At 40.3% G+C, this 288358-nt stretch overlaps 1 protein-coding gene and 2 long non-coding RNA genes across 4 annotated transcripts; 1 reads left to right on the top strand and 2 right to left on the bottom strand.

The window, feature by feature from the left end:
- Nucleotides 1-47904: 47904 nt before the first annotated feature.
- LOC101418024 (contactin-associated protein-like 3) lies at nt 47905-264013 on the bottom strand. 2 transcript variants are annotated; one of them, XM_058301400.2, is made up of 24 exons: nt 263819-264013; nt 229595-229705; nt 215269-215462; nt 176093-176240; nt 166692-166895; nt 166083-166267; nt 164392-164523; nt 157886-158147; nt 146884-147033; nt 139942-140113; nt 128366-128472; nt 126329-126448; nt 112072-112269; nt 108424-108580; nt 103593-103720; nt 98097-98267; nt 97156-97374; nt 93430-93669; nt 92678-92908; nt 91272-91405; nt 90296-90383; nt 53720-53950; nt 53414-53485; nt 47905-50578 (listed from the first exon to the last, which is right to left on the bottom strand). In XM_058301400.2, exons 1-24 carry the CDS (start codon nt 263901-263903, stop codon nt 50385-50387), a joined length of 3933 nt encoding a protein of 1310 aa, XP_058157383.1. In that variant the 5' UTR covers nt 263904-264013; the 3' UTR covers nt 47905-50384. The 2 variants fall into 2 exon arrangements, with proteins under 2 accessions (XP_058157383.1, XP_071072664.1); XM_071216563.1 differs by having other exon boundaries at nt 164392-164518; nt 263819-263893.
- Nucleotides 201618-203151, top strand: LOC131279388 (uncharacterized). Its single transcript, XR_009186714.2, has 2 exons — nt 201618-201877; nt 202719-203151. It is a non-coding gene; the product is annotated as an uncharacterized lncRNA (long non-coding RNA).
- Nucleotides 264014-274781: 10768 nt separating the features above from the next.
- On the bottom strand, nt 274782-287534 carry LOC131279592 (uncharacterized). Its single transcript, XR_009186990.1, has 2 exons — nt 287382-287534; nt 274782-275024 (listed from the first exon to the last, which is right to left on the bottom strand). It is a non-coding gene; the product is annotated as an uncharacterized lncRNA (long non-coding RNA).
- Nucleotides 287535-288358: the final 824 nt, after the last annotated feature.

The raw sequence follows: 288358 nt of genomic DNA, 5'->3' as shown, positions 1-288358 counted from the left end.
TTGGGAATCTCACCAGCGACGAACCTCAGTTATACATTCATTACTTTAAAAAGTAAATTCCCTTCTGAATCTCTCTTCTGTCATGGAAGTAGGTTATGGTGGAAAGGGAAGGTGCACATATCTGTTCATTCAGTCATTTTCCAGCAGATGACTTGGTGGTAGCCTCAGAGAGTGGGAATGTGCCAAAAGCCAGATTATCCTGAGATTTTTAAGATAACATTGCGTTGAAAGGTATCAAATGGTACTTTCCTAAACATAAATCCAAGTTTATAAATTCCAAAGCCTAAGTATTTAAAACCATCCCATCACCCTTATGCAGGGCCACTGTACTGGTTCACCCTGAAGTCACTTGACTCCTATGTATCTTTCCTTTCTTTTTCCATCAGCCTTCTGCTGACCTGTGAGGATTACAGCAGTGAGCTCCCATCCCTCTGGCTAATGGGGAGAGCCAGCAGGAGAGCAGAGGGAAGAGGAGAGAGGGTCCAGCTCATGATGGTGGATTTATCTCAGGACAGAAGTTCACTGTTCCTCTCAAAACAGCTTGTTCTGCTAGCTCCTCCACCTTCCAGATACTAGAAATCTCTCTCTGACCTAAGCATGGTGACAGCCCTGTGGCTGCCAGCCCTTGCTCCTTGCCCTCTGTGGCTTCCCTGCAGCCTGCCCACACATTGTATTTAGGTCCTTTGTAGATAAACCCTCTTTGAAGAATCCTCCTTGTCATATGCCATCTGTTTCCTCTTGTTACCTTACTGATACACGAGGCTAGTCTGAAATTTTAAAAATAGTGCTTGCCTGCACAATGAGGAAGGCAGGTCATTGGGATCAGCTTGGGTATGTGTTTAATTTATTCATTAAATAATCACAGCGTTTCTGCTCAACATGATATTATGCAATATTCTGTATGTCCTTATGTTTATTTAACCATAGTACACATATAAATCCAAGAGAAATGCATGTAATACTATGTGCTAAGCCTATCCTTCCCTAAATTTCTTAATATTCAATCAATGGCTTCTACTTATCTGCTGAATCACAGGCTGACTTTGTGTCACTTTGTGATTTGTTCTCCTCATTGTCATGAAATTGCCATACTCAAGATGTGGGATTCCAAACTACCTAACAGACATAAGAAGGGTCCAAACTCTTCAGGTCATTCTTTCCACTATATGATATACTACAGATTATTCAGATCTCTGCTGACCACTTTAAGTAGCAAACCTCACTTTCCACCCAATTGTACCATGTCCTCTCCCTACCGTAATCTACTTAGTTTTTTTTTCCCAATGCATTTATAGAAACCTTATCCATTTATATGTTTAAGTTGTGACATTTCCCCTACTGAAATGTAAGTTTTATAAGGTGAAGGATTTTCTTTTGTTTTCAGCACTTAGGACAGTTCCTGGTGGTTCTCACTAAAAATACAAGAAATATTTGTTTTTGTTTTTAAGATTTATTTATTTTTATTTGTTTCTCTCCCCTTCCCCCCTCCCACCCCACTTGTCTGTTCTCTGTGTCTATTTGCTGCGTCTTCTTTATCTGCTTCTGTTGTCATCAGCGGCACAGGAATCTGTGTTTCTTTTTGTTGCATCATCTTGTTGGGTCAGCTCTCCATGTGTGCGGCCCCATTCCTGGGCAGCTACACTTTCTTTTGTGCTGAGCGGCTCTCCTTACGGGGCACACTCCTTGCGCATGGGGCTCCTCTTCACGGGGACACCCCTGAGTGGCCCCGCACTCCTTGTGTGCATCAGCACTGCGCATTGGCCAGCTCCACATGGGTCAAGGAGGCCCGGGGTTTGAACCGTGGGCCTCCCATTGGTAGACAGATGCCCTAACCACTGGGCCAAGTCCAACGCCCAAGAAGTATTTGTTGAATGAAAAAATAATGGATGGGAAGCGGATGTGGTCAGTGAGGAACCTGCCAACCACATGGGAGGTCCCAGGCGTGTTTGTTGATGCCTCCTGGAGAATTACCAAATACAGCAGCAAGAACAGGTAAGATAAAAGAATATGTCCATTGGATGTGTTGCGCTGGTGATCCATCTCTCCTATTAGTAGACAGAACTCTTTAAAATCATGTCAATTGTTTCAATTATAATAGCCCAAAGTTACCCTTGCCTAAATCAGCTGACCTGAGAAAATAAAAGATGTCAGTGAGAAACTATTATCTCCCTACTAGCACAACCAACACATTTACATATGTTCTGACCTTTGTCTCCCCTTTTTCTACTTTTATCACACAAAGAAATATCTATCAGAACAGAGGCCAGTATTCCCCCCCCCCGCCCCAAGCCCCAAAACACAGGATCTCCACTTCTCCTGCCTCCTCAGGGACCATGTCCTATCCCCTCCTTCAGTGACAAAGCTTTGAACACCTATTACATGTCATGCAAACTCTGGGATGGGGGGTAAGCCCTGAGTCAGATGCTTATGGGCAAGAAAAAAAGATAATTGCAGTCTCCAGTTGTGGTGATTCTGCAGACAATAGTGGTGTTAACCAATTTAGGAAAGCTCTTAGAAAGAACCAGGGCAGGAGGAAGGGGAAATCAGGTGATGTCATAGACTTGGGAGTCATCAGGATGTAGCTGGTACTGAGAGGCAGTGGACTAGGGTAACTCCCCCACTGGGAGAAGATACCTCTAGGAAATCTAGAAGCAGATGTGGAAGGCCTCTGACTTTTAGTGGGGAGGACTCAGTTAAGGAACCTTAGAAGTGGCAGCCATAAAGGAGGCAGAAAACCAGATTTTGGTGAGCAAGGTATTCTGGACATGTTGAGTCCAAATGGTTTCGTAGCATTGCTTAGATTGTCCTTTCTCTGTTGGTCTAACCCAGATTTTAGATGCCTCGTAAGCATATTATTCAAGTATCTCAGGAGCATTCCTCAAATCTCATTAATCCAGATTCCAGATTGCATCCAACTGGCATACCATAAATAATTTACAAAAATGGTTAATGCTTTGGAGTTTAATTAGAAATTATAGTCCTTTACTAATTACTCTCCAAGAGTACAGAAAGTATTTAAGATGATGGGATGCAAGCCTTTCATAAAAAAGATATGCAATATAAGTTGTAATTAACATGAGCAATCAAATGCATTCTTTAGCTTATGAACTGTTCCAGTAGTTAATATGGGCAGTCATGCTTTTTAGAAATGCACATTATCTTTAATTCTAAATCTGTGTTTATTGTTTAGCCATGAATTTGCTTTCCCAAATAATGCATATTTTCTAGTACTAAATAAATAGTGAATAACACTAAAAAGAAACTATAAATATTCTGCTTAATAGTCCGTAATTTCGAGTTTTTTTTAAGCCTGACAAATATGGGTATTCTTCAAATTTTGTTATATCTAAATATATCAGAAACAAAAAGTGTGCTTTATTCCATCAAAGAAGATCTAATAAAAAAGTCATCAATATTTCATAAATTTTAGGCAGTTTTATATTTAATTTTGTATTTTACAAAGATAGGCTTTAGATTTTCGTCTGGAATGGAAACAATATCCAGGAAATCAAAATTCATATTTATGCATTTGGAGGTAAACTTCTCTGTAACACAAAGTAATTCAGAGATCCAGTATTTAGCCTCTAAATTCAGGTAATGTAATCTACCAAAACAAATAATGTCATTAGTTTCACTATAATATTATTCCTTTATATTTTTATTGTTATATTATATTTATTATATGTACTTTCTAGTATATTTATTATTCCATTATTAGGCTTCCATTATAAATCTCATTGTATTATTGTATTTTAATAATATGTTGTTATTCCATTCTATTTATTCTATTTATTTATTTCACTATAAATTCCATATTACTACTACTACTACTACTACTACTACTACTACTACTACTATAAAAAAACAAATAATGATTTCGGAGAATAACCAAGTCTGCATCAGATGCAGATTTCATGGCAGATATTAAAGAATAATTTTCAAAGAAAGGGAAAATCATAAGTCTCATAAAGATATAAAATAAATGTATGTTAAAGGTTTTATTTAACTCACTAATTAAATGAAGGATGAGGCCAATGTTCTAATCAGTTCAAACGTTCAAAAGAAAAGTCAAAGCACAGACACACTTGTAAATTAAGAATATTCAAATGAATGTGCCTCCCCACCATGGGGACTGCTTGTCCTTCAATGGGACATAGCTCATTTGCATGAATAAAGAGAAAATTATTTCACATTGACATCAGTTATCTACAATTGACAGAGTTGTTAAGTAGTTCCTGTAGAATCAGAATCCAGCTGCTCAGAAAGGTTCACTCTGTACTTTTCCACTGAAGTATGCATTTTCCCCTGCACAGTTTACACCAGAGATCGGCTAGCAAGTGAACCATCAGGATGCCATATTGAATCAGTTTCCGGTCCTGCCTGTCTCCCTGCCTCCCTGGGTGGCACTAGGGAACTTCTCTCATTGTTCAGCAGGTGGCTTGTTCACTAATGTGATAGTAAGGAGGTGTTGTCTGCTTGCCTATCATTTTTTAAAGATGACAGGCTTATGCCTGCAGGGTCTGAAAATTTCCATGGAGGCTCTCTAAAATCTGCCTAGAGCTCCTGGGGTCCCTTTGGACTACAGCTGTGTGAGCAATTCCAGATGGCACATCAGAAGACCGTCTGCTTGTAGGACTTGTCACCTCTGTGGAAGAAAATTCTCATCCTTTTAGACATCAAATCCCTTGAAGGAAAGCACCATGCAGTTCCTCCTGGGATAATATTCCCATGCTGGATCAAGAAGAACCAGATTTGATTTCAATATATGAAAGCTGGTAGCAGCAGGGTACCATGATGGAAGCACAGGACAACTAAGAATGCTGCAAGTAGCATTTTATGAAATGCTCATACTGATGAAGAACAGCATGAGATGCCCTTACAATGACATATCCCTTCATTCACCCAAAGGATTGTCACTCCTTTGCAGGTTATACATTCAGAAGAGATACTATAGGATTTTAAAAATCAGAAAAATTAACACATATATTCCCAGAATTGGGGAAAGGGCCATCAGTGTTAAAATTGTCTTTTACTCACCCTTTCCAGTTCTGAGCTTCTAATTACTCTGCACACATTAAAAATAAGAAATGAGGGAAGTGGATGTTGCTCAAGTGATAAGGCTCCACCTACCATATGGGAAGACCCAGTTTCGATCCCTGGGACCTCCTGGTGAAAAAGAAGAGAAAGCATGCCTGCACAGTGAGCCAGTGCCCACATGATGAGCTGAGGGCCCCGGGTGAGGTGAGCCAGTGCCTACACGGTGAGCTGAGGGCCCCGGGTGAGAGCCCTTGTGGTGAGCCAAGTGACCATGTGGATGCCTGCATGGTGAGGCAATGCCCGTGCAAGTGAGTCATGCAGCAAAGATGATGGTGCAACAAAAGAGATGATGGGGAGAGTCAAAGTGAAGTCAGCATAGACCAGGAACTGAGGTGGTGCAATTGACAGGGAACCTCTCTCCACATCAGAGCTCCCTAGGATCGAATCCCAGTGAATCTTAGAGGAGAAAGATGAGAAGAGAAGACAAAAAAATAGAGAAATAGATACTGAAGATCACACAGCAAATGAACACAGACAGCAAAAACAGCAGGGCAGGGGCAGGGGAAAGGAAAAAATAAAAACAACAAGAAATGGGAACATGTCTTTGTCTGGGTGACTGCAATGTAGGTTAGAAGAAAACAAAATTACGTATTGACCTAACAGATGGAAATATTTCAGAAAGCCTTCCAAGAGAAAAGCTTATGTTATAAACAATTAGCGACTGTGACCCATAAAATTTAAAACATAAACCTATTAATCAAGTGATGTTAAAACCTCTATGTAAATAAGCCAAAGTCAATGCTGAAGTCTAGAGATGTAGTTTCCATTCGTGTCATGGTGGTCAGGGGCACAGCAACATAGACAAAATTTGGCTTGCAGGAGAAAATGATTATTATGAACCATATTTTACAGATCAAACTGAAAATTTAAATTCCCTAGCACTGACTGTGAGACATTAAGTTGGGGATGGGGGTGGGAAAAAGAGCAACTGTCACCTCTTCATGAGAAAAAAAGAAAAACCTGGCATCACTTGGGAAAGAAAGGGAAGAAACATTTTTATGGTGGATGGGCAGCCTTAAACTACCAAGTACCTGCCCTCTTCTATCTTCCCTCCTCTGGCTAAGATGACCAATGGTCTATCACAAAGGATATAAGGAGACCTGGAGAGCGGCAGCTTCTCAGCCAATGTGTGGGGACTGCACACTTCTATGCCAGTGGGGCAGGGGCTTCCAGAAGCATCTTCAGCATAAAAGTTCTAGAAGCAGTGCATAATGGGTAGCAGTAAGGAAAATCTGACAGGTATGTTGAAGGTATGTTTCCAAAGATGGAAAAACAACTGGAGGTTCTCAGACTTCTTGATCGGGTTTCTGGACCTTGCTCCACATTTTGGTCCATCCTACCATGCCCCATTACCATCCTTTGGAGGGATAGTCATTTCCTTTCAGTGATGTTACTGTCAATTCAAGTTCTCAGCATGGTGGAAACAGATCCCTCCAGATCATGCCCAAGAAAACCTACACTGGACACCCTAGGAGACCTGTCCTTCAAAGGATTTTCCAGTTCTGGAAGTCTTTCCAGCCTCTGTCCTGTGCCGGTATGTTCACAAATGCACAGAATTATTATTATTTTGTAAAGTCAAACATGCCTTGATGTCTTGAATGTAAAGCTATGCCTGACTGCACCTTCTCTGTATACTTTGCATAGTCCAAAGGGATCTTCTTAGTGTACCTATTACAGTACATTGTAATAGCTTATTTATATTCCACATTTTGCTCTTCATAAATTGAGCTTATACTGAATACAAATTATTGAAGTAGGTGCCTGTATTGGTCAGGGTACACTAGGGAAACAGAGCCAACAGGAGATATCTGTCAGTAGTATGTGAATTTATAAGAGTCAATCACTGGATGGAACGTGAGATAATCTGGGCTATGATGTGGGCCATTGACTATGGGGTGCAGTGATGCTCAGAGATGAACTTACCAGGTGCAATGGATGTGTCATGATGATGGGAGAGAGTGTTGCTGTGGGGGGATTGGGGGGCAGGGGCGGTGGGGTTGAATGGGACCTCATATTTTTTTTAATGTAATTAAAAAATAATAATAAATAAATAATTTTAAAAAAAAGAAAAAAGAAGGAAAAAAAAGAAAAAAGTGATATTACTTATCTTAGTGAGAACACAAGGAGAAAGAAGCTCTGCAAATAGAGCATAGAGATGTTCATGCTACTTGAAAATACGAGCATTTTCCAAAATAGGTGAAAGGTTAAACTAGACATATTTCATTCCTAAATGAAATTGTATGCAATTAACAAAAATCATTTTGTCAAAATTTAACCGAAATAACCAAATGTTTGGGATTGACTTAAATGTAAAATCATGATATAACACATATGGTGTGACTTCAATTAATAAAAACATTGGGAAGAAAAAAAAAAAAAGAGTCAATCACATGACCATGGGGATGCAAAAGTCCAGGTTCCGCAGTCAGACTGCAAACCAGGGTCTCCATTGAAGGTTCAATGCAGGTCCTTGATGAATATCCAGGAGATGTTGGCTGTCCAAAGGCAAGATGGGAAATTTTCCCTGAATGCTGAATTCACTTCCACTTTTAAGGCATTCAACTGATTGGATAAACCATCACTCATCGCTGATGGCAATCTCCCTAACTATGTATGCAGTAAAGTCACTGGTGACTAAAGTCCATAAATGTCCTTGTATTGCAATTAGTCCAGTGCTTGCTTGCCCAAACAACTGGGAACAATTACCTGGCTGAGTTGATACATTAGGCTAACCATTACAGTGCTCTAAGGTAGAAAATAATGATTCATAGTGTACAGGTCTTTTTACATCTCTTGAACAATATCTTTGAAGAGTACCGTGAATCACTGATAGAAGAAACCTAGAGTAACTCAGTGTATACTTTGTGCTAAGTCAGATGCCAACTAAAATAACAGGTGTCAAAGGTGTAGGAAAATTAAACCTAACAAAGGAAATGCATTTTTCCTGTTAATTAGGAAACTGCCACTCTTTTCGTTGCTAATGGTAGAGTACTTCTATCAAGTTCGCAAAATGTCAGAAACTGGAGAACAAAAGCTTTCATGTGGGAACATCAGGAAAGGATTGCTAATTGAGTCCAACAGCAAAACTACATTGACATTGACTTTCTGGGGAGTGAAGTCAGGAGCTCAGTGAACAGCTTTCTCACCAAAAACAAAAAACAAAAAAACAGCCAAACAATTTTACTGTTATTTTCTCAACTCTAGAAATTAACCAAAGTCACAGACCAAATTGAAAATCATCTATCCAAGAGAAACTACTAAACCTCGTTAAGACAAATGTGGTTTAGGATATTTTAATTTGGAGCTATTCCCATCCCTCTCCTTGCCCACTTCAGTGCCATGATAGCTGGGAAAACTCAACAGTCCCACCTCCAATGGAGAAGATTGATCAATTTTGGAACTTCATTAAAAGCACCATCCCCAGAGCACAGTGAAAATTTTGCCTGAACATCCACATCCCTGGAAAATCTCTATTTCAAGGCTACAAGAATTCAGTTCAGCCAGAAGAGGAGACCAAAGGCAAGAAATCTTATACCCAGAGCACTACTAAAACAATAGCAGTCTTTTAGGAATATTGCAGGTGCCAACACCTGGGATTTCAGTTGGGTAAAAAAGAACCTGGTCAGGAATTTAAAGGGAAATCCTGGAAAGATTATAGGGGACCATGAAAAGGTCCACATATTCCTGGAGATCTAGCAGCATGATGCAGGTATAGGCTGTGAATATACCCAGGAAAGACCTGGGAATGGAGAAGCCACAAGTCATTTACCTGACTAAACTCTAGGCACTGTGCAAGCACCAAGTGAAAGCTAAGGTGCTTCTAGCCTGCTTGAACTTTGAAAGCATGCTTTCTCACACAGATACATTTGACAAAAGGTAGAAGATAAATAAGCAATACATTTAAGGAAATCTTCTCATTGAGCATTGGCTGGCTACTAAATTCACTGGTCAGTGATAGGCCTTAGGAAACCAGCCTTAAAAACAAAATGTAAGTTAATGAAAGAAAACAAGCTAGCAGAGAACTCAGTGGCCACACAATGGAGCTAATACAGAATCTACAGATATAGTCCAGGAAAGTAGTTAAGTATAGGAAGAAGAAAAATAACAACAGAAACCCAGCAAGAAAAATAAACTTAAGAGAGGGAAGAAAATCTGATACCAAAGTTGTAATATATTATCTAACAAGTCAACAAAAAAATAAAAGACAGGCTAAGAAACAGGAAACAAGCAGCAGAAAATGTTCCGGAAGGAACCTAGATTTAGGACTTTGTTAATAAAGATTTTAAATCAGCTATTATGAATATACTCAAAGAACTAAACCTAGCCATGTCTAAATAATTAATGGGAAGTACGGTAATGATGTCTTACCAAATAGGGGAATCTATGATAGAAATTATAAATGAAAACCAAATATAAATGCTGGAGTTAGAAAAAACAATAACTTCAATGAAAACTTCTTTAGAAAAATTCAACAATAGAAGTGAACTGGCAGAAGAAAGAATTACTGAATTTAAAGATAGGTCTAATGAGATGATCTAGTCAGAGAAACAAAGAAAAAAGGAAAGAAAAGTTAACAGAGCCTGGGGGACCTGTTGGACACCAACAAGCATGTGAACATATGCTTAACAGGAGACCTAGAAGGAGAAGAGAGAAAAAATAGAAAATCATTTTGATGAAAAAAGGCTAAAAATCAACAAATTTGATGTGAAGTATACACATCCAATAAGCTTAAGAAACTCTGTTTAGAGTAAATTCAAATACATCCACATGTAAACATATCATAAGTAAATCCATGAAAGACAAAGAGAACATTTTAAAAGAAACAGGAGAAAAAGACTTATCATGTACAACTGATTGACAAATGATTTTTCATCCGAAACCATGAGGCAAGAAGGCCCTAACATGACATCCTGAAAGTGCTGAAAGAAAATGGCTGTAAATATAGAATTCTATATCTAGCAAAACTTTACTTCAAAAATGAAGGGGAGGTGGGAAGATGGTTTCATATCAAGCAGGCAGGGTCCAAGCATCTTACAAAAACAACAGAAACAGAGTCAAAAGCTGTCCAAGGGACCTGCTTTTAGGGTCAGCAGACCAGGGCAGTGCTACACAACTCCCCAGAGGGTGAGGGATAGAGAGGCAAAGAAGCCAAAACAACAAAAGTGACTTATCAAACCAGTGTAGTGGCTGCAAAGGGCTACTATCCCCCACCCTAAGATATCAAGCTGGGGTAAAATCCTGACTCACTGCAGCTGACTGAGAGAGGAACAGACATCTTCCTCCCTGTCAGGTGTTCCAAGTGAAAAGGAATGGGAAGTGTGTGTTGAGGAGGTGCTTTTCTTCAGTGAATTTGGCCAGCAGAACCTGATTTAAATCTCAGCTCCTGCCAGCCCAATACACAGGAAAGCAGAGATTGAATGACGTCCACAGAAAGGTGCACTGATGAGCATCATCTGCTGGCTGGGCTGAAAATTGCATGGATAAAAACTGCTTTGGTGCTCTCCGTACCTGAACTCCTGGGAGAAAATCAGCATCACATAAGTGAGTCCCTTGCTGATTTTGATACCTTAACCTGAACATTTTTAAAGACGTAAAATAAGTTGAAAGAACTATCAAAAAAGAGCAGTGGGGGAAAAAATAGGCAAGAGAGAGAAATTGGCCATCAGAGTAAACTCATCAACATATTCAGATGCCTAAACACCAGGAAAAAATTGAAAGCTGCACTAGGAACAGGAAGAGATGGCCCAGCCAAAGGAACTAATCAAATATTCTAGGATATACATAATTTTAGATGATTACTCAATGGTAATCACAAAGTTGTAAATCAATTCAAAGAATTGAAAGAAAATATGACTAAAGAGATAAAGGATATTAGGAAGACAGTGAGCATAAAGTGCAATTTGAAAACCTACAAAAAATGTAACAGATCTTATGGGAATAAAAGACATCATGGGTAAGAATTTAAAATACATTACAGGCACATAAGAGGGCATGGGAGCAAATTTGAATTGCTCAAAGGCAGAATTAGTGGCCTTGATGACAGAACATCTGAACTGGAAAAGACAGGAGAATGGAAAAGATGGAACTGAGTCTCAGGGAATTGAATGAAAACATGAAACACACAAATATATGCACTATCAGTGTCTCAGAAGGAGAAGAGAATAGAAAAGAGGCAGAAAGGATATTTGAGGAAATGATGACTGAAAACTTTCCAATTCTTATGAAAAACATAAATATCAATATCCAAGAAGGACAATGCACCCCAAATAGAATAAATCCAAATAGACCTACCCCAAGATATCTACTATTTAGAATGAGAAATATCAGAGATAAAGAAAGGACCCTGAAAGCAACAAGAGAAAAGAAATGCATCACATACATGGGACCTTTGATAAGAATAAGTGCTGACCTCTCATTAGAAACCATGAAGGCAAGAAGAAAATGTTATGACATATTTCATGTACTGAAAGAGCAAAATTGCCAGTTAAGAAATCTTTATCTGGCAAAACAGTTCTTCAAAAATGAGAGTGAGTTTAGAGTCTTCACAGAAAAACAAAAACTGATAAAATATTTTACCACAGGATTGAATTACAAGAGATACTAAAGGTAGTGCTGTAGCTAGAAAAGAAAAAAACAAGGGTAAGAGACTTAGAGAAGAGTGGAAATACAGAAATTATTAGAAAGGGTAAATTAAAGGGTAAAAAGACAAACAATAGTATAATCTGACAACAGAAAGCCAAGAGGGAAAAGTGGATGAAGCAAGTAATATCTTTACAGTAACAACAAGGCATGTTAATGGCTTGAACTTCCCATTCAAAAGACAAGATTGATAGAATAGATAAAAAATATGAGCCACCTATATATAGTTGTCTTTAACAGACTCACCTCAGATGTTAGGGCACAGCCAGGTTAAAAGTGAAACACTGGAAAGACATTCCATGCAAATAGTAACCAAAAAAGAGCTAGAGAAACAATATTAATTTCAGACAAAACAGATTTTAAACACAAAACTGACATAAGGGACAAAGAAGGTCTGAAATATTAATAAAAGGAGAAATTTATCAAGAAGGAATAATTATACCTAATATATATGCACCTAACCTGAGTGCCCCAATATACCTGAGGCCCACACTGGCAAAGCTGAAGGGAGAAATAGATGTCTTTACAATAATAGTTGGAGACTTCAGTACACCACTCTCAGTATTGGATAGAACATCTGGACAGAGGGCAAATAAACAAGCAGACAGTTTGAATACTGTGATAAATATACCAGACCTAAAAAACAATTATAGAGCATTACACCCACAAAAGCAGATATACATTATTTTCAAGTATTCATGAATCCTTCTCCAAGGTAGAATATAAGTTGGGTCACAAGACAAGTATCAATAAATTAAAAAGATCAATATTATACAATCCAATTTCTCTGACCATAACAGAATGAAGCTGGAAATCAATAATGACAGAAAAAAGGAAAATTTGTAAATATATGGAGATTAAACAACACACTCTTAATCAGTGGGTCAAAGAAGAAATTGCCACAAAGATTTCAGCAAATATCTTGAGATGAATGAAAATGAGAACACAATATGTCAAAACTTATGAGACACTGCAAAGACAGTGCTGAGAGGGAATTTAAAGTCCTCATTGCTTACATCAAAAAAGACAAAAGACTAAAGTTGAAGCTCTAACTGCAAAACTGGAGGAACTAAAAAAAAGAACAAACAAATCCCAAACCAAGCCTAAGGAAAAAAATAATAAAGATCAGAGCAGAAATACATGAAATCAAGAACAACAACAACAACAACAACAAAACAATAAAGAGAATCAACAAAACCAAAGTTGGTTCTTTGAGAAGATCAACAAAATCAACAAACTAACAAAATTAACTAGACTGAAAAGGAAAAAGAGAGAACACCCAAATAAATTAAAATCAGAAATGAAAGGGGGAGATTACCTTTGACCCAGCTGAAATAATAGAGATCAGAAGAGGATACTATGAACAACTCTATGCCAAAAAACTAGACAATGTAGATGAGATGGACAAATTCCTAGAAAGACACAAACCACCTCCACTGACCATGGAAGAAAAAGAAGACATCAATAAACCGTTCACAAGTGAAGAGATTGAAGCAGTCATCAAAAACCTCGCAAAGATGAAAAGCCCAGGACCAGATGGTTTCACAGGTGAATTCTACCAATCATTCAAAAATGATCTAATACCAGTATTGCTCAAGCTCTTCCAAAAGAACTTGATCAGGACAGAACATTACCAAATTCATTCTATGAAGCCAACACCACCCGAATTAAAAAAAAAAAAAAAAACAGATAAAGATACTACAAAGAAAGAAAATTACAGACCAATATCTCTAATGACTATAGAGGCAAAAATCCTCAACAAAATGCTTGCAACAGAATCCAAAGCACATTAAAAGAATTATACACCATGATCAATTCAGTTTTATCCCAGGTATACAAGTGTGGTTCAACACACACACACACAAAAACTACTGGTGTAATAAACCAAACTAATAAATTGAAGAAGAAAAATCACACATCCTTTTGATTGATGTAGAAAAGACATTTGACAAAATACAGCACCTTTTCTTCATAAAAAACATTCCAAAATATAGGAATAGAAGGAAGGTTTCTCAATATGGTAAAGAGCGTATATGAAAAACTAGAGCTAGCATTGTATCCAATAGTGAAAGAGTGAAAGCTTTACTGCAGAGATCAGGAACAAGAGAATGATGGCAACTCTTACCATTGTTATTCAATATTGTGCTAGAAGTTCTAGCTAGCACAATTAGGCTAGATAAAGAAATAAAAGGCACCCAATTAGGGAAGGAAGAAGTAAAACTTGTGCTATTCACTGATACATGAGATCCTATATCTAGAAAATCCTGAAAAATTCACAACACACCAACTAAAGTTAATAGATAAGTTCAGCAACATGGTAGGATACAAGCTAATATGCAAAAATCACTAGCATTTCTGTACACTACTGATGTGCAATCTGAGGAGGAAATCAGAAAAATATTCTATTTATAATAGTGGATTTTAAAAATCAAATATTTAGGAATAAACTTATGCAAGGACGTAAAAGACCAGAAAATTACAAAACATTGCTAAAAGAAACCAATGATGACAAATAAATGGAAGGATTGTCCATGTTCATGGATTGGAAGACTAAATATCATTAAGATGTCAATTCTACCCAAACTGATTTACAGATTCAACAGTCTCAATATAAATCCCAATCGTCTATTTTGCAGAAATGGAAAAGCCAATAATCAAATTTATTTTGAAGTGCAAGGGGTCCCATGAGGCCAAAAAGGTACTAAAATGAATAACAAAGCTGGAGGGCTCTCACTTCCTGACTTTGTAGCATATTACTTGGCTACAGTGATAAAAACACAATACTGGCCTAAAGACAGACAGATTGACCAATGGAATCAAATAGAGAACTCAGAAATAGACATTCACATCTACAGTCAAGTTATTTTTGACCTGGGTTTTAAGCCTACCCAGCTGGGCCAGAAGAGTCTATCCAACAAATAGTGCTGGGAGAACAGGCTATCCATACCAAAAGAAAGAAATAGAACCCTTATCTCACACCCTACACAAAAATTAACTCAAAATGGATCAAAGACCTAATGGGAGAGTGTGGGCTATGGTGTGGCCCACAGGCCATGGGGTGCAGCAATGCCCAGAGATGTGCTCACCAGATGCAGTGGATGTGTCATGATGATGGGGGAGAGTGTTAACTGTGGTGGGAGTGGTGGGGGTGAATGGGGACCTCATATTTTTGAATGTAATATTTTTTTTAAAATGAATAAATTGAGTAGAATTTGGAAAAAAAAAAAGACCTAAATATGTAAAGTTTAGGAGGAAATTTAGGAAAAAATCTTCAAGATCTTGTGTTACCCAGTAATTTCTTAAACTTTACACCTAAAGCATGAGCAACAAAAGAAAAAAATAGATAAATGGGACCTCCTCAAAATTAAACACTTTTACATGACAAAGGACATTGTCAAAAGTGTGAAAATGTCATCAACTCATGTGAGAAAATATTTGGCAATCACATCTGATAAGGGTTTAATATCCATATTATATAAGGAGTTAATACAACTCAGCAATAAAGAGACAAAGTATATGATTTTAAAATGGGCAAAAGACTTGAAAAGACAACTGTCTAAAGAAGAAATACAAATGATGAAGAAACACATGAAAAAATGTTCAACATCACTGACGATTAAGGAAATGCAAATCAAAATCACAATGAGATATCATTTCACACTTATTATACTGGCCACTATTAGAGAGTCAGAAAATTGTAAATATTGGAGAGGATGTGGAGAGATAGTAATGCTTATTCACTGTTGTTAGGAATGCAGAATGGTGCAGCCACTATGGAAGACTGTTAGGCAGTTCCTAAGGAAGTTGAATATAGACTTGCCATGTGACCCAGCAATATCATTACTAGGTATACACCCAGATGAGAGCAGTGATACAAATAGACACCTGCAAACAGAATTTCATATTGACATTATTCACAATTGCCAAAAGTTGAAATGACCCAGATATCCATCAACTGTTTAATAGATTTAAAAAGTTGTGTGTATGTATACACGCCATGGAATATTATCTAGTGGTAAAAAGAAATGAAATCATGAAGCATATGACAACATGAATTAACTTGGCATTATGTTGAATGAAAGAAGCCAGACATAAAAGGACAAATATTGTATGATAGCACTATTATGAACTAAATATATTATGTAAGCTCATGAAATTAATGAACAGAATATGGGACTCCAGAAAATGGAATGTGGGTAGAGAATGGAAAGCTAAAGGTTAATCTGTGTAGAATTGGTTAAGAGGTTGTAAATCTTTTGAAATGAATGGAAATTGTCAGCACACATCTTGGTGTTTGTGACTAGCAGGGCTATTATATTGTTATGACAGTGGTTGAAAGGGAAAATGTAAGTACATTTATATTACTAGAAGGAAAGATTAAAAAAATAACATGAGATTGTATATCATAGTGAAACCTCAGGTAAAATATGAATATTAGAGAGTCTACATATATAAGACTTTTTTTTTGACTGTTAAAAGATTTATTCAAAAAAAACAACAGATATTGAAACAGAGCTTTCAAACACGGTTCCATTTTGGTTTAGATTATGGTTTATATTTTAGACTGTACAATTTTTAAAATTTTTAGTTGTCTTATGTTTTACATTATGGTTTATGTTTTTTTAATTGAAGTATATCATTCATGCATGAACACACATAAACAATAAGTGTGTAGTAAAGAGTGCAAACTTACAAAATAAACATACATAACATCACACACCCCTCCACCCACTCTTTGCATTGGTGTGAAACATTTATTACAAACTATGCAAGAACATTGTCAAACTATTGCTACCAGCTATATTCCTTATCTTACATTTGGTGTATTTTTCCCCCAACCCATACTATTTTTTTAATGTACTTTTGTTGCAGATATTGTGAACTTGCAAAACAATCATATGGATGTGTAGACTTCCCATACAACTCCACACCCTGGTGGAATATTTGTTACAGATTATGAGATAATATCATCAGACTATTACCACCAATCATGGTCCATCGCATACATTTGGCACACTTTTTCCATACACCTCTATTATCAACACAGTATAGCTAGGCATTAATGCAAGAATACTATAGTATTGCTGTTAACCACAGTCTATAGGTCACATCAGTTGTAATTTTCCCATGTTTCTCCAAATTCCCATCACCCTGCAATAGTGATGTACATCTGCTGTAGCTCACAGAAGGACTCTCTTGCGTTTGTACCCTTAACCACAATTCTCAGCCACCTCTGGGTTCACTATGTTGTTCAGTCCCTAGATTATTCTTTAGCTTACTTTCTATTGACATTTACTTACCCAGACTACCTTTTTCAGCCACAATCCCATTTACAAACCAGTTGTTACTCACTATAATGTGTTACTATCAGCTCTATCCATCTCCACACCTTTACAGTCAAGTTAATTAAAACTTCTATGTACATATAATCATCCATAGTTCTTCTCATCCCTCCTCTTATCTCCTTATAACCTATACTCTAGTTTTTAATTCCATGTGTTTATTATTTGTATTTAGTTCATATTAATGAGACCATGCAATATTTGTCCTTTTGTGTCTGGCTTACTTCACTTAGTATAATGTCTTCAAGACTCATCCATGTTACCACATATGTCCCAATTTCATTTCCTCATATTGCAGCATAGCAGTCCATCCATGTATATACCACATTTTGTTTATCCATTCATTGGTGGATGGACACTTGGGTTGTTTCCATCTTTTGGGAATTGTGAACAAGGCCGCTGTGAACATTGGTGTGCAGATGGCTGTTCATGTCACAGTTTTTAGTTCTTCTGGATATATTCCCAGTAGAGAAATTGCTGGATCATATGGCAGTTCTATATTTAGCTTCCTGAGGAATCTCCAAATTGTCTTCCACAGAGACTACACCGTTTTACACTCCCACCAACAGTGAAGGAGTGTTCCTATTTCTCCACATCTTCTCCAGCACTTATTGTTGTCTGTTTTTTAATAATGGCCATTTTATGTGGTGTTAGATGATATCTCATTGTTGTTTAAATTTTCATTTCCCTAATAGCTAGTGATATGGAACTTTTTTTTCATGTGCTTTTTGGCCATTTGTATTTCCTCTTTGGAGAAATGTTTATTTAAATCTTTTGCCCATTTTTTTTATTGGATTGCTTGTTCTTTTATGTTGACTTGTATGATCTCTTTATATAGAGTGGAAATCAAACCCTTATCAGATAAGTGGTTTCCAAATATTTTCTCCATCAAGGGGGGCTGTTTTTACCTTCTTGATGAAGTCCTTTGAATCACAGAAATGTTTATGTTTAAGGAGGTCTCATTTATTCATGTTTTCTTTTGTTGTTCATGCTTTTGGTGTAAGGTTTAAGAATCCACCACCTACCACCAGGTTTTTTTTTTTTTTAATTATTTATTATTATTATTTTTTAATTACATTTAAAAAAAATGAGGTCCCATTCAACCCCACCGCCCCCACCCCCCACTCCCCCCACAACAGCAACACCCTCTCCCATCATCACAACACATCCATTGCACCTGGCAAGTTCATCTCTGAGCATCACTGCACCCCATAGTCAATGGTCCACATCATAGCCCAGACTCTCTCACGTTCCATCCAGTGGGCCCTGGGGGGATCTACAGTGTCCCGTAATTGTCCGTGAAGCACTATCCAGAACAACTCCATGTCCCGAAAACACCTCCACATCTCATCTCTTCCTCCCATTCCCCAAACCCAGCAGCCCCCATGGCTACCGTTCCCACACCCATTCCACATTTTCTCTGTGGACATTGGATTGGTTGTGTCCATTGCACACCTATGTCAAGTGAGGGCTTAGATTCCACATGGGTACTGGATGCACTCCTTCCGCTTCTAGTTGTAGACACTCTGGGCTCCATGTTGTGGTGGTTGACCTTCTTCAACTCCATGTTAGCTGAGTGGAGTAAGTCCAATAAATCAAAATGTAGGAGCTGAAGTCTGTTGAGGCTCTGGGCCTGGGTGTCATATTATCAGTCCAGAGATTCAAATCCCCTACATATATCTTAAACCCAGCACCAACTACAATTCCAATAAAGTAGCATGCAAGTCTTGTGAAAAGAGATCCCCTCTGAGTCCAATTCCATCACGCAGAAACACCGGCTCCAAAGAAGGGCCATCTGTCATGGCAGTGAACCCCTTCTGCCATGACCATAGAACCCGTGGGTCTCTTTATCCCTCAAAAGAACCAATACCTGGGGTTGTATCTACCTTATCTGTCTCTTAGACTCTGTTCAGTTGTACATAGGGGTATTCCTTCCAACAACCTCCAGACTCTTTTTTAGAGACTCACAGCCTTATAATCTCATTTCTCCTTTCCATTTCCCCCTTACATTAGGTCAAACCACTTCCCGAAGTCATGTTATTATATGTAGACAGGTATATTCTGCTGTTCCACATTGAATCTTTAATTCAAGGTCATTTTCTAGTTGCTTCTTCAGCTGGTATGTGGTAGTGATCCCTCGGTGCCAGGGAGGCTCATCCCCGGGTGTCGTGTCCCACGCTGGGGGGAATGCATCCCATCTACATGCTGAGTTTGGCTGTGAGAGTGGCCACATTTGAGTAACATGAAGGCTGTCAGGAGGAAACCCCCAGGCACAATGCTACTCTAGGCCTTGTTCTTATTGCAGGTGTATAGGCTTGAAAGTGTAGCCATTAGTAACAAGAGCCCACTGTTGGGCCCTCCTTCCTTCCTGGTTCCTGCCGTTGCACCTGGAGGATTGCCACTGCTCTCCCATGGCCCACAACAGTGACCCCCCGGCCAGGAGCCCAGTACCCCCCCAGCTGTTGTTTTTAATTGTTTCCACTATGAGTATATATAGACATTACCATATACCCTGGGCATATGCCCTGTACAACTCCCTGTCAACCATATATATCCTGTCAATAACATCCCATATCAGTATTCCTCCGCTGCCATTGTTGAACCACTCTGTGATCCAAAACTTCCCGTAAAGTGAATCCCAACATAATGTCAGCTTCAGAAGAGTCTTAGATCACCGAAATTCATATATACAATATACAGTATTTCCCCAGATCCACCATAAAACCTTTTCCCTTTCACAGCAATAATCTTTTAACTTATTCATATCATATTTCCTGAAACTGATGTACAGATTCCGAAACTATAGTTTTCAAACAAGGTGACACCTGTGCCCACTATGTGGTCCATACTTTAGGTTGTACAGTTTTCCAAGTTTTTTAGTTATCCTATGTTTTGTCTTATGGCTCTCATTATCAGTCCGTCGTCCCCCATATGTTTTTGGTGTAATATTAGCTGTTTTATATTCATCCTCGTGTACTCTCACATAACTCCTCTTTTGCCCCCTTATTTACCTTTGTTCCATCCATTGCACATCCATTTTCCCCTCCCCTTACGGCCCACAACGCCTGCCAATCTAATGCCCTGGGAGCCGTCCTTTCTCATGAGAGATACAGTTCCCTCCATTCGACGGCACCAGTCCTCCCCAGGATATGGGTCCACCCCACCCAATGGTAGAACCCACCTTGGCAAAATGAGCCTTCAGCTATTCCCTCCAGAGTCCGTCCCGCATCAGACCATACCCCCTGAGCGTCCTAACCAGGTAACCCTCCTACTTATACTTTGATATGTTTTACTCAACATTTAGTTCTCAACGAACTTCTGACACTCTCCCATGTTCGTATGTTGCCCCTCCCTCCCACCTATTTCTTGGACCATATTACCCCTCTTCCCATCCCCAGCCCCCCTCAAACCCAGAAAACCCCACCCGAAGGTAACCCCTTGCCCCCATTTTGTCCCTTCTTTGTGCTCATACTTACCGCCAGCTCATCACAGATTCCACCCCTGCAGACATTAACTCACATCCTTCCTCCACCCCCCGATTTCCTGTAAGCCACTTTTCCAGACTCTAGCTCTCTGAGGCAGTTAACTTATTTTAAATCATTGAGGTCATATAGTATTTGTCCTTCAATGCCTGGGTTGCTTCACTCAACATAAGATTCTCAAGGTTCATCCATGTTATCACGTGCGATTGTAGTGTATTACCACCAGGTTTTGAAGATGTTTCCCTACATTTTCTGCTAGGAGCTTTATTGTACTTCCTTTTATATTTAGGTCTTTGATCCATTCTGCATTCATTTTTGTATAATGTGTGAGGTAGGGGGTCTTCTTTCTTTCTTTTGGCTATGGATATCCAGTTCTCCAAACATCATTCATTGAATAAACTGTTCTGCTCAAACTGGGAGGGCTTGACACGTTTGTCAAAAATCATTTGGCCATAGATGTGAGGGTCTGTTTCTGAACCATCAATTTGCTTCCATTGGTCTATGTGTCTATCTTTATGCCAATAGCATGCTGTTTTTTCCATTGTAGCTAAGTAATATGATTTAAAGTCTGGAAGTAAGAGTCCTCCAACTTCACTTTACCTTTCTAAGATGTTTCTAGATATTCAGGGCCTCTTCCCCTTCCAGATAAATTTGATAATTGCATTTTCCATTTGCTTAAAAAATGCTGGTGGAATTTTTATTGGGATTGCATTGGATCTGTATATCAGTTTGGGTAGAATTGACATCTTAATGTATATCAGTTTTGGGTAGAATTGACATCTTAATGTATATCAGTTTTGGGTAGAATTGACATCTTTAGTCTTCCAATCCACCACTCTGGAATGTTCTTCCAGTATTTAGGGCTTTTTAAAATTTCTTTTAGCAATGCATTATAGTTTTCTGAATACAAGTGCTTTGCCTCCTTGGTTAAGTTTATTCCTAAATATTTGATTCTTTTAGTTGCTATTGTAAATGGAATTTTTTCCTGACTTCCTCCTCAGATTGTGCATTATTAGTGTTTAGAAGCACCACTGATTTTTGCATATTAATCTTGTATCCTGATACTCTACTGAAATCATTTATTAGCTCTCACAGCTTTGTTGTAGATTTTTCAGGATTTTCTAGGTATAAATCATATCATCTGAGAATAGTGAAATTTTTAATTCTTCTTTTCCAATTTGGATGCCTTTTATTTCTTTTTCTTGCCTAATTGCTCTAGCTAGAAACTCTAGCACTATATTGAACAACAGTGGTGACAGTGGGCATTCTTGTCTTGTCCCTGATCTCAATGGGAAAGCTTTTAGTTTTTCACCATTTGATACAATGTTAGTGTGGGTTTTTCACATATGGCCTTTATCATGTTGAGAAAATGTCCTTCAATTCCTATTTTTTGTAGTATTTTTATTAAGAAAGGATGCTGTATTTTCTCAAGTGCCTTTTCTGCATCAATTGATGTTTCTTCTTTGATTTATTAAGGTCATGTATAGTGCTGATTGATTTTCTTGTGTTGAATCAGCTTTGCATGCCTGGTGTAAAACCCACTTGATCATGATGGATAATTCTTTTAATGTGTTCTTGGGTTCAATTAGCAAGTATTTTATTGAGAATTTTTGCATCTGTATTCATTAGAGAAATGGGTCTGCAATTTTCTTTTTTGTAATATCTTTATCTGGCTTTGGTATTACAGTGATATTGGCTTCATAGAATGTGTTTGGTAGTTTTCCTTCTTGTTGAATTTTTGGAAGAGCTTGAGGAAGATTGGTATTAAATCTTCTTTGACTGCATGGTAGAACTCACCTGTGAAACCATCTGGTCCTGGGATTTTCATTTTGAGGAACTGTTTGATGACTTTTCAATTTCTTTCCTTGTGATTGACTTGTTGAGGTCTTCTATTTCTTCTAGTGTCCGTGTAGGTTGTTTATATATTCCTAGGAATTTTTCCATTTCATCTACATTGTCTAGTTTTTTAGTATAAGTTGTTCATAGTATCCTTTTATGATGCACCTTATTTCTGTGGGGCCAGCAGTAAGGTTCCCATTTTCATTTTTTATTTCATTTGTTTGCATCTTCTCTCTTTTTTTCTTAGTCAGTTTAGCTAAGGGTTTGTTGATCTTGTTAATCTTCTCGAAGAACCAACTTTTGGTTTTAATTTTCTCTATTATTTTTTCAGTTCTCAATTTCATTTATTTCTGCTCTGATCTTTGTTATTTCATTGCTTCTACTTGTTTTAGGATTAGTTTGCTGTTCTTTCTCTAGTGCCTCCAGCTATATAGTTAGGTCATTGATTTTAGCTCTTTCATCTTTTTTAATGTAAGCATTGAAGGCTATAAATTTTCTTCTCAACACTACCTTTGTAACATACCATAGTTCTGATATGTTGTATTCTCATTGCCATTTGTCTTGAGGTATTTATTGATTTCCCTTGAAATTTCTTCTTTGACCCACTTATTATTTAAGAGTGTGTTGTTTAATCTCCATATATATGTGAAGTTTCCCTTTATTTGTTGCTTGTTGATTTCCAGCTCTACTCCATTATAATCAGAGAAAGTGCTTTGTATAATCTCAATTTTGTTGAATTTATTGAGATCTGCTTTGTGTCCCAACATATGGTCTCTACTGGAGAAAGATCCATGAGAACTTGAAAAGAATGTATATCCTGCTGTTTTGGGGTGCAATGTTCTGTATATGTCTATTAGGTTTAGTTCATTTATCATATTATTCAAGCTCTCTGTTGCTTTATTGATCTTCTGCCCATATGTTCTATCCAATGCTGAGAGTGGTGTATTGAAGTCTCCAACTATTTTTGTAGAGATGTCTATTTCTCCCTTCAGTTTTGCCAGTGTTTGCCTCATGCATCTTGGGGCATCCTTGTTAGGTGCATATATATTTATGATTATTATTTCTTCCTGGTGAATCATCCCTTTTATTAATATGTAATGTCCTTCCTCATCTCTAATAACAGTTTTTCTTTTAAAGACTGTGTTATCTGATATTGTATAGCTACCCCAGCTTTTTTTTTTTTTTTTATCACTGCATGCATGGCATATCTTTTTCCAACATTTTACTTTCAAGTTATTGGTATCCTTGGGTCTAAGATGAGTCTCTTGCAGGCAATGTATAGATGGCTTATATTTCCTTATACATTCTGCCAGTCTGTGTCTTTTGATTGGGGAGTTTAATCCATTAATATTCAATGTTATTACTGTAAAGGCAGTTCTTATTTCATCTATTTGATCTTTGCATTTCATCTGTCATTTTGTATCTGACACTTTTAGTTACTTTTACTGATACAGTTGTCATTTCTAGACTCTCTTTCAGGACTCTCTCTCCTGTCTTTTCTTTTCAGGATGTAACATTCCCTTTAGTATTTCTTGCAAAGCTGGTCTTTTTATTAAAAACTCTCTCAATCTCTGTTTATCTGTAAATATTCTAACCTTACCCTCATTTTTAAAAGATACTCTTGCTGGTTATAAAATCCTTGGCTGGCAGTTTTTCACCTGCAGTATCTTAAATATATCATACCACTGCCTTCTTGCCTTCATGATTTCTGATGAGAAATCAGCACTTAATCTTATTGGGTATCCCTTATATATTATGCATTGCTTTTCTCTTGCTGCTCTCAGAATTCTCTCTTTGTCTCTGGCATTTGACATTCTGATTACTATGTGTCTCAGAGTAGGTCTATTTGGATTTACTCAGATGGGAATATGTTGGGCTTCTTGGCATGGATATCCATATCCTTCAATAAGGTTGGGAAATTTTCCACCATTATTTCTTCAAATATTCTTTCTGCTCCTTTTTCCTTCTCTTCTCCTTCTGAGACACCCATGACACATATATTTTCATGTCTCTTGCTGTCATTTAATCCCCATAGACTCTGTTCAATTTTTTCCCTTCTTTTCTTCATGTTTTTGTTCACTTTTGGAGGCCATGTCTTTGAGATTGCTGATCCTTTCTTCTGCTTCCTCAAATCTGCTGTTATATGCCTCCAGTGTATTTTTTATTTCATTTCTTGCACCTTTCATTCTCATAATGTCTGCTATTTTTCTATGTAGGCTTTCAAATTCTTCTTTGTGCTCATCCAATGTCTTCTTAATATCCTTAATCTCGTTAGCCATCTCATTGAATTTATTAAGGAGAGTTATTTGAGTATCTAAGATTAATTGTCTCAACTCCTTTATGTCATCTCCAGGCTTATCTTGTTCCTTTAATCGGGCCATCTTTTCCTGTTTCATGGTATGGATTGTAATTTTTTGTTGGTGTTTCTGCATCTGGCTCACTAGATGTATTTATTCTGGGTGCAGTTTCTCCCTTTAGTTTAGGGATTTCTTATCTTTTCTCCCTTGTTGGTTCTGTAGCAGAAGCCAAGGATATAGTTGATGCTGTAAGCTATTGAGGCTGAAGCTGCCCATGTTGCCCAAAGAAGTGATGAAGTTTCTCCTACCTTTCTCCTCTGTTAGGGGTAGGGACAGAGCTGTAGCTGTGTATAATAATCCAAGTTGGGCACAAGACGGTCTGTAGTCACCCAGAGACACTGGTGAAGCTTCACACCCCTTCCTACCCTACCTCAGGTAGGGATGGGGCGATAGTTTTGGTCAGCAATCTATGCTGCATGGGTCCAAAATTACTACAGTTGCTCAGGTAAACTGATGTATCACCAGACCCTTCCCTACTGGGAGTGGGAATGGACCCTCTGGAATGCCCAACAATCTAATCTCTGTGGGCCAAATATGCCTTCAGTTGCCCTGAGAGGCTTAGGGAGTACTGTCCCTTCTGCCCTTTAGGGAATGGGAACAGAACCACAAAATGCTCAACAGTTCAGTCCTGTAGGCTAAAATTACCCACCATTGCTCAGAGAAGCTGAGGAAGCATCAGCTCCCTCCTATCCTTTGGGTGGTAGGGGTGGTTCTATGGGTGCTCAACAGTTCAGTCCTTTTGGGCCAAGAATACCTGCTGTTGCCTGGAATGGTTGAAAAAACACCAGCCTCCTTTTATCCTCTTTAGGCATGGGGTTGGATCCACAGGCACCTGACAGTTCAGTCCCTGTTGGTAGAAAGTACCTACCATTGTCCAGAGAGGCTGTGGAGACACCAGACCCCTCCTATCCTATTGGGGGTGGGGGTGGGCTCATAGACAGTCCATGCAGGCTGAAGGTCTGTTGTTGCCCAAAAAGGCTGTAGAAAGATTAGCCCCCTTCTTTCCTATTGGGGGGTGATGGTGCATCTACAAGTACCCACCAGACCAAGCTGTGTGGGTCAAAAACATCGGCAGTTACCCAAAGAGGCTGGGAAACCACAGTCCCTCTCTTGTCCTATTGGGGTTGGAGGTGGAGCCACAGGTGCCCAACAGTCAGACTTGTGCAGCCCAAAACTGTTGCCCTGAGAGGTTGAGGCAACACCAGCCTCCTCCTATCCTATGGGGGGACAGGTGGAGATGGACTCAAAGGCACTTAACAAATCCATGTGGGCTGAAAAGTCCTGCCATTGCCCAGAGAGGCCAAGAATACCCAGCTCCTCTCCTATTCTCTTGGGTGCAGGGATGCAGCCCCAGGTGCCCCATTATTCAGCCTCTGCCAGTGGAGAGCACTTGCAGTTGACTGGAGAGTCTGGTGCAGGTCCAGCCAGCTACCTCTGTGCTAGAGGTGGGGCTGGAGCCAGGGTAGGGCTGCAGTCCATTCTTGGTGTAAAGAAGCCGGTCCCTGACTTCACTGGATTTCAGTCAGCCAGGCTCTCCCTCATGTCGGGGGTGGAGTCAACATGGCTGCTACCGGACTTTCCCACTTGAACACGCTCAGACCCTAGCTGGCTCTAGGATTATACTTTAGCCAACCAGGCCCACTAATCAGTCACTGAGGTCAGTGGACATCTGTCTCTTCCTCCACCATTTATGGAAAATGGAGCTTTTAACTCCAGCCACAGAACAGCTCCTGAGGTGGCTTTCACCCCTAGAGTAGGATGGGCACCAGCCTCTGTGGCATGGCTTGCAGCTTCCTAGAGAGGTGGTGCAGGTCGCCCCAGCTTCCTCCCTGTTGGAAGTGGGACTGGGGTTTAGGCTAGACCTGCAATCCAACCTGCGTGGAAAGAAGCTGGTCCTTACATGCACTGATTTTCAGTCAGCACCACTTCCCCTCATGCCCGAGGCAGAGTCAGAATGGCAACCACTGTCTTCCCTCTGACCTGGACAGACTCAAAATTTAGTTGTTCCTAGGATTCTACTTCAGCTTGCCAGATCCACTAGTCAGTAGCTGAAGTCAGTGCCACACCATGTTTTCCTCCCATTTTTATTGGGGGAGATGGAACTTCAACCATGGAATAGTTCCCGAGGCAGCTTGCATGCCACGGGCACCAATCTCTGCAGCGTGGAGGGCTCCACTCATGAATCCTCTGTGCAGATAGGCAGTCTCCATCTTCCACACTGTCAAGGATGTTGAGGGATACTCCTCTGGTCTCCGGGTCCTCCAAAAGGTGCTTTAGGTAGATCTGGGTGGCCAACAACTGCCCTGTTTCAGGAGCTGACTCCAGGAGCTTCCTACCCTGCTGTCATCTTGGCTCCACCCCCCCAAATAAGACTTTTTAAAAAACATAAATTCAAATAAACCTGAGAGGATACAGAATTGGAGATATGTGTGGCAGGGGAAGCACTGAGAGATTGAGAGGTGATAAGTTTTGTTTGTTTGGCTTTGTTTATTATTATTATTGGAATAATTTTCAGGTTAAAATTGAAGTGATGAATGCACAACTATGTGATTAAACCAAATACCACTGATTTTACACTTTGGATGGATTTATGTTTTATTAATATTTATCAATAAAAGTGATTTAAAAATGAAGGAAAGTTAAAGCATTCCCAGATAGGAACTGATGTCATCAACATGAAAACATAAGACATCCCCTGAAAATACTTTCTCAGAGTTTCAATGAATGAAAGGACAAATCCCACTTGCTTAGAACTCTGGAGGTTGGTAGAGACTTGAGAAGGACACCAAAAATGCTGACTTGAAGAAAAAGAAAAATATCGGGTAGGGAACTTTCATCATAGACCACCAATTTTCTTTCCTTCCCCTTACTTAATCCTGCACAACTTGGGAGTTGCTCAGAAGCAGTGGCCCAAATCCCTCCCACTGCTCACCAGTGACAATGACTATAAAGACACTCACAGAAGCCAGATAAAACCCCAAGAATATCCAGGCACAGGGAAGCAAGGCCACAGACACTAGAATGCAACATAAGGCCCTGGGGAGTGCCATGTACAAAAAGGACCCTGGGATGGGGAAGAGAGAGAGAGAGAGAGACCACAGTTGTGGTGTACTCAATCTGGTTATTGTTGGCTGGGCCACCTAAACCCAAAACAGTGTTTTCTGGAGTGACTGGCCTTTCTAGATTCACCATATCTATCTCCTAGGGGAAGAATACTTCAATGAGGAAGAAACTGGAGGGAGAAAAGTCTCACAGAGAAAAAAGTGGGGTTGAAACTAAACTTCTATATAGCAGGAAGTTCCCAGAACTGAGAAGTGTAAGGAAAACGTGTCATGAAATTAAGGAGAGAATTTAAGGAAATTACAGGAGCTGGGGAGAAAATTCTGCATGAAATAAACAGAGCAGACCAATATTCCCAGAGAAAGAGCGAAGGAAAGAAGCTTTCTCCTGTAGGTGCAATAATTACATAAAATGGACAATATTAAAAATTGCACCATATATCCAGGGCAAGAATCAGATGCAGAAAATCTGAGAAAATTTGATCAGTTAAATTTGGGCTATGCTAAAGGTCTAGAATAAGTTGGACTAAGTATTGAAGAAGAGGCTTAATATTAAGTCAATCAATAATGAAATCCTAGGCAAAATGAAGCAACTGATCTTCAGCATTAACTCACAAATATAATCAGATGCTTAGATATCAATAAAATTTGGAAGCCACATGAAGAAATAGCAATATATGAATCAGTCAAGGGCACAAATTAAAACTTCAGAGGAGAAACAGAATTTGAAACAACTAATAAAATAAGTTTAAAAAAATCTCCTAAGTCAATTCAATGATATGAAGGAAAACATGGAAAGAGAGATAAAGGATATTAGGAAGACAATGTGTGAGCATAAAGAAGATTTTGAAAGTATCAAAAGAAACATAACAGGCAGCAGACTTGGCCCAGTGGTTAGGGTGTCTATTTACCACATGGGAGGTCCGTGGTTCAAACCCTGGGCCTCCTTGACCCATGTGCAGCTGGCCCACATGCAGTGCTGATTCACGCAAGGAGTGCCGTGCCACACAGGGGTGTCCCTGTGTAGGGGAGTCCCATGTGCAAGGAGTGCACCCTGTAAGGAGAGCCGCCCAGTGCAAAAGAAAGTGCAGCCTGACCAGGAATGGTGCCACACACACACAGAGCTGACACAACAAGATGATGCAACAAAAAGAGAAACAGATTCCCATGCTGCTGACAACAACAGAAGTGGACAAAGAAGATGCAGCAAATAGACACAGAAAACAGACAACTGGGGGGGGGAGGGGAGAGAAATAAATAATAAATAAATCTTAAAAGGAAAAAAAGAAACATAACAGAAAGTATGAAAGCCACAATAATAGAGATTAAAAATATGCTAGAGGCATGCACTGGCAGGTTTGAACAGGCAGAAGAAAGAATCAGCAAAATAGAAGATAGGACAATCAAGGTATACAGTCAGAAGAACAGACAGAAAACAGAATAGAAAAAAAATTGAAGTGTCTCAGGGATTTAGTGACAGCATGAAGCACACAAACATATCATTGGTGTCCCAGAAGGAGAAGAGAAGGGAAAAGTGCTAGAAAGAATATTTGAGGAAATAATTGCTGGAAATAACCCAATTCTTATGAAAGACATAAATGTATACATCCAAGAAGTGCTGGTACTCAAAGTAGAATAAATCAAAATAGACATACTCTAAAACACATATTAATCAGAATGTAAAATATCAAAGATGAAGAAAGAATTCTGAGAGCAGCAAGAGAAAAATATTTATCACATGCAAGTGATCCTAACCTGGAGGCAAGAAGGCAGTTGTTTGATATATTTAAGGTAGTGAGAGAGAAAAACTGCCAGCCCAAAATTCTTTAACAGTCCTTCAAAAATAAGAGTTTAAAGTATTCACAGAGGGAGATTTTCAACAAAAGTACTGCCCTACAAGAATTACTAAAAAGAATGCTGCAGGTTGAAAGGAAAAGACAGGTTTGGAGTAGTGTGAAGAAAGGAAGATTATCAGTAATGGTATCTAAAAGAGTAAATGCAAAACACAATAGTCTTGCATTCTACATATGAGAGTCAGAATACAGCTGAACAAGAAAAATGCATATTTACTGATAATGTACTTACAAAATATAAAGTGGTAAAGTGGGAGAAAAACAACATAAAGAGGGGAATCAGAGAGATGTGGGAGGAGAGAATGTGCATGCTATTGAAGTTAAGTTGCTATCTTTTCAAATTGGTAGGTTGTATTAATAGATGTAGGTTGTATAATATGAACTGCAGGATAACCATAAAGAAAGTATTTAAAAATTATACAGAAACAGAAATGAGAAAAGGATCAGTCAAATTCATTGCAAAAGATCAGCTATACAGAAATGGGTTTCAATAAAGGAAAAGAGAGGCAAAAATATGTGAAATATAAAAACTAAAGGGAAAAAATGGCTGAAGTACTGCCACATTATTCAAAATTACTAAAATATGGAACCAGCTTAAGTGTCCATCAACTGATGAATGGATAAAAAGAAATGTGGTAGATACATACAATGGAATACTATTCAGCTGTATGAAGAAATGAAATTGGGATGCATATGACAACATGGGTAAGCCTAGAGGATATTACTGGTGAATAAAACAAGCCAGACACAAAAGGATAAATGTTGCATGGATTCACTAATATGAACAAACCATGATGAGTAAACTCACTGAGATAAACTCTAGATTATAGGTTACTAAGAAATAGAATGTGGGTTTAGAATGGGAGCTGATGCTTAATGCATATAGAATTTTTAATAAGGTTTATTCTAAAAGTGTGAAAATTAATAGGGATGAGAGTAACACATAGTGAATATAACACAACTGATTTATAAATGTGATTGTAGCTGAAAGGGGTAGTCTGTGGACATAAATGTGATTTGAAAGGAAACTGGAGGATAATCTAGGGAATGTATAACATAATGATTGTAGTGGTAGATGAAGATTGTGGTTAATATAAATATAAGTGCTTTTCTTTTATAAAGTGCTAAGAATATGTTGAACCATGGGAAAATTGCCAATAATGTAATTTATGGATTATAGTTACCTGTAATATTGTAATATTTTGCAGCAGTGGCAAGAAGACATTATTTCAATCCTAAGGGGTAACTATTGGAAGGTATAAGGGGGTATAGGATTTTTCCTTTTGGAGTAATGAAAACGTTCTAAAATTGACTGAGGTGATGACAGCCCAACTCTGTGATGAAAATGAGAGCACTGAGTGTACGCTTTGAATGGATTATGCATACCATGGGATTGTATAATATAGGGAATCCAGGGGATGATGGACTACCGTTAACAGAAAAAATATTAGAAAGTTTATAGCAAATATATAACATTAATATAGGGTATTAATAATTACATGGTTTGTGAGGAAAATATACCAAATATAAAACATGAGCTCTAGTTAGTAGTACTATTTTGATGATGCAGTTTCATAGTTTGTAACAAATGTTTCACAACAATGCAAGGTGTTGGTTGTGGGGCACCTATGGGAGACTTGTTTAATGATGTACACGTTTGTTTTGTAAGTTTACAACTTTTACCATACACTTAGTTTGTTTGTTCGTGTATGAGTGATATATTTCAATAAAACTTTATAAAAATATGCTCTTCAGTGATTCACGTGCCAAGTTCTGTGTGAAGTGCTGGAAACGCATCATTACATGCACTATTTCTGCCAAGATTAAGTTCATATGAGGAGAAACATTCACAAATAATGAAAGTAACAAGTGGTGCATATTATACTCATATTATTACTAAAGTGATGGGGAAGGGAAATTTCATTTTTTCTAGTGTGAAAGATTTGCAATTTACAAGAGGGTTGTAAATTGTGTTCCTTTTGAAGATATAGTCTTGAGGGAACAGAATAACTTTCCAAAAGTGGCCAAAGCAATAGTAGTTTAATTTTTTTAAATAACAAGGTGTTATAAAAAGGGACTGGGGACAGCTCATTCTCTGAGAAATGGGCTCCAATAGCAAGAAGATGGAGAGGGGTATGACTGGAACACAGAAGATGGGATGCAAAAAAAGGGAGAAAATTTTGAGGTGGATCCCAGTGGATAAATGGGAAACTTCTAGGAAGAGAAGACATTGATACAGAAGCAAGAAAGTGTACAACATATTCACAGAGCTGCAAGGAAGCAATGTGAGGTGGGGGAAGATGAACCTGCAAAGGTGGATTGTGTATTTATTTTACGGGGTTTTTTATTCCACATAGTTTCGAATTTATTATTTTGGCAATATAAACCCATTAAAGGCTTCCAAATAAGTCAAATAGGTGTTCAAGAAAACTACCACTGGCTATCGCCAGTAAATGTTACTTATTTGCTAAGTAATGACTCTGTTTCTTGCATGTACCTAACCTTAAGCCCAGTACCAGGGGCAGTGAATGCAGGGAGCCCCTGAAAGCTCACCACATGGGCAAATACACAGGTGCATGGTCAGGGACAGGACTACCACAGGACAGGAACATCTGTGTTCTTTGCGATCCGTGGAGAGCAGCGCAGGAAGAAAAGTAGAAAGGAAGAGCAAGAGAAAAATTACCAATGAAGAAATAACGAAATACAAAGGCTGACTCCTAACTACAGTGAAACCTACAACAAAAGGACCATTAAGCTGGGAGGCTTAAAATAAATCACCCACCAAAAATTCATAAAGATGACATGCTAGTGATGATCCCAGTATTGCTTTCCAAAGTAGTATGTTGAAGAGAATAAGTTGACGGAAGTTCAACACTTCTTTCAACTCACCTCAGCATTTACTTCTTTCTGTAAAATGCATGAATAGGAGATTTAACACTAATAGGTAAAACGACAAGAATGCGATGATCGTTTTGCCCCCAATATAGCACTCCTTCATTCCTCTGTCTGCATCTCCTCTCTGCTAAACAGGAAGCGTGCATAAAGCCACGTCTTTATGCTTTTCTGTGTGCTTAATTTAGAAACATGTTGCTACCAATGTCATTACTTACGTTTTATGTCAAAAACAATAAAACTACTTTTAAAGAGGAAACTAAGAGTAGAAGACGGCAAGAAAGTGAGATGAATGGTCCTGCGGAAAGCTCTGGGATTCCAGGCATTTGGAAAAATGAGGCCAGCAAGGAAGTGCATAAATGGAAGAAGCATTCTATCTTCCCAAAGTGAGGACTTAAAAAATGCTTAAGGCAAAGGGGTTGGGAAAACGCACATTTTTTTTTCAGAGAAGAAAAATAAGGCCAAATCTGTATTACTGTGTTTGGAATGAACACGAAGATGGTCCTTCTGAAAGTTCGATTTTATGGCTTGTACATAGTAGCATTTGGACACCGCTAGGTAAAGAAATTCAAAGTGTTACGAGTTATCTATGCACTTATTGACATGGTTTAAGTTTCTGAATAGTTGCTGGTTTACAAATTAAGGTGAAAAAAAAAAAAATCCCCCAGTGAAGAATTAGCAAGTAAATCCAAGATTTTACATTTTTAAAAAACTGTGTGGTTATTCATCGCATTTTACTTAAAAAATGAACTTGTCAGAAATATCTGCCTTTCCATAATTCTTTAAGGATGAAAGTCCTCCTACTATGTTTTCCCTTACAGGTTATTTGTAAATAACCTTACAGGTTATTTGTAAATACCGTAGTAGGACTGTGAGAAATTCTGAAAAGACGAAGCAAATTTTAAAAAAGAAAGAAAAAAATTTTTATTTTTAAATTTTAGATCTGAAATTTTTACCTCAGGTTTCTAGGAGACAAAATAAATAGGGAGCAAGATATGGAAGTTGCTTACTAGTTTCAATATCTGAAATCTGTTTGCATACATAGATATGCTTCTTATTTTCTATTTTACTTTTGAGAGAAGCAAGAATATCTGTCAGTGGGGATGTCAATAAAAGCCACCAAAGTGTGTTCAGTATAATTTTAATTGATTTTAGTTAGCTTTCCATGAAAATAAATATTTTTGAATCTGATAGCTAATAATATAAAATGACATTCTACAAGAAATTCCATTCCCAACTCCTCAGTCAAGCCCAGATTCAGATAAAATAGAAACAGAAATAATGAGATACTGAATATTTTATACCTTAAGTTTAAATATGTCTTTTAAATTGCAGCTAAAGTTTAATTGGAAATTTTAAATATGAAAGTTATCAATATTATATAATATATAATAGAAAAACTGATATCATAAGAATCATTTTAAATTTATGTCTTTTATTACTTTTGAAAACTCAGTTCTGCTCATTCATTAGGATGGTGCACAAAGTATTGTTAGAAATAAAGTTTTGCAACTATAAATGCTCTAGATTTGTTCTGTTTTAATATTTTTATTAAGAATAAATGTCAATATTTAATCCCAATAGCTCCTTTTCCTGCTGCCAAGTTTTCTTTATTATACTTTTTGTAAACTAGTATGACAAATTTTGCCAGAAAAGGGAATTTTCATGAAGTACACTTGCATTTCTTCTTCTATCCTATATAATATGCCATGTGTAATATTATATGTATGTAACTTGGATGGAGTCTTTTTGAAAAAGTAGGAATTTCACCAATAGTCTAAAAATTCCTTCTGCTGTCTATTCTTATAGTATTGCATTACATGTTTTAAATTTAAACCTTTATTTTGAGATCATAGTAGATTCATATATAGGTCTAAGAAATTATACAGAGATTCTTTCCAATAGTTTCCCCCAGTGGTAAATAATAAGTTGCAGGCTACAAAACCATAATCAGGATATTGACTTTGATAATAGATCCTGAAGACTTGCCACACCACAAGGAACCCTCTCACTGCCATTTTTTTAAAGGAGATACCGAGGGTTGAACCTAGGACCTCATATATGTGAAGCAGGCACTTATCTATGCCTGCTCCCCTCACATTGACTTTTTTTTATTACTATCTTTCTTTTTTTTTTAATACATAGATCACACACAATGTTACATTAAGAAGTATAAGAGATTCCCCTATACCCCACTGCCTACACCTCCCACTCCTCCCACATCAACAACTTCTTTCATTAATGTGGTGCATACATTGCATTTGATGAATATATTTTGGAGGACTGCTGCACCACATGGATTATAGTTTACATTGTAGTTTACACTCTCTTCAAGTCCATTCAGTGGGTTATGGCAGGATATATAATGTCCTGCATCAGTCCCTGTAATACCTTCAGGACACCTCCATATCCCAAAAATGTCCCCATATCACACCTCTTTTTCCCTCTCCTTTCTTTCACCAACTCCTGTGGCCACTGTCTCCACATTGATCATATAATTTCTTCCATTGCTAGAGTCACAATAATTCTATAGTAGAATACCAGTAAGTCCACCCTAATCCTTTTTTTATTCTTCATCCTGAGGACCCTGGGATGGTGATGCCCACTCCACCTCTAAACGGAGAGGTGCCTCAGATCCCACCTGGCTGATGGATGGGTTTCTCTGTTTGCAGTTGTATACTCTCTTGGTTCCCTGGTGTGATGGTTAGCCATCTTCACCTCCCTGTTAGCTGACCTGGGTAAGTCCAACGACCTAAAGAGTAGGTGTTGCAACTCTGCTGAGCCTCAAGGTCCAGCTGGCATATGGACAGTACAGAGATTCAAGTCTCCTGGACATACACCAACCCCAGCACCAACCACAGTTTAGAAAAAGTGACTCAGGAGCACAAATTTCAAAGTAGGGACCACTGGCAAGGCACTGAACTTCAGAGTCATCTGCCATGAGCATAGGACCTGGGTGTCTCCATAGCCTTCAGGAGCACCACAACCTGGGGTTGTATCTACTTTGGCTTTCTCTGAGGTCCTGCTGAGACATGCATAAGTGCAACCCCTCTGATGACCTCCCAACTCATTTTGAAGTCTCTTAGCCATGTAAACTTATTTGCCTTCATCATTTCCCCTTTTTATTCAAGGTCTATTTCTAGTTGCATCACCAGCCAGGGCTTAGTAGGAATCCCTCAGTGCCAGGGAGGCTCATCCCAGGGAGTCATGTCCCACACTGGGGGGAAAGTAATGCATTTACATACTGAGTTTGGCTTAGAGAGTGGTCACATTTAAGCAATATGCAGCCTCTCAGGAGGTAATTCTTAGGACCCTGCAGCTCTAGGCCGAGTTGAAATTTCAAGCACACAGGCTCATAAGCATAGTCATCAGTATCAAGGGCCCATAATTGGGCCATCCTTCATCACTACTCTTTGCCCTTGCACTTGGGGGGGGGGGGTGTCTTTCATAAATACACTTCCCTCCCACCTAATCACCGTCTGAATCCCTGGCAGCAACTCTCCATTTCTATACTTTGTCATTTCCAGAATGTTATAAAATGGAATTGTATGGTATTTGCTTTTTTCATTCAGCATAATTCTCTGGCAGCTTATTCAGGTTATTGTGTGTGTAAATCAATCATTCTTTTTTTTCTGACTGATTAGTACTCCCTGGTAAGGATTCACTGAAGTTAGTTTAAAAATCTACCTGCAGGAGGACATCTGGATTGTTTCCCATTTGTGGTTGTTACAAGTAAAGCTTCTTTGAACACCCATGCACAGGTTTTTGCATGAACATCAGTTTTTATTTCTTTGGGAAAATGCCCAAGATTGCAACCACTGGGTCATATAGTGGCTGCACGCTTAGTTTTTTTAAAAAGCAGCAAAACTCTCATCCAGAGTGGCCTTGCAATTTTACATTCACAACTACAACAAAAGACTGATGCAGTTTCTTTGTATCCTTGCAAGGATTTGATGTTGTCACTATTTTTCATTTTAGCTATTCTGGAAAGTGCATAGCGTTTTAATTGTGGTTTCAGTTTGTATTCCTCTGGCAGCTAATGATGTTGAACATCTTTCTATATGCTTATTCCCCATCCATACATCCTCTTTGTGGAAATACCTCTCCTTGCCATTTGCCCATTTTCTAATGGACTGTTGGTTTATTTATAGTTGAGTTTTTAGAGCCCTTTATACATTCTAGATATGAGATTTTTGTTAGATATGTGGTTTGCAAATATTTTCTCCCACTTTGCAGTTTGTCTTTTCATCCTCTTCAGAGAAAAATATATTAATTTTCTAGAGGTCTAATTATTTGATTTTTTTAATGGATCATGTGTTAGGTGTCAAGTCTAAGAACTTACTGCCTAGCCTTAGATTTCTCAGATTTTTCTTTCATCTTCTAAAAGATTTGTATTATTGTGTTTTACATTTTTTCCTGATATGTATCTGTATTGCATTTTTAATGGTTGCTCCAGCTATCACATTATACATGCAAAAGTTACCACAGTCTACTGCGTTCATCATTTTGCCAGTTGAAATGAAGTATAGAAACTTTGTCTCCATTTACATTTCTCTACCTTTTTCACTTATAATGGGCTCAAATATTTCCTATTTATAAATATACAACAACATTATACAGATTTATAAATTTCATTTCCCCAAACATAATTAAGCTAACTCAGGAGGAGTTATTGTATTTACCCATTTATCCAATATTCTGTTACTTTGTTCTTTCTCCTTTCTGGATGTTCCAAAGATTCTTTCATTATTTTCATTCCATTTAGAGAATTTCAATGAGCAATTTTTTTAAAGGGTAGGTCTAAAAGTGACAAACTCTTCTGGTTTCCCTTCATCTGAGAATGTCTTTGCTTCTTCATTGCTGGTTATAGGGTTCTGGGTTAGCAGTTCTTTTCTTTCAATATTTGTAATACATTGTGTTACTTCCTTCTGGCTTTTATGGTTTCTCATGAGAACTCCCCTTTAGTGTAGAATGTTTCCCTCTCTATATAAGGCCTTATTTGTCTCTCACTGCTTTCAACATGTTTTCTTGGTCTTTCATTTTCAAAAGATTGAAATGTCTTGGTTTGGATTTCATTTTTGGGTTTCACAAGCACCTTGTATCTGTAGGTTTAGGTCTTTTGCCAAACTTTGGGATTTTTTTTCAAGGCATTATTTGAGTATCTTTTTCAGCTCCACCCTCTTTCTCTTCTCATTCTAGTATTCTGATGACATGAATGTTAGCTCTTTTTTTATATAGAGTCCCACAAAGGTCTGAGGGGTTTTTGTTTTTTGTTTTTTCTTTTGGTCTTTTTCTCCTGTGTTGCTCATATTAGGAAATTTCTAATGTTTTATCTTTCATCTTTCAGTTCACTAAGTCTTTCCTCTGTCCCCTCCATTCTGCAATGCAGGCTTTAAAAAAATTATTTTTTTATTTTTCTTTTTTTTTTGGTTATTTATTGTATTTTCTAGGCTAAGTTCTCCATTTGGTTCTTTTTTATATTTTCTATTTCTTTACTGACACTTTCTATTTTCTCATTTGTTTCAAGTGTACTAATAATTGCTTTTTAAAAAATAATTTTGTAGTGAAGTATTTTTATGTTGCTGTCAAATAATTCCAGCATTTCTGCCATCCTCATGTTGGCATCTATTGATTGGCATTTTCTCATGTAGCTTAGATCCCTCTGGTTCTTGGACTGATAAATGATTTACTATTAAAACCTGGGCATGTTGCTATTATGTTATGAGACTTTTATTAAAATTCCTATTTTAGCTGGCTTAATCTGACTCCTCTCTGGCAGGGGAAGTGGGGGAGTGTATCTTGTTATTGCCAGGTGGGGTAAAGTCCAAGTTTCCCACCTCACCTCCTCTGACCCTGACAAGAGACTCCACACTGCCAGAAGGAGTGAGGTGGGAGCGTGGACTCCCTGCTAGCCTCCACCGTGACATCCCTGGCTGAAGTAGGGGGCAGGACCCAGTTATTGCTCCCTGTGTGGCCTCCAATGACCACTGGGAGGGAGCTCAAGTGGCTCATTACCTCCGACAGGCTGGCAGTGAGAGTCCTGCCTACCCACTAGGCTTCCTCAGGCACAGCTCCGTAGTGAGGACAAAGGTTGGGTGGGGGTCCAGTCTCCCCAGGAGATCCCACTGACACTGCAGAAATGGTAGCTCATTGCCACCTAGTGGGCATGGAAATCCCAGCTCCCTGGTCAACCTCCTCTGACTGTCCCACTCTTGTGGGAGCACAGATTAGGGTGCCTCAACCCCTAGAAAAGTCTAGTAAGGGGAGAAGTCCCAGTGCCCCACCTGGTCTTTGCAGTCAGAAGTGGGGTTGAGGCCACAGTTTTTTCTGTGGTGTCTGGCTGGAATAGAGAGATGATTATCTAAAAGCTTTCTGTCTTGCTAGACTTTCCCTTTCCTGGTCCACTGGATAGAGAAAGTCAGCTTTCACTAGTGCATATTTTGTCTGGGCCCATTGGCATTTCCAAACTGCTGGCTCTTCTGCTCCAAATCTAGGATGTATGTGGCAAAAAGGTAAGCTGGGGAACTCACCCCCATGTCGTCCCTCAGATTGTGAGGTCCCGAGACAGTCTGTCTTCTGCTCCCCAACTTTCAGAGTCTTTTCATACCTGTTTTACATGCAATTTTGAGGAATTTTAGTTGTACTAGTGGGAAGAATATGGAAAAGTATGTCTACACCATCTTCCCAGAGCAGAAAGTCTACATTGTAAGCATCTGATGTATAATACCCATATTAGTATTTTGGACAGTTTCTGGTGGGCGGGCAGATATGCACACAAGCCAATGTCTAGATCTGTTACAGGTATGAAGCCTGAACTTATCAGTCTTCATTTCATTACTCATCTGTCCATACTTCCCTGCCCAAAAATCAAATTCCGAAATTCTAGTTAGGGTGCTGTTCTTGTTGCGGTAATCGTTGAACTAGTCGTGTGAAAGGCATGCCTGGTGTTTCTGAAGTCATCCTCGGTTTCCTGCCTCCTTTCCTGGTCCCCTGGCACCTTTCTGGAAAGCATGACATGCAGCCCCTCTCTGAGTAGAATCAGGCCAACCTGGAGCTTGAAAGACCTAACTGAATTCACATATAAAGAAATTGAAGCAGCAGCCAGCATCAGACTTCAGTTCCTCTGATTTCCCTTCCAGCAATTACTCCAACATTGAAAGGTGTTTCTAGATGAGCCATAAAGCATGCAATGTTGAAACTCCTGCCATAGGAGAATAAAAAATGGACAGTGAGGTATAGGTACACATGTGATATATGTGCCTGGATAATGATTAGCTGGTGGGGTACCTCAGCTAAGAGCAAGGATTTGGGAGGTTGACAGGGATGTGTTTGCACCCCAGATCTTCCATGTAAGAACTCTAGGACCTGCATGGATTACCTAGCATTTCTGACCTCAATTTCTTCATATATAGGGCCTTGGTCACATTTGGTTAATATTCATCATGGCATTCCATGGTGCCTTCCACAAAATACATAGTAAATGAGATAATTTTCCTCAAATTCAGATTTCCAACAAATTATGTTCTCAGGCAGATTAAATGGCCCACTGGCCCTCACCACATGCCAGCTGCTCTAAAAATATGTGCATAAGCAGGTAATCCTGCAAAGACCACGTGTGGGAAACTCTTAGAATCCCCTTTAACAAGAGAGGCAGGGAGAGGGCAAGAGGCCTGCCCAACTCCACCCAATCTGCCAGACCCTGATGTCTCCAGTTGAAACCTCTACATGCTTCTCTCGAGGCTAACACCCCCTAAAGCAGCACACAGGGCACACATTGAAGGATGACGATGCGTTTGCCTCAGAAGGCTTAATTGCTAAAGTTGACCTCATTCTCATTTCACAGAAGGCAAATCCATTTGGCTCCTTTAAAAAAATTCCAAACCTGTGTGATAAAATAGACAAGAAATTATACAGAGACACCTGTCACCCTTCAGTCTACTTTTATCTGGTCCTGGTTCTGCATACAGGCTTAAAAACAGTTTCTGGAGTGATGAAAGAGAACTCCAGTCACAAATCTGCTTGCTTTCCAATTTCCCAACAAGCACCTATACAGCGCTTTGGCTTGCACCAAGGACATACTTTTAGTATCCAAATGAACTCTAAAAAAACCTCTCTTTTCAAATGAAAATACAGATATCACGCCAGCAAAAGAAAAAAAAATGCACTTGATTTGCTTGGCAGCTGGCCACTGAATCTAAATGGCCAACTGCCAAGCATCTTGTCATTTTTTAAATCGCACAGGAAGAGAAACAATTTTCTTTCTAAACATACATGCCATTTCTTATTAAAAATTTGTCTCAGGAATAAATTAATTATTGTTGTAAAACACAATTTCATCTCGCTCAGCAATCATCTGGAAACCTCAAGAGAAGCAAACACAGAACTGCCAGGAGCTGGTGTTCCGCTTTAACAAGGCCATGGCTCTTTGACTGCTAGTTCATGCTTCACAGCAAAATGGTCTAAGTGGAGTCAATGTCCCATTCTCAGCTTAACACTTGCTTTTTCACTTAACACACTTAACTGAAAAAAAAAGAATTTTTCCTTGTGTTTTTGGAAAATGCATCAGAGGAACAAAATCTACATTGGAAAATAATTCACTGCAATGAGTCAACTCAGTGCAGTTGTGGTGAACGGTTCTTAGTCTTTAGGAGTGTAGTTAAATACACTATACATACATATGCACTGTATCACCTAGTTCAATTCCATCTTAACTCTTTTAATTTCACAAGCCAAAGAATTCTTACAACAGTAATGTTCTAAAATAAATACTATTAATACAGTGCTTCAAGAATATTTGTTGTGTGCAGGGGATCTCTTGTGTGTGGAGGTAAATGAGGCACCGTGAAAGAGGAGAACACCTAGGAATGCCATGGCTGGGGAGCTCGAGGAGTGGTTTTATCACAGAGCCAAACACAGAGCAGTGGGGAGAGAGGCCAGATTAGATGACGCCACCTGGGGAGTACACTAGATCAACAAATGGAAACTCAAAGTGTGTGCTTAGCATCGAAGGAGTCAGGTGGGTCATAAAACATTAACATTATCTGTGTCCAGTCTGGTTGGAATATTTCTTTTTTTCAGGAGGCCCTGGGGATTGAACCTGGGACCTTGTACAGGTAATGAAGCAGGTACTCAACCACAGAGTAACACCTGCTCCACTGTCCAGGCAGTTTTATTATCAAGCATATACATCATGGAAAGAGTTGGGGAGTATTTTCTTATTTTCTGTACCCTGAAGTATTTTACTGCAATGGATTTTTCCCGCTGAATAAGTGTAGAACTTGAGTCCCCCAGGACCCTGGATTTTCTTTGCGAGATAATTTTTTACTACAGATCCCGTGGACATCATTCTGCCTTGCTTACTTGCTCTAAGAAGGTGCCAACACAGCCCAACTCATTCGGTAACCATCCCCTACTGTGATGGAGAGAAAGACAAGACACAAAACTTAGCCTTGGCATGAATGCCCCAGGGAGTCTCTGCTCCTTGAGACTTTTAGCCCCTAGAAAGAAAGCATCCTTACATTACCAGCGTTTTCAGTGGACAGTTTCCTGCACCCAAATGCAGAAAACTTAACCCGATACTCCCCTGCCAGGTCCTTTTGACAAGCCACCCAGGTTTCTAAAAGACTCTCTCTTTTTTTAATCATGCCTTTACTCTCTTCCCTAATGTTAAAAGAAATAAAAACAAATCAGAGTTGCTATGGCTATGAGATTTAAAATGGAGTCGGCGGTCATTCTGGAGGTTACTCCTAGCAGGTCTCAGCAGATGTCACCGACTGCCAAAGCAGGCAGAGCCTCAAGCCACAATGGACCTCAGAACCCAGAGGACTGGGAAAGTGGATGTGACTCAACCAGTTGGGCACATGCCTACCACATGGGAGGTCCTGGGTTCAGGTCTAATGCCTCCTAAGGAAGACAAGCAGATACCTGCACCCACCACAATGAGAGCTAGATGCCTGCACACCACAGCCCGCTGCAACGAGCAGGTGCCTAAAGCAAACAGATGCCACGAGCCAGCAGACACCGCAGCCTGTGGTGAGAGGATGTGGCTCAGGCCATTGGACACTCGCCTCCCATGTGGAAGGTCCTGAGTTCAGAACCTCATGTCTCCAGGAGAAGGCCAGCAAACAATGAGCAGACAGACAAAGAAACCATCTGAGGGAGGAGGGATAAATTAAAAAAATAAAGAAGCTTAGGACATCTGGGTCAAAAGACAACCCACAAAATAAAGAACTGAGTTAACTATCTAACTGAAGGACAATTAGAGCACCCCAAATACCCACCAAGCACAACCAACTTATGCAATCATCTTCTCTTCTTCTAAAGACGCTTGCCTGGAAATGTCAAGACTGGGACGCAATTTGGATGGCTACCTGAATCTGGGCTCCCAGAATTGCAACTGACCCCAGATAAATGCCTTTATTGTCTAGCAGCTTAGTTAACTATTTCTTGGTTGACACTGAGAATCCGAGAATTAGGAAAAATGAACTACTAAGTTGAAATGTATGCAATTGTCATGTTATTAATATTAAAGCAGTAGGCGAAAATTAAGATTCACCATTTATAGACTTACGTTATTGGTTCTTTAAAAACATCTCACAGGACAACAGTGTATTTTGTGCACTCAATTCATATTCAGATTTCTAAGCATATTTGCTTTTTGTGCGCTTCATTACTTTGTGCATGTCAGATCTTGAAGCCCATAGGCTCATTTCTTGGTTCTTGTTATACATCCATTAGACCAGTCCTGTCTAATGTGGTAGTAACTAGCAGTGAGCAGTAATTTAAACTTAAATAATTAAAATTAAACGAAATGAAAAGTTCAGTTCCTCAGTGATCCTGGCCAAATGTCTGTTGCTTGAGAGCCACATGTGGCTAGCAGCTGCTTTTTCCATTTCTTTTGGACAGCGCTGCTTTAGAATCTCATTAACGAGGGTGTGAATGGAGCATGCTCTCTGTTTATCCAAAATGGTCCTTATTTTGCAAAGACATTTTGAAAACTATTTTCCTGAGCATAGAACTCTTGGCTGGCCTGCTGCCCTTGGTCCGAATCGGGTATTGCTGGTGCATCCCCGGTCAGGCAGCTTGAGAGCTGTTTCCTCTACTTAAGTCTGACCCCACAGGATCCCTGGATGCAGCCCCCAAATCTGATGGGGGCCAGCCCTGCATGCCGCTGCTCCTGGGTCTGTCAGCTTCTTGTGCAGGGTCCACATCCCTTGATGTGGAGGACCACATCCCTTATTCCCACAGTGTCCTCATCTCCGTGGGGATAATTTCCCAGATACTCGCAGCACGGGGGAGAAATGGCAATTAAACAGTTACTTTAGTTGAACTTCCCGTGTGACTCAGCCTCTTGTATTGAAAACATAGCCAAAGAATCTTGCTGATCTCCATTTCAGCTTGCTTTATATATTCAAGGGAAACGGACTTGGCCCAGTGGTTAGGGCGTCCGTCTACCACATGGGAGGTCTGCGGTTCAAACCCCGGGACTCCTCGACCCGTGTGGAGCTGGCCCACATGCAGTGCTGATGTGCACAAGGAGTGCCCTGCCACACAGGGGTGTGCCCCACGTAGGGGAGCCCCACACGCAAGGAGTGCGCCCATGAGGAAAGCCGCCCAGCGTGAAAAGAAAGAGCAGCCTGCCCAGGAATGGCGCCGCCCACACTTCCCGTGCCGCTGACGACAACAGAAGCGGACAAAGAAACAAGACGCAGCAAATAGACACCAAGAACAGACAACCAGGGGAGGGGGGGAAATTAAATAAATAAATAAATCTTTAAAAAAAAAAAAATCCCTATGGTATCCCCACTGAACTGACTCAACAAAGTAGAAATGATGAGTCTGAAGGACTTGGCCGTTTCCCGTGTGCCATGAACTTCTGTGTTAAGCCCTTTGCATGGACTGGTTGAAATAACTTACAAATTTTTTTCAGTGTCTAAAAATTACAAACCCACTGTACCCCCACCAAGCAACACTTTTTATTGGAAAGCTGTATGAACATATTACCATAGCCTTGTCCTGAACATGACTTTGAATTCACTGCCTTGAAATACTCTCTCCAGTCCTGTCTCTAAAGCGCTGGGCACTGACGCAATCCTGCTTTCCAACGGGACTCGTGAGACACACTCTCTTATGTGCCCCAGTTTTCACATTGGGGTTTCTAATGTTTTCTTAGGTAGAAGGGGAAATCCCGGGATGGGTTCTCGAAAATAGTAATTTCTGTCCCCAAAATAGGGAGGTTTAGGTTGGTTCTGAGAATCACATCATAGAACTCAGCAGATTGCACGCCAAAGCTTGGCAAAATGATGAATTAGCCTAATGTCCGGACAGGGCAGCTCGCGTCACCTGAACACAAAGCCACCGGATGACCACCTGCCGGGTGGCAGCGCGGTGACCAGGGTTTCAAAGGGAAGGGCGCGTTCCGAGAAAAACCATGAGGCTCAGGGGCCTAGGAGCCCTGAGGGAGGAGGGCAGCGAGCCCGAGGGACCCGGCCTCTGCGCCCCACGGCGCGGGGAGCAGCGCCAGCCCGCCCGCAGGCCCGCCCTGGGCGGCGTGAGAGCCGCAGCGCGGCTGGTCTGGGTGGACATTCTCCTCATTCTGGGCGTGACAAGGAGGTAGAACCCTGGAAGGGTGTCTTCCTTTCCTGGGGTTGCTGGGACAAAGCACCACATCCTGGGTGGCTTAAAATAACAGAAATCCACTGTCTCCCAGTTCTGGGGGCAAGAGGTCCAATTCAAGGGGTTGGCAGGGCCGTGGGGAGCAGCCTTTCTTGCCCCTTCCAGGTCCTGGTGCTCACCCGGCCCTCCCAGGGTGCCCTGGCTGGTGGACTCATCACCGCAGTAGTTGGCCGGGGTGTTCGGCGTCCCCCGCGTTGGCCTGTCTCTGCCCCAACTTCCCTCTTCTTATGAGGACACCAGTCTTATTTGACTAGGGCCACCGAAGCCAGCTTGTCCTCAGCTTAACTTACATCTTCAGAGACGCTTTTCACAAGGTCACATTTATGGGACCAGGGGCCAGGACTAGAACATGCCTTTTCAGAGTACGATGCATAACAAAAGCATGATTTAAGTATTGCAGTAAATTAGAAACATTCGACGCAATAAAAATTATCCTGAGCCCACATTATCAAGAATTTTGCAATAAATCAAGTATAAATGCCACTGAGATTTTTGCAGTCGTCTTCATAAGGTGGGATTTTTTGTTGTTTTTTAAGCTTAAACATTTAAGAAAAGCTAATACATTAAGCATACAGCTAATAAAAATGTTTAAGATAATCTGATTAAGGTTCCAGTCTGCCTGAGTACATTTTATTTATAACGTAAAATTTAGTTTATATGTTGTGAAACAAGTATTTAAATGTTTAGAAAAATTAAGTTCCATCGATATGTAGTATGTGCTTAACATATACATATACGTATTAGCAAAAGCACAAGTAGAAGAGTGCATCTCTATGCACACGAATGATCCTCAGAATCACTGAAAGGATAAATCTGACAACAGCAGGTAAAATGTCAAGGGAGTGTGTTTATGCACCTGAGTAGGATAATTAACTGTATTTAAATATCTATATAAATCATATCTTGAAAGATTGAAACAAAACACTGATGTAGCCATGGATTATCTCTACTTGCTGCACGATATGGGAGCAAGTCAATGGGGGGAATGTCAAGACTTGCCTTGTGCTGCAGTTTGTCAGTAATTAATTATCTGCAACAATTACCACAGCTGTGAAGGCCTCTGGGCCTGTTTTCTGACCTGTGGAAACAGGGATCATTGTATCTATCTTACCTCGTTGGTGTGTTTTAAAAATTAAAGTGAGATATTATATTAGTGCTGTTTCAGAGCTTCTAGCTTAAGAAAGTTTTAAATTACTGGTAAATTATAAAATTTAATTTTTCAAATCAAAAGGCAAATAAAGACCTGAGATCAGAGCATTTCTATTTACAAAGTGAATAAACTCTGAATCCAGCATCTCATTCTATTAACCCAAAAAATGATGAAATGAAATATATTATTTTGGGATATAATCAAAGTAGGGCAAATTTATCATTTTACTAATAATTTTTTAAAAGAGATTACATAGGAAGCGGCACTTCAGGATATTTTCCAAGCCATTTAATTAGCACACAAATCCTGCAATGAGTCCCAGTAATATAGGAACTCCAGTGCTTAACTAAGCTTCCTAAAACACCATCCACATTTGTGCAATGATTCAGAGAATAAAAGTTGCTTTTACAAAAACTTGATTCTTCGTTTGAATGCAAATTTACTAAACCAGTGTTTATGAATCAAAAATTGGTAATAATCATATGTAGGGTTAGGTAGCTGTAATACTATTATTCAGCTGGAGAGGAAATTATTTTCAATCTGCACAGTTTCTATTAAGGTCCCAGAAATTGTAAATGTGTCTATGGGCTCTGGCATAGCCACTGATAAGCATTCACACAAAAGCCATTTCCCCAGACACATTTTATGCAAACTATTGAATTTTGATCACTTTCTTTCTCAGTCTTTCCTCCATATTATCCCTCACTCTGAGCCAGATTTTGGGAAAGGAAAAGAGACAATCAGGAACTACTGGACATGGAAGATAAAAGCAAGATTAAGCATCCAACTAAGCACATTTTAATTTAAAATGTGTCTATTTCATTCTCCTCATTTGAAGAATATTTTGATAATCCATTTATGTTGTCAGGCCTTCTTTATACTAAATGAAAAGTGTATCGATCATCATATTTCTTTGAAGTCAAAGAACATAAATTTAATATTTTAAAAATTTCACTGAAACCAATTATCTATCAAATGTTTTTTTGAAAGAATGTGAAAAAAGTTACAGAAGTACTGGTGATTCTAGACAAACAATGTAAGTATCCCAATGTTTTACTACACTGTTAAATAATACCGGGAAGATTGAAAGTGGGCTTTGCTTCATGGTGGACCCAATACTGTATGTAAGTTACTTATATATATATATATATATATATATATATATATATATTTTTTAATGTAATTTGGGGAATAATTATCTTTTACCTTTTATTTTACAGGATTCTACTTGCAACTGGTACCTCTGTAGTTAAATAGTGCTTAGTAAACCAGCTGTCTAGAGAAAACATGTTTAACTAATTTTGAGTACCCGGCAACCATTCAACAAATAACTTGTTAAATTACTGTTGCCTGGCAATGGTTTAAACAGCTTACATTCATACGTACTTTGTAGTAAACAGTAAATATTTACCTATATTCTTTCATTTTGTTTGATAATTTAAATACTGTTATACAGAAGTTAACATCACAATATTCCCCATGTATACAGAAGGGGTAAAATAATACACACACCACTACAGAAAGTATGCATCTGCACATTTTATATTTTTGGGGAAAATCAATATACTTCCATAATTCAAATCTCATCCAACTTCTCTTAAAATATTTCCTAATTTAATTCAAAAATGCTATTTTATTCACAAATAAGCAGGTAGCATTTACAAATCAATAAGGGAAACTGGGTTATGCCTCAGTGAAATGGGTGCAATTTGTTGACTCTCTACGGCAGAGAGCAGAGTGCAGTGGAGTTCATTTTCTATAAATCTGTAAAATTCAAGCTATTAAAGTGAGGAATTCTTCTGGGACATAAGATGCTCACTTGTAAAATGTGCATGTTTTCACAATGTTAACCTTCAATTATGCATTATATTGAATCCTTCCACAACCTACGCAAGACCGTGGAGGATGAGTACGCCTAGCATACTGAGATCTTTAAAATCTTTCTCATTCATTCAAAGAAACATCAAGATAGAGCCAAGACTGGGGTGGCCCTTGCCTGCTAGGACATGCCCTGATGTAACTAACTCTCGTTGAGCGTGGGTGGAACCGGCGACTTGCTTCTACCCCAGAGAACCTGGCAAAAGGCATGCCTGCCCCTCCATGACTACACTACATCACAGGAGGCGCCCTCTTGCTCGCAGGCTCACTCTAGTGTCTCTCCTTGGCTGGCTCTGGAAGAAGCAAGCTGCTGGGAATCCCAGAGCAGGAAGGCACTGAGCGCTGCCAAACACCACCCGAGCCCGGAGAAAAGCGCCTCTCAGTGGAGCATCCAGATGAGCACCCAGTGGTGGCCATGCCCCTGTGCAGCCAGGCCCAGCCCCGACAGCGGTGAGATAATAAATAAACATTGTATTAAGTTTGCGGCAATGTGTTATGCCTTGTAGAAAAGTAATACAAATACCATAAGAAAAGACAAATTTTTAGAGAAAAGACAATATAAAGGATATCTTTTTGCATTCCTTAAAAAGCATACAGAAAAGTAGGTGTACACTCAAAGACAATAGCAGGGCTGTTGTCCTGACTTGGCCAGAGTAAGTACTCTAAGAAATACTTGCCAGACAGGACAGATGGGGTGTGGACAGTGAAACACCTTTTTACGCGAATGGGCTTATTGAACTGTAATTATCTAATTGCATGTAATTAGATGCTGCTTGTAATTATCTAATGACCACTGCCTCAGTAGCAGTTACTAGAAAAGTTCACATAGTTAATATGAGTTCCTTCTCAACTAGTATGACATGAACCAGCTGGTAGCACATGTTGATTCTGGGTGCTGTATGACAAATTGACCCATAATCCTGGAAATATGCCAAGAACAACAGATTTAGTTTGGATCACATAATCTGCATCTGTCCTTAGCATGTGCATCTTTCTCCTGACGTTCCAAATAGTATCTAGATGAGATGGTGATTTGGATAAAGTTTTGCCTAGGTGAGTCCAAAATCTTGGAAGGGAAATGAAGAACTTTGGTTCAAGATGTGACTTATTTCCTAATAAATGAGAAGACAGTCACAGGAAATCAAAGGACTTTTGTGGTAACTTTCAGAGAAAGAATACAGATTTTTAAAGAAAACTGACCTAATCTCCATTTTGAAGGGGAATAAATTGAGGATGATGATTCATTAAGGTGTGCATGAGGATACATTTGCAGTGTTAAGTATAATGTACATATGTGGACACAAGTCTAGTTAGAAAATACACATTTCTGTGAGATCAATGGGATGTGATCAGTATTAGAATTTACAAAGATCACTATTACAAATTCCAAAGAAAAATAAGCAAGTTATCACCCACTGAAATCCTTTATACACTCTGTTATTTAGGCATTTTCTGTTCTATAATTGAAATCAATACTACAATTTCAGAGCTGACTTTCAATACTAATTTCATCACTAAAATGTATCCAAAGTGATTTAGAAAGCCAAACAAAGGAATCAAGTTTAAAAAGTGTCGTCGTGGTGTTTTAAGGTCCCTAATACCTTCTTGGCCACTTGGCTCTGGGTCACAGGAAAACGGAAATGCAGCTGAGGGCCATCTGAGAAGCATCTCCTGTTTTCCAAGGTCAGGAGGGAGCTGATCAAGGGGCGGCAGCACAGGTTTCCACAAAACACAGAACAGCAAAGTCCAACTCTGACATTTACCTCTAAATAAAACGTCTCTGTTGCCTTTTTTAAGAGAATAAGACCGCTGCTCAAAGCTCTGTTCCCATTTAGAATTTACTGTCCTTATGCAAATTACACTTCAGTCTTAGAAGACCAGGGGAGAACTTTCAGAAACTGCCGGCCAGTGACCACCAACCACACCGAGCACACAGGTTCATAAGTAACCAGGACAGAGCAGGCACCCGAGCACCCTCGGGCAGCATCTGCACAGCGGGCCCGGCAGGGGGAGGCACTGCACCCCCTCTGCAGACACTGAGAGGACAGGAGCCGGTGTTCATCCACGAAGCCCCCGGTGTGGCCAGGAAGCCCCATCGAACAAGTCAAGCCCAGCTGCCCGTCAGAAGAAATACTCTTTCTGACTTTCGCTGATGGTATTTTGCAGGTTGAGCTCGCTTTTCAGAGCAGTCTCTGCATGGTCTCCCTTCCGAGAGAGACCGGACGCATTTTTCAGGTGCAGCCACCTCTGCTGATACATGCGTATGGCTATGGCAGTGATGCAGAGGAAGATAAATATCACAACTGCAATCACACCTAGGGAGGGAGGGGAAAGGAAAAGCACAGGGTCAGAAGACAACTCATTCACTTTGGCCTCACTGATATTATTATTAGCCAGAACAAGAGAAAAAACTAACTCCAATATTCATTAATGTGTTAGGTATTTTATATCTCACTTGGGAACAAACAATAGAGTGGTTTTAGTTATTTTTATGATTAGTAATACGACACTGCTTTTCAGAGAGATGTCATGTCCAATCGCAGAGTCAAGGACTAGTAACTTTCAGTGATGGAGAGCAAGTCAATAGATGATAAAAACACTCTTCCCATTACCCTGACACTCCCAGGACAGGCAGACATCTGGGACGTGATCTACCACTTTTAACCTGGCTGGGGCTTGTCCATTTGTTTTGTCAGGTTTGGTGGCATCCTAGAATAACTTGTCTTCCCTTATCTGAAAAGATTGAAATGATTTGCATAATGCCGCTGGTACTTTCCCTAACCTTCCTATCAGCAACCCCAGTGCAAAGGTGGCTTTTACAAATGCTTGAGTTGGTCTGTCTCCTGCTGTCTGAGATGCATCTGTCCAACTACAATCCTTTGTAGGAAACCAGTGATCTCCAGGTTACCAGGTTGGAATATATTTTTAGGCTAATTCTCCTTTCATATACTATTCACCTTGTTTGCAAAAGCAAACAATAAGGAAAAATGCAAAACAGAAAAATTCACCTCTTGGAATCATCCTTTAAAGAGATAAAATGCTTTCCCCATGGGTGCAGTTTGTCATCGGTTAGACAAAAGATCTAGAATCCGATGCTGAGTAATACGCTGAAGGTTAGCATATTCACTAGCTGTCTTAACCATGTTAACAACCAGCTCACTGCAAAGACCAAAGACAGATACAACTGCCTCGTTAGAGCCCAGGAAACGACTTCTGCCATGTGCCTGAACTGGAGCCCGTCAGTACTCTTGTTCTCTCACCCACTCATGAGGAGCCAAATAGGATTTCTTGAGTGAAAACACTGGTGCATGTACTATGTAAAACTTGCCAATCGATATCTAGCCAAATGCAATAAATTTCCATATTTTTCTGTATCATCAAACTATTATCTTGGTTCTCCATGATTAATGGGCACAAACTTTGATATTTTGCAAATATTTTAGACTTGGACTCCTATTTTGAAAATATTGACCAAATTTAAGTTGATTTATTTTAACTTAGTTTTTGGATTGCAATGAAGTCTCCTCAATAAAAATAAATTAGGAATGATTCAGAATTTGGTTTAATTTCATTATGATACATGAGTATTCTTTTTAGATGTACATTATTAGTACCATGTAATTTTTAATTTTTCATCAGGTTGTAACATAGGGGTCATATTAAGTGTATCTTTCTAACTCATTATAAAAATCAAAAGAGTAGCATTAGGAATAGAAATGTTAACATCATTACAAAGATTTGGTCAGCACTCTAAAATGTCTGAATTCTTTCTTAAACCTTTGGAGAGAATTGGTGCCTGGATGAACGTGGGGGAAATCAGTTGATTCAATCTGATCAGATCCACAACCAACAGGAACACTGGACATCAGTCCTGCCCTTCAGTTCTGTGAGGAACTGCCTTAGCGTTGGGTGGTAACAGAAAAGAATAATAGTTTATTCCATATGTGCTTAAGAAGAGTTTGCTACTGACTCACATTTCAATAGTCTAATTAAATGAAGCAAAACCTTCTTTAGAATGATAAGGGTTGTGGATAAAGATACAAATACGAGAATGTTCCTCTATTACGAGTTGCTAAAATTACGGTAGTACATGGCAAAAATGCAACTACTGTAACTTATAGACTATAGTTAACAGTAATATTGTAACATTTTTGTAGCAAAGGCAAAGAAGGTACTATATCAATGCTAAAGATGAAAGAGAATAAGACATTTAGTTTTATGAGAAATTATTACGGTAAAACTTTTTTCACTTCATTTTTGTCAACAAGGAGACCTTGGTCATGTCAATTAACCAATCTATGCTCATTTATCTTTCTGAATACTGGAGAAGCAATTTAGTTTGATTTTAGGATTAAATAAGATAAATGCTCCTGGACAGAATTTCTTGGAGAAATGATTCCATGATTTGTTGAGTTGCCCTTTATTTTATTTTTTGAAGTTGAAACAAAGCTTACTAATTAAAAAGAAAAGAATTATAAGGAAGAAGAATGACTATTGATCATGTGAACTAGACCCTGATAAATTCTATCTCAGAATATATTGTTTGTACTGCCAGGAAGATATATTTAAGATGCATTTACTTCTTCAGCTCAAAATAATCATGAGCCATTCAGTCCATTAGCTCAATATATTTAAAATTAAGATTTACAATAAGGCATGTATTTAGGGAAACATGTAAATCATGCAAATTGTCATTTTTAAAACAATTATAAAGCTATGCTTCTGGTAATCTTATCTTAGGCTTAATTGCTTTTTACATAACTACTTAAAGAGTCAGTGATCTGTTAGTGGGAGCATGAAAATGTTATTTTATTTTTAAAATATATGAAATATGTCCTGAGGAATACTAATGGCTATTTTCAAATATAGACCTTCTCATTATTACATAGTTTTCAGCTATTCTTTTAAAAAACTGTGTTTCTGTAGGAATATCAGTTCCTTCACTAAGTTTCTTCAGAAGGGTCACTTCAATTCGGTGAAGTTCCATCAGAATATCAGCAAATATCAGTATCTATATAGGCAAAGATTTAGCTATCTACACCGCAAGCCATCGCCTTCACTAATCAGTACTGGTTCTCACAGACATGTGTTCGATTATGCTAACTGATAATAATGACAAGGATCGGGTCGTTCGTGCATGGCCCTGTTACCTCCGATGACAGCAGAGTCACTTCCATCTGCATTAACTAAAGGCTCTCCCTCTTCTGTTGGTTCAGAACGACCTACAGTAGAGAAAGGAAGAATGACAGGCAAGTAGGAAAAAGGACTTCTAAGAAATTCATAAAACATTTGAAAGAACAGCAGACAACCACAATCATAGAAATGAACATGAAACTAAGAATACGGGAAAAAAAAAGTTTGGGAGACAAAGAAACAGAGAGAGACAGACCAAAAAGTTGAACAACAAAACCCAGAAGACTCGGACGGTCTCGAGCAGAGCCGCGAGGGGCACGCACCTGAGCCGCCTGCGAGGCGCCGCGTCAGCTCCGGGGCGGGCGAGCCGGGCCCTGCACCTGCCGCGCAGCGGGCAACGGAGGCCACGTGGCCGTGGACGGCGACCCGGGCGGGGCGGCCGCGCAGCAGCACCGCCTTCAGGGGCGCGGCCCCGCCGAAGCGCACAGCCGAGAGGCAGCCCGTGAAGCCGCGCGCGCCCGCGCGCCGCGTGTCCGTGTCAGCGCCGGGCAGATCTACGGGCAGAGGAAGCGGGCACGGTGGGTGTGGGTCAGAAGCACGCACCTGCCCACTACAGCGAAACGCCCGTGAAGCCCCTGGGACCTCATCCTTAGAAAGAGCAGACGGAGCCCTGCCCAGCTGGCCTGGGGAGGGACAGGCGGCGTGTGGTTGAGCCACCCCACAGGCAGATGTAACTGCAATGAGCCACCGAACCTCTCTAGAGGGCCCACGGGGTACGGGTGAATGAAATCCTCTGCCGTTTCACTGCTTTCAAAAGATCAGTGGACTTCCTTGTTTGAAGGGATTGGGTCAATACCCAGAAAGAGAAAAGCAGCAGACTGTCTTCTGGATATGAGGACAACAGATGCTCTGCGAGTCCTTCTGCCATTATCCCGTTTCCACTGGTCTTACTCAGAGGCTGGGGTCACCACACCCTCACAGCAGGGGAAGTGGTGAGAGCTTCCTACCAGACTTCCTCTCCTCCCCTTCCCTGGTGGTTTCTCTGCCCGCTTTCCATTAACCGTGTCCTCTCTCTGCCAGTCCCCCTCCCACGCTCAGCCCAAGCTCACCAAATTCATTAAAACAATTGTTGGAGAGCAGAGGCTGACTCACAGAACAGAACCCAACCTATTAATTTCCGTGATGATGATATCCTGCCCTGCACTTGCTTCCAAGGCATGCGTTCTGAACAAGGGACTTAGTGTAGACTTAGAATGTTCACATATGTCAGGCAAAGAAGCCTCCATCTACCCACCAAGGAAACCATGTCGATATGAGGACAGGAGTTTGATCTGCTGCCAGTTCCCTCCACAGTCCTCAAGGGCATGTGGACTCTCCTTTAGCTAAGTACCATCCCACAGCTTCCAAGAATTTACCAAACTGCTTTCATCTGTGACTTTCATGTTATTACTTAATCCTCACAGCAGATTTATGAATGTTATATCTATTTTATAATTAGAAGCCTGAAGTTCTGAAGTTAGTAACCCAGGACTTCAGTAAACTAATGCCATTCAATTGGCAAGTGGATATTTAATCACTTTTTTTGCACGGAATATTCTTTTTTTGTTGTTGATATCTTTTGTACATGTCCATAATTGCTCATATTGGCTGATAAATGGGGATCATTCTACTAGTCTTTCTACTTTAATGATTGCATGCACATTTCCATAGTGTATTTGATGTATTATGGAACTGTTTTTTCATTGACTGTACATTCAACTCAGACCCTTAACTATGGATTCAATCTTTATTTTGTAGCTAAACAGAGGGCAGCCTTTATTTCCTTTGAGTTCAAGTTTTTAAGAGGCACTTCTCTTTTGTCTCTATTTCCTGACAGCATATTATAAATGACAAGAAATAATTTTGATTAAATATGTTTTGTGGTAGACCCCATGGAAAAAGGGCTATTGGCATAAATATAAAGGTGAGGATTTAGAGCAGCTCAGAGACTTGCCTGTTGCTGAAAAGCTAAGAGCCAATGCATTTGAACTCTGGAGCCAGTGCCCGTCAACACACTGCCTTCCAGCCCCATCCCCACATCAGTTACAGAACGCCACACTCCCTGGATTATCCGTCTGGCATAATGGATGGAAAGTCCCTAGTGGGCAGTCTTTTATTCATGCCTCCCCACAGCCCTCAGTCTAGTGTCTCTTACATAGGTTGCACACAATATATATTATTATTAAAGAATAAATGTATCCCAATCACCATACAACTTACCTTCTGTGAACAGAATTTTGCCATTGAAACTATTTTTATAATCTGACACTCCCAAGAAGTGGTTTGACAAGGGTAAAGGACCCTCCTTGTCATAAAAGTTTATTTGCATTGGCTCAAGCTAAAAATACACTTCCATATTTGACTGCCATCTTATGCTACTGTCAATGACTTGCAAAGTAACCAAAGACTTCCTGCTTCTCACTATAGTTAAGCAACATACCTACTTATGAGGCTGGATTCTTATCTAATTCTTACCTAATCTAATCTAATTCTTATCTAATCTTACCTAAATCTTATCTAATTCTTATCTGATTACCTTTATTCCTATTAATCTTCATCTCACTATTTTAGCTTATCATTCTTGAAAACCAAATATCTGCATCATTATTCCTTCTGGCTTAGAAAAGAGCTGTACCTTTTGAGAAAATAGTGATTTTCAATACTTTCTGCAAATGCATGGTAAGCTTCACTGGCTTACAAAATTCTGTTCAGTGATTTGAAGTTGCAGAAGTAAATGTTTGCTAGGTCAAAGACCTCTAAATCAGTTAAAATAAAGGACACGATGTGTATATTGTTATAATTGTAACAAACATTTTTTGAACTTTATACATATCTTGTCCATATTGACTGTAAGAGACATCAAAAACATCAAAACTCAATTGCATGATAAGTTTCTGATAGATTCATGGTTCCATAAGTATTGAAGTCAAATGAGCCTGAGACAATTTAACTAAAAGATTATTTTAAATTAAGAGGTTTTTTAAAAAGATAATTCCTTATTATTTTGGAGCCAGTCAATACAAATTTTTAAAAGGAACATATCCTTGTTTGAGTAGCCTTTCTTAAATATACTTGAGAGAATATAAAAAATAGAATGGGAAAATGCTAAAATAGCAATAGAGAAAGAACATTTTTCCAAGACTAAAATACTGAAAAAAATTACAGGTCACTTAAAAACCTTAGCTGTTGAGCCAGAAAGAGCAATTAGGCAAGACTTGCTTTACTGGTTAAAGTCAGACATGAGCTCTCCCAGACTAGGGTAATACAATGCATCAGTGACAGAATTTATCTTAATAAATGAGTAATTTTGAAGAATTACTTTCTCATCTATTTTTTATAAGAGAAGATGTGAATTTACAGAAAAATCATGCAGAAAATACATATACCCTCCCCAATATTTAACACCTTGCATTAGTGTGGTAACTTTGTTACAACTGATGAAAAAATGGATGATTATTATCATAATTGTACTATGAACTATATAGCCCATAGTTTGCATTAGGGTTCACCATTTGTCTAGTTCAGTCGAATGCTTTTTTTTTAGGTTTAGTAACATATATACACACTAAAATTTTCTCTTTTAACCATATTCAAAAATACAAGCCAGTTGTGTCAATTACATTTACAATATTGTGCTTACAAACACCACCATCCATTGGCAACATCTCTCCATCACCCCAAACAGAAATTCTGCACCAAATTAAGAATTAAATCCTCATTCTCTTCCCCAACTCTTACTCCTGGTAACCTGTACACTAGTTTCTGATTCTATGAATTTGTTATTCCAATTATTTCACAACACTGAGAGCATTCGGTACTTGTTCTTTTGTGTGTGGCTTAGTTCACTCAACATGATGTCTTCAAGGTTCATCCATGTTATCACATATATCAAAACTCCACAGGTATCAAAACCCCATTCCTTTTTATAGACAAATAAGGCATTCAATTTTTCTGTTGATGGACACTTGGGTTGCTTTCATCTCTTGGCAATTGTGAATAATGCCACCATGAATATCTGTTCGAGTTCCTACTTTCAATTCTTTTAAGTATATACCAGAAGTGGGATTGCTAGGTCATTTGGTAATTCTATACTTACTTTCTAAAGAACTGCCAAACTGTTTTCCACAGCAGCTGCACCATTTTGCACTACTACCAACAATGAATGAGTAGGGTTCCTATTTTCTAAATCCTCTCTCACAACTGTTATTTTCCAATTTTTTTTAATAGTAGCCATTCTAGGGGGTATAAAACGGCATTTCATTGTGGTTTTGATTTGCATTTCCTTAATGGTGAATAATGCTCAGCACATTTTCATACATTTTTCGGCCATGCAGATGTCTTCTTTGGAGAAACATCTATCCAAGTCTTTGCCAATTTTTGTTTATCTTTTGTTATTGAGTTGTTAGAATTTACTTACATTTTCTGGATATTAAACATTCATTGGATATGTAGTTTCCACATTATTTTCTTCAGTCATGTAGACTTTTTTAACTGCATATATAATTGTTTTATGTAAAATAAGTTTTTTTAAAAGATTTCTTTATTCCCTCCCTCCCCCTGTTGTCTGCTCTCTCTGTCCATTGCTGTGCATTCTTCCGTGTCTGCTTGTCTTCTCTTTAGGCAGCACCAGGAACCAATCTGGTAACTTCTGGAATGGGAGAGAGGTGCTCAATCTCTTGTGCTGCCTCAACTCCCCGATCTGCTGTGTCTCTTATAGTCTCTCCTCTGTCTCTCTCTTTTTTTAATGTACTGAATTATATCACTCATACATAAACATACATAGACAATAAGTGTATAGTAATAGTTGTGAACTTACAAAACAAACATATATCACATCGTACAGGATTCTCATACCTCACCGTACCACCAATGCCTTGCATTGTTGTTAAATATTTTTAACTAATTAAAGAGCATTGTCAAAATACTACCACTAACCAAAGTATTTTCCCCCGACCCACCCTATTATATTTATATCATTTATATATGAACATATATAAGCAATAAGTGTATACTGAAAGTTGTGAACTTCCAAAGCAAACATACATAACATCACACAGGCATCCCATACATCAACCTCCACCAACACCTTACATTGTCCTGAGAAGTTTGCTACAAATTATGAAAGAATATTATCAAAATCTTACCACTAATTATAGTCCTTACTTATATTTGGTGCATTTTTCCCCAACGCACCCTATTATATATATATATTTTATGACAGAAGTTGTAAACTTATAAAACAAAATGCACTTATAAAACAAAATGCAGAATTCCCAAACAACACCCCTCTATCAACACACTACACTGGGTGGAACATTTGTTACAAATAATATAACATCATCTGATTGTTACCACACCCATACTGTACATTTGGCACATATTTTCCATACTGCCCCATTATCAACACAGTACATCTTTGGAATAGATGCAACAATATTATATTATTACTGCTAACATAATCCATAGGTCACTCCATTTGGATCTTTCCCATGCTTTTCCACATTCCCACCACCCTGCAATAATGATGTAAATCTGCTCTAGCTAACAAAGGATGTTCTTGCATCTGTGTCATCAACCACAATTTTCATCCACCTCGTGGTTTACTATGCTATTCAGTTCCTAGCTTATTCTCTAGCACTCTGTCAATTGGCATTTACATCCCTTGACTACCATTTCGACCCACTTTCCCATTTATAAACTAGCTGTTACTAGCTGTTACCATCCACTCTATACATTTCCACACTTTTACATTAAAGCTAATTAAAACTTCTACATACATTAAATGTCAGTAGTCTATCTCAGTCCTCCTTTTATCCCCTTTAAGATTCCAGCATCTACTACCAGGTCTTGATGCTATTTTCCTACAGTTTCTTCCAGAAGCTCTATGGTTATTGCTTTTATTTTTAGGTTTTTGATTCATTTTGAATTAATTTTTGGGTAAGGTATGAGATAGGGGTCCTCTTTCCTTCTTTTGGCTGTGGATATCCAGTTCTTTTAGCACCATGTGTTGAATGGACTGTTCTGCCCCAGCTGCATAGGTCTGACAGACTAGTCAAAAATCACTTGACCATACATGTGAGAGTCTGCTTCTGAACTATCAGTTTGGTTCCACTGGTCTATGTGTCTGTCTTTATGCCAGTACCATGCTATTTTTACCACTATAGCCAAGTAATATTATTTAAAATCTAGAAATGAGAGTTTGCTTTTCCTTTTTAAGATGTTTCTGGCTATTCAGGAACTCTTACCCTTCCAAATAAATTTGATAATCATGTTTTCAATTTTAAAAAATATATTGGTGGAATATTATCAGGATTGCATTGAATCTGTATATTAATTTGCGTAGAGTTGACATCTCAATGATATTTAGTCTTCCAATCCCTGAGCATGGAACATTCTTCCAGTTATTTAGGCCTTTTTTTATTTAACATTGAGTTGCAGTTTTCTGAACATAAGTGCTTTACATCATTGCTTTATTCCTGACTACTTGAGTTTTATCTGTCATATTTTATTTTCACCACTCTTTTCACACTTTTAGTTACTTTCATGGATATAATCTTCATTTCTAGACTCTCTTCCAAGCCTCTCTCTTCTGTCTTTTCTTTTCAGGCTCTAGCACACCCTTTAGAATTTCCTAAAAAATCTGCTCTCCTGTTTAGAAATTCTCTCAGTTTCTGTTTATCTGTGAATATTCTAAACTCACCCTCATTTTTGAAAGATAGTCTTGCTGGATATAAGATTCTTAGCTGGAGGTTTTTCTCTTGTAGAATCCGAAATATATCATGCCACTGTCTTCTTGCCCAATGGTTTCTGGTGAGAAATTGGCACTTAATCTTATTGGGTATCCCTTATATGTTATGCATTGCTTTTCTCTTGCTGTTCTCTGAATTCTTCTTTGCCTTCGGCATTTGGCATTCTGATTAGTATGTCAAGGAGTTGGTCTATTCAGATTTTTTTCAGATGGGAATATGTTATGCTTCTTGGACATGGATATCTATGTCCTTCAATAGGGTGGGGAAATTTTCTACCATTATTTCTACAAATATACCTCTGCCCCCTTTCCCCTCTCTTCTCCTTCTGGGACACCCATGACATATATGTTTGCACATCTTTTGTTGTCATTTAGTTCTCTGAGACCTTGTTCAATTTTTTCCATTCTTTCCTTCATCTGTTCTTTTGCATGTTCACTTTCAGAAGCCATTTCTTTGAGCTCACCAATTCTTTCTTCTGACTCCTCAAATCTGGTATTATAGGATTCCAATCTTTTTTCTTATGTTTCATTTATTATGCCTTTCATTCCCATAAGATCTGCTATTTTTTATGTATGTCTTCAAATTCTTCTTGTGCTCATCGAATGTCTTAATGTCCTTAATCTCTTTAGCCATCTCATTTAATTAATGAGATTTTTTTGAATATCTATGATTAGTTGTCTCAACTCCTTTTGTCATATGGAGGCTTATCTTGTTCCTTTAACTGGGCCATAGCTTCCTGTTTCTTGGTATGGATTTTTTGTTTTTTGTTTTGGTATCTTGGCATCTGGCTTATTGGAGTATTTATTCTGGGTGCAGTTTTTCTCTTTAGTTTAGGTCTTCCTGCCCTTTCTCCCTTGCTAGTTGTGCAGCAGGAACCAAGGATGTAGCTGGTCCTATAACCTGTGGAGACTCAAGCTGCCCTCATTACCACAGGGACTGATGAAGCTTCTCCCAACTTTCTCCTTTGCCAGGGGTAGGGACAGAGTCACAGCTGTGTGGAAAACCCAAGACATGCACGGCTAGTCTGTAGTTGCCTAGAGACACTGATGAAACTTCATGCCCCTTTTTCCTTTGCCTGGGGTGGGGATGGAGCTGCAAGTATAGGCAGCAGTCTATGCAGTGCGGGTCCAAGATGACCGCAGTTCCCTTGACAGACTTCTGATTACTCAGTCTGTGCCAGCCAAAGGCACCTGCAGTTCCTTGATAGGCTGGTGCAGGGCCTGCCAGGCTCCTCCCTGTCAGATATGGGGCTGAAGCCTAGGCTAGGGCTGTAGGCCAATCTTGGTGAAAGAAGCCAGTCCTACTGTCACTGTGATTTTTGGCCAGCCTGGCTTCCCCTCAGGCTGGGAGTGGAGTCAAAATGGCAGCCACCAGCCTCTTTCTGACATGGACAGGTTCAAACTTTAGCTGTTCTTAGGATTGCACTTTAGCCAGCCAAATTTGCTAATCAGTAGCTGAAATTTGTGACCAACCATCTCCTCTTCCCTGGTTTTGGGAAATGGGGAGCCACAGAACAACTCCTGGGGCAGCTCATGCCACCAGAGTAGGATGATCACTGGTCTCCGTGGCTTGGCTGGTAATTTCCCAGAGAAGCTGGCACAGGTCCCCACAGCTTCCTCCCTGCTGGAGGTGTCACTGGGGCCTAGGCTAGAGCTGCAATCTGACCTGGATGGAAAGAAGCTGGTCCCCACCAGCACTGGGATTTTCACTCTGCCCCGCTTACCCTGTGTTAGGCGTGGAGTAAAGATGGCAGTTCCCAGCCTCTTTCTGACATGGACAGGCTCAAACTTCAGCTGTTCTCAGGATTATACTTTAGTCCCTGAATTTACTCATCAGTAGCTGAAGTTGTGCCCAACTATCTCTTCCTCCCCCATGTTTGGGAAGTGGAGCTTTAAATTCCAGCTGCAGAACAGCTCCTGAGGCGACTTGTGCCTCCAGTGGAGGATAGGCACCAGCCTCCAGGGCGTGGAGCCTCTACTTACAAATCTTCTCTGCAGATGGGCAGTCTCCTCCTTCCATTCCCTCAAGGATGTGGCAGGATGCTCTTCTGGTCTCCTGGAGCCCCTAAACAGGTGCTTCAGCAGCTCCAGAGAGCTCTGGGTATTTACTAATTGTGCTGTAACAGGAGCTAACTCTAGCAGCTCCTTACTCTGCTGCCATCTTGCTGGTTGTCCCTCTATGTAGGTTTTATGTTTATTTTCATGATAAGTACTTTTACACACAAAAGATTTACTTTCAATGAAATCCTATTTATCTGTTTTTCTCTAGTTGCTCATGCTTTGGGTGTAAAGTCTAAGAAACCACTGCCAAACACAAGAACCTGAAGATGCTTCCTTAAATTTTCTTCTAGGAATTTCATAGTTTTGGTTCTTATATTTAGGACTTTAATGCATTTTGAGTTAATTTTTTAATGGTGTGAAGTAGGGGGTTCAATTCATTGTTTTGTATAGGGATATCGAGTTTTATCAGAAGCATTTGTTGAAGAGACTATTCTTTCCCAATGAGTGCATTTGGCACATTTATCAAAAGCCACTTGGTCATAGATGTGAGGGTTTATTTCTGAACTCTCAGTTTGAATCCACTAGTCTATATGCCTGTCCTTCTGCCAGTGTCATGCTGTTTTGATTACTATAGTGTCATAATAAGTTTTTAAATCAGGAAGTGTGAGTCCTCCAACTTTGTTGTTCTTTTTCATGATGGTTGTGGCCACTTGGGGCCCCTATCTGACCATATAAATTTGATGACTGGTTTTTCATTTTTGGAAAGAACACTTTTGGACACTTGATAGGGATTACATTGAATCTATAAATTGCATTGAGTAGAACTGGTATCTTAACAATATTTTGTCTTCTAATCCATGGACTCAGAATGTCCTTTCATGCATTTAGGTCTTCTATGATTCCTTTTAATAATAGTCTGTTGTTTTCCATGTGTAAGTCTTTATGTCCTTAAACTTCTTCCTAGATATTTGATAACTTTCATTACTATTGTAAATGGAAGTTTTTCTTGATTTCTTCTTTAGATTGTTCATTATTAGTCTATATATGTACCACTGAAATTTTTGTGATAATCTTGTACCTATCACTTAGCTGAACTTGTTTGTTTGTGAAACTTTGTTGTGGATTTTTTCAGGACTTTCTGTATATATGAAAGAGTCATGTCATCTGCAAATAGGGAATATTTTACTTCTTCCTTTGCAATTTGGATGTCTTTTCTGTTTCTAATTTCTCTGGCTACTTCTAGTAAAATGTTGAATAACAGTGGTGACAGTGGCCATGATTGTCTTGTTCCTGATCTTAGAAGAAAAGCTTTCAGTCTTTCACAATTGATGTTAGGTGTGGGTTTGTGTGGGTTTTTAAAATATGCCCTTTATCACATTGAGGAATTTTCCTTTACTCCTGTTTTCTAAGTGTTTTTTATCAAGAAGCAGTGCTAGGTTTTGTCAAATGCTTTTTTAAATCAATTGAGATGATTATGTATTTTTACCCTTCAATTTTTTAACATGATAAATTAAATTGAATTTCTTATGCTGATCCAACCTTTCCATTTTATCATGGTGCTTAATTCTTTTGATGTGCTGCTGGAGTCAGTTGCTAGTGTTCTGATAAGTAGTTTTGTACCCATATTCAAAAGGGATATTGGTTGGCAACTTTTTCTTGTGATATCCTTACCAGGCTTTGGTATAACAATAATGTTGGCCTCATCAAATAAATTAGGTGGTATTCCCTCCTCTACAGTGTTTTGGAAGAGTCTGAACAGGATTAGTGTTCATTCTTCTTGGAATGTTTGGTAAGATACCACTGTGATGCTATCTGATGCTGTGTTTTTCTTTCTTGGTAGTTTTTGATTACCAATTCAATAACTTTACTTGTTATTGGCCTGATGAGATCTTCTATTTCTTCTAGAGCCAGTGTAGGTAGTTTTATGTTTCTAGGAATTTATCTGTTTCATTAAGGTTATCTAATTTGTTGTCATATAGTAATTCATATAATCTTTTCATAGTTCTTTTTATTATTGTAGGGTTGGTAGTTATGTCCCCTCGTTCATTTCTGATTTTCATTACATGAATTCTCTTTTCTGTCATTCTAGCTAAGTATTTGTCAATTTTATTGCAAAGAACCAACTTTTGGTTTCATTGAGTCCCTCTATTTTTATTCTCTATTTAATTTATCACAGACCTAATCTACGTCATTTCCTTCCTTCTGCTCACTTAGAGTTTAGCTTGGTCTTCTTGTTCAGGATCCTCCAGTTGTCAGTCCAGGCCTCTAATTTGAGATAATTCTTCTTTTTTAATTTAAATATTTAGAACCATAAATTTCCCTCTTACAATTGCCTTTGCTACATACCATAAGTTTTGCTAAGCTGTGCTTTTGTTTTTGGTCACTGCAAGGTATTTCCTAATTTCCTTTCTGATTTGTTCTTTGATCCATTGGTTATTTACAAATGCTTTGTTTAATTTCCACATATTTTAAATTTTATAATTCTCCCTTTTTTATTAACTTGTAGCTTCTTTCTATTGTAATAAGAGAAGACAGATTATATGATTGCAATATATTTGAATTTATTGAGACTTGTTTTGTGACCTAATATAGGGTCTATCCCGAAGGATGATCCATGTGCACTAGAGAAGAATGAATTTCATGCTGCTGTTGGATGAAGTATTCCATATATGTCTGTTGGTTTTAATTATTTTGTAGTATCATTCAAGACTTGTGTTTTCTTATTGATTTATGGTCTACAATGTACTACCCATTATTGAAAATGGTGTACTGAAATCTCCTACTCTTAAAGTAGAACCATCTCTTTCTTCAAAATGTAAATATTTGCTTTTTTATATTTTGAGGCTCTACTATTAGGTGCATATATTGTTATAATTGTTATGTCCTCTTGTTGAACTGACCCTTTATTAGCATATAGTGATGTTCTTTGTAAGAGTTTATGACTCTGAATCTTACTATTTTTTCTGACATTAGCATAGCTACTCCACCTCTGTGTTGGTTACTATTTGCATAACTTTTTTTTTTTTAATTCTTTCACTTACAACCTTGTGTTGCACACTGCACATTTTAATATTTTAAAGTGCAACTTTGGGATTTGATCCATAAGCCAAAACAAGCTCAGGACAAGAAGCAGGTTCAGAAAAAAAGGGAAGATTCTGCACTTTACATTCACCTCAGGTTGATCTTCTTGATGTGATGGTTAAACTCTGAGTGAGAACACCAGCCAACACAGGGCAAATTTGCAGACTGTGAAAGGTAATTTTACAATGGATTTTGCCAAGACAAAAATATTCTCAAGGATATCGCTATCATAAATTCACTGTTACAAATAAGAAGTTGGATGCTGATGCCAAAATCATTGTGGTTTCTTTGAAGTAACTTTTCCTTCTGTCTGGACATTTGTAAGATATTTCCCTGTGGTGTTAAACTCAGGGATTTTCCAAATTGTGTCTTTTCTCATAAAAATTGATGAGTACTTTCAATTTGCAACTCTGGTTTTCCTTTGGTTCATAAAAAGATATACTTTTAAAATAATTATTGTCTGTTTCAATTTCTTTTTCAGGATCTCCAATTATTCATGGTAGGTTTCCTGGATTCCAACCTCCAATTATCTTTTCTTGTCTCTAACTTCTATCTCCTAAGCTTTTTGTTCTTGAATTTGAGACATTCCATCTACATGATATTCTAGGCCACTATTCAAGGTTAATCATTTGTGATGCCATTCATATAACACCAATGATTTTTTTTTTGTCATTGTCATTTTTATACTAGGGTTCACTGTGTAGTACAGTCTTTTGGATTAAGAAAAAATTGTAGAAACATATATACAACCAAAAACTTCTTTCTCTGTTCTTGTAGGCAGCAATGGGCCTATAGGCACACTATCAGGCCACAAACAAAGCAGTGGGGAAAAGTCTTACCTCTCCCAACCACAAAAGCAGAGGGGATGTGGACCAATGATGTGGAAATAAAAAGATGAAGGAACCACAAGGGAATATAAGTGCATTCGTAGTAATTTTTATACTAGGAGTTTTACCAACTCCTTGCTTGAGAAAACAGGTTTATTAAGAGAAAGTAAGGGGAAATTTCACACTAGGCCAGAGAGAATAGAAAAAAGTAGTTCGAATGTGGCCATGGAGTCAAATAAAGGTTTAGAAAAGGATGGTTAAGAAGCTGAGGATAAGTTCACCTCAACTCTAATTTTGAGTTGAGCCTCTAAATAATTTAAATAAAAAGATTAAATTGTTCCTGCTCTTTATTTAAAGAAACTCTGATAAGAAATCTTTAAAGCAAAAATTTTCAAATAATTCAGGAGATAAACATTCTCAAATGTCTCAGGTTTTAGATAATGTTACCTTAAAAACACATCACCTAAATTGTATACAACCACTAGTGAGAGTTAAGCTCTCTCTCATGAGAAGCAAACCCTTTAATGAAAGGTCTGAAATGAAAGGGAAACACAAAAGAATTAAAAATTTTGAAGAGCTCTCAGCTACCAAGCAGAAGTAGTACTTCAAAAAGGTATTGATCGTAAACCATAGAACAATTGGAAGCATTTCCAAAAATTCCCTGAGGCTCTCACCAGCAACTGAACACCAGGAAACAAAAATGAGTAGTTCCTGGAATTGCAGAAAGCAATGAAGAGCTACAGTATGTGTAAGTATGTGGGTAGATAGAAATGAATATCGACTGTTCAAAACAACAAAAATAATAATTGGCAAGACTAACATATGGAAAACTAAATACAGCCATAATACAAAGGTTGATACAGGAGGATATGAGGAAATAAAATGGTTTAAGATTTTTTTAAATATGATTTTTAAGTGGTAAAGTTATTAATTTAAAGTAGTCTGTAATAAATCAAAGATGTATATTTTAATTTTGAGGATAATGAATAAAAATAAAATAAGCAGGTGCAACTAAAAAATTAATGTTGAAGATTAAGAACCAAAAACTGGAAACTGGAAGGAATTCAAATGACCATCATGAGAATAAACAAATCATGGGATATTCATACAATAAATGACCTCATAGTAATGAAAAAGAATGAAATATTACATGCAACAGCATGAGTGAATCTGGAAAACATTTGGATGAGCTCAATAAGTTGAGCACCAGACATTTTCAGTGTAAAAAATAAAAATGAATTACTGCCCTCCCCCCAACACACACATATTGCAGCATAGCTGAATAATATTTCTTTGTAAAGATATACCATTATCCATTCATCTTGATGGACATTTGAATTTTTTCCACTTTTTGGCTATTATGAATAATGCTTTATGAACATGTGCCTGTACTTTTTTGCATGGATATATGGTTTCAGTTCATTTGGGAATACACCTAGCAGTGGAATGAGTAGGTCATATGATAATTGTGTTTAACTTTTAGAGGACTACCAAAATGTTTTCCAAAGTGGCTGCACAATTTTACATTCCTCCCAGTATTGCATAAAGGTTCTGATTTCCCCATATTCTCAGCAACACTTGTTATTGCCTGTCTTTTGATTAGAGTTAACCTTGTTTTTGAGTTCGGTATCTCATTGTAGTTTTTATTTGCATTACTCTAATGACTAATGATGCTGAGTATCTTCTCATGTGCTAATTGGCCATCTGTATATCCTTTATGGATGTCTATTCAGATCATTTGCTCATTTTTAATTGTTATTTGTCTTTATACATTGGTGAATTGGAAGAGTTGTTTATATACTCTAGATAGATGTCCCATATCAGATATATGATTTGTAAATATCTTCTACAAATCTGTAGGTGTCTTTTTGCTTTCTTGAGTATGTTCTTTGAACCACAAGTTTTTTGTTTTTTAATTTTGATGAAGCCAATTTATCTATTAGTTCTGTTCTTTTTTGTCATAACTAAGAAAAATCACCTACTTTTCCTCTCAAAGTTTTATAGTTTTTATTTCCTATACTTGGATCTTTGGCCCATTCTGAGTTAATATTTGTATATGGTCCAAGGTAGGGGTTCAATTTCATTCTTTTGCTTAGGGATATCATCCACTGTCCCAGCACCATTTATTAAAAAGACTATTCATCCTCAAGTGAGTTGTTTTGCCACCCTAGGGGGGGAGCCTAGAGGGCAGCAGAGTAAGGACCTCCTCTAGTCAGCTTGTGATACAGGGCAGTTGAGGGTCACCCCAAGCTACCTAAAGCACCTGTTTGGAGGACCCAGGAGAGCAGCGAGTTATCCTGCTACATCCTTGAGTGTGTGGAAGGAGGAGACTGCCCATCTGTAGAGAGAATTCGGGAGTAGAGCACTCCATGCCATGGCGGTCAGTGCCCATGGTGCACAAGCTGCCTTGGGAGCTATTCCGTGGCTGGAGTTAGAAGCTCCATTTCTAAAAAGAGGGGAGGAAGACACAGTGTGGCACTGACTTCAGCTACTGATTAGTAGATTCTGGGGGCTCAAGTATAATCCTAGAACAACTAAACTTTGAGGCTGTCCAGGTTAGAGGGAAGCCGGTGGCCATTTTGACTCCACACCTGGCACAAGGGTCAATGGGGCTGACTGAAAATCACAGGACTGGTAGGGACCGGCTTCTTTCCATCCAGGTTGGATTTCAGGTCTAGCCTAAACCCCAGTCCCACCTCCAGCAGGGAGGAAGCTAGCGGGACCCGCACCACCTCTCTGGGAAGCTGCAAGCCACAACACAGAGGCCATGCCCATTCTAATCTAGCAGCAAAAGCCGCCTAAGGAGCTATTCCATGGCTGGAGTTAGAAGCACTGACCTCAGCTACTGATTAAGGGACTTGGCTGATTAAGTATAATCCTAGAGACAGCTAGGGTCTGAGCCTGTTTAAGCAGAAAGAGTCTGGCAGCCATCATTTGGACTCCACCCCCGGCATGAGGAGAAGCCTGATTGACTGAAATCCAGTGAAGTTAGGGACGGGCTTCTTTCCACCAAGATCAGACTGCAGCCCTAGCCTGGCTCCAGCCCCACCTCCAGCAGAGAGGAAGCTGGTGGGACCTGCACCAGGATCTCCAGGCAACTCCAAGTGCTCTCTGCTGGCACAGGCTGAATAGTCAGACACCTGGGAGTGCAACCCCGCACCCCAAGAGAATAGGAGAGGACCTGGGTATCCTTGGCCTCTCTCGACAATGGCAGGAGTTTTCAGGCCACATAAACTGGTTTGTTGAGTGTCTTTGAGCCCATCTCCACCTCTGTCCCCCTACAGGATAGGAAGGGGCTGGTGTACCCTTAGCCTCTCAGGGAAACTTCAGGCACTTTTGGCCTGCACAAGCCTGACTTTTGGGCACCTGTGGCTCCACTTCCATCCTCAATAGGACAAGAGATGGACTGTGTTTGTGCAGCCTCTCTGGGTAACTGCAGGTAATTGTGGCCCACACAGCCTGGACTCTTGGGTACTTGTAGACCCACCCATACCCCCCAATAGGGAAGAAGGGGGTTAGTGTTTCCACAGCCTTTCTGAGCAACGGTAACCACCAGCCTGCATGGATTGGACTATTGGATGACTATGAATCCATCCCACCCCCACCCCCAACAAGACAGGAGTGGTCTGGTGTATCCACAGCCTCTCTGGACAATGGTGGGTACTTTTGGCCTACAGAGACTGAACTGTTGGGTGCCTATGGAGCCAAGCCCACACCTTAATAGGATAGGAGGGGGCTGATGTTTCCTCTGTCTCTCAGGGAATGACAGGTATTCTTGGCCTAAAGGGACTGAACTGTTGAGCACTGGTGGTTCCATTCCCATCCCCTAAAGGGCAGAACGGAAAGTACTCCCTCAGCCTCTCAGGGCAACTGCAGGCATATTTGGCCCAAGGGATTAGACTGTTGGGTACTCCAAAGGGTCCCTTCCCACAACCGGTAGGGAGAGAGTCTGGTGCTATGTCAGTTTACCTGAGCAACTGCGGTCGTTTTGGACCCACACAGCATAGATTGCTGCCCACAATTATAGCTCTATCCCTGCCTAAGGTAGGGGAAGAAGGTGTGTGATTAAAGTCTCCAATCAAAAGACACAGACTGGCAGAATAGATAAGAAAATATAAGCCATTTATATGTTGTCTGCAAGAGACTCACCTTAGACCCAAGAATACCAATAGAATGAATGTGAAAGGTTGGAAAAAGATATTCCATGCATGCAGTAATGGGAAAACAACAACAACAAAACAAACCTGGGGTAGCTATACTTACATCAGATAATATAAACTTTAAAAGAAAAATTATTATTAGACACAAGGAAGGACATTACATATTAATAAAAGGGATGATTCACCAGGAAGAAATAACAATCATAAATATATATGCACCTAACCAGGATGCCCCAAGACACATGAGGCAAACAATGGCAAAATGAAAGGAGAAATAGACAACTCTACAATAATAGTTGGAGATTTCAATACACCACTCTCAGCATTGGATAGAACATCTGGACAGAAGATCAATAAAGAAACAGAGAGCTTGAATAATATGATAAATGGATTAAACTTAATAGGCATATACAGAGCATTGTACCACAAAACAACAAGATATACATTATTTTCAAGTGTGCATGGATCTTTCTCCAGGATAGATCATATGTTGGGTCACAAAGCAGATCTCAATAAATTCAACAAAATGGAAATTATACAAAACTTTCTCTGACCATAGTGGAATAATGTTGGAAATCAACAAGCGGCAAAAAAGGGAAACTTCATATATATATGGAGATTAAACAACACACTCTTAAATAATCAGTGGGTCAAAGAAGAAATTTCAGAACTCAATAACTATCTTAAGACAAATGACAATGAGAATACAACATATCAGAACTTATGGGATGCTGTGAAAGCAGTTTTGAGAGGAAAATGTGCAGCCCTCAGTATTTACACTAAAAAAGAAGAAAGAGCTAAAATCAATGACTTAAATACACAGCTGGAGGAACTAGAAAAAGAACATCAAACTAATCCCAAAGCAAGTAGAAGAAATGAAATAACAAAGATTAGAGCAGAAATAAATGAAATTGAGGGGAAAAAAAGATAGAATTAACAAAATCAAAAGTTGGTTCTTTGAGATGATTAACAATATCAACAAACCCTTAGGTAGACTGACTAGCAAAAGAGAGAGAGAAGATGCAAATAAGTGAAAAAATGAAAAGGGAATCAATACTACTGACCCTACAAAAATAAAAAAGATCATAAGAGGATACTATGAATAACTTTATGCCAAAAAACTAGACAATACAGATGAAATGATAAAATTCCTAGGAATGTACAAAAAATCTACACTGACCCTACAAGATAAAGAAGACGTCAACAAACCAATCACAAGTAAAGAGATTGAAATAGTCATCAAAGAGCTCCCCAAAATGAAAAGCCCAGGACGAGACAGTTTCACTGGTGAGTTCCACTAATCTTACTCAAGCTCTTCTAAATAACTGAACAAGAAGGAATGCTATCAAATTGATTCCATGAAGCCAATATCATCCTAATATCAAAGCCAGATAAGATAGTCCGAAAAAAGAAAATTACAGAACTATTTCTTTAATTAATATAGATGAAAAAATCCCCAATAAAATACATGCTAATCAAATCCAATAACGTATTAAAAGAATTGTCCATCATGATCAAATGAGTTTTATAACAGGTATGAAAGGCTGGTTCAAAACAAGAAAATCTATCAGCATAATACACCACATAAATAAAAATCACACAAGAAAAATCACATGATTTTATCAATCAATGCAGAAAAGGCATTTGACAAAATACAGCAACCTTCTTGATAAATGTACTACAAAAAATAGGAATTGAAGTAAACTTTCTCAAAATGATAAATGCCATATATGAAAAACCCACAGCTAACATAGTACTCAATGGTGAAAGACTGAAAGCTTTCCCATTGAGATCAGGGACAAGACAAGGAAGCTCACTGTCACCACTGTTGTTCAATATATAGCTAGAGGCTCTAGCTGGAGCAATCAGGCAAGAAAAAGAAATAAAAGGCATCAAAATTGGAAAGGAAGAAATAAAACTTTCACTATTCACAGATGATATGACTGTATATCTAGAAAGTCCCCAAAAAACCTACAACAAAGTGGCTAGAGCCAATAAATGATTTCAGTAGTGTGTAAGGATCCATAAGATCAATATGCAAAAATCAGTGGTGTTTCTTTACACTAGTAATGTGCAAGCTGAGGAAGAAGTCAGGGAAAAAATTCCACTTACAATAGCAACTAAAAGAATCAAATATTTAGGAATAAACTTAACCAAGGATGCAAAGCACTTGAATTCAAAAAACTATAATGCATTACTAAAGGAAGTCAAAAAAGACCTAAATAATTGGAAGAGCATTCCATGCTCATGGATTGGAAGACTAAATATCATTAAGATATAAATTCTATCCAAATTGATATACAGCTTCAATGCAATGCCAATAAAAATTACACTAGCATTTTTTAAGCAAATGGAAAACACAATTATCAAATTTATCTGGAAAGGGAAGAGGTACCAAATAGCCAGCAATATCTCAAAAAAGAAAAGTGAAGTTGGAGGACTCTCATTTCCAGACTTTAAATCATATTACCTAGCTATGTGGTAAAAACAGCATGATATTGGCATAAAGATAGATACATAGACCAATGGAACCAAACAGATGGCTCACATCTATGGCCAAGTGATTTTTGTCAAGTCTGTCAAACCCACCCAACTGGGACAGAACATTTTACTCAACAAATTCTGTTGGGAGAACTGGATATCGATAGCCAAAAGAAAGAAAGAAGACCGCTACTTGATACCTTGTACAAAAATTAACTCAAAATGGACCAAAGACCTAACTATAAAGGGAAGTACAATAAAGTTCCTAGAAGAAAATGTAGGGAAACATCTTGAAGACCTGGTGGTAGGTGGTAGATTTTTAAACCTTACACCAAAAGCATGAACAATGAAAGAAAACATGGATAAATGGGACCTTCTCAAACTTAAACTCTTCTGTGATTCCAAGGACTCCATCAAGAAGGTGAAAAGGCAGCCCACTCAATGTGAGAAAATATTTGGAAACCACTTATCTGATAAGGACTTGATTTCTATTCTATAAAAAGAGATCATACAAGTCAACAATAAAAGAGCAAGCAATCCAATTTAAAAATTGGCAAAAGATTTAAATAGACATTGCTCCAAAGAGGAAATACAAATGGCCAAAAAGCACATGAAAAAATGTTACATATTACTAGCTATTAGGGAAATGAAAATTAAAACTACATGGAGAAATCATCTAACACCACATAGAATGGCCATTATAAGAAATCAGACAACAATAAGTGCTGGAGTGGAAGTGGATAAATAGGAAAACTCCTTCACTGTTGGTGGGAGTACAAAATGGTGCAGCCTCTGTGGAAGACAGTTTGGTGGTTCCTCAGGAAGCTAAATATAGAACTGCCATATGATCCAGCAAGTCCCCTACTAGGAATATATCCAGAAGAACTAAAATCTACGACATGAACAGACATCTGCAGACCAGTGTTCATAGAGGCGTTATTCATAATTGCCAAGATGGAAACAACCCAAGTGTCCATCTACTAATGAATGGATAAACAAAATGAGGTATATACATATGATAGAATACTATGCTGCAGTAAGAAGAAATGAAATTGGGACACATATGATTACACAGATGAATCTTGAAGACATTATACTAAGCGAAGTAAGCCAGACACAAAAGGAAAAATATTGCATTAATAAGAACTAAATACAAAGAATAAAAACATGGAGTTAAAACCTAGAGTATAGGTTATTAGGAGATAAGAGGAGAGTTGAGAAGAACTATTAATACTTAATGTATGTAGAAGTTATAATTAACTTGCCTTTAAAGTGTGGAAATGGATAGAGTTGATGGTAAGACAATATAGTGAGTAGCAACTGGTTTATAAATGGGATTGTGGCTGAAAAAGGTAGTCCAGGGAAGTAAATGGCAATAGAAAAAAAACTAAAGAATAATCTCGGGACTGAATAACACAGTGAACCCAGAGGTGGATTAGAATTGTGGCTGAGAGGAGATGGGGCAAGATGGTGGCTGAGTGAGTGCACCTGATAATCTCTCCTGCAAAGAAGTGGCTGGGCAGCATTAGAAATTCTTTGGAACCAGGCTGTTTCGGGATTCTGCAGGGCAGGAGGTGTCTGGACATCGATTTGGTGGGAAGGTAACAGAGAAAATTTGTGTATAAGATAACCTTGAGGCTCTATTACATGGAGGTGGGGGCTGCACGCAGGGCGCTCCCTCCTACGGTGGGTGGAGCCATGGCACCGGCGCTGCGGTGGTGATTTCTGGAGGCTCTGCGGTACTGGGGAACTCATAAGCCCTGAGCAGGCTATTGGGGGACTAACAGGGCAGAAGGCCTTTGCAGACCGATTTGGGGAGACAGACGGGAGCTTTATTGCGAGGCGGGGAATTTTTGATTGCAGACACAAATTATAGCGCTTCTGGCTAGAGCCCCGCCCTCAAGGCCAGCTGCTGATCTGCAGCAGCCTTAAATTGCTTGCAATAAAGAGACGTCACCAGGAGGCTGTTTTAGGGACTGGCAGGGTGGGAGACGTCTGGAAGCTGATTAGGGGAATATTTTGTGAAACATGGGAATTTCAGTTTTGGACTCTGATATCGGCATTTCTGGCTGGAGCCCCACCTCCTGGGCCTGGCTACTGATCTGCAGCATCATTAAATTGGCTGCAGTGTAGAGGCGCCCCCAGGTGGCCGTTTCGGGGGCTTACAGGGTGGAAGGTATCCTGAAGTCGAATTGGTGATACAGTCACAGAAGAGACCTGAGTGAGAGAGTGAATTGCGGGGTTCTGACACATAGGTCAGAGTTTGCAGATGTGACCTCCCCCATAAGGGCTGGCACCCAGCTGTGGGGATCCCTGAAGGCTGTGTTGCACTGCGGTGCTCCCAGCCTCCCTGTTAATCACATTTGAGGTTGCCAGGTCTGAGTCCCCTAAACCCTGGCAGCCCACATCCCAGAGACTCACACCTCTTGAGTCTGGAATATCACAGACTTTCCATCCCTGAGCCCATTATGCCCTGAGGTCCATCTGAGGTCTTTGAATGTCCTAGCCCTCAACGTTTGTGTTTTTTTTGTTTGTTTTTGTTTTGTTTTTATTTTTATTTTTTTATTTTTATTGTCCTGATTGCTAACATTGCATTATCTCCTAGTCTTTTCTCCTATCATATCCCCCAAAGTATTTTTTTTTCTTCAGTTATTTAGGGTTTTTTGTTGTTGTTGCTGTTGTAGTTGTTCTATATCTTTTTTTCTTTTCCTTGTTCCCCTCCCGTTACCCACCCCCTTTTTCTTTCTTTCTTTCTTCTCTCTTTTTTTTTCTCTCTTGTCCCTCATTTTCTTCTTATTTTATTTTATCTTAATTATACAATAGGTGCTGCAGGGAATACCTCACATTTGCTGGGTTTCCTCATCCTCCATTGCCTCATTTCTGTGTGAATTGATTTTGGCTACCTACGTTATCCCCTTTTCCCCACATCTTGATATCCTCCATCAGCTACTGTCTCTCCTATATTCCACCTCCCTTTCTTTGATCCCCAAATGGTCTAACTCTTAATTTCTAATACCTTTGTTTTGTTATCTGTCTTTTATCCACTCTTGAAACTACTGCCTTTCTTTCTCTTTCCCTCTCTCATGAAAACAATAGCTTTTTAATTCATACCATATTCCTCCCATATTCAGTCGACTACCTCATTATAGTACTCTATCTACTGCTATAACTCTACACAATTTACATGACTCTAATCTCCATCCTCCCAGATCTCATATTGTTGCTCTATTAACATTTATTACCAATACTACTTTACACATTTTCCTTGCTTACACAATTACCTTTCCTTGGCCCTAATACTTTCCTTCAAAGTGAACTCAGCCAGCAATAAGAAATTAGAATAAGAACAACAAAGTGACAAAGAGAAGATATAACACTTATGCAAAAACAACAGCTAATTAATCTCCAAGACTAGACACAGAAGCTAAGGAACTGATTAAACCCGTCAAGATAAAATGATGACCAGACAGCAACAAAAATCTACAAACCAAACCAATAATCAGGAAAACATGGCTGAACAAACTAAAAACCAGGAAGGGGAGCAGAACTTCGCACAAGTAATTAAAGATCTCAGAACATATATCACAAACTGAATGAAGTAAAGGAAGAGGTTAACAATATGAAGACAACACTTGGAGGGGAAATTGCAGACATATGCAAAAAGATAACAGATATGATGGGAATGAACACCACAGTTCAAGAAATCAAAAATACACTCGCAGCAAATAACAGCAGATTAGAAGAGGCAGAGCAGAGAATTAGTGATGTGGAAGACAGTACATCGGAAATGAAACAGATAGTAGAATTGGTCGATAAAAAGATGGAAAAAATCCAGCTAGGACTTAGGGACCTGAATGACAATGCAAAATGCACAAATATACATATTATAGACATCCTAGAAGGAGAAGAAAAGGGAAAGGGGTCAGAAGGAGTGTTGCGGGAAATAATGGCTGGAAACTTCCCAAATCTACTGAAAGAGACAGATGTACATATCCAAGAAGCACAGAGCACCCCAAACACCATAAACCCCAACAGGCCCATCCCAAGACATATACTTGTCAAATTATCCAATGCTCAAGACAAAGAGAAAATTCTAAAAGCAGCAAGAGAAAAGAAAACCATCACATACAAGGGAGGCTCCATAAGATTAAGAGCTGATTTCTCATCTGAAACCATGGAGGCAAGGAGGCAGTGGTATGATATAGTTAAGGTACTAAAAGAAAAAAATTTCCAACCAAGAATACTCTGAACAGCTAAACTAGCATTCAAAATTGATGGAGAGTTCAAAATATTCATAGATAAACAGAAATTGAAAGAGTATGCCAATAAGAAACCTCCCCTTCAAGAAATTCTAAAGGGAGTTCAGCAGGAAGAAAGGAAAAAACAGGACAAGCGGTGTGGGAGGAAGAGTGTAAGAACAACAAAAAAAGACAAAAAGAGAAGAAAAAACAAACAAAATATGACAAAAACAAGTCCAATCAAAATATGGCTAACATAAATAATTCCTTGAAAGTAATAACACTGAATGTCAATGGATTAAACTCACCTATCAAAAGATTCAGACTGGGACATTGGATAAGGAAATATGACCCATCTATATGCTGTCTACAAGAGACACATCTTAGACCCAGAGACTCATGGAGGCTGAAATGAATGGTTGGAAAACAATCTTACAAGCACATAATAACCAAAAAAAGGCAGGAGTAGCTATATTAATATCAGGCAAAATAGACTTTAAATGCGAAACAATTGTGAGAGACAAGGATACTACATATTAGTGAAAGGGACAATCTGTCAAGAAGAACAAACAATCATAAATATTTATGCTCCTAACAAGGGCGCCTCTAAATATGTAAGGCAAATGCTGGAAAAACTAAGTGAAAGAACAGATGCATCTACAATTATAGTGGGGGATTTTAATACACCACTATCAATTCTGGACAGAACATCTCAAAAGATAATCACTAAAGAAACAAAATATTTGAACAGTATATTAGAGGAGCTGGATTTAATAGACATATACAGATCATTACTCCCAAAAACAGCAGGATATACATTTTTCTCAAGTGCACATGGATCATTCTCCAAGATAGACCACATGCTAGGCCACAAAGAAAGGCTTAATGAATTCAGACAGATCGAAATCATACAAACTAATATCTCTGACCACAGTGGAGTGAAGCTGGAAATGTGCAAGGGCCAGAGGCCCAGATTTCACACCAAGAATGGAAATTAAACAGCACACTCTTAGAAAAACAGTGGGTCAAAGAGGAAATCTCAAAAGAAATCAGTGACTACCTTGAAACAAATAATAATGATAACACAACATACCAAAATTTATGGGATGCAGCAAAAGCAGTACTGAGAGGGAAATTTATAGCCATAAATTCATATATCAAAAAAGAAGAGCAAAAATTGAAGAAATAACTGCACATTTGGAGGAATTAGAAAAAAACAACAACAAAGTAATCCAACAGGAAGAAGAAGGAAGGAAATAACAAAGATAAGGGCAGAACTAAATGAAATAGAAAATAAGAAAGCACTTGAAAAGATAAACAAGACCATGAGCTGTTTTTTTGAGAAGATCAATAAAACTGACAAACCTTTAGTGAGTCTAACAAAGAAAAAAAGAGAGAAGATGCAAATACACAAAATAAGAAATGAGAAAAGAGACATTACCACTGACCCCACAGAAATAAAGACTATCATAAGAGGATACTTTGAAAAATAATATTCCAACAAAAATGACAATTCAGAGGAAATGGACCAATTCCTAGAAACACATAAGCAGCCTATATTGACAAAAGAAGAAATTGATGATCTCAACAAACCAATGACAAGTAAAGAGATAGAATCAGTCATTAAAAACCTCCCAACTAAGAAGAGCCCAGGGCCAGACGGCCTCACAGATGAATTCTACAAAACATTCCAGAAAGAACACCAATCCTGCTGAAACTCTTCCAAAAAACCGAAACAGAAGGTACATTGCCTAACTACTTCTATGATGCCAACATTACCCTAGTACCAAAGCAAAACAAAGACACCACAAGAAAGGAAAATTACAGACCAATTTCTCTAATGAACCTAGATGCAAAAATACTTAACAAAATACTTGCTAATTGTATTCAACAACACATTAAATGAATTATTCACTACAACAAAGTGGGATTCATTCCAGGTATGCAAGGATGGTTCAGCATAAGAAAATCAATCATGTAAACAGATTGAAGGAAAAAAATCACATGATTATATCTATAGATGCAGAAAAAGCATTTGACAAAATACAGCACCCTTTCTTGATAAAACACTTCAAAAGATCGGAAAACAAGGAAATTTTTTGAACATGATAAAGAATATATATGAAAAACCTACAACCAACCTCGTTTACAATGGAGAAATCCTGAAATCCTTCCCTCTAAAATCAGGAACAAGACAAGGATGCCCACTGTCTACCCTCCTATTTAACATTGTCTTAGAAGTACTTGCTCAAGCACTGAGGCAAGAACCAGATATAAAAGGCATTCAAATTGGAAATGAAGAACAAAAAATTTCATTATTTGCAGATGACATGATCCTATACATAGAAAACCCTGAGAGGTCTACAATAAAGCTTCTAGAACTCATAAATGAGTTTAGTAAAGTTGCAGGTTATAAAATCAATGCACAAAAATCAGTAGCATTTCTGCACACCAATAATGAGCAAGATCAGGAAGAAATCAAGAAACAAATACCATTCACAATAGTAAATTAAAAAATCAAATAGGAATAAATTTAACTAAAGATGTAAAAAACTTATACACCGAGAACTTTACAAGATTGTTCAAGGAAATCAAAGACCTAAATAAATGGAAAAATATTCCCTGTTCATGGATAGGAAGATTAAATATTATTAAGATGTCTATTCTACCAAAACTGATCTATACATTCAATGCAATCCCAAAAAAATCAACACAGCCTTCTTTAAGGACTAGAAAAACTAACTATGAAATTTATTTGGAAAGGAAAGAGGCCCCAAATAGACAAAGACATATTGAAAAAGAAAAACAAAATTGGAGGAATCACACTACCTGACTTCAAAACATACTACAAAGCTACAGTAGTGAAAACAGCATGGTATTGGCATAAGGAGAGACACACAGACCAATGGAATCGAACTGAAAGTTCTGATATAGAACCTCACATATATAGCCATATAATATTCGATAAAGCCAACAAACCCTATCAACTGGGAGAGAATGGCCTATTCAACAAATGGTGCCTGGAGAACTGGATATCCATTTGTAGAAAAATGAAAGGATTACCATTTCACACCTTATACAAAGATCAACTCAAGATGGATCAAAGACCTAAATATAAGAGCCAAGACCATAAAGACCTTGGAAAGCAGTGTAGGGAAACATCTACAAGACCTTGTAATAGGAAATGGCTTCATGAACATCACACCAAAAGCATGAGCAGCAGAAGAACAAATAGTTAAGTGGGACTTCCTCAAAATTAAAGCCTTCTGAACTTCAAAGGAGTTTGTCAAGAAAGTAAAAAGGGAACCTACACAATGGGAGAAAATATTTGGAAACCATATAGCCGATAAGAGACTTATAACTTGCATATATAAAGAACTCCTATACTTTGAAAATAAAACGATAAACAACCCATTTTAAAAATGGGAAAAAGATTTAAACTGACACTTCTCCAAAGAAGAAATACAAATGGCTAAAAAGCACATGAAAAAATGCTCCAAATCTCTAGCTATCAGGGAAATGCAAATCAAAACTACAATGACATACCATCTCACTCCCATAAGATTGGCAGCTATGAAAAAAACAGAAGAATACAAATGCTGGAGAGGATGTGAAGAAAGGGGAACACTCATCCACTGCTGGTGGGAATGCAGAAGGATCCAACCATTCTGGAGGATATTTTGGCGGTTTCTCAAAAAACTAAACATAGATTTGCCATATGACCCAGCAATACCACTGTTGGGTATATACCCAGCAGAACTGAAAACAAGGACACAAATCGATATATGCACACCAATGTTCACAGCAGCATTGTTCACTATTGCCAAAAGTTGGAGTCGACCCAAATGCCCATCAACAGATGAGTGGATCAATAAAATGTGGTATATACATACAATGGAATACTACTCGGCTTTAAGAACAAATACACTAGAAACACACGTGATAACATGGATGAATCTTGAGAACCTTATGTTGAGTGAAGCAACCCAGGCATTGAAGGACAAATACTACATGACCTCAATGATATGAAATAAGCAAGCTGCCTCAGAGAGCTAGAGACTGGAAGATAGGCTTACAGGAAATTGGGGGGTAGAGGAAGGATGTAAGCTGACATCTACATGGATGAAATCTATGATAAGCTGGCAGTAAGTATGTGCACAAGGAAGAGATAAAATGGGGGCATAGGGTTACCTTTGGGTGGGGCTTTGTGGGTTTGAGGGGGGCTAGGGATGGGCGGATGGATAATACTGCCCAAGAAATTGGGGGGAGGGAGGGGCAACATACGAACATAGGAGATTGACAGGTGTTGGTTGAAAGTAAAATGCTGAGAAAACTGTATCAAAATATAATTAGGAAAGTTACCTGTTTAAGATACTCAAAGGGGATAATCTGATGCAGGACAGACTCCTAGGGAATATGTGAATGCTCATTTTGCCAGAGTGGGTTACACCATTGGGTAGAGACCCATATAATAAGAGTGAAGGTAGACCAACATCCTGGGGAGGACTAATGCCATCAAATAGAGGGAAATGTATCTCTCAAGAGAAAGGGTAGCTCCCGGGGCATTAGGGCAGTTGAGCAAGTCAAGCCCTCAACACTGTTGCAAGTATCTCTGAACATGGCTCCTCAAGAAATGAAGATTGTCTGTCACTGTGGGGCCCAAGGGGAGGGGGAAATAGATATTCAATAGATGGAACCAAAGTAAATGTGAGGACAAAAGAAGTGTTTCACAAGAGTACACAAGGATGGATATTGCACCAAAAACATATAGGGGATGACAGACTAATAATGTAAAACATAATGTAAAACATAGGATAACTAAAAAATTTAGAAAACTGTATAGCCTGAAGTATAAACCACAATGTAAACACAAATGTTACCTTGTTTGAAAGCTATTGTCTCAATATCTGTACACCAGTTTCAGTAAATATGATATGAATAAGTTAAAAGATTATCACTGTGGAAGGGAAAAGGTTTTATAATGGATATGTGGGAGTACTGTGTATTGTATATATGAATTACTGTGATCTAAGGCTCTTGTGAAGAGAAGCTCAATAATTAGGAAAAAAGAAAAGAAAAAGATAGGATGTAGAATTTTTCCAAATCAATATGTATTCTATATCTAACCTTTAAACTCATCGCTATATTCCATTTTACTATAAAGGGAACCTGACATTATATTGGGCTTCACTTTTCAGGAAGTTTTGGATCACAGAGTGGTTCAACAATGGCAGCAGAGGAATACTGGTATGGGATGTTATTAACAGGCGAAATATGGTTGACAGGGAGTTATCCAGGGCATGTGTCCAGGGTGCATGGAAATGTTTGGATAAACTCATAGTGGAAACAATTAAAAACAACAGCTGGGGGGGTACTGGGTTCCTGGCTGGGGGGGGGGGGGGGTCTCTGTCATGGTCCCTAGGGGAGCAGTGGCAGTCCCCCAGGTACAATGGTAAGGACCAGGAAGGAATGAGGGTCCAACAGTGAGCCCCTGATACTAATGACTATGCTTGTGAGCCTATACACCTGAAATAAGAACAAGGCCTAGAGCAGCACTGTGCCTAAGAGTTCCCTCCTGACAGCCTCCGTGTTACTCAAATGTGGCCAGTCTCGAAGCCAAACTCAGCATGTAAATGCAATGCCTTCCCCCCAGCGTGGGATATGACACCCGGGGATGAGCCTCTCTGGTACCGAGTGATCACTACCAAGTACCAACTGATGACGTAACTAGAAAATGACCTTGAATTAAAGGTTCAACACGGACCAGCAGAATATCCCTGTCTACATATAATAACAGGAGTTTAAAATGCTGTTTGACCTAAAGTAAGGGGGAAATGGAAAGGACAAATGAGTTCATATGGCCATGAGTCTCTAAAAAAGAGTCTGGAGGTTGTCAGAAGGATTGCCCTTATGCACACCTGAGCAGAGTCTCAGAGACAGATAAAGTGGATACAACCCCAGGTATTGGTCCTTTTGAAGGCTAAAGAGACCCACAGGTTCTATGGTCATGGCAGATGGGGTTCACTGCCATGTCAGTTGGCCCTTCTTTGGAGCTGGTGTTTCTGCATGATGGAGCTGGACTCGGATGGGATCTCTTTTCACAAGCCTTTCACGCTACTTTACTGGAATTGTAGTTGGTGCTGGAGTTTAAGAAATATCTAGGGGATTTGAATCTCTGGACTGACAATATGATAGCCAGGTCCTGAGCCTCAACAGACTTCAGCTCCTACACTCTGATTTATTGGACTTACCCCACTCAGCTAACATGGAGTTGAAGAATGTCAACCACCACATCATGGAGTCTAGAGTGCCTACAACTGAAAGCAGGAGGATTGCATCCAGTATCCACGTGGAATCTAAGCCCCCTCTTGACATAGATGTGGAATGGACACAACCAAGCCAAGGTCCACAGGAAGGAGGAATACAGTAAGGATTAGAGTGGACTTAATGATATCCTATTCATGAACTATTGTGGTTAATAATCGAGAAAATGTGGCACTGGTGTGGAAAAAGTGGCCATAGTAGCTGCTGGATGCAGGGAATAGGAGGAAGAGATGAGATGTGGAGGCATTTTCGGGACTTGGAGTTGTCCTGGGTGGTGCTCCAGGGACAATTGCTGGACATTGTATGTCCTCCCATGGCCCACTGGATGGAACATGGGAAAGTGTGGGCTATGGTGTGGACCACAGGCCATGGGGTGCAGCAATGCCCAGAGATGTACTCACCAGATGCAATGGATGTGTCATGATGATGGGGGAGAGTGTTACTGTGGGGGGAGTGGTGGGGTGGGGCAGTGGGGGTCAATGGGGACCTCATATTTTTTGAATGTAATATATTTTTAAAAATGAATAAATTGAATAGAATTTGGAAAAAAATAAAAATAAAAACTAAAAAAAAAAAAAAAAAGAATTGTGGCTGAGGGTACAAATGCAAGATAGTCCCTCTGTGAGGTACAGCATATATACATCACTATTGCAGGGTGATGGGAATATGCACAAACATGGGAAAACTCTAATTGGTGAGACCTATAGACTGTGGTTAACAGCAATATTATATTCTGGCATCAATGCCAAAACTGTACTGTGTTGATAATGGAGGTGTATGGAAAAAGTGTGCCAAATGTACACCATGGACCATTGCTGGTGGGTATGGTCTGATGATATTGTCTCATAATCTGTCACAAATGTTCCACACCACAGTGTGGTATGTTGGCGAAGGGGTGTGGTATGGGAAATCTACACATCTGTATGATGGTTTTGCAAGTTTACAACCTCTGTAACAAAAATATATTTTTAAAATAAACAATGTGAGTTGGGGGAAAAATACACCAAATGGAAGATAAGGATTATAGTTGGTCGTAATATTTTGATGACATTCTTGCATAGTTTGTAACAAATGTTTCACAACAATGCAAAGTGTTGGTGGAGGGGTGATGTATGAATCCCCTGTACGATATTATGCATGTTTATTTTATAAGTTCACAGTCTTTACTATACACTTACTGTTTATGCATGTTCATGTATGAATGATATACTTCAATACAAATATATTTTAAAAATCAATTAGTGTAAGTGTGAAGGTTTATTTCTGGATTTTCATTTCTATTTCATTGATCTATATGTCTATCCTTTTGCCAGTACTACATAGTCATGTTTACCGTAGCTATTTGTAAATTTTGAAATTGGGAAATGTAAGTTTTCCAATTTCGTTCTTCTTTTTCAAGATTGTTTTGATAACTCTGGTACTTTGAATTTTAATATGAATTTTAGGATAACATGGCAATTTTTACAAAAGTAAAAAATAAAAGGTAACTTGGAATTTCATAGAAATTGTACTGAATCTGTAGATCAAGTTGGGAAGTACTGCCATTGTTAGTAATATTAAGTCTTCCAATCCATCAGCACTGGATGTCTTCCCATATTATGTGTGTCTTCAACAGTTCCTTTCAACAATCTTTTATAGTTTTCAGTGAACAAGCTTGTGCTTTTTCTTAAAACTATTTTTATTCTTGTAAAGCTACTGTGAATGGGTGTTTCCTTAACTTCAATTTTTAATTTTCCTATACTAGTATATAGAAATACAATTGCTCTTTGGTGTATTAATTTTGTATTCTGCAAACTTTCCGAATTAATATACTAGCTCTAATAATTTTTGATTACTTACAAAATGACAATCTAAAAATAGAAATGATTTTAATTCTTCTTTTCTGATCTGGATGCTGTTTTTTTTTCTTGCTAAATAACCCTGGCTAGAACTTGAACTGCAACCATAATACAAGTGGCAAGAGTGAATAACCTTGCCCTATTCCTGGTATTGGGGGAAAGCTTTCTGTCTAAGTATACTAGATTGGTATACTAGCTGTAGATACCCTTTATCAGTTTGAGGATGATCTCTTCTATTCCTTGTTTGCTGAATGCTTTTATCTTGGAAGGTTCTAGATTTGTCAAATGGTTTTTCTCTGTCTATTGTAATGAGCATGAGCTTTTCTTCCATTATTCTATTAATATGGTTATTACATGGACTGATTTTTGTTTGTTGAATCCACCTTGAATTCCAGAGATAACTCTTAGTTGGTCATGGTTGATATGTTTTTACATGCTGCTGGATTTGGTTCACTCTGATTATGTTGAAGGTTTTTGCATCCATATTCATACTTCTGAAATTTTATAACATCCTTGTATCTTTCTGCTGTGTACCCTTCCTTCAAAATGAGATAATTTCTTAGGTAGATCATAACAATGCCACATGAGTCAATACGGTTTTTAATATTAAAACTATGTTGCCTGTGACATTTCCATACATATCTCAGAAAGAAACTTCCTCAGATAATTAATTACCCAAGACATTTTACGTTTTCACACAGGGAGTTCCATTTGAACATCCAGTCCTTCAGTGTATTTCCCCTTCCACACACAGAAAGCTGGCCTCCTAAGGTTAACATGCAGAATGAGACTGATAGGAACTCTTTGCAAACCATTGGAGTTTCCCCCCAGGAGAAGATGGAGAGACACATTTGTAATCTTTAAAGTAGATTTCTGTTTGGTTTTGGTATTTTCATAGTTAATTGTTTAACACACATATGCAAAATTCAACCAAGTACAATTATATTAATATAAAAGTATTTGGAGGAAAAAAATTAACAAAAAAGCTAGGTAACGTCCTGGATTATTGTATTATTATTTTAAAGCCCTCATCCTCTGGGTCTATAGGCTTGATCAGAGTCAAGGTCAAAGAGAAAATTGCATATCTTAAGGTTTACATTTAATATAAGATTATGGTATCTTATAGTAACTGGGCAAACTTACCCTGAGTGGTCATCATTAGTAAGATTAATGAGAAATAATATGAACCATAGCATGTTAATTAGACAGTGATCTGGCACGTTTTGTCCAAAGCACGTTTTGGTAAATGATAATAACAATGTAGACTAGACATGAATACTATGTATTGTCTATATTCCCTACTGCATTATGAACACTGTGAGGCAGTATAGTATGCGTCTGGCTGCTATTTAAATGCTGCTAGATATTTAAACTGTCTAAACATGAGCCCATATTAGGGTCCCCCCAAATTTCTGAATGGATAACTTAATGGCTAATGAGAAATACATGCAACTCTCCTTGGAAAATCAGTAGCTCTTTTCTTAGCCACCTTGGTCTATTTTACTACATGTAAAGAAGCTAGTTTAATGCTCTCCAAATCGAACACAAAATTGTCATCTTCTTGTACCTACTAATTGATCTCAAAGTAGCAGCAGATTGAGAAGAGAAGCAATCCTAAAATAAAGTTATCTAAAACATGAAAAGTTTTATTAGTCTTTGATCAAGAGGCATACCTCCAGGTACAGATGAAATACATATTTATAATTCTTTTAGACTCAGTTGCTTCTGGTTATAAACCTCAGTGTTGAAATCAACTTTAATTTTTATAGTCTGAGAGGCATGTTTTTGAATATATTATTTTTATTAAAAATATTAACATCTTCGATTCCATGCTAATACACTCTATTTCTATATTATAGCAAATGCTTCTCTTCTATTTTCTTTTTTAAAAAGATACATAGATAAAACAAAATGATACATTAAAAAATATAAGAGGTGATATCCTCTATTAACTTGTGGGAAAATTTAAAAATTATATAATAAATTTATTAGTTTACTCTTTGATTAATAATGATTTCTTTCCTGAAGAGCAGGTCATTTTCTTAATCAATTTCCATAATCTATGGCATATTTCTTTACTTACATTAAATATGATGCTGAATTGTATCTTTTAAAATGTTCCTGTGTCAGTATCACACTTACTGACTGCAGCTCTTACCTTCTGTTATGGACATTTATGAACATACCTCATCTTTCTTGGAGACCCTAGAGGCACAGAGGGCAAGAAGTTCTGGGTGTGTCTATGCTGTCTGTTCTGTTTTTAAAAGTATCACACCTGTGGTGGCTCTAAAGGAGGGACTGGCAAAATGGGGCAGATATGAACTGTCTCTCTATTCACAGGCTGCTTCTGCTTTACCAAAGGATAGCTCTAAGGGCTTGGAAAGCACAGAGATGATGAACAAAGACGTGGGGGTTTGAAGCTCTGTTCCCCAGAAAAACACGTTCATGAACGATCTATTCCTGAGGGGGTGAACCCATTGCAAGTAGGACCTTCTGATGAGGCCACTTCAGTTAAGTGGCCCCACCTCAGTGAGGACAGGTCTTAATCCTAATACTGGGGACCTTTATAAGAAAATGACATTCAGACACCACACCACAAGGAGAGAAAGGAAGCCACAGACAAAGCAGCCAGAAGCTGAACACCAGTCACGGGACAGAGGCGGCCAGGGCCAGGGGCCACAGGCAGCCAAGCCCGGGAAGCTAGTCTTTGTGAGAAAGAAGCACATTGATTCCGCCTTGAGGTGAACTTCCATTAGCCTCGAAACTGTGAGCTAATACATTCCTGTTGTTTAAGCCAACCCACTGCATGGCATTCGCTCAGCAATGAGGAAACCAAAACTAAAGGGTAGCAACTATTAGCTGGGGGCAGAGAATAGAACGATAGAGAGTAAAATAAGGAATGACACTCTCTCTTCTTGGATGATCAAAAGTATACATATACACATACATATACACACATATATAAAACCTGATGGGCTGACTGCAAAGGACTGCATTCCATCTGACTCATCTCTAAAACTAAACAATGCTGAAATTTTAGGAATCTTACAACCTTCTCTACCTAAATGTACATGGTTAGTTTCATGACTGAAATTTGTATGTGTGTGGTGGGGGATTTAGTTCATTTCATTAGTTTTCCAATTCTTTGTGATTGCCTATTATGCCAGTGTTTTAAATAGAATAAAAATCTACTGATATCATGAAAATATGCATGTCCATAAAGGTCTAGGAAACACATCTGAAGCCACAAAAACACACAGCTGTTTCATTAGAGCTTAGGATACTAACCTTTATCATGGACTGCAGTGCCTATAAACACCTCCCAACCCTGAATGCAAAACAGATATTGATCAAGTTCACTTGTTTTCACTAGCTCAGTCATTTGCAGCACACGCATGGACAGATACTAGGAAACATGATCACATGACAGAACCTACAGCATGAACTGTCTCTCTCTCTCGTCAATAGACCATTAGGGTCCAGGTATCAACTTTTAAGGCATGATTATAAAGCAGAACCACCTCTTCAAGCCACATTGGCCATATATTTATTCTTAAAACAAAGAATCCAACTACTTTGTTCAAACAGCTTAACTGACATCAATAATAACAACAAATGACAAATCTGGAACTTTTGAGTGGCACCAGCTAAAACACATTCATTTGTACCTTTTACAAGATGACCCTGATAGAGCAATTGATTCACAACATATCCTCTGCTTGAAGAATAAGAAGTCATGATGCTGTTGCTCATCATACTATTTGTAAACCACGTAAATTTCAATAGTCACGGTGCATCTCAGCATACTTTGAATATCCATGCGTGTGTGTTCTCTAACATTCTCAGGCTTCCTATTGGGGTAGAATGAACAGCGTCAATCCAGACGTGTGCCTAGACTTAATCCCCATTCCTGTAGTCCTGTGGGTGTAAATCCTTGGTAAATGGGATCCCTTGAAGATGTTAATTTGGGTTGGTGTGAAATCCAGCTGAATGAGGCTGGGACTTAATCCTGATGACAGAATTATTTATAGGCAGAAGAAATTGAGACACAGGAGAAAGCTGTGGGAGGAGTCAGATGCCAGAAGTCAACAGAAGCAGAAGGAGAAAGAGGAGGATTTGGCCACGTTCCTCAAGGCAGGGACACCAGCCAAGGAAGGCAGCAATCCCCAGCAGCCAGCTCCGGAATGGTTCAGACTCTGGGGAGAAAACACCACCTTGCCGATGCCTCAGTTTTGGACTTCTCTTAGCTACAAAATTGAGCCAATAAATTCCTGTTGTTTAAGCCAACCTCTTGGGTGGTATTTGTGAAGACGGCTCAGGAAAATGAAAATACTGGTTATATATATAAGAGGTAGAAGAAATGAGCAAAGAACCAATATGCAAATACCTGAAGAGGTAATAAAGATTCCATCATTTATTTAGGACAAAATAGACCTAGATGAGTGCCAAATGCCAGGAAGCATAATCACAATACAAGAGCATTTCACCCCAAATAGCATTTAAATGTCAATGAGATTTATAGTGCATATATGACCAAAAGCAAAGAAGTATCTTTCAAAATGTGTCCCCTATTTCAATATAATTCTTGGTGATAAGGGAAGAAATACAGGCATACAGATATTGGTGCCAAAAGAGTAGAGTATATGTTTACTTGGTCAGTTTATCAAAAATAACTACCTGCTGAAAAGAATGACCGTGGCTATTCATGGCCTGTTTTCAAAGAAGTGTGGAGCAATGGACTAGTCCCACAAAAACACACAGGCAAAGCAGCACCCAGACAAGGGGTTCTGTTTGCTAAAAGAAGATAGTCTTTCCCTTCTCTCTAATCTAATTTTGTCATTAAATGGTTTCTGCATTGACCTCCCAATTCATATATAATTTATGACTTTATAACTGCTTTGATTTTATCTTTCCTGAATTGTTAGAAAAGTACCAAGTTTCATTATCCCTGATTGCAAAGTGAGAGGGTAAGTGTGGAAATGTTTTTCAAGGAAAGCCTTTGCCCATGACTGTAGGTGCACGCAGTAGTGCAGTACCTTGATGGCCACTCCCTGTGACATTATGAATAAGGCAAGGAGCTTCCTACAGCCCGATGAAGGATTGTTGGGTTTGCAGCTTAGCACTACTGACCTGTGTCAAGGGGACGTACTTCTTCCACTTACCTAAAATCGTTCCCAACACGAGGGACTTGATGGCATTGAATTCTGTGCCTGACGACAAGGTGACCTGTCTCCTTGGACTCTGGTTAACCTATTGAATGTTCCATGAGAAGCAAACATAAAAATGTCAAACTTTTGATGATAAGAGGATGGGAATCAAAGGGAGACCAAGAAAAATGATAAAATAAACCTTATATTACCACAATCACAAAGGTTAAAGAAACCAGCTTGAAACAAAAAATGGCTTAAGAAAGGGGGAAACTGTTTATAAAACATTTCTCTAATATCCCAAATTCTACTCCACCCCACTCTCTAACCCCATTTCCTCTATTTTTCTTAGTGCTGTAAGTATCTATAATGGGTACAATCCTCAGATAATAAAGCCATTTTAAACCTTAAAGCTTTTATGTATTTCAAAAGAAAATTTGAAAAAGAAAATTTGTAGCAGAAAGCAGAAAAGTATATTATTTATACAGACCAATATGCAAATATGATTCTTTAAAAACCCAGTGACAATGTATAATTACTCTGCTGTTTTGTTTAAATATATTCCCATTTTAAGCAAGATCTTGATTTTTTTCTTGTGTTTAAATGGCTGTAGCATTTTTTCTTTTCTTTATTTAATGGGAATAGATTCCCACTGGAATATCAATGAATAGACTACACCAATAGCTACCATAATAAACCAGACAACATTTCCTTACCAAGTAAAGTAAAACCTTGGCATTTTAAGTGGGCAAAGATTAATAATAACTTATAGAAGCCTGTTGCTAAACAAATGGAGCAAAGCAAAGAAAAAATAAAAAAACAAAAACAAAAACAACTTGATGACATTTTAAGTCCTATCAAGACTTATGAAAGACACCGCTGAATTTGTATCTCTTTTATTAAGACTTATGATCAGATTTTTGCTTTAGGTCATACATTCTGAGAGTCACAATTTTAATTACCGCTGCTGCTGTTTAATTTCCTACATTACCTCTAAAAAGACCACTGCTTCCTCTCGGTTAATCTTGACATGGTGAAGCTGCCCATCAGCCATGTTTTTAAAATCAAAGTTAAAAACATCAGGCTGTTGATGTCTGTCTAGCTTATACCTGATCTGCAAACTTCCTAAAGAAGGAAAAAAGAATGACAATTTTAACTAAAATAGAATTTTATGAAAACTGTTAATGTAGGTTCTGAAGCACATTTTATTTTTATTTATTTGATACAATCTGACTCTATTGGTCATTTACTTGGGTGCATGCAATATTCACTTTTCTGGATTAATGGTCACTCACTTATAAGCTGTTCTGGTGGAATTCTGAGTCCAGTTAAACAAGTTGAAAAGTCAAGACCAAATGGCTTATAATAATCAGTCTCTTTTCCAAGGTCTTCCCTTTCCCTTAACTAAAGGAAAATGTCTAAACTAAGCATATTAAGCATATGAGCTAGGCCCTAAGTTAATTATTAATGTGATATCTGTATCATTAAACGATAAAACCTCAGGCAAAACTGCATTACATTCCCTTTCTATAAGCATCATTTCTTTTAATGTGACTTACACTAATGCATTTTTGTATTGTTGACATTCACATAATTAAATAATTTGCTTTCTTTTTCTTTGCAAATTTTTTTCTTTAGTTTCTGCCATAATCAAGAAAAAGGGGAAAGAAAGAAATAAGTGGATTGCTATAAAATCTAGATCTGCAATCCACATACTCTTCTCCTACCCCACAACTTTTCTTGCCTGAAATAGAACCATTAGCCAGAGATTGTGGAAAACTTTTCTAGAAATTAAATCTTTTCCCTCTCTTGCCATGAAGCAAGGTTAAAATTTAGTTTTATTCACCAATTGTAAGCACCTTGGAAAGCTAAAGTGGCCATTGGTTGGGGATTCACACTTCAAATTTTTTTCTTCATGGAGATATGATATGACTTTTTAACTCCTGATGGGTAAAGAACAATCCTATTTATTGGATGCATATGGAAATTGTCTTCTCTGTAGTTTAACTGCACTAATATCATCTTTGTACTTCTTTACTTTGCTTAGAAGGAGGAAATATTTTCCACCTATAAAACAAGATATCTTATTTCAAAATGAGCTGCAAACTGATTTACATTAATCATGAAGTAAAGGCCTCAGAGCAATAACAAGAAGCATTTCACATCCAATATGTAAAATGATTGTACTTGGGTAAAAGGGATCTCAAGTTAACCCTTGAATTGTTCATTTGCAATAAACGGTTTGGTTATAATGAAAAATAAACTAAAGCCAATAAAATTGAGTTGGATGGCATGCAGTTGTGTTTCCTTACCTGTAACATGAACACGGAAAGGGCGCACACCTTTAGGGTCCCTGGTTCCAATTCAATTGGCCGTTCTCACATTAGAGACACTTACCATTCTGAGCAAGGATAACTGATAGGTACTCCTCAGAGAAGGAGTTCACGAAGAGCAGTAAGCTGGGAGCGCCTGTTGTTCGGAAGCTCAGCGTAATCACTTCTCTGTCCAGTGTCACATCTTCGTGAAATAAAGGCACCAAGGAGCTGGAGTTCTTACTTGAGGTATAATTGGAATGTTCTTGGAAATTGTAGATCACAGAGGAACCACTTGTAAAATATGCAGAAATCTCTGGAATGAGGCACATTTTTGTTCTGTTAGCAATGGGAAAGTGCAAGGGCCTTGCTTTATGTGTATCTAATGACTGTCTCTCTCCCTTAAATACTCCCAGGGAGAAAATAATAATGACATGCTTTACTGTTTTTTCTTTTAATTTTAAGATTGAAAAAAAAGAATGATTAAAATGATAACTAACCCCCATTGCCTATAGGCCAAGACGGAATAACACTCAGAGATTTCGGTATTGCCTACTTTACATAAAATTAAATCTCCAGTGTAAATGTATAAGTTAAAGGTTATTGCACTGCACTGATGATCTTTTGAGAAATCCAGAGGACTGGTACCAGATTAACAGAAGTGCCCATGGGCTTTTCCAGATGGAATCATATGTCCTCCTAAATTAAATAGAGGAGCTATTTGCAACAACTCTGTTTCAAATAACCACACAGAACCGTCGTATCCTTTCCTTATAACGTCAGAAACGTTGTTCCCCTTAGGTGTCCACCTGTCCCCTGTCCCTTGCTCTGACTGACCTTTCGAGCAGAACGGCCCACCGAAGGCAGAGGAGCTGCAGTCACATGCGACCCCCTGGGGCCTCTCCCGACATCTCCCCCCGTTGTGACACAACTGTCCATAGCTGCTGCAGTGCCCCGGGCACCCCGGCTCCACACCCGGCGTCTTCGTGGCTCTTTCTTCCAGGTCCAGCATCACCCCGTTCAGCTGCAGGGAGCGAAGGCATCCCAGGAAGCCTCTCTGGCGGGTGGCCGTGCCCCCTGCAAGGGAAACGGGCCGTGGAGATGCCGTCCTTGGCATCTCCTGCTGGATTTCACGTCCGCTCAAAACTGAGGCCTTCTCAGTCTCGAAGCCAAACTCAGCATGTAAATGCAATGCCTTCCCCCCAGCGTGGGACATGACACACGGGGATGAGCCTCCCTGGCACCGAGGGACCACTATCAACTACCAACTGATGATGCAACTGGAAAATGACCTTATACGGAAGGTTCAATGCAGATCAGCAGAATATCCCTGTCTACATAAAATAACATGACTTTAAAATGCTGTTTGACCTAATGTAAGGGGGAAATGGAATGGAGAAATGAGTTTATATGGCTACGAGTCTCTAAAAAAGAGTCTGGAGGCTGTCAGAAGGATTGCCCTTATGCACAACTGAGCAGAGTCTGAGAGACAGATAAAGCAGATACAACCTCCAGGTATTGGTTCCTTTGAGGGCTAAAGAGACCCATGGGAGTTATGGTCATGGCCGATGGGGTTAACTACCAGGTCAGATGGCCCCTCCTTGGAAATGGTGTTTATGTGTGATGAATCTGGACTCAGATGGGATCTCTCTTGATAAGACTTTCATGCTAAGGTGCTGGAGGTGCAGTTAGTGTTGGGGTTTAAGATATATTTAGGGGATTTGAATCTCTGGACTGACAATGTGATAGCCAGGTCCTGAGCCTCAACAGACTCCAGCACCTACAATCTGATTCATTGGACTCACCATACTCAGCTAAGATGGAGTTGAAGAAGGACAACCACCACACCATGGAGCCTAGAGTGATTACAACTGAAAGTGGGAGGATTGCATCCAGCATCCATGTGGAATCTGAGCCTCCTCTTGACATAGAGGTGCAATGGACACAACCAATCCAATGTCCACATAGAAAAGGTGGCATTGGATTGGGAAGAGTGGACATGGTGGCTGATGGGTATGGGGAAAGACAGGAAGAGATGAGAGGTGGAGGCGTCTTTGGGACATGGAGCTGCCCTGGATGGTGCTTCAGGGGCAATCACCGGACATTGTAAATCCTCACAGGGCCCACTGGATGGAATGGGGGAGAGTATGGCCCATGATGTGGACCACTGACCATGAGGTGTAGAGGTGCCCAAAGATGTACTTACCAAATGCAATGGATGTGTCATGATGATGGGAATGAGTGTTGCTGGGGGGGGAGAGGTGGGGTGGGGGTGGTGGGCTTGAATGGGACCTCATATATATATATTTTTTTAATGTAATATTATTACAAAGTCAATAAAAAATTAAAAAAACCAAAAAAACAAAAAAAACCTGAGGCCTTCTAGATAATGTCAAAAAAGTCAAACTCGCATGACCAAATATAATTTGGGAACATAAATTGTGATCAGATATAAAACACTGGTGGCAATAAATGTTTTAGGTTGGACTCGGTCAGTGTTTATTCTAAAACTACTTCAAGTTTTTAGAAAATGTTTGTGCTTGCTCTTTGATAAAGAACAAAATCAACATCGCTGATCTTTTTCTAAAGTTTACATTTACCGACAATGGAGTGCATTAAAAAGGTTACATAAAATAATTCAAAGTTTTTCCAATATAAAAACACATAAAAGGATACATTTCTCACTTTGAAGAGTCCTCAATAAAAAAGTTGTGAAAAGGAACTGAGGAGGAAGCAAAGAAAAAGAAGGCCAAAGGGGTGAAACCAAAATGTACGATCTTATCCAAGGTCTGCCTCTCTGAGGATGCAGGGTTATAACCTCCACTAAATAATACCTCCCTCCTTCTCATTTGCATCACGCCTAATGTGAGCCTCAGGCAATATGGGAGCACAGGAATCACCTAAAGAGCTTGTTAAAACTCACAGATTCCTGGACCCTTTCCTAGGAATTCTGATTGAATGCTCCTGGGGAAAATTCCTCGAATCTTTCAATTCAACTAGTTTCATAGTTTCAGAAATGTTATCCTAGTGTGAATGCTATTCTAGATGGATATTCATGCTATCTTTGTTCCTAGATTTCCATTAATTAAAGCTCATGATTATAAATCAGAAAATAAAACTGCTTAATTTGACCCATTAGTGCATTCTTAGTGTCACGCGGGTTGGTGATTTGAAATGAATCCTCATCTCACTGAGAACATCCTGTGTTTGAAGTGGAGTTTCACAGTGCTATGAGTTGTGTGTACACACACACACACACACACACTTGAATTCATGGTGCTATGAGTTGTGTGTACACACACACACACACTTGAATTCACTGGATAGCACTATAGATGTTCTCCAGCAAGGCAGGCTGTATGATAATTTGTGATTTATATGTTTCTAACTGGACTGTGTTCTTCCTTACTTTAAAATGCCTGAGAAATGACAAGTGAGAACTACTTTCTTAATCTGCTTAGTTTTCAAATTAGAATAGAGTTGTTTGAAAAGCAATTTGTAGCAAAATATATTTTTCCCCTTTGGGAAAAGCAAACAATAAACAAGTAAAGTAAAGGGAAGGTCTCCATCCCCCAGAGCTGTAAGCTTTAAATGGATGGAGTATGAGAATAAAGGAGCAAGATCCAGTTAAAACACAGAGTGTGGCTGAGCACACCAGAAGGGAAGGCAGGGAGAGGGGAAGTAGGGGCAGGGCGGTCAGAGACACTCCGTGGATACATACACTGCGCTGATTCTTTGGCTGTCCTCTCACATGGACTATGTTTGTGGAAAGACTAATGGGTGTATGCGCCAATGAAAAGGTGGGTCCTCTATGCACCGACCAGCAAAATTGGATAAAATGAGTAATTATTTTATAAATGGTGTTGCTAAGAAGTAGCTGGAACAGGGAAGTGGATGTGGCTCAACTGATAGAGAGCACGCCCACCATACAGGAGGTCCAGGGTTCAATGCCCAGGGCCTCCTGGCCCGTGTGGTGACTTGGCCCATGCGCAAGGAGTGATGTGCCACGCAGGGGTGCCCCCTGTGTAGGGGAGCCCTATGTGTAGGGAGAACGCCCCCCAAGGAAAGCCGCCCAGCGCAAAAAATGCAGCCTGCCCAGGAGTGGTGCCACACACACTGAGAGGTGATGCAGCAAGACGAAGGAACAAAAAGAGACACAGATTCCTGATGCCGCAACAAGAATACAAATTGACACAGAAGAACACACAATGAATGGACACAGAGAGCAGACAATGGGGGGGCAAGGAAAGGAGAGAAATAAATTAAAGAAAAAGAAGTAGCTGAAACACACATAATTGTCTGTAACATCTGAGCACAAGCTTGGGAATCAACCAAACACGGGTTTGGTTTCTCCTCTAGTTGGGTTTCAAGATCAAGTCCCTAGATTTGTCTGAGCCGCCATCATCTCATCTGTCAACTGGGACAATAACACCTATGGAAGGAGCTCTTGAATACTCAATATGAAGCTTTTAGAGAATACAGCTAATAGTAGTAGTAGCCATTGTCATTGCTACTTCCACAGCTGTGGCTTCTCCGGCCCGTCTCTGCCCTCACAGCACTCACCAACGAAGAGCTGGCTGTTGAGCTGCAAGCGGACGTGCCCGTCAGAGGGGGCAGGCTGTGTCCTCTGGGGGAGCTGATCCACCTGCAGCGAGGCTTCTTTCACGTTCCTCTCTGCCCTCACGTGGTGCCAGCGATTGTCGTTAAATGGAGTGGGTGACTGCACGGTGACCTCACAGGGCCCGTTCCCCACGTCGAAGGAGAAGGTCACTTCCGCAGGAGCTGGAAATAGTAGAGGTGACTGGTGCTCAGTTAGTTCATGGGGGAGAGAAGTTCGAGTAGACTTAAGAACAGCATTTTTGAGTAGTCATGAGAAAAGCACCATGGATGCACCTTAGGAAAGGAAATTGAAACTGGTGCAGAAAAACGTTCATCTGAGGTGGGGTTAAAGGGGGAAATAAATTTATATCCTGGAGGGGAAAAAAAGTAATTTTAACATATTCATCCTCAGAATTTATTATTCATCTTTCTAAGCCCTAAGTAGTAGAGATATTTACTTACAGACAGAAAAATAACATCCTACCTGGCCTTATATGTATAATCATTTTTATTTAAAAGGTGGTTTAAAGCATCATGTAATTTAAAAAGAACTACATGAAATTCTGAAAGTAAGAAATTAAGGTTTGGGTGAATGAATAAACAATCTGAGTACTCAATTCAGTCAAATAATTTCATAATATGGTGACCCATTAGCTGTATGACCTTGAGTGCATGCAGTTAGAATTAAATTGGCACAATAATTATAACAGATTATCATGTATGTGATGAATCATAATTTTTCTCTGTATTAAAATCGTTATTTAAAGTCATAGAATTTAATGTTTAATAAAGTAATGCAACTGATAAAGGTAGCAGCCAATGTATCAGGAATTCCATCAGCTTAAGGGTGTATTGCCAGTTACTGTCCTGAGTGCCAGGTGGCTTTTACACAGAGGATGACTCACCACGCAGCTCGAGCCTGATAAAGTCTGTGATCCCCAGATTCTCCACAAACACCCCAGAGGAAGCTGTGGTCTTAAAAAAGAAAGCCACATCGGCACTCAGCTCGCCCCGGAACGCAGGGAAGTGAAGGTATGATGTCTCAGTATTGAAGGAAGCGGAATTCCAAAATGAGTCTGTTTACCAAAAGAAAAAAAAAGAAATACGGTGAAAACCACAACAAAATGAGACAAATACCATTCTATCTTATAATTCTAGCATTTTTACTCTTAAATGCATTAATCATCTATATAAACCTTCATTTTGAGCTTGTTCTGAACATGTAACCAACCTGACATGAATGTCTAAATAATGATTATTCTGATGATTTTAAGTTTCTAGATGATTAAGATTATTTAGGACTGCAACTAACTAGAGATGACTGCTAAGGAAATGGCTTATGATTTTTTTAAAAAACTTTGTTCAAATCATTTTAATTTTTAAATTTTCATGGAGTAAAATGCTTTTGGGGGTGTGTACAGTGATGTGAACTTTAATACATTCATAGATTTGTCTAACCATTACCAAAATCTGAATACAGAACAGTTCCATCACTCAAAAATACTTCCTCTTGCTGGCCTATCCCTTCATAGTTTTGCCATCCCCCTCTCCTAACCCCTAGCAACCACGACCTACATTGAGAATGTCATACCAGTGGAGTCTGAGATTGGCTTCTTTCACTCAGCATAATGCTTTTGAGACTCATTCTTGTTGCTGCATGTATCAACGTACATTCTTTTTTATTGCAGGGAAGTATTCCATTGCATGGATGTCCATACAATTTACCACCTGATCACAATTTTCCAGATTTGGCAATTAGGAATTGAGCTGTGGTAAACATTTGGGTATTGGTTTTTGTGTGAACATTAGCTTTCATTTCCCTGGGGTAAATCCCCAGGAGTGGAAGTTCTGGGTCATATTGTAGGCCTAAGTTTAAATTAAGAAATTGCCAAACAGTTCTCCAGAATGGCTACACGATTTTTCATTCTTCAGCAATGCACAAGTGATCCAGTTTTTCACATCCTTGCCAGCACTGGGTATTGTTAGCATTTTTTAAATTTCAGCAACTCACATAGGTGTGTTCTGTTATCTCATTGTGCTTTTAATTTGCATTTTCCTAATAGCTAATGGTGCTGAACAGCTTTTCATGTGTTTGTCATTCTTATATCCTCTTTGAAGTGTCGACTCGATTTGGGAAGAATTGACATCTTTTCCTATGTTGAACCTTCCAATTTGTGAACACTGTATGTTTCTCCAACTATATGGATCTCCTTAATTGCTTTCTTCAGCATTTGGTAGTTTTCAGCTTACAGATCCTCAATATATTGTATTATAAATACATGAGTTAAAACTCTAAGAGATATTATAATTTTGCTGTCAACCCTCAGGTATTTTTTAAAAAACTCAATAGGAGAATAGTCTATTGTATTTCCTCAGACATTTACCATTTCTGTTGCTGTTTTTTTTATTCTTTATGTTCCAAGGTTCCTTCAGATATTATTTACCTTCTCTCTGCAAAGAATCTTTTCGAAATTATTTTAAAGCAGGCCTGATAGCAGTGAGTTCTTGGCTTTTTTTTTGCATCTGATAATTTCTTCATTTAGCCTTCATTTCTGAAGGCTGTTTCTGCTGACTATAGATTTCTGACTGACAATTCTTTCCTTTCATCACTTGAAAAATGTGCCAATTCCCTGTGGCCTCCATGTTTCTGATGAGAAATTCACTATCACCTGAATTTGTGTTCCACTCTAGGTAGTATATCATTGTCTTTCACTTGTTACTTTCTAGATTTTTTTCACTGACTTTAGTTTTCAGCAGTTCAGTTATAATTTATCTGCAGAGAAATTTGAGTTTCTCCCATTTTGGGCTCATTCAATTTCTTTAATCTTTAGTTTACATCTTTTGCAAAATTTGGAAAATTTTCTGCCCTTTTTTTCAAAAAGTTTTTCAACATCACACTCTTTCTTGTCTTCTTCTGAAACTTTAACTACATAAATGCTAGATCTTTTATTATTGATCAACATATTCTTGGATGCTCTCTTCATTTATTTCAATCTTTTATCTCTTGTTCAGTTTGGATAATTTTTATCGATCTACTTCAAGTTTATTGCCTGCATTAACTCAAATCTGCTACTTGGCCAACCATCTGGACTTCTTGTTTCAGTTATCGTACTCTTCAATTTGAAAATTTCTATTTGGTTCTTCTATATGCATACAATTTCTTTGCTAAGATCTTCTCTTTTTCCATTTGTTTAAAGAGTGCTCATGATTACTTGTTGAAGTCTTTGTACCTGCTTTAAAGCCTTTATCAGATAACTCCAGCTTCTGTGACATGTTGGCATTGGTATCTGTGGTTCATCTTTTCCTATGCAAGCTGAAACTTTCCGGTTCTTGGTGTGCTAAGTAATTTTGGATACTTACATAATATCTCTATACAATGTAATACTATGTTGCCAAACTCTGGGTTTTGTTTAAATTCTATGGAGGATGGGGATTTATTTATTCTTTACAGACTTGGTTTGGGACTGGCCACATGTCCCAACCTGCCTTGTGTGGGCCATAGCGCTAACACCAGCTCAGCTTTCAAAGCATTTGCAGAGCTATTCAGATCTGGGTCCTGGATACTGGCTCACTTCTCAAAGTCTTTAGTTTGCTAATTAGGATCAGATTTACACACGTGCAGCTCTGGAGTGAGCCCAGGACACCATAAACAACCTAACAGCCTCGATTTCCTGCACTGCTCCCTCTTTGGGATCTTCCAGGTATTTTCTGGTTCTCTAGTGTTTCCTTTACAATCTGACAACCAGAAAACCAGGATACTATTTGCCCGACTCTGCTGTACTCTGACGGGCACTGCTGCAACTGGACCCATGCCCAGTGCCGGGTGGTGAAGAGGGAGAGAAGGAAAACAAGCACTGCGAGCCTTCCCCTCCCTGCGAGACACTGCTGCTCTCCTCAGAGCCGGAGGTTCCCTTCCCTCAGAGCGGCGGCTCTCCTGGGCTCCTGACACCGACACAGAGTGCCTGGTGACCGAAAATTCAGGAAACAGAAAGAGGGGTGAAGGGATTCCAGCACTAACTCGGGAAGTTAGGAGTTCAGTTTCTCACTTCTCTAGCCAAAGCTAGAGGGCTTCTCCTGGAGCTCTCTCCTTCTGTAACTTGATGGCCCTATCTGGGCAGGCTGGTGAATGCTGGGGGAAAATAGCAAGGGGGAATTCTGGCTCTCTTCCCTGATCCGCCTGCTGCGGTTTACTTTTCAGAGTCCTAAAACAGCTCCATCACGCGTCTGCCCAGATTTTAACAGGTGCATTCAGTGGGAGAGATGGGGTGGGGAGTGCTTACCTCATCTGATCTAGAAACAGAACCATGGTCTGCATTTTTATGAGTGAGGAAGAAATTTCTCATACTAGCATCCGTCAAAATCAGTTACTAATACGTTCTGCTATGTTTTGGTTACCCAAGTTTTAATATTTTATTATCTAATATATGAACCATCTGGTTGTTTCCAATAGGAAAGTTGAGAAGCACTAGGATTTCTTCACTGCAGTCCCTCATGCAGCAACTCCTGCCCAGCCCAAGGGAGGGTCCACGGGCCCACCAGAGCCCTGTGTGACTCATCGGTCACCACGGCTGCCGGACACTGGGAGGGCATTGTAAGGACTTTAGCCTCTCCTCTGAGATGGGCATCACTGGAGAGTTTTGGGCAGAGGACTGGCACAACTCAATCCTCTCTGGCTGCTGTGTGGAGGAAGGTCTAAATGGTAAAGGCATTAGCAAGTTATGGGTCACTGCAAAAATCCAGACAAACGTGGCAATGGAAGTGGCAAGATACTCTGCGATTCTGGATGTAGCTTTGAAGTTAGAGGCAACAGACTGCTGATGAACGGATGTGTGCTGGGAGATGAAAAGAGAAGTTATAGATGGGGGTAAAGTCGCAGTCTAAGGAGCAAAAGAAAGAATGGTGTTGCCCTACGTTGAATTGGGGGTTGCTGGAGAACGGGCTTTGTGGGGTTTTCTTTGAGAGAGACAATAGACCGGGTACATCTTTTTGCCAAGCTGTGGAAATACAAGTGGAAGTGCAGAAGGGCCAGGTGGATGCAGGCGTCTGGGGTCAGGCAAGAGGGGTGAGCGTGAGCTATAAATGGGGGAGTCACAGAGAGAAAAGGGAGGGCACAGGGCCTTGAGGCACCCCAACATCATCCCACTCGGGAGGTGAAAGAAGACTGCAGGAAGGAAATGAAGGGGCACACCAGGACCCGGGGGTGCGCCGGCCACGGCGGGCAGAAGTGTGCTGTCTCAGCTTCTGAGGGCTGTGGCCGCCGAGTCCTCCCCACCTGGTGAGCTCAAACAACAGGCACGTGCTGTCTCACAGTTCTGGAGGCAGCGTGTCTGAGCTCAGGGTGCCAGCAGGGTTGCGCTGCCTCTGAAACCCGGAGGAGTGAATCCTTTGTCTCTTCTGGTTTCTAGTCTTTTCCAGCAGTGCTTGGCAGTCCTTGGCTTGCAACAACAGCCTTTCAGTCTCTGCTTCTGTTGCCACATGGGGTTCTTCCCTCTCAAGACTGTTTGTGTCTATGTTTCCCTCTCCCATGAGGACATCAGTCATTGGATTAAGGTCTCCTCTTAACTAATCATATCTTCAAGACCCTACTTCTAAGTAAGTTCACATTCACGAGACTGGGCATTAGGATTTGAACATGATTTTAGGGGAACAGAATTCAACCCATAACATGTATTGGAGAAGTCAGAATCATCAGAGAAGTCCAAAGTTATTGACAGGGCAATTAAAATGAAGACTGAGAAATAACCATCAGATTTAGCAAAACAGAAGTCACAGGTAACCGGGAAAAGAGTGGTTTCTGGGGAGTGAAGGAAGAGATACCTTCCTGGAGTATATCCTAGAGACTGGAAATAGAGTGCATGCATTTTATTTCAGTTATTTTGGAGGAGTGAAGTTATAGGAAAGAAATCAACTGGTAGTTGGAGGGTAAGGGTAAGCTGAGTTAGAAGCACTGAGGTTTCGTCATTGCCAGAATTCAGAACTGCCAGAAGGCATTAAAGAATAGATATGCTTTACAGACTCTGTTCTCTTGTTTTCTCATTATCTTGCCAATATTAGTCATCACTGCACTCAGCAAAGTAGTAATAACACCACTTGCCCTTAGAAGGCATATATTAAATGGTTGCTAACCAAGTGGAATGCAATTTTAGATGATTCCATTTATCTTCACAACAATAATCTTATTTAAATACTCCATAAGAGATGACACAGAGATAATATAATTTTCTCATTTTTCTTAGTTACATTTACAATACTCAGTTCTTATTTTATACGTTAATACATTCCTAATGAAATACAGATTACCAGGATAGGCAGTTCTCTGATGAAACCATGCGGCTAAATTTCTCATAAAACAACAGCACATATCATCAGCAGTCAAGTTGGCTCCTCTAGCCACCACTTACTGTCCCCCCAACAGAGTAGGGGTCCCAGGGTGTACGCTGCTTCAGAATGGGGTCGGTCGGGCTCTGTCATGACAATCCGCGTGACCGGCAGGTGCTCCTTCTGGGAAAGGGTGATGGTGTCACTGGTCCTAGGAAACAAATACGATGGAAACCCTTACCATTATTCTGAAGAACACGTTCAGAAGAAATAATAGCTTAAAAAAATCACAGATCAAGAGGTATAAAGCTAAATTCATAAATATACAATGCTGAGTATCTGAGAATCAGAAACCATTACTCATCTTTACGATCCTGGAGAATAAAGTGGGCAGGTCTAGAAAAACGACCACGGGTGCAGCCGTCAGATCACATTCTCAATGCAGCGAAGCAGCTAAGAGCGCGTTGAGATTGAGCCACGAGAAAGAATTTACAGGCAGGACTTACACAGACAGGAGCAATCTGCCCTCATGGAAATATACCTCACCAACAAGATTTAGGTTTTCAATTGTCAGAATTTCAGCATTTAATTTTTAGAAATTCGTATTTTGGTTATCGGCATTCACATACTTGTTGACTCCATAAACTTAAAAGCAAAAACAAAAGAAAATGCTGGTTTAAAGTCAAGATGAAGGGATGATTCAAGTCACTCTTAACATTAATGGACTAATGCATGGGAAAGTGTTTTTTTCAACAATGTCATGATCTATTGACTATACCAACACTAACTGCACATTTTTTATTTACTACATTCCATGAGCTGGGGATATGGGCATTAAAATGCCATTAATGCCCCAAGGAAACCCAGCAGATTTTATACATAATAATAATATTGTCATATAATATAAATTACGAGCACACATTAATATCAATTATTCCAATATAAAAGGACTGCAGTAGGAGCCAGAGGACCTGGGGGGGGGGGGGTATGGTGGCTTTGCCATCAAATTCCTCTCTGGACAAAGTAAAGAGCTTTGTCTACACCTTACAACCTGCTCAAATTTTTTAGAGTATTCTTCAATTACATGTGTACTTCTCACTTATGGACAAATAATGGTTTGTCTGGTCTGTCTCTCTGATTCCCTGTACATGTACAGAGCTTTTTAAGTTTAAATTCCTAACAGTGATCCATTCACCACTCATACCTGTATTTAGAGGTTGAAGCATTTGAAACTGCAGCTTTTGAGAGTCAAAAACACAGCAAATTCAGCAAAAAAAATCTGAATAACTGAACATGCAGTCATTCCAATTCTATTTAGTCATCAAAATCTTATTTGAAGGTAGAAAAGTTAAAATAAAATTATTTAAGATTTTATCCTGTTAAAATTTTTTAGTAAGGTGACAGTGCATTAAGTAATGTGAAAAAATATGAAATAAATATCCTGAAGGTTAAGAAACAATTTCATTGAGTCACATTATTTCCCAACATCAGGCTACAAAAAAAAAAAAGAAAAAAGAAAAAAATCATGGCTTTACCTACCCTAATGGGCCCTGGTAATGGAGGAGCACAGATGGAGCATTCCACACATATGCACTTCTGCTTTGTGACAGAAACGATGGGCAACACGCTAGAAGGTGCCACTGGTCATGATGGGACAGTCTGGGAATTTATTTTATTATAAGCATGGGAATAACCCTCCAAATTAATTCCTGATAGTGAATATCCATCTCTCTGGTAAACATCACACATAAATGTGTAATCACTGTGACTGCTATTTTGGCAGGGCATCTTAAAGGAAAAATGGAAATGTAGTAATTACCTTATTCATTAAGGATTGCTGACTTTTGAAGAAATATTTAATAGGAAAGCTATGCAATTCTGTTTTTTTAACACAAATAATGTGTGCAGAGTCCTGTAGATACATAAGGAAAACCATAATGCATCTTGCATATATTTAAGCAGATATTCTAATAGTGCCTTCTTCACTCCACTGTTTGCAAAGTATGTTCTTGCTCAATTTCAGAGAATTTTTAGCCGTCATATCTAAAACTTCCATATAAGTATAGGTCATCCCCAACTGTTGACACTTTATGCAGGATATTGATAATTTGCAGTTGTCAGCAGACTTGCTAAAAACTGGCTAATTTTTAGCATTTCTTTTTCCCCCACTTCTGTAAACACTGCATAGCTAACAGGATAATTATTCACAACAGTTTTAAAACATTCAGTAAACAAACTTCCAGATCCCACTCCTTGTACCCTTTATTGTTTCTCAGTGGACCTTGTTGAGGCAAAAGAGAGCTTTGATTATGCTGTATTGTTGGAAAAGCTAGAGAGGATAAAAACTGGGTCAACTTTCAAGTTCTATAGTTGTCTGGGCAAAAGCGGAGCTGTTAACAATATAACTATCATCCAGAATGCAAATATATTGAAAGATTCCAGGTTCTCTATTGGGCTCCAACTCATCCATTTGCTCAATTCTTTGGCAAACCCACACTGAATTAATTACTAGGGCTTTATAATACATCTTTCTGCCTGGTAGGACTTGCTCCCCACTTTGTTTCTCATCTTTAGAATTGTCTTAGCTATTTGTATACATTGCTTTTCCACATAAATTTTAGACTATGCTTGTTACTGTCCAAAAAAATTAAACAAATATTTGGCATTTGTTTAGAATTAAATGGAATCTATAAATTCATTTAGGAGAACGGCAGTTTTCTTATCCAGGGCAGTTGTGATTCTCTCCATTCACTTGGGCCTTCTTAAATTCTCTCAATAAAACTTCTATGATTTCTTTTCCACAAAAGACTTATATATTTTTATTATATATATTCTAAGGTGCTTTACTCTTTATTGTTTTTGCAACTTTTTTTATTACATATTCTTCTAGCAGCATGTTTATTTTTATTAGAAACATACAAATGTAGAATTGCTAGTTCTTTTTGGTGAAAATAAAAAGTGCCACTACTTCGTGACCATCTTTGTCTATCACAAGACTTTTAAAATTTGCTTACTTTTCTACAAATATATTTTTTGAATATTTGCCAGGTTAAAAAATTATTTTGCCATTTTATGTTCAGTATTTCTGGGTGTACAAACAAGATATACATGTTTTTAATTCAATATGATATATATCTGAACTTAAGTGGACCCTTCATATTATTATGCCTGAATACTCACATATTTCGACCATATTTCAAACTTGTGGATGCTTCTTTAAAAAAAAAAATCTCATTTTATACCTTCTTTTGGATTATAGGAGTTTTAAAAACCCATTTTCTCTTTCTTCCCTCCATTGATTTGAATGTTCCACACTCTATTTCTAGTCGTTTAGAGGTTACTCTTAATATTCAATGCATATACTTAAAGCAATTTAATGCCAATAAATATTCACCCTGAGCTTCTCCTTGCACCTCAGACAGTCTTCCTGGACTGACTGTCCTCCAGTCTGAACACCATTCTTTGGGAGTTTGTCTTGTGAGATCTGCTAGTAGTAAATGTCCACAGCCTCTGTTTGTCTGGACCTTTATTTCAGCGTTACTTTTGAGAACAGCAGTTGGGTATAAAACCCTATCAACTATTTGATGTCAGTACTGTGAAGATAGTGACCTCTGTCTTGGAGAAGTCTGCTGAAGTCTAATTCTCTTCCCATTTAGACACTGTTTTTCCACCTCTGTTTTTAATTTTCTCTTTAGTCTTCTTCAGGGTCACCATGATGTATCTAGCTATGGATTTACTTTTATTTATCCTTCTTGGATATCCACTATTTCCTCAAATATGGAAATTTCTCAGCTATTAGCCCCTATTTCATATTTTCCATTTTATTTTCTCTCTGCTGCATTCCATGTCATTTAGTTTTCTGCTCAGCAATTTCCTGATCACTTGTTGTTTAAAGCTGAGTCAACAAGGCTTGCATTCAATAATGATGTTTTCATTTTTAATCACTCTTTTGGCTCTTTTATATATCACAGTCATCTTTGTTAGTAGTATCTGATTTTTTCTAATGTTTCAATTCTATTTTTTTAAAGTAGCTAGCAATTTATGTTGTTTCTAATTATTGTGATTTTTAGTCATTCAGGCTTCTCTGTGATTTTTTTTCTGATTCCACTCAAAGTAGGTTCTTTCCTCTGATGTTTTGTTACAGTAGACTGTGAACTTGTGTTTGGTTACATTTTATCTGTGAAAATCCTGTGAGGCCTGGATGTGTTGGGAAGGAGGGGTTCCAATAATCATTTCATATAAATTACAGCGAGCTACTCGTGCTGCCAATCTGTGGCCACTTCAGTTTAATTTCAAAGACCACCCAGATAATATAAATTTGAACTCTAAATCTCTGTGAGGGTAGATACATAGACATGAATTCTTGGGGAGTTATTATTTTTCTACTTAGAGCTCCAGCTGGACTATTTGTCCTCATATACCATTTCTTTGGGATTGCAGACTTTTAGGATCTCCAACTGGATGGAGAGGTTATGTTCCATTTATCTCCTTCCATGGACTCAAGACCTTGTCTGGTTTCCCCTATGTGGACACCTAAACCATGTCTACAGGCGAGAGAGTTCAGCAAACTCCTCCAGGTCAGCCACAGATTCTTATTAACCAGGTTACGCTCAAACCTTTGGAAGTCTTCTATTTTATTTCCAATGAATGGGGAGCATTAATCAGGTTTTCCCATTCTATCTTACTACAAAAACAAAATGTACAGGATCAGTTTTTCACAAGGAAACAGAAATAGCTAGCTTAACACGCTGGATTTCAGATTAATTCCATTGTAGTCATCATAGCTTATATTTCTAACTTGCTAGGGCATACTCTTAATCTATTCATTATGCTATCTTGTCCAATATCTGCCTAAGGTACAGTTTAAGCAATAAAAAAATTACAGCTTGCACAGGAGAATCATGTGGAAATCACCATTCGTTCCGGGCAGCATCACAGTTGCAGTGATATTGAGAATCAAGGCAGTTCCCCTCTAATCCACAAGTACACTTGTGAGCATCAGGCAGAGAACCTCCCCAATAAGTGAGTGTTTCATTGCTTCTTCCAACCCACCAGCTCAGTGGGGTTCCATCTGAAAGACAAGTATGAGAAAGGTGACACCTACTTTTCCCCCCACTATCTGCCTCCCCAATATAGTTCCTGTCCTTCTCTCTACTTATAAACTAGAGAGTTTATTGTAGAAGTGATCATATTTTAAATTCTTCAATAGGATAATTTTAAGAGGACTGTCAACTGTTTAAAAATACTTTAATATCAAGACAAGGTATTATCATCTTGTTTGCTTGTATCAGAAAATGAACAAGTAGACACTAACTCATTCAAGCATACTATTTTAAAATTTCTTTTGTGCAATCCAATGATAAACTTTATTTTGAAATAATATTCCAAAAAGAATTTTCATCAAATAAAAACCAAACTAATTCATACACTGAGTCTAAAATCTGTTTGAGATGATAAAATGCCCCAATGAAAGAATTTAATGTTATTATGCAAAGATACGGATTTCATTCACTTCATTTATTAGCTAAAAACACAGGTACTTCCTACCATGTCTTAAAAGTTGCTTGGAGGTGTGTGTGTTTGTTTTTCTTATATTCAATACCTTGGCTCTTTACTTGGAAACTAAAGAAAGGGATCAAGGAGCTTTCTTCGTGCCCGAGGAAATCTCTGAGTCAACTATAGCTGGGTCCTTTAGCAGGGTCTTCCATTGGTGCAACTCACACAAAGTGGGAGAGCCGGAGGCTGGGCATTCATGCTAAAGAGGCTGCTGAGGCCCCAGGGCAGCCCACTGGGATGAAGGTGATTAGAAACGGAAGCGTTCAGGCCATCCCTTTTAAAATGAGGAAGGGGCGCTGCTCCTGAGTGGACAAGGAATCAGGGCAGGAGGGAAAACGGAAGTGACACCTATCTAGTGGGCTCTGCAAAGATGTTTGCCCAGTTCCACGCACTCAACACTTCCGTGGCCACCCTCAGGTCCCCTTGGAGCATCTGGACTACATCCCAGCTGGCCCCTAACTTACAACTGCCTCTGCTATTGCTGACAACCCTTCAGCTTGTAAACATATCGACTGCAATTCATTACCACCCACGGCCAGCACAGGGAGTGAGCTGTGTGCCAAGAAATCACTATCAAGTGTGTTAGGTTTTTTTTTTTTTTTAATGCACTGAAAACTTTTCTCTAAGGGGTAGAAGGTCTCTTTAGTTTGACAGATATTTAATAGGTATTTTTCAAAACACCATTTTGGAAAATGAATTATTCAGTATTTTTTCAGTCATGTACTGAAGAGCAAAGAAATCATTATAACACAAATGCACAAATGTGTTTGCATTTGAATTTTTCATCATCTTCATTAATATTAGAAACAATCAGTGGTTTTAAAGGCACAAAATGCCTTTGGTTCCATTCAAGATTTCTTAAGAGTATCCTAGAGAATTTGCATGAGACATAATTAAGAAAAACACAAAGAAGAATGAGAAGCTGAAATGACAGGGAGCAGAAGGACACCAATAAGCAGGGAAAGCAGCTCCACTTTCTCAAACATTTTATCCCCGGTCTGTCTGTCCTCCTGTCCAGTCACAATGGCAGTGCTCAGGGACTTTAGCATTCAGAATATAGGCGCTGAATAGTTCCCCCAAATTTCAAAACCTGCTGTCATACACCCTCCTCTCTAGATAGCCAGGGGCATATCCCGGGAACTGCTCAGTCTCTGAGACAGAGGTCCCACAGGTGTTGAAGGACTCAAAATGTCCCTCTGGCCCCAACAAGTCCTTTGTCCCAGCTGATCCTCTCCACCCCTCTTGCAAACCCAACACCACCACACAATGGTTGCTAACTGTGGCCCAACCTTATTTTTCATTCCACGAATAGCACAACCTCAGTGTCCCATAATTTGAAAATATCTTGGAATGAAACAATTTTGACTGGCATTCCCTAAGTGACCTTATACATTTCTTAAGCTTCATGCTCTCCACACTGGGGTCACCTTTGCTCTCCTCACAGTGCAACACCCTGATGAAGGTTCCAGCTGAAGGCTTTGGCTGTTTTTATTTCTTTCACAGGAGGGTAACGTGGAGGCTCTGCACACACATTTGTGCCTATAGATAATATAATTGCAAATGAGTGCAACAATTGTAAGGAATGTCAGGCTACACTATTTGTTTCCCTCATCTCTACCCTAATTAATAGCTTCTGGAAATATACAGGTCTGTACTGAATTTGTCTAAATTCAGTTTATATTAAAAATTCTCCAGTGACGGCATATAACAGATGCATATAACTTGAGCAAACATAGATAATGAAGTTCCCTTATTTTCTCCACAATGTGTTTGATGCACTTAAAATTCTTTTCTCTTTCCATCTTTATCACCCAACCCTAATTAAATACTGGGTTTTTTTGTTACTGCTCTAACTGCTTTATGTATTCATACAGAAAATATGATGGTGGAATAATCGCTGGCAAATTACTGGGTTAACACTGGCCTTCCATGAGTGAAATCTCTACCAATCTGAGGTGTGCTCAAGTCCTGGAATAAACTATATGCCAATACGTATGGCTTTTGCTTCCTGATCTACTGGGTGATTTTGTTTTCTGACTCTGTTATCGTTTGACTCTGGAACTATTCCATTTTTGTCTTGTATTCCCTAGTTAAACAGTCCAACTCACATCATTCCACTGAAAGGATTTTCTCCCCTGGAATTATTTTCCTTGTTCAATGGAGAACATACAGTTGTTGGCTGGTGATCTATTTGGCAAAAAATCACCTAGCAATGAGTACTAATTCCTCAAAAAACCAGAGAGCTGAGAATAAGTAGCATTTACTTCATGCACTTTATATATGTTGTGCAGTTAAGTCCTGGCAAGATTATTGTCTTAGCTCCGAAGACTCAGAAGATTCCACGATTCCCAAGCTCTCAAGTTCCACAGTGGATGAGTGACAGGTTCAGCACCTAAACTCAAAGGACCTTGCCTTCTCTACCTGCCAAAGTGCCTGATCAGGCAAGGGGCTGGCCGGCCTCCAGAAAACCAGAGTTTCCATGAAGGAAGCAGGGTTTGGTACTCTGTCAAAAATGAGATCCTGAAAAGGGAGAAGATGCCAAACCTAACAAGGGCTGTTCAAGGGTAGATTCGATATAAAAAATCGACTATTAGTTGGTTCATTGTCTTGGGTCCTGAAAGAATCGTATGATACAAACATTGTTCCCTAACGAACAATTACCCCAGACACTAATCACTGCATTCAGTCCAGGAGGAAGAATCTCATGGAATAATCCTCTTCAGAAAACTAAACCACACGGTGGTTAGCACTCATGCCCCAGGTACAGCTAAATCATGGCGAATCCTCTGCATTCCTGAGGTCTCCTAAAGAGGTCTTTACTGCTCAGGTGACCAGATGAGTCTGGAAGAACACTACAGAACAGTCGTGGCTTTGAGCAAAGAGCAGCACATGCTGACCTTGGCTGTTGCACTCGGGGAAAGCACTTTGTGAGCTTAGTTTCACGGTCAGGGGTCGCAGGAGGTGGTGGTAGGAGGGAATGAAAGTCCATGATAGCCGAGTACTTACCTACGTGAGCTGAAAGCCTTGACTGCTTGCAGTGGAAAGCCAGCTCCTGTTGGCAGTGCTCTGCCTGATAAATTACAGCCTGGAGCTGGTTCATGTTGGCTGTGTACTTGAAAACCATGGCACGCGCATTTTCTCCATCAGGGTTTTTGACCCTGGTCAACTGGGAGCCATTGTGCTGCACTGAGGTCCATGTGGTGTCTTGTGCGCAGAAACAGGGTGGGAGAGGGGAGAGAAAGGAGACATGAAGAGGCTGAAATACACCAAACAAACAAAACCACAAGCATCTTTGATCTCAATTGATATTTTTGTAGTTATCAGATCTTTTTGAGATTGGATTAATCATAAATGGGATTCATTCTTAAAATGCAAATATTAGGGATTCTCTTTACTGAAATTTGTACTACCATGTATTTGCAGAAATTCTATTTAGTGATTTTAAAGTTCCATGCTAGAGGATCCATAGTATAAATAGAACTTCTGGGCTCTTACATTTCCCCCTTGCATTACTATAAGAAATAAGCCAAACTTTCACGATTATATTTGGTATGTATTTATCTTTCTAATAAGCACATTCCTCATCTGATTGAGCATTTATTTCTCTCAACTAAATATACGAGAGATACACTTGGGAACAAGCAGCCTACACGAACATGCAAAATTGGAAATGTTTTATTAAAATCGATGGATACTGTGTCAGCAATGTATAGTGTTTGTCCATCCACTGAAGAAGCACCCCAAAACAAAATGCCTTTGGTTATCTGATTTAACTCTTTTTGGAAGTAACCTACAGCTTCATAATGTCTCCTGGCAAATTCTAATGTTTCTCTGTTATATTCATTATTGATATTTAACTGAAAGAATTTTTTTAATTAAATGTAGTCCACAATATTTATAATAGAAGAAACACATCTGGACTTCCTTTATTTTTCCCCAAGTAAATCTAACACCAGGAAGGTATAAAAACATCCACAGCATGGAAGGCCCATGTTCAGTGAGTAAAAAGCTGAGCAGCAGTTTACCTAATTGAACTATATTTATAAGGTCAAGTCACATAACTTCTTCCATAAAATTGCATTTGGCTAAATGAGCGGTCTACATATAAACTTTCTAAATTTGAGGGGCAAGAAACAGTCATGTGGAGTTTATTATTTTTAATAGCTCCTACACAAATAGCATTAAAAATCTCCACTTTATTACAAGGAATCCACTGAGAAGTCCCCCACCAGGCTCTGCTCCCACCATGGAGAATATTTGCCTGGTTTCTCTTCTCCATCTGGCAGGAGACAAATTGAACAGCCACATGGTGCTCACAGGACCCTGACACATCAAATACAACCAGAGATACAGGAAAAAGAGCCATGAGAGCTGTGGAAATAACTCTGCCACAGAGCCTAGGGAGAGGAGCATCATAAAATATACAAACAACTAAGCAGGAGCAGGAATAAACTGAGTCCGCATGACTAATGCGGTTTTTATATTCAATTAAAATAAAAGGCTAGATAGATTGTATCCTCTCTGTACTCACTAAAAGAGGCTGTGAGTGTTCTTCTAGCTACTTGAATTCCATAGATTTCCCATTTTAATCATATTTTCTCTAGATGTTTTATATTTTAACATTTTCATAGGAAAATTACCTAAATGGGTCTGACATTATTTTTTACAATTATTTACTTAAATTCATCCTTAGGATTTTTTCTAATGAATGAAACAATAGTAAGAGGAATCATGTAGAAGGCTGGGTTAGGCTTGGGAGCTCAACAATTACAATGCCATTTTGTCATTTTCTCTTACAGTCTGTGGCATAAAGAAAAGTGATGCACCTGAATAGGTCATATTGGTTAGGGGTCACTATGATTGATTTGTGGTCTTGCTTGGTTAAAATGTAATAGAAACTTTTTTTTCAGGTAAAGAGAGAGGAAAGGTTGAAAGTAATCACTAAAACTGCTCTTCTGGAAAAAAAAAAAAAAGGAGTGATTTAAATGATTGCTTCTTATAGTATGATTTTGGAAAGACCACAAGCAGAACACATTATATTTCCTTAATATAACTACAACCTATTATTTTCATAGATATCAAAAATATTAGGTGGAAAGGAACTTCGAGATCATATAATACAGCCTTAGCATCCCTTGACAAGGAGACAGACCAAGGAAGGTAAATGATTAGCACAGTGGAGGAGTATATAATTCTTACTCACTGTAATCTGAATCAAATTGTATCTGAGGAAATTAATTGCAGTACCAGATAAAGTTTAAAAGATTTCTGTACTACTGTGGAAACAGACCAAAGCAAAACACTTTAGTTCCAATCCAGGTGAGCTGCACTCAAGCAAGGAGACTACTGGTCTACCTCTACAGTTCACACACGAGAACATGCAGCCAATTTAACTTGATGGTTTGTTTTGGTTAATTGGGATATCAATAACAAAACTGGCCCATCATATCATATAACACCTAGTTTCTGTTTATTTTGCCAAATTATATGTGCTTTGCAATTTGCAATATTTCCTACACTTTCTATCTTTGAATGATGCAAGGATTCTTCTATAAGGAAACAGGCAATTGGATGAAGAAAGAAACAGACCTTTATTTCACACTTTTGGGTCCACTTAAATCCAAAGTACACCATCTATGCTCATTTGCACCTCCCCAAGAAAAAATAAGAATAAAGACCTCATCGAGGAGACCCTGATGCCTTTATAACTGGTGTACCTATCCCTCATGCTCCCTTTTCCCACAGATGCCCAAAATGAAGTCCAATTCATACCTGAACGCTCTCTATGGAACTGAAGGTCAGCCTCCTCCACTGCTTCTGATGGGAAAGAGGCGCACAAGTTCTGAGAAGGTTGGGGAGACAATAAGCATAGCTACTTAACTTGTCACACTGTATCTACAGATAAAGGACTGGTCAAGAAGATGAATTCATGATGATAAATAAGGACAGGCTGACAAAAACACTACCAGCTGCTCCTAGATCCATGAGGCTAAGCTGAACACTAACCTGTTTCTCTGAGAATTGTTGTCCCTAAGAAATGCTGGGATAAGGCACACATGTGCTTGGACCCAGGCCTAGAGTACACAAGTACCTAATTATGGGGGGTGTTATTTTCAGTGTTTCCCCCTGTGTTAAACTCAGCACACTGCACAATAATAAATCAATTTCCTCAGGGAGCACAGGATGGATATGCTTGTGAAATTAGATATTGGAGGGAATAGCAGGAATCAGGAAATATGGACTCTAGGCTATGGTTTTGGAAAAGCCAATACAATTTTCTGAGCTTCCATATTTGATAAATGGCCAAAATGGGTCACGTTGTATCCAAGGACTGAAAATCTACCATTTTTGCCACCTGAGCACGCTGAGGTCATTAACCAGGAACACTGTTGGCTGAGTTGCTTTCTGAGTGTTCATATTTTTAGTGTTCATAAAGACTTCAGCATCTTGTCTAGTGGGAAGGCCTTCACCTCTGTGAAGCAGCTCAAGCCCTCATGCATGGCTGCCCAAAGAGCAGGAAAATGACCTTTCCTGAAGCATTTGTCTTTGTTCCCCCTTGGAAGTACTGACAGAGACTTGCTCTGTTAGTTTCGTATGCCTGTGTTAGGAACTACCCTTAGAAGCAGGCTAGAATAATGTCCCTTAAGTGGGTAGGGGAAAGAGTCTTTCTATGTAAAAGTCAATTCAAACATAAGATGCAGGGACATGACATATGACAATTATTAAAGAGCAGATCTTTCTCTATTTTAGAAATCTAAAAATTTCAACATTATAGAATTTTCTGTCAAAAATTCTGTTTACAAGCAAAAATTGCCACATATTGATAACATGCTTATGCCAAGCCAAGCTCAACCTCAATTTTCAAGAGCAAAGCAGGGAATAATGAAATCACCAGAGTCCTTTCTCAGCAATGCAAAATACTTCTCACAGTGACTGTGCATTTACTACTGAAAGAAACTCTCTCCAACCCACATTCAGACCCTCTTCCAGATAAATTTCTATCAAAGGTTGCTATCTATTTAAAACAGCAAATAATGTCCACAATAACTTTTGGTTAGACAGATAAAGCAGATACAACCCCCAGATATCGGTTCCTTCGAGGGCTAAAGAGACCCATGGGAGTTATGGTCATGGCCGATGGGGTTAACTACCAGGTCAGATGGCCCCTTTTTGGAACTGGTGTTTATGTGTGATGAATCTGGACTCAGATGGGATCTTCCTTCATAAGACTTTCATGCTAAGGTGATGGAGGTGCAGTTAATGTTGGGGTTTAAGATATATTTAGCAGATTTGAATCTCTGGACTGACAATGTGATAGCCAGGTCCTGAGCCTCAACAGACTCCAGCACCTACAATATGATTTATTGGACTTATCACACTCAGCTAAGATGGAGTTGAAGAAGGACAACCACCACACCATGGAGCCTAGAGTGATTACAACTGAAAGTGGGAGGATTGCATCCAGCATCCATGTGGAATCTGAGCCTCCTCTTGACATAGAGGTGCAATGGACACAACCAATCCAATGTCCACATAGAAGAGGTGGCATTGGATTGGGAAAAGTGGACATGGTGGCTGATGGGTATGGGGAAAGGCAGGAAGAGATGAGAGGTGGAGGCGTCTTTGGGACATGGAGCTGCCCTGGATGGTGCTTCAGAGGCAATCACCAGACATTGTAAATCCTCACAGGGCCCACTGGATGGAATGGAGGAGAGTATGGGCCATGATGTGGACCATTGACTATGAGGTGCAGAGGTGACCAAAGATGTACTTACCAAATCCAATGGATGTGTCATGATGATGGGAACGAGTGTTGCTGGGGGGGGGGGGGGAGAGGTAGGGTGGGGGGGAGGGGTTGAATGGGACCTCACATATATATTTTTAATGTAATATTATTACAAAATCAATAAAAAAAAAATTAGTATCTGTCTACCTCATTGAACTGAAGGTCTATAACTTCAGTTCATTTCACTTCAGTTCATTTCTTTGTTCCTCAAACACAGCATTGTACCTGGAACTTTGAAGTTTAAGATAAATATGCAGAATTATTGAATGATTAAATGCATTGAATGGGTGGCTGGAAAAGAAGCTGACTGATTAAGGGGAAACATGAATACTACCAGGAGAGGTGAAAAAGACAGAAAAAGCTATCAAAAATAATCAAGCAAACATAAAAAGCACAGGAGTATGGATCTATCAGTACCTATTTTATTAGGAAGTTTTAAAAAATAATGCAAATTGATTTCCATTAAGCTTTTTTTCCAACTACGGTTTTGCTGGAAGCCTTGCATGATTCCCAATAGGAAAAAAACAAGCTGCTTAAAAACTGCTAACTTGGTTTGTGTAACTATGATGAAGTGACTGCATTGTGACAAAAATGAGTAGGAAGTTCTAGACTTTGGACTTATTGAGTTGATGACTCAGAATCAGACAGTGGGACGGGCAGGGGGTGTGCTCAGACCAGGTCAGCACTTTCCTCACACTCCCCAGGTGACTCTCACGAACTCAAAGCTGAGTGTAACGGCTCTAAGAGCAGTTCATTTTCTTCCTGCAACATTTGTTCCCATGAGACTGGCTTGATATCCAGAGTTTCAAAAGCCCACAACCATTAAATAGAAGGACAACCAGACTGTGTTAAGGGTTGGCAAAAACAGCCCTGTCAAATCACATCATTCACATTTCTTATCCTGCCATCAAGGAAGTTATGTCATGTTTATTCCATGTAGCAAGGGAATTAATCTGTTAAAAATGCCATAAGCAATCTATTCAACAGACTTTTTTATATTGTCACTCTTTTGTTTGCTTTGTTTGTTTTTGTACTAAAGGTCCTAAAGTACATACAGGAAAAGTCCTTTCCTACTAGCACTAGATTTTTCAAGGCTATTATCAAGGATACATTTTCAGGCATTTGTTTAGAGTTTTGTTTTTTGCATATTTTGTAAGTGCTATTGCTTATTTTAGAAATTAAAGAAAATTATTTTAATAATTAGAGAATATTAATTGTCTACAGGCCTTGCATCATCATAAAGAGAATATTTTCATAGTAGCAATATTTCCAGGCTGTGAGAACAGAAACAGGTATTAGTTCTTCATATACCAATAACTAGAGTTGTCATGCCCTTTCAGAGCCTTCACTTCTTCATCCATGGCTGCTGATTGGTAAATGACGATGACTTATAGCTACAACTTTGGTGCACTCCTTGTGTTTTCCCCAGCAACAGTATGGATTTTTAAATTTTTTCATTAAGCATTTTATCGTATAGATTCTGGGTATATTTATTGGCCAACTGGATTGACTGCTGTGCTTCTTTGTCTTCAGCACATTGCCTCCCTTATGGCTCTGAGTTTGCTAAAAATACTTAGAAATCTTTGCTAAAATATTTTACCTCCTGCTATAGGTCCTGTTTTTTCTATATGTGTCATGATCCATTTGATATTCTATCACAATCCTAATCTATTAGAACATTTTTTTCTCAACAAAATGAAGCAAGTCTATGTAATTTTAGTAGTTTTATAAATGAGAGTTAGGGAACTACAAATTTCTGTAAAAAACTTAATTACACAAAAGGCACTATGATGCAATGATCTGTAATTAAGTTTCTTCATTTGCAATGCAATATGAACGTACACAATTATTGATTATTCTTTTTTAAAAATTTGCAGGGCCCAACCCATTCAAGATGGCAGACTGAGCTGCTCCAGGGTTCTGCTCCTGAGCAGAAGAATCAACATAAACTGGCAGAAATATCTTTCTCCAAGTTTCTGAAATCAATTAAAGGACTGTAGCAACAGGGTGAGCATCAAATCAAGTAAAAGGCTTCCTAAAAGCAGTAGGACCTTCTGGCGCTCTGGTAGCCCCTGGCCTACCCCTCACTGACTTGGCACAGAGTCAGCCTGCACTTCTACTGTGGATCCCTGGTCCCAGTTCCAGATGCAGCAGAGGAACCCTCACGCACATAGTAGGAGCACGTATGTCTTGAACAATCTGTCAGTGGTGGCTCGAGGGACTCCTCATCCCAGAATCTGTCATCCCAGAATTTTCCTTCTGTGCAGAAGGCAGCTCATAGAACTCTCCTCCACCATGCCGTGGGAGGGCAGTCAAACTGTTCTGTATGTGGTGAGCAGTTGCTGGCTGCAGGTCATACAGGACAGTACTCAGGACCAAGAGGAAACTTTTTCCTAAAGAATACAGGGCATTTAGAATCAGATAAATGGGGAAAGTACTAGGACCACAGGCACCTATCCAAGACACAGCACAGGGAGCATCGGGGAGGCTAGAACACTTTGGCCTGCAGCTATTCTCAAAACTCACTGAATGGACAATCCCTGAAGAAGAGAACTCATATGGTTCAACCAGCAAAGACCAGAAAAGGTGTTTTCTTTATTTCATCTTCTTCTTTTTTTTGTTATCACCTGGAATTCAAGGAAAGTACTATCATAACACCAGCCAAATACAAGCTTAAGGAAAAGATGACTCAGAGTCTAAATTGCAGTGATAACAAATTAAAATATCAAAATATCCAGATTTCAACAAAAGGTTCTAAAACATACAAAGAAACAGGAAGAAATGGCTAAGGCAAAGGAGAAGTTTAAGGCATTAGAAACTATCAATGAGAAGGAACAGATCTGGGACAAACAAGGCAAGAGATGTTTTTAATGGCCCTAAACATGCTCAAAGAGCTAAAGGAAAGCAAGAACAAAGAACTAAAGGAAATCAGCAGGGTACAAAGAGAAAATCAATAGAAAGATGGAAGTTATGAAAAGGAATCAAAGAAAGTTGAAGCCCACAGTAAGAGAAAATAAAAATTCCCTACAGGAGTTGAACAGAAGATTGGAGTGGGAAAAACAGAAACCAGTGAACCTGAAGTAAGACAATTGAAATCACACAGTCTAAAGAGAAGAATGAGAAAAGAATGAAGAAAAGTAAACAGAATGGGAGGAACTTGTAGGATACTATCAAGTATGCCAATATATGCATTGGAAACCATGGAGACAAGAAGGCATTGGGAAGAATATTTCAAGTGCTGAAAGCAAAAATACTGCCAACCAAGAATTCTATATCCAGCAAAACTGTCATTGAAAATAAGGGAGGAATTAAGATATCCCTAAATAAGAAAAAGAGCTGAGAGACTTCATCACCACCAGACCTCCCATACACGTAACACTAAAGAGAGTTTCATAGGTTGAAAGGAAAGGATCTAGACAATGACTGAAATCACCTGAAGAAATAAAGGTTTCCCATAAAGATGATGGCATGGGTAGATATAAATTACAGTACTATTGTATTTTTGGTTTGTAACTCCACTTTTTACTTCATACAGGATCTAAAAGGAAAATGCATGAAATTTAGTGATAAATAGGTGGTTTTATATTCATATTGTAGTAACATGTAATTTGTTACAAGAATTGCAGAAAGGGAAGCAGATGTGGCTCGAGCGATTAGGCTCCTGTCTATCATATAAGAGGTCCAGGGTTTGATCCCAGGGCCTCCCAGTGAAGGCAAGCTGGCCCATGTGGTGAGCTGGCCAGAGTGGAGAGCTGGCCAGAGCAGAGTGCTGGCCCATGTGGAGAGCTGGCCCATGCAGAATGCTGAACTGGGTGATGTGCTGGCCTATGCAGGAGTGCTGGCCCACATGGAGTGCTGGCCCATGCAGAAAGCTGGCGCAATAAGATGACGCAACAAAAAGAGACAGAGGAGAGACAATAAGAGATGCAGCAGACCAGGGAACTGAGGTGGCACAAGAGACTGAGTGTCTCCTTCCACTCCGAAAGGTCCAAGGATTGGTTCCCAGCACTGCCTAAAGAGAAGAAAAGCAGACACAGAAGAACATGCAGAGAACAGACACAGAAACCAGACAGTGAGTGCCATACAACAAGGGGAGGTGGAGAGAAATAAATAAATCTTTAAAATAAAAAGAATTAAAGGAAGTTGGGGGGATAGAATGGTATGGTAATAATCTGTGTATACTACTGAAGATAAATTGGGATCAAAGCAAATGAGATTGTTATAGATTTAGAATGTTAATTTTAAGCCCGATGATAATTACAAAGAAAATACTGGAGAAAATGCAAGCTCAGAGAGATGGATATTTGAGTACAGGTTGCCAGTGGTGGGGGCAGCATGAGGAATGGGAAGTTAATGCCTAATGGGTGTGGGTTACTGTTTGGGGAGAAGGGAAAGTTACAGTAATGGAAGATGGTGAGGGCACCGCAATATTGTGAATGGGATTAATCTCATTGAATGGTATGCTTACAAGTGGTTGAGATGGGAAAGTTAGGGTTGTATCTATGTCCCCACAATTTAAAAAATAAGAATAAAACAGCAACTAAGAAGATAATGACAATTAAATGCAATACATGATCCTATATGGGATCCAGCAAGGGAAGAGAAATGGCTCAAAGAGACATTATTGGGACATAGGGAAAACTCAGAATATAGACAGTAAGCTGTATACCAGTGTTAATTTCTTGAATTTGATAATTTCATTTGGGGTGGTTACATAAATGAATATCTTTATTCTTAAGAAATATTCATGTCAGTATAGACAGATACACTGATGACAGATATGGCAAATTTGGCAAAATATCAAAATCAGTGGCACATGGGGGTTGGGGTGTGCTTGAGTTCTCTGGATGGAGGTGGTATTACTTTTGTAACTGTCCTGTAAGTTTGAAAGTATTTCAAACAAAAAGTTAAAAAAACAATTTTGGGGGCATATGAAGCACTAAAATTATTGCCCATGTTACTTATATATTATTCATACTACACACATGCATATATAGTCGATTCTCACTATTCATGGTAGTTCTGTTTTATAAGATCATTGGAGAACACTGCATTAGCAAATACTGAACCACTGCTTCCAGGGGAAGTACAGGGGTAGGTTCCTGTGGTCCATTTTTATCAACTGGTCAATACAGAACTTTGTTTTTTGTATGTTTCTTAATAGAGTAACCTTATTTAACACATAATGCTGACTCACTAACATTGAACTTTAGCTGACAGTACTATAACTCAAGCCTGAATGAAGTTTACCTAACATGTACTCTCTGTGTAGAACAGATAAATTCTCCACAAGGCTTAGTGACCCGTGACAGCACTGGAGCACTATGCTTAGGGGCTATTTTAAATACTGAAATCACCAAGAAAAAGCACAAAAATGTGAACAATATGACATTAATATTCACTGCCATATCAAAGCTGAAAGAAAAAGGCAGAGTCTTTTTGTGCATCAAATTTTTTGCCACTTTGTGCATGTCTGGGAATGACCATAGTAGTGCAGTGAGTACTGATTTTGGGGTCACAAATAAATCTTAGTGAATAGGTGAATTCACAATTATACAGTATCTAGAATAATGAGGATCCACTTTATAGTTTAAAGGTCTTAGGACTTTTAAAGTTTAAACTTAGAGAGCTTAGAAGATATTTAAAAATGCATCATGGTATTCCATCAACCTGTAAGAATACAAAGACCTTATTTCTTATTTTAGGTTTTATGTTAAAGAAATCTGAGTTAGGTTTGTCAAATAAACTGACCAAATAGTTTCAATTAGATAGTGGGCCACAGAAAATTCCTTAGATTTTAGATAAAATTAATTTCTCATCCTTGATTTTCCATAGAAATTAAAGTTCCAAAATACAGATAATATTATGTTGGATTCTCATCCACCTTAGTTCTAATTATATTAGTCTCATTCATCGTCTTAATTGGAGTTTGATTTCTTTTTCAGCCTCTTTAAAAGATGGTGCATGGAGATGTCTTTTGGAATTCATGCACCTATTTCAGTACTTACAGAGCTAGAGAATTTTAATTCTGAGTTTCAGGTGTCACAGATTCTAACAGTTCTGCTGCCTTCCGACAGACTACATTTTAAATTAATTAATGCTGATGGTCTGGCTCTCCCTACAGAAGTAGTCACTCCACAAGTGGAGGGAGACAGCTCTGCATTACTCGTGCCCTATTCACGGCAGTGCTTGGCCCAGACTAGGTGCTGAGTAACGTGTTGAGTGAATGAAGGACGTGGGTAGACGCTTTGTGGCCAACTCTTCAGTATTATGCCTTGGCCTGGCACTTTCTTTTTGTCGCACTGAGGAAGGAAAGGATCTACGTCCTCAGCAGACCATTCCCAGACCTTGACCAGAAAGGTCTGCCAGTCAATTGCCTTCACGTGCCCTCCTTGAAGGGTGGGTGATGAAAGCCTGCGCACACATCACCCTGTAGTAGTCTAACTTGATTCACATCAAAAGCTGAACATCTCTCCTTTGCTTTTTCTACATTTTGAACATAACTACCCTTAGGCCCTGGGGCAGCGACCCCAAGATTCAGTCTGAAAATAGATAACAATACAATTTTTAAAAATTAAAAAAATAAGTAATTATAAAAAAATAATAAAAAGAAAGTTAAGGAGGAAAAAAAAAAGATTCAGTCTGAAGGAGAGAAGGTCCCTGGGCGTCTTAGTTGGCCAGGTCTGCTAATACCAATAAACAAGCTGGCCAAAAAAGAATTCCTCGGCTCAGGGCGTGGGGGCTGGAGGCCCAGACTCACTCCTTTCGCAGACTATGCCTTCTCTGATTCTAGAGGGCTCTGGAGTGGTGTCCTGGAATCCGTCTTGCTTCTGTCACGTGGTGATCTGTCTCTGTCTCCTCCTATACTTCAGTTACTTCTAAGCCCAGATTTCCCAATAAGAGCTCCAGTCCTACCAGATTGGCTCACCTGGATTCAGGTTGACCTCGCCTGAGCAGGGTCACTGAGGATCCCACTTAGAAATGAGTTCATACCCACAGGACTGGAGTTTGGATTTGAGCCTGTCTTTATGCGGGGGCAGGATTCAATCTATCACACTGGATAACAGCAATTGCAGGGAGTCAAATCATGCCAGTCATTATCAAAGTTGTGTCCCTGTGCAGATAAAGTGTGAAAACAAAGTGCATTCGAACCGGTTGTACAGTCCGAGGTGCTGACAAATATTCAGAACTAAAGCGCAATGACTAAACACCTTTCTTGGATTAGACCCACAGACTGCAGACAATCCAGCAACAAGATCCCAGTTCTTCCTCTAAGTAGCAAATGCCTTTATAAACTTGACCGTGCTCCTGTACATGAATTCTGACTGAGCAAGGAAGACCCAGTGGTCATCACTTCCACTTTTCTGGGGATTACAGAATTTTGGGTGTACATAATGCCCTGATCATAGGATTAACTGACAAAAAAATTATGAAAATCTTTAGTGTGCCCTGGGCCTCTTAACTGATAATTAAGTACCTAATTAAGGTACTTAATTGATGGGAAATAAATTATTTGGATGCCAGGATCTTTCTTAGGCTTCTCTGTTCTTTTCTTTCACTTGACCCATGGGAATGAAAGCAAAGCAAAATAAGAATTACCTATTCTTTATCAGTTATTTAACCCACTAGAGTCAAAATTTCTTGAGGGATCTCCTTGGCTATTTCCTCATATATTAATTGACATCTTTATGCCTTTCAGTAAAGGTAAGCCAGTGTCTTTATCTCCACCACCTTGCTGTAATATTTTGGTCAGTTTTCATGTTAAAATGTTTGTCCCAAAACCCAAACCAGGAGCCCACGTCCAGCGTGATGCCCTGAGAACTCTAGGGTTTTCAGAACCACATTCACTGGCAGTTTTCCAGGCTGCAAGATGCATCTGACCCAATTATGATCAAATCATATGATTACTGCCAAAATGCTCAGATTCTGTTTCACAAATAAAGTGGCAGTATGTATAAAATCTGCATGAGGATGCTTAAGCTACTCCCAAACCATCATCATAAGTTTACCTATAAACAGTTCTCCTCCTGTGAAAATTACCTGCCATTTCAAGGTGACACAATAGCTATAGTAACAGGCAAACCAAATTATACCAAGTTATCATTACCTTTGTACCGTCTAGAGTTGATTTTCATAACTCTCTCCTCAGAATTTGCAGTTAAATTCTGCAGTTGCTAAAGTACCTGTTAGAATGAGACCCCAGAAGCCATTTTATAAAAGGAAGGCCACTCCCTTTCTGTTGTTTATAATGTTATGTTAGTATGCAGGAGCCATTACTGGTATGGACACAAACACAGATACAGCTATAGAGAAATAGATAGAACTGTATGTTCATATATATAAACAGTTTATATCCATTTGTGATGGATAATTTCATGTGGCAGCTTGGTTAGACTATGGTGTCCACTTGTTTGGTCAAGCAAGCACTGGCCTGTTATTGTGAGGGTGTTTTGTAGATGGGTTTACATCATTAGTTTATGGCATCTGCAGCTGACTGCATCTACAATCAACAAAGGAAACTGCCCTCTACAATGAGGGGAGTTTCCTCATACAATCAGTTTGAGGACTTAAAGCCAGTATGACGATTTCAGAAGTCAGAAAAAATCCCTGCCTCTTTTTAAGTCAGCCAGCTTCTCCTGAGGAATTCAATTTCACCTTCCTCAGAGTTTCCAGCTCACTGCCTGTCTTGCAGAACTTCGATTTGCCAATCCGTATGGTCATGGGACTCAACTGCTATAATAAATCTCTTAATATTTACACCATCCACCCCCAACACATCCTGTCAGTGTTGTTTCTCTGGTGAACAGTAATACACACTATATCAAGGAGTTATTATTCATTCACTTGATATAGTGTGTATTGATGTTTTGGTCCTCTTAACCTGTACTTAAAGGAGCAGATACACTAAATTAAAAAGTTTCAAAGCAGTAAAAGACTTGTCCATGATATGTCTATGTGTTGCTATCCACCACACAGTTATTTTATCATTACCTTTCTAGGGAAAAGGAAATATTACTCATGCATGGTTACATATGAGCAAAATGATTACATAAATGATGTGTGTATGCTTTAGAAACATGTTATCTCCCAGAAAAATTCATGTGATTAGAGATTAAGGAAACATAAATGGCACATTTTAATACACTTAAAAAGTCACTAAGTCCTTCACATTTACGGAAATGATCTAAGCAATAGAGTTTAACCTTTCTTGTTTCAGGTTAGCAAGCACATGTTTATTATTTGTTGTTCCATAAGAAATCACCTTCCCAGCAAATAATGACATAACTTGTAATTATCACCTCTTAGTGATAATTTGAGTCGTATATTTAATGCTTTACTTAACCATCACTTTACCATTACAATGCATACTCTCAATAAAGCTGCCAACCAGATAATTTTCAACTTTCCCCCTTAGGGTTTTATGTCTAACAGGCAATTATATGGGTTTCCTTGTTACATGAAAGCTTATCAGCATACCTGTCATATTGCAATACACAAGAGATGGTCCTAGTGGGCCGCTCCCGTCTGAGTCAATATAGTAGAAGCCTGAAGAGTTCCCTCTGTGCTTATAGGCTTCACACGACTGCTCGTACAGAGCTGCAGAGTATCAGTTAGAAGAAAGAGAAGACGGTGGAATGAATCCCTCAATGTGATTTTTCCCCAGTGACATTCATTCTGCACTCTCCTTAGCTACATCCTCTCTACGGGAATGCTCTACTGTTTCAACCAGAAAGCAGGAGGATTCCGAAGCACAGAGAGAAGACATGCTAGAGGTACCACTGGGACACCTGTGGCTCTGAATCCTACAAGTGCTAGAAATCTGAGACTCTTCAAAACCACCACAACTGGAATTAATCTAATTTATTGAGGGTACTGCTGTGTAATGTCTGAACATCTGAAGAATGTTGGCCTAACTTCCCGAATTGATGCAATCATCTAATAATCACTTTGTAAACACATTTTAAATTGTTCAGTAATTACATCCATTGTTTACATAAAACAATTTACAGGTGAAATGCCTTTTTTTTTTCAATGAGAGGAATTTCACAAAGCAACAACTCTCCTTCAATATTTAAAAGTTTATTTTCAAAATAATCTTTAAATGCTTTGCAATGCTATTTCAATAACACTGATATTCAAAGGAAGACATGCATATATATGAAATGTGTCTCTCTGTAATTTCTAGTTACTCTGATTCATAACTGAATATCTTATTTGTGCAGTTAATGGTTTGCAATGTAGAAAGTGGATTAGCATCTGTAGACGGTAGATTTTTAATATTCAATCTAAATTACATGGGTTGACTTGACAGAAAAAAAAACTTTGAAAACAGTCCTAGGAGATAAGTGCTGTTATTATCTGCAGCTTATACTAGAGGAGAGAGAGAGGTTGCGTAGTCTGCAGAAGGTCAAGCAGCTCGTGTGTGGCAGAGGGGAACTTCAAGCTCAGCGGTCTGGCTCCAGAGCCGGGGTTTACCATCACCACTTGACTGCACGTGTTCTGTTTAGAACAGCATGCCTCTTTTCTTAAGAATTGTTCCCTGCAAATCTGAAAGCTAATGAAACTTTATTAACCCCAAATTAGTCAGTCCTCCTAGGACTGTTCTGAGGAAGAATGAGTTAAAACATGCAGACCTCTAAACACTGCAAGCATACTGTGAATTCCCAGCCAATGCCAAGATTATCATCATCATCATCATCATCATCATCAAAGAGTATTGGGATTCCAAAAGACCTGGAGGTTTCTCATGACATCAAGACCCTGCCACCTGACCTCCCTATTGAGTACTCCTCGTGACACTCTCCTTATTTAATTTAATACTTTCTGAAAATCTGCTACCTCATCACATTTCCATCTTTGGCAGATATTCTTTTGAGAACTAAAACAGGGGCCCAACTTGAGGAAAAGAATAAGACATTACATCATGCATGCTATACTTTGTTTTCTTTTTACTCTATTTTATTTTCCTCTACCTATTTTCCCTCTGCTTGATATTTTCTTCTTTTTTCCTATTCTATTTTATATTATGTATTTCTCCCACCTACCACATGGGAGGTCCCTGGTTCGGTTCCCATTGCTTCCTAAAGAAGAGAGAAAGCTGGCATGATGAACAGGCACAGCAAGCTGATGCAATAAGACACACAAGAAGAAAAACATAGTGAGAGATACAACAAAGCAGGGAACAGAGGTGGCTCAAGCAATTAGGAGCCTCCCTCCCACATCGGAGGTCCCGGGTTCAGTTCCCAGTGCCTCCTAAGGAAACAAGGAAGATGAACAGACACAGCAAGTGCAAACAATGACGGGCTGGAGAGAAAGAAATAAATTTAAAAATTAAAATAAAAAAATAAATCAGCCAAACATTGTTTGCTAAAACATACATTCTCTTTTGTTTTTTTTTTTCAAGCACATGGTTGCAGCATATACATGGACACATGGACACACAATAATGAAAAGGAAAAGAAAACTAAGTGTGAATCAGAACAGAAACAAAACCCAGTGCGGCGTGAGGCTTACGGGAATGGCAAGTCGCTCCCACGTAGCCAGTGTCTGCACAGTCGCAGGAGAAGATGTTCCAGGACTGGGAACATTCACCGCCATGTTCACAGTAACTGGGCAAACACCTAAAAAAGACAGGCACAACCACAGTTTCCCACATTCAAGCACAGTTTAATACTAATATGCTAATGTAAAGACAGGTGACAATAGTGCCTAGAACAGAAAAATACCAACAGGACCAAGACTGTCACCATAGCTATTACAATTTTAAACCAGAGATTAATAAATATACTAGATTTTGCGCATTTGTAATGGAAATGTGTTGTTGTTTTAAGTCTCTAAGTTTTGGGATAGTTTAATGCACAGGAAAACTCAACTGACATATGTGCATAACATTATAATATATTGTTGCATAGAATTAGTACGTAGGGGAAATATTAAAATGGAAGGAAGAGAGGAAAAAGAAGAAAATCTTTGTCCACATGTCATCACAGGGTTAGGGATTTTGAATATTGTCTAATTCAGGTCAGACTGCTGATGCCTTTGGGAATTAGAGTGAGAGGGCATTTAGGACTGAGGCCTCAAATGCTCCTATTTTTGTTCAGAAAATAAAATAAACCACAAAATCACTCAGGTAAACCAAAGAGCCACCTATGTACCATGCATATTTTGACATCTCATTTATTAAATTTGAGGATGAGAGATTTTAATATTTGTTTCTAAGATTCAAAACACTGTAGTTGAAAAGAATATTAGTGAATTTTCCTGATTGTGAACAATATCTGTTCATTGTAAGGGTCTCTAACATTACAGATAAGTATACAGAAGAAAGTAAAAGTCATCTGAAATCCCACCATTTAGTAGTAACTACTATAAATAAATGGATGAATGAGGAAATAGATAAATGCGTATGTGTATATATATACATATACACATAACAATTTACATATAGTTTTATATGAAGGGTGTCTTCATTTTCTATTGCTCCTGTAACAAATCACTGCAAAGCTGGCATCTTAAAACCACAAATTTATTCTCTCATCGTTCTATGCGTCAGAGTCTGGGTTGGCTTGGCTGAGTTTGCAAGGCCGAAGTCACTGTCTTGGAGGATCAGTTCTTATGAGGAGGCACACACAGTCAGCCCCTTCGGGTCATTCATGCTATGGGCAGAATTCCATTCCTTGTGGCTATAGGACAAGCTGGTGTGATTAGGTGGTACCCACAAGGATAATCCTGTAATCTCCATACCTTAAGGTTCATAACTAGAATTATATCTTCAAAGTTCCTTTGCCTTGCAACATAACCTCTCCACAGGTTCCCAGTATCAGGTGTTGGCTTCTTTGGGGGGTGAGATTATTCTGCCTCCCAGGAATATAATTATTATGATAGATGCTCTTTTTTTTTGTCTTTATTTTTTTAACATTACATTAAAAAAATATGAGGTCCCCATAGACGCCCCACCCCCCTCACCCCACTCCTCCTCCCATAACAACAACCTCCTCCATCATCATGAGACATTCACTGCACTTGGTGACTACATCTCTGAGCACCACTGCACCTCATGGTCAATGGTCCACACCATAGCCCACACTCTCCCACAGTCCGCCCAGTGGGCCATGGGAGGACATACAATGTCTGGTAACTGTCCCTGCAGCACCACCCAGGATGACTCCAACCCCCAAAAATGCCTCCACGTCACATCTCTTCCTCCCACTCCCTACCCCCAGCAGCCACCATGGCCACTTTTCTCCACACCAATGCCACATTTTCTTCTATTAATAATCACAACAGTTTATGAATAGAATATCAGTAAGTCCACTCTAATCCATACTCTATTCCTCCATCCTGTGGACCTTAGAATGGTTGCGTCCACTCCACATCTATATCAAGAGGGGGCTGAGATTCCACATGGATGCTGGATGCAATTCTCCTGTTTTCAGTTGTAGGCACTCTTGGCTCCCTGGTGTGGTGGTTGACCTTCTTCACCTCCATGTTAGCTGAGTGGGGTAAGTCCAATAAACCAGAATGTAGAAGTTGCTAGTCTGTTGAGGCTCAGGGCCTGGCTATCACATGGTCAGTCCAGAGATTCAGGATCCCTTGGAATACACTGAACCCCAGCACCAACTGCAGATCCAGTAAAAGTAACAGGAGAGGCTTGTGGACAAAGATCACATCTGAGTCCAGCTCCATCACACAGAAACACAAATTCCAAAGTAGGGCCAACTGGCATGGCACTGAACTCCATCTGCCATGACCATAGCCCTGTGGGTCTCTGGAGCCCTCAGAAGAACCAATACCTGGGGTTATATCTACTTTATCTGTCTCCGTGACTCTGCTGAGGTGTGCATAAGGGCAACCCCTCTGATAACCTCCCGGCACTTTTTGGAGACTCATAGCCATATAAACTCATTTGTCCTTTCCATTTCCCCCTTTTATTCAGGTAAAAAAGCATTTTTAACTCTTGGTATTATATGTAGACTGAGATATTCTGCTGGTCTGAGTTGATCCTTTTATTCAAGGTCATTTTCTAGTTACATCATCATCTGGTACTTAGTAGTAATCCCTCGGCGCCAGGGAGGCTCATCCCCAGGAGTCATGTCCCATGCTGGGGGGAAGGCAACACATTTACATGCTGAGTTTGACTTCGAGACTGGCCACATTTGAGCAACATGGAGGCTCTCAGGAGGTAACTCTTACGCACCCTGCAGCTCTAGGCCTAGTTCTTATTTCAGGTGCACAGGCTCACAAGCATAGTCATTAGTATCAAGGGCTCATTGTTGGACCTTCCTTCTTTTTTGGTCTTTGCCATTGCACTTGGGGGACTGTTGCTGTTCCTTTAGGGATTGTGATAGAGCTCCCCTGGCTAGGCACTCAGTTGTTGTTTTTAATTGTAACCACTATGAAAATATCCAAACATTTTTATGTACCCTGGAGAACTCCCTGCCAACCATGTGTCCCCTATCAGTAACATCCCACACCAGTACTCATCCTCTGCCATTGTTGAACCTCTCTGTGATCCAAAACTTCTTCAAAAATGAAGCCCAATATATTGCCAGGTTCCATTAATAGTAAAATGGAATATAGTGATGAGTTTAAAGGTTAGATATAGAATACATATTAATTTAGAAAAATTAAGGTAAAAATAAATTGGGGTAAGTGATAGATGCTCTTTAAGGTCATGAACATCTTTCCATTTCAGCCACTACACCTGCAACTTTAATGGCTACAGAATAAATTATTAAAAGGATATAGGAGAAAATATCTTTAATAATTTATCTGAATAGGGATTTGCATCCAAAATATATAAAGGATCTTATGACTCAATATTAAAAAGACAAATAACCAGATTCCTAAAAGGGCAAAGGATCTGAATAGACATTTCTCCTAAATGTCTAAATGGCCAATTAGCACATGAAATGTTTTAGCCATTAGGTAAATGCAAAAGAAAACTACAGAGATATACTACTTCACTCCTCCTAAGATGGTTATCACAAGGTCCAATAATAGCAAATGTTGGTGAGGATGTGGAGGGACTAGAATCCTCTTACATTGCTGGTGAAAATGTTAAATGATGCAGCTGCTTTGGAAAACAATTGGGTGATTCTTCAAAAAGTTAAAAAATAGAGTTACCATATGATGAGCAACTCCACCCCTATTTATTTACCCAAGAGAACTGAAAGCATATGTTCACCAAAAACCTACCCAAGAATGTTCATAGCAGCATTATGCACAAAAGCCAAAAGGTGTAAACAACTCTAATGTCCATAAATGGGTGAACAGATAATAAAACCTTAGCAGATTCACTCAATGGAATATTGTTCAGTAGTAAAAAGGAATGCTGGTACATGCCACAACATGTATGAATCTTGAAAATTCACTTGATAAGGGAAAGAAGCCAGACACAAAAGGCCACATACCACAAGATTCCATTTATATAAAATGCCCACAGAAAGCAAATCCATAGAGAGAGAAAGTAGACTGGCGATTGTCTAGGGCTAGAGCTTGGGGAAGATGGGGGAGAAATGGAGAGTGTCTGGGAATGAGTACAAGGTTTATTTCCGGGGTGATGAAAATGTTCTAAAATTAGATTGTGTGACTGGTGCACAACTGTATGACTATACTAAAAACATTTAAGTGTGCACTTTAAAATAAGGAATTACATACTATATGAATTATATCTTTATAAAACTGTTAAAATATTGCAAAGGAATTCCACCCTACAAAAAGAATGCAGTATAGTTAATTTTTAAAATAAACAGTGATCTAAAATAGAAGAGAATCTACAACAGCAACAAAATAATTATCAGATACAAAAAGGAGAGTGTTCTGTCATAAATGTCAAATATGTTTCTAGTCAGTATGTACAGTTACTTTGCCTAAAAGCATACATATTTGCTTCATGTGTTATTTTCTAACTCAACTTTATTTACCAAACCATGATCTTTAATTCTGTTCATGTCCATCATGATTTCTACTGCATATACATTTGAATGCATAAATGCAATCTTATCCCCAAATGATTTATAAGATCATGATTTATTTTGATTCCCTGTTCACTCCTATTTATCTTTTAACGAGTCACTACACAAGCAAATCATAAAACTTAAGAACTGAAAAAATATAATCAAACTGTTTAACAACCAACTTTAGAAAGATGCAAAGAGCAAGAAGTTCTTTATCCCCATCCATGTACACACAGATATGAACTTTAAGAATATTCTGATGGTTAATTTTTTGTCCACTTGTCTAAGTTATACTGTCTAGTTCATTGGTCAAGTACGCATTGGCCTATTACCATGAGGTTCCTTCATAGATAAATTTGCATCTATAGTCAGTTGTTTGCACCTACAACCGATTGCATCTACAATCAACAAAGGAGACAGCCCTCAGCACTAAGGGGAATCTCCTCATCCAGTTAGTTGAAGGTCTGAAAGCAGAAGTGAGCATATCAGAGTTCAAAAAGAACTTCTGCCCTTTTTTCAGTCAGCCAGCTTCCCCTAGGGAATTCAAATTCCCCTTCTACAGCATTTCCAGCTTGGGGCCTGCCATTCAGAATTGGGGCCTGCCAGATTTCAGAATCACCTTTTGCAAAGTTGCCAACCTGTGGCCTGCCCTACAGCATTCAGACTGGTCAGTCTCCATGGAGATTTTCAATCTGTGCTGAGGACAAGAGAGAGTCACAGGAGCAGAACCTTTGCTTAGGGGATGGTGGGTAAGTGACAGCATGTGAAAGAAATGCACAGCTCCTATTCTGTGCCTATCTGCCACCCCAAGGTAATCCACAAATCAAAAGAGAGAAACAAACATCATTAAGGGGAAAGGAGGAAAAACAAAAAGAGAAAAGGGGGCATCTGGCCATTTCAGTTTTGTTCTCTAAAACCACCCAAATGACATGGCCCCACAATGAAATCCTTGCAGATGTCAATGAAGAACTATTTTTGATCCTCTTGGAAAAGACACGGAAAATCTCAGCTGTCAATATGTATGGGAAATAGTCAAACTTACTCTTAGTTTTTAAAAAAGGACATAAAACAGACTCTTCTGAACTCTAAGTAGATATGCCTCTTTTCAACTTCCGGCAAATTTCAAAACAGTTTGTTAATCTTAAAGTGGAGGATTTAGGAAAGATATTACAGGTAAATTGGGGCCAGTGGGGGTCACATATGGAATAAATCATGTCAGATTTATTTACATACTTTCTGAGGAGGCTTACTACAAATACCTAGGAAAGGCTGGGGGATGGGAGGAGCGCCCACCCTTGTTTATAGGCAAAGTTAAAATAGGAGAATAGAAAAAATGGACAGGATAAAAGGTAACAGGGATAAGGAGAAGGTCTCACATTTAGTTTCAAAATCATCACACAAAGCATTTTTAAACCTGAATTAGTTCCACTCTATTTTATTCATTTTCAATAGGGGTGTTATACATTCTACATTGAGGACAAAGGCCCTTTGCCAAAAGGCACATCAACGCCAAGCTCAGAAAGTTATGTTCTGGAGAAAAATCAGAGCTGGGAGTGTTGTTTCCTGCCGTTCCTCCGACTCTCCCTCCAGCAGGTTTGCGTGAGTATCTCCCAGTGAGCTGAGGATCTGTGGGCCAACTGTAAAACCCAGCTGGCGCCTGTCAGGATTATGGCACAGAGATGGGATGAGCTCGTTCTATATAAAGTGCAAGCATGCCACGGTGGTGGCATGGGAAACCTCCCCGACGTCCGCAGCTGGAGGGACTCTGTGTATCTGGCCTTGGGTGCGTGGAGAGCAAGCAGTGAAGGGGAGGCTATGAAGCAGCAGGGGCAACCGGCAGGTGCAGGGAGGGGTTAGAATCCAGCACCTGCCTACTGGTGGCACTGGAGGCCACAGACCTTGGAAGAGGGAGGGTGGCAGCAAGCACCCAAGTTTGGTCCCTCTGGATCACTCCTGAGGAAGAGCTGAGAGAGAAGAATCACACACCCCCAACCCACCATCCTCCCCTTGCAGGGCTGAGTGAGGCATGGTCCTTGGGCAGAATTCCAAAAATGGCAACTGAGGAAGGAGGTTGAGGGAGTTGCCCACAACTTTGTTTTTATAATATTGAAGGAAAGAAGAGTGTTCTTTTGAAGGAGAGTGCCTAATCTTGTCAAAGTCACACTGCCTACCTCACTATATAGTTAAAGCTATGCCTGTCATCACACAAAAGTGTCTCACTTTTGCAGGAACCACATAATTATCATCCATAATACTCTTTAGCACAATGTCCTTTTTCTCCTGAGGATCCCAAAGAATGAGAACATTTTGGTTACTGCTATTTTATAAAGGTTAACACTCCTTTGGTATTTGGGAGGGAGATATTCGAAATAATCCCATTTCTTTTTGAAGGACACACATAAACACTCTCCTCCAAGGTTCTAGGGTCTTTAGGTCAAAGTAGACAGATGCTCGGCCAAGCACTAGACCACAGAAGGTGTCTAGTTTGCCAGAGCTCCTATGACAAATACCATATAAGAGAGTGGTTTGCACAACAAACATTAAACGTCTCATTGTTTGGAAAACTAGAGGTCCAAAGTCACAATGTAGGCAAGCCAAGATTTCTCCAGGGGTTGCTAGTCTTTGGTGATGTCTGTCCTCTGTTACATGGCCTTCTCTCTCCTCTCTGGTTTCTGACTTACTGCATCTACCAATTGCATCTGAATTTCCTCCCTTTATACAGCCTCATACAAATGAAGACCCACCCTGATTCAATTTGGCCCCATCTTAACTAATGATTTACACTTTCAAAAGGTCCTATTTACAAATGGCTTCACACCCACAGAAACATGGATTAAGATGTGAACATGTCTTTTCTGGGGTCCATGAGTCAATCCCCAACAGTGGGCTTCTTATGAAAAAAGAATGATGCCTCTTCACCTCTAACAATTCTGTGATGGTCCAAGAGCATCTTCTCCCAGCTTCTCCGTTTGCAGGTGCTGACTCTACTCTGCCTTGGAGCTTGTATGGTTCAATAGCTGCAGGTTCATGGACACCTGAGGTCATCTTATTTACCCCATGTTTCCTGCTTTCCTTGCTGGGTCAAATACTCACAGAGGTGGCCAGACAGAGACACCAGATGTACAAAGGACAACTAAAACAGCAGCATGCCTCATGTATGTGTGTGTGCATGCACATCTGTGTATGTCTTTCCTGACTTGAAAATATAATTTCATAGACCTGAGGTTCATGGTGAACCACAAGCTCAGTGCTCTACCTCCACTCCTACCAAGATGATGCAGGCTCATTCTGGACCAAGCCAGGTGCAATTTCCATGGAGAAGGAGGCCATGGCGCCTACACACTCTGCATGCATCAGGACACATCTTGATTTAAGGAAGACATTGACCAAAGACAGTTGATGTGGAGGAGGGCAGCCAGGATTATGATAGTTCTTTGCATCTTGGCACCTGAAAAATCACTATGAGAATAGAGACTAATGGGAAGCTGATTCAGACCCTCAGGGTAACTATCTTAGTTTGCCAGGGCTGCTATGACAAATACCACACACCTGTTGGCTATTACAAGCCACAGACTGTTTAGAGCTGTGGTTTACAAATCTTCTTCTACAGGATCCCCTGGAGCTGGCAGGGTGGCTGGACCAGGTTGGGGCCCATCCCCTTTATCAGTAATTTGATAAAAGCAGTTTCCTGGTACTCTTTAGCACCTTGGGACTCTCTAAAATCACACTTGAATAAATGTCTTAGCCTGCCTGATCTGTTATCCCAAATACCACAAATGAATTTTTCACAGGAATTTATTGGCTCACAGGTTTGAGGCTAAAGAAGTCCCACATCAAGATATCAGAAAGGCTTGCTTCCGCCCAGAGCCTGTGCATCTGGTGCCGGCAGTGGGCATCCCGGGGGCTCCAGGCCTGCTTCCCCACTGCCTGTCACACGGCCGTCTCCTCTCCTTGGGTCTGCTCTTCCGGTATCTGCGGACTACAGTTTCTGGGCCTCCTCTGCCTTCTGGTTTCCAGTTTTTTCTCTTTATAAGACCTGAACTAATAAGGATCAAGAGTCACCCTCATCCAGCTGGGCCACACTGTAGCTAAAGATAGCATCAAAAGGGCCTGTTTACTTTGGGTTCACATCCAGGGGTTAAGATGAAGAACATGTGTCTATTGGGACATAAAATCAACCTATCCCAATAGAGTCCATGCATATTTTTAAAACTTGAAAATGGCTGCTCTATAATAAAAATAAAGAATACTAAAATTACCCAAAAATGTTTTGGAATTAAAATTTTTTAAATAAACAAGACCTTTAAGTTTGTAGTGATTTACTGTCTTCTAAATTTACTATGATCTATGAAACAAAACATAAGGCATAGTGTTTTAGCACGTGGAAGAGTCATGCTGGGCAGAAGGCAACAGCAGCAGGAAGGGGCTGAGGCTGCACAGTGACAACTTGGAGGCCATGGCAGTGGCCTCCCTCATTTGAGATGTTCCAGATGACATTCCCAGGAGCTTAGAGAAATGTTTATCTCAGTTTAGTGAAGGTTATCTAAAGTTATCTAAAATTTAAACTCTAACATCCAAACCTACTTGGTGGAACACACGAACTTTAGCTTTCCTTGGCTGTTCAAGCAAATACCATGCAATAGGTTGATTTAAACACTGGGATTTATTAGCTCATGGTTTTGAGGCTAAAAGCAAGTCCAAATCAAGGTGTCATCAAGGGCATGCTTTCTTCCCAAAGACTGGCATTCTGGGGCTGGCTGCCAGCCACTCTTGGTCCTTGGCTCCTCTGTCACAGGGCAGTGCATGTGGCAGCTTCCGGGTTCCACTGAATTTAGGCTTCTTGCTTGCTGTGGTTTTCTGTCTGTTTCATTCTGCTTATAAAGGACTCCAGTAATAGGATTAAGCCCCGGCCTGGGCCACACCTTAACTGACAAAGCCTCATCAGAAGGTCCTACTTGCCATGGATCCATACCCACAGGAAGGGCTAAGTTTAAGCACATGCTCTTAAGCACATGGACCTAAAGCTCCACACCACCACAATACACCATCCACTTCTTGCTCCCAAAGCCTCTGTCACATCTGGCTGCCTTTCCCTGTAAACACCATTTGGAGCTGCCAGGAGACCAAACGCTCAGCAAAGTTTCTAACGTTCCTATCAGATTTCAAACAACTTTTCATACTCTGTAGTATCATTTGAGTGATGAATGCGGTTCAGTGCCATGAATTATTAATTCCTGTACCCAATGAATACAATTTATAAAGCCACCTGCATTTTAATAATTATTTTGGCTTTACCCCAGCAAATTCTGGCTTGTTCTTGCTAGGCAGAGCAGTGTTTAGGAGGGCAGGTGGGCATACAGCAGAGTGCCTGGTAGATGGCCTGCTGCAAGCATTTTATTCTGTTGCATTTTTAGGTGAATCTCTTTCCTAGTGCAATGGAAGCTCAGTTACTAAGCATAGCCTAAAGGGCTAAGGAAAAATGAACAATTTTATTATTTGATAGTAGTAGAGAAAGAGGTAAAGCATGTTTTCAGACATTAAAAGATCTATCCAACCATAAAAAATTCCAATTAGTTACTGTACCATTCACTGAAAATGCCAATAGCTATGTTCATAATGACTTACAGATTTGTCATTCACTTAACATTTTGCTTTAAGGATAACTTAGCATCCGAGATGTGTCCATAAAGTGGTGTGTATTTCTTAAAATATACATTCACATACATGCACATCACATACATTTTTTTTTTTTTGGCTAAAATATCTTTATGTACAAAGGAGCAAACTGAATTCTTTATATGAAATAAATATTGTGATTCCATTATACTTTTTTGATGGATTTCTCCAAGCACAAACATAATTTTCCGTAAGTCTCATGACTGATCTGACAATCCTTGTACGCCCAGGGAGCTGGGCCCTGAAGGCTGCTTCCTGAGAGCAGGAGGCTGCACCCGTCTCCTTAAGGAACATTTTTATACTCCTTTCTGACATCAAGATTCAGCATTCCAGATTTAGCTGTGGTTATAAGTTATGGACAATTTCTACATTAAAAATATTTATAATCTGAAAATCAATTTTGAAGGTTTTTGGTTAAATTGTTTGAATTGTTTTTCCTCCTGCAAATCAATGGAGTGTGAACATGTGGGTAAACTATTAAAGCATACAAGAAATCAAGTTCTTATGAGAGAATAGTTCACACAGAAGGAATTTTGGCCTTCTCATAATTAGAATTTTCAAACTATAGTTTATTGGACGTGACACGGAATTCAATTAGTGTTAAATTAGAATAGACTTACTCCACAAAGTATTCTCCAAGGAGTCAACATTCCAGTGGCTCACCATATATAGCTTGTGAGGATTTAGAGTCTCTTCATTCATTCAACAGAAGCATAATTGCAAACCTACTACTGGGAAGGCACTGAGTGAGGTGTGCCAGGTATAGGAATATTTTGGGTATTTACCCTGTAATGGCTAAACCATTCCTTTTAGCCAAAATAATAAAAAGTTCAACAGCATTCCTGGCAAGCTAACTTGAGTAAAGTTGCAATGCTTAAAATGTCTAATATACTATAGGTTTAAAGTGACACTTTTCTTCTGTAACAAATTGGTACTGTGCTCAATATTGTGGTATTAGGGTCCTCTCTGTAATTATTGGATTTACTTCATCAGCAATCCCGAGCACTCATCCTTTCTCAAACAAAGTGTTAGTTTTCATATTCCCTGCAGAAAAGGTTCAGTGGGGTGAATTCAAAAGACCACATATGACTTTGATCAACTGGCACCAAATGATTAGTTACCTTTGAGAAAATTCTAATCTGTTTTGTTATATGATACATTTTCAAAATATATTTATATTAATCAATAATTATACCAACAGCAATTAGATTCAGTAAGAACTGAGTACCTTGCAGACATAAAAAGAAAATTCACGAGTGTATCTTCTAAACAAAAATTTGGAATGAGCAATTGTTTAAAGACGCATTTTCTTATTTTCAGTGTGAATATAATGATTTCCTATTTGATACAAGGAAGAGAGAAGGGAGAGAATATTCTCCCAGCTGTTCGTTTGATTTGAATCTACCCCCAAAAGTTTGAAAGAGTGCATGCCAAAATGACCCTGGACCACCTTACCTGTCGGTGATACCGCAGGTGTCGATCTGGAGGTCGCTGAAGCTCCCCAGCGCCCCCTGCTGGACGGCGATGAGGTCCACCTCCTGGCCGCCGATGGAGATGCGCTGCAGGCAGCCCTGGAAGCCCCAAGGGGGGCTGTCACATCCAGGACTCGAGCTGTTGTGGGGGCAGCCTGCACGGAGCGGCGCCCGGGAGAAAATCAGCAATTATGACAAAAATCATGGCAAAACATATTGTGCCGTAATTCTTAGATGACTGAAACCTGCTTCTGTATTTACAGAAACCTGAGGTTTAGATGTCCTAAACCATGTGGGAAGATTACCGTACTCAAGGTTGGAAGAGGGAAGGATGAGCACAGGTTGGTGGTATCGGTAGAGCAGGAACATAACAACCAGAGCCAGGCTTATGGAGGGGCGTGGGAGGGAAGGTGTGAAATCCCACAACCAGACTGCTGCACATTTCACTTAAGCTAAGTTTGGTTTCCTTTTTCAAAGCAAACGTAAGAAACAACTCCTTTTAGCATGATGCTTTGTAAGTGAGGTAAACTAAAAGTCACAGGGGAGTAGAATCAGTAAAAAAAATTTGAGGACATGCTCAATTTAAAATAAACCAAAAATTGATCCAGTTACCTTCCCTATCTAAAAATTATTTTAAAAATCTACTCTCTGTGTGTACACATTTTTATAATAATTAGACTAAATAATTGAAGAACAATTTATATTTATTTTTCTATTTTTTTAAATTAGGCACTACAGTCAAATATATTTCAACATTATTTTTCAACAGGAACATCTTAAAACATGCAAAAAATATCAAGTATCTCCCACTGATATGGCATAGCAAATAATGAATAAGAAAATTAGCACTATAGAATATTCCATGAAAAAAAGAAATGGGCATTTGATTATTTTCATCAATAAAAGGTAAATTTTTGTAATCATGCTGCAACCATTAATTGGTTTGGTATAAATTACAGCTCCCATGCAGAAGCAGCTTCCCAAGGAACCCATTCCACAACAAGGTAGAATAAAATGTCCAGGCACTTGTTTAACTGAAACTCTGTCTTCATACGCAAATAAAAGAAGCACAATGTTCTTTAATAATTACGACTTTTAATTCCAAAAAAAACAAAAGTGAATTTTTTGCTTCACATAAAATTTTCCTATTTGTTTATTCTTTGCATCATAAAAAATAATTATTTATTTATATCATCTCTAGATACAAATCTTTTCCTTTAACATTTTGGATATAATGTCTTAATAATTCTCCTCTTCCTTTGTATTTTCCAATCATTGAAATGGTAATAAATTCTTATGTTAATATCTATAGCCTGGGGTTTTAGTTTATTTGATAAGGTTTTTATTTTTTAAATCAAATTAAGATTTACTCATTGTACTTAGGAGTTCTCCATTCATTTCTCTTTATTCTTTACTGTCAAGTGACTGGTACTCTTTCAAAGAACAGGAAATGAAGATCCAATCTCTTTTTATCCCTATACCACGCATGCTAGTTTTCTGCTTAGTGAGCTTCATAAAATGTACATGTTTTATTATTACTTTTCTTTTAGTAAGTGAGGCTTTGATGCTTTATACTCCTGACAAATATATTTCAAAACAAACCAAGGCCTGCTTCATGTTCAAAACCGTTGTTGGGCACGTTGAAACCCCATAAATGAACCTCAAAGAGACTTTGATATTTCAAATTTAATGTTGCATCATAAAGACTGCTTAACTCTGTAGCTTCCTTTATCATTTTCTTATTTTATGTGATGATGTACACAGTTCAATTTTTTTAAAAAAATTCTGGAAGGTCAGATATAGTTGGAAGAAAATTTTTATAACTTTATATGCCTCTTCTCCTTACAGCACTTATAACAAAGTATCTTAGGATAAGGAATAAGAGACATTAAGTCAATAAATATTTCTGTGGAAGAACTATTATTCCCTTTCTGTAAATCTCCTTATACTCTGGGTCACAGACCTCAAACAATTCCAAAATAAAATGAACCATCTGTTTCCAGGAGCAACAGAACTAAATCAAATCCAGCAGCATCACAAGGAAAACATTCTTGAAGTAGGGCTTCTCAGAAAGGAAAAAGTCAAGCTATAAAGTTCTTCACTTCTCCAGTTGTGGTCTGGGCTCAAGAGGCAAGTTAAAATCTAAGAAAAGAGCAAGCCTGGTCAGGTTCACTTGTTCATTTAGAAGAACTGCACAAAGGTCCATACTGTAAAGTGGCGGAGATTCACTCATCAATGACCTCATTTGAGACAGAAAATATAAGTGGAAAAAGGAATACTTGATGCTAAATTAATGAAACATACCCATTAATACTGAGGGACTGAGCAAGGCTAGGTAATTCTGAGGAAGATAGAGAAATTACTCGATGTCATTCTACCAGAGGACAGCCACCATGATGAGGCTTCATTTAACGTCATCATCGGTTACTATGGGAAGATCTGATATTCTGAACGTAACTCTGTGATCCAAGGCCACTATTGAGTAGTACAAAGGCTCCATAAAAGTGAATTCAAAAGAGCTCCACTTTCCACTACACTCCACAGCAGGCACCAAATGTCTGTGTGTCACACACGACAGTAACACCACCATGGGAAGAACACTTTCACCAGAAAAGGCCACTCTGAGAAAAAGTAGAACAGTAAAAAAGGGGATACCTCAATACCACTCTGCCCTAATATAAAAGGAGCACCACTCTTTTGTAAGTGTATCCCTCTCACAATAAGAAAGCCACACTCTTAAGACCATCAGACTAAACTAGAATAGAATCCCACAAGCCCAGACAGCCTGGTATAGGACTGTTGTCCCGTCGAAAGTACTGACATGATCTCATTTCATTCTCTAAAGTGTCTTGGCTGAAACAACAGCATATATAGTCACTGAACTACAAGACTGAGACATGCAAGAATGCTTTTACAGTAAAGCAGCACAATAAAATTTGATTGACTGCACAGTGATCGTCGGACACTCGCAGATGAAACTGTAACAGGACTAACTAGTGAAGGGAAGGAGAATTGGTTCTGGAGTGCCTTGGAGCATCGGGTATTGGTTTTCTTGAAAAGTCAAATATTCTTAAATGACTTTCACCCAGATGACCTAGAGAATCTTACCTTATTAGACCCAAAGCTGTCATAGAGCATAGATTGATAAAACTAATCTTTTGGTTGGGAGCGAACACATTCCAGCACTCATGGACAATAATTAGGAATATAAACAAATGGAAACATCTACACAAGCTACTCTTGGGAGTGGATAAAATAACCCTGACATTGGAGTTTGGAGGATGGAAGCCTACATTCAAGAGACAGGCTGGAAGAATAGAGTATGGGTTAGAGTGGACTTACTGATATCCTAGTATGGAACTATTGTGATTAGTAGTGGAAGAAATTGTAGCACTGATGTGGAGAAAGTGGCCATGGTGGCTGCTGAGGGTAGGGAGAGGGAAGAAGAGATATGATATGGGGGCAGTCTCAGGACTTGGAGTTGTCCTGGGTGGTACTGCAGGGACAGATGCTGGATATTGTATGTCCTGCCATGGCCGACTGGGTGGGCTGGAGCAGAGTGTAAACTACAGTGTAAACCACTGTCCATGTGGTGCAGCAGTGCTCCAAAATGTATTCACCAAATGCAATGAATGTGTCACAATGATGAAAGAGGTTATTGATGTGGGAGGAGTGGGGTGAGGGGGGTGGGGGGTATATAGGGACCTCATATTTTTTAATGTAACATTTAAAAAAAATTAAGAAGGAAAAAAAAAAAGAGAAGACTGAGCTGCTCCATTTCACCCCGGGTAGGAAGGGGGAGTCCAAAGGAGTCTGGAGCTGGCAAGATCCTGGGCAAGGCAGTCTTTACCTGTGCAATAAACATGTGATTACAACAAATCCATACAGGACCAGAACACAAGGTCCACTGGTTGCTAGACCCAGCTCTTCCTCTCTGGGATTCCAATGAGTAGAAATAACATCCACCCTTTTATTTAACATCAGTAATTGGTATGTTTTGTGTATGTTGGTTTGTTTTTGCCTGGTGTAGGCAAAATAAATTTTTCCAATCATGGAATCATCTACATGTTCAGAATGTGCAATGCACAGCTACATGAAAGTACGTACATTCTATAAATATTTTCATGCTCATATAATATGAATCAATTGTTATTGTGAAATACATCATAAATGTACATTTTTAAAATTCTATCTGTCCTTTCTCTAGGAAAAAATACTATTATATCAGTGTAAGATGCACAATTGACTAAGTTTTGGTAAGTGGCTGAAATCGTACTTAAGGAATCCATTTGGTATTTACAGCTCTGCATAAACAGGTCATTCTAAATGTATACTTTAGATAGGAATAAAGTTATCTGACTGCAAGCTCATACACTATTTTTGTCACTCCTCCCTAATATAAAATTTACAACTGAAAAATACGAAAAACAGTCATGAGAAAAAGTCACCATATTGCCTCATAGGATACAAAAACTCTGCAATCTCATGTATTTTAGGGACACAATTTCTCATTAAGAAATACAATAACAAGACAGCTTTCCTGGACATCAACCCCACGGTGTGAAAATGCATATGACTCCTTACGTCTTTTTCAGTGCACTGCACTGCATTCAGCAACTGGAATTTGGACTACAGATCTCTAGGGTCCTCGCACAGATATCAGTGGAATCAAAGACTGGATCTACGTGAACAACCAATGTGACCCTGTGGGCTCTTATGCAGTCATTCAGCCTAACAACAGCATAATGAAACTATCGTGCATGGCTGCTGTTTCACCAAATTGTTTCTCTGAATTAGGAAACACAGTAAAGTGTTGTGCATAAGAAAAATTTAAATACCACTGGTAAGATGATGTTTAGCTTCCACACAAGAATATTTATACCAACATTTTTCTAATAGCAAAAGCAAAACAAAATAAAACAAAACTGGGCACAGCCAAAATGCTCAGCAGTAGGCAAGCAGGAGACTAGACAAATACAACATAGTATAATATACATCAAAAACCAGAGAGCCGTGAAATTAATTAATCTTAGCTACTCGTATTCATAGGGCTGAATCCTAAAAACTAATGTGGAGTAAAATAAGCAGGTCACAGAAGAATGCATACAGTATTATCCCATTCATAAAGTTAAAAGCAAGGCAACACACAACAGTATGTTGTTTAAAGTTCCTATATAGGTGGCAAATTTAAAAAGAAAAGCAATAGAAATGTTAGTAAAAAAAATGCAGGATAATATTTTCTGGGGAACTTAAGAGCCCAGAGGAGCAAGTGGAGATTCAAATGTTTTGTAATGTGGAAGCATTTTTAAAATGTACACATATGCTGTATCTCACAGTAACAACCGATTCGTATCACATCAGCATGTGAATTTTTATGGAACGTACCTACCCTCACATAGCTGTGCACTGCACATATCAAACACATAAAATATAAAAATACGAAAGATGATTCTATGATTTGAAAAACATTTTCTTCTGAGGATTTTATTTTGTAGCATTGAACAATATAGTGGGATTTTTCTTCCTATTCCCCTATTCCTTTTAGAGCTGCAATATCTTTTACCTTTTAAATTATGGCTCTTGAAAAAACTATTTAGTTTTGAAGGAATATGTTCCTGTGCAGAGTGGTAAAATCCATCATAAGTGGCAAAGATTAAAAAGAAAAACTATCTGAGTCAGAAATGCACAATATTTAGAAAACAAGGAAAGCAAGCAATCAGAACTTTTAAGGTTGCTGGCAAGAGTCCACCTTTCACCATAATGGAACATTTAGGGGGCTTGAAGGTTTAGACCACCTGATTAATGGTTTGTGTACTTACTGACAATTCTTAGAGAAGATTTTATGCTTTCCTGTTGGGCTATCAAACTGTCTCCACCATAATTCCAAACTTATTTAAGAAAGAAGTGACTATAATATGCAAAACAGAAATAATATCAAGAAGGACTTTAAGCCAAGACTAGAAAATAAATCTTACTATTGAAAGTTTCAAGCTTCTAGTGGAAAAGGATTTTTCACTTGAATGTCTCAGAGATGGAAATTCGTTCCACCCAGAAGCTACCTCTCCCTGGCTGAAGGGGTCATGGGTAGAATCAATCAAAGATCTACTGAGCGGACAAGTGCTCCGTTTATTAAGGTTTAGAGTGGATGGCTTGGTGGCATCTTGGTAAAATGCGCCACTAAGCAGTGGGCCAAGCAAGCTCATCTCTTGTTCTGTTGTATCAAATGGAGCCCTTCTGAACAGACAATGGGAATAAAGGGCTTGGAACACTTGGAAACCTTTGTAAAATGCAGATCCTGGTTGGGAAGGCAGAGGGTGGTGAACCTGCTTTTCCAACAGGTTGCTGATAGAGCTGGCTCTCAGATCACACTTTGCAAAGAAATCCTTTAGGCTGAGGAGGAGCCAAGGAATAGGAAAAAAAAAAAAAAAAACAACATCCAGAGAGGTAAGATTGGCACATAAAATCAGAAGAAAAGGTTATAAGGATCATCTGGCATTAGGAATATTCCCCATCACAAACTTATAAAGGTAAGAAATCCAGAGTCGTGACCTCATATGTACATTAGGATCACCTGGAGAGCACAGAAAAACCTGCTGCCAAGAAAATCAGAATCCCTGGGGGTGGTGCCCGGGCATCATCATTTTGGAAGATTTCTATGCAGTATGGTTGGGAACAGGTAGTGTTCTGGTGTGCCCTATTTTAAATCAACCCTGATCCATGCACATTGAAATAAGTCATCTAGAAGCCTGGTGGGCAGGCCACAGCATCTTCATTGCCCACTCAGCACTCCCACTGACTGTAATTGAAAGAGAAAAATCATTCTTTAGGATGCATTTTCACTTAAAAATGCCAGTTGCCTTAGAATGCAGGTGCCAACAAGGTAAAGATGGTTTGATTGCCACTAGAGCCCGTCCTTTGCACGTACCTCCCAAATAATAGGTGTCACCCAAATCCACCTGCCTGAGCATGAGGGAATGGGCAGCCAAGCCAGTATCTTCATCCACCACCACACTCAGGTGATTCCCTTTAGCAAATAAGGATATGGAATGCCACTGTCCATCATTTAATCCAGCACCTGGGGATAAATAAAATGGGTTAAGAAGAGTCCTATAAACCCTACAGAGGCCAATAAAAGGGGCAGGTGCTTAAAAAATCCTGTGATGCAGATCGCTGGTGAGTCCACCTGCCAGAGACTACCACAAACCCACCTGTAGGCAACTCAAGTCAATTTAGCTGGGTGGGGGCATGGGAAAAGCACCTGGAGGACTATGGGCACTCTCGGAAAACAGATGAGGGAAATAGACGCAAATGAGTGAGGTGGGCTTGTGCTGGGCAATTCTAAGAAGGCAAGTAGGTGATTTGGTATCCTGGTCATTTTCACCTAGAAGGAGGGTGGCACCCATTGGCAATAAGAAGAGGGGTTCAGTTTTGGTTGCAGAGGGTCATTGTCATTCACAGCCCTGGTAAGTCCTGATCTTGTTCAAGATCTGCAAAAGTTGTGCTCAGTTGGGAATAATACAGCCTAAACGCCTACTTCCAGGGCTGTTTCTCAGTTTCTCGTTATTCAGTTAACAAGTTTCATATTTCCTATGAGCACACATAAGAAAATGGAAAGGAAAAGGAAAAGAAGCCAGAATAAAGGGGCTAAGAAGAAACATGAGTGGACAGTCCAGACATTCTTTGGGAAAGTAGCACATTATTTCCATCCATTCCTACAGTCTCAAGAGAGATTAAAATTTCAATATTTAACCATGACAGACTCTGAAATAAGAAAAAATTTCCAATTATATGGTGCATTAGTCAGCCAAAGAGGTGCCGATGCAAAGTACGAGCACTCTGTTGGCCTTTATAGAGGGTATTTATTTGGGGTAGAAGCTTATAGTCACAAAGCCATAAGCATACATTACTTCCCTGACTGAAGTCTGCTGCCACGTGTTGGAGCAAGATGGCAGCCGGTCTCTGTGAGGGGTCAGGCTTCCTCTCCCTCCTAAGGCTCCGTGGTCCCAGATCCTTCCTATCTCAGCTATTGGCTGGCATAAGGCTTTGTGTAGCTTCCCAGGGCTCGATTCTTTCCAGACTCAGCTGCTCTGGTCTCTCCACAAGGTCAGCTGTAGGCTACCAGGCACACTCTCTTCCTGGGGCTTCTGACACATCTATGGAGCCATCCCTATTCCTCTGGGGTCTCCTCCTGTGTGTTTACCTCCTGGGGCTCCAGCATCAAAACTCCAACTTTCTCTGCATTTTCTCTGTGAGTCCCCGCCCCCTTGTTAGGACGCAGTGTCCTACTGACTTGGTTGAATCAAACCCTGGATCATAATTTAATCAAGTAAAAGTGAACCTCTGATCTAAATGGCCAGAGGAACAGACCAGTTTACAAACATAATCCAGTATCTATTTCATAAACAATATCAAACTGCTATTCATGGCATAAGGCATATTTCAGGCTCAAATTAATATTTTCAGATTTTCCCAAATTGTAGGTAATTTAAATGTTTTTCCTTATATTTTTGTACTGTCATCATTGATAATAATGTAATCTTGGTAGACAATTTAGAAAAAATATATCAAAGTCTGTAAAAATAATAGTTTAAGTATTAATAAAACATGCAATGCTATATAACAGAAAGTTAAAATTTAAAGTATTGCATAAAGTTGCATATGTATATGTACATAAACATATGGAAAAAGACTGCCATGGAATATTGTTAAATAGTAACTATAATTATTTTGGATGAGTATTGTGTTTGATGTCATTTTATTGCATGCTACCTTTTCTCTGTAGTTTCCATATTTGTCAAAGTATATTTGAGCTACTGCTGTATTATTGTTTTTAAAGAATAACATTAGTCCTTCTAAGGCAGTGACCATCTCTTGAATACATAAGGTGAAATATATCTTTCTTCTTAGTGATGGAGTTGAGGTTAACCACATGGGTGAATTGTTGACCGGCTACCAACTGAAGAATGATGCCAGCATCTCACTTACAGATTCACTAACCAGGTTTTCCACTGAAAAAAAAATCCAACAGTGTATGATGCAGAACAACAAATCCGTGAGCAATGAATATCTCAGTACAATGAACAAGACAATTTTGTTAGTTAGCTCTTACCAGGTGATTTTGTGGAAACAACCACCAACTTTCAGCGAATAATGATTAAAATTTATTTTTGTTCCAAAATAATGAAAATAACTTTGTCTGCTCCAAGGGTTTCATTTTATGCTGGAGCAAGATTAAATGCACAGTGCCTGCCTTTCTCTCAGGGTTGAGAGAAAATGCCACTTGCCTGAATCTCTGTATCTCTTGGATGTGGCACACATTATGTCAGCTCACATTCCATGGGCCAGGGTGAGGCACATGCAGCAGGGCGAGGGAATGTGTGCTTTCACAGGGAGCTGTTGCCACTCTCACAGCAACGGGCAGAAATACACACTGCTCTTAAAGGAGGCACACTGGAAAACTGGGAACTTTAGAAACTGTCTTTGCCAAAAAGTAGGAGGGCATTAGGCAGCAAGCCCTGCCTCGATCAAAACTGTGAGAAGTTTCAGGATCTAGCCTCTCAAGAGCTTTGAACAACCAGCAACAAGAGGCAGAGACAGTTCCTCAAAGCTCCAGAACCCAGTTAAGTAATGCAGTGCCAGGGTGAGCAAGGAGCAAGGAGAAGGCATCCTAAAAGTAGTGGGATCTTGTGGTGGCCTGGCTGGCCCCTCCCCAGACCCCTCGATGGCTCAGCACAGAGCTGGCCTGTGCTCCACGTGTAGATCCCCGGTCCTGGGTCCAGAGCCCAGGGTCCCACTACATCATGCACATAATGGGGGCAGCCTGTCTGGCCCAAGCTGTCTGAGGGTGGCCCGAGGGACAGAACCAGGACTCACAGCGCAGGCTCACCTTCCAGAAGTTGCCCTGTGTGGAGAAGGAAGCAATGAAATCATGCTGCCTGGGGCAAGTGATTGCTGACTGTAGGATTGCCCGGAGCTGAGAGACATACCGTTTTCTAGGGAAGAAGGGTTATTTGTATCTGCATAAATGGGAATTCCTGGGGCCATATGTTCTTGCCCAAAAAGACACATGCACAGAAAGGGTCAGGGAGGCCCCTATGCTAAGGCCAGGAGCTATTCTCTGAACTCCTTGTATGGATAAGCCCTGAAGGAGAGCATGCAGGTCAATCAGCAAAGGTTGGGAAAGGTGTTCATTTTCTGTTTGTTTTGGGGAGCTCCTATCATTCAAGGATGCCTCTGTCTTAACACAAGTTGGATACAAGCTTAAGGAGAAGACACCTCAGAATCTAAAATCCAGTCATAGCACATTAAAATATCAAAATGTCCAGGTTTCAGCAAAAGATTACAAAGCGTAAAAGAAACTGGAAGTGATGATGCAGGCAAAGGAGAAGATTAAAGCTTTAGAAATCATCATTGAGGGGAATCAGACCTGGGACATACACGAGAAAGACTTTTAAAAAATGGTCCTAAATATGTCTAAACAACTAAAGAGAAGCATGAACAAAAAACTGAAAGAAATTAGGAAAATGATAGATGAGTACAAACAATATTAATAGAGAGAAGGAAATTATGAAACATGGTTGAAGACCACAGTAACAAATTAAAAGCACAGGGCAGAAGAAAGAATCTGTGAGCTTGAAGATAAGAGACAATTAAAATCATCCAGTTTAAGGAGCAGAAAGAAGAAATAATGGAGGCACATGAAGCGAGCTTAACGTACTTATGGGACACCATCAAGCACACCAATATATGCATCATGGGAGTCCCCGAAGGAGAAGAAAGAGAAAAAGGAACAGAAAGACTATTCAAAGGAATAACGCCTGATAACATCCTAAATGTAATGAAAGACATGCATACAAACACCCAAGATGCTCCATGAACTCCAAACAGGATAAACACAAATAGACCCATATCACTCCACGTTAGAAACAAACTGTCAGACACTAAAGAAAGAAGTCAAAAAGTTGCAAAAGAAGTAATCTGTCATATATAAGGGAGCCTCAATAAGATTAAATGTCATTTTCTCAGCATAAACCATGGAGGTCAGAAGGCATTGGGAAGACATACTTAAAGTGCTAAAAGCAAATTAAGTGCCAAACAAGAGTTCTAAATTCAGAAAAACTCTTTCAAAAATGAGGGAGGGATTAAGACATTCCCAGATAAACAAAGGCTGAGGGAGTTGATCACCACTAAACTAGCTCTACAAGAAATGCTAAAGGGAATTCTGCAGGTGGAAAGAAAATGACACTAGACAATAGACTGAAGCCACAAGAAGAAATAAAGATAATGATATGGGTAGATATAAATACCAGTACTATTGTATTTTTTGCTTTGTAACTCCACTTTTACTTCCTACAGGATCTAAATGATAGATGCATAAAATGTAATGATAAACCAGTGGTTTTGGATTCATACTGTACAATTATGTAATCTGTGGCAAGAATTACATAAAGGTGGGGAGGTAGAGGGGTAGAGGAACATAAGTTTGTGTGTACTATTGAAATTAAGGTGGTATCTATGCAAACAAGACTTTTATAGATTTAGGATGTTAAATTTAAGCCCCACAGTAACTACAAAGAAAATATTGGAGAACATGCAGCTTATAGAGACAGAAATCAGAGTACAGGTTGCCAGAGGCAGGGACAGGAGGAAAGGGAAGTTAATGCATAATGGCTGTAGGCTTTCTATTTGACGAGATGGGAAAGTTTAAGTAATGGAAGATGGTGAAGGTGCGGCAACACTGTGAATGTGATTAATCCCACTAAGTGGTGTGTTTGGGAGAGTTTAAGATGAGAAAATGTGTTATATATATATTTATCTATAATTTCATGAAGAAAGAACAACTAAAGAGACAATGATAATTAAAGGTAAGACATGATTCTGGACAGAATCTAACAAGGAGAAAAAACTCAAAAGGACCTTATTGAGACATATGAAAAACTGGAATATAGATTGTAAGCTTTATAGCAATGTTAAATTTCTCGAACTAGATAAGTACACTTAAAGTGGTCACGTAAGTGAGTATCCTTGTTCTTAGGAAATATACATGGCAGTTTTAAGTGTTCAAGGAGCATGAGGTATATGACCTGTGCTCAAGGGTTCAGAAAATGGATCAAGAGAGATGGCCAGATAGGTGGGTAGATGGACAGATGTGTTGATAGACAAATGAATAGAGATAATGATTTGGCAAATGTGGCAAACGTTAAACTTGGTGAATTTGGCTATCTGGGTGGGTGGATAGTGTTATGTTGGAATTCTCTACGGGGTTTATATTTTTTTTAACTGTTCTGTAACTTTGAAAGTATTTTAATATAAAAATTTTAAAAAGGAGACCACTAAAGAAAATAATTTTAAAAGCCAAAATATGGTCACTTGTTTCTTTAATGTCATGCTTAAAGAATAAGCCTGCTTGACTCTAATCTGACCTCTTGGGAAAAGTCCAAATATATTTAACTAATATATTTTACAACTGATAAAGGTGCAGGATATACAGCCCTATAAGATTAGAGGTCAACCTGTAGAAATTACAAATTATTATTTTATAGCCCACTGGAGATAATACCCTCAAAGAAAATATGACCTGATTCCCAGTAGAAAGTTAATATCTTACATGGCATTATTTGTCCAAATGACCTTATAAATCCGTGTCCCTCTAATGCTCTTCCCACCAACTTTGTCCTTCCTGCTTGACCTTTCAGTGACTTTGACATGGGCTCAACCCCCATGTGTTCTAACATGACCCAAAGGTTATAGATCCTGTTCTGAAAACAGCCATAGCTTTTATTCCAATATACTTTTCCAGCTTTTGTTTCCCAGGTTCTTAAGTACTTTCCAACAATGTCAGATGGGGATAGTTTTAAAGTCACCACAAGTTTTTGACATGTGCATATGTTCAGTACAATACAAATGTTAGAGTCTCACTTTTGCTTTAGATTTGAGAAGCCAAAAAGATTTCAAATACTCAACACTGGATCAGTTCACGAAAGATGAGAAAAAGCTGAAATCTAGAATATGAATGATTTAGGTTAAATATGTATATTCTATGCAGTAAAAGTTGACCCTGAAATAGAATTCTGAAATATGTTTTATAATCCCTAGAGCTAAGCTATGTACAAAAATGTTTAAATCTTCTTCCAATCTTGTCTCTCAGTACTTCTACTTCAAGGTTATATTCTGTACCTGTCAGTATAGTGACCACAACCATTTAAAGGCTGACCTAAAGCCCAATCTTTAATTTGACCACTTGACATCTATTTATTTCTACATATCCCTTTCTCTACATCTAGCTAGCTATCTAGATAGCTATTTATCCATCTGTCTAATCTCATCTATGTATCTTCTTACATACCGACCCAACCTACCCATCTAAAGTATTATTTTCAAAAGGAAACCTGTATAAGGTATTTTTGGAATCTTTCTGAATTTGTAACAGATGCTGTAGCAGTTTGATATTATTGATGAATTCCAAAAAGAAATATTGGATATGTCTGTAACTGATCTTTTCCTCTGGGCATATTACATTATACTGGATTCATACGTTTACTTGATTAAGTAATTATGTAAACCTCTTGTGCCAGTAGGGCATTGAGTCCCCACCCTTTTTGTGGGTGGGAACTCACAGATAAAAGGAATAGCAAAGGACAGAGTTAGGAGCTCTTAATGTTGGAGTTTTGATGTTGAAATTTGATGCTGAAGCCTTAAGCTGCAGTCCCAGAAAGAAAGGAACCTTAAGCCTGGAAAGAAGCAAGCTCTGGGAAGAGAGGAGCCCAGGAAGCCTGAACCCTCACAGACGTCGGCAGCCATCTTGCTCCAACATGTGAAAATAGACTTTGGTGAGGGAAGTAACTTATGCTTTATGACCTAGTATCTATAAGCTCCTACTCCAAATAAATACCCTTTATAAAAACCAATCAATATCTGGTATTTTGCCTCAGCACCCCTTTGGCTGACTAATACAGATACTATTTACCCATATAATAAAAAAACATTTTCAATAAAAGTTGTCATTCTAATTTAAAACTAAAACACTTACACTTAAATTCATTTTCCAAATATATGCATTACAAAGAGGCCACATTTTAATTGTGTGTTTTTCTTTGGTACATTTCAACCCTTCTCACTTCTGAGCATTATGAAAGGACATCCTGTTTTCCAGGCAACACAATTGTCAAAGAATGGATGGAGAACAGACGATGGTAGATTCTGTATTCTTATTTGTGATCTTATGACAATGATGCTACTTCTAACATATCCTTCCAGCATCCCCCCAAAAGCTTCAGTCTGGAGATCCAATGGCTGTGGGACAAGTTTGGGGATAAAAATACTGAAAAATTATTGAGTTACTGCTTAACAGGCCCTGTGCTAAAAGCGTTATACCCATCACATTATTGGATTCTCACCACAATTCTTATTAGTCTCATTTTAAAGATGAGGACCCCGAGGTTTTCGGAGAAGGAGGTTCTGATTAAACTTTATCAGCCAGTAAATTGCAAAGGCAGATCTGGAAATGCACATAGGAGGTGATTCCTCCACCATTACATCCCTTCTTGTTTAGAGCAAATAATTTTGTTTATTAATGAGAGAGAATAATGACCATGGCAGTAGAGGCGGTTGGAAACAGATGGTGGAATCGTGTCTTTACTTAAACAAAAGGAATTTCTTGGCCAACACACATACATTTCCTCCATCTTCCTCCATTGATCTCACTTTCCCCCCATTCCCACCCCCTCCTTCACTTGAGACATAATCCCCTAAACACACATATAACTTTTTAGCACACTTCTAAATCCTTTTGACATTTGATCGAGATGACTATTCATAAAAATTATCCCACTCCTGGAAATAGGAAAAAAGCTGACTGGACGCCATTTCAGTATTACATGGGAGCAATGTCCTACAAACTCACCCAAGGATTATTTACTCTTCTTTTGACTCTGTGAAGTGACGAGTTAATCAGCAGAGATGCAGATGATTTGTTAAAGAGGACACATAGCCCCAAAACTCACAGTTCTCTTGCCCTGGAGCGCAGTAATCAGCTTTATCTCCAACTCATCAGCTTGCCTTTCCTGACCAAGTGTATACATCTCCATTTATCGAATACTTGGAGCAGCTTTACCCTCCTGTACATTCCCTCATTAACGAGTTAAATAAGTATTTGGTGCTTACTCATTCTATGAGACACGTGTATTACTTGGCTTTTTTTACCTTTTGGCCTCTTAAAACTTTATTTCCACATAACTATATGCTTGCAGAAATGTACTCAAATTAGTAAGAGAAAGTGATATACATGTAACTTACACTACACAATTTGGGTTCACAGTTTGTTAATTGGCACAAGACTTAAGATTATTTAAAATTTACAATATGGTTTTGTTTTCATCTGTTAGTAATGTAATGTATAAAAGATCTTCCTTCAAATGCTGCAGCAAGAATCAAGAGCTATTACCCCTTGGTTTGCTTCAGGAAAATAATGAATATCATACAGTAGAACCTTAAAATTTGTGTATTTTTGGAATCTTTCAATGTCAGATCTAAAAAGTCCAATAACCAATGGATGCATATGGAGAGTAAGCACACATGTAACTATAAATCTACCTGTTTTAGGGAAGCATATGTGGCTCGAGCTGTTGGCCACCCGCTTACCAGAAGGGGGGTCTCGGTTTCGGTCCCCAGTGCCTTCTAAAGAAGGTGAGCAAGACAGTGAGCTGACATGACTGGCTGTTGCAACGAGCTGATGCAACGAGATGATGCAATGAAGAGACACAACAATGAAACAATGAGAGACACAACAAGCAGGGAGCAAAGGTGGTTCAAGTGATTGGGCATCTCTTTCCTACATGAGAGCTCCCAGGTTCTGCTCCGGTGCCTCCTAAAAAGAAGATGAGCACACAAAGAACAGAAACAGAGTGCAGGCAGAGAGTACAAACAACAGGGTGGGGGGACAGTAAATTAAATTAATCTTCTAAAAAAACCACCCATTTTAGTTCATACCGCAAATGGATTATAAATCTACATAAACCAAAATTCAGGCAATTCTGAATTTATACTGTCAGCTCAGTTCATTTTCCAAGGTCAATAAGGAAACTCAGCATATTCACAGTCAGATTATTTCATTTATTTAAAAAAAAAGAGAGAGAGAAAACATAGTTTTATTTCCAGCTTTTCAGTCTAGAACTAATACCAAACTACAAGCAAAATATTCTTTCCACATTCAGTGTTCATGGGGTACATGCTATGGAGGTCTACCTGGGCTTAAATTTATATCAGCATTCACATGCAAAATAGTCCCCAGAGGTCAAAGATAACAGGATTTTAAGAGACTCTAGAAATAAATGGGCCCTTCCTGCAAGGCTGGAGCAGAACATCCACCCATAGTCTAAAGAAGCCTTATGAAGTCTTTCATTTTGGAGTAATTAAATTGTTCTAAAATTTTTGAGATGATGAATGTACAACATTGTGATTATTATAAAAGCCACTGATTATACACTTTGGATAGATCATATGATATGTGAATAGATCTCCAAAGAACTGCTTAATAAACAAACAAATGTGTAAAAATAGCTGGAAATTTAAAAACAAACAAAAAAAACCAAGTAGCGCCCTGGTGCTTAATGTGTATAGAACTTTTAATAAGGCTTATTGTAAAAGTATGAAAATGAATAGCGTTGATGATATTAGCATGTTATAATGACTACAACAAACCGCTTATTTCTAAATGTGATTGTGGCTGAAAAAAGTCTAAGGATGAAATGTCAATTGAAAGGAAACTAGAGAATAATTTAGGGTGTGTATAAAATAGCAGTTTAAATATAAGAATGTTCTTCCTTTAGAAGAAGAATATGGTTATACTTGAGAAAATTACAACTATGTAACTTTTGGATGACAGTTTGCAGTAATACTGTAATATTTTTGCAGCAATGACAAAGAAGTTATTATATCATTTCTAAGGGACAACAATAGGGAGGCATAAGGGAATATGGGATTTTCTTTTTGGAGTAATGAAAACATTCTAAAATCAACCTAGGAGATGACAGCACAACGCTATGATGAAAATGAGAGTGACAGAGGTACGCTATGAATGTATTCTACAAGCCATGGGGCTGTATAACACAGGGAATCCTGTGGGGAAAGATGGACTGTGGTAACAGGATGACTGTGAGAATGTTCTGTCATGAACTACAACAAACATATAATGGTAATACAGAGTGTTAATAATCGGGTGGTTAGGGGGATTGAGGGGAAAATGCACCAAATGTAAAATATTGGCTATAGTTGGTAGTAACATTTTCACCATGCTCTTTCATAGTTTGCAACAAATGTTTCACAACAATACAAAGTGTTTGTGGTAGAATGATGTATAGAAGCCATGTATGATGATATACATGTGTGTTTTGTAAGTTCACATCTTTTACTCTACACTTATTATTTGTGTATGTTCATATATGAATGATATATTCCAATAATTTTTTAAATGGAAACACAACAAAACAAAAAAGCAAGTAGCTCCCAAAGAAGAAGTGACTCTGAGAGAAGAGGGGAAATATAAAACTTAAATTATCTTGAAAATCAGTGTGAATTATAGACTCAAAAAACAGTTAAAAAGAGGTACATTTTCACAAGACTACCTAGGATTAGGCTAATAATGTATTCAATATTTCAAGTTTGTTTTGCTAGTCACTAAGCCTAAGCTTACAAAAAACAACTTATCTCTTCAACTTTTGACAACTATGCTTTGACACAACCTGGAACTATGTTTAATCCAGATCCTTTAAGTAGAATGATGGGTGTCTTATTGATTTGATGATTCATTTATTTAAAAAGTTACTCATCCTAGATTTACTTACAAGGATTGGGGGTAGGGGGGATGTAGATGATATCATCATTACATCATTGCAGATACACGTGTATTTTTACTTAAGTACTTTTATTACCTGCTGTGATGTCCTTCGTTGGATGCCCCAGCTGGGAGAGACTCAGTTTGAGTTTACCATCATTGAGAGCAAGGAGGAGGCCCCCCAAACCATGTTGAAATTGGGTGGTCAGCAGAAGCCCTGCTCTGTTCCACGTCCGAAACTGGAAAGTGACAGACACTTTGTCCTCACCAGAGGTGCCCGGCAAGGCCAAGTAACTCCTGGAGTTCAAAAAAGTCACAGGGACGGTTTGAGGTTGCGAACACGAGAAAGACACATTTCCCTGCAAATACAGTAAAAGAGGATGTTAGGAGGGTGCAACCACGATGCCTCCATCTCATTGCTAGTAGGACTTACAAAGTCCAAGACTTACAAAGATACCCAATCAACCTCAGAGCAAACCAGGGATTTCAAAGTCAGGCTTCCCCATCAAACCTAAAACCATGACATTTACGAAATAGTCCTTCATATCAAAGCATTGCTGCAAGCTGGGCAAATCTTTTCTTGAATGTTTTAGGAACAAGTCTATCTTCTCCATTTCTCAGCACTAGCCAAGGAATCTCGAGCCGATTATTGTCCAGGCCTTCTCTGGGCCTGGGGAAACAACAATAAACCAGATAATCTTCTTCTCTTGAGCTGGCCAGGTTTCCTTACCCAGTGTGAAGACCAAAGTTCTCCAGATCACCTACTCCACAACTTTTATTTGCCTTGATTATGCAAATGTGATGACATGCCTATTGCCCATATGTCAGACACACCTTACTCTAGGTAAGAGGTGTGATTTGCATGTTTCAAGGAAAGGCTGGTGGTGAGGCTAGAGCTCATCCGAACCCCAGGCTGGATGCCTCCCAGACGCACGCACAGGCTGTGCTACCCACAGTGGTTGCCTGTGTAAGTTTCCACCTTCTTTCCTGAAGGCAAGCTTTTTTATGTTCATATAGGACTGTTTTGAAAGATACGTTTTTAACCCTAGTTTCTCCCTCTTGCTCCAGTAGCAAGTTTATTTTTAATCATAGACAGTGTTTCAATGGGAAGAATTTAAAAGTAATTCCAATTAGGATCGCTACAAGAATTTAAATTCATATGGAAGAATACATGCCCCAAAATTTCCCTTCTTCTCAAAAAAAAAAAAAAATCTGAGGCAAAGAAGCAAGATGAAATTTAATGTACTGGACCTCAAAACATACCATAAAAGACACTGTGATAGAGTCAATATGGCATTGGCATAAAAACAGATATATCAAAGGAATGGAATACTGCCACAAATACATCTGAAAACATATGTACATTTAGTATATAATGAAAGTTATGATTCAACTCTCTAGGGAAAAGGCTGGGCTAGTTAGTAGAGGCACAATGGGTCCCATAAGACAGAATATAAAAAGTGATCCTTACCAAAGATTGCATAAAGAATAAATTCTACACACTGGTCTGTCCTCCCCTATTAGGAACTGCCCATGCTCTCCAGAGACACCCAAATCTCTATTTGAGAACATATTGGGCTCCCCAGGATGGGAGTCCATAATGTGGGTCTCCACCCACTGATACAAACCCCAGTATTGTTTCAAGTAACTATGAATCTTATGCTTTAAGGAGTGAAGCCCGGTGGTCACCGTGGGCCCAGAGGGGACCAGAGTAGAGCAGATGGAAGCGGGAGTATTTAGGGGTCAATGGAAGTGCTCTGCATGACCTTGCAATGATGGCTACAGGCCATGTTAAATTTCATCAAACATTTATAAAAGTGTACAGTCTAAAACATAAACCATAATGTAAACCATTGACTATGGTGAGTAGGTATGTTTCAGTACCTGTACATCAGTTGTAACAAATGCACCATCCACATTTAAAAAGGTCGTTAACACAGGAAGGGGGAAAAGGTGGAGGATGTTGGGGATATGGGAGTCCTTTATATTCTGTATGTGACTTTACTGTGACCTAAAACTTCTTTGAAGACAAAATGAAAAAAATTAAGACACCAGGGAAGGAATGGAAGAAAATGTCACGGCACATACAGGACAACAGATATTATTACAGTGATGAAAAGCAAAATGTCAAAAAAATTTTTTAAAATATTTTTCATTATTTTTTTAATATCCCAATTTTTCTTTTTTCTTTTAGTTTTAGGTTTTCTAAATTATTATGTATTTTATTTCTTATATTTAAATCTATCATTATTACTTTATTTTTCTATTAATTATATTTGGCAGTATTCTTGGCTTCATTTTCGAAGTTCTGGATCACAGAAGGGTTACAACTGTGGCAGGGGAGGATCATGGCTGTGGGGTGTCAGTGATGGGGGAATCATGGGACAAAGTTCACCTGGGCATACATATAAGGTAGGTAAAGGTGTTCAAATGCTCATAGGGCATTGTCACAGTGGGTAGAAATACACTCAATAACCAAAAGAGTATTGAATTCCCATTCTGAAGAGCTCTGCCACATTCCCAAATAGAACAGCAATAAGCCCCCAAGTACAGAGACAATGACTAGTGAAGAAGGATGGTCCATTGATGGGCCCTTGATATTGCTGACTATGCTTATAAGTTTTGCTCTTGAAATTACAACCCAGCCTACTGGTTGTCGGGTGCCTAAGAGTTACCTACTGAGAGCCTCCATGTTGCCCAAATGTGGCCTCTCTCTAACCTAAACTCAGCATATAAATACATTACCTTCCCCCCAGCATGGGACATGACTCTCGGGGATGAGCTTCCCTGGCACTGAGGGATTACTACCAAGCACCAACCAGCAATGCAACTGAAAAAAGTCCTTGAATAAAAGGGGAAAAAGGTAAGGACAAATGAGTTTATATGGCTAAGAGACTTCAAAGTGAGTCGGGAGGTCATCCCAGAGGTAACGCTTATGCACATCTCAGCAGGATCTCATAGACTACCAAAGTAGATACAACTCCAAATAGTGGGGCTCCTGAGGGCTCTGGAGACACCCAGGTCCTATGGTCATAGTAGATAGCTCCAGAGTTTGGTGCCTTGCCAGTAGGCCCTACTTTGGAGTTTGTGCTCATGTGACAGAGTTGGGCTCAGTTGTGACTTCTCTACACATATCTCTTCTGTCCCTTATATTTGAAACTACAGTTGATGCTGGAGTTGGTAGGTTTATGTCTAAGAGACTTGTATCTTTGAGCTGTCCATGTGCCAGCTGGCCCTGAGCATCAGTGGAGTTTCAACACCTAATCCCTAGTTCACTGGACTCACCCAGGACAACTAACAAGGAGATTAGGAGAGACAAACATCATACCAAGGAACTGAAAGAATCTACAACTGCAAGCAAGAGAGTCCCATCCATTAGCCATATGGGATCGAAGTCCCCTCTCACTTAGAGGTGGAGTAGGCATCACCATCCCAGAATCCTCAGGATTGGGGAATAAAATATGGACTAAAACAGACTTACTGGTATTCTACTATAGACTTATTGCGATTCTAGCAATGGAAGAAATTATATCATTGATGTGGAGACAGTGGCCACTGGAGGTGCTGAAGACAGGGAGAGGGAAAAAGAGGTATAATATGAGAGCATTTTCAGGATTTAGAACTGTCCTGAATGATATTGCAATGACAGATAACAGGCCATTATGTATCCTGGCATAACCTATAGAATTAAGTGGGAGAGAGTGTAAACTACAATGTAAACTATAATCCATGCTTAATGACAATGCTGCAAAATGTGTTCATCAATTGCAATGAATGTACCACATTAATGAAAGAAGATGTTAATGTGGGGAAAAGTGGGAGATGTGGGAGGTGGGGCATATGGGAATCCCTTATATTTTTTAATGTAACATTTTATGTAATCTAAGTATCTTTTAAAAAATTAAAAAATATATTTAAAAATAAATAAAATCCCTTGGTAATAATTTCTATATTCATTCCATGTTGAAATTAAAATATTTTATAAAAACTGGCCTAAGTAAAATATATTACTAAAATAATAAGAATAAAATTTAGATAATTAAAAAATTAAACCAATTTTTTAAAATATTGAGGGAAAATCTAAGAGACTATATATAGATTTTAGGATTTTAAAGACATTCCAAAGCAAAACTCATTCCAAAACTAAAAAGAAATATATAGACAGTTTGACAATATACAAACAAATCATTATATGCTCAACATATCATAAAATATTTAGTATAAATTTGAGACATATAAAAAAATATTTGACCCACTCATGATAAAGGATTTCCTTTTTTTCCCCTTTTTATAAAATTATCTTTTTTTAAAGATATATACATCACGCAAAATGTTACATTAAAAGTATAAGATTCCCATATACCCCACTCCCTACACCCACATCCACTCCTCCCACATCAACAACCTCTTTCATCAGTGTGGCACATTGATTGCATTTGATGAATACATTTTGGAACACTGCTACACAGCATAGAATAGAGTTTACATTGCAGTTTACACTCTCTCCCAATCCACTCAATGGGTTATGGCAGGATATATAATGTCCTGCATCTGCCCCTGCAATATCATTCAGGACAACTTCAAGTCCTGAAAATGCCCACATATCACACCTCTTTTTCCTTCTCCCTGCCCTCAGCAACTACCGTGGCCACTGTTTCCACATCAATGATACAGTTTCTTACATTGCTAGAGTCACAATAATTCTATTGTAGAATACCAATAAGTCCACTCTAATCTCTATTTTGTTCCTCCATCCTGAGGACACTGGGATGGCAATGTCCGCTCCACCTCTAAATCAAGAGGGGGCTTAGATCCCACATGGCTAATGGATGGGATTCTCCTGCTTGCAGATGTAGACTCTCTCAGTTCCCTAGTGTGGGGGTTGACCATCTTCGCCTTCCTGTTACTGACCTGGGTAAGGCCAATGAACCAGCGAATAGGTGTTGCAACTCTGCTAAGGCTCAGGGCCCAGCTGGCATATGGATAGTCCAGAGATTCAAGTCTCCTGAGCATACACCAAGCCCAGTGCCAACCACAGGTTCAGTAAAAGTGACAGAAGAGGCATGTGTAGAGAAGTCACATCTGAGTCCAACTCCATCACACTCAGGAGCACAAATTCCAAAGTAGGGCCCACTGGCAAAGCACTGAACTCCAGAGCCGTCTGCCATGGCTGTAGGACCTGGGTGTCTTCAGAGCCCTCAGGTGCACCACTACCTGGAATTGTATCTACTTTGGCTGTCCCTGGGATCCTGCTGAGATATGCATAAGCGCTACCCCTCTGATGATCTCCCAACTCATTTTGAAGTCTCTTAGCCATATAAACTCATTTGTCTTTACCATTTCCCCTTTTTTTCTAGTTGCATCACCAGCTGGTGCTTGGTAGTAATCCCTCGGTGCTGGGGAGGTTCATCCATGGGAGTGATGTCCCACCCTGGGGGGAAGGTAATGCATTTACATGCTGAGTTTGACTTACAGAGAGGCCACATTTGAGTAACAAGGAGGCTTTCGGAAGGTAACTCTTTGGCACCCTGCAGCGCTAGGCCTAGTTGAAATTTTCTGTAAAATATGAAGTTCTCCTATAAACTGACAAGGAAAAGTCAAAGAAAACAGTAAAGAAATGGGCAAAATAATAAGAATGAACAATTATCAGAATAGCAAATCCAAATGGACAATGAAAATGTGAAAAGATTACTTAAATTTACTAGTAGTCAGATAAATGTGAAATAAGAATAAGATATCGCTTCACATCCATTGAACTGACCGAAATTTAAAAGACCTATAGCATGGCCTGTTAGCTGGATATGCTAGAAAGGACATTCCACACTTTGCTGTTACAACAGCCTTTAGGAAAGCAATCCAACAGCATTTCTTAAAATGTAAAACTCTATAAACATTTGGCCAAGGATTTCTACTCCTGGACCTTTGTCTCATAGAAATAAAAGCCTCAGTGCTTCAAAACACATGAACAGTGACATGTGTTACTGCTTTGTTTATAGCGGCAAAAAATTAGATAAAAGGCAAAGGCCTTGAATAGAAAAATGACAAAGTAAATGATGGTGCATTCTCATAATGGAATGTTACATATCCATTATAAATTAGAATTATACCAGATAATGAAACTATTAGTGAGTAAGAATATTAAGGTGCAGAAAAGTTTATATAATAAGATCCCATTTTTGCAAACAATGGCAAATACAGTCACATATATATTCATACATATGCATGTGAAAATGAGTATACGGCTCTGTGTAGGATTACTTAATGTGGCCCAATACATGGAAGGGCCAGTGGTAACTCAGTATCACTGGGGACATTGGGGGAGGCAATGCAGAAATGTGGGAGAAGGGAGAAAGAAGAGGAAAGCAATCACAAAAAGAAGGAAAGCTACTATGTAAAAAAATCCTTCATATGATCGCACATCAACTTTGTAAAATCATGCATATATGTAAATCCATACATATTAAAAAATTAAATCACACATACACTAAAAAGTACATAGGTTGTGTATCTTCCCTGCTATCAGAAAAAGTACATTTTTAAACCGAACAAATGAAACAAATTGCAATTCCCTCTTCTCTTGAGCTTGGATTTAAGCTTTCTTACCATGATGCGGATCTGTGGTTTGTGTTTCTTGGACAAATCAATGATATCCTCTCCATTATAATAAAGATTTTCTAAACATCCATGAAAGTTTTTATGTGGAAACACCACTGATTTTCCACCTCCAAAGCTGATCTTAGAAAGAAAAAATGACATAAATAATATTGTTTAACGATTATTTGATTACATGGCTCAAACATTTATAATTAGCTGGTATAGTGATAATCTTAAATCTATGTTGCAGCATTTTACATTGTGGTGTTAATTTCAAATGAAGTTTTAAGATGCAAATTTATCAATCTGTTCATATATAATATATACATCAGAAGAAATAAATATCCTTCTCACAATTTGCTAGCCATATGTCTCTAAAGCTTGTTGCTGGGGAATATTACATCTTTATTTCCATGGTAAATCTTGATCCATGGAACAATATTTCCTACTGCAATAGCATTCTACTGTATAAATATTTCTAGCACCCAGTCATTAGGTTACTGTCTTTTGCTAATATATCAATAGGGTAGGATAATAAAAACCATGGCTAATATCAATCAAACCAAAATATTCTGCAGGTCTCATCTGCCAAGGCCATTTAATACCAAAAAAATATTGAAATTTCCTCATTTGCTCTGATAGATACTTCATGAAATTAAGACAGACTGAGCAGAACTAACAATACAGATGCTATTTTTACAGTAGGGTAGATATGTGGGCAATGTGCTGCAAATAATGGTTGGGCCTTTAAAAATTCTCATAAACTGTGCATTTGGCTCTCTTGTTACTTAATAAATTAGGTTGAAATATATGTTAATTATGTCTCCAAATTACCCTGGCTAGGAAATCCCCCAGTTAACTATCCACAACCATACACCAAATATAATACAGAAGAACTGCCTGTGATAGTTTGGAGCTAGGATGTCCCAGAAGAGGATGTCCTTAGAGCTAATCTATCCCTGTACATGTGAACCTACTGTAGGTGGGACCTTTGGATTAAATCACCTCCTTGGTTAAGCACCTTTGATTAGATTGCATGATGCAGGGTGGGTCTTAATCCTGTAACTGGAGTTGTTTATACCTGGAGGAATAAAGAGCCACAGACAAAGAAAGAAGGCCACAGAGACAGAGAAGCCGCCTTAAGTTGACAAACCTGAGAGAGAGAAAAGCCGCGGACAGAGCAGCTTGAAGCAGAAGGCGATGAGAGGAGAGAGGCGAGTGGACCCTGCCATGTGCCTGCTCTCCCTCAGCTGCAACTTGGTGAAAAAGCACCTCTGATGATACCTTGATTTGGAGGCTTTCACAGTCTCAGAACTGTAAGCTTTTAAGCTAAACCCCACTGTAAAAGTCAACCCATTTCTAATATTGCATTGGCAGCCTTTTGCAAACTAAAACTATCCAAAAGAAAGAATTTTTAAATGTTGCTTGCTGCATTGATAGCGCTTCATCTGTAGACTTCCTAAACTTAATACGGTGTCACAACTTACTCTCCTTTGAAGATTAACATCCAAAAGGGGTAAAATGTCTCAATGTCACATGCCTCTATTTACTACTGTGCAATAATCACCTCCAGGAAATATGTCACCAGAACTCTGAACTGCCAGGAAAGGGTATTTTTCTATGTACCAGTATTTTCTTCAGAGGGCTACATTGCATTTAAGTGATAAAATCAGAAATACTTAAAAAAGTTATCTTCACACCTTATAATCAAGATCCGCATAATGTGGTCCCCCCTTTGCCTGAACACGCTGAGTGTGTCTGTCCACAGTAAAGTTGGCATGTGTGCCGAGGAGCTCGATAAGGACAGAATGCCAGTGCTCGTCATCCAGCAGGCTCCCCAGGGAGAGGTGAGCACGGGCGTCAGGGGCAGGCAGCGGGGCATCGCCTGGGAGGAGAGGAAACGAAGCCTCGGTTACTTCCATCCAAAACAATGGTTTCTTTTTATTTCGGCATATCACCCAACAGTTCCACTTTCTTTATATCCTTCTATTCCAAAACTAGTCAGCTGATTTTATCTTAATCTTAACCACAATCATGACCTTGAGCAATTTCTTCTATATTCATTTGTTGTTGTTGTTATTCATTGCATTTTCCATTTAGGTTTTCCTATTAAAAGCTCAATTTTATGTTGATCCACCTTTACTTCTATGACATCATGAGCTATTTATCAAGCATTTAATGATGGTCTTCTTATACAAGTCTCAAAATATAAAACTTTTTACATAAAATACATGCTCGTGTCATATTTAAAAATCACATAGCTTCATCTAAACAATCAGATTTTCAAAAAGGTTGCTTGGATTACTTACCTGAATTGAGGTATAGGATGAGCTTGCCTTTAACTAATTCTAGAGTGATATGTTTGCCATTTTGTCCTTCTCTGTGGAATAATATCCCATCACGCTGTCTGGTTTTAAATTTCAAAGAAATAACATCTCTTCTTGGACTTGTGGATTTATGATTATATGTGTACAGCAAGGAACTTTTTCCATCAAAATTAACCATCTCAGATCCTAGAGTGGAATATATTAAAAATTATTCCAAGAGTAAATACATAGAGTACTGAATATGCATGTCAATGGCCCATACACACATGCATATGGCATAGCTCTGTGTTTAACACAGGGAAAAGATGCTTCCGCCAATTTCCTCTTGATACCAGAAGTTGATATACCTAAACTCCATAGTTTGCCTTTCTGTCAATTTCCCCAAAATGGATCATCTAGAAAAATAATTTTGTTCAACAAAAATAATTTTGTTCCTATCTTTTTATTGACCTATTCTCATCCTGTAAAAAAATGAAGATTGGAAAGAAGTTGAAGAAAACGTCCCCTGCATAATATATCCCTGTATATTTTGCCATTTTTCAGCAGGAGTTTTTTGGACAGGTTATGATAGTTCTCACCCTTTGGTGAAAAGTAAAATATCAACGTGACTCAGCATAAATGGCTTACCTGTTTGGGAACCAGTGGCTTTGACTTTTAACAATTCTTATATTTGCTCTCAAATATAAGACCTTTTGTCTGGTCATAAAAGACACACATTTACTCAGCATATATACCACTTCAAAGTCATTTTAAAACCTCAAATATAAGACCTCAAATATAAAACCTCAAATATAAGACCTTTTGTCTGGTCATAAAAGACACACATTTACTCAGCATATATACCACTTCAAAGTCATTTTAAAACCTCTAAATCAAACTGGCATATATTTACTATCAACATTTTGGCTCAGCCACAGCCCTAAGGGTACAATCATGTTGTGGTTTCTCTTAATAACACTATAAAGGTCTTTTTGCAGCATATCATTGCTAGGATGCTATCACATATTCTCAGCTTCCCGAAAGCATCTTTTCACTTATCTTTTCGCTATCAAGATTACATGCATGCAGTTTATATTAAAAAGTTGCATTTATCATTAATATAAAAGAACATCAGTCAAAAACAGGTGCAGATGAAACAAAAGATACACAAAATTCATATTATCTAGAAAAATCGCTCATGTATTTTCTTTTTCACAAGTGAAAAGGAAAGTCAAGCCAACAATATCACATCTTTACTCTATTTAATTTGACCAAAAAAAACCTGAGACTAATGCACATATTGAAATGTGTTTCATTAAGTAAGTAAAATTTTGTAGGAAACCATTTATAGTCACAACTCAAATGAATCATCCATTTCATGCAATTAACTTTTGAAAATTCAGGTTTGATTCACATACCAAGAGTATAATACATAAACTGCATTCTGTCTAAAAATCATGTAAATGAAACAATTATTCCTCGTTGCATAAAAATGTGGGGGCCTCATAAAAACATAAATCTCTGTCAAATGCAAATGAAGCCTCTCTAGCTTCTCTAATGACAATAAGCGAATGAAAACTTTGGTAACAAAGAACTGAAATGCTTTCACATTTTAGCTGTAGGGTTTATCTCCCTGTTGGCTGCTGAAAGGTCGTGATAGAAAGTAAGACTTACTATTGCAATTAGCTGCAAGAGATGTTTGTTCCATCAGTGATTTTGCCTGAATTATTCTGGTTTCATCATTTGCATCTTCGGCTTCCCTGGTGCCACTCGCCCCTCTTGCTCTGCGGCAGCAATACTGATCTTCCAACAGGGTGGTCCTCAAGAGGAGGTGGCCTCAGAGTCACCTGGAGAGCTCGTTAAACGGACCACTGGCTCCCCACACACACTATCTGACTAAGCAGGTACTGGGCAAGGCCTGTGGATCTGTGTTTCTCACAAGTTCCCCAGTGAGGCTGCAGCTGCTTTCTTGATGAACACATTCTGGGAACTACTACCGAACTGCACCTAAATTACAGTTCTTGGAACATTCCCTTCAGGCAAAACAGGGTAAAAAAAACTTTACTGAAATTTACTGGGTAATTGAGATTCAAAATAATGACCTTAAAACCCTCTCATCAGAATGCATTGAGTCTCTAATTTGATTGCTAACACCTGAACCTAAACAATTCACCATATATTAATCATCAAATAATAGCTTATAAGCCAACTGGACATATATTTTGACATCTTTTAAGCCAATAAAGTGACCAAATCAAAACACAGATATGTAGCAAAGTTAGTATAAAATAACCGCTTAAAAACAATGTCTCCTGCCACCACCCCAGTAGTTTAAATAAAATCTTAAAGGACAATGAACTCAAGCTCACCTTAGGGGGAAAATATAGATAAAATTCATTAATGGCTTTTAGAAGTTTGGAATCTGGAACTGCTCCTTCTCTATACCTGAAATGACCTATATCACTCTGCAACAGGGGTCACCAAATCCAGCCTCCAGCCTGGTTTTGTACACCCCTTGAGTTCACTTTTAAAGAGTGCTTGCAAAGCAAACAAAAGCAAAGAACAGGAAGCAGAGAATGTACATGGTGTGCAAAGCCTAAAATATTTACTAAGTGGTTTTTTACAGGAAAAGTTTGCCATCTCCAGTTCTGTAGCATTATATTCACTAACGGTTAGTGCGTTTTGTTGAAGATTGCGTGGAGGTGTCTGTGTTAAGAGCCAGCTCACAATCAGGCAATATGCCAGCCTACTTTGGCATAAAAATTGAAAACTCTGTTTTGGTTTAGGGCTTTGCAAATGTCATTGACACTCATATTGTTATCATTCAATACATTCCACATATGCCTATTTTTGGAGTATGTACTTTATAAGCTAAAGATTATTTTGTTATTTCAATTTCTGGCTAGATAATTTTTTGTATAATAGAAAAGATTTGTTTTGAAAGATACAGTCTTCCATAGCTTCAAGTTCTGCTTTGTCAAGGATATTCATTATAGAGTTACATGCTGTTATTAAAAGACTGTTTTTTCTATCTGCTCCCTTCTTGACCTAAGTTCCATTCATTCTACAGGTGCAGGTCCATTCAGATAATAGTGTGGTAGCACCTACAGCTGCCACACGCTGTGCTAGACGCTGGAATAAAACAGTGAACAAGGCAGACAGGTCCTCACCCTCACCGAGCTGGCAAGCGGCCCTGTGCTTTCCAACTTTTACTATCATGAAAAAATATATTCTACAGGGAACACCCTGAATTCTTACTGTGGGTTACCAAGAAAACTAGAGCAATAAGGAAACAGCTTAACAGCTCAGAATAGAAAAATAGGAGAAAGGTGGGCCCTCCTTTGGTGGAAGTGTGCTAAAGCAAAAACGCAAAGACTCAAGGGAATTAAGAAACCACGTCAACCGTATATTACCCTTCATAGAACATTTTAAAGTATGCATCCGAAAGTACTAATCAAACAGGAACAAATCTATAGAATGCCATTTACTCACAAATATTTATAAATCACCCTGAAGATTTGAAAGCAAATCAGTAAGTCAGTGTGATGGTTAATTTCAGACGTCAACTTGGTTAGGTTGTTTGGACATACAAGCACTGGCCTGACTATTACTGTGAGGGTATTTTATAGATGGACTTAACCCTATAATCAGTTGATTCCACTGCAGCTCATTGCATCCACAATCAACAAAGGAGACTGCCCCCAGCAATGGGGAGGGGGTCCCCTCATTCTGTCACTTGGAGGTCTTAGAACCAAAACTGAGCATTTCAGAAGTAAAAAGGAAGACTTCCTGCCACTCTTTCAGTCAGTCTGCTTTCCTGAACATTCAACTTCCACCTTCACTGTCGTTTCCAACTGGTGGCTTGCCCTAAGAATTGGGACTTGTCAATCCCCACTGCCCTGTGAGCTAACTCCTATAATAAATCTCATTTATCCTGTCAGCTCTGTTTCTCTGGAGAACACTGACTTATATACGTCAGTAAATTAAAAAATAGCAGTTAAAAAAAATTCACACTAAATACTAAACCACAATAGATAAAAAAGGTAAACAGAAACATCAAATTTGGGGATAGGGAGCATTTAGCCCTCAGTAAGTCAGCAAGCACTGGCTCCCCAGGAGTGCTGATGGAGGAATGATTGCACATGGTCACACCTGAAGGCAGTCTACTCACTAGGCGGCGCCGCTCCTGGTGCTGGAGCTAATCTGGAGTGGCCTGCAGGAGCAAACCTCCCAGTCTTTGTGTTCATTGAGAATTCTACGATGAACTTGTTCTCTTCTGCACACTAAAGTAAGTTCTTGGTTATTTGACTGCTGTAAGAGCAACTAAATTTTTTGTATAGCTATAATTAATGAAATAAGCCACTCTAATATTCGTTTGGATGAAAACGTCAAAATAACAAAATAAATTTCTACTTAGTAACTTTTATAAGATGCATTCACGAAAAGTGTCTTGGTACATAAGTTAACTATTTAAATCTGTGGAATAGAAAATGATGGATTGCAATAGGAATCAGTCGTTTCCCCAATTTTAAGAACCTACTTCCAAAAAGAGTTGGTTGAAATGTGATACTCAGTTGAATTTTTCCAATTTTGTGTGATTTTTGTTTATAACCAGAAGTTTTATTAATTGAGGTTATATTTTGGTGACTGAATTACTAACAATGGCATTAGAGTAAACTTCTCATACATTAGTCCATTAGAGAAAGGAATCTGTTTTACCAGCAGTGAGACTAAATTTGTGCTGATATATTTCTACCTTCTTGCTCTAGTTCCACAAATTGCCATTCGTAACAGTGATTATAACAACACAGTGCAGTAGTTCAGCAAAAGAACTATAGAGTCTGAATCCTGGTTCTGCTGTGTGGAAAACTTATTTTCTCTGTGCCTTGGTTTCCTCTTCTGTAAAAGGATGACTGATGCCTCAATTCTGGACTTCTCCCAACCTCAAAACCATGAGTTGAAAAATTCCCACGGCCTAAGCAACCCATATGACGGTATTTGTCTAAGCAGCTGGGAAACTAAAACATTCATCTTACCCAGTATGGTGCCATGCACGAGGTAAAAGTAGAACTGAGTTAATGCTGTTTGTAATCTAGTTTACCTGCTTTCTATTTTTCCATAACTAGAACAGATAACACAGTCAGCATCCTCTCATAGGGCTAAAACCCACTATTAATTTTCCTCAGACTCTTATATATCCATAATTATCACAAAGTTGCTGCTTCCACTTTTTGTCGACTGTCTTATATTCCAATCACTGCATTTCTAGACTGAAATCTACTAAGAGTATGACCCCACTACAAAGAGCAGGAGGTCCTGTGTATGGCCTCTTCTCTCAATATTCTTTTTAAATGTTTCAAAATATACATTCTTAATTATTGTAAAATATTAATAGCAGCATTATAAACATTGATGCATGCTGAGGCTGTTAAGTAAAGCCTATTTGCTTTCCATTGTAACTGTCAACATTTAAAAAAAGACAAAAACGTAATATTGCAAATCAGATAATTACTTGTTTTGTTCCACTCTCATCCTCCCTCCTTACTCCTCTTATTCTCAATGCCTGACCTGAAACAAGACAGTATATGCCAAATTGAGAACTGGTAAACCCCTCATGGGGCTCACTATTGCCACCTGTTTATTCCACATTCTTAATAATTCATTCACTTCTTTCTATCCTTATTCCTCTCAGCCGTCCCTTCCTCCCTCCACTTTTCCCTTACCTTATTCATATGAAACAATCAACACACTAATAAAAGTACAATACCATAGAGGTAATAGTACAATACAATATAATGGGAACAGTACAAGTTGCCATGGAAACACGAGAATAACACCTAAAATGAACATGGAAAATCAAGGAAGATGTCAGGCAAGAAGGGACAGAAGAGTTCCAAAAGATGAGCAAGAATCTAGTTAAAGAAATGAAGAGTGAATGTGGGGAGTGTCTGGGGGTCTATCACTTTAGAGATTTGTGATGAGGATATCGCTTTGAAATTGATCAGACCATGTGCAAATGGCTTGGGAAACTCATGAAAGTGGATGAGAACCCAAAGGGAAAGCTCTTTCAGAGTAAATTACAAGGTGTGGAACTTAGCAGACTTCAGTCTAGAAATACACCAATGGAATATAAGAAAATCAACAAAAAGTGGAAGTAATGAATCTGCAGTAATTATGGGTATATAAAAATCTGAGGGAAAATTAATAATGGGTTTTAGCCCAGTGAGAGGTTGCTGATCAGGTTAGCTAAGGGAATGCAGACACTGAATGTGTGGAACTGCCCTAGAGGGGAAGGAAAGCATGAGACTACTGTGCAGAGAGGAATGACTCAGAGGGCAGCTCCCGTCACCAAATACACTCTCGCCCCCAGTCTAGAAATGGGAGAAGGGCTTCTGAGTTACAGAAAATGTATAGGTGAGGCCTGGAAACCATGAACTTGAACAATGTTTAAAGGAATAATGAATACATCACTGCTAGCAGTGTGTAAATCTGAAACTGCATCTATGAGACATATGTCAAGACACGTAATTTGGACATTATTATCAATGCAAACAGGGCAGTGAAAAAGAAAATAAATAACAACCATTTTTTGCAATAAACCATATCAGATTAAATTATTATCAATGATAAAACTGCAACATGCTTTGCTTGAACAATTATTCTTATTAATAATAAAATAAAAATAATATATAGCTACCCAATTAGAGGACAGACTTTGCATTACTTTTTTAAGTGGTGATATATTATGGGTCTGCATTTTTTGTGCCAGGAGCCCCTTGTGCCCAACAGCCTGTGTTTGCTAAGTCAGGGGAGCCAGGAGGTCCCATGACAGTTCCACAGCCCACGGTTTCTTAGGGAATCAGTCACACAGCTTTGATCTTCCTGTTACCAACTGCAAGCCCAAGGAGCAGGAATAATATCTCCTCATGAAGAAACATCAAGCTAATGGCAAATCCCCATCAAAGAGCATGTTCTACTTTGAAGTCAGTAAACCTGACGTTGTTTCCAGAGTAATGGGTGAAGGAGAAACTAATTTCATGGGATCAAAAAGAAACTCTAAATATCAGATGTGTTAGTCATTGCAGCAGAGAGCATATTTATAAATACAAAAGAAGGCAGAGGGAAAGAAATGACCAATGGACAGAAGGGCAAAGTGTTGATGGTAAAGCAACACCACTCAAGTTAAGTATTTGATGGAAATATAAACAATGGAAAGCAGAGACAGGGTTAGGGAACTGAATCAAAGTGGAACAGATCTGATATGTCATCAGAAAGGGGTCATTAAGCCAAGGCTGAAAGGATCTTTTAATTTGGGATGGACTTGCCTGGATGAGCCTCATCTTTAGAAATCACCCAATGTATGTAGGATTACCTATGCAGAAATGATATAATTATACCTCCATCCCTGAACCAACAGAACCCCAACGTTCCTGCCTTCATGCTTTGTGTATGCTGTGCCCCCGCAAAAGCTCCTACCTGAGCACCCATGGCCTTCATGCTGAAATCATACTGTTGAAAAGATTCTACATCAACCCAATGGACTGGTCTCACTACTCTCCACGTCCTATATTCTTATTTTACACTGATGACTTTTCATAACGTTTTGGTAAAGAAAATGAATAACTTTAGAATCACCCACCAGACCTAATATCTAACCCATTTCCATGCAAATACCAAGTGTCCAATAAAATCTTCCTTGATGACTGGGGGAATAAAGAAATGAATGCATGAGTAGTAGAGCAGTTAAGAGAATCAAACTTGGGAAAAAGACAGATGCATTTTTAAATCCCAGATCTCATACTTAATGATCGGGTGACCTTGGCCAACATCTTAACTTCTCTAAATTTCAGTTTATTCCTCCTTTGAAGCAATGTAGTTACTAAATAATCTATTAATGTGGTTGGTAAGAGAGTTGAATGCCAAAATGTCTGTAGATAATAGCATCTGGCACATTAAATTCTCCAAATATGGTAGATATCTCTACTGTTCTACAAGTTGAATGCTTTGATGCGGTACCGAATAAGTCAAAGGTATAACAAGCTACCCTGACAAAACAGCAAGCCTCATAAGATGCTCCATCCATCTTATCCTTTGGGCTATACTCCAGTTTTCATAAGAGTATTTTTAAAGTAATATTTCCTTCTCATGTTAGTTTAAGAAATTGCGATATATTCTGGATCTTCAAAATGGCAATCATACAATTAATTCCTCCCATATATTTCACTGCATGCTTTTATGTCAGTGCTTATGGTTCACACATTAGCTGTAAGTTTAGCTTCTTTTGTCATCAGCTAAGAAGGGAATAGATGCTGAAATATAAATTATGATGTGGTTAAAAGGTGAAGCTTTAGGGTGTTACTGGAATGAAAAATAATAAAAAATAGTACTTTCCAACTCAAACAATGAACTCAAACGTAAACTATGGACTAGAGCTAACAGTACAATTATAACAAGATTCTTTCATCAATTGTAAGAAAGGTACCACACTAATGCAAGATGTTCGTAACAGAAGAGTATTATGGGAACCCTATTTTCTTCAATATATATCTTTTAAAAGCAAAGAAAAGAGGGAAGATAGTAAACCCACAGGATGTTTCCAAATGAAGAGCAAATGGAAGTTACAGCACCTGGAAAACAGAAATGTCCACACTGAGGCAAACAGAGTAAAGTGGAGGGGTGGTCCGTCAGCAGCACGGCACATCTGCTCCCAGCCCTCAGTCGGACTCTCCACACTGAGTGTGGCCACCCCGGTGTCAGAAAATGGGATCATTCACCAATGTAAACCACTGTTGTTAACATGAATTTCATTTATTTTATTAAATGCCTCCTGTAAAGCAAATACTTTGCTAAACTCTAGGAATCTAGAGCTAAATAAGGCCCACGTTCTCCTCTAAAGACAAAAAAGGCATTCTGTAAAAAGCAGTTCTCCTTCCATTCCTTTTTTAATTTATCTTTTTTAAAGATACATAGATCACACAAAATGTTACATTAAAAAAAATAAGAGATTCCCATATACCCCTCTCACCACACCCCCCACTCCTCCCCCATCAACCACCTCTTTCATAGTGTGGTACATTCATTGCATTTGATGAGTATAGTTTGGAGCACTGCTACACAGCATAGATTATACACTTTACACTTTCTCCCACTCCATTCAGTGGGTTATGGAACGATATATATTGCCCAGCATCTGTCCCTGCAATATCATTCAAGACAACTCCAAGTCTCAAAAATGCCCCCAAATCACACCTCTTTTTCCCTCTCCCTGCCTTCAGCAACCTCCATGGCCACTATCTCCACATCAGTGATATAATTTCTGACCCACAGCCATTTAAAAGACTTTGCAGTTTTGCTTTGACAGCATCCCATGCCAGCATTCATTTCAGGGGGGGAGCAGCACTTACTATATGCGCATCCATACACCTCAATTCTCATTCCAATCCTGCCCTTGGGGTTCCAGGCTACTGGGAGAAAGCGCAGGAACCTGGCTTCGATGGGAGGCTGGAGCCTGCAGTGCACCACGCTGTCTGCATTGGTGTTTCCTGAGAAACCCTGGAGAACACAGAGAAGGAGATGAAGGTAGCTATAGAATACCGCCTTCACATCAGCACCTGTCATGTCAGTGACCAATGACTTGTTTGTTAATAAGCAAAAGGCTGCCCTCTTGAAGGAAGCTCTGCTGATGTTTAATAAGATAGGAGAACCTCTTCTCGGTCCCTGGGTTGGTCATTTCCAGTGTAAAGTTCACTGGCACCATTAAACCTGCTATAAACATGGTGCACCCCATAAAGCTTGCTTTGAGAAAGTTGTTCACTCCCTAAGTGCTTTCCTTAATCTCAAAGTAGTCAAGACACAACACTGAGGGCAGTCAAGTGCAATGGTAACTTGTAAAGGAATTAGAGAGCTAGAAGGGACCTGGGAAATATTCTAGTCCAAAATCCTCAGTTAATCAAGGCAAATTCCAAGGTGAGTTGGGTGAAAAGATTCTCTGGTTAGGATAACTATCATATAGCATGGTCAGGATCGGATCCCTGGACTTTGAATTTCAATTCCAATGTTCTTTCCTCATTATCAAGTGGTCCCACTTCATCAACATTTAAGGGGAACCTGAGTGGAAACACAGACATTACTTGCATCACCTGATGAGGTCTTGACTGGGACATTTTCACAGCCTCAGAACTGTAAGGTTATCAGATAATAAACTCCCATTGCTTAAGCCAAACTATTTCATGATATCTGCGTTAAACAGTCTAGAAAATGAAAATAGGCCCCTCTAGTATGTCATCCTTCAGAAATTTACTGTCAACTACCTTACTTCTATAGATTTTTGGAACCCAAAGTCAAAAAATAAAATGTAGTGCTATTTGGGGGGTTTCACCTTCAAGTTTTGTGCACTTTGTGCACTTTGATTACACCATAGTTTAATTATCCAGAAAGCCAAAGATAGGGCATCCTCCATTTAGCAGAAATAAATAAAATGAGGGAATACATTATATATATATACACACACACACACACACAAAGACTTCTTTCTTATGCTTATTTGCACCAGAATGTCATACTTACTGACATGCAGTTAATTTAAAAGGCCAGGTGTAAGACAGGAGCTAGGGTATTTAGTTTAATCAAGAATGATAGCTGCCTGATAATTCAGATTTTTGAAACTCTGGGCCAGACTTACTACTCAACCAAACCAAATTAGTAGTCAAACACATGACTACTTGTGAGTTTTCCATGGTATAAATAAATAAATGGAACTAAGAATACAGAAAACTCAAATTCTATGCTAGTTCATGCCTCCACTCTATAATACTTCTTGGCTAGTGAATGAAATTATCAACGTAGACACACTCAATCATTTCTCTCTTGTCCAATGAGTGTATAATCTTTCACCGATATCAAGATCTTTTTGCAAGCATTAGCAATTGTTACAGCAATATCAGGTAAGCCTTTTCCACTGCCTCCATGCTCAGAGGGGAAGTTAAGAATGCCTACCTACAATGTTGTAACTGGACACCACCAGCTGATATGGGCAAAGAAGCCATCTCCCAGCTCTACCACTTCCCAGAACTGTGAGTACTGCTGCAGGATGCAGTTTCTTCATCTATAACACTGATTCGGAAATCTAACTTGAAAGGAGGGAGTAGCAATTGAGTGAGGTAATCATGAAGCAACTGACTCCAGGTAAGCACTCCCCAGGAGGGGCAGCTGAGGCTGTAGCTGGCTCTGGTTATTGCCATCGCTGTTGGCAGAAAAGGTCATCATCTGACTCTGAATCCTGCTTTCTACATTCCTTCTTAGGTTCAATATCAAAGTACCTAGCAAAACAGGACAGGAGCATCCACTCCTACACTCCCTGTATGTCCAAATTATAATTCCTCTTCAGGAAGAAAGTCCATATTTATTTGAATGCACCTGATGCAAATTTCAAATCTCAGTATAAGAAATATGAAATTATTTCCTAACAGGATGCTTAAACAAAATTTTTTGTTTTCTTTAAAGATTATTTATTTCTGAAGTGCTGTTTTTTGAATACAAACGCTGGAGAATGTATGTCTGACTGGTGTGATTACAAAACCACATAGCAAAAGAAAATTCTATTTTTAGTAGAATTAAAACAGATTACTACTTAAGAAGTATTTCAAATGAGAATAACCTATTTCAACAGAGTATGAATATAGGAGATTAAGACCACACTCATTACAATTTCTGAGATCTGCACTCAAAACATTCATTAATATGGCTTTAGGTATATCCAAAGACTTGGAATCTATGTATATGTATAAATGATGCAGAAAGTAAATAAGTTTATGCAGAAGGGATCTGTACTAGTATGTCACTCTCACACATTTGTGGCTTTTTACTGAAATGACCTTATTTTTTTTTACTAAAATAATGTTTATACTAATAAAATGTATTAACTATTATTTGGCTTATATAATTTTTCTTTTGTGTTTGCAGAACAGAACACAAATGCATTGACTGAGCTTTTACCAACTATTCAGTTTCAGGAACAAAAGCCCACACTTCCCTTCTTCTAACAAGTCAGAAAATGAGGATTTCATAGGCACATGAGGAAACACCATCTATGAAAATACACAGCCATCAGCGATTCCTCATCAGCTCAAGTCTAGGTTCAGAGGTTTCAAAAGTGGACAGTAGGCCTCTTCAGCGTGGACCTGCACGATCCTGTTCTGCAGTCCACAGCCATTTGAGCAAGTCCTTCTCCGTATCTTGTCAGGTGTGTGACCTCAGGGAAGTTACCATCTGCATGTGTAGAGGAGGAACCATAACAACTTACATCCTTGATGAGCTAGTGTAAAGAATTGCACATGTTTATAGCATTCCTGTTAGCTCTGATGGATTTAGAAAGCAAGCCACCACCTCTCCAATGACAGCTTGAACCGATTCAGTGTGACGAGACTTCCATCTTCAACGTACACCATCACAATTGTGTGTTGTCAACAGATGACACATGCAATTTTTTATTCCTTATTTTCTGGATTATTTCACAGATATTAGCCTGAAGTTCAGGGGGGGAATTCATTTTAGTATGATAGATCATCCCATGTTTTATCATAAGTTGGGATATAAGAGTATCAGGAATGCTGCTATATCTATATTACTCATAAATAAACAAAAAAGAGGATTTATCTCATACATCAGACTGCTAAAAAAGCGAGACAGCAGAATCGATTATTTAAACCTAACCTTGTGACTGACCTATAGGCTCCAGAAAGTCTATTCAGATGAGCAAAGTCAACTTTATAGCTATTTGGCAAATCACAAAGTATGATTTGAAGTATACCAACAAGGTCAGTCTTTCTCAAAACATCCCTTTCACTCCTCCCCTGTGGGTCTGAGGTATCGGGATGTCGATTATTGTGGACCCCTGGGCTTTTCAATCTAAAGAGTTCTCCTTTTAAAATGTAGCTATCTTTATGCAGCATCCTTTTAAGTTAGGATCTCTCATTCATTTATTTATCCAAAAATATTTAAGCACAATTATGAGCAGGTGCAACATGGACGGTTAGCAAGGCAGATGTGGGCGTTTCCTTGGAAAGCTTACATTTAGACTTATTTATTCCTACCTCACAGCAACTGACAAAGATTGGGTTGGGAGGAGCTAATCTCTGAGGAGGTAACAGGGAAATTACAAATGCTTTCTTCGAACACTTTACAATTTTCCTTGGTCTGGTGGTATGGAAAGACCACCAGAAGAAGTGGTTGTTACAGGAGTATTTCTAAGATAGTGTTATGGTCTTACAGTTTTTCACTTTTATTGTATAACTGTCTCGGTTTGGAGCACATTCCAGAGAAAAATCTTAAACTGGCTCTCAAGTAAAGCAATAACTACGTACTACAGAGTGATCAAGCAGCTATTTTAATGATTTATAATTGCACCACTAACCTATGAGCTGCTTCACACTTCCCAAGTCGAGCTTTTCAGGAGTTAGGCAAATTCACAAATGGGGGCAATATCTCTTATATTTCTGTCCTGGGTTATTTTTCTTAAACATTTTTATAGCAGCTTAAATTGTGACTCTAAGTGAACACACTTTGCTCTATTTTTCATTTTAAATACCCACTTCAAATACAGCACAATTATTGAAACCTAGAACTCTCTTTCTCTTGCTTCCGAGAGGCTGTTTGACTCTGAGTCCCCTATATGTTGACAAGGACACAAGCGTGTTTTGGGGGGAATGTGTCTTAGACCCCACCTGAGTACATCGTGAAAGTACTAATACTTGAATTTTTTGATTCAACACCGGTTTCTCAAAGATCCACTGCATCCGGGTGGGAATCAGCCCCCAGAGCTGCTGGGCAGGGTCTGTGTTCTCAGTGCTGACCTTCCTCTCTCCCACCCCCCACCTCTGGCCCTCTCTGGCTTCTAAGCTGGACCCATCAGGTGACCCTGGGAGCCACATGAGCTGCCAACAGGGTTTGTTTTTTGTTTTTATTTAATTTCTATTCATTTATTTAGAGTGAGGTTGAGCGTCTCTCCAAATGCTTAAGTGGTAGTTGTATTTTGCTGTGATTTGTTTTTTATATCTTTTTTTTAAAGATACAGGGTTTTATTACCAGGCCTGGAGAGCAACGGGGAAGACCCAGAGCTGTGTGGCTGCTCAGGGCTCCTGTCCTCTGTCCCCGCAGGCAGGATGCAGACCCAGGGATGGCCCCTCAGTGGGGCTGTCAGGAGGTGGCGAGCGCTGCCCATACAGGAATACAAGGTGGGGTGCCAAGAGCCCCTACTCGTGGAAGCTTATCACGGCCCACATTTGATGGACTTTTAAGCTTAGTGAGGAAAATAACATTTTTAAGTTGGGAGATCTCATTCAGATTTCCTGACCTGCACCCCTTCCAACTGTGTGTAAATCTCTCCTAATCTCCTTGAACTTCCCTATTTTCTATCATTGCCCCATGTACCCAGGAAAGGGAAGATGTACTAAAGTTTTACATGCGATGCACAGCTACGGATAAATTTCACGGCCAACGAATTGTGCAGTGAGGCAAGGTAGAAAGAAAACAGTGAAAGAAGGAACAAAAAAAGAAAGGAGAGCTGTTATTTTCTTTTAGGCTATGATACATGCACTGAGAAGTCTGAAAGCAGCTGGAGATTTCACATGAGCCTTCCGCGAGCTGGGGCCATGGAAACCACAGCAATATGTGGAGTGTTTCAATGACAGATCACCACTAACTAAGAGAAAGCCACTTTCCTCTTGCTGATTTTCAGAGAAATCGTGATTCTATGTGTATTTTACAATTGTACTGAGTCATAGAATAAAATCTTGTTTCTCTCACTCTGTGGAAGGAAAATAAGGCTGAGAATGAGAATGAAGAATGAAGGTGGTATTGGCAGAAAATGGATATTTTAGTTCCAAATATATGCAGTATGGGGAAACAAGATGATGTCCTTGAAGGTTTTCCTTGTTCCTAGATAAGCTGGTAGAGAACCTGCTTCCTGGTCCTCTGCTCACACTAGCTCTGTTTCTCTCAAGTCCTCTTTCTCCATACTTGATGCTCATTCCCACCAGCCCTGGGTGATGAGATGCGAAATCCTAATGTGTGAAATGCACTAGGAAAAGGGACTTAAGCTGTGACTAATTTAGGCAGAAGGAACCACATCTTTCCCATATTTTTTTAAAAATTACTGAATAGCTTTTGAAAACATGAATTAAGAGTTTTCAGGCATATTCAGTAATGTGCAAATGAATGTAATGCACAAATGAATTCCTTGAAAACACATTTTTTTGCTAAGTGAATGTGATATACCTTCAATAACTATGGTATATTTTATGCCAGGGCAATCAGACTTCCCACTATTATCTTTTTATGTCTATGGAAAGAGTTCCCTTGACCTTTCCTCAATATTTACTCAAGTGTGATTTTTTTTTAGGTCTCATTTTACTAAGCTAAATGAACCCCAAAACATGGCACAGCATAGTATCAGCAACTCAGGAGTCATCAATGTCAAATGCCAACCTGCTCAACAGTGTATCACAATGCTCTTAGAAGTTCTACGAAGAATGGTTTTGCAAATCAAAATTAAAAATTATTCTGAAAAATTAGAGTAGTTATCTGTGCCTTTAAACATCACTCTAGTGAACTGGTCTCAGCAATTAATGCCGAATAGGTATATAACATCACACTCCCCTGCCCCCAAAGATTAAAGTACAACTATTTCTCCTAGGAAAATTGTCTTATAAGAGGGCAGCTTGCTTGCATCTGGAAATGCAGTAAGCCCTGTATTTCATGCAAAGCATGAACTGAAAATCGACTCTAGTGAAAGACCGCCCTGGACTTAGAGACTAGGGGAGGAAGATTTTGCCCTCAGGTGCTTTGCAGGGTAACGGATGCAGGCAGGTGAGCAAGCACAAGGCGGCACTCATGCCGCAATGGGATCTCCTCTGAAAGGCACACGAGGACGGCGATGCTAAGTCATGAGGATTGCAAGAATGTGGTGTGTTCATCAAATGATAGGCGGCTGTGGCCGGATCTCACTGCAGTTTAGGGAACAGGATGGTGAGGCAAGAAAGTGAGTTTGGAGAGCTGGGTTGGAGCCATCTCATAAAACACCTTGAATATCAAAGCCAGGAGCTAAGACTGCATTTCTCGGGCTTTCAGGATGGAGGGACAGCACCCATTTGTTCTGTGTGAGGACTCTAGCACGGGCTTGAAAGGCACCAAAGGTGAGCGGGTTGCAGGGAGATTTCTCTAGGAAATGGAACGAGTCTTTAACGGTGCTAAAGCTGCAAGTTCATTTTTCTCCTGAGGTGGAATCAGGTGGGCTTTTGGTTTACGTTGTTTTGTCTTGTTTCCTTGTCGTCTAAACAGCTACAGTTAAATCAAATGCATGGTCGATTTCCCACAATAGTAACTACCCTTCACACAGGTGGGCGTGCAAGTAAGTTCTGAATTAGATGTGATTCAGATGTGAAGGAAGGAGAGAGAAAGCCCTGAACAGTCTAGACTGAATCCTGAGACCCCTTTGGAACTGATGTCCAGTCATCACAGGCCACCTGGATCTCTGTCCAACAGAATGGGGTCAGAGCGGGAGGAGTGCCTTCCCTCCTCATGAGGGGGGCTGCGCCTCCCACACATGTGTCCTGGGAAGAGGCATGGGCAAGCGGTCGAGCGGCTGCTGGGGGCAGGTGCCACCTTCAGCCCTAACGACTCACCCCTGGGGTTCCCCAGTGGTCTCCACACTGGCACTTCAGAGGGCCACTGGTCTGTGAGGATGTCGCCCCACAGAAACGGGGCATTTGAAGGAGCCATGAGGTGGTGTCACTCAGCTTTGGCTAAGTGTCAACTTCCAGCTGACCCTCAACTCAGAGTCTGGTAGAAAATGACAAGTGTGAGTCATTAAATAAGGGCCATAGAGGGAAGACATGTCTAGGTTTGGAAGGAAAGGAGTTGGGGAATTTGCAGAACCAATGACAGGGACGCAGGAGATGACAGGGCCTGGGGGGGGTGGGCAATCAGAAGATTTTAGATGAAGTCACTAAAGGGGAGTGAGTTCCATGTCAATTCCTAACAGTGATACTAGTTTTCTAAGGTGCACGCTCTGGTGTACATACCTCACGTCGAGCAGGGAGGCCACCGTAGAGACAGACATGCTTCTAGGTCACTTCTCATCACTTCTGAGCATATGCGGGCCTGGTCACTGGTAACCGGGAGCTTCATCAGGACCATTTAATCTTACGGCTCGCTGCCTTCTGCGAGACCAACGCTGCTTGTGTTTGAGGAGAATTATCTCCAGTTATACACAGCCAATTGGCTCTTTGTGTAAAGCAATAGTAACTATGTGTAATTCAAAAGCTCTCTTTGGACATCTTCACAGGACAAGTTTGCAGAATAAAAACCCTTTTCCTTCAGCAGTGACTAGAATCTAGTCACACTTTTGTGGTGATTTCAAAAATATGAAAAAAGGCGGAGAAAAATTGCAGATGGCTAAACTATACCCATAAGCACATTTTGAAATAAAACATATATTGCAAAACACATTTTTTAAATGAAGGCTTGTTTTCATTAGTGTGGAAAGTGCCAATGAGTCCGAAACCCAAAGAGTTTCCTCCATATTCAGTTCCCTGAGGTAATGGGTCCCATCTATCCATGCCTGGGTGTCATTTTCCCAGATCCTCAGAGAGGCCCTGCCCCTGATCTCCATAAAACTCATTTGCCCTTGCATCTTACAGGGCATGGCACATGCTGCATAATTCTATTTCCCACCAGATATTTGAAGAAGGGTCTCTATACAAAAGAATATATTCATCAAGTTCACACAGTGAGATCCTCAAAATATCCATCATTGTTTCTAGAAATTACTAGTACCAATGCCTTTGTTTGTCTTAACTCAATGGCCTTTGAATCATTAATCCAAACAAAGAGCTGAAAGACAGAAAATCACACACCCAAAATCCAGGGCAGGGAAAAGCCGAGGATGCCCACTCCCATGTTGATTCGGTTGCTTATATTTACCCGCTAAGATTAGCCAGTTCTGACCCAAACTGCTTCCCAGTGAAAAAAGTCGGTGAATCAGAAGCAGACAGGGAAACAGACTTGGCCCAGTGGTTAGGGCATCCGTCTACCACATGGGAGGTCTGTGGTTCAAACCCCGGGCCTCCTTGACCCATGTGGAGCTGGCCCATGTGCACTGCTGATGTGCGCAAGGAGTGCCTCGCCACGCAGGGGTGTCCCCCGCGTAAGGGACCCCCACGCACAAGGAGTGCACCCATAAGGAGAGCGGCCCAGAGTGAAAGAAAAGTGCAGCCTGCCAGGAATGGCACCACCCACACTTCCCGTGCCGCTGACGACAACAGAAGCAGACAAAGAAACAAGACGCAGCAAAAAGACACAGAGAACAGACAACAGACAACCGGGGGTGGGAGGGGATTTAAATAAATAAATAAATCTTTTTTAAAAAGCAGACAATAGAAAGTTTCTAGGAGATTGACTACAATGGATTGAATTGTGTTCCCCCAAAAGACATGTTCAGGTCCCCAACCCAGCCCCGGGAATGTGAAGTTATTTGTAAACAGGATCTCTGAAGACTTTAGTCGTTAAGAGGAGGCCAAACTGGATTAGCATGTGCCCTAATGAAAGATGGCTTGTGTCCCCATAAGGAGAGGAGATTTGACTAAAGAGAGAGAGGCAGAGAAAGAGACATGGCCTGAGATTGAGTTTTCCTGCCCAGAGCCAAGGAGCGCAATGGATCGCCAGCCAGCCATTGCAGACTTCTCGCCTTGAAGAGAAAGCACCCTCCATCCTCCTCCCCCTCCATCCCCCCTCCCTTTCCCTCCCCCTCTTCCTCCCTCTGCCCCCCCCCCCCAAGTGTGGCTCCTCCACGGCACCCCCTGCTCCTCCAGCTGTCTTCATGGCCCTCCGTCTGGGCTGGCCACCTGCCCCTTCCCCTCCCCCGTCCCTCCCAGGTGTGGCTCCTCCCCTCCCCTCCCCCTTCCCCCCCAGGTGTGGCTCCTCCCCTCCCCTCCCCCCAGGTGTGGCTCCTCCCCTCCCCTCCCCCTTCCCCCCCAGGTGTGGCTCCTCCCCTCCCCCCAGGTGTGGCTCCTCCCCTCCCCATCCCCCCAGGCGTGGCTCCTCCCCTCCCCCACCCCCCAGGCGTGGCTCCTCCCCTCCCCCGTCCCCCCCCCCAGGCGTGGCTTCTCCCTTCCCCCACCCCCCCAGGCGTGGCTCCTCCCCGGCGCCCCCTGCTCCTCCCGCCGCCTCCGCGCTCCCCTCCGCTCCCCTCCGGCTGCTTCTCGAGAACCCAGCCCCTGGGGCCTGGCTACTTACAGACGAAGACGCTGAGGACTGGAGAGCAGGCGGCTTCCCGCGGCCTGAGCCTCAGGGGAGAAGGCCCGCCCCGGCGCTCACCCCTGAGGAGCAGCTGACGTGCAGAAACCGCGGCTGACAGGCGCCCGGAAGTTGACGCCGTTGGGCCGGAAGTGGAGCCCCCGCCCCCACTCATTTCGGAGGAGCTGCCGGGCCAAGCAGGGCCGCGTCCCCTCGGGCCTTCGCCTGGGCGCGCTCCCTCCTGCCTGCTCCCAGCCCTGGGAGAGCAGCCGAGCCTGGGCCCCACCCGACGCCCCCGGGGGCAGAATCCAGGCGCCAGGCGGGCTGGGCCTGTTTCCAGGTGGACCCGAGCAAGGGGGCAGGCCCCTGAGAAGAGTGGAGAGCAGCAGAACCAGCCACCCCGAGCGCCCCAGGCCCGCCAGCAGCGCCCCGGGCCTCTCCTTTCTGCCACCCGTGGGCGCCACCCCACATCCTAAACGCAGCCCTGCAGGTGCCCCGGTCCTTGCCCCTAACTTGCCAAGAGCTCCGCCATCTTCCCAACGCCCCTCTCCCCACTTTCCTCCACTTCTTTTCTTCTGTGTGCTCTGGAAATCTATTTCATTACATGTAATAATAACTTAAAAATAATAACGAAAAGGAAATAAAAAATGATTGCCTCCATTTTACCTTAGAATATTTCAGTAGACTGTAGAAACTGGGAGTGTGGCCCCTGGACTTGGGGACCCCAGATTTCTACAATATGCCCCACCACTACTGCGAAACTATGATCTTCAGTTTCTTCATCTGTACAAGGAAGACTCTTCTGGGGAAAGATTAAATGATGTGATGCCTTTCACTTTCTCAGCTTCCGCTGACCTTGAGCACTCCCTAAGCCCTGTAAACGTTGGAGAACGTTCCTTTCCTTTCTCTCTTAAAGGTTCTGACAGCATCCTTGTCGCAAGGTCCTTCCACCAGGGCAGTTATTATGGACCTTGGCTGAGCACTGGAATGACCTGTGCGGCTTTAGAGGTCCTGAGGCCTGAATCTCATCCTCAAGGTTCCGATTCAATTCGTTCAGTGCGGATGTTCTCACCAGGAAACCTCCGTATTTTCAGGACTTCTATATGTACTGAATCAGCAATTCTGGGGCTGGGACCAGCAATTTGCGTTTTCATAAGCCCTCTGGGTGATTCTGTTGCACATAAAATTTGGGAAACACCAGTCCGGGGCACAGGCATCTGTCAGGGACTGAACCGAGTGCCCCACAAAAGCCATGCTCCAGTCTTAGTCCACCCAGCTGCAGGGGAGAAGCCCTGTGTAACCAGGATCTTTGGAAAGGCTACTCTGAGTTAGGAAGGGGCCAAACGAAGAGAGGGCAGGCTCCTCAGACACAGGGCCGATGTCACCAGGAACAGAGGACATTGCACCTGGGGGCAGAAGACAGAGGCAAAGGCCATCAGAGGAGCGGACAGCAAGGGAGAGAGACGGCTGCGCAGGGCACGGCCTGAACTGCAGGCTCTGGGACAAAGCAAGCCCTGCCAATACTTTTTCTTCTTCCCTGTCTTCTGTGGTGCCTGTTGTCAGAAAAATGCTCCTAAAGCTTGGAACATAACTATCTCTAATAGAGCTGTCCCATCATAAACTAAAAAGACTGCATCTTCCTCACTGGCAAGCATATCACATTTTCTAAGTCTAGGTTCCTTGTTCAACCACTGTCCATCACCTAAAAACAAAAAAAATTACCAAAGCTTTAGCTTATGTTCTGATATTTTAAGAATCTCTATATTCAGTCCAAAATGATATCTTTAAATAGAGTAAATTGCTAAGAGGACATAATCACTGTACAAAGTTATCAAATGTTCTTTTTAAACGAGCATTATATTTATCTTTGAAAGACAGGAAACCTTTAGATAGCAAGCAATTTTCATAAAGAGAAATTTGCTGTGGATGATTTCTAGGGTTTTCTGGTATGACACTCATGTATTGAAGCATATTAGCAGCTTATCTCTGTATACAAAACATGATGTTGCTGTTGATATAGGATATGATGGATTGCTACAGTTTTGCAGAGTCATACTTTGTATCTTTGTAAAATAATCATAATTCAAAAATCCAGTGACTCTTTTTGCATATGCCTGAAAGTGTGATGGCATGTTTACATTAAAGGAAGAGTGAATATTAAATATATTTAACACATGTAAAAAATTCAAGTTTGTGATATATGTATCTTGGTATCTTCCCTTTCTCAATATTTTAAAACATGGGTACACTTGGGTATTTATGCTGATTCCCCAAAGCTAAAAAAAAAAAAAGGTTAAATGTTATAAAAAATGCAAATGTCTGTCCAGCAGAGGAATTCAGGTAACTTATTAAAAAAATTTCTTCAAACGCTCCCAATTCCACTCTCCCCCTATTGTAACCCACCCTTGTAATCTGCTTTCTCTACATATTTGCTATTTCTAGCCATCTCTTATAAGTTTTATCATACAATTTTTGTCCTTACGTGCCTTGCTTATTTCACTGAACATGTTTTCAAGGGTCTTCCATGTTGTAGCATGTCTCATAAATTCATTCCTTTTTGTGATCAAGAAATATGCCATTGTGTTTATGCACCATAGTTTGTTTATCCATTCATTTGTTGATGGACACTTGGGTTAGTTCCAGCTTTTGGCTATTGTGAATAATGTTGCTATAAACATTGGTGTACAAGTTCCTGTTTGAGACCCTGTTTTAATTGCATTTGGGTAAATACCTAAAAGTGGAATTGCTAGGTCATATGGTAATTGTATTTTTAACTTTTTGAGAAACTGCCCTATTACTTTCCACAGTGGCTGCTCCATGTCACAGTGCACTAGAGTTCCAATTTCTCCACATCCTCTCCAACCCCATCATTATTTTCCATTTTTTAGATACTAGTCATCCTTGTGGGTTTGAAGTAGTTTCTCACTGTGCTTCTGATTTGCATCTCCCTAATGGCCAAGAGGTTGAGCAACTTCTCATTTGTTTATTGGCCATTTGTATATCTTCTTTGGAGAAATACCTATGCAAGCCCTTTGCCCATCTTCTAACTGGGATGTTTGCCTCTGTGTTGCATTGTAAAAGTTCTTTCTATAGCCTGGATATTAGGACCTTGTGAGTGAGCTGCAGGTGCCACTCTTTAAAGACGGCGCCGAGCCTCACAGTAAACAACCATAAGCCACTCCTGTTTCTTCCCTGGGCCTCAGCAACAAGATCCTATGAGCCAACCAGCCTCACTGAACTAGCATAACCAATCAGGTACTTGCACGCCGCCTAACTTCCCCTTAGATGCCCATAAAAGCTGTTGCATTTCCTCAATAAACCAGACCTGCACCACTAGCCTGCGTCTCCAGAGTGGTCACTGTGTGTGCTTCTTTGCTCTGCCATCCTTATCCGTCCGGCTGAGGGGGTCTGCCAGCCAGACCCCGTTGATGACAGCTGGCGCCCAACGTGGGGCCTCCAGCTTCCGGACGATCTCACAGCGAGTCATCGAGTACGACTCTTGTTGCAGTCAGTAAGTGACCCTCAGTATGGGGAATCTTTCCTCGTCTGAGAAGGACCCTCAAGCCAGTGCACTGAGCACCCTTTTAGCGAGCAGATGCATCAAAATATCTGAAAGGGAACTCTATCAGTATTGGGATCTTGTTGTACATTTTAATCCATGGCTTTCTACCACCGCAATTTGGGATCCTGCCACATGGGCAAAGCTGCTTAAGCGCGTTCACTCAGCCGAAGTCCATGAGGGTAAGACCTTTCCCCTTGGTCTTATTCCTGCCCTTTTAGCTGTCCATGCCTTTCTTACTGGCGCCCCTCTAGAAGAACCTTCCCCTATTCCCCTCGAAGATCTAGCCTCTTCTTCTCCCTGTACTCCTGCCCCACCATATGAACCTCCTCATCTTGAACCTCTATATCCTCCGCTTGTTAATCCTGCTTCCAATACCGATTCCCCCTCTTCTCCATCTCCTGCCGCTCCCCTTTACAGTCTCCCCTCTCCTTGGCCGATCGTTCCCATGAGAAACAGCTCAGCCTTTCCTCTTTGAAACCACCAGTTTCTCCTTCTACTCCTGCTGATGCATCTTCCCACCAAAGCCCTGCTTCCTCCTTTGAGGAAGAAAAGGAACTTATCTCATTGGAGCCGGACAGGCCACCACCTTGTGACCTCTGTCCATTTCTCTCTAGGCCTAAACCTAATCCGCCTAATCTGCCCACATCTGCCATTTTTTCCTCTACTTCCCCTTTCCCCATGCACTCCACCCCTCCTCCTCTAGCTTCCCCTTTTCCCCTGACCACTCCCATTCATCCTCCTTATCCACTGGTGCATGCCTTCCCTGTAAATTTTGCCCCTTCAGATGCTGCCCCCTATAACAGTTATCCATGGGATCATAAAACTATATCTAATCTCCACAAAGCCATCCAAGAGGATGGCCTTAAGAGCCCCTATGCACAGATGTTACTAGATAATCTCTCCCTTGAACATAATTGTGCTGCCGATTGGAAGAATCTTGCCCGTGCTATTTTAACTCCTGGGGATTATGTTACTTGGAAAGCACTCTATTATGATGAGGCTAAGATAGTTGGTGTCTGTAATCTCACCAACAACCTTACCACAATCCCCCCTGATGCCTTGAAAGGAGAAGGGCAATGGACCCTCCCCACAATCCAAGCCACATGTCCTGCCCCATATTTTGATCAGTGTCTGACCATAGCCAAATCTGCTTTTCACAAACTCAATCCACAGGGTAAACCCGTATGCCTTGCCAAACTCTTATTACAGAGTCCTAATGAACTTTTCTCTGACTTTTATGGTCAAGTCAAAGAAGCAGTAGATAGAAAAGTTTCCCATGCCGCTGCAGCAGACGCTCTCTTAAAAGATCTCCTTTGGGAAGGCGCAAACACTGAGTGTCAACAAACAATTAGACCCATTCACAATAAATCCCCTGATGATTGGGTCCTTGCTTGTAGAGATATTGGCTCTACCTCCGCATCTGCTGTAGCAGCTGCCACCAACTCTGCAACAATCCTCGCCGCGGCCTTAGCTGATCAGTTGAGCCTCCAAACACAAAATAGAACTTGTTACCGGTGCCATAGGACTGGTCACTTCACCAGGGACTGTCCAAAATCCAAAATATCTAGACCATCAAACACTCCTCCATCAATTTGTCCTAGATGCCATAAGGACTTGCATTGGAAAAGAGATTGTCATTCAAAAACCTATTTTCAGGGCAATCCTCTTCCGCCTTTAAACGAGGTCAGGGGCACCTCTCAGCCCCGCAAGTAAGAGAGGAACCTTCACCTACCATATTTTGGACAATTCCCATTATGCAAGGAAAAGCTTTCCTCACCCTTACTGTTCAAGGAAAGCCCATTACAGGACAAATCGACATGGGTGCAGATTTGTCATTTCTTAGCCCATCTGACACTGACCCTTCCTGGCAGCTTGAACTAGGCCCTGTGGTCCAAGGTGTAGGGGGATTAAGACCCTCACATCAACTTGTGGATCCCCTCACGTGGACCGACCCAGACGGCAGGACAGGAACGTTCCATCCCCTTGTCTTGTCAAGTATCACACAAATTCTGTGGGGACGCATTGTTCTTCCAAAGTTAGGAGCTGTCCTTTCTACATCCTCTCAGGAGCACCCCCAAGCAAAAAGGCCACTGGTCTTCCACCATTATTCACCATCAGTAAACATGCACCTATCAAACTTATTTGGAAAACTCGAGAGCCGATATGTTCAGACCAGTGGCTGCTGCCTCAAACTAAATTAGAACCATTGGAAGTCCTTGTGCAAGAACAATTAAATTTACAGCATATTGAACCCTCCACCAGTCCTCATAACTCACCTGTCTTTGTAATTCAAAAAAAATCTGGCAAATGGAGGCTATTACATGACCTTAGAAACATTAATGCTCAAATGACAAAAGTTGGCTCTCCTCAACCAGGTCTTCCTCATCCATCAGCCATCATGTGCGATCATCACATCACTGCAGTAGATCTTAAAGACTGTTTCTTTTCCATCCCTCTTCATGAGGATGACCATCAATACTTTGCCTTTTCTGTACCCATTACAAATAATGCAGTCCCTCAACGACGTTTTCAATGGAAAGTCCTCCCGCAGGGAATGAAAAACAGTCCTGCTATATGCCAAATGTTTGTTAGTGAAGCCACTCATCCTCTTTTACCCTTTTGTGAGGTTGTTCACTATATGGATGATATTCTTATTGCTCATGCAGACTTGACTCATCTACAAAAATGTTTGCAATCTCTTCTGCACAACGTCAAACAACTAGGTCTCACTATATCATCTGAGAAAGTGCAGAAATATCCACCCTATACCTTTTAGGCTATACCATTACAAAAGTTATCCAACCTGCCGTCCCTGTATTACAAATGCCACAAAAATGTACCCTTAATGCTCTCCAATGTTTATGTGGTGATATCAATTGGCTACGTCCACACCTAAACCTGACCGCCCATGAACTTAAACCTCTTTTCAACCTCCTGGAGGGTGACTCTGATCCCTCCAGTAGTCATACTATCAGTGAAAAGGAACGCAACTGTCTTAAACTCTTGAACGACAAAATGAAAAATCTCAGCCTAGCCCGTTTTCTGCCCTACCTCCCTCTTTTTGCTCTAATCATCAATACCCCTGGGACACCCACTGGTCTTTTATACCAAAACTCCCCCCTCTTTTGGGTACATTTATCCCTTAGTCATATGGGCAAAATTACTTCTTATTGTAATGCCATATGCATCCTTGGAAGAAAACTCAGAAAAACAGCTCTTCAGTTATACAGCCTTGAACCCGAAGTTTTAGTCCTACCTTTCACTCACGAACAGATATAACATCTTATTCAAACTGATTTAAATATGCAAATTCTCGTATCAGGATTCACAGGTCACCTTGACAACCACCTGCCAAAAGACAAATTTATCACTGCCATGGCTCTCCTTCCCTTTGTTCTCTCCTCTCACTCCTTCCCTACAACGTCTCCCATTTCTCACGCTGTTGTAATCTTTACAGATGCTAATAAAACTCATAGCTCTATAGTTGTAAAAACCCCCGGTACTTCAGGTTCTATCCATGTTGAGCGACATACTGGGTCCGTCCAACAAGGAGAAATATATACCCTCTTCCAGGCTTTCCTACACCATCAGTCCATTCCCATCAATATCTTCACCAACAGTGCATATGCGGCCAGTACTATCCATGCACTGCCACATGCTGTCTTTAAAAATAAAACAACCATCCAAGATGATTTGATGCTCTCCTTAAAATCTCTTCTTGAAAATCGCAAGCATCCCTCATTCATTCAACATATTCATTCCCATACTGGGTTCCCAGGACCTCTTGCCAGTGGCAATGCCTTGGCAGACTCCTTGCTCGTAATAAGATTAGTAACCACAGATCTAGACCAAGCTAGAGCCCTTCATGCAAATTTCACATGTCTGCTCATTCTCTCCATCAACTCTTCCTCTCATTGACACAACAGCAGTGCAAACACCTCACCCGCACATGTAAACAATGTGGCCCTCTCCTCTCCATAGGCCCTCTTCAACCCCAAGGAGTAAATCCTCGCAGTCTCCATCCAAACACTATTTGGCAAATGGATGTTACTCATGTTTCTACTTTTGGCCACAATAAATTTCTTCATGTCATAGTGGACATGTTTTCCAAATTCACCTTCGCCACTGCCCTTACAGAAGAAAAAGCAAAACATGTCATTGCTGCCCATCTTCAGGCTATTAATCAAATGGGCGTACCATGGACCATAAAAACTGATAATGGACTTTGCTATTCTTCCAAGATTTTCCAAGATTTCTGTGCCTCATGGCGCATCACACACAAAACAGGTATCCCATACAATCCCCAAGGTCAAGCTATCATAGAACACACTCATTCCACACTCAAACAACAAATTAAAAAATTAAAGGGAGAATATCCCCAAGACACTCCCCGAGATATACTAAACAAAGCCTTAATTACTATAAATTTTCTCACATTTGACAGTGAACGCTGCACCCCAGCCATCCAACACTAGGGAGGACTAAGAAATGCCCCCACCTCCTTACCATTAGTTAGATGGAAAGATCTACTTACAAATACCTGGAAAGGACCTCATCCCCTATTAACCCAAGGATGAGGATATGCTTGTGTCTTTCCAGAAACTGCAGAACAGCCAATGTGGGTCCCTAGCTGGCTCATGCAACCAGCGGACAAGAATGATGTCACCTCATAACGACCAGGCACCTCGAGACAGAACTGAACCACACCTCTCCTGTTTCCAGAGTGTGGCTAAACCCCTATTTTTCTTTTTTTATTTCATGTTGCAGCTCAATGGTACCTCCAGTACAGAGCTTTGAGCCACTATCAGAAACCCCCCTCTCGTTATGCCACTAGATGCTGAATCGCTTCAATTTCCTGCCATTCTTACCAATAATTGCACTATTTGACTCCCCTGCATAGAAACAGAGGTCCTCCAAACCAACTGGAGTTCTAATGTTAATGTCATGAGCCCCAAAACTCTTATATTTACCACCCTAAATATCTCTGTGGCATCCTATCCCCAGGGAACAAATGCCACTTGTAATTCCTCTGACTTCCCACAACATGGTCAATTACTTCACTATGAAACTGGCGACTTCTATCAAAATAATTCTAGTAACAATTCTTACCACCATTAGAGTACCCTGTGATATAAACTATCCATACGTCTGTGTCACTCCCATCAATGTACTAACACATTTAACAATCTTACCGCAGCCAGATCGGTGTTATGGGGAAAACTACTTGGACATTGGAACTCTGATTTCTTAAACTTCACCACTCTATTTTCAAAAATTATTTCAACACTAACCTCTCTTTTCTCTCCCCAAAATCTAATCATTTATGCATCTATTGGAGCACTGTTTCTGCTCTGTCTTTGCATCCTAAAGTGCATATATCACAAAGTGCAGTACCTCTGGAAGGATGTAAAAAACTTAGTTCTTATACAGCAGGCTATGGTAAACGCTCTGGACATAAGAGAGGACAATGTAGAAGCTCTGCAGTGTGCCACAAATACCTTCTGTCTTGCAGTATTGTACAACATGCGTGATTAATTAGTAGCATCAGTGCACTTGACTGGTAATCAATGACGGGTAAGATCTCCAGATGGAGACAACCTAAGACAGGCACAGTCACCTTGGTGCTCATTCAACCACTGCCTAATGCTTCTTAAAAAACAAAAATGGGAATTGTGAGTGAGCTGCAGGCACCACTCTTTAAAGATGGTGCTGAGCCTCTCAGGAAACAACTGTAAGCCACTCCAGTTTCTTTCCTGGTCTTCAGCAACAAGATCCCATGAGCCAACCAACCTCACTGAATTAGCATAACCAATCAGGTACTTGCATGCCACCTAATTTCCCCTTAGATGCCCATAAAAGCTGTTGCGTTTCCTCAATAAACCAGACCTGCACCACCAGCCTGTGTCTCCAGAGTGGTCACTGTGTGTGCTTCTTTGCTCTGCCACCCTTACCCATCTGGCTGAGGGGTCTGCCGGCCAGACCCTGTCGATGGACAGGACCTTATCTGATATATGGCTTGAAACTATTTTCTTTCATTCTCTGGGTTTTCTTTTCACTTCCTTGATAATTCCCTTCAATGCACAAAAGTTTACCATTTTGATGACATAAAATTAATCTATTGATCCTTTCATTCCTTATGCTTTTGATGTTAGATCTAAGAATCTGTTGCTGATTTCCCGGTCATGAAGATTTGCTCCTGTGTTATTTTCTAAAAGTTTTATAGTTTTATATCTGCTTTTTAGGGCCTTGAAACATATTGATTTAACTTTTGTACATGGCATGAGGTAGGGGTCTAACTTCATTCTTCTGCATGTGGATAATCAGTTTTCCCAACACCATTTGTGAAGAGACTGTTCTTTCCCCAAGGCAAGTACTTGGATTCCTTGTTGAAGGTCAACTGGATAAAGAAGTATGGGTCTATTTCCGGACTTTTAGTTCTGTTCCATTATCTGTTTCTCTAGTTTTGTGCTAGAATCACACTGTTTTGATTGCTGTAGCTTTGTAGCACAATTTAAATCCTCCAACCCTGTTCTTAGTTTTTAAGACTGTATTGGCTATTTGGAGCTCCTTCCAGTTCCATATGAATTTGAGGATTGGTTTTTCTACTTCTGCAAAAAAGGCGATTAGGATTTTGATAGGGTTTTCATTTAATTTGTATAGCTTTGGGTATTATTTAAAAATTATTAATATTGGGAAGCAGCTGTGGCTCAATCAGTTGGGCTCCCATCTACCATGTGAAGGCAGGCTTGCCTGCATGCCACAGAGTGCTGCCTGGCCTGCAGGTGCTGTGGAGAGCAGACTCAGCAAGGTGATGCAACAGAAAAAGTGAGACAAGTAAAAACACAGAAGAGCCCACAGCAAATGGACACAGAGAGCAGACAGTAAGCAAGCCACAAGGGGGAAAGGAAATAAAATAAACAAATACAGACACAGAAGAATGCACAGCAAATGGACATAGAGAGCAGACAGCATGCAAAAAGCCACAAAGGGGGGAGGATTAAAAAAATTAATAATATTAAATCTTCCAATCCATTAACATGGGATTCCTTGCCATTTACCTAAGTCTTTATCAGAAATATATTGTAATTTTCAGTATACAAGTCTTTTGTATCCTTGGTTAAATTTATCCCCCAAATTTTTTTAGATGCTAGTGCAAATGGAAGTGTTTCCTTAATTTCCTCTTCAGGTTGTTCATTGCTAGTGTATAGGTACACAATTGATTTTTGAGTATTGATTTTGTATCTTGCTACTTTGATTAACTTATTTCTGAAAAGTCAATAGTGATGTTGCCATTTTCCTTTCTGATTTTAGGTATTTGCCTCTTTTCTCTTTTTAGCTTTGTCAATTATTGAGTTTTTTATAGAAACAGCTTTTCATATTTATTCTTTCAATTGTTTTTCTGTTCTCTACTTAATTTATGTCTGCTCTAATTTTAGTTATTTCTTTTCTGCTTTCATCCTAATATCTGCTATTACAAACTTCTGGTTTTGTGTGAGATAAATAATATTATTCTGCCTATTTTGCACATGAAAAAACAAGACCTATTTTATAGTGAAGCACAGAGGTGTTAAACAACTAGCCCAAGTTCCTACAGCTCATAGCTGATGGAGCCAACCTATGAAACCATCCAATCTGATGCCAGAGTCTGCATGCCAACCTGCCTTGTTGCCATGCCTTCTGGTGCTCCCCACATGTGCTTGTTCTGATGGCAATACTATGGCCTCCCTGATTTGACAATCTTAGCATTCAAGTCATTCTCAGATTCCAGAAGAAGGGCATATTGTATTAAGAGCAGGAGTATCTTTTTATTTTGTTTTTCGTTTTTGTGATTTTTTAAAAATTATTGTCTTTTTTTTTTAAGATGCATAAATCACAAAAAAAAATGTTACATTAAAAAATATAAGAGGTTCCCACCTACCCCACACACACCCCCCCACACACACACTCTTCCCACATCAACAACCTCTTTCACCAGTGTGGCACATTCACTGCATTTGGTGAATACATTTTGAAGCACTGCTGCATCACATGGATTAAAGTTTACATTGTAGTTTATACACTCTCCGCCAGTATATTCAGTGGATTATGGCAGGATATATGATGTCCAGCACCTGTCCCTGCAATATCATTTACGACAACTCCAACTCCCCAAAATGCCCCCACATCTCATCTCTACTTCTCTCTCCCTGCCCTCAGCAACTACCGTGGCCACTTTCTCCACATCAGTACTACAGTTTCTTCCATTACTAGTCACTATAGTTCTATAGTACAATACCAGTAAGTCCACTCTAATCCATATTTTACTCCTCCATCCTGTGGACCATGGGTTGGTAATCTCCACTCTACCTCCATATTGAGAGGGGGCTTAGATTCCACAGGTCGATGGATGGGATTCTCAAGCAGGAGTGTCTTGATAGCCCTCACCTTTGCCCATTAGCACATTAGCTCAGAGTTACAGTCGCATATACTGGGTCTCCACCCACTGAGGCCAGATGGTAAGAAGCAAGGAGGGGTGGGAGAAGTGGCCAGCCTGGCACCTGGAGATCCCAGAGCAGACTTTCCCTGGAGCTCCAGCAAGGAGCACCTTGTTAGAGGATGTGATCCAACAGGACCCCTGACAACCAGAAACCTTAGGCAATGCCCACAGCAGGTATCACAGCAGCATTTAAAAAGGGGTAGGAGGAATCCATTTTCCTAACTGTAGATGCTACCTAGAGTTTACTATACTGGTTCACATCCAGCCAATGCAATTTCTTTTGGGTAAAACTTTCTTAAAAGATTTTCAGTCATAACTTAAGCAGAAACTTTCTAGCTAATGGAGCTAATAGCTAAATTGTAAGTCACCAGTGTATAAATGTGGTTAGAGAATGGAAAGCTGAAATATAATCTTTGCAGAATTCATGAAAAAGTTGTTTAGAAATGTTTGGAAAAGAATAGAAATGGCCCATCATAGGATATATAATTAGTTGCACTAACATGGATATAATAGTGGTTTGTTTTTGTTGTTTTTTTTATTTTTGGAGTAATGAATGATGGAATGATGGAGGCACAACTCAGTGATTACACCAAATGCCATTGATTGTACACTTTAGGTCAATTATATAGTTTATGAACAAAGATAATAGGGTAGGTTTTAGGATAATACACCAAATGTAAGATATGGACTATAGTTAGTAGTACTTGGAAGACGCTCTTTCATAATTTGTTCACAAATGTTTCACAAATGCAAGGTATTTGTGGTGAGGTGAGGTATGGGAGCCCTGTATGATGTTATGCACATTTGTTTTGTAAGTTCATAGCTTTTACCATACATTTATTATGATGTATTTTCATGTATATAGGATATACTTCAATAAATAATAGTTGATTTTAAAATAAAGTAATTAAATAAATTTTTTCAGCCATGGCTTCAGTGAAGACTTTAGCTCAGAAGAAGAACTTTCACTGAAGACTTGAGTCAAACCACCACCATCACCAGTCATCTTCGAACAGCCCACATAGAAATTCAAGCTGTGTACATTCAGAGAATGAGACAGCGTACACTTAACATCCTTTCGGATTAGGGCTGCCTGGAGGTTTTGACATACAGGGTTTTCAAGAGCACCTAGACAGCATGTGAACTTCATTACATAACTGATTAATGTATTTATTTAATATCAAGGGTAGAAAACTTACGAGCAATGTAATTCATTGGTCATTTCACTTATTACTGTGAGATGTAAAGAGAGAAAAAAATATTGCCACTGTAATTTTGCATAGAGTTTGGGGGATATTTTTTTATAATGCCTCCTTACAATAAATATGAGCCTGTTCCCATATCTGAATTTTCCCTTGGTGAGAGCTTCAGCTAATAAAGTTTTTGCTGGAGTGTGGCACGAGAGCTCCCTGGGGATCTGTTTCCACTGTTCAAGCAGTTCTCTCTCTTTAAAAAAAGAATGCTATTCAGTCCTTAAAATGTGAAATGCTCTGATTGGAAGATATGCCACTCAGGGTGAAGGATTAATAACCTTTAAATAACGCCAAGTAGAAGAGAGAAGTTCAAATCCAAGTAGAAGAGAGAAGTTCAAATCCTTCCATAGACAAGGCTGGGAGGCAAAGTTCTGGCATTTGCACTGCCTTTCCTGTCTTACTCGAAACTACTTCTGGTGACACGTCCTGACCTTTGAATCTTTTCGAAACTGTGCCCTTCCATAGGTATTAACTGATTCCTCTTCAAGGACACAATCAGAGGAGGATTATTTCAACAGCAGGTAAACAGGGATTGGACGGGACACAAGTCACGGGCTCCAGGTCCTGGTGTTTATGCAGGAAGCTTCTCTTTTAGTATTTCTATGTCAGAAGCCACTCTTGTCTCCATGTACGTACTACCCCTGCCACCCAATCCAGCAGAGGCATGACTTAGATACACTGTCCTTTTATATCCAAGAAGAAAGTCACTAGGTTTTTCCTCAAATTGAAAGAGCAAGTATTCTTACCTACAGCATCAGAAAGCCTGATTTAGGGGAAGCCACTGCGGCCATGACTCAAATTCTGTTGGTGTGAAGGAAACTCCAGACAGCGTCCCCATTGCCACTGACAATCGCAGGTCGTTGTGGTTTATATTTATAATGAAAAGACAGTAAAAGTTCTATGCCTTCCTGCCATTAGCATATCGATTTATGATTTGACATAATTTATGTTGAGGGAAATTTGGAGGACAAGATTAACATAGAACCATCCATTAAACAGCACATTAAAAAACAGAGCTTCAAACACCAGCAGGCAAAGACTGGGCAGGTCATGGGGCCTTAGAGAACTCCCAAATGATGCCTGGGAAGCAGTTTCCAGAGACTAGAAATGGTCTTGTGAAAATTGTATCAGCTCCCCCAGCCCCCTGAGCCCTGTCGGGGCCACACAATGACTCTGGGATGGATGCAGGTATCCCCAGAGGCTGCACTGCAGAGAGCCCAGAGCTTGGGGATTCGCTGCTTTTCTAGAGACAGGAAGTAGCCCTGCCCCTTAAGGGAAGTGATAGTTACCTTAAGATTGCTCACAGCAAATATTCTGAGTAACGGGCCTGGGAAAGCACTGCGCACTATTCGTAATTCCAACAAGACACTGTGGGGTGCCCCTACCCACATGTCCTGCAAGCATTTCTGTGGGTAAAAGGTCGTGTATAAAAGCACTGTTTTTCTTTAAACTCTTTTTAAAACTGAGCCTTTACCTAGAAAGAAATGCAACCATGTCATTTTTAAGGGCTATTCAATTTTTAGCCCTTTATTCAGAGGGAGAAAATGCTACTAATGATTTCTTGTTTATTCTTCCAGAAATGTTCCATTTAACCTGCACATATGTGTGCCTGAATTTGGGGAATTTCAAAGGGAAACAAAATATACATATTATACTGTACTTTGCTTAAATTTAAAAAAAGTTTCTTGACGTTTTTATCAATAATATGTTTACCTCCTTCTTTTCACAGACAGTATCCCTTACCCTATTATTCTGTAAAATGGAGGTACCATAATTTATGTTTTCATCTATTGACAAAGAACTGGGTCATATTTGTAAACAATCATTACCAGATTTTGTCTAGGTTCTTGACTAAACTGCAAGAAATGAATTTCAAGAGCAAGCCATGTTGATCAGGCCAGTAATTTATTAAGGTAGGGAGGGAAGAGAAATAGAAAATAACAGATCACGGGTCCCAGAGGAATGAGGAATGACTGAAGACTGATAAAGCGGGCTTATTTACAGCCCTCTATTCCCCACTATTGATTATAAATTCCCAGTTTTACTTGATCCAGGCCCAGGCAAAGACATCGGAATAAGGGACAAACAGAAAGCAGGACAGGGCGAAAGCAAGAGAGCAAAAGGCCTTCGCACCTGCTTTTTAAACCACTAATTACCCCGCCCCTTTGCTAATGTCAGGGAGGAGTTCCAGCTGCTTGCTGTTTTGATTACCCCGCCCATCAATCCCCAGGAGGGCCCAATGGTAAGGTCCTTGGGGAATGTCCGCGGCTTCTCCTGGTTTCCGAGGAAATCTCGTCTGAGTGGGAGTTCTCGCGAGAGTCTTCCAGCAGCCATCTTGGGAGTGTTGAGGTCTCGTGTCAATGGCAGCAGTTTTTTGGCTGGGTTCAAGATCCGTCTATTGGAAGGCAGCTTTGCTCACACTATACTACCCACACAAGATCCGTCTGTTGATCCCCATTTAGCCTGCTTCAGTGATGCCATCAGTGTTCCCGCGGGGGCTTCGCGTGCACATCTGTGGGTGTCCCTGGGGAACTGCCCCCAGCGTTGCTGGTACATTGAGGGGACTTACGGCACCGCTCCTCTGGATCATCTTGCGGAGCGCTGAAAAGTGGGTGCTTTTAGCTATTGCTGTTACTTAATTTTATAGACCTCCCCCTCCAAGGATATGTGCCAGGGAGAGTTCCTGCTTCTCCATGCGCTGAGGCAGAGATGCCCCTCTTGAATCATTTGAGCTTCACCATCACAGTTTCTTCTCCACTGTGAAACCCCTGCACCGTGGTGAGGCGGTTGTGAGGGGGTCCTGCAACCAGACAACCTGGGCTCAAATCCACCACAACCAGCGGTGTGGCGCTGCTCAGCTGATGTAGCCTCTCTGTGCCTTAGACTCCTAACCCGCAAACTGGGCACAATGGGGTGGCTGGAGGATTTGTTGAATAAATGTATATAAAGCACATGCAGTAGTATCTATCACTCACTAAGCACCCAGCCTATATCTATGTCAACTTGTCTTATTTGGTTAATATTTTATTTAGATTGATTTTTTTAACCTTACTTTTATGCTAAGCAATATCAAGGATGTCATAGATCTGATGTACTATTATATTTTTATTATGAAAGATATCAGATTAAATACAGAAACACAGAAATTAAAGAAAATAAGTCTTTACTACGGCACAGTTTAGAAAGTACTGTCCTAAGAGTATTACCAAATGTTTGCTAGGTTTAAGTCTGATTGGTTACATTATATCACATCACCATTTTAATTTTCACTTCTTCACATAAGGGAGGTTGATCATCTTTATTAATTTATAAACTTTTTTTTTGTTAATTTTATAAACTGCCTATTTGTATCTTTGCTAATTTTTAAATGGAGGTTTTTGTCTTATCCACTGATTTATAGGAGTGGCTTTATAAATTAAGGAAATAACCTGTTTTTCATATTGAAGCAGGCTAGTAAAATAAGGAACCAACAGACGGATCTGGAACCTGGCAAAGAAACTGCCACCATCAACGTGGACATCGATGCTCCCAAGATGGCTGCTGGAGACCCTCACGGAACTCCCACTCGCAAGATTTCCTCTGGAAGCCTGGAGAAGCCCTGGATATTCTCCAGGGGCCTCACTGGGCCCTCCTGGGGGATTGATGGGTGGGGTAACCAATCAACACAGCCAACAGCTGGGGCTCCTCCCTGCTATTAGCAAAGGGGAGGGGTAATTAAGGGTTTAAAGAGCAAGTGGGAAAGAACCGTCCCTGCCCCATCCCTGCCCCACCCGTGATCCTGCCTCCCCACCCCCTTGCCTGTTGACACCTATTCTGGCCTTCTTCGCCCCTCCCCCAACCTGAGACAACATGCAAGTAAAACTGGGCATTTATATTCTGTAATGGGGAACTGGAGTCTGCAAATCGGTCCTCTCTCACTCTTCAGCCCCTTCCACCCTACCTGGGCCCCATGATCTGTTATTTTCTCCCATTTCTCCTCTTCCATTTCTTAACAAATTACTGGCCTAACCCACCAAGTTTGCTCTCAGAATTCATTTCTTGCAGCTGAGCCAAGAACCTAGAAAAAATCCGGCAACAATATATATTTTAATTTTTTTCCCTATTGATGCTCAATGTCTTACGATAGCCTTTATTCACACAACATTTTTAAGTTGATCTAGTTTATCAATTTTTTTCTCTTGTAGCATTTTGGTTTTGTGACTTTCTTAGAAATATATGCTCTCTCCAACATTATGTACATAAATACTTTCTCATGATTTTTTCTGGTTCTTTCTCTGTGGCTGTTTTATCTTAAATCTTTTTTTTCTGTTTAATATACTTTTATTTTTTAAAGATATTAGGTTACATAAATGTAACATAAAAAATGTAGGGGATTCCCATATACCTCACCGCCTTCTCCTCCCACATTTTCCCACATTAATAACATCCTTTATTAGTGTGGTACGTTTACTAAAACTGATGAACACGTTTTAGAGCATTGCCACTAAGCATGGGTTCTAGTTTACCTTGTAGTTTACACTTATCTTAAATCTTTAGTTCATTTACTATCTGTTCAAGGTATGAGGTCTGCTTAAGGTATGAGGTAGGGATTCAGCTTTATCTTTTCCACGTGGCTACCTAGCTGTCCCAGCATCATTAAACAACCCATTTTTTAACTGAAAAAAAAAGCTACATTTATTTTATGCTAATTCTGTACATTTATTTATAATGAGCCCTGTTAAGTTCCTTCACTAATCTCGGCATTAATATGCTAATGTGCAATTAGTATGCTAATACATAGACCTGTACATTTAAGCCGACCAAGAGTGTTTTTCGTGTTTTGACCAGGCTGCTAGTCTTACCCCTCCAAGCCCCTGCCGCCCCTACCCACCCCAACTACCATGAGATTAATCTGGCAGCTGTAGGACTCCAGAGAACAATGTGGAATGCAAGAAAAAGGACGAGGGCACTGTTGGCTAGACCCTAAACTGCTCTCACCATCAGCCTACCCTGACCCCCTCCCCTGGCTCCCAGGACCTTGAGGAAATCTAGTTAGGCAGGGCCCCATTTCCCTCCTCCCGCAGGTGGCCCAGGATTCCAGGGGGGCTTAAGCTCTGCACAGGAAGATGTTCCAAGCCCCCTGGTCCTACTGGCCCCTCAGGAAGTGTCCAGCCCAAGAAACTCTCCCAGGGCTCTTCCTCCAGCCCACGCCCAGCCCTCGTTTCCACAGAGAGAGCTCCCCTCTCTCCCCTGCTCTGGCAGCCCCTGAATAAAGTCATCCTGCCCAGGTAACATTGTCTGGTGCAGTTTTATAATGTAGTTGCCTAACCTGTACAAATAATCCCCTTTATTAACTACTGTTTTTTCCCAATCGCCTTGGCTATTCTTGCATGCAAACATTTCCAATTATTTTTTTTTAATCTCATTTTATTTAGGGTTTAAATTAGGACACCTTCTATTAGAATGAATGAAAACAATACTGAGCCTTGATAGCTAAGGACAGGGATTAATTCCAGTATTCTTTCCTGCCCCTTGGTGGTGTTTTAAATATTCCTTGATACATTTGTCATTAATTTTATTGTGTCTGACTCGATTATAACTGAGGTCCATGTTTCCTTTATTTTTAAACTAAATATTAGGGAGAAATTATTGGTTTTGAAATTGCTTTCATAAGGAGGTACATTACTCAACTTTTTTCAAAGAGATTGTCTTGTGTTTACAAGGAGTAAATAATGATAATGTTTTTCCATTCTAATTTCCTTCTTTAACTGAATGTACTGGTTTACTTGGGAAAATAAGGGTAGAGACCTAGGAAGGAGGCCCAAACATTCATCTTTGTAGTCATTTCCAAAATAAGGGGAACTCCAAATTCACCCTCCATGGGATCAAGTTATGAAATAAGAAGTAGAAATTTAGGATCTCTCAAAGTCCATGAAGAGGAATGAGAGAAAGGACTTCTTTTTACCTAAGTAAAATCAGCTACACCCACACATCCCCCACCACAGCTCTAAGAAGGTGGGTTAGCGCACAGGCAGCTCTTTCAAGGCAGACGTTGAACTGCTGCTCCCTCCTCAGTGCTGTTCAAGAGATGGCACTGAAACTAGAGAGCCGGCAGGAGAAAATAAGTATAGCAGATCTCTACCTCACACCTTAATAGACACTAAATGGATTACAGGGCTCAGCAACCTACAGCCTGTTTTTGTAAAGGAACCTTCACTGGCCCGCAGTCCCACTCATTCGTTACTTACTGTCGATGGCCGTTTACAAGAGCGGAGTTGAACAGCTGCATCAGGGTCCATGCAGCCGCCAAAACCTATTTACTATCTGACCCATTTCAGAAAAAGCTTGCCGACCCCCGGTCTAAACCAATATGCCCCTCAGTGTGGGACTTTTATTTTATTTTTTTTTAAAGATTTATTTATTTCTCTCCCCTTACCACCACCACCCCCAGTTGTCTGCTCTCTGTGTCCATTCACTGCGTGTTCTTCTGTGACACTTCTATCCTTACCAGTGGCATGGGAATCTGTTTCTTTTTGCTGCATCACATTATTGTGTCAGCTCTCCGTGTGTGCGGCGCCATTCCTGGGCATGCTGTACTTTCTTTTGTGCTGGGCGGCTCTCCTTATGGGGCGCACTTCCTGCACGTGGGGCTCCCCTATGCAGGGGACACCCCTGTGTGGCACGGCACCCCTTGAGTGCATCAGCACTGCGCGTGGGCCAGCCAGTGTGGGACTTTTAAACAGACCTGGATGGCACCCAGCTTCGCAACTGAAGTCCTGTCCCTGCTATTCTGAAAGTTGAGGTCTGTTGACCAGAAATTCTCATTACCTGAGCGTTTGGAAAGTGTGATATTAATGTTTTAAAAAAGTATTCAAAGTCTGATTTGTCAACCCCCTTCTCAATTTTTATGATTAATTTCATTACTGCCTGTGTCTATACAAATTTGTAAATGGTGTAAAAGCTGCTTGGCCTCAAAGGCAGAGAATTATTCTGACTGCAAGTAGCCCGGGTGCTGTGGAATCCATAAACCATCTGCGTCATCGAGAACTGTGCACGTGGCAGTGTTCTGAAGAAACGGACCTCTAATCTGCCATTTCCTCAAGACCCCGAAGAGTCTGGCCTCAAACCGCTGGTGTCATTTACGTCAAAATTACAGACTGAGGAACTCTTCCATAAATAGCCTGAAGTACACACTATATTTGTGTGTGCAGTATATTCGAATTCCAAGTGCAAGTTGTAAAGTTCTTAGAGTTTGCCTCCGGGAGCATACACGCCTCGCCACGCGAAGGAAAGTCACCCGAATTGCAATGGGTTAGGGAGAATTTCCATGAATTCCTGCTGGAAATGTTTCTTGAGCTGCGCTGCTTTCCATCTGCCTGAAACTTGGCTCTTCCACATTGTTTTTCACTCAGTGTGATGCCAGAGCACTTTTTTTGGTAAGAATTTAATTTTGACCTCTTTTTTTCTTAAAACAAAAGAATCTCTATTGTTATGTTGTTCCAAATGAACAACATTTAAATCTGTCTCCCCCAGGACTCTCCCACACTCCATTCATTTAACTCTTCACTAGTTACCTTTTTCATAAATAATGTCCTAATTTCTTCATATCTCTAGTAATGCCACTTCAGCAAGCACTTCATTGTAATGAAGAGTGAAGTTGTACTTTGCAGTGCATGAGTTGAGAGTTGCGATTTATCTCATTATATATTGCAACTACCACTTGCCCATGTGATAACACACATCAGTGCAAATGAGCGAAACTGTTAATTTTGGAAAGCAGTAGAGTACGTACCAAGGATATAAGACAGCCAGAATCCCAGACTCCAGAATTTATATGAAGTAGGTAAGGGATGAATGAATATAGTAAAAGGGACATAAAAAGTGGGAGATGAAAATTACAAGTATGGGGAGTGAAGCTTCACTCACATGAGAGTGGAGCTTTTCGGGCTGGGGAGGGCTGTAAGAGATGGAGGGAAGGAAATTCCACGCAGCAGTGTGAGTCCAGCAGGAGCAGCGCCTACAGGATCTTGACCACTGCCGTTCTGGGGTTGCACTTCCCCGTCTTCACCTCTTCAGCAGCACTGAGCGTTTTCTCCATATCTAGCCCAGTCTTCAGCTCGACTGTCACTGCGATGCAGAACGGAGGGCACACGTGGCCTTCTCTCTTGGTTCCACAGGGCTTTGTACTTGTCCTACTTTGGTGTTGGGAGTGCTAACCTTTCACTATACTTACATATGATACCCAAAGCCTCCCACCCTTCAGGAGCATCACGTCGTTGGCTAAGCTTTCTGATCCCCGAGCTGCCCGTCTGGACTGAGGGCTATCTGAGAACAGGAGCTTTCCTTAATTTAATCTGACAACCATTTATTGAGAAGCTAAAACGGGTCGGATTCCCCGGGACACCAATCGCTCAGCGCACAAGAGGGAGAGGGGCCAGGAGACCCACGGGCAGGCCACGAAGGCACCTGCAGTTCCCACAGCTGTTCATGGGAGGAGGCACACAGAGGGATCATGAGCTCAGCGTGGCCAGGTGCACGGTTATGAAGGGGCAGCCCCATCTGCGACAAGGCTGCAGATGTTCCCGGGAGGTGACGCGTCGCTCCAGTCCTGCCAGAGACCAAGAGGTTTCAGAATTGAACCTGGAATCAATACACCTGGGACAGGTGCAGGGCAGACCCTGGAGACCCCTGCAGCCCCTTCTTTGTGACCTTCCCTGTGATGTGGGGCTGGGCCCAGCATGAGCCATTAACTCATGAGCAATAAAATTAGAAGCATGAAACTGTTATAGCCATGTATTAATAGGACCTGAAATATCAGATATATATTGAAATGACTGACTAAATGAGACCCCTGTCAAGTGAATTTTCCTCCCACCTTCTCCCATCCGAGTTTCTTTCCTTAGCAAAGTGTACAATTCCTTATGCACAAACATTTTCCTGACCTGATTCCTGTTTTTCTTATTATGAGTTTGTTTACCTTTCCTTCACTTTCTTTACTTGGCAAACACGTACTTGTCATACAATTTTTCTATTTCTACCAGGCAACCACAGTTTTTTAAAAAATCCTGAATCCAATATTTCTCTATTATTATTTTAAATTATGTGATATTTCAAACATACCCCAAATAAAAGACACACAGGTACCCATGATCTGGATTTTACAAATTTACCATATTGCCATTTGTGCATCAGGTCTTTCTTTTAAATAAACAAAGCCCTGCAGATATAAATAAATCCTCCATCCCATCCCTTGTGTGCCCAGTGTCTCTCTGTTATTTCTCATACTTTAAATCTTTGGCTTTGCCTGTGTAGCTCTCCTTAGGACACTGTTAAGATTTTGTGTCTCTCTCAATACAATGTTAATAAGCCTCATTAATTAGTCTGTGCCATTTTCTAGCTCAAAAATTACCCCAAAAAGAATAAGTTTGTAAATGGATTACTATTTCTAATTTATTCCCATCTAAGGATCTAATGTTGCATATATTTTCATGGCAAAAAAGAAAAACCTATTAAATAGAGTTATTTTTATATTAGAATTTATGTTTATATTAAGTAATTTATTTTCTGGGTTTTTTTTCACATATATTTTACCTTTCTATTCTTAGAAACAGTGCCTTTCTCACATAAAAGGTGTATACTGAAGGAAAAATCCATTTACAGTCTAACTTGTCATGGCATTTTGAATCGTAGCTCTCAGGGCTAGAACCTTTAAATTAGATTTCTGATTGGAAAGAATAAAGCCCTAGTATTGCAGAATGTACAGACTGAAGAACTATTAGGGTTCTCAAAGACAGTACTACCTCTAGGCTCTGCACCACTTGGTTGCCACTGGTTGATCAAGCAATTGGAAAACCACGGGAGGACGGTCCTGCAGTGCAGGTCCCAAGGCCAGGCCTATTCCCGAGGATTCCAGGTAGCCGGGGGTTAATTCCAGAGGCAGAGCAGACTTGGCCACAGATGAGACCGCTGGCATCTCCAGCAGCCCGCGGGGCAGGTGCAGCCGGTTCTGGCAGAGGGTGTGCCACCTTGCTGCAGGAGGTTGTTGGTGAGGGAGGAGCGGGGAGTGGGGGTATATGGGAACCTCTTATATTTTTTAATGTGACATTTTGTGTGATCTATGTATGTTTTTAAAAAAAGATAATATAGACTGATTAGTGAAAAAAAAAAAGAGGAGGGTAAATTTTGTAGCAAAATCAATTCCTATGGTAGAGCACAGGTGTTCTGAAGGTCTGTAGGAGGTCCACGAAAGAGATAAATAATATTTTCAGATAAGCTGAAAAAAAAAAAAAAAACGCAGATTCTGACCCAGTGGGTGGGGTGGGACCTGAATTCCACATTCCGGTCGAGCTCCCAGGGCTGTGCTGCAGTGGGCTCCGCAGGTCTACCAGCGGGACCTTTAGCCATCAGTCTAGGTCCATTCTCTTGTACAGAAAAGCAGAGGAGAGGGATGGAGAGAGAAGAGATATAAGGAGAAGAAATGAGAGGAAAATGAGGCAAAGGACCAAGGAAAGAGGCTGAGAGAGAGGGAGCCGACTCTGTGGAGGTACAGCCCTCCCAGCACCCTTCCTAAGACATCTCCCCAGACCCCATCTGGGCAGCCCAAGTCCCTCCGTGATTCCATCCGCTCGCCCAGCTGCCGGGGGCTGGCCGTCCCCGCCACCTCATCAGGCTACCCGTGCACGGGGACACGCTCTGCAGGGCCTGCAGCCCCAGCCTGGCCCTGATTTTGGAAGGAGAAGGGGAAGGAACATCAGAAGCCAGTCCAGAGACGTGAGGGCGAAGGCCTGGGCTGAGCATCTGAGGCCCTCTAAGCTCCCACCCACCTCCCACAGTGGGGCAGAGTCCCGACTTGCCTGAACGTTTGAGGTGACGTACTCTCATCTGCAACACTGCAGGAAGGGCGAGGAAATGGGGGAAATGGAGAGAGGAGAAAGGAATGAGGAAAGAGTGTATAATGGGGGAGGGAAAGCAAGGAGAATAGACAGAGAAGGAGAGATTTCAAGTTTAGAAGGGAAGAGGGAGACAGCTTGAGAAGAGTCTGGAGGCAAAATAAGAGAGAAGACAAGACAGCCAGGGCTGCTGGAGGAGGCCCCATGGAGGGGCAGGGAGTCAGGGGCCCCCAGACTAGGCCTTGAAGGGGGGTCTCCACAGTGCATGTCATGGGCTCAGCCCCCAGAGGAGGGAGGACCCTACTGGCTTCCCGGGTGCACCTGCTTCTCCCAAACAGACAGGGAGGGAGAAGCAGCAGGCCGCAGGTGCTGCGGGGCCCGAGAAGGCCGCTGGGGGCGGCGCTGGGGGCATCCCGGGCAGCTTTCAGGCACAAAAGGAAAGGCCTGGGCTGGGCCCAGAGCACAGAGGAGGGCCGGGGCATGACAGGGGCCCTGCGGTGGGCGCCCCCAGCCTCCAGGCTGCTGCTCTCCGGTGACCCGCACACAGCCCGCCTGAGCGGGAGCTGCCGCAGCGACTCAGGGCACAGCCGCTCCAGCCTGGCCCAGAGAGGCCCCTGGGAGCTCGAGCCCGACTCACAATCACTTGGGTTTCAGCCTACTGGTTTCCAAGGACTTGATAAGCCTTGGATGAATCGTTCTTGGAGAAATGAGTAGAAAATACAGTTTAATTCTGTGCGATCACCGTCCTCACACGCTGGTCAGTATGACCTCCTTATACAATCCCCAGAGGCTCTTGGGGCCCTTGCCTCCCACGCACATCCTTTTTCCTAAAGAACATCCAGCCATATTAAGCCAAGCGGTTTTACAGGGAACTAATAAAAAACCTCAGCTGGGCACATGTTATGGAAAATCTGCCTTCTCTACTTACTGAATGAACTTTCTGACCTTGTTTAAAAGTGACACTTTTTCAACTCTATTTCAAGTGAGGATATTTACTCTGCACCTCAAATGAGCTTGTGCATCCTGAGATACATTCTAACGCTTGATGAGAGATGATGGCTTTTCTGTAATTTATGACCCACCCCAATTTTTCCATTTAAATAAGACAGTCTCTTTGTTTTGGAATGAATTTCATAATGCTGAATATTTACTGAATATTGTATTTATAAATCCAGGCCATCCTGGCAGTGGTCACTCATCAAGATAAATAGCAATGTGAAATATATCACCAATAAGGAATATAAATCTTTCTTAAAAATAAATTCATTTGGATTGCCTTGCAGCCCTCAATCCCTAACCAAAGACTGTGGTCAGATATGTTTCAGATTTTGGAAGTTCTGAGAATATTTAGAAAGGCACATAGCGTGTACCTTAATTAACGTCCCCTCTAGCAAGTGCACGGTAAAGCACAAGGGGACTTATCTAAAGTGTGACAAATAAAGACCAGTAGCCCCACATCCATTTCCAGAATGGAGTTCTGGCAAACCATTTTCTCAGAGTTTCTGGAATTTGGAACTATACATGGGGGATTACTAATGTATATTTGGAGACAAGTTAGCATGGAGAGTAGATAGATGCAGATGAACGAAGAAAGTCATTTTAAAATTAGGACAGGGAGAGAAGCCAAGAAATGAAGGCTGGAGAATGCATTTTTAATTTGGCCTTATTATAAACGTAGAAGCAGACCTCCTGGGGAGAAAGCGAATGTACAGTCTTTCCTCCTGGGGGTATAGGTGAAGGCAGTGAGGGTGCAAGAAGCCAGTTTTTCTATGAAGACCAGAGGCTCAGCTAAGCTGGTTGCCCCATCATTGTGATGAACACTGCGGTGCCAGGTGGAAGCAAGCATTCAGGTACCACAGGACTGCCTCACGGGACACTTTAAAATACCTTCAGAGCCACATGGAAATCGGTGTTGTATTAGAAGGGATACCAAATGCATGAGATTTATATCTGTGTTTCTTTTTGTTGCATCATCTCGTGTCAGCTCTCTGTGTGGGTGGCGCCATTCCTGGGCAGGCTGCACCTTCTTTCGCACTGGGCGGCTCTCCTTACGGGGTGCACTCCTTGCGTGTGGGGCTCCCCTATGCAAGGGGACACCCCTGCGTGGCACGGCACTCCTTGCGTGCATCAGCACTGCTCATGGGCCAGCTCCACACCGGTCAAGGAGGCCTGGGGTTTGAACCGTGGACCTCCCATGTGGTAGACGGATGCCCTAACCACTGGGCCAAGTCCGCTTCCCCAAATGCATAAGATTTATAGATATAACGGGATGGTAGCAGCACGGCCCCAAGACACTCGCACTTTAATCCCTGGAATCTCTGCATACGCATTACCTTCCATGGCAAAAGGAACTCTGCAGATGTAAGCTGGGTTAGGAAGATTATCCTAGCCAATCCATGTGGATCTAGCTTAATGACAGGTGCCCTTCCAAGCGAAGAATTTGCAGTATGAATGGACTTATCTGCCCTTTGCTGGAAGGGGGCCCTTAGAAAACATTCGAAGGAATTTGGGAAGCTTCTAGGAACAAAGAGCAGTCCCCAGCTGACAGCCAGCAAGGAAACCAGTGTCTTCAGTCCTACAACCACAAGGAACTGCAGCTGTCCAGAAGCCTGCCTGCGCTGCACAGACAAGAGGGCCCAGAGCACGCCCGACGGCTTTTAGTGGGCCCTAGGCTGGCACTGGGGAACTTGGATTCCAGGGGTCAACTTCCACCCCAATTGATACAAGCTGCTCGCTGTCCCTAAACTGTTTTATGCTGAACCCCTTTTCCTTCTGATCCCAGCCAGGTCCACACAGACTTCAGACCTACAGGTAGGGTGAAGTAATAAACCCATCGTTTTCAGCTGCCAAATGCATGGTAACTTATTAGGAAGCAACAGAAAATGAATCAAAATGGGAAGTGAAAAAATGCATATTACTTTCACTAATGAAGCACATGACTATTTTAAGGAATCTTTAAAAAATCTTAGATCCATTCATGTCAGTGTCCTCAATTCATATCTAAAAAGAATGGGCAGAGGCTCTGCTAAGTTAGATGGGCTTTTTGGGTTTTTTTTAATCAAAAGCAGCTGACTCTGTAGGAGCAGCCACAATCAGCTGGATCTTTCCGAAAGCCGCTGTAAGTGCAATATTCATAATCATCAACTAGTGAGACTGACTGCTGTACAAGTAAATTTTGTACAGAGCCATGAAGGATAGGCTAGTAATTCAAATAACAGTGACTGTTTGCCAGCCATGTAAGGGATACAGATATGGAAATGAAGCCCCTTTCCTAAAGGAGCTCAAAGTACAGGAACAGAAAACACCCAAGCTGGAGCTTCAGGGACCACTGAGCAGAGGCAATTAGAGGGCAGGAGTGCAGAGGGCTCACTTCCAGTTTGGGCGGTCAAGAAAGGCTCCCCTCCTGGCAGAAGGCGCACTGCACAAATCCAGGAAGGCAGCCGTGTCCTGACTTTGTGCTCTGCTCCAGGCCCCAGGAAGGGCCAAGCACCAGCGAGGGAAAGCACGTGTCTAATTACAGGGCTCACCAATGGGATGCAGGCTCCATGCACCAAGGCGGTGGACAGGCCTGAGGTGGGTTTGGGGCCAAGGCCTTAATACAAGTTCCTCCACACTTGATCTCGGAACAGAATGGTGGAGGGTAGCACTTGGATCTGGCTTGGCTCCCAACCTGGTAAGTGGAGAAATAAGAATTTTGTTTCTCCATCACATATTGGGACTGAGGGGAGGGTGATCTAAAGCATGACCCGTAACTAACACAACTAAAAATAAGTATGCATTAACTATTAGTTACCTAATTTTTAAAATCAATATTTAATTAAGAACAAGAGTTCTCCCTATAATAGATACCTCCTTAAGCTTTAACTGTTATTCGTTCTTAATTAGTTTATCTTAACCCTGATTTAAACATGGCTTTCTCAGAATTAGCTCAAAATTAATATCTGTATCTGATCATGTACATCATGCCAGCTTCTTTGGTAAATTTAAGACAACCAGTCCTAAAATCCCTAAAGACAAATTCCCTCCAGTTCTTGTCCTTTTATCTAGTGCTAGAGATATAACTAGTTCTTCTTGACTCAACTTACATCAAGATTAACTGAAGGACCAATAAGCACTTCAGAGAAGATATGGAAGAAATAATACTACGAACCCAGAACAGGTAACAGAGTTCTATGAAATGTAAATGATGTCACTTTGTTATCCAAGAAAATTTACCACTTGGTTGTCTCTTAGCCTTATAAGGTAAGCTATGTGGCTAAGAAATAATAGCTTTTTAGCTTGTACACGTTTCCTCTTACCATTGCAACTCAGGAAAAGGAAAAAAAAAGTTACACAACATCCCCGGTTTAAATTAAATGGAATCTGAATTCTCTTTTAATATTAAGGAAAAAAGTAATTTCTTCTCCACCTGACAAACCTTCTTCAAGCTGCTCTCCTCCACCAGCTATCTCATCAGTCAATTATAGTACAACAATCCACTTTTAGAGCCTTTCTTTTAGAGCAAACTATGATTTAAGCATATTAAAATTTAATTCTTCCAAAAGAAGCATTTGGCAATGTAATGAGAAATAAAAATTACATCATGGATGCCAAATAATTTAGTTACAATTCCAAAGAATCACAAAGAAATTTATAACCCATGGGTTACAGGGGCTATCAGTTTGTGAGTTACAGCTTGGGACAGTGCATATGTCCCTGGATGTCCACTATAAGGAGAGACTTCTTCAACAGTATATTTAAATGTTCAGTGCCTTTCAAAGATCTCAATCAGAGGGAAGAGCAGAATGAGCTTACTGTATTATGTAAAACAGTGCTGAGGTAATACAAACTATTGGACAAAAATAATATAGATTACATATGATTTGTTCATGTCTTAGACATCATATTCTTTAAAGGAGTAAAGGAAAGACATTTCAATATTTCACTATATTATAGAACTGCTTTACTTTCAGTTATTTTATAAATTATACATGGACAAATATATTAAATTGCAATAAGTATCTTACATTCACTGGAAGACATTTCCAGTAATTCAGGAGGTTCTGTTAGTGTACTCGATCTGACAGATTTGCAGCAACATGTAATAATTGGCATCATTCATACTCAGACTGTCTTTCAATAAAAAACATACCCAGATGCTCTCTTCTCGTCGATATTGCTTCCAATTCCTCCCGCTGTCACTGAACATCAGGGCGTAGCTGGTCACCCAGTCAGAGCTCCCGTACCCTCCTTGGGTGGCCACGGCTGTGACCTCCATTCTCTCTCCAAGGTCAATCTGCAGCCATTGGTATTTATTTGACACAAATGGGGACCAGCCACCAGCTCCTTTTTTGGAAGTCAAAACAAGAACAATGGTCAAGAAAAAGAAATATTTAAAAATCTATGTTATCCTGCAAGAATGTTAACATAAATGAAATCTGTGAAATATATATGAAAATCAAATATAAATGGAATACATCATGTCTCATAAAATTACACATAGAACAAATAGCGAAAATCACAAGTATAAGTGGATGAAGTCCACATTAATTGCTTTTGTTTTTAGCTCATAAGCCCTGCCTCTGGGATTCAGGTGATCCACTAACAAGTGAAAGTAAGCGCTTAACACAATCCAACCACGTTGATGCTTGGAACTCGTGTACTCCCTGGCCTGTAGGCAGGACTTGCCCTTTGCTGGACGTAAAGGAAAACATTCAGACCATCACAGAAGCAGAAAACTCAACAGTAACAAGTACAGTGTTGACCACTGGGCTAAGACATGTCCTGCCCTCCAGGTACTCACAGCCTCACAGGAGAAGTAGGCATGCCAAAGCACAACTCGCAACGCCATGTGGCAGGGTGGCAGGTGACAGCCTCCTCCAGTAAGCCTGACTCCGCAGTCCTACATGGCAAGGAGTTGGCAGGTGTCCGAGACAAGAGGCTTGGGGCAGAAATTACTGTGTTTCTGTTTGTCCAGTCCACATCAGAGAGAGAAGAACTAAGGAAGCCTGAGGAGATATGGCTGATGTGTTTTGTTCTTCTGATTTGGTAGAACCACAGGTCTTATATTTGGATTTAGATTTGTCATATTAAATTTTATGATTTTAAATTAATGTGTTATCATTATGAAACTTGGGAAATAAGACCTTTCTTGAAAGATGATATAGAAATGGCCAGTAACAATACAAAAAGATGCTTACCATCAGCCATCTGGGAAATGCAAGTCAAAATCACAATGAAACACTTGACACACACCAGGATGGCAGATTCAAAACCTAGAGTTAGCACTATACCCATTAAATATGTGTCCCAGAGACTTAAATCCTCCAGCTGTTGATGTGCTGGTTGAGCCCTGAATCTCCGCAGAGTTGCAGCCAGCACCTACCCTCCAATTCATCAGACTCACCCAGGACAGTAACAAAAGGATGATGATGGACAATGTGCATCCCCAAACACAGAGAGTATCTACAACTGAAAGCAAGACAGTTCCACCCATCAGCCCCATGGGATCTAACCCCCTCTCAGTCAGAAGCAGAGTGGGCATCACCATCCCCAAACACAAGGGGGAATGCAGCTATGGACTAAAGTAGACTTATTATTGTTCTAGCAATGAAAGAACTTGTATCATTGCTATAAAGGCAGTGGCCACCAGAGGTTCTGAGGGGAAGGAGAGGGAAGACTAGGTGGAGCAAGGGGTATTTGGGGGACATTGGAATTGTCCTGCATGACATTGCGATGAGGGTACAGGCCATTATATACTTTGTCAAACCTATAAAAGCGTAAAACAACATAAACAACAGACCACGGTTAGTATGTGTTTATCAACTGTACCTCGCCAATGAAAGGTGCTGTTAATGGGGAAAGTGTGGGAGAGGGAGGGGGTGAGGTATATGGGAATCCCCTGTATATTCAATATACCATTTATGAAATCTAAAACTTCTTTAGAAATCATAATTAAAAAACAGTAAAAAACAAAAACGAAATAAAAACCTTCTTGAACTGTTCTTCCTCTAATAATCAATGTCTAGGGGGAAAAAATCTTAAGAATCCCTCCTACGATGAAACTTAGCTTTCATCGTTTAACTCTTCCCCAATGTTCTGACACCCAGCCTGAGGCCCCGATAGTAGGGTCTGACATTTTAGACAAATTTTATTAATATTAATTGTTTACACTGAGTATATTCTCATTAAGAGCCGTTTTTCCTACCCCTACCCTGTGTAATAAAGCCTTTACTGCCACGCCAAGTGGGAAGGACATGTCCGAGGGTTTTACGTGCTTACAGGATGGCTGGGTGGGAAATGGACACGTGGAGTCCACACGGACACGGGGGGCTGCTCCCAGGGAGGGCAAGCAGGGCATTCCCTGACTAATGCCCTGTTTACACCCCTGCATGAACTACTGCTTTCAAAGCGTACAGAATCTGTACTACCCAGATTCTCTCTAGGGGCTACGATTTCTTCATTTCTGAAGTGAATCACTGCTCAAAAGCCTATTTCCCTCTCAATGCACCACAAGCACTATGCCTTGTCATTGGCCCAGAATCTTAAGTATGCTGCCTCTTTGTTGTTCCGTAATGCATTTTTTAACATTTTGTTTTGAAATAATTTCAGATTTACAGGAGTTGAAAGATGGCACAGAGAATTTCTTTATATCCTTCAGTCCGTTTCACCGAGGGTTCACATCTACATAACCACAGTACATTTACCAACACAAAGAAATTAACATCAGTATGCTGCTATTGCTGGAACTCCAAGTTTTATTTGGATTTCTTAACTTTCTCGACTAACATCCTTTTCCTGTTCCAGGATCCAATCCAGGAGATCACACTGCATTGAGCCACCGCGTCTCCTGAGTGTCTGTGACAATTTCTCATTTCTCTTTGCCTTTCATGACAAGGTTGGTGATCAGGAAACACCTTCCCACCCCGTTCTGCCACTGTGTCCCAGCATCGCATTGTCAGGCGTGCAGCTGAAGGCCACCTTACAATCCTAGTACCACCACTGCTGCACGTGCCCAGGATTTCATAATTACTGCAAGAGCAGGTAGGGATGAGGTATGGCCATTTAGGTGATCAGTTTAACTTGGAGGTTCTACATTTGAAATTTCACATGAATCAGCTCTGAGAAACCACCAGATGTCCTGAGTTCTTGCTCATAGTAGTTGGTATTAAAGTTCCAAAGAATGTACTGATGGTGCCCCTTTTTGCATTTCCCAGCCCTTCTCTGCCTGCAGTCCCTCTGGAAGCCTGGAGACGTAAAGGACAGGTACCCACACAGAGCAGCACAGGGGAGCTTCTCAGCTGTCGTGGGAGCCACGTGCTCATCTGGAAGAGCCCCTCCCACAAGGGCAGCTGCTTTGCTGCCAACCAGCTGTGAACATCTGCAGTCGATCGACCTCCCACATTTCCCATTTCTTACCTGCGGTGAGGAAGCGCCACTGCTATGCAAATTAAATCATTTTATTAACCGGGCACACTGATCAAGTAAGGAAACTTCAGATTCTCATGTGCCAGGGGGACAATTCATCCCAGCGGCACAGCACAGCATGACCGGGGATCTGTCCATCTCCAGATCCCTGCACCTTCCCTCATGCGTGCCGTCCATGTGTGCTGGTGTGGACACGTGAATAAAATGCCACCCAGAGAGAAAGATAAAAATGCCAACCTGAGGACTGGCAGGCATCACGAAACAATGATGCTGGCCAGGATGAGAGAATATAGTCGTGTGATGGAAAATGAAATGAAACGAGACAAAATACACGGATGCCGGGGCTGGGAGACGGGCTGGCGGGCTGCTGAGCCCCGGGGGCGGTTGATCCGTCCCTTGCCCCATCAGCCTGCGGGCTAAGGCGCCCTGCCCCACTGCGCTGCAGCGCTGCGGGCACTGAACACCGCACCGAACCCACCGAGAGGCAGCATCTCCTAATTGCACTACTTTGGCCACGGATGTTTACGCACTAAAAAAGCATGTGCCTGCCCATCTCTTCCGTCTCTACACCCCAGACATTCTTTTTCCACTGCCCTTCAGCCTTTTCCCCAGCCCCAGTGCCTTGGAAGGAAGGAAGCCTAACTTAATTCTGTGTCACAACACTATAGACCCAGAGACCGGCCCAGTGGGGCCCGTTCTGCACACAACAGGGCTCTCAAGCTTGGGAAGTTAGCTGCCCTTCCCCAAAACACCCTTCCCAGTCACATGACAGGTACGGTAAGTACGTTTCAGGGCTACGCTGAGGACGCTGTAAGAAAATGCTTTAAGCACCTAGCGATTCCCCTCACAGACATCACGGCATAGTGAGAGGGGGTTATTTCTCCATGACCGCGTGAGTCACGGGGAGTCCAGGTAAAAGCAGCTACATGCAGCGCAAGGTCTGCAGTTTCTTTCACTACTGAAGGATGCGCTGCCTACCGCTGTATACTATAAGGTGTACTCTACTGTGCTTTAGGAAGTTACTACAGTTTTGTCACATGTTTAGGAGTGAAAGGCAAGAAGAGGAAAAGCCAAAACGCACACTTGTGCACGAGAGGCCAGGGCTTCTCCCAGCTGCTCACCCTTGACCCGCACAAGCCGGGGAGCGCGGCCGCCTGGCAGCTCTGCTCTGCAGGGGCGAAGGCACAGAGCTCGGCTGGCGTGGGCGGGAGGACAGTGTAGAAGTCAGCTGCCCCTCGTCTCTGCCTCCTTACAAGAAGAGAGCTCTCTCATGAGAAGTGAGGAAGGGGGCCTCCAGAGGCTGGGGGGGTGGGGAAATGGCCTGGATTACCCCCCTGGGATCTCCCCAGTGACAGGAGTGTCTGTCCTGAGGCCCATGGACCACCTGAGAGTTTATGTGGATGAGAAACGAGAGGGCTGAGGACGGGCCATGGGGCGAGAGGCCCGGCGCAGGGCGCCATCTCGCCGACCCCTGCGAGGGCAGCGGACTGGAGGACATCCCCCTGTGAGGCTGGACTCAGCAGTCAGGCCTCGTTCAGGACACCCCGGGAGAGCTCGGGGGCCCCCCTGCCTGGCAGGACACGCGGGTGTGCCCGGGGTGGCGTGGCCTACCTCCAGGGGCAACGGGTGCCAGGGCAGCGTGGCCTACCTCCAGGGGCAACAGGTGCCAGGGCAGCATGGCCTACCTCCAGGGGCAACAGGTGCCAGGGCGGCGTGGCCTACCTCCAGGGGCAACGGGTACAGGCGCGGGCCGCTGCAGACCTCCTCCAGGCCCCGCCGGGCTCTGCTCTGAGCTAGTCTTGATCTACACTGTTGTTGCTTTAATAAAACGGTAACAAAGGGGGTGCTTTCCTGAGTTCTGAGTCACTCCAGGGAGTGGTCGAGCCCGACGAGCTATTGGGATCCTCCAGATTTGCAGCCACCTGGTCAGAAGTGCAGTGGCTGGGAACCCTGGCACTGCTACCTCGAGGAGGAGACAGTTTCAGTGGGACTCGTGGTGTCTGAGTAATTCCTGGTTCTCGGAGTCCGAGTTGCATTGCTTAGGGTCTATCAGGTACGCAGTGAGTGCTCTTTGCTCACAGATAAAATCGTGGGATTAAACTACATACAGAAGAGAAAATCCAAGTTTGCTGCCTCAGTTACTTCCGCGTGGTTGCTTCCCTGCCTCTGGTTCAGAGGGGCCCAATACTTGCTTGGGGAAATGAAGAGTAAAAACAGAACTAAAACCCCTGGACGCCCCAACGGCAATGGTGACGGTGACACGGGCCACGCTCCTGACGGCCAGGCCATCACGGAATGTGTCAACTTGTACAGAGGGCGAGGTGAACACCAACGTGCCGCTTCCTCCAGGTTTTACCAACTCGAGAAAGCGAACTCGAAGCAAACCCACCCACCCACCTGCAGGGCATCTACATGGCAGCAAACCGACCAACAGAGCAACTGAAACTGCCAGGAAGGGAAGTTTCCCGTCCAGATAATTATTACATTGTTTCAAATGTGAGCACGTCCATTTCCTTACTGAACTGCACCTTCATCACAGAAGACGCCTTACAAACTTCAGGGAGAATGGGGAGAGGAAGCGCCGAGAAAAGGCTGCCAGCGGTTCCCTCCCTGACCAATGGCAGCTGTCCTGGCAGGGGCTGAGGGCAGGGCTGGTGGATGCTCCTGGCCCGCTCCAGAGCCAGCAGGAGCTTTCACCCCACAGCCCCGCCTATTTAGCCGAGGGGGATCTAACAATTGCTTAGGAAAGCAGCACAGCTCTATCTCCAGGGCATCTTCAGCCACAGCCACAGGGCCCCTCCCAGTGCGCTAAAGCCCTTTGAGCCGAGCTTCCTGCTTCCATCAATACCACACCAGCTGCCACGTTGGAAACAGACTCCCTCATGAAATGCAGAACACCCCGTGGTGGCTTTGTCAACAGACTGTTTGAAAATAAATGAAACGGGCATTTATACTGGTCAACTGGAGACTCACCTTCAATGCCCATATTACTGAGGAAAAGGAAGAGCACTGGGGTGGGGCACAGGAGGCTGAAGCTTTCGCAGTGTCCCCAGGTGCCCTTGATAAGAAACATTCAAACCTGCAGCTCCTTCTGCATAAAATAAACAAAAACCTACTGATAGTACAGATTGCTTCTCTTCTCTCAGACACACTCTGGGAATCCAGAAAGCCCACGCTTTCCAGACTGGGCTGACCAGGTGCTTTTCAGTTCTCACTGGTTTGAAGCTAAGCACAGACAAAACGCAAAAGATGACTTGGCTCATTTCTCTCATTAGAAATCAAACAGACACGGCCCAGCAGGCCTGCCGACAATCCGCACAGGCCGTAGACATTCCACGGATGATGTCAGCTCATGAGGAAGATCAGTAGGATGGGTAACTGGGTTTATCTGTTCATGCCACGGGAAGTCCTTATGTTCGCATGGGGTGCAGTTCCAGGATCTGGTCTAACTCAACGAAAGCACCCCTGGGTAGCTTGCAGAAGCCCTGTGAGTCGGTTCGTAGAATATACTATCTCAGGTCACCCCTGGAGCAGGTGGGCATGGTGTCAGTGCCTCTGGATGTCCAGAAGACAGTGAGGTGCTGAGGAGCCTGCAGGAGCAGGCGGGCTGCTCTTCACCCGCTCCACCACCTCTGTTTACCAAGGATGCCCCATTTCCTTCCTCCAGGAGTAAGTAAACATCTTCCCTATTTCTTTTTCATCCAATACTCTATAGGATTGTGTCAGGAAATGCAAGGGTGAGATGCTCAGAAATGAAACTGTGAGAAGTAAACACGCATCCCTGTGTAACTGCTGAGTCAGCCCCAAGCCTCTGGAAGAAAATTCCACCAATGATGAAACTTACATTTTTCTAAGAGTTAATTCATCACAGCTTGTAGCAGGGCTATGAGAGCCTTGGATGAAAAGAGGCAAGGACAATATATAGTACCTCTTATACAGAATACAGGGGTGTAATGCGAATGCAAAGAGAATACGTTCCGTGCAGCACAGAGTGTCAATGCCACCGGAAGGCAGTGGCTGCGGGGTGGGGGTGCGCGCCTCCTCAGCAGTGCTGGGGCTCTAGACTCAGAGGAACGTCTGTTCCACCTGATTTCGTTGGGGAACCGGCAGCATCTGAAGGGTCCAGCAGAGAGGATCACAGTAAAGAGGAAGGCCGGAGCACCCCAAGTCCTTGTTCCAGTTAGCTCTCGAGGGCAGGTGGGGAGCAGGAGGTGAGGGCGGCCCCACCGACACACTTCAGCAGCCTCTGTCACTGGCCACAGTCATCCCGGAGCAGTTCCAGCGCCACAGAGTAAAGCTTTGGCCCAGGAATCCAGAGTGCTCTCAATTTAAACATGAGGTCCACGCACCCCTGGTGATCTCAGCCTCCTGGGCAAAGGCGGATGTTTCTCACTCAACCGCACCTGCCTGCTCAGGACTGAAGTCGTTGTAGCTCCCCAGTGGGCCTTAAAGGGGAAAGGGGAGAGGCTCCTGTTTACCAGAAAAGGCAACGAAGTAGCCTGTGGGTGGAGGGGAAGCAGCCTGAGGGCATGCGACAAAATAGGCCTCCAGAGCGGTGAGCAGTGACACTTATTAAAGAAAAAAGTTACATGACAGAAGCGGACTTGGCCCAGTGGTTAGGGCATCCATCTACCACATGGGAGGTCCACGGTTCAAACCCCGGGCCACCTTGACCCGTGTGGAGCTGGCCCATGAACGGTGCTGATGCACGCAAGGAGTGCCGTGCCATGCAGGGGTGTCCCCCGCATAGGGGAGCCCCATGCGCAAGGAGCCCCACGTGCAAGGAGAGCTGCCCAGGGTGAAAAAAAGTGCAGCCTGCCCAGGAATGGCGCTGCACACATGGAGAGCTGACACAACAAGATGATGCAACAAAAAGAAACACAGACTCCCATGCCACTGAAAACCACAGAAGCAGACAAAGAACATGCAGTGAATGGACAATGGACACAGAAAGCAGACAACGGGGGGGGGGGGGGGGGAGGTTGGGGAGGAAGGGGAGAGAAATAAATAAATAAATCTTTTTTTAAAAAGTTATATGAATAAGACATCGTGGCAGACGTGAGGCTTACACATGCAATAGGAGAGGGTGCCAAGTATGCCCTAGGCACTACTACAGAGGTGCAGGATTCACACTGCCCAATTTCAAAACTTACTACAAAGTACAGTAATCAACACAGTTAGTACTGTGATCAGTACAGACACAGGAACCAATGGAATGGAAATGAAATACATACATACACAAAAAATAAACACACAGAGCTATGGCCACTTGAATTTTGAGATGGGTGGCAAGTTCATTTAATGGGGAAAAGTAGTCTCTTTTGGACAGTACCGGAAAAACTGGATATCTACATGTAAAAGATTGAAAATAGACCCCGCCTCACACCATGAATGAAAGTTAACTGTAAAAGAATCAATGACCTGAAAAATAAGAATTAAAACTATAAAATTCTTAGACAAAAGCAAGGGGAACAACTTAAGGATCTTGTAGTAGACAATGAATTCTTTGACTTTACTGCAAAAGCATGAGTAAAAACAACAAAAAACAGATAAATGAAACTTCATCAAAATTAAAAACCTTTGTGCACACACACACAAAAGATACACAAATGACCAATAAGCACATGAAATACACTCAACATCATTTGCCATTAGGAAAATAGAAATCAAAGCTACAATGAGATTTCCATCCAGGGTTCTGAAGAAGTTTTGCCAATGGATGGTGGTGATGGTAACACAACATTACAATGTAATTGACAGCAATGAATTGTGTCCTTGAAAATGGTTAAAATGGGAATTTTTTTGTTATAGAGATGCTACCACAATGATTTTTAAAAACATGATGGAATAGAGGAGAGTATGGGCCATGATGTGAACCAATGTATATGAGGTGCAGAGGTGCCCAAAGATGTACTTACCAAATCCAATGGATGTGTCATGATGATGGGAACGAGTGTTGTTGGGGGGGGGGAGAGGGGGGGTGGGGGGGTGGGGTTGAATGGGACCTCACATATATATTTTTAATGTAATATTATTACAAAGTCAATAAAAAATAAAAAAATTAAAAAAAAAAAAAAAAAAAAAAAAGCAGATGGACAACCCTCAGCAGACTCTTGCAAGCTAAGACCCACACATTAAAGTGGAGGCAACACGAAAACCAAGATACCCCAGCAGGTCCCTTCCACTATGCAGTTCCATGAGGGCCTGAGCCCATCCTAAAATATCCAAATAGCTCTTGGGAAGAAGCAGGAAAAACACCAGGAAATCTGAGCATTCCTGGAAGACACGCCATCCAGAAGAGGCTACTGAATTCCACCAAGCGCGAGGAGTGCTTCATCCCAGGGGCCAGTCTACATTTGGCATACTTGATAGACAGAAATGACTGACAATACCACTTCAACCAGTGAAGGTTGTTGACAACACTGAACACATGTTTGGTTTACTGCGGTTTATCTCAGCTTGTAACTCAGACTCTACAGTAAGTACCCGGAAACTCAGAAGCTTTTTTGAGGACCCTGGGAGGATGAAGACATTATGCTTGTTTGTGAGCCTCTCCTTCCACGTGCATCAACATGCATTTACACATGTTGTGATTTAATAAAGTTGCATATACTGCCAAGATAGAGGGATACTTTTTCACAGATACTATTACATTTGTCCTGCCCATGGCATTCAAGACACGTAATATGCCGGCTGGGTCATTCAGTAAAAACCAGAAAAAATGGTAGCATGAAAATAGGATGTCTTCTGACCCTGATAGACCTAAAACCTTGTTCAAAACACAGATCAGTGAATTTAGCATCTCATGGCCAGAAGCAAACATTTCCCTATACCTTCACACAATCTTATAAAAATCGGTTTTGTAAACCCTTTTGTTATGATTTCAACTATTCCATCCATTATCTGGGCTATCTCCATCACTTCTGAGTCTTTTAATAAAATATGGAAATGGACCAAAAGAACTACGATTCTATGAAAAAATATGAGGGAAATTTTAATATTATAAGATATGCATCAAACATTTTTATGTAATAGTCTGACTTACTATCAATCACTTAGAAACATTTAGATATTTTAAATTATTATCCACTCTTCTAATTTTTAGTAACACCTCTTTATTAAAAATCAGTGAATTTTACATCATATCCTATTTGGGGATGTCTCATTGCCTAAAGATTGCAGAATTCAAGTAGTTAGAGGCCTCATGTTGTAAGAAACCATTTCCGGCTCACTATTACCATCAAAACACTTTTTCATTATTTATTTATCTTGTTGAAGCCTATGGCATAAGCCTATTCTAGTAATTGTTACTTCCTAAAGTGGGAAATAAATATCTTAATACAGAAAATAGTTTCCGAAATGCTCAGCCATGGGTTGTATTAGAATATCTGACAAATACTTTCCTGGCTCCACCAACATGTAACACTGTGAGTGGTTGGAGGACACACGTTCAACGGATCAGGAGCAGGAAGATGGAGAATCACAGAGAGAAAAGAAAACTTCAAATCGGTTCAGTTTATTTCCATTTATTTTCTGTCCACAGTAAGTGATACAGCATCCTCAAGTGTTATTTTTGATCAGGTTAACTTCAAAGCCATCTCCTTCCGCTGTCGCCAGTGGGTCCCCCACCCAGGTGGACGCTGCATGTCACAGTCTAGGATTTTCAGCATTAACGACACGATGGAGTCATGAATAAAGTGGTGTAGGGAACACGTATTTACGCAAGCAGCTTTGGGGAAAAGAAGAGTAGGACAAAATGTGTATATGCTTTTTCCTAGTCAAATAGCTTCTGGCAAGACCATGCACCTCTTCACAGTGCCAGCACTGAACAGTTCCCATAACCAAAGAAAAAGATGGTATTGTAGCATTGGAAAATGGCATCAGCTGAAAATTTCCTGAGCCAACTTGATAAAGGTTCACTTAGAGTAACCATAATGGTGAAAGCAAAATAATAATTTCACAGGCAAGTTGCAGACTTAAATGTTTTCAGGTTTTTTGGTTCTTTGCCTGGATGAATTTGGAATACAAAGTTTGAGACATTTTTGAGAAGGAAAAAATGAAGGTCGATATTATAGCATCTTCTTACTTGAGTTAGAGCTCAACAATCATTGCTTTTGCATAAGAAATATGAGGTAATTTGGAATTTTAGGAAATCTCATTTTACTACTGATGGAAACAAAATCGGCTAATCTCAACAGTCCAACCCAGTTTCCAAGAACTTGATATTTCTATTTAACAATGTGAATTTTCTTGAGAAGGTTTATGAATAAATGTCTGTGTTTTATGTTTTAAAATCTATCACTTTTGAAAACTTCCAGGTATTTTCTGTCCCTTTTATAAAGAGGTAAGTATAGTACATCAGTGTGGACATTTTGCTCAATTACCTGGAACCCAAACTCTGACTTCAAAATAGAAGTAGAGATTTCGAAAGCAAGCTCTGGGAGAATGAATCCTGGGCAGCACCATGAGACTAACCTCTGGCCATCTCCACGCTATCCAGCCCTCTCATTCATGGAAAACACTGATCGAACATTTGGACGAGCGCCAGGAGCACAGCGCCCCTGGGCCCTTCCCTCCACTGCTGACCCTGCCCATCCCTGGAAACCCCTGAGCCTCCTCCACTCTCAACATCCTTCACAAACCCCCTTCTTCCACCTCCTGCAATTGCTTTGCAAAGAAAGCTTGTTTTAGCTAATAAATTACCAGAAAACAAATAAATGCATACATAAATGAGATGCACCAGTGAAAACATAAAATAAATAGAGAACATAGATTGTGGACTGATTTGAATAAGTAAATGAATGAATAAGTAAATGGATAAATGAATATTTGCTGTGGGTTGAACAGGTATAGCACATTAAAACCATAGCATACCATAAATTTTTAAATATTCAGCTTTAAGGGGATTACAAAGTGGTTACAATTCATAAATGCACAGTCTAAAACTGTTTATCGATGATTCTCTTATTGGTTCTCTGTACCAGGATATAATGATCAGCCACTAAGTATACAATTCTTGGCAGAAGCTGTGATATTTGGGACATTTCCAATTCTTAATAAATACACTGGAAGTTCAGTGACTTCTGGGCAAAATAAATGCTAGGGAAGTAACACAGACCACCTTCTTTCAAACATCCAAATATCATACCACAGACCAATGAAATTTCAACCATATACTCTTGTAGTTGAACATGACTTTTCATCACTAGATCATGCACAGAATTTTCAAAAAAGCTAAAACTATACTATATGAGGAATCATCATCGTCATCACTAAAATCTTCTAGATTTTACGTTATAATTAGTCTAAACGGAAGTGACTTAACATGCTCATGAGCATTTACAAAGCCAAAGGAAACTATAAATGCTATTAGGCTGTTGTCTGTTAATAGAAAATACATGTTTGATAGCCTTCAGAAGACATACTAATAAATTGCGCTACCTAAGTCATGCTGTAGAGATGGGTAGGAAATTACATAGCAATACCAAAGCGCATTTAGTAAAATGCATTTTATGCAACCGAGAAGCAACAACTACACAAAAGAACTCATCAGTTGATTGTCACTCTCTTACAAAAGTTAATTTAAATATGTAAAGAAAGTAGTCCTAATACAAAAGATAAATTTCGCACAGCCATTTCATGAGTACTTGTCATATATCACGTTTTTTTTTTAATTAAATGTAATGGGAATAAATTAATTCTTGTCCCTCAGGACTTTTCTTTCAAGTGTTTATAAATTTTCCAGTGCCACACTGTTGACAGCAGTGGGGGCCAACTGAAGAAATCATTAAGGGATTCGTCCATGCATATCAGAAACACAACTCACAAGCTCCTTGGGCTTCCTGGACTAATTAAATATGGTGATCCTTTAGTTTTTACATTCTTTCGACAACCACTAAAAAATTCCAATGTTAAGCTAATATGAGAATAACCACCAGACTCAAATGGCTAATTTGATAATTTAATGATTACTTGAAATCTGGTTTCAGTGACAATATATTTTCAGTGGAGTGCTAGAAATGATGACGAACGATGCTTTGAGGATAAAGGGCAGGCCACAAAGCACTTTCCAGGTGAAAGGACATGAAGGCAAGTGAAATTTCTCTCTCACCCCACGCTTACTGAATTGCTTATATTTCCACTCACCTCTACCAATCCATTGGATCATTTACTAGGTATTTCATTTGATTTTTAAGAGAGAGTAAAATTCAAACTATATTTATTCTCTTATTTTGAATTTATTATATAAAGTAAAAAAAAAAAAAACATTCAGTTCCGTAGAAATATCTCCTGTACTTAGAGCAACACCTTTATTTGGGATACAGTTAACTTGAAATTATTCTCTATAGTTCGTTTTTCATAGAAAAATCAATCTATGCCTAGAAAAGGTAGCAAAGCACCTGAAGTTTTAAATGATTTTAAATAAATCACTGAAAGCACAGGAGAACAGTTGGCACAAGGGGAAAAGTAATTTATTCAGTGACACTCAAGTGGCAAGGATGGGTAAATGTATCTTCAAGAAGTAGCCGTTCACTCCCTTCCACTGATGATACAGGCATTCTTCTTTTGGACAGCAGCCTTCTCCCTGTCCCCGCCCGTGCCGCGCTGAGTCGGCATTTTGCCACTGTGGCCGATGGCTTCTCCACAGCGCACAGGTGCTCCGTGGTGGCCTGTTTCGTTTTGCCCCATGGCTACAGCACTGGCTCATTTATGCACTGGCTTAGTTACTCATGATCACCTCACCTGGCCAGACACTCACCTGTAGCCTGTTCTAAAACTAAAACGTGGTGATAAACCTGGAAATAATCCACGACCTCATAATTCCCTTCTGATCTGGGTCTCATTTATGAGCATTTGCTGGCAATCAACAGGGAGGGGAACTGCCAAAACCAGATAACACCAAATAACTTACCCTAAACAAGCAGAAAGCTAGCAAATAATATGATGAACCTGCTTTCTTCAATTTTTGAGCCATAGGAATGAAAATAAAGAATGAAAATAATTCTCGGAGAAGGAGACCCGATGGATTAACAAGACAAGGGCAGACTCACCATCTCTCCGATTCAGCCTTGCAAACCCAGGCCCATGGCTGGTGGACAGCTCGGAGGAGCTGCTGAAGGAGGCCGGAGGCAGGGCTGAGGCCAGCGGATCGTCACAGTCATCTGCCGGGAAAAACACACGTTCCCGTTAGCAGGCAGATTCAAGCTTTTATTTCTTCTTTCTTTCCTTCCTTCCTTTCTTCGTAATTAATGGGTTAGGAAAGTCCTAGAACCTGGAGCAAACATCAGTCTTATTCAGAGGGCTGCTAGGAAATATTTAACAACAGGCTCTTTATTTCTTGGTGTGGCGAGTGGGAGAGGGGAAGAACTCTGATTTTTAGCATCTGCCATTTTCTGTAGCATAAATAAACCAACTGCAGCCAATTGCAAGTTCTCAATGTTACGTCCTAACACAGCATCACACCAGCTCCACTATGTAGATGCAACATGTAAATAACCTCAGGAGTATATAGATAATAGTAACATGTCATAAGATAAAGGGTAAGTAATGAGTTTTGAGAATTTATCTTTTGTTTTTATATAATTATGTTTCAATTGTAAATTTTTATAATTTAAGAGTGAATAATAACTATTTTAACAAATGGCAAATTCACAGATAGCTAGTGATCGGCTCTCAAGAGTGCAAACTGGCCCACACGTTCTATTCCTCAATGGAGAAACACTAGAGTATTTCCTTTACAATCAGGAAGAAGTAGGCACCGCTGCTTCTGTTGAACATTGAAATGGAAGTCCAAATCAGTCCATAGGAGAAAAATTTTAAAATTAAAGGAACAAGAAATTGGAAAAAATAAAAAGCAACTCACATCATTCCCAGTTAAAATGATTGTGCAGATAGAAAATCCAAAAGTAATTGGCTAGCTATAAGCTCAATACTCAAAAACTGATAGCATTCTAAATGCTAACCATAGTTTGAAAATAAATTAAGTAGCTGGAAAGTCAAATAGCATCAAAATATAGAAGTACCTAAGACTGAATCTCACAAAATTGGGCAAGACATTCATGGGGATGATGATACCAATATTATTAAAAGCCATTAAGGTAAAACTACATAAATGCAGAGAGTTAAATATTTGCTGATAGAAAAAAATATATATATTTGCTGATAGAAGACAATTTTTTTTGCAGTTAGTTGTTTTGTTGTGAGAACATATATCATAAAATCTTCCATTTTAACCATTTTAAGTGTGCGGTTCAGTGGCACTAAGCACATTTACAATGCTGTGTTACCATTTCCACCATCCATTACCAAAATTTTCATCATCCAAAACAGAAACTCTGCACCCATTAAGCTATAACTTCCTATTGCCCCTGTTACCAGCCCCTTGTAACCTCTAATTTACCATCTTTATTAATTTACTTATTTTAGATATTTAAGTGGAGTCATACAATAACTGTCCTCTTGTGTCTGTCTTATTTCGCTCAGCATGGACCCGATATCTTTAAGATCTCAGTTCTCCCTAAATGGATCTAAAGGTTCATTAGCAATCTGATCAAAAGCTTAGCAGGGCTTTTCCTGGATCTTGAAAAAAGTGAGCCATAGTTGAAGGGTTCCTAACATGGGACCCAAACATATGCAGGGGGTCTGTGAAGATGAAGAGGAGAAAATTACATCATTAGCTTCAGCAGCCTGTAAACGAACACTTGCATTCCCTAAAATTATGAAGGTAGGCAACAAGCCACATAACATCACTATCAACAGTGCCTGGGCATTGGTTACCAATATAAATTAGAGATATTTTATAATCAATCATTGTTGCAAATATCTAGAAATATTGTTTACGTTCTTTTATACTTCAAAATAGTGATAGTTACTAAACTCCCACTAGATCATGTTATTAATAGATAATGTGCTAGTAATTAAGGACACTTACAATTTCCTTGCTAATTGTATCTCAATATATTTGGTTTTCTTTGAACTCCTATGTATACTATTTTAAGCATTTAGAAGCATTCATCTGAAGAGCTCCCAGGCTTCAGCAAACCGCCCAAGGAGTCCACACAAGAAAGGAATAAGAAGTATCCACTGAAGTTCAAAGCATTTGATTTCTTTCTGGGGCATTGTGAGCATTTCAGAAAAACCCCAGGAGAATAGGGTTACCTGGTCAGTGGTTAACTGCATTAACCCCTGTGTTACCATAGCAATTTCTCCTACGCAACTTAATGGCACCCTAATATCAAGCAGATCCTGAGCCTGCCCCCTCCCCATGGCATGAAAAGCACACGGGGGTCCATGCAGTCTCACCTGCTCGCAGCCTCAGTCACTCTGCTGGGTCAGCGAGGATGAGGAGAAGACTGTCCTTCCTGCCCATTCGACATGGACGCCTGCTCCTTACCCAAGCCCCAGCCCAGCGCCCCATCCTTCACGAGTCTCCTCTCCCAGGCAGCTCTCCCACCTCCACACCACACTCCCTCCTTCAGTCCACACTTCTCCACTCTTCTCGGCACACCACTTTGGGGTCTCCTCAGGCTGACTTTAGGAAGCAGCCTGACGATGGGGTGGGCTTCCTCAGCCTCAGTGTTCTCAGCTGTAACAGCTTACTGCAAGAATTAACACTGTCTTTGCACTTGTTATTGTTGTTATGGTAAAACTAGTCATCACCTATTAATTTTCCTCAAAATAGTATATAAGGTTATTTGTCTTATAGAAAGATAAAGACAGTGTTGAAAGTTCCAAACCATATTGTCACCCTCTCCTTGAAAGAAGGCACGTGTTAGTCTTAAAAAAAAAAAGAGGCAATATTTCTGTGATGTAATCTTTCCTTTTGAGCAACAACTCTGTGTTTTTTTAATAACATTTTTTTAAAGATTTATTTTATTCCCCATCCCCTGCTGTTGTCTGCACTCGCTATCTGCTCTCTGTGTCTGTCTTCTTTTTTTTTTTTTAGGAGGCACCAGGAACTGAACCCAGGACCTCCCATGTGGGAGGCAGGTACCCAATGGCATGAGCCACCTCCACTCCCACGTGTTGTGCATCTCACTGGGTTTCCTTGTTGTGTCTCTTCATTGCGGCTTGTCACGGCTGAGTCATCTCATTGCATCAGCTCACTGTCTTGCTTGTTCTTTAGGAGGCACTGGGAAGCAAACCCAGGACCCCCCATGTGGTAGATGGGTGTCCAAATTCTTGAGCCTCATCTGCTTCCTCATAATTTCCTTTTTAACCTTTAGTTTTACAATCAATTGTTCCAATTTACTCCAAATTTAAGAAGAAAAGTCATCAAAATTAAAGTGGCACATCATAGAAGGTACTTGGACAGGTGTATGGACAGTGTTTTCAGGGCACTCACTGTACCTCTCTCTAAATTACATCTTTATCTAAGAAGGCAAAGGTGCAGATGCCATCCGAAATCTCCATTAGCTGCTGTTTCAATCTGCAATGCCCATATTTTATACAAAGATTTTTGAAAGGGAAATTGGTAAGACTCAATTTCATTTTTGTTTTCTGGTATCATTATATCATATTTCAATGTCACTAGAAGAATGTTATTATCAAATTATTCTCATAAATAATATTTATATCCAAAAAACAGATTTATTTGAAAAAGCTTCAAAGCCTCAAGGATTATTCACAGATAATTGTTTTTAACAAGTGAGATGTCAAAAAAGCAATTGTAAAGAAAACAACTATTTATTACTTAGGGGCAAAAAGCAAGTCAAGTAGAAACAATAAGCTTATAAGAATTAACATATGAAAATAGAAAATGCTACAATTAGCTAGGCTAAAGCAATTTTCTTTCTCTTCATAATAACCACTCATGTTCATAGGAAGCAAGTCTATGAAATAAGCTCAACTGTGAAATGCACTTATGCCTTGTGGAGTTCAAGCCTACTCAAGGTTAGGTTCCAAGAGAAGCTTAAGAAATTGAAAGGAAAAAAGATAATCCATTGTAATGTGTTTTATAGAAACAAACACTCCACAACCATGATTTGTGCATGGTTCAGATCAGATTACAAAAAAGGCATACATTCTTATAGAATAAATAGATACAATAAATTTATATCTAGGAAATACTCAAATCTTGTCTTAAGATTTGTTACTAAAGTAATGCCATCCCCCTCCCCCCCAGTTGTCTGCTCTCTGTGTCCATTTGCTGTGTGTTCTTCTGTGACCACTTCTATCCTTATCAGCAGCACTGGGAATCTGTGTTTCTTCTGTTGCATCATCTTGCTGTGTCAGCTCTCTGTGTGTGCGGCACCACTCCTGGGCAGGCTGTGCTTTCTTTCGCGCTGGGCGGCTCTCCTTACGGGGCACACTCCTTGTTTGTGGGGCTCCCCTATGCGGGGGACTCCCCAGCGTGGCCCGGCACTCCTTGTACGCATCAGCACTGCGCATGGGCCAGCTCCACACGGGTCAAGGAGGCCCAGGATTTGAACCGCAGACCTCCCATGTGGTAGGCGGATGCCCTATCCATTGGTGCAAGCCCACTTCCCAGTAATGCCATTTTAAATAGCCTAATGTTTGTCCTCTCAACAGAGCTACATGAGACTGAAATTATTAAAATAAATAAATAAATAAAGGAAAGAAAACTTAGGTTTTGTTTCTAAGAATGCTGAGAATATTCTATTTTTCAGGTGAACTCTTAGAAATCTGGACCTTCCCACATGCTGGGTAAAATATCCTTGGCCACTGCCTCCACATCACTGATAAAAGTTCTTCCATTGCTAGACAAATGTAGCACACTAAAGAAGGATGTTGTTAATGTGGGAAAATGTGGGAGGGGTAGGAAGTGGGGCTTATTTTTTTTAATGTAGCATTTATGTAATCTAAGCATCTTTTTTAAAAAATTAAAGAGTATATTTAAAAACTATCATTGGCTTGGTGTGCCTGATCTAAATGAGATAATACAAATGTTTTCCAGGCCCTTGTTCTCCTTCTAAACCACTTAGTCCACCACTCCTACCATCTCCACCACCCCAAATTCTATGGAGACTTCCTTGATTAAGTACAGTCCACTGGGGAGACATCTGCTCAGTTCCTTCGGCAGGTCAGCGTTAAGTTTACACGTTACTGTATATGAACAGTATCTCTTTAGTATGTATATCTTCTGAACTCTATTTGTTTATTCATCCCTCAACATATCAACCTATCCTCTGGAATGAAAAAAAGAGAGAAATATAAATGCCACCAGAGGTTGATTTCTGGTCCTCCTTGCTCCTTGCAAGTGGACAGTCCGGGCATTGGTTTTTGAGGCCTATACCCACAAAGTACCTCCTCTCAATCTGTGGACCAAGAAGAATCCAATATACTTCCGAGTCTAGAACATCTGGACTCAGGAGAAGCTGAGAATACCTGGAAATCCCTTCCTTATTCAAAGGAGTCAGGTCTGGAAATGGTCTGTGCCTCCAATACCCACCGTTCCTGGGGGTACACCGTAGTGGGTTCAGTGGTATCCCTAAAACTGTGAAGTCCAGGTCCTATGCCCTGGAACCTGTGAGTGTGACTTTATTAGGAGAAAGAGTTCTTACAGATGTAGCTAAGTCAAGCTTCTTGAGAGGAGATCACTCTGGATTTAGGGTGGGCCCTAAAGTCTATGGCAGGTGCACCTATAAGAGAAAGGCAGAGGGAGAGATGGCAGAACAGAGGAGCAGGTGCTGTGAAGATGGAGGAAGGGACGGAAATGACACAGCCACAAGCCACAGAGCACCTGGAACCACCAGAGCCTGGCAGAGGCAAGGAAGGACCCAACCCTGCTGACATCTTGGTTTTGGACTTCTGGTCTCCAGAACTGTGAGAGGACCACTCTCCACTGCTTTAAGCCACCCAGTCCGTGGTCATGTGTTACAGCAGCCACAGGAACGAATGCACACAGCAAGGCCAGCTGCTCACCCTCCCCAGTGCATGTGCTGACACCACCTGACTGGGTTCTCTCTTCATGCAGATTCACAGTCCATGGCTTCACTGAATTTACCCTCATCCTGAAGGCCAAGTTTCCTGGGGGACAACAAGTGGGCTTACATGTAGCATAAGTCATGAGCTTGAACATCTCCATCAAACCTTAATGATCAATTCTGTAATCCTCAACGTCAGGGCAGCAAATAGGACCAGGGAGAAGGAGAGCAGAACAATTTCTGATTTCTTTTTTTTCCAAAGATTTGTTTTGATTTATTATTTCTCTCCCTTTCCCCCCCGCCCCAGTTGTCTGTTCTCTGTGTCCATTTGCTGCGTGTTCTTTTGTCCGCTTCTGTTGTTGTCAGTGGCATGGGAATCTGTGTCTCTTTTTTGTTGCATCATCTTGTTGCGTCAGCTCTCCATGTGTGTGGCGCCATTCCTGGGCAGGCTGAAATTTCTTTCGTGCTGGGCAGCTCTCCTTACGGGGCGCACTCCTTGCGCGTGGGGCTCCCCTACGCGGGGGACACCCCTGCATGGCAGGGCACTCCTTGCGCGCATCAGCACTGCACATGGGCCAGCTCCACACGGGTCAAGGAGGCCCGGGGTTTGAACCACGGACCTCCCATGTGGTAGACAGATGCCCTAATCACTGGGCCAAGTCCACTTCCACAATTTCTGATTTCTGGTTTAATGTTTGTTTCAATAAGTTATGTATTCAAGTAATAGAAAATGGTTATATCTTCCTTCCCAGGACAAATTCAGAAGGGCACATTATTTCAAGTTCTTGGCTAAAATATTATATTTATGACACACATGGAGTTATGCCCAGCCATTAGCAGAGTCCACTCTTGTTTTTACCTCTAGGATTCCTTTCCTATTGTAACATATGCAATGAATTTTTTCATAGGATTGGTTTATGGACATTTTATTAACTCAGACACATTCAATAGGTAGATTTGCATCTGAGGTTGCCTGAAAATCACTCCAGAGTGTGGAAGGATTCACTTTTCCTTGTAAATCACATGGTGACATCCATCTCTAAACTACAATTTATCTTTTTATCTTTCCTTTGAGGGATGCAATATAGTAAATAATGCCCATTAAATGGAACTGTTATCAGGCTTCTTTTGATATAAGCTTAAAACAATCATTGTTCCCATAATGAAATTAATGCCTCAAGTTCTCCCCAGTGGAGCTGAGCCATACTGGTTGTGTTCCTCTGTAGATCACAGCATTTGTGAAATGCTTTGTAGATTTTTTGAGAAAAATTCAAATTGCAGAGTAGTAGGTCTTAAATGCTGAAATCTTAACGGCCGAGAGGATTTAGGTGGGCACATCCTTGTTAATATTAAAGAGTATACTGCTTAGCGACCTGGTTTTGAATGTTCAGTAATTCTGAGACTCAAATACACAAAATCAGCTTTTCAAGGGCTTCCTTGGCTCTTTAAAAACAACTATCTGATTTCGCTTAAAAACAAATAAAAGTTGATTCAAATAAAAACTGATAAAGCGCATAAAACTTGAACCTGTTAGTTGCTGGGTGCCCCACCCAGCTAGACGTCCAAGATCTACTTTTGAAACTGGCCACCAGCCCTGGAGTGGCAACTGAAAGGTTCAAGTCCATTTCGCCCTTGCTTTTAAAATCACACAAAATGGAGTGATCCCAGAGGAATCCAATCTCAGAGAGAAAATTATTACAGATTCCTCACTGACAGTCCTGCTTGGGTGTTCTAAGAATGTAAAAAGTGAATTTTAATAATCCCTATTATTAGTCATATATGGTCACTGGAAACTTATATTCACCAAAGGAAGAGATTCTCAACTATAGGGGTGGGTCTTAAATCACTTCAATGAATTATCCTGCTTCTCTTAAGAGGATTAGCACTTTTTCCTAAAGAATCACTATTTCACTTTATTTCCTCAGCTTCCATCACAGTGCCAGGCACATGTTTTTCTTTTTTTTTTTTTTTTTAAGATTTATTTTTATTTATTTAATTCCCCTCCCCTCCCCCGGTTGTTTGTTTTCTGTGTCTTTTTGCTGCGTCTTGTTTCTTTGTCCGCTTCTGTTGTCGTCAGCGGCAAGGGAAGTGTGGGTGGCGCCATTCCGCGACAGGCTGCTCCCTCCTTCGCGCTGGGCGGCTCTCCTTATGGGTGCACTCCTTGCGCGTGGGGCTCCCCTACGCGCGGGACACCCCTGTGTGGCCCGGCACTCCTTGCGTGCATCAGCACTGCGCATGGGCCAGCTCCACACGGGTCAAGGAGGCCCAAGGCTTGAACCACGGACCTCCCATGTGGTAGACGGATGCCCTAACCACTGGGCCAAAGTCCGTTTCCCTGTTTTTCTTGATAAACAAATGTTTACTGAATTAAATTGACCAAAAGTTGTATAATATTCTAAAATCTCCATATCTGCGTTATATTTCAATCCTGACATATATTGAGCTTAATGCATTAAAACAGCCAAACTCATCAAAACAGGAAAAGTATGGAGTCTTGATTTTCTAGGTCAGGTGTGGGATACATATTTGAGAGCAGGAAGCAGAAAAGCTAAGAAAGAGAGAAGAGATTCTCATTAATAGCAAAGGACCTTTTATGAAGCATTTGTTTCTTGTTATTGCATGAACAAGGCAGGGCAGCAAAAACCCAACAATCCACCTGACTCAGGTGTTTTTTGGAAAAAAATACACAAACTGAAAGAAAAGAACATTTTTGGTTGGAAGAAAACAACACATCTAGATGAGTCAAAATCGCACAATTCTGTGCAACAAAATTTGGAGGAGAAATAAGCACTGCAGTAGTTTTTCAAACACTTGCACCCAAGAAGCCCTTTTTCCTTATGTTAAATTATGTGTCATCCCTTATATGAGAATCAGAATTAAACAGAGGGTTTCTGGCTAAAGGTGGACCTGGGTCCTGTAGCCTCAGTTTCTTGGCCACACCCAGAAACCTCTGAGCAGGTCTGTATTGTCCCTTTGATTGGTCTAGAACACTTTATGTAGAACAATAGTCACCAAACATCAGTACAAGGAGAGAGCAAATGCGGCATTTTAAAAAGGGACAATTCTCTATCCCCAACTTCCAATATTCTGATCTATTAAGTGTAGTTCACTTTGAGTCCCACTAAATCAGAATATTTGGAATATAACTGATGACATCTGCATATTCTATGGCTCATTAACTGGAAAACTGCTTTGCCTGCATACAGACTTTAAATGTTAATTACAAGGAAAATTGCAAAGTATAAAATCCTACAAACTATACTCAGATTGTTAAAATGGTAACAAATAATCAAATGTTCAGATTTTGAATTTTAATTTTGTTGTAGGTGTGAATATCTTTTTCTTTATATTACTAGGGAATTGGAAGGTTCGTGAACCTAAGGATTGGCTACTTTTTCAATTCTGAGAAATACCCATAGATTATCTCTTATTTTCTCTTGACCCATTCTATTACCTCCTTCCAGAACCAAGGAAGGAAAGGAGCAGGGGAGGGAGGGAAGGAAGAAGTAAAGGAATAGGGGTGGGGAGAAGGAGGAAGGAATAGAAGAAAAAGAAAGCACAATTTGAATTATGAAACGTAATGGGTAAACAGACTTTTTATAGGCAGTCAGACAAGCTATTTTTTTATCACTCTATTCATCTTGTCAATTAGCCTTTCTTGCATATTTTCTCTCTTTGTATCTTTGTAGAGATATAGTTTATTACAAATGGCTTCCAGTTTGCTCAGTCTCCCTTTGCCTGTGTCTAATCTGCTGCTTTAGCATCCACGAATTCTTTATTCTTATGATTAAATTTTCATTTCTAGATAGTTCTTTTTCATTTCTATTTGATCGCTTTGCCATTCTCTTATTCTTACCCAATAAGATTAATATCTCTATTTATTTAGGAAATAAAACACTTTATATTCTATATCTATTTTCAATATCTACATTTGTTTTGACTCTGATTATGTAGTATATTATTTCTGCTTATTTCCATCATCATAGATTGTTTCCCCCGGTATTCTGTGATTTTTTGTTTACTGTGAGCAAGTATTTCTTGGAAATGGATCTGTGAGCCTACAAGATAGGCAAGCCTTGAGTGCTAGTGTTTGGTTCTGTCAGATGCCTCCTAAGCCAACACTACTTAAAATATTCACCTTTCAATGTGGAGGTACCACACATAGATTACAAACTTGGTCAATCTGAACTTACAGTTAGGAATCCACTACAAATAAATTTTTCTTTAAATCCTGTTTGTTTTAGCCCCAGCCCCTACACAGAGACAAAGTCAAGACCAGAAGCATCCCCAGAGAGACTCTCTGCAGGATAGGACTTTCCCACGTCAACTCCAGGGACATTAGCTTTCCAAGGTACTGGCTTTAAGCAGAGGTCTTTGCCTTTTGGTGCAGGCTCCAAATTTTGTATTATAAATTTAAACCCAGACCCCAAGTCATGGAGGGTATATATGTACCTTCATTTTTCTTTCAGACTTCCCAACTCTTTATCTATAGGTATTGCGCTTTTGGAGAAGTCTTCAATTTAATCTTCCTGTGAAGTGAGTCAATCTAGCTGTGTCAGTTCTGTTCTATGGGCTACCCATTGAGCATATAATACCTAAATTAAAGTTTTCAAATTTAGGATTTGCCCTGATTCTTTTTGTTGGGCACAATATTCAGTTGCTTCTCCATAAGGATAGCAATTGGCTTAATTTTTAATTCCTTCTGCTAACTTTATTATTTCTGATCACTGGGTTTCAGGTTAACTGTTTCTTGAGCTTTCAGCTACTTTTTCATAGGATATGCCTTCCAAAAATATTTGGCGACTCCTCAGTGTATGTTTACCTTTGGATCTGAGATTTCCGTTCGTGCTCTGTGAATGCAATCTGTAGCTGCCTGCTTTGTGAGGGTCTGGGAAAGGTAAATTTCTCAAGGTCTATACCTTGCTCTGTCATCCTGGGGTCTCCAGTTGCCCCAGGCATTCCCCAGTCTTTTGGATCAAGTGTCTACAAGGCTGTTACCTAAGGGCAAGATCTTCTGGAGCTGCCTGGCCAATGGGCAGGAGAATTTCACAAACCAGCCTCTTGGTTTTGGCTGCCTATGATTTTCCTGGGGTCTATCTTTCTCTGGTATCCACCAGTCTAGACTAACAGAGACTTCAGATATTTAGTAACACCCCAGCTTTTGTAATAACTCTCTGGATTGTAGGATTGGGACTGTAGTTTCTTCTTCCTGCAATCATTCTATCTTCAGATGTTCTATATATTCCCCATATTAATTTATTCAGTCATCAAAAAACTACTGAGCTCTTACTATATTTTAATAGGTGAATAAGAAGTTGGAATTATCATTTGATAAATCTAATACTTTAACTTTTCATATAAAAAGACAAACATGTGAGAGACTTCAAAATTCATTTCCCTAAGTTATACCAACTAAAGTTTATATTATTAATTGTCCGCCTTCATACTAGTGCCCAATATAGGTAAAAGTACACATCTTGCTTTGTTTCTCCCATGTAAATTTCTCAACTCGATATCTGTCATACTGCAAAACAAGACAAGTAATATATTTTGTCCAAAGAATAACTCAGAGGTCAGACAGAGCTGAACAAACTAGTTGTAAAAACAGGAAATATGAATATTGTGGAAATATAAAATATGAAAAGCTAGAGTTTCCACAGAAGAATTCAGGTTTTCCAGATCCCAAAGGTTTAAGGAAGGCTGCTTCTCATACCAGGCAGTTTACTCACTGACACAGGCCGACCTCAGGCACTTTTCTTTCCAGTTCAATCACAGCAATTTTGATCATTACAAAGACCAAGGACGGAGTTGAAAGGAAAAGATCTGGTGATTAGGGGTTTTCCTTTGGAAACAGCCTTTATGATTGTGATTTATATATTAGATTATGAAGCTAACCCACTGTCCCATAGATTTTACAATCTATGTTCTGAACTTCCCTTCTTGCTCACTTGGGAACTTAGCTCAAGTTTGCTGAAAGTTAAGATGCTTGGCTCAAAAAATATGAGCTCAAGATCACCATGCAGTATCATTTGTACAATTTTTTTACACTTTTACAGTCATATCAAAGGACCTGATATGTGGAGGCATATATGTGTTTTGTTTTATTTTTCTCTCAGACGTTTATGATAAAGACAATCTAAAAAGTTTTTGTTCAAGGAAACCTGATAAATGTTTTACAGTCGCTGTATTTTTTGAAGTCTTAACTGAGTGAGTCAAATAACCTAACTTAATTAATACTAAAATACACAGAATTAAGAGGAGGAATATTTGAAAAAAAAGAGTAAATCTAAAACAAAAGGTTGTTACTTCCTTGAAAACACACAAACCAGTGAGTATCCATAAAAAGGGAAGTAAACTTTACAAAAATAAATAGCCTTCTAGGCATTATTATATTAGAGAGAGTCTTCAACTTTGTGGGAAACCAGAAAATAATATTTCTGCTCTTGGAGCAGTGGTGAGATTAGCATCCTGAGGCAAGGAAGGTTTAAGAATAGGATTCAAGACAGTTAAAGTGAGTAATAAACTGGCTGCCCTGCACCTCAAGCCAAAAGTGGTCAGTGATAGAAAAAACTGTGGGAACACTTCCACAGGGCTTTATGCTCCAATAATTAAGAAACTGAGAGTTTAATCTGACAGCACTGCACAGTCACAGAGTTCTGTTGCTAAATATCCACTAAGACTAAAGGGTGCCCTGTGCACAAAAAACCTGAGAAGAATGCTGACTCCGAGTGTCAGAGAAGATGTAAGTAATTCTGGGAGCCCAGGGACCTACATCATGCCACTGGTCAAGTGAAACCAAATCCACCAGGACCCACATTGATCCCTCAAGTTTGATTCTCATCTGTAAGTCCACATGTATTACAAGTATATCATTTCTGGGCTTAGTAGAGTGCAATTTTTCATTTAAACATAAATATTTGGGTTTGTTTTATGAAGGCTGCAAAGGAAGCTATCTGGTAGTGAAAATGCATGAAGGAAGGAAGAGTGAAGGCTGGGAAGGTGCTGGAAGCTGCAGAGAAGTGTGTCTAGATAATGTAATCCATTTAGTTCCAGTCCACAATATACCTGGCACCTCTCTCCAAGAAGGAGGGTTGACCTCCTTGCACCTCTATGTTATTTCATCTAGTCTTCTCTCCAACAGACTTGCACATAATTTGAAAAATGACATCAAGGAGCATGAAGTACATCATGTACTTGCTATGCTCTCTCTGCACTTGCAGTTTATGTTTTCTTAATCATCTTTTGCTACGTTTACAGTGCGTTGAGGATAATATGGTCCAAGATGTGTAATAAATGTTATTGAAGAGAAACCTATATATTTATCTCTTAAGAAATGGGGAAATATTATAAAATTTGATTGTTTAAAAACTGTATCAGAGAACATGTAAAAAAATAAATGCTGTCACTTATTTGTTAAAAGTACAACCCTGGAGTATTGGCACACCTTCCATAATCTTAAGGATCTGTAGTTGGGTGAGCCATTTAGATATTTAGCCTTGGTGGTGCCATCAGCAACTGTCTAATGGGGAGTCCAAAGAGCCAAAGCTAGAGTGTGTAGGGCAGAATAACTGGAGGTACCTTCAGAGATCGATGAGAAGACCCCCTTGAGTCTTCAGTAGAGTTCTGATACATCTGTGCATGTGAAGAAAGGATTAGAATGCTGGAAAGAACCATCCAAAAGGAGGCAAGAGAACAATCTCCAGAGCCTGCATAGGGATGGAAGAGTTCCATGTTCCCACCTATCAGAGTGGAAATCTTGTAATTCATAGGGCACTGAGTAAACTCAAAAGAGTATTGCCTTGTGTTGAGGAAAAATCAGGCCTAGATTTTCAAGTATATTTTTATCAAGAATACTGGATGCAAATTAAAAATTGGAAATTAAAGATTAGTGAACTTGAAGAACTAGGAACAGAAATGATCCAAAATTAAATACAAAGAGATAAACAGCTAAAGAACATGGAACAGGTCATCAGTGAGTGCTGAACAACTATGAATGGGCTAATACATGTGTATCTGGAGTCTCAGAATAGAGGAGGAAAAAGAAACATAATGGGAGAAAAAATGGCTGAAATGTTTACAAATTTGGCTCAAAAAATATAAACCCATACAGCTTAGAAGATCAACAAACCTGAAGAACAAGAAATGTGATGAAAACAGACCAAGGCATATCATAATCAATTGTATAAAACCACGGATAAAGGGAAATGTTTAAAAGGAGCCAGAAAAAAACCCACATTATATACAGAGGGAAAAAAGATAAAAATGAAAGTATATTTCTCACAAGAAACAAGCAAGAACACAAGGAACCACATTTTTTAACGTATGGAAAGTAAAAACTGTCAATCTAAAATTCCAGTCAGATGATCAACATCATAGGTCATTAAGGAATTGGAGGGAAGCGGACTTGGCCCAGTGGTTAGGGCATTCATCTACCACATGGGAGGTCCGCGGCTCAAACCCCGGGCCTCCTTGACCCGTGTGCAGCTGGCCCAGGTGCAGTGCTGATGTGCACAAGGAATGCCGAGCCACACAGGGGTGTCCCCACGTAGGGGAGCCCCACACGCAAGTAGTGCGCCCCATAAGGAGAGCCGCCCAGTGTGAAAGAAAATTCAGCCTGCCCAAGAATGGTGCCGCACACATGGAGAGCTGACACAACAAGATGATGCAAAAAAAAGAAACACAGATTCCCATGCCGCTGACAACAGAAGACAAAGAAGAACACGCAGCAAACAGACACAGAGAATAGACAACTGGAGTGGAGGCGGAGGAAGGGTAGAGAAATAAATAAAATAAATCTTTAAAAAGAAAAAAAAAGGAATTGGAAATTACAGGCATGATAAGATGCCACTACACACATATTGTGTGATGATCATATTAAAGACAGTCAGATGTGGCAAGAAGGAGAAATAGGAGATGCTTGCAAGAAAGTGTACTATACTCACAGGTACTAGAATCAGAGTTACGGCATGTGCCACTGGGCCACAGAGGGAAAATGTCAGAAGCATGAGACTCAACCAAATAGGAGGGGAGAAAAAGAGGCTGTAGACCTGGAGACAGTGCCTTTCACAGCACTACAAGGGTGGGGCTCCAGGGGTTGGTCAGTCAGGTCTATGACTGAGGAATGTCTTTGAATTTGGAAACCTGCAAAGCTGGATGGGGCTCTGAGCTAGTGAAGAAGGGAGTCTTGGGGTGCATATGTGACAGGGACAGCCTAGAGATTCACTATCAGGAAAGGATATCAGTAGCTTGTTGTGAGTGTGAAAGTACCTGTGATGAGTGAGGCATCACGGACCAAGTGTGAGCTCTTAATTTTGTTTCTCTTAGAATGGCTAAAATTAAAAAGACTAACCATACCAAATGTTGGCGAGAACATAGAGCAGCTGAAACTATCATACGCTGCTAAAGGAAAATGGTACAACCACTTTGGAAAACAATATGGCAGCTTCTTAAAAAGTGGAGTAGACATTTAGAATATGCCCCAGTCATTCTACATGGAGGCATGAATCCAAGGAAATGAAAGGACACGCCCACACAAAAATGCGAGCTCTGAGGTTCACAGCAGGTTTATTTGTAATAGCACCAGACTGGAAATAGCCTGAATGTCCAGCAGCAAGTGGACAGTAAAATGATGATATATCCATTCAATGAAAAACTACGCAGAAATGAAAAGCAATGTGCTATTGTCACATGCAGCAACATGGATGAATTGTGAAATAATTATGCTGAATAAATAAAGCCAGGCAAAAATGTTTTAAGTACTTTATGATTTCATTTGTATTAAAGAACATACAAACTAATCTGTAGATCAGTGTTTGCCTAGGAATGGGGGTACAGGGGAGCTGGAACCTCTTCAGATGTATCTGAGCATGACCTTGATTGTGGTGATGGTTTCACAGGTATACACATATGTCAAACCTTAGGAAATCAGTTCTTTAAATCTATTCTATTGAGGGTGTATCAAGTATGCCTCAATAAAAATGTAAAAAAGTATTTAGCACAGATGCCATTAAAATGTTTCTGGTAACATAATCGTGACACCATACACCAATTAATAAGTTACAAAAAGCAAAAATCCTGAGGCCCTGATCCCTAATTTTAAAATGGAGATTTTATATAGTATTTATGCAGTAACCAGGTAATTTTACACACTTATTCAATTTTTCAGTTTTTTATCGTTTTTCTTCTTCATCCTTTTTCTTCTATGTGGTATGATAAATAGAAATCACTGAAGACTCCAGTGCTTTTCATGTTAAGTCTTGGCTTATTGTTAATAGATAATATTTGTCTACCCTAAAAGATAAAAACAAAAATACACTGCTGTGATAACACTGAGATTCATTTAGTTTATCAGTATTTTTAGCAGGGATTTAACTAACTGAATTTTAATCCAACAAGCAGATAAGGTGGACCATAGATTCAGTAAAAAGAGAGCACCCTCTAGACTTTTCTCCTACTACCTGAGGCCTCCCATGCCTGAAGAGTGCTCAGAGCTCTGTCCTCAGCATCATCCGGCCTCCTTCTTCTGGCTTCCAGCTCTTGTTTTCTTGAATACCCATCTCACTCCTTGAATCCTAATCTCCAAAACCATCTAATCTGGCCTTTTCTAATGAGCTGCTCTCCAAACTCTTACTTGAGACGTCTTCCAGGTTCACCTCACCTCCTCTACTTCTAAACCAGAGATGGCAAAATGGTGTGCTGAAGCAGAATATAGCTTACAGTTATGTTCTGTTTAGCCTACAGAGAGTGTTTCATTTTATTTAGGTGCCAACATTAGAAATCAGGACATTTCATGTAAAAAAAATTAGGATTTCTGGCTTCTTTGGAAAAATCAGATGTGCTATCACTGGACCTATATTAGTGCATGCAACCAACTCCAGTTGACCACGGACTCCACCACCTGACATCAGTAATTTCTTTTATCTGTTTGGCCTCTTCAGGCATTTGAGTTTGTGATCCTTGCTCTCAACCCAGGGCATCACTTTTCACAGTACAGCTCTTTAATGTTAGCCACCAGCTGGACAAGCTAAAGGTTAAAAGAAAAAAGTGATCAGAAATTCAGATGGAGAGCATACTTTGTGCTAAATACTGCCCTAGGTGCTGGGTATATAAGAATGATTAAGGGACAGTGGGTGTCAAAATCAGGCCTTGTCAAGTACTGCCTGCAGTGCACTGTGATGATAGCTTTATAATAGACTGAAACGTACTGGGAGAACCTCCAAGATGGCAGGACAGAGCCAGTGACCCATTCAGCATGGGAAAGGCAAGGAGTAAGATCCTGCAGAAGGAGTACATATTCAACAGGGCCACAAGGAGTGGGCAGAAAGTGCTGGCAGGAGAAGGAGGACTAAGAGGAAGTCCTGGGCGAGCTCACAATTAAAGGAAGGGAGGGCAGTGCGTGAAGAGGAGGAGCCTTTCACAGAGTGTGTATGTGTACCAGTGTGCCTGTGAGTCGGTAAGTGTATGTGTGTGTGTCTCGTAAGAAGGCATTTGAGAAGTGTAAAACCATCAGGTAAGTGATCTTGTGAGAAGAAGATTACGCCAGCAGCAGGATAATCAATAGTGTGGAACGACATGAGCTCTACCGAGAGCTCGAGCTACCTGTAGTCTTTCCAAATCGAGCAGCAGTGCTCACTCCCCAGGGTCCACACCAGTGTGGCCCTAAAATTCGAATCAAGAAGGCTTCCCCAGGGTCAGTGATACTTTCACCCTGGAGGCAATCACTCCCGGAACAGTCGTGAAAGCTGGACAATCTGGACTGGCGGTCAGAACCACGTGGAAGGAAATATCAGACTCTGTTTCCTTCCTTTGCAGACCGTGGTTCAGCTTCGGCCCCCACCCCTCTCCCTTCTACCCATCTGTAGACAAGCTGATAAGAAACCTGCCTTTTCCCTCCTGGGGTGCTGACTGGGAGATTCAACCAAGAACCCCTGCCTTCATGCAGAGCTCTCACCCATGCCCTAGCCACAATAAAACCCAGGCCAGGCTCTCCTCCCTGTCGCTCCTGCTGTTTGGACCTGTTTGGGGGCCCACCCTCCTCTCCCCAGAGACCTCATCTGTGTAAGTAACAAGCCTTTTACTACCCCCTTGGTGTGTGCAATATCATCGGTCTCTACAAACAAACCAAGTTTTGGCTGAGAGTCCCGCCTGCCTTTGCATGGTGAGATAGCACTAGATGACTTCAAATAACCAGACAGATGACAGGACATACATGTTTCTGGCTCTAATGATTTAACCTATTACTGCACACACTTCAGGGTCTACTGCCTCAACCAAACACATCTGCCTAGCAACCTGATGAGTCCTTTTCAGCTAATGGAAAAACACGTGAAACTGAAAGAAGTTAAACACTAAGGTTGCTAAGGACAAGTTAACACAAATAGCTAAAATCTTAAAGACTTCATTATTTACAGCAGTATGATGTTACAGAAAGTCAAAACAGATCCTTGCACTCTAGGAGTCTCAGCCTCTATTATTTATTCTTAGTCTAGGTTTCTATTTCTATTCTTATTTTGTAACATTAGCTCAGTAGCACATTATTAATGATAATATTGTGGAGAGTGGAAATACGCAGTACAAATATTTTTCCCAGGGTCACTGCCCCAGTCACATTTCTGATTTGTTTCAATAGGAACAATAATCATGGCTAAAATTCACTGAGGATTTATTATGTTCCAGGAATTATTTATGTGTATATTAAATAACGCAATCTTCATAATAGCTCTGAGATAGGTTACTAGTATTGCCTACATTTTTAGATACAAGGCACCTGAGCCACAGAGACGGTAAGTAAGTTACCCAAGGTCACCCTGCTGGCATTAAGCTGGGAAACCTGTATTCCAACCCAGGCCTTCTGTTCATCACCCTACACTAGTTTGCCTAAAAGAAAGCACGGTTCACTGTGTTAGTCCATTTTAGTGAATTATACCACTTTATATGTCATACACAAACAGTATAGTTGCTGTTTGAAATAATGATGCCAGGATCATTTTATTCATACACCTACACTGAGAACTCTTGCTATTCTTCTGGAAATAAAATGAGAAGCAAGCTTCACTTGAAAATGGAAATATTCTTTAAGTATATAGCATGGGCACATCATTACAGTGCTCAATCCTAACAGCAGGTTCTCCCGACAGTAATGACCCGCCATGAACAGACATGGCGTTACCCAGCCCCGAGCAGGATGGCCACATCTGAGAACACAAGGGGAGCCTGCTCTCCTGGGACTCGTCCCTTGAAAAAGTCCCCAGCTCCCAGACCCGAGTGGACCTAAGGTCCTGAGTATCAGGGAGATTTCTGAACACATCTGTCCTGCTCCCCAAAATGCACTGGCCGTTCTGTCTGCTTGTTCATCCTCTGTCCTGATGTGCATTTCCAACCCCAAGTCCCAGCCAGCCCGTAATCCAATCACCTAGTTCTCATCAGGCCCTCTGCACTTGGATTAGACGCTGTTTCTCATATGAACTAGGGCTTCTGAGGATGTCAACCACAAGCTCGTCCCAGCACCCTGGCTACAGACCTCATGCATGGAGTTTGTGTTCTCCACGTCCCACCTACATACGATAATGATGTCTAATATACCCGTCCAAGGCTTCCTCTTTCTTGCTCTTTGTTTTTGGGTAATTGTCCCATATCTGGTTTTTGTCAGCTATTATAACTCTTTGGGCCAGAAATTGTTATGCATTTTCCTACTGAAAGAAAATGAAACATTCAAAACCCACCAGTGGATCTTTTCATGGATAAATGAACCACTTCTTGGGGAGCTCAGAGGTACTTACATGAAAATTTGTTTGTATTAGGTTCCCGACAGAATGCTTAAAAAATATACATGGTGCTTCTCCACATCTTCCATATACTTTCAAAATAGCATATTTTAAATATGTCAATTCCTTTTGCCAAGTAATTTGGCAAATATTTACTGAGGGTTATAAGCAGGGCACTGTGGGGACAAAGAGATGTGATTCTGTTTTCGGGAAGTTAAAAAACAAGGTTGGGTAGGATATAGGAAAAATAAGAATCCTTATACATTGTTGGCGGGAATGTAAAATTATGCGGCAGCTATAGAAAAGTTTGATGGTTCCTTAAAAAGTTAAACATGGAATTACCCCCATGTCCTGACGATCTAACTCCCAGGTATATACCCAGAAGAACTGAAAGGAGGGACTCAAACAGATACTTACATGCCTATATTCATAGCAGCATTAATCACAATGGCCAACCGATGGCTGGGTAAACAAAATGTGCACATCAGTACAAAAAGGGAATACTATTCACCTAAGAAGGAATAAAGTTCTGATATATGCAACAATATGGATGAACAGGGAAATCATTATGCTAAATGAAATAAGCCAGACACAAAAGGACAAATATTGTATGATCTCACTGATATGAAAGAAACAGAATATGCAAACTCATCGTCAGAAATTAGAATATAGGTTATCGGGCTGGGGTGAGGTGGAGAATGAGGAGCTACTGCTTAATTGGTACAGAGTTTCAGTGTGAGGTGATGGAAAAGATGTGGTGATGGATGGTGGTGATGGTGACACAACATGAATGTAATTACCACTACTGAATTGTATGCTCTACACTGGTAAAAAAGGGAAATTTTATGTTGTATATATATTACCAGATATATTAGTCAGCCAGAGGAGTGCTGATGTAAAGTACCAGAACTCTGTTCGCTTTTATAAGGGTATTTATTTGTGGTAGAAGCTTACAGTCACAAGGGCTTTAAAGAGTCCAACTCAGTCTACCTTAAGAGGTACTTTCTCACCCAAAGTCTGTTGCCATGTGTTGATGCAAGATGGCGGGCCACGTCTGTGAGGGTTCAGTCTTCCTCCTTCCTCTTATAGCTCCATGGTCCCAGCTTCTTCTGATCTCAGATGTAGGCTGGCATAAGGCTCATCTCTCTCCACGGGGCTTGATTATTTCCGGACTCAGCTGCTCTGGTCTCTACACGAGGTCAGCTGTAGACTATCAGGCTCATCACTCTCCCTGGGCCTCTGTCATGTCTATGGAGCTGTCGCTATTCCTCTGTGTTCTTCTCCTGTGTATGTACTTCCATGTGAGAGTCTATTTTATCTCCACCAAGAGGGTGGGGCCTCAACCCTGCATGCCCTAATGATGTGATCAAATAAAAGCCCTCATCTTGGTTTAATAAAGTAAAAGTGAAACCTCTAAATCTAATACAATCTAATAGGTCCAGAAGAACAGACCAGTTTACAAACACAATCCAATATCTACTTTTGGCATACATAAACAATATCAAACTGCTATACTCCACCCCGTGAATTCCAAAAAGACATTACAATATTCAAAAAACCTTATTTCAGTAGCAATGCTAAGTGCAAAATCATATGACGATCAGTTTATAGAAATATAGTTTGTCCCAGGGCAAAGCTCTGTCTGGCTGTAGACCTCTGAAACTTACAAAACCATTTATCTCCTCCCAATATATAAATGGACAGATAGTGGATAAACATTTTCATTACCATAAGAAGAAACTGGGAGGGAAATATGCGTCATGGGTCCCCTATGTTCTGGAAACCTGCAGGGCACACTTCATTAGATCTGAAAGTCTAAGGGTCATTCTCAAAATGTTAAGTTTCTTTTCCCTGGGGCCTCATAGGGGCCCACCCTTTGCACACGCTTGCCCAATAGCCATTTTCAAGAACATTGGGGTGATAGCCACACCTTTCCTGATCTCTGGGGTAGAGTCTTATCCCCCTAGTACAGTGAGATGAAGGCAACGCCCTCGCTAATCTCTGGCACACTTGCCCAACCCTCTCAGAGCAACTAGTTGGCAACTTGGCCTTCCCTAATCCATGCGGGACAGGCCCACCACTCTCAGACCTATGGGAGTTAAACTTACACTCTCCCTAACCCTTGGGGAATGTGTTCCACCCTCTCTGTACCCTGGGGTGGCAAAACTCTCCCTGAACAGTGGGTGGGAACATCTGCCCTCTTCAACTGCCAGAGCAAACTCAGCCTCTCTATATGCAAGGGTGGTGTTTCTTTCTTGGCCCAAGGAAATGTCTTCATTCCAGATCTCAGCTTCTGTGGTTTACCTCTTAAAGCCATTTTCACTTCCACCTTTCCCCTCCATGTCCCTTTCAGTCCAGGCTGACAGTGGTTTCATTCATAGAGCTCTCTCAAAAAGCCTGTTGGTTTAGCATGCAGGAAGCAGGGGTCCAAGCCATCAGACAGTAAGACTTTCCACAAGTTCTTCCTGGATAACTGCATTTTCAATCCTGACTTATAAGTTCTAAATATAATTATTTCCTCAAATGGTGCACTATCACCTGGGGAATTTCTGGAATCAGTTTCTGTTTTCTTTGTGCCCAACAATTCAGTTCTCAGCTTATTTCTCTCATCTAGCATTTTACCATAAGCTGCAAGGAGAAGCCAAGCTGCATTCTCCAAGTTTACTTTGGAAAGTTCTTCAGCTAAATGCCCAGGCTTACCATTTTCAAATTCTGCCTTCCATAAAACATCAGGATTTAATCTTGCTAAGTTCTCTGCAATTTTAAAACATGGATCGCCTTTCCTCAAGTTTCCAATAATAGTTACATCATTTACTTCTAAGACCTCATAGAAAGTTTCTTAAGTGTCCCTATTCCTATCAATTGTCTCTTTAAAGCAATTTAGGCCTTTTCAATCAAGCAGCTCACAATTCCTCCAAAAAATATCCCTTACTAATTTATAAAACTGTTCCAGCATTTTGGTAATTGCAAAAACACAATCCCACTCTCTGGTACCAAGTTCTATATTAGTCAGCCAAAGGGGTGCTGATGTAAAGTACGAGAACTCTGTTCGCTTTTATAAAGGGTATTTGGGGTAGAAGCTTATAGTAACCAGGCCCTAAAGAGTCCAACTCAAGGTACCCTAAGAGGTACTTTCACATCCAAAGTCTATTGCCATGAGTTGATGCAAAATGGCAGGCAATGTCTGCAAGGGTTCAGCCTTCTTTCTTCTTCAGGTTCCATGGGTCCAGCTTCCTCTGATATCAGCTGTAGGCTGGCATAAGGCTTGTCTCTCTCCCCAGGGCTCAATACTTTCCAGACTCAGCTGCTCTGGTCTCTATACAAGGTCAGCCATAGACTATCAGGCTCGTCACTCTTCCTGGGTCTCTACCGTGTCTATGGAGCCATCTCTATTCCTCTGTGTTCTTCCTGTGTGTGTGTACTTCCATGTGAGCCTGTTTTATCCCCACCAAGGGGGTGGGACTCAATCCTGCAGGCCCTAATGATGTGGTCAAATAAAAGCCTGCATCTTGATTTAATGAAGTACAAGTGAACCATCGGAATCTAATAAATCTAATGCATCCAGAAGAATAAACCAGTTTACAAACACAATCCAATATCTATTTTTTTGGAATTCATAAACAATATCAAAATGCTACACCAGGAAAAAAAAAAAAGTTAAAACCATAGAACTGCACAATATAAAGTGAACCCTAATGTAAAATACAGAATAAGTATAATAATATTATAATAATATAATATATAACTATTATATATTATATAACAATATAATAATGATAATAATAGAATATTATAATAATACAGGTTCATCAGTTGTAACAAAGATACCACTCTAATGAGAAATATTAGTAATAAGGAAAACTAGGAGGACCAGGGAAAGGTAATATAGGAACTCTGTACTTTCTGCATGATTTTCCTGTAAGCTTACACCTGCTGTTACAAAGATAAAATCTCTGGACTCAAACAGGAAAAAAAAATCTGATGTAGGAGGCAGACAGATAACCATCTGTTCTACGAAGCAGAGAAGAGCCTGAAAACTAATACTGCCCATAACATTGTTTTTCAATAGATGCTAAACCAATTGCCTAAATAGACGGAGCAATTTCATTTCTTAACGAGATTTGCAGAAAAAGGCCCTAGTCAAAGGGGAACCATCAGTTCCTGGCTCTACTGGTGGATGGGAAAGGCACGGGCCACTCCTTAGCTGGGTCGCTGGGTTCCAGTGGTCACTGGATATTTTAGGAAAGAGAATCATTGGTATTTCTACTTACTCAACCAATGTTTATTGATAACCCACTGTCTGTTGCTCTCAGAATAAAGGAAGGAGAAAGGAAAAATAATAATAATAAGGAAGCCACTGCTCTCTGGGATGGGAGAAAAACAGGTAAGTGCATAGTATTTCAACTGGTAATGAAAGCCATGTTCCGTAAAAAAAAAGAAAGTAAAAGAAGAACATTCTCTCCATTAGTGTTCCTGGGCAGAAAGATCTTGATCTTGGTGCTGCCACACAGGAGGAGGCTGGCAGTGCCTCAAGCCAAGTACTAGGAGAACAGACTTGAAATGTGGTGGGAAGCCAATCCCGAGGTAACATTTCATCACCTGGATCCAGCCCTGCCTGAAATGAAATGATGGCCTTTGTAAGGGAATGCCAACCAACAATTCCCCTGTTTTGTTTAAGTCCTGATCTTGTTTCCCATTCACATTACAGTGATACAAAGAAAAGGATCATTTTCTGGCACACATACAGCAGACCTCTGATCAAAGGAATTTTGTCACTTACAAGGAGAATCAGTGAAACTGCTGGGAATCTCATAAATCAGGTTTCTAAAGTAGATAAGCAGGCTCAGCATTATAACGAAGAATAGTAAATTATTATGATCAAAATTTTATGTTTTATTAGCCATTGAAGTATAGTCCAATAAAGATTATTTGACTTTCTCTTTAGGGATTCGACTCTGAAATTTGTCAATTGTATTATGTTCTATATCTCGAATTTTTTTCAAAAAGTTGCCTTGTAACTTTAAAAAAGCAAACATTAATTTGGTGTTTGCTCTCTTAAACTCTCTTAAATGTATCCTTAAACTCTACTCAAAGAATTGGCCTTCTATTCCCCAACTTTCTTTTAACTCTTCGCAATGTTGGCACATTTCACACTTTGTAAAAGGATGTGCTCTGAAGTGTCAAGCCTCACAAGGTTTTCTTATCAGAACTTCCAAGAGCTGATAATAAAACATTGCTAAGAAGCCTGAGTCACAGCACAGGGGACCAGCAAGCCTGATGATACCACACCAAGTATTTACAGCTTCCTTTAAATGTTGTACTACTTTTAGTTTATCAGTTCTCCTATACTCAAGGTGCCGAATATCTAGAACATAGCAATTTAACAAAAACTATTTAACAAGTTCATCATTTTAATCACTGGAAGTCTTTGAACAGATATCTACAAAAATGTATCATTTTTCTAAAAATAGCCAAATCATAGACACAAAAACAGCTGCAAGTTCTTAAATTATTTTATTCCATAAATATAGGTTTTAATTAAAGTTGCTTTCCTGGACCTGAATCAAATTATTGAATTGCCTTCTAATGCTAATGGGGTTCCAATGATATCTATATCCCTTGAAACCACATCCGCGTCTTAGTGCTGTGTCCTCGAAGACCAGAATCCAGGTAGGACTCAGAAGTGGTGAGAAGTGCTGTGGGGTATGAACGTCTGCATATTTTTTAGTTTCCTTGGCTGTTTAGGCAACTACTATGAAACCAGTTGTGCTAAACAATGGGAATTTACTCATGCACAGTTTGGACGCTAAAAGAAAGTTCAAATCAAGGTGTCATCGACGCGATGCTTTCTTCCCAAAGACTGGAGTTCTTGGCTGGCTGCTGGCCATCCTTGGTCCTGGCTCCTCTGCCACATGGACTTTCCCTTCTCCCAGTTCTGTTGCTTTGCATCTTCTGGCACAATGTAGTTTTCTCGCTCGCTTGGTCGGAATTCCCTTCTGCTTATAAAGAACTTCAATAATAAGATGAAGCCCCCTCCTGACTGGCCTGGGTCATCTCATCAGAGGTCCTACTCAGGATGGGTCCAGCCCACAGGAATGGATGAGCGTTCAGAATTTGTTTTCCGGGGCCCACACAGCTCCAGGCCACCAGAGCACACTAACCTGCTAGAGCACAGAGTGTCCAGGGCACACAAAAAGGCAACAGCATCGACGGGGTCAGGGCAGATGCTCTCATACTTATTAAGGGCTCACATACCCAGAAATCCAAACTGGAGACTTTGTGTCCCGTACGGGTAGCAAATAAGAAATACTCCCATTCCACCTGCCAACACAGCCTAATCTGATACATGCCACTTCCATTGCTATCGACAGTGATTTCTCCTTCTCTCTTCAGCTCTAACAAATCACCCTCCCCCAAGACATCTGAATGTACTCGCACATAGACACAGTAGTAATTCTGTCACTCCATCAACTCACTACTCCAAAAATACTACATGTAGCTTAATTTTATCAAGATCTCTGGCTGCCTGGGAACTTACAGATTTTAAAGTACAAAACAAATGACTATCTTTGAACACTGCAAGTAGCACCTGACTTAATGTATATAGGCGGCAGGTCACTTCCGCAGTAATTTCACTGCTTGACTGAAGGTTCCAGGGAAATCCTCTGTTGGGGCTTGAATGCCACAAGTAATGGGGCTGACAGTAAAAAGGAGTGTGTGGGGACCACAGATCTAGAACACTGAGTTCAAGTGGCTGAGAAAGGTTATTTAAACCGTGACAAATTTCAAATAACATTCATCAGCCCCTTCATAGTGGGTGGAACTGTACCCTCAGAAAGATACATCCAAGCTGAACATCAGAGGGTAACATTATTTGGAATAACAGCTTTTGCAGATGGAACCGAGGGAAGGATTTCAAGATGAGATCATCTGAGATTAAGATGGTAGTTAAACCCAATGATAAGTGTCTTTCAAAAGGACAGGGAAAAAAAGGTAAAGGGGAGCTATGGAAGAGAAGGCCACGAGTGAACACGGAGACCGAGATGGAGTGCTGTGTCTAGAAGCCAAGGCTCACCAAGGGCTGCCCACAGTTACAGCAGTGAGGAGAGAGGCATGGCAAGGAGCCTCCCCCAGGGCCTCCAGAGAGAAACAGCCCTGTCCACAGCTTGATTTTGGACTTCCATCCAATGGAACTGAGAGAGAATACATTTCTGTTGTTTGAAGCCACCCAGCTTGTGGTCATCTGTTAGAGCAGCCTAAGGAAATGAACGTGCCCCTTCTTCCACAGTGGCACAAGACAGGCATGACATTAAAAATTCCTTCCAGTCAACCACCACACCAGGGAGCCAAGAGTGCCTACAACTGCAAGCAGGAGAATTGCATCCAGCATGCATGTGGAATCTAACCCCCTCTTGATATAGAGGTGGAGTGGACATAGCCATCCCAGGGTCCACAGGATGGAGGAATAGAGTGTGGATTAGAGTGGGCTTACTGATATTCTCCTATGGAACATTGTGATTAGTAGTGGAAGAAATTGTAGCATTGATGTGGAGAAAGTGGCCAGGGTAGCTGCTGAGGGTAGGGAGAGGAAAGAAGAGATATGATGCGGGGGCAGTCTCGACCTGGAGTTGTCCTGGGTGGTGCTGCAGGGACAGATGCTGGACATTGTATGTCCTGCCATGGCCCACTGGGTGGACTGGGGGAGAGTGTAAACTACAATGTAAACCACTGTCCATGCGGTGCAGCAGTGCTCCAAAATGTATTCACCAAATGCAATGAATGTGTCACAGTGATGAAAGAGGTTGTCGATGTGGGAGGACTGGGGTGAGGGGGGCGGGGGGTATATGGAGACCTCTTATTTTTTTAATGTAACATTTAAAAATAATAATAAAGAAGGGAAAAAAATTCCTTCTATATGGGCTGTACCCACAGACCATGTCAAGGGATAAGTCACACAACATTTAAAAGAGCATAAATGTCAGTATGTAGCTTATAATACAATATCCTTTTAAATGACCCATCTGAAAATGTTTAATTTGCCAGTTTAAAAAGACAACATTAACATATTTTCCCTCCATGAGTACTTAATTTGAAGTACTGCCCAGGAATCATTTAATAAAATAATAAAAGGCACAGCACAACTCTCATATATTACACCATTTTTTTTTCCTTTGTGACTTATGACCTTAGAGGAAGTTTGTTTAAAGCACCAATAAATGGGTATATATTTAAATAATGACTATATAGCTCCTAATTTTAAACAACTTAAAATAGCAAATGTTTTATTATTCAATTATTTTCCAAATTAGTACATCGAAAATATCATTATCTGAAACTTAAGGAGAATATTTTTACTCTTATTGAACAGTAAAGCTTTCCTAGAACCAGAAAGGAAATTTCTTATAAAACAACCACCAAACTAAGCACACTTATTATCACACAATGCTATGTGTACATCCTCTAAAAATATGCAAAACTTAAGTGAAAGAATTATTTTTAAAAAATTAAAAATATGGCTCTTACAGAAATATAGAGTACATCCATACCAAAAATGAATAGTTCAGCAATAAGAGGATTTTTAGGAATGGGGAATTTGTGGGCATTTATAAAACAATGTTGGAATGAGATCACCAGGTTATATAAAAACCAATTAATACCCAACAGGGCAAAAAGCACTTTGGAGTTATCTTAACTCCAAATATAAACTTGACATGAAACATCTGTGTGTCTGAACTCAAATCAAATAGTAAGTGACCAAGTCAAATATGAATGCATTCTTTCAGATAATTAAATAATCATTGGGTAGACCTATTAAACTGTACAAGAATGAAAGATCACATCACATCCTCTTTTGCAATTTTTTACAAAATTGTATATAATTTTTCCTAACAGTTGATAAAAACATTTAAGCACATAATTCTACATTTCCAAAAATCAGCCTGACCTTAGTATTTTTAGGATATATCTTCAAATACCATAAGTAAGGATCTGTTTACTAGTTTGCTGGAGGGTCTTTCCAAGAAGTGCAAGATCAAGTGCCTACTAAAACACTTTGCTCTATGTGCTGTGATCCCCAACACATTTCACCACCTTGATACACAAATTCCCTGTCCGACAGCTCCACAGGCACCCCCTCTCCTGGGCTCACCTACCTTAACCAAGCCGATTAACTTAGAGGATGGAACTCGCTCTAGTCAAAAATTACACAAGCTGTCAAGGTAAAGAAAAGTCTGAAAAGCAAGATCTGAATCTGTATTAGCCAAGGTGAAAATTCCTTAATAAACTACACTGAACCTCTTAGCATTCACGGCATTTCTGGAGATTGAATGTGCTCACTTACTCACTGAGCAATAAACAACGTTGACAACACTAAAAAATAACTACAAATAATTCCTGTTCTCTGAATTGTTAAGATTTCCAAAAAGCAAAATCTTTTAGAAGAGACGTAGGGCAAACACATTACTAGGCCTTTATTTAAATAAAAGCTTGTGATTTCATGCTTCTTAGCACCTACAGCATTATGTTCAGTGCCTCCATTCTGCCTGCATATGGTTTTACACCAGATAATTAAGGGTAAATGTATCATCATGTTGGTGAAATGTATACACTCCAAGTATCTATTATCTCACTACGTATGTTATTTCTATTTTAAAATGGTAATTGTGACAGCTGCAGTTTGAATTTTGTGAACCCCAGTAAAGATTACTTTTGTGAACTAATCCATTCCTGTGGGTGTGAGATCCTTTGATTGTTAGATTCTATTAAGTGGCCTTGATTAGATCACTTGAATATATCACTTTTCATATGAAAAAGCGAGGCCTGACCCAGGCTGGATCTCTGCCCTCTTACTGGAGCCTTACGTAAACAGAGACACAGAGACAGACAGGGAGGTGCCGTTTTGACCCAGCCCTGTGAGAGAGGAACGGAGCACTCCCAGCAGCTGGGACTGAAGCAGTGAAGCCCCTGAGAGGCTGGGACCATGGAGCAGCTCACAGCTGAGGGGACGAGCCAGATGCCACGTGGGACGGCACAATCATCAGTCGTTGACTTTGGTGAGAAAGCATCTCTGACAATACCTTGATCTGGACATTTCACGGCCTCAAATAGCAAGATTTTCCTCTAATAAAACTCCCATTATAAAAGCCAGCCCAGTTCTGGTATATTGCACTGGCAGCCATGTGGCAACCTAAGACAGTAATATTGTATGATAATTTAGGTTACGGGATTCTATTAAAACATTGTCACTAAAGATAATGTAGAGTAATGCTCTAACACATATTGGAGCCTAAGCTCCAGTGAAGTTAGGGTTCCAATCCAACAAAAATTCTCAAATTAAGTTGCTAACAATGTTTATTACTTAGGTCAGGCAGCAAGTGTTATATGAAGATCATGGGTTTGTTTCCTACGATGGCCAAAGCAACTGGCTTATTCCACAGCCCCACACATGGGCAGAGACCTTTCACCTGCAAGCTTCTGGATTTTATGGGAAGGAGAGGAGGTATGAACAGATTTCAAAAATACAGAATATCACCCTCAGAGAGTGATTTAAAGTGTACATTTTACCTGCAATGGGCCAGAACTAAATAATCTCTTTTTCATTTTTTTACTTTTTTTTTTGCAATGAGGAGGTCACTTTGGAGAGGGAGAGGAAAGAGAAGGAAGCTTCTAGAGAATATTACATGTGCTGAGATTTATCAGTGCAGGGACAAGTCAGTTATACTCACTAAATTAAGTACCCGGATCTACAAGTATCAAAATTGACATCAAATAATCACCATCAATTACCAAAATTTCTAACGTATTCTTCAGTCCTGTTTCCGGAGATGGTGGGGAGCAATATTCATCAGCTAAAACTTGTACTTTGCTTATATGGGTGAAATAATTCAGCTGTAAGTGAATTTAGAATCATGTTATTCAAAAGTGGAGAAGGGGATGAAAATTATTCCTCAGCGTGATACTAAATCTATGAGACAGATTTACAACACTAAATAAGTAATCAAAATGTTGACATTTCTTATTCTAATTATATCTATTCTGTTCCCCAAAAGGTACTGAAACTCATCAAGAAATGGCAGATTCACAGGGATAATTACAGAGAGTTATCTCATTTCTCCATTTGTGTCTCTTGGTAGGAAGTGAAGGAGCTGAAAATTGCCTCTACAGAAACTTCTAGAAACAAGACTCTAACTTGGAATCAATATTCAAACTTTTCTCTCAAGTTGCATCAAAAAACAGCTCCATACAATAACGATCTCTCCAATTTTGACTTCTTAAGAACAAAGAATTATAGGTTAAAAGGCCAGATAAGTGCTCACATTTTCTAGAAAGATCAGATCCTGGGCCATTATTTTGACCACACCCAACTTGTTTTATCTTCACAAAGAGAGAGAAAATATAGAGCAAAACAAAACAAAACAAAAAAAAGTCCGGGTGGAGGAGAGAACAGGTACATGGTTTTACGCCATTTCAAAACACATTTTCCCATGCAGAATCCCCCAATTTGCCATTTTCCACTGACTTAAAAGACCCCTGTCAGAATATGTTCTAATCCCTGAGATAGCAAATGTTTAGGGCAGGTGCTGTTCCTTGGGAGATTGGCTTTTATAACCCTTGGATGAGAGAATTACTCCTGAGAACCAGCTGTAAACAGAGTAAAAATAGCACTGGGTTCATTTAAAAGATTTCTGCATTTTTCTAAATTTATACGCAGTTCTCATTAATTTCTTATTGGTCCTCAAGAATATTTTATTAGTTTTAAAGTCTTGCCTGAAAGGATTATTGATGCTCTTAAAACATTTCTTAAGAAAAAAGTGTTAACCCTCAAAAAGCTTCAGAACTGATATTCGTAATTTCTTTTTGGTGCCCTTAATCATACCCTGCTGACAAACACTTGCTTAGAAATCCTTAAATGATTGGGTAGGCATGAGATAGACCTCTCTTTCCCATGAATTAGTAAGAGAAGATTTCAAATACAATTTTCATATACCTTGCTCACACACATACACACACATATACACAATGGCTTCCCAGATCATCAGGAACTAAAGAAAAATTGGTCAAAACCAGATAGTTTATACCACAATGGATTTCATTTACTATAACGTCTGCTGTTAGAAATCATCACCAAGAAATTATCAAATGACACCAGCAAGAAATTATCAATTGCAACTTGTCCTACCTCTATGAACCTTTATATCTACAGTCATTGAAATACGTATTTGACACTTGAAGAACTAGCAATAACCATCTCTGTCACGTGGTGATCAAGGACTCCAACTTTAGTATTTAAAATGTCCTAAGCACCCCTTCTCAATTGAGAGGTAGAGGGGGCATCGCCATACCAGCATCCTCAGGATTGGGGAATAAAATATAGATTAGAGTGGACTTACTGGTATTCCACTATAGAATTATTGTGGCTCTAGCAATGGAAGAAATTATATCATTGTGGAGACAGTGGCCACGGGAGTTGCTGAGGGCAGGGAGAGGGAAGAAGAGGTGTGATGTGGGGGCATTTTCGGGACTTGGAGTTGTCCTGAATGATATTGCAGGGACAGATGCAGGACATTATATATCCTGCCATAATCCACTGAATGGACTGGCAGAGAATGTAAACTACAATGTAAACTATAATCCACGCTGTGTAGCAGTGCTCCAAAATGTACTAATCAAATGCAATGAATGTACCACACTAATGAGAAAAGTTGTTGATGTGGGAAAAGTGGGGGAGGGGGTGTGGAGGCATATGGTACCTCCTATATTTTTTAATGAAACGTTTTGTATGATCTATGTGTCTTTTAAAAATAAATTAAAAATAGGTTTTTTTTAATTTTTGTAAAAATTTTGGGGAAAAAAATTTAGAAATTGGGAAAAAAATGTTCCAAGCAATTCAAATTTACATAGGTACTTAATTTACTGAACTTTTAATAATAACATGAGCAATCTTAGGTAAAAACTTAAAACTTAAAACTGGCATCAGCCATTGTTTCATAAAGAGCTGAGTTTAAAGACACATTCAGTTCTGACATGTATATCTTCCTATACACAGAGCCTCTCAGAGCAGGGGACCTCCTAAAAAGAACGCTCCATGTGAAAGAGAAGTGCATTTTATCTCTTCGTGGATTTCGGGGATTAAAAATCAAATAAAAATGAAAATGTATAACAATGAGTCCTGCCAGTATAGTGTGATGACAACGAAGGAATCAGGTCAGGCTCTGCTGCCCTAAGGAGAAGGATTTTTGAAGCCACGTTTTCCCCAACTACTAGTGACCTCCGGTGACTGACTTTATAATTGTATTTCTGTAGTTAGTAGGTTAAAATATTTTCCTATTCACGTATACAAGCACATCACTTAGTGCTGGTCATTGTTTAGTTTCTTTGCAAAATAGCAAGTGCTACTGTAGTGCAGGACCTAAAGTTGTGTTTCTTGTTTTTAAATTTTGTGGAAACCTCCCCATTTTCCTTAATCCATGGAGGTTCCACAAAGCTAAGTTGAAATTGTGTCTGAAACACAGGGCTGTATTTGCCTAAAGGAAACTGGAGCTCATTTTTAGGAGTGACTCACACAGGAGGACATGAAATGAGCTAAGGCTAAAGATGACAGCACAAAGGACGGCAGCCCGGCGGCATGGGGCGGCCCCTGGGGTGCCCGGCTTCTCCCCAGTTCCAGCCTTTCAGAGCAAACTTCCTGGCGAGCGCAGAGCGATGCCCCCCCAGGGCCAGACCTGGATCAATGGGCCGCAACGTACATTTCTAAGCGGGACTAACACCTTCGTGAAAGGCACACAATCTTCTACTCCCCACAACCTGATTTAAAAAAAAAAAAAAACTCTGGGGGGGGGGGGGGGAAGGGAGCGGAGGGACTTAAGATTCCTCCAGGAAGGCCGAGGCCTGGGATGGAGATCGCCATCGGAGTCAGACTTGAAGAACTTGGTTTTGATGTGCAGGTTCAAATGCGTGGAGATGTGGCATCTTTAGATCAGACTCCACGGATCTACTGCGAACCCGAGAGCTTCGGTCTCCACCGAACCCACAAAAATCGGAAAAGGAACGAATCACCGAATACAAGCGCGGAAACTTTGACAAGAACATGTTTTAGAAGATCAAATGAGGGGCAGGCCGCTCTCCCTCCAGGTCGAAGCCGCCCCCACGGGCAGGGTCTCTCCCCCCACCCACTCCCGGGGGCTCCCCGCCGTGCCCGCGGCCTGCGCGCCCGCGCGGAGCCCAAGCGCCGCCACCCGCGGGGCAGGTGCAGGGGGCCGCCGGGCGTCCCCTTGTGGCCGTAATTCCCCTTCCTATCTAAAGGGACCAGCGAGCGCCCGGCGCGCCGAGCTCCGCGGAGCGCTCCTGCCAGGTGGTGCGAGAACTTGGGCTTCCTGGCGAGGAGCGCAGCCCGCAGCCCAGGCGCCAGCGCCCCGGCACCAAGTGAGCGCGGGCGGCGCGCGCGGGTCTCCGACCTGCCGAGGGCAGCAGCCGCGCGCAGGCCCCCAGCCGCGCCGGCGGGACTCGAGGCTCTTCCCCGCCTCGGCTCGGAAACGCGCCGCCAGCCCGCTCCGCACTGTTCCCGGGGCGCTCGAGCCCCATGCTAACTAAGTGCGCCCCGCGAGTTTCCCAGCACGGCCGTACTCACAGGCGCTTCCCGCTCCCGCGCGGCTCCAGCTCGGAGTGGACAAAACCAGGAGCAGCTCGAGCAGGAATCCAGGGCGCGAGTCCATGGTCACCTGCCTTGGGGGTCCCCGCCCCGAACCCCAGGCGCGTCCGGAGCCGCTGCGCGCCGGCGCCCGGGCTGCCGCGCTCTCCCGGCCGCGCTCGCCGCGCGTCTCCCGCGCCCCCGCGCCGCGCCGACTCGGGCGAGGCCAACCTGCGGCCACACCCACCCGCTCGCTCCCACCCGCCGCCCGCGCGGGGCCGCGATCGCTGCGCCGAGCGGGGCCGGGCGCTCCCGCGTGTCCCGGGCGCCCCTGGCGGCGGCAGGTGGGAAGTGCGAGGCTGGGAGGCTCCCCGGGCCCGGCCTCGCAAATCATCCTTCCAAAGCTGGCTCCCCCGGGGGGGTGCCCGGGAGAGGGTCGTCACAGCTGCGCCCCCACCAGTCACTCCTTCCTCTCGGGGCTTTCCACCTGCAACAGCAGAACCACGGGAAGGCCTTCAGGCCGAGGGAGCCAAGCCTTATGAGTGCAGTAATGCCGGAGTGTTAGGCACGCTAGTAAACATGGGTCTTTTTTTTTTTTAGTTGAAGAGAAGTTAGGACGGAAATAACTAACCAGATGTGAAAAAGAATAGCATTCCAAAACCCGTTGTAGAGAAGAATATCTGTGTTTTATCACGCCATTTAAAGAAACCTATACAGTATGCCCCTACTCAGCTCCAGTGTCAGCTTTTTGTTAAGTATGTTCCTACTTGGCGATTTTATCGTTATGTTCAGCAGATATATGAAACCATAAACTGGCTACCTAGGAGGAATCTTACTCCAAATACCATCCCCAAAGTGACCTGATGTGAATTAGATGGGCTGAATTAGGTGAGCAGATTTAATTGAATGGAAAGTTTTAAAACAACCTCTATGGAACGTGTTTTGCCGCTTTTAAAATAAGTTCCAAAAAGAATGCATTGAAATGATGGAAGGTAAAGGAAAAGGTCTTACCATAGAAGACTGCACAGTATAATGCTAGTATCCAAAAAGTCCACAAAGAGAGAAAGGAACAGAGATGTCTAAATGCCTGCCCTTGGAATAAGTCGCCAGTCTACTGCCCCCTTCAACTCCCTGAACAGGCTCTGGGCAGACGTAAATGAATGACCAAAGAGGAGAGAACCACACCAGATCAGTATGCTCCTAAAACCATCCCAAACGCAGAGCATATGTGTTGAGCCCATGGGAACAGGGTGCCAGCATTCCTGCAACACCCGAGTTGATCAAAATATCTAAGGAACTATGGCAGGGCAAACTAACTTGAAAACAGAACAGAAACAGTGTTGTCATCATTTTATTCCTATTTTGCAGGCAGGGGAAAAATAACAGGAATAGAAGAATTTCAATAGTTTGCCTAGGCCACCGAGTTAACAACTAGAAGTTCTGAGAATTTGACCAAAATATGGAGCTTCTGACCCCAGCTTTACGTTTTCTTACTCGTATGCAGGACCTGTCAGAATCGGGATTGTCGGCAGTGCTAGTGAAAAGGCTGACATCAAAGCGCAGAGGGTGTGGTGCGTTTAGAACTTCAGAAAAAGGCCAGAGGTGTCAGGTGACGCCCATCCATTCCCCAGTCACTTAGCTGTCCTGTGTCTATTGTAAAATATCCAGGACTGAACCTTTCATTTCTAATTGCTTAAGGCAAGTATCAATTAGTGATTCACATAAAGGGTCTACATTTTTAAAGCAACTTATATATCAGGTTTTATATATTTATATGTATATATGACTCACATCATATCTATCATATAGTGAGATATATGGACACAGCATTCCTTTGAAGTAAATAGTGTATTATTATGCCATTTAGCAGAGAGACTAGACCTGAGAGCGTTTAATGGATGTGTTTGAGAACACTCAGCAAGCTAGGCTTGGAAGCCGGGTCCACTGAGCTCTGGAGTCCTCCCTCACAGGACATCAAGGTTTCCAGAAAAGTTGTCATGCTCTGAGAACACCCTATATATTTAATTATTCACAGGAACCAAACAAACAAGGAAAGCCCTTTAAAATGACTGAGGAGGAATCTCACCAATTGATGCTGATAATACAAATAAAGGACAAAGTTGGGACATTACTTCAGCAGGCATTTAAGATGCATTTGTACAAGTCAGTCATAAGGCAGTGACAGAAAGGACACAAGAGTTCAGGCCTGGCAGCGGACTTGGCCCAGTGGTTAGAGCATCCATCTACCACATGGGAGGTCTGCAGTTCAAACCCCGGCCTCCTTGACCTGTGTGGAGCTGGCCCACGCGCAGCGCTGATGTGCACAAGGAGTGCCGTGCCACGCAGGTGTGTCCCCGTGTAGGGGAGCCCCACGTGCAAGGAGTGTGCCCCGTAAGGAGAGCTGCCCAGCCTGAGAGTGCAGCCTGCCCAGGAATGGTGCCACATACACGGAGAGCTGACACAGCAAGATGACACAACAAAAAGAAACACAGATTCTCATGCTGCTGACAATAACAGAAGCAGACTAAGAAGAACATGCAGAGAATAGACACAGTGACCAGACAACCAGGGTGTGGGGGGGAAGGGGAGAGAAATAAATAAATAAATAAATCTAAAAAAAAAAAAAAAAAGTGTTCAGGCCTTTGCTTGGTCACCCAAGCCTTGGTGAAGCCCCAGTGGAGAGGATGGAAGAGACAGGGCCAAGCCCAGCCCAGTTCAGGTCCTGTTTACCAGTTAGATATGGATTCCATTTTCAGCGCCCCCAGGCTGTTTCATTTGAGACCGATCTTCAATATTCTTGTTTAAATAGGACTAAGTAGAGCTAGTCACAGAATGGTTCAGAAATCTCAGGTGTGCAACCCCCACAGATAACCAAGAGCAGCAACACGCCCCTGTTAGCAGCTGAATACCCCAGCTTGTGAGCGGGTACCAGACACGAGACCTTGGGCAGCGGCTCGACATCTCCCAGCCTCAGTTTCCTCATCTTTCATAACATAATGGTGCCTAGTTAGGACTGAGCTGAGGAATAAAGGAGAAAACTGCGCCAAGTGCTTAAGGCCAAGAAAATCAGAGATGGAGCTGAATTAGTTCGCTTGATTTCTTGAAAGCACTTGGCACAGAGGAGAGCGGATGCTACAGAACCGTGGAAGCTAAACCTGCACAGGTGAGGGTCGGCCGCTGGCACTGCTCATTCTTCACCCACACCACTTTGGCTGCACATTCTGAAAAATTTTAAATAGGAAAGATGAGGCAACATGGAGACATAATCTTGCACATTTCTATATCTGGCATTCAAACTCCACAAATCACTTATTTCTGAGTGTGTATTAATGTGTGTGTGTGAGAGGTTGTGGGAAGTTTACACGAAATACAGAAAATAACTTAAAATAGGCATGAGTCATCAGTACTGTACAAGAAAACAATTGCCAATGCTCAGAAATTTGTGTGCACTCATACATACATACATATATATAATTGTAGACAGACTGCAAACTGAAAATGTCAGTGATTTCATGACCATATCTTATGTCCTCCCAGCCCACCTGTGTGTCACCTACACACCTGGAGGCTCCTGGGCCATAAGAAAGAGCAGGTAGGAACAACTACCCATAGGAATGACATCCCTTCTAAAGGCTCCACATAGATTAAAACACAGCTCCATTCATTTTCCTTTTTCATTTCAGCAATTTCCTCCCTGTAAATTCTTATTTATGCATTTTTAAAATTTGAAGCTGAGACTGCATTTAACTTTACTATCATCGTGGGAACAGATTTGTGTTTGAATCCTCTGGAAGAAAGTCAGAATTTTGTGAATAAAATATAATAGTATTTCTATTAGGAAAATGTTTTCCATAAATCCCCAAGCAACAAATCCTGAAGAGTAATTATCAAGAGACAGACTCCAGCAAGAAAAAAAATCACCTTCTTGATGTACAACATGCATTGGATAGCATCTTTTCACTTTCTTTCTGATGAATTGTGATCTCTTGAGTTCTTGAAAGACTGGGTTTTAACAACCCAAGGATTATGAATCTGATTATATGTCTATCAAAATAATCAGCCTTATATATTTTTTTTTCAAATTCAGCCTACCTCAACCCTGCAGAACAGTTTTTGACCAACACTGACGTCTAAGACCACGTGGAACTATGAAACAGTACTTCAACGGCAGGGTATTTACAAAAGGGCTTAAGAAAACGCCTAGCATTTCTATGCGTAGATAGACACAGACAGGGGCACAGATGGCTCTAACCACCAGATGGTTTCCGTGCTGCCTCCGCCTCGGTCTCTCATTGGCTAAGCCACTTGTCCCAGTGCTGGCTCTGGCCTAGGCACTAAGCAGCTCCCAGCCTTGGCGTAAATTCCCCCAGAGCCAGAATCCACGCCTGCAGCCACCCCCCACACCACCCACGTGCCTTCCCCAAACCCACCACTGGCCCCAAGGGACAAGTTGCCCATCCTCGCCCCCGAGGACACCCAGGCCCTTATTCTTTTTGCGACTTTGCTTTAAACTAACCAATGCTTGATCCTGCAGGAAACCCACTGGCCTCCACCCCTGGGCTGCAGTAAGGGCACGAGCTGGGCCTCCCTCTGTCTCTGCCCGTGTGCCCCATCCCTGCTGGGCAAGCCACCCAAGCCAATCTCGAGGTTCCTGTTTGCCTTCAGGGCACCCCCTCTCCCGGGCACCTGTGAGTAATAAGTTATCTCTTCTCAGGCAGTGGTGTCTTGGTCCCCCCTCGTGCAGTACATGACCGCCACCCAGACCCAAATTTAAAATCCAGCTTACTCATCACACACACGTTCTAACGGGAACAGAATCTGAGCAGCTTGCCATTGTAATGGAGCCCAGTGTCAACAGGCCCCCTCTCCATTATCGCCAATGCCCCTGAGAAGTAGCCACCAACTTGTCCTTGCTGATCCACTGATGGGGAACAGCTGGCACTGCCTGGGTGCTACATGCTCCCTGGAGCATCCCTGGAGCAATCACAACACATGCACACAAAAAACTTGATTGACAAATTCATCCAGTCAACTACATGAGTTTCCCAAAACATATTTCTAATTCTGTGGAAGGCATTGCAAATAAAAGATAACTCTGAATATTTTCTTCATCTCTTTGGGCAGCCAGAATTGAGCATATCCTGAAAATTTTTTCATCTAAAATTAAAATCAACGTAAAATTTTCACATAAAAAGAATTTTAAGAGCCACACTTGAAGGGACATGGTTTCTAAGTATAATATTATGCATGTAGAATATAAATTGTACCTATTTAAACATAGAAAGAAAAATAAATAAATTTGGATGGAGAGAGCTCATTTACTAAATGGAGCAGTTAGTACAGAAACAAAATGCCAATCTATATGCTGTGGCAGTTTGAGTAGAAATTGAAAGAGTGTTAAAAAAAATGTTATGTTTGGCTCTTGAACTTGTTACACTTAATGGGGAAAAGTTAAGAAACTCCTCTTCAGAAATGTATACTTGAAATATTTAAATAGAGACTATTTCGTACAAGTTAAAAGAAATTTTATACCTTGAGTATCCCACTCCAGATACAAAACTTATTTTCTAAATTTGGTATATTAAGAGTAGAATTAACTTTAGACTCAACTTGAAATCAAGCAGGAGGCATTGAGTTGTTCCTATATATGAAATATACACAATATTTCACATGCTATAATTAGTAAGCATAAAATATATTCTTCTTAAAGACAGGAAGTATGCAAACAGTTGTGTTTTTTCTCCTTTTGCTCTTAATACTTGAATATTTATATTGATTTTATTTTCCTCTTTTTGGTTATAAGTGGAATTTATAAAAGTAATTACTGTGGCAGAGATGGTAACATTTTCATTAAATTTACATTTGAAACTTACCTTGGTAATAAAGCATGCACCAAATTGTGCAGTATTTAAGAATACAAAAACTTACCACAATGTGCTACTACTTCATACCCACTAGTATAGCTATAATAAAAAAGGCAGATAATAACAAGGGATGACGAGGATATAGAGAATCTGGAACTCTCACACAATGCTGATGAGAATGCAAAATGGTGCAGTTGCTTTGGAACAAAATCTGCCAGTTCCTCAAATGGTTAAACACAGACTTATCGTATGGCCCAACAATTCTACTCCATGAGATATACCCAAGAGAAATGCAAATATATGACCATGCAAAAAGTGGATATGAATGTTCAAAGCAGCATTACTGATAAAAGCCCAAAAAGTAGAAACACAGCACCTGAGGAATGAATAAATAAAATGTATTATAATAAATAAAATGTATTTTACAAAGGAATAATATTTGACAATAAAAAGAAGTGAAGAACTGATATATGCTCCAACAGGAGGAATCTTGAAATAAGTGAAAGAAGCCAACCACAAAGGAACATATATGAGTCTGTTTACATAAAATGTCCTGAATTGGCAAATGTGTAGAGATAGAAAATAAATTAGTGGTTGCCTAGGGCTGAGGAGTAAAGAATGGGGAAGTGATGGCTAAGAAGAATGAGGTTTCTTTGCATAACAGTGAAAATATTCTAAGATTGCCTATGGTAATGGATGCACAACTCTGCGAAAATACTAAAAGTCCTGGAATTATTACTTTAAATACATGGATTTCATAGCATGTGAATTTATCTCAAAGCAGTTTTTAAAAAAAGGAAATACAGAAATTCTAGAAATACATAGAATCTACTGGCATCTAATTTATAGCAGCTGTTCCATAATAGAAATTAAACTGACATATGACAATTAAAAACTATAGGCACTGTGTCAGTGAGTTATCTATTACCACAAAACCCCAGCAGTATGCAGTGATGTCATTAGCTCACGAGACCCCAGGTCTACAGCCCTGTCTCAGCAGTTCTTCCCGTCCCAGCCGGGTTCACTCACCTGTCTCGGCTGGCTGTCGGCTGATCTGGGATGGCCCTATCTTGGAAAATTTAGCTCAAGCCTCACCCTTTAGCAGGCTAGCCCAGGCATTCTCTCACAATGATGGCACCAAAGCAAGAGAAGCAGCAGAAACTAGAAGTCCATTCTGAGCCTCTTTATGGATTATCCAGCTAACATCCTGTTAGCCAAAGCATGTTACATGGCCTGAGATCAAGGGGCAAGGAAATGGGCTTGGCCACGTTAGAGAGAAGAACTGCAAAATCACCCAGCCAGGAGGATTAAGTAAGGGACTGGTGAAGAGTGGGAACTCCTATTAGATAGATCTCCTGAAGCAGCTTATGTAGCGCGGACAGGAGGCTGGCTATAGAAAATATAAATGGGACAGATCTAGTGACATCCCATCTCCCCATTTTTACTTAAAACTATATCTAAAACTTTGAAATATCTTGCCTTAAGCTTAAACATGATTTGAATAATAGAAATATGTAGCATTCTTGTATTTTAGTTTGAAAAATGTTTGCATAATTTATACAGCTCTTATAGCAAATAAAATCAAACTTGCAATAGCAAATTCTGGTAAAACTGTCCCTGGATGAGTCTATGGATGTGCGACATGAACTTGATAACTTGCTTTTATTATTTATTTGTTTATTCCCCTCCCCTTGCCACCTACATGTGCTGTCTGCTCTCTGTGCTCATTCACTGCACATTCTTTTGTGTCTGCTTGTCTTCTTGTCTTCTCTTCAGGAGGCACCAGGAACCCATCCTGGGCCCTCTGACCTGGGAGAGAGGCACTCAATCACTTGAGCCACCTCAGCTCCCCAGTTTGTTGTGTCTCTCATTGTCTTTCCTCTGTGTCTCTTTTTTGTGGCACTGTCTTGTTGCCTCAGTTCTCTGTGTGGGCCAGCTCTTCATGCAGGCCAGCTCACTGCACAGGCCAGCTCGCCTTAACAAGAAAGTCCCAGGAAGTGTATCCAAGACCTCCCACATAGTAGATGGGAGCCCAATCACTTGAGCCACATCCGCTTTCCTAACTTGCTTTTTGATTATCAGAACTTTTAACTTTTGCGCAGATAAATATTTTTTAAATGCTTTTATACATGCATTTTTAAAAAGATTTATTTATCACCCCTCTTGTTGTTTGCACTCACTGTCTACTCTGTGTCTGTTTGCTCGTGTGCTTGTCTTCTGTTTTAGGAGGCACCAGGAACCAAACCCGGGACCTCCAATATGGGAGGGAGTTACCCAATGGCTTGAGCCACCACCACTCCCTAAATGCATTTTAATGGAAATACACACTTGTATTTACAAGTGTAATTTGATATAAGTAAATGTTAATACCTAAACACACATAATTCCGTTGTTCTATTACTATATCATTGATTAACTGATGAAGATTGCCTTTCTTCATGTTAGTATACACACATATATGACTGTGCTCATTTATTTTAATATAAGTTTAATGTGATAATAATCTGCAACTTGATCTAGGATAAAAATTTGGATCTGAATTCTCATTTCCAAAAACTGATTTCAAATAAAGAAAATGGAATCATATTTTTCCTGCCAGTCTAAAACCTTCTCAAATTCTAAATGGGTCTAGTATGCTAGGCTATTAAGAACTCCATTTTTGTTGTAGCATTTTCTACATGAGGGCATGTTTTACATTAATTAAATTATAAATGCACACCCTATAATGTTGAGTATGCTTTTTTCCCACTGGCATAAATGAAAAGAAAGAAATGATTATAGCATCAGAGTTTAAAAAATTAAATTGATTGCTATGGTGGATTCTATGTAATGGGAGATTAAAAGTGGTGACTTGAAATGGGAAACTAAAGTGGTCCCATTATTTGGAGGCTTAAGCAATTGAACCCGTTAAGGAAAAAAAACAGAGCTTTGCATCTCAAATATCTCACCCTTTCATGTGTTTCAATTGCTGGAAGGTTAATGGTGCTGAACAGCACAGGTATTGAATGGGCCTTTCACTATCTTCAGCATCAGGAATCCCCCGAGTCCATTTGCCTTCCCCAGTGTTTACAGGGAAGACACAGTGTTCTCTCACAGACCTGAGATAATGAGAACTGACTTCCCACAGCCCATCAGTCCTTTGCCAACATTTTTTGGATAACTATGCTGCCCCTTTCAGAGCCTGTTGGGAATGTAATTTAAACTCAAATGCAAAGGCAAAACATCCTTAAAGTGAGTTACTTAATTCTTTAATATTGTGAAATCAGACAACTACCTTAGCTAGGTAGTTGCATTCTTTAAAAATTTGCCACTAACAAAGCTTACTTACCCATCAGGCAAGTAAATAGTAAAGAAGTAGTCTTCTCCTCCAATTGAGTAGAGAATAATGGCTATCTACCAACAGAAGAATTAATCTGGTATCATGTAGATTCATCTCTTATCTCTATCCTAGTGTAATGCCACTGAACACTAACGTGTAAAGGATCTTTTTGGTGTCTCTTCTCACAAATGTCATCAGTGATACAGAGAGAACATCTCCAGCTTTGCCAGAGTTAATCTTACACAGAAACAGTAGGTATGTGTGAAAACGCAGTAGGTACTTTCAGACTTAGAAAGTGATCTTCTGACTCTATGAAATACTCTTTTGTACAAGCCTGACTTGCTAGATATTTAACAAGACAACACACTTTGTTCCTTTCCCTCATTATGAGGAAATCAGGATCAAAGAAAGAGTTTATGGCCAGGGCATACCCAGGAGCTCAGATGGCTGAACCACCTAAAATCTGTCTCCCTGAACTGCAGTAATCCTAATAGTTTCATAGTATCTAAAGACAGGCAGGTTTATCTGAGGAGTAAATGCGATCGGACTGGCTCAGTTGCCTTCATTAATAAGAATTAAGGGGCTGTCTAGTGCTCATAGGACTTCAAAGTTGTGAAACAGAATGGGGGGGTAGGTACAAAATAGGGGTGAATCACAAGGCTTTTATGATCACAAGATAAAGTTGCTATAATTTTACAGTAGGGGTTCTTAACCTTTTTTGTTCCATGGACCCCTTTGCCAGTCTGGTAAAAACCACAGTTCCCTTACTAAGCCCACACTACACTGTGTATCATTTAATAAATACATCACACCTGCACCAGCACGTCTACCACAAGAATAATATCCTTTCTGAATTTCAATTCAAACTTATGGACCCCTTGTTAAGAACCCCTGTTTTACAGTCATTATCAGAGATGAAGGCATCTGGATTCTAGTTTAACAAATATCAGTGATTTCAGGTATTTACTTTTGGCTTTTCTATAATATACTAGAAAATAAAAAGGCATCTGTATAGTATTTCAGTAATTCTAATCATTTGTTAATTGTTAACTCCTAGTTACAATTATGGCTTCTAAAATGCAAAGAAGGCAATTGTAAGAAAGGCAAAATTGTCTAAAATTCCCCTTCATCTGATCCTCATGAATCTCAGACTTTTTTCTAAGGAAAGCTGATATAGGAAAGAACATTATGGCTGGAATTAAGGTGAGGTGTATGGAGAGTTTTGCTGGGATAGAGTTGCCAGATAAAATGCAGGATGCCCAGTTAAATTTGACTTTATAAATTGTGCAATTTTTCAAACATATTTAAACTAAAAATGTTGTAAATCTGCAAATCCATGTATATTGCCATGGAATGTGGAGATGAGAGAGGATGGGAAAAGGGTGCAAATAGAGTATCCAGGATGAATTTGCAGTTTTGTTTAGGGCCATGGTCAGCAAACTATGGCCTGAGGACAAAATCTGAATTGTCACCAGTTTAAAATGTTTTGTTGGAACACAGCCACAACCATGCTTTTATGCATTGTCTTTGGCTTTTTATCATGTTTCAGTGGCAGAGTGCAGTAACTGCAACAGACTATATGGCCCACAGAACCTAAAGTTTTTCCTATCAGACCCTTTACAGGAAAAATTTACCAACCTTTGGTCTAAGGTATCTCAAATGACAGTTTGCCACCCTTCAGTACTCAATATTCCCATCCCTAAATGCTTCTTTCCCGAACATGTATAGGATAGTAAATAAGTGTTATTTTATTCATTTGTTTAAACATAAGGTGATAATGTTTCTTTAAAAACTAAGAGTGTTGAGAAATTTTTATTTATGTCAATATTTGTGTTTCACAACTCTAGGCAGCCTCATGGTAAATTTCATTTCTCAGAATAGTGAAGCAGAGACTATTATGGCAGATTCAGGGAAATGTCACTTGTCAACTAGATCTTCCAGTCTTCAGCACATTTTCTAGCAGATGTGCCTCCAAGTTACTTGAGGAAGCAATTGTTTAGTGCTCATGTAGATAACTATGGTTCTGAAAGAAAGAGAGAATGATGGAATTAATCGTCTAGTAAGAACAAAAGCTGACTTTGTAAATTCTGTTACTTGCAAACCTGATGCTCAAAGTAAGCATTTAACCAGAAGGTAGATTTTATTCCTTGGGGAACCAACTCCTGGGGCACTGGTGGAAGCCATTTTGGTGGGTGGACTACATGGGACAAGTCTGAGCAGCAACCATCCCCATCTTGCTTATTCAAAAAAACTGGCAAAGACAAGATGGCAGCAGCTCAAAGTTTCAAAGTCTAGTTCATAAATAAAATTAAAGAGAAGATGATTCTATTTTCAAACCATATTTCCAAACGTATTTCCAAATATGTGTGTTTAATTTTCAGATTCTGAAGTATCAAAGGAAGATAAAAGCTCTGGGCAGTTGCGAATGACCTCGCATTCAACTGCCAGAACTAGCCACAGCTATTCATGGCTAACAGTGTGGGGGTAAAACTGGAAGATACACCCACCAATGCCTTGAGGAGGAACGGAAGAATGCATGTGGAGGAATTTCCTAACAGCGTATCATAAGTAACCCTGCATACAAATCATCCATGCCATGACTGAAAGAAGCTGGATAGGATATAAAAACAAAGAAGAAAAGAAATGAGCTGATTGATGCTGAAAGGAGGGAATCAAATAGGTAACAGTGATGACTTGAGGGCTCCTCTGGCCTCGTGGAAGGAGATGGTCTCTAAAAGCAAACAAACCGTGAAACAACAGTTTGGAGCTCAATTCTTCACCAAAACACTCAAACTCAGTATCCACATTCTGTATAGGAGAATAAGTTTAATTTTACTTCATAAAAACACTGTTGAAAATGGCCAGGGCCAGTAGCATAGTGGGAACATCAGTAAATGGCTTGTATTATTATTAATTGAAATAAATACAAGAATGTAATAAGAACTTGTGTTGTAACCATACCTATTTTGCATCATCAGTTTCTACCACAGGAATATAATCTACTCTTCCTTGATCTCTAAAGTGCACTGTATATTATGTTTGGCAGGGTGTGATGAGATGAAATATTAGTGTGTTCAGACCTGCAGTTCTTGTAAGATACTATTGTAGCATTATAGAACGATGTTTCCCCAGAATAATTTTTGTATGGACAAATAATTAAATAAGTGGGAAGCATTCTTATGAAAACCTAATCAAATATTAAAATATAAGCAATTCTAACTTAAAAATAAAGGAATTTTAATTATATGTGCAAATTTAATTGTGCTTTTCAAAAGCTACTATCAGATCTTTTTCACAACAGTAAATTTTAAGCAATGATATAAAAATTTCTCATGGGAATTGTATCTTAAAAAAAGAACTCTCATCAAACATAACACCCTCCTACACACCTAAAAACATTCCTAAATATTTCAACTTGGAATAAGATGTTAAAACAGAATTCTAATTTGTCAGTTGATAATCTTTAATAAAGCAAAGCTAAGTTTATTAAGCTTCCTACAGTAAAGGAGAGCACACCTTGACACAATCTTAGTAGCAGTCAGAAGGAAATAAGGGCTCAGTATTTATGCAGTTTAAGGGAGGACTCAATGGTTTAAGATGGCCTTTTCAAGGAGAGAACCTTTCTTGGTTTATGCAAAACTCATGAAGTGAAATTTTGGAATTGGTGGACACAGCAAGGCAAGGCCCTTGAAGCATGTTTTGAAAATAGTTGCTTGCTAAGTGAGCTATTTGCATGGGTGAGCAATCGATTGTCCTAAGAGAAGAGCTGTTTACCCAGATGAGCAAAGTGTTTGCTTGGGCAAATTGATTTGCAGGAAGTTCCTGAAGCAAACATTGAATTTATTTATTGGCTTACCAATGTATCTTCCTGGATAGGAATTCCCTCAAAGAAACAATAACTCATATTGACACAAGATAGTTAAGCTCTGTGGATGGAGAAGGTCCCAATTCCTTTATTTGTACATACTGATGCATCATGAAGGGCTGGGCTACTCTGATTAATTTTTTTGCAATTCTTTCCATATAAGCAGAATTTCAAATGTTTTATTTAAAAAGAACTTTATTAAGGCAGTAGTGTCCCTACAGGGTAAAGCAATTTCTTCATTCAAAGCCATTAGAAATAAGAAAATACATACATTAAAATGAAGGAAAAATACCTTTCAAATCTTTAGTGTGTGACTAAAGTGGTAAAATTGCTACATAGAGCAATCTATAAAGAACTCAAATCTGGAAAGAACCCATATGTGAGTACAGTTCGATGTGTTTTCTGACACAAACTGGTGCTAGAATGTTCTACAAATATGGTTTGACAGTTTAGTTTAGCAGGCATTTACACAATATCATAATTCTTTTAAAATATTAAAGATAAGTCACTTCAGTTATTTTGTTCAACACAGATACTAATTTAAATCTTGGTTTCTTTGTAAATATTTTAAATAGTAAACTTTTATACTATTTCCAAGTTTCATATATGTTCCCCACCTTAATTCCCCGGCCTGCCAGCTCTTAGTAACCTCCTTGTACTATAGCCCTTCTCAGCAGCAGCTTATGCTGCTGCCTCCCTTTACCCCCCCTCCCAGCCATTGTTATCTTCCCTCTCCAGCTGCTGCTGTTCTTCCCGCCAGTCCCACCCACGTTGCCAACATATTATCTGCCTCCTTCCTTAGCCACTGCTTACCTCATAGCCACCCGCCCTTACCCACCTATCCATTATCACCCCGTAGCCAGCCGCCCTAGCTCCAACCCCTCCCTCTGCCCAGCCCTATATAACCAAATGCACTTCCTCAATAAAGCAGACCTGCACATAGACCTCGTCTCTGCGGTGCCTTCTTTCTCACCGTGCGTCCCCGCCAAACCTTGAGCTGCCTGCTGCCGGCCCAACAGGCCCCGGCCTCCCGGCAGCAACCCCTGAGCTGGACTATGGCACATATACAAATATACAAAGTTGACACAAAAATTACACAATTGGAAATAAATCTCAAATTTCAATATTGGTTTTCTTCCAATAAAGATAGACATCTCCATATAAGCTATTGCTGATAGCTGTTTAAATGTATCTCCTCTTTTTATTTAAATAAACACAAAGCAATGATGGTAAAGGGTAATTTGAGAGTATGATACATAGATGTAGGTTCCCATGAGCTTCAGAAGTAAATAGTTGAGGAGTAGGAGCTAAGAGTGAAAGAAGACCAATGTAGAACTTGAAGAGATCAAACTATTTCCAATTACATTGTATCCAGAACAAAGCTCAAGAATATTTGTAGGAATACAAATTATTAAACACCCTAAAATGCATTGCATGCAATCAATAATTACCTAGAAGCCAAGGAAACAAGACATTACAACCTGAAAGAAGAGGAAAAGCAATAACTTGAAACATATATTACTGAGAAAAATTTTACAATTGACAGACAAGGACATAAAAAGAGTTGTTATAATTGAACTTGTATAGGCAAATAAGTAGAGGCATGCAACATATTTTAAAAGGCACATCAATAAAATAAGCCAAAACCAGTGATAAAGAGAAAAATCTTAAAAGCAGTAAGAGAGAAAAGGCACAGGTGCAGAAGAACAAAGAAAATGTGGACTACATATTACTCATTAGAAACAGGACAAGCAAGAAAGTAATGTTGAAACATCTTTAAAATACTAAAGGAAAAAAATCTGACAATCTTGAATTCTATACCCAGTAAAACTATCTTTCAAAACTGAAGGCAGGGGTGACTCAAGATGGCAACAGAGTAAGGAGCTCCTGGAGTCAGCTCCTGCTACAGGGCAATTAGTAATCACCCAGAGCTATCTAAAGCACCTGTTTCAGGGCCCCAGAAGACCAGGCCAGAAGAGTATCCTGCAACATCCTTGAAAGCATGGAAGGAGGATACTGCCCATCTACAGAGAGGATTCATGAGTAAAGCCCTCCATGCCATGGAGGTCAGTGCATGTGGTGCAAGCTGCCTTGGGAGCTATTCTGTGGCTGGAGTTAGAAGTTCCATTTCCCAAAAAAACAGGGGAGGAAGGCATGATGTGGCACAGACTTCAGCTACTGATAAGTAAATTCAGCAAGCTAATGTATAATCCTAGGAAAAGCTAAACTTTGAGCCTGGCCAGGTCAGAAGGAGGCTGGTAACCACCATTTTGACTCTGTCCCCAGCATCAGGGGAAGCGGGGCTGATTGAAAATCACAATGCTTGTAGAAGCCAGCTTCTTTCCACCCAGATGGGATTGCAGGTCTAGCCTAAACCCTAATCCCATCTGTATTAGTCAGCCAAAGGGGGTACTGATGCAAAAATCGGAAATTGATTGGTTTTTATAAAGGGTATTTATTTGGGTAGTAGCTTACAGATACCAGGCCATAAAGCATAAGTTACTTCCCTCATCAAAGTCTATTTTCACATGTTGAAGCAAGATGACTGCCAATGTCTATGAGGGTTCAGGCTTCCTGGGTCCCTCTTGGCTCAGCTCCTGTTTTCTCCACAAGGTCAGCTGTAAACTATGAGACTCTCTAGGATTTGCCTCTCTCCATAGGTCAGCTGTAGACTATCAGGCAAACAGCTCTGTCTCTTTGCCCAGGGCTCCAGCTTAAGACTTCAGCATCAAACTCCAACATCAAAACTCCAACATTAAGAACTCCTAACTCTGTCCTTTATCATGCCTTTTATCTGTGAGTCCCCACCCACAAAGGGGTGGGAACTCAATGCCCTAATGACACGGCCCAATTAAAGCCCTAATCATAACTCAGTCAGGCCCAGGTACAGATCAGATTACAAACATAATCCAATACCTATTTTTGGAATTCATAACCATATCAAACTGCTACACCATCTCAGGCAGGGAGGAAGCTGGGGGACCTGCACCAACTCTCTGGGAAACTGCAAACCATTCCCTAGAGGACAGTGCCCATCCAACTTTAACAGCACAAGCCAGCTAAGGAGCTAGTCCATGGCTGGAGTTAGAAGCTCTCTTTCCCATAGAGAGTGAATGAAGAAACAGTTGTCCACCAACCTCAGCTACTAATTACTGAACTTGGTTGGCTAAAATATAATCCTAGGAACAGCTAGGGTTTGAGCCTGTCCAAATTGGAAAGAGACTAGTACATGCCATTTTGACTCAGCCCCTGGCATGAAGGAAAGCCTGGCTGATTGAAAATCCAGTGAAGTTAGGGACTGGCTTCTTTCCACCCAGATCAGATTGCAGTCCTAGCCTAGGCTCCATCCCTACCTCCAGCAGAGAGGAAGCTGGTGGGACCTGCATCAGGCTCTCCAGGCAACTACAAGTGCTCACCACCAGCACAGACTGAATAGTCAGTCACCTGGAGCTGCAGGCCCACACCACAATAGGATAGGAGAGGTGCTGGGTGTCCTTGGCATCTCCAGGCAATGGCAGGAGTTTTCAGCCCAGACACACTACTTTGTTGCGTGTCATTGAGTCCATCTCCACCTCAGCCCCCCAGAGGATAGGAGGGGCCTGGTTTCCCTCAGCCTCTCAGGGCAACTGGAGGTGCTTTTGGCCTGCACAAACCTGACCATTGGGTACCTGTGGCTCCACCCCCATCTCCAGTAGCACAAGAGATGGCCTGTGTTTGCCCAGCCTCTCAGGGTAACTGCAGGCTTTTTGGTCCACACAGCCAGGACTGGTGGGTACTTGTGAATCAACCCTCACCCCCCAAATAGGAAAGGAGGAGGCTGGTGTTTCCCAGCTTTCTAGGCAATGGCAGACACTTTCAGCCTGCATGGACTGGGCTGTTGTATACCTATGGAGCCACCCCCACTCCCAATAAGAGAGCAGGGGCCTGGTATCTCCAAAGCCTCTCTGGAGCATATGGGTCCTTTTGGCCTACAGGGACTGAAATTGTGGGCATTGGTAGTTCTGTTCCCATCCCATAAAGGGCAGAACAGACAGTATTCCCTTAGCCTCTCACAACTTCAGAAATATTTGGCTCACACAGATTAAATTGTTGGGCACCCAAGAGGGCTGATTCTCACCCCCTACAGGCAAGGGGTCTGATGCTACGTCAATTTACCTGGGCGACTGTGCTCTTTTTGCACCCACATGGCATAGATTGCTGCCCACAACTATAGTTCCATCCCTGCCAAAGGTAGGGGAGGAGGGGTGTGAAGATTCATCAGTCTCTCCAGGAAACTACAGATAGACTTGTCCTGCCCAACCTGGATTATTATACACAGCTGCAACTCTATCTCTACCCCAACAGAGGAGAAAGGTGGGAGAAGGGTCATTCATTCCTGGGGAAACAGGGGCAGCTTCAACTTCCGTACCTTACAGCACCAACTACATCCTCGACTCCTTTTACACAATGAGCAAGGGAGAAAAGAAAGCCCTAAACTAAAGGGAGAAACTGCACCCAAAATAAATACATCTAGCAAACTAGACATGAAAACACCAACAAAAAAATTACAATCCATACCAAGAAACAGGAAGATATTACCCAGTTAAAGGAAAAAGATAAGACTGCAGGTGACATAAAGAAGTTGAGATAACTAATCATAGACATTCAAACAAATCTCCTTAATAAATCCAGTGAAATAGCTAAAGAGATTAAGGATACTAAGAAGACTCTGGGGAAAAGAAAGATGAATTTGAAAGCATACATAGAAAAATAGAATAAATGGGAATGAAAGGAGCAATAAATGAAATTAAAAATATACTTGAGGCAGATTTGAGGAAGCAGAAGAAAGGATGGGTGAGCTTGAAGACATGACCTCCAAAAATGAATGTACAAAAGAAGAGATGAAGAAAACAATGGAAGAAATTGAACAGAGTCTCAGGGAATAAAATAACAGCAAGAGATGTGCAAACATACATGTCATGCGTGTCCCAGAAGGAGAAGAGAAGGGAAAAGGGCAGAAGGAATATTTGAAGAAGTAATGGTGGAAAATTTCCCAGTCCTATTGAAGGACATAGATATCTCTGTGCAAAAAGCACAATGTGTACTCCCATCCAAAAAAAAAATCTGAAAAGACCAACTCTGAGACACAGACTAATCAGAATGTCAAATACCAAAGACAAAGAGAGAATTCTGAGAGCAGCAAGAGAAAAGCAATCCATAACATATAAGAGATACCCAATAAGATTAAGTGCTGATTTCTCACCAGAAACCATGGAGGCAAGAAGACAGTGGTATGATATATTTAAGATACTGAAGAAAAAAACTCCAACCAAGAATTTTATATCCAGAAAGATTATCTTTCAAAAATGAAGGTGAGATTAAAATATTCACAGATAAACAGAAACTGAGAGAGTTTATAACAGAAAGACAAGCTTTGCAGGAAATACTATAGGGAGTGTTACAGCCTGAAAGAAAAGACAGGAGAGAGAGACTTGGAAGAGAGTCTAGAAATGATGACTATTTCAGTAACAGTAACTAAAAGTATCAAAAATAAAATGACAGATAAAATGGAAAGGTCAAAATGGATGAAATAAGAACTGCCTTTACAGTAATAACATTGAATGTTAATGGATTAAACTCCCCAATCAAAAGACACAGACTGCCGGAATGGATAAGAAAATATGAGTCATCTATATGTCTTCAAGAGACTCACCTTAGACCCAAGGATATCAAAAGCTTGAAAGTGAAAGGTTGAGAAATGATATTCCATACATACTGTAACAAAAAAAAAAAAAAAAAACAAAAACAAAACAAAACAAAACTGGGGTAGCTATACTTATATCAGATGATATAGACTTTAAAAGCAAGACTGTTATTAGAAACAAGAAAGGATTTTACATATTAATTAAAGGGAAAGAAATACCAATCATAAATGTATATGCCCCTAACAAGGATGCCCCAAGATGCATGAGGCAAACACTGGCAAAACTGAAAGAAGAAATAGACATCTCTACAAAAATAGTTGGAGACTTCATTACACCACTCTCAGCATTGGATAGAACATCTGGGCAGAGGATGAATAAAGAAACAGACAGCTTAAGTAATATGATAAATGGACTAAACCTAATAGGCATATACAGAACACTGCACCCCAAAACAACAGGATATACATTCTTTTCAAGTGCTCATGGATCTTTCTGCAGGATGGACCATATGTTGGTCACAAAACAGATCTCAATAAATTCAACAAAATTGAAATATACAAAACACTTTCTCTGACCATAATGGAATAAAGTTGGAAATCAACAAGCAGCAGAAAAGGGAAAATTCACATATATATGGAGACTAAACAACACACACTTAAATAAAAAGTGGGTCAAAGAAGAAATTTCAAGAGAAATCAATAAATATCTCAAGACAAATGACAATGAGAATACAATATATCAGAACGTATGGGATGCAGCAAAGGCAGGGTAGAGGAAAATGTATAGCCCTCAATGCTTACATTTAAAAAGAAGAAAGAGCTAAAAAAACAATGACCTAACTACACAGCTGGAGGAACTAAAAAAACAACAGCAAACTAATTCCAAAGCAAGTAGAAGGAATGAAATAACAAAGATTAGAGCAGAAATAAATGAAATTGATAACAAAATCAATAGAGAGAATTAACACAACCAAAAGTGGGTTCTTTGAGAATATTAACAAAATCAATAAACACTTAGCTAGACTGACTAAGGGAAAAAGAGAAAAGTTGTAAATAAATGAAATAAAAAATGAAAATGGGACCACTGCTACTGACCCCCAGAAATAAGAGAGATCTTAAGAGGATAATATGAACAACTTTATGCCAAAAAAACTAGACAATGTAGATGAAATGGAAAAATTCCTAGGAATGTACAATTTACACTGATCCTAGAAGAAATAGAAGACTCCAATAAATCAATCACAAGTAAAGAGATTGAAACACCCACCAAACAGCTCCCCAAAATGAAAAGCCCAGGACCAGATGGTTTCACTGGTGAGTTCCACTAAGAATTCAAAGAGGCTTTAATACCAATCTTACTCAAGCTCTTCCAAAACAGTGAACAAGAATAAACACTACCAAACTAATTCTATGAAGCCAATATCACCCTAATACCAAAACCAGATAAAGACATTACAAAAAAAGAAAATTACAACCCCATTTTCAATAAAATACTTGCTAATAGACTCCAACAACACATTAAAACAATTATTCATCATGATCAAGTGGGTTTTATGCTAGGCATGCAAGAGTGGTTCAACACAAGAATATTAATCATCATAATACACCACATTAAGAAAGCAAAGACGAAAAATCACATGATCTTATTGATTGATGCAGAAAAGGTATTTGTTGAACTACAACATCCTTTCTTGATAAAAATACTACAAAAGATAGGAATTGAGGAAACTTTCTCAACATGATAAAGGTCATATATGAAAAATTCACAGCTAACATTCTACTCAATGGTGAAAGATTGAAAGCTTTCCTGTTGAGATCAGAGTCAAAACAAGGAAGCCCATTGTCACCACTGTTGTTCAATATAGTGCTAAAGGTTCTAGCTAGTGCGATCAGGCAAGAAAAAGAAATGAGTAATGCAAGTCAGAAAGGAAGAAGGAAAAGTTTCGTTATTTGCAGATGATATGATCCTATATCTAGAAAGTCCACCAAAAATCTGCAACAAAGATGCCAGAGCTAACAAATGATTTCAGTAGTGTCAGGATACAAGATCAATACACAAAAATCAGTGGCGTTTCTATATATTAGTAATGTGCATCTGAGGAGGAAGTCAGGAAAAAATTTCCATTTACAATAGCAACTAAAAGATCAAATATTTAGGAATAAACTTAACCAAGGATGTAAAGCACTTGTATTTGGAAAACTATAATGCATTGCTAAAAGATATCAAAAAAGACTCAATGATTAGAGGAACATTTCATGCTCATGAATTGGAAGACTAAATATTGAGATGTTGGTTCTGCCCAAGTTGATATACAGATTCAATGTAATCCTAATAGGGATTCCACCAGCATTTTTTAAACAGATGGAAAACACAATCATCAAATTTATCTGTAAGTGTGGGAGGCCTGGATAGCCAGAAACATCTTGAAAGGGAGGAGTGAGGTGGAGGACTCTCACTTCCAGACTTTAAATCGTACTGCCTAACTACAGTGGTAAAAACAGCATGGTATTGGCATGGAAATAGACACATGAACCAATGGAGCTGAATTGATGATTCAAAGGCAGACCCTCACATCTATGGTCAAGTGATTTTTGACAGGCCTGTCAGGCCCACCCATCTGGACACAGCAGTCTATTCAATGGGTAGTGCTTGGAGAACTGGATATCCATGGCCGAGGGAAGGAAGACCTCTATCTCACACCCTATACAGATACTGACTCAAGGTGGATAGGTACCTAAATACAAAAGCAAGTACTATAGAGCTCCTGGAGCAGGGTGTGGGGAAGCATCTTCAGGACCTGGTGGTGGGTGGCAGATTCTTAAACCTTACACTGAAAGCACGAGCAATGAAAGAAAACATGGATAAATGGGACCTCCGCGATCTTAAACACTTCTGTGATTCAAGGAATTTATCAAGAAGGTGAAAAGGGCAGCCCACTCAATGAGAGAAAATATTCAGAAACCACATATTTGAGAAGGGTTTGATTTCCAGTCTATAGAAAGTGATCATACAAGTTAACAATAAAAGCAAGCAATCCCATTTAAAAATGGGCATTTACATAAACATTTCTCTAAAGAGGAAATACAAATGGCCAAGAAGTACATGAAAAAATATTCCATATCACTACTAGGGAAATGCAAATCAAAACAATGAGATATCATAAGTGCTAGAGAGGATATGGAGAAATAGGAACACTCTTTCACTGTTGATGGGATTGTAAAATGGTGCAACCTCTGTGGAAGACAGTTTGGTGGTTCCTTAGGAAGCTAAATATAAAACTGCCATATGATCCAGCAACTCCTCTACTAGGAATATATCCAGAACTAAAAACTATGACACGAAGAGATATCTGCACACAGATGTTCATAGCGTTGTTATTCACATTTGCTGAAAGATGGAAACAACCCAAGTGTCCATCAACCAATGAGTGGACAAACAAAATGTGGTATATATATATATATGATGAAATACTATGCTGCAATAAGAAGAAATGAAATTGGGACATATAGGATAACATGGATGAATCTTGAATTCATTATACTAAGTGAAGTAAGCCAGACACAAAATGACAAATATTGTATGGTCTCATTAATATGAACTAAATATGAAGAATAAACCCCTGGAGTTAAAACCTAGAGTATAGGTAATTAGGAGATAGGAGGAGGGTTGAGAGGAACTGCTGATGCTTAATGTACGTGGAAGTTTTAATTAACTTGACTGTAACAGGCTGGACATGGATAGAGTTGATGGTAACATATTATAGTGAATGGCAACTGGTTTGTAAATGAGACTGTGGCTGAAAACAGTAGTTTGGGGAAGTAAATATCAACTGAAAGAAAGCTAAAGAAAAATCTAGGAACTGAATAACTCAGTGAACCCAGAAGTGGATGAGAATTCTGGTTGAGGGTACAAATGCATGAATGTCCTCCTGTGAGCTACAGCAGGGCTACATCACTCTTGCAGGGTGGTGGGAATGTGGAAAAGCATGGGGAAACTCTAACTGGTGTGACCTACAGGCTCTGCTTAACAGCAATACTATAATATTCTTGCATCAATGCCAGAGCTGTACTGTTTGATACTGGAGATGTATGGGAAAAGTGTGCCAAATGTATGCGATGGACCATGGTTGGTGGTAATGGTCTGATGATGTCTCATAATCTGTAACAAATGTTCCACGATGGTGTGGTATGTTGGTGAAGGGGTATTGTACAGCAGTTCTACACATGTGTATGATTGTTTTGCAAGTTCATAGCCTCTGTAATAAAAATACATATATTTTTTCAAAGGGTGGGTGGGTTTGGGGAAAAAAATACACCAAATGTAAGATAGGGACTATAGTTAGCAGTAATATTTTGATGATGCCCCTGCATAGTTTGTACCAAAGTTTTGCAACAATGCAAAGTGTTGGTGGAGGGGTAATGTATGAGACCCCTGTATGATGTTATGCATGCTTATTTTACAAGTTCACAATCTTCAGTATATGCTATTGCTTATGCATGCTCATGTATGAATGATATACTTCAATAAAAAATATATTAAAAACAAAAAAACTGAAGGCAAAATAAAGACTACTTCAGAATATAAAATTGAAAGAAATAGAACCAGAAGACTTACACTATAAGATTTATTAAATCAAGACTTTCAGGCAGAAAGATAATGGTACCTTTATGAAAATATGACTCTATACAAATTAACGAACATTTTCAGAAACGGTAGCTACACGGATAAATATATATACATTTTTCCTAATTAGTTAAATCGCTGTATAAGTGGAACTGACTAAACGGAAATCTAACGTATGTGGGGCGTATAACATGTAAAAGCAAAATACCTGACAACACGAACCTAAGGTTGGGAAATGAATTTCACTTTCAGGTGTCTCACAATGCCCTCACAGTAAAGAGCTGAAGAACAGTCCCGTGTCTGGCCAGAGGAAGGGGAAACATAACTATTGAAAGCTAGGCCCAGCCTCGGCCAGATGGCGGCGGCCGGCCCGCGGAGAAGCTCGTGGCCAGCGCGCGGGGCCTGGGCGGGGCCTGGGCGGGGCCTGGGCGGGGCCTGGGCGGGGCCTGGGCGGGGCCTGGGCGGGGCCTGGGCGGGGCCTGGGCGGGGCCTGGCGGCGGGCGCGCGCTCTGCCGCGCCTGGGCCGGAGGTGCCGGCCGCCGTGCGCGTACTCCAGCTGGACAGCACTATGAAACAGGGACGGGGTGAAGCCCGAGAAATGTTTATGAAGAATGCTCGAGTCACAGACCCCAGGGTGGCTGATCTTCTGGTCATCAAGGGAAAGAGGGAGCCGCAGGAAGCGACTGATGTGTGGAAGCAGCGGACACGTGAGGAGGCTCTTCCAGGAAACAGAAGCACCAAGGCCAAAAGACTTCCTGCCTAAGTTCTATGTTGGACACGACCCATAGTCACTCGTTGGAAAGGTGCATGTTGATATTTAATTATTTTAGGGCACAAATAAACTCATTATATATCTATATGCCCAGGAAAAAATTAGCCATTCTGAAATATGACAAAAGTGTTCTCTGTAATAAACGCCTCCATTTAAGGGAAAAGCCCGTGCCAGGGTCTACCAAACATGGGGGAGGAAGTTACACACCTTCAGCCTCTCTAACTTTCCTGCCTCACTTCAGAGAAAAAACAAGTAGAGAAGCACTAGAAAATGTCACAGCACAGGGGCACAGGACCACGAAAACACTGAGACCTAATCAGTGTAAGTCTAACTCTAAATCTAAGGAGTGTAATCTACTCCTTGCAGAATGCTTCCCCTCCCTCATATCTTACCAGGACATCACAGGGACTCTG

The sequence above is a fragment of the Dasypus novemcinctus genome, chromosome 8 (assembly GCF_030445035.2).
Source record: "Dasypus novemcinctus isolate mDasNov1 chromosome 8, mDasNov1.1.hap2, whole genome shotgun sequence".
In the NCBI taxonomy this organism is placed as follows: domain Eukaryota; kingdom Metazoa; phylum Chordata; class Mammalia; order Cingulata; family Dasypodidae; genus Dasypus; species Dasypus novemcinctus.
This window is presented reverse-complemented; position numbering and strand designations above follow the sequence as displayed.

Bases quoted from the DNA above. Each gene is read 5' to 3' on its own strand.
- LOC101418024 (XM_058301400.2), bottom strand. From the start codon at position 263,903: ATGGACTCGCGCCCTGGATTCCTGCTCGAGCTGCTCCTGGTTTTGTCC. The intron at 126,449-128,365 runs GTAAGCCTCACG...GATACTCTGCAG, and splicing joins GGGAGCGACTTGCCATTCCC to CTCTGTACGAGCAGTCGTGT. The intron at 53,486-53,719 runs GTGCGTGCCCCT...TCTCTACTGTAG, and splicing joins GCGCCTCGCAGGCGGCTCAG to GTCGTTCTGAACCAACAGAA.